This window comes from Erythrolamprus reginae, chromosome 1 (genome assembly GCF_031021105.1).
Source record: "Erythrolamprus reginae isolate rEryReg1 chromosome 1, rEryReg1.hap1, whole genome shotgun sequence".
Lineage (NCBI taxonomy): Eukaryota > Metazoa > Chordata > Lepidosauria > Squamata > Dipsadidae > Erythrolamprus > Erythrolamprus reginae.
In genome coordinates, this window is record NC_091950.1 from 402,812,490 (window position 1) to 403,068,441 (window position 255,952).

The 255,952-nt window shown below is 41.5% G+C and overlaps 3 protein-coding genes across 5 annotated transcripts; 1 reads left to right on the forward strand and 2 right to left on the reverse strand.

The window, feature by feature from the left end:
- Positions 1–19,988: 19,988 nt before the first annotated feature.
- Positions 19,989–199,168, forward strand: CAMKK1 (calcium/calmodulin dependent protein kinase kinase 1). 2 transcript variants are annotated; one of them, XM_070735175.1, is made up of 17 exons: positions 19,989–20,269; positions 97,845–98,413; positions 111,294–111,341; positions 117,003–117,056; positions 120,319–120,370; positions 126,963–127,096; positions 133,181–133,217; positions 139,040–139,061; positions 141,795–141,883; positions 162,527–162,726; positions 164,198–164,251; positions 165,982–166,055; positions 178,694–178,781; positions 180,900–181,028; positions 183,123–183,226; positions 188,395–188,442; positions 195,350–199,168. In XM_070735175.1, the coding sequence occupies exons 2-17, from the start codon at positions 97,958–97,960 to the stop codon at positions 195,420–195,422; spliced, it is 1,662 nt and encodes a 553-aa protein (XP_070591276.1). In that variant the 5' UTR covers positions 19,989–20,269; positions 97,845–97,957; the 3' UTR covers positions 195,423–199,168. The 2 variants fall into 2 exon arrangements, with proteins under 2 accessions (XP_070591276.1, XP_070591277.1); XM_070735176.1 differs by lacking the exon at positions 188,395–188,442.
- A 15,885-nt stretch (positions 199,169–215,053) lies between these two features.
- On the reverse strand, positions 215,054–226,716 carry C1QBP (complement C1q binding protein). Its single transcript, XM_070735177.1, has 6 exons — positions 226,197–226,716; positions 224,720–224,870; positions 222,367–222,451; positions 221,186–221,281; positions 217,263–217,385; positions 215,054–215,474 (listed from the first exon to the last, which is right to left on the reverse strand). The coding sequence occupies exons 1-6, from the start codon at positions 226,423–226,425 to the stop codon at positions 215,325–215,327; spliced, it is 834 nt and encodes a 277-aa protein (XP_070591278.1). The 5' UTR covers positions 226,426–226,716; the 3' UTR covers positions 215,054–215,324.
- Positions 226,717–229,762: 3,046 nt separating this feature from the next.
- On the reverse strand, positions 229,763–254,883 carry DHX33 (DEAH-box helicase 33). 2 transcript variants are annotated; one of them, XM_070735169.1, is made up of 12 exons: positions 254,431–254,883; positions 250,366–250,526; positions 248,399–248,626; positions 246,871–247,041; positions 244,090–244,275; positions 242,105–242,216; positions 239,456–239,615; positions 238,201–238,289; positions 234,947–235,074; positions 233,207–233,410; positions 232,513–232,599; positions 229,763–230,577 (listed from the first exon to the last, which is right to left on the reverse strand). In XM_070735169.1, the coding sequence occupies exons 1-12, from the start codon at positions 254,678–254,680 to the stop codon at positions 230,263–230,265; spliced, it is 2,091 nt and encodes a 696-aa protein (XP_070591270.1). In that variant the 5' UTR covers positions 254,681–254,883; the 3' UTR covers positions 229,763–230,262. The 2 variants fall into 2 exon arrangements, with proteins under 2 accessions (XP_070591270.1, XP_070591271.1); XM_070735170.1 differs by lacking the exon at positions 254,431–254,883 and adding an exon at positions 254,067–254,290.
- Positions 254,884–255,952: the final 1,069 nt, after the last annotated feature.

A 255,952-nucleotide genomic window follows, 5' to 3' on the forward strand; every position in this document is an offset into this window, starting at 1 on the left:
TTTTTTTGCCTCTTCTTACAAACTATTTTCACCTTACAAACCCACCGCCGCCACTGGGATGCCCTGCCTCTGGACTTCCGTTGCCAGTGAAGCACCCATTTTTGTGCTGCTGGGATTCCCCTGAAGCTCCCCTCTATGGGAAACCCCACCTCTGGACTTCCGTATTTTTGTGATGCTGCAGGGGAATCCCAGCAGCGCAAAAACAGGCACTTTGCTGGCAACGGAAGTCCGGAGGTGGGGTTTCCCATGGAGGGGAGCTTCAGGGGAATCCCAGCAGTGCAAAAACGGGCGCTTTGGCTGGCAAAAGGGGTGAATTTTGGGCTTGCACGCATTAATCGCTTTTCCATTGATTCCTATGGAAAACATTGTTTCATCTTACAAACTTTTCACCTTAAGAACCTCCTCCCGGAACCAATTAAGTTTGTAAGACAAGGTATCACTGTATTGATAAAATTGAACGGGTCCAAAGACAGGCTATAAAAATAATTGAAGGTCTTAAACATAAAACTTAATAGGAAAGACTTCATGAAATCAATCTGTATAGTCTGGAGGACAGAAGGGAAAGGGGGGACATGGTCGAAGCATTTAAATATGTCAAAGGGTTAAATAAGGTTCAGGAGGGAAGTGTTTTTAATAGGAAAGTGAACCCAAGAACAAGGGGGCACAATCTGAGGTTAGTTGGGGGAAAGATCAGAAGGAACGTGAGAAAATATTATTTTACTGAAAGAGTGGTAGCTTGGAACAAACTTCCAGCAGATATGGTTGGTAAATCCACAGTAACTGAATTTAAACATGCCTGGGATAAACATATATCCATCCTAAGATAAAATACAGGAAATAGTACAAGGGCAGACTAGATGGACCATGAGGTCTTTTTCTGCCATCAATCTTCTATGTTTCTATGTATACCAATCAAGATCACTCTCAGCAGTTTGTAATACTGTAGTATGTAAAGCCAGAACCCCAGATGCATTTAAAATAATTAAAATAAATATTAAAATCCCAGCTTTCAAAAGGTGCATGGAATGACAGGGGGAATGTCCTCAAAAGAAAATTATAGGGGAACTTAATCAGTAAGTAGGATGATCCAATAACAAAGGCCACATGCCCTCAAGCCAGGTGGAGGTTTACTAGAATTTTGGCTTCCAACCAGAAATAATTTTAAGGTCAATTTCTTCTAGGAAGAAGGGAAAATGTTAATGTAGCAACCAAAGCTGATTTTTAAAAAATACTTACAAAAGACTATATAGTTATGTAAACCAGTGTTTCCCAACCTTGGCAACTTGAAGATATTTGGACTTCAAGATATCGAATGCTGGCTGGGGAATTCTGGGAGTTGAAGTCCAAATATCTTCAAGTTGCCAAGGTTGGGAAACACTGATATAAACTATAAGAAAAGTTTTCTTTCATTTGCCAAATTTGTCCTGCTTTCTTTCAAGTCACCACCAGCCACTTGGCTTGCCTCCAAAGCAACAATGGTTGGATAAGGCAGAAAAAAACAGGGAAAATATTTCAACATCCATACAGCTAAGGACAATTCCCTTCAGTCAACCATGAAGCTTTGCTGGGCGACCTTCAGATGTCAAATGTTAGGGTAATATATCTTGCAGGGTTGTTCTGAAGAAAGAATGCAAGAGAAACCCAAGTAATATTTCTTTCCTGAAACTCTGGGACCAAGCGACTTAGATGGATCGTTTGGTTGATTCTCCCAGGAGTCTCCAGTTTCATCTCTTCAGTTTTTCAAGCAATTTGATAAGCCCATAATTAAGACTATGGAAAATAATTAGCACAGAATTAGACATGGCCAGCAGGGGGAAGAAGAGCACTTGCTAAAAACTGCTGAAGGTTAATAAAATGTTTTTAAAAAGAAAAAAAGAAAAAAAAAGAACCTCGGTTTCATTTAGAAAAATGATAAAAAAGATTTCTCAAGACTTTGGCATATCAATAATATGCTATACATATTGTGAGCATTCCTTTTCTTTCTGTTGACTAAATATGAGTTATCAGTGCACCCAAGGGAGCAATCAGCAAGCACAGGTTCTATTGCAAGGTAAACAACTTTTTCAGGAATTGTAAGGAAGACCTCTATCCAAAATCAATAAATCAATAAGGACCAAATGTGCTTAGTAGTAATAAAATGCTAAATGTTTTTAGCACCCATCCACCTTGGGAAAATGTATCCCAGCGACCAGTTGCTTCAGGTGGGGCTTAGGGGAAGAGCCTTCTCTGTGGCGGCCCCAGTTCTTTGGAATCAATTTCCCCCCAGAGATTTGCATTGCCCCCACTCTCTTAAGTCTTCTGCAAGGTACTAAAAACTCACCTTTGCCAACAGGCTTGGGGCCGCTGAGTTTTAACAACTAGCCATGGCCGACAACTAAATGTATAATGTGTGATAGGCTGAATGTAGGTGATTGGTTTTAAGAATTGGAGTTTTAGAGTATATTTTAAGTCAGATTTCTTATATGTTTTTTGTATTTACCTCTGTGGTGAGCCGCCATGAGTCTGCGGAAAAGGGTGGCAGAGAAATCTAATAAATGTAAATAAATGAGAAAGATAGGGAAAAGGAATAGATGACAAAGTGGTCTAGGTGAGATCCTAAGCTATCTTGCAAATTCTATTTTGCTCCTTTCATGTGCCATTTTACCGCTGGAATGAAATACATGAGCACAAAATAAAAACAAAAGTGCAGATAAACAAGAACTGGGGCAGTGTAGTGGTCAGAATGCAGTATTGCAGGCTAACTCTGCCAACAATTCAATTGTGACCTGCTCATGGTTGACTCAACCTTCCATCCCTCCAAGGTTGGTAAAATGAGGACCCAAATTGGTGGGGACAATATGCTGACTCTGTAAACCAGAATTTCCCAACCTTGGCAACTTGAAGACATTTGGACTTCAACTGTATATTGTTACACCGTGCACTACAGTTATTTTTTTCTGTTTCCCCCCTTTTCAATGTAAATACCTAATAAAGTTTATTTATATATGTATGTGTGTGTATGTGTGTATATAATTTTAAAAATTCAGCAAAAACATGTGATATATATAGAGAGAGCACTGGTGAGACCACATTTGGAATACTGTGTTCAGTTCTGGAGACCTCACCTACAAAAAGATATTGACAAAATTGAACGGGTCCAAAGACGGGCTACAAGAATGGTGGAAGGTCTTAAGCATAAAACGTATCAGGAAAGACTTAATGAACTCAATCTGTATAGTCTGGAGGACAGAAGGAAAAGGGGGGACATGATCGAAACATTTAAATATGTTAAAGGGTTAAATAAGGTTCAGGAAGGAAGTGTTTTTAATACAAAAGTGAACACAAGAACAAGGGGACACAATCTGAAGTTAGTTGGGGGAAAGATCAAAAGCAACGTGAGAAAATATTATTTCACTGAAAGAGTAGTAGATCCTTGGAACAAACTTCCAGCAGACGTGGTTGGTAAATCCAGAGTAACTGAATTTAAACATGCCTGGGATAAACATATATCCATTGTAAGATAAAATACAGGAAATAGTATAAGGGCAGACTAGATGGACCATGAGGTCTTTTTCTGCCGTCAGTCTTCTATGTTTCTATGTTTCTATGTGCTGCACAAAGCTAACAACCACAGCCTGATGATAGTGAATGTGATTTCACCGAAACGTCGCATAGTCACTCAAAATATTACACAGGGGCAAAACCCGAACCCAGAACAATCTACATATATATAAATATAATAAATATAAATATAAATAAATGGAAGGAATATAAATCCTTCCATTCCCCACTATCTTGTCAGAATTGAAAAAGTTTCTTGGATGAGAGGCACCTTTGGGATTATCTTGGAAGTGGTTTGCGACTGCTTTCTTCTTTAGTTTCCAGTCTACCTACATCACTGGAATGCCCATGTGGCTGCCAACCAAAGAGTAACTAAGGTTGATTTTGCTTAACTTCTGAGATTAGCCAAGATCAAGCTACTTGATGTCCCTGCAGGATTCTCTATGTATCCAGAAGAAAATATCTGAGGAAGCTATTGCTAAAATGGAGTTCAGAAACACAGAGCAAATATCAGATCCAATAAAGAAAGAAGTGGATGAAATCTGTAAATATCTGCAGGATGCATAAATATTCTCTTTCAGCCGTTGAAGGCTCTTATCACCTGAATGAAAAAAGACACTTCTCCCAAAAGAACAAGTAAGTAGAAAAAAATATATACTGTATAAACACAGATGAAAATCAGTGAAATGCACAACCTCTTCTCTTTGGGAATCTAAGGTTGCTGATTTCAGCTAAAATATCCTAGATTTCCTCTCCACTCTCCACCCACCCACAAACATATATTTCCACGCATCACATATGGGTGTGTATATCCATGAGAAGCCACATTTTAAAAATAGATATATAAAGCAGGATCGAAGTTTTTTATTGAATTCAAAATTTATTTAAATGGAATTCTTAATTGCAGATTAAAATTCATATTTTCCTTTAAAGAACTCGCATTACATTAATTTCATCTTCCTGTTGGATGCAGAGAATACAAAAGAAAAATCAGCTGTAAACTGTGGGATTTAAAAGCTAAGAAAGAAGAAAGTTTGGTACAAAAACTTTGGTTCTTTCTCTAGGTGAAATCTGTGCACACAAGTTCTTCCCTAATGTGAATTCAAATGACCTTGTCGTAATTAAAGTTTCGAAGACTTTCTCAAGCTAACTGTAGTTCATAAAATCATATACCAAAATGTCCTTCCTATTAATGATTACTTCACCAATACACGAGCACATAATATATTCAAACTAAATGTAAACCGCTCTAAACTCAACTACAGAAAATACAACTTCAGTAATAGTGCCTGGAATGCACTACCTGACTCTGCGGTTTCTTCCCCAAACCCCAAAAACTTTAACCTTAGATTGTCTACAGACAACCTCTCCCCGTTTCTAAGAGGTCTGAAAGGGGCGTGCAAAAGTGCACCATTGTGCCTACTGTTTCTGTCCTACTGTCCTATTGTCCTTTTTTATCATTACTTTTTACTTACGTTATATAGTAGTTATATATAACTACTATATAGTAGTTTATACAAACTATTATCCTATACATGTTTGACAAAGAAAAGAAAAGAAAGAATGAAAGAAAGGAAGGAAGAAAAGAAAGAAAGAAAGAAAGAAGGAAGGAAGGAAGGAAGGAAGGAAGGAGGGAAGGAAGGAAGGAAGGAAGAAAGAAAGAATGTGCAAAACTTTATTCACCCTGTCATACTGGGAAACTAAATACAGAGTTCAGATCTTATGATTTAGCAGACGGTGTTTTCCTTATTTATTGATATGTAAATACATGCTTGAGAGCCAATTTGGAACAGAGGTTAAGGACGTTAATCTAAGTAGAATTATTAAAATATTAAATAGTAAAGGAATAACGAGAATTGAGCAATTATATGAGAAAGATGGAAGAGTTAGTAGAACTAGATTGGAATGGTGGATTGGTAAACAGAAATGGTTGCAGATTAATGCAATATGTATATACTTAAACAAAAGTGAGAATAAAGAAGCCTTTTTACGGGAAGAAAATAGTGTAGAAAAAATAATAAGTGAAAAGATAACTGAAAGTAAAGCACAAGCCGGTAGTATATATAGAATGCTATTACAAATGGAAGAAGAAGTAACAAAAAGTTTAACAAGATGTTGGCAGGATGATTTACAAATAGATGAAAGAGAAATGAAAGAAATAATAGAATATATATATAAGATTAAAAATACGAGAGTTAGAGAGATGAGAAGAAAAATCTTACATAAATGGTACTATACACCTGCACAAATTGCACACTTCCAGGGGAAAGAGAAGGGCATATGTTGGCACGGATGCCAGAAAAAAGGAATTTTTATGCATATGATCTGGGAGTGTGCAGAAATTCAGAAATTCCGGAATGTAATCCAGAATGAAATTAATAAAATGTTAAACATTAACTGGATTATTACAAAAGAAATAGCAATTTTAATCAAATATAGAGAATTAGGAGAATTTAAGGAAATTAAAACCGCAGCACTGGAAAGTGCTCAAGCGGTGATGGTATTAGGATGGAAAGATTCTACAAAATGGACCTTACAAAATTGGTACTGGTATATGGTGGATCACATACATTTTGAAATTATGGAAATAAGATTAAATAATTTTGATAAGAATAAATTGGAGAAGCTGATGGTGCGATGGAACAAGGTAAAAGACTATATGTTAAGTAGAATCTGTGATGTAAATATGAAAAATAAATTGCAATCACTCTTTTAGTAATACTAGAACAAGATAGAGCCAAGGAATAATAGATAAACAATTAAATTTTGTTTTGAATCCTCTTGTATGGGTGGTGGGGGTGATGGGGTGTGTGTTGTTGTTAAGTGATGGGCACATGCACTGTGCACTGTTATATGTCTGTTCTATGTAAACTATTATAAAAAACCAATAAAAATTTATTATTAAAAAAAAAAAAAGGAACAGAGGTTAAGGCACCAGGCTAGAAATAAGATGGTAATATACTCCTTATACAGTATACCACTTCACAGTGCTTTACAGCCCTCCTTAAGCGGTTTATAGAGTCAGCATATCGCTCCCAACAATCTGGGTCCTCATTTTACCCACCTCGGAAGGATGGAAGGCTGAGCGAATCAACCTTGAGCCTGGTGAGATTCAATCTGCCAAATTACAGACCGGCTGCATTCAGCAAAAGTAACCTGCAATACTGCACTAGAGGCAATGGCAAACCACTTTTGTAACTTTGCCAGGAAAACATAGGAACCTAGTTGTTAGGAGTCCACACTAACTTCAAGGTGTGTGCACAGAAACCGCAGAATCAAGGAAACAGAGAATTTATGGATTTGCCTGTGAGCTAAAATTCTCGCAATAAAAAAATTAACTGCAGCAATTTAAAAAAAAGTAACAGGAAATACAAAGACAGCTAAATATAAAATATAACCACCACCACCACATTTTTAAAAAGGATTCATTATTATCTACAGAAAACATTTTAAAAGCTAAAATATATTAAAATAAACCTAAACCTAAACCTATTAACAAGTGAAAAGGCCTATTTTCTTCCCAGAATATATTTACATGCCATTTGAAGCAAGGTCATGTGTAAATACGGTTCACTCTAATTATTTAATTTTTATGTTAAAAGTACAATTAGGAATAGAAGTTGTGTGAATGCAGATATTAAAGCTGAGCTGCCTTTGCGCTATTTTCATAGTTAAGTGATGTAACAGAAGCAAGGGGTTGGGATTTTTCCATATCTGAAACATCCTTTGGAGATTTTTTCCATAGTGGTGCATGAGGGAGAGAGAGAAAGCAATGGTCATTCCCCCGTGAGTCATGTTCCATAGAAAGTGTTCTGCCTGACTGGCTCAGGCAATGTGTAATAGTCCAAGGAAAAGAAATCAAACTCACACGTGCTCTGCTAATCAGCAAACTTGTATTAAATAAACAAAAAAGGGTTACTCAAAACAGTTCTTAGTGTCATAAGAACAATGATAGTGCAAGGCTTACTTCAGCCGCATACAAAAACACAGGAAAAAACAAACAAAGACAACCTGGAATGAGCAAAGACGTTTCAGGAGTCCTTTTGAATCTTTGAAGCAAACAGCAAGTCCCAGAGTTTTCACCTCCCACTTGTCTGAAAAAGCTGGGTTGAAAACTCCAACGGCGTGGAACAGAAACTTCAGAGCAGGAACCACAAAATAACACAGATAAACAGCCACAGTTTGCCTTGGGCCTCTCTTCCCTTTTATCCCTTTAGCCCTCATTAAGGGAACCACACCCAGCCCTCAGTATAAGAACCACACGCAGCCCAGGTGCTACTATGATGACTTGTAATACTCCTTCAGTCGATCCCTTCTCTGCATACCGCTTCTGCTACGCAGATCAATATATTGATCAGCAGAAGAATCCAGAGACGAAAGACTGTCTGAGGGACTGTATGCCAAATCCCCTGGGCTGTCTGCTGAATCCTGCGTACCAGTGGCCTTGTCCTCCTGGCTGTCTGCCACATCTTCCTGGCTGTCTGCCACGTCTTCCTGGCTGTCAGCCAGGCTTTCGCATTCAGTGTGTGCCGCATCTCTCCCATCTGTGGGAGCAACGGCTGACCCAGGCCCAACACAACAGAAAGTGAGGGTGTATAGTGTATCACTACCTGGAAAAAAGTCCCTGTGTAGCTGTGATCACAACACTGTTGGCTTACCAATAAGCAGTGATTGATAAACACAACTGGTTTTATATATTAATGGGGCTGTGATTTGATAAAATACATTCCCCATTTTAAATAACAGATAATCTCACACTACTTACCAGAGCTTACAAAACTTTCGCTAGACCCATCCTATAATACAGCTCATCTGTTTGGAACCCATACCACATCTTGGACATTAACACCCTCCAAAATGTCCAAAGATACTTCACCAGAGGAGCCCTTCACTCCTCCACTCGTAACAGAACACCCTACGAAACTAGACTTACAATCCTGGGTCTAGAAAGCTTAGCACTGTGACGTCTCAAACATGATCTAAGTATTGCCCACAAGATCATATGCTACAATGTCCTGCCTATCAACGACTACTTCAGCTTCAACCAAAACAACACAAGAGCTCACAACAGATTCAAGCTAAACATTAACCGCTTCAAACTTGACTGTAAAAAATATGACTTTAGTAATCAAGTTGTTAAAGCGTAGAACACATGTCATCCCCTAACCCCCAACATTTTTCCCTTAGACTATCCATGGTTGACCTCTATAGATTCCTAAGAGGTCAATAAGGGGCATGCATAAGCGCACCAGCGTGCCTTCCGTCCCCTGTCCTACTGTCTCTCCTATATCTTATATATCTTCTCTTCTATCCCTCTAACTTTTCTTCTGTTCCCTCATTGATATATCCTATTCCTATATTTTCTCTTCTATTCTTTCCTTGATATATTTTCCTTTCAGTGTATCCTCTTCATTGTGTATTATTGTGTTTTTGGACAAAATAAATAAAAATAAATAAAATAACCCTGAAGAGCTGGAGTGGCGCAGTGGTTAGAGTGCAGCACTGCAGGCTACGTCAGGTAATTGCTAATCTCACCACCGGCTCAAGGTTTACTCAGCCTTATATCCTTCCAAGGTAGGTAAAATGAGGAGTCAGATTGTTGGGGGCAATATGTCAATTGGCAAGTTTAAGACTTGTAGACTTCAACTCCCAGAATTCCTCCTCCAGTCATGCTAGCTCAGGAATGGGAGTTGAAGTCTACAAGTCTTAAACTTGCAAAGTTTGAAGACCCTTGCACCCCTAATCTCTAACCCAGGGGTTTTCAAGCGTGACAGCTTTAAGACTAGTGGACTTCAACTCCCAGAATTCCTCCTCCAGGCTTGCTAGATGGCGTAATTAGAAGGCAAAAACAGCCCCATTTTTCAATTTTTTTGAAAGAAAAAATGCCATTTTTCACCTGTTGGGTTCCCCCATTCCCCGCCCACATAAATTAGGTGGGGAAAGGGTCTGGGTAGCCTGCAGATAACTCCTGAGTGCAGGGGGGTGGCAAAAATTATTATTATTATTATTATTATTATTATTATTATTATTATTATTATTAATTAGATTTGTATGCTGCCCCTCTCCGTAGAATCGGGGCGGCTCACAACAACAATAAAAAACAATGTAAAACAAATCTAATAATTAAAAGTCACTAAAAACCCCTTATTAAAAAGCAAAACATACACACAACCATTTTTGTGAAAAACGGGGCTGTTTTTGCCATCCCCCAATTTCCCAGATCCTCTGTCCAAAAATGGGATGCCGGGGGACAGGGGGGACGGAACGACTTTGGAACAGCCAAAATAGAAACATAGAAACATAGAAGATTGACAGCAGAAAAAGACCTCATGGTCCATCTATTTATTTGTTTGTTTAATACACAATGAGGGTTATAGAGGATATAATCAGGTAGAATGTATTAAAGGGGGAATAGAGGAGAAAATAAAGGAGTGAAATATAACTATGAGAGAATAGCAGAAAAAGATATAGGTATAGAAGAGAAGATATAGGAGATATAGGAGAGACAATAGGACAGGGGACGGTAGGCACTCTGGTGCAATTATGTACACCCCTTACTGACCTCTTAGGAACTTGGTGAGGTCAACCGTGGATGTAGTCTGCCCTTATACTATTTCCTGTATTTTATCTTAGGGTGGATATATGTTTATCTCAGGCATGTTTGAAATTCAGTTACTGTGGATTTACCAACCACGTCTGCTGGAAGTTTGTTCCAAGCATCTACTGTACTACTCTTTTGGTAAAATAATATTTTCTCACTTTGCTTCTAATCTTTCCCCCAACTAACCTTAGATTGTGCCCCCTTGTTCTTGTGTTCACTTTCCTATTAAAAACACTTCCCTCCTGAACCTTATTTAACCCTTTAACATATTTAAATGTTTTGATCATGTCCCCCTTCCCTTCTGTCCTCCAGACTCTACAGATTGAGTTAATTAAGCCTTTCCTGATAATGGCTGTATTCAGTGTATAAGACGCACTGGCATTTCCACCCTCCTTGGGGGGGGGGGATTAGAATTAGAATTCTTTATTGACCAAGTGTGATTGGACGCTCAAGGTATTTGTCTTGATACATATGCTCTCAGCGTACATAAAAGAAAAAGATACATTTGTCAAGAATCAAGTGGTACAACACTTAATGATTGTCATAGGGGTCAAATAAGCAATGGGTGAGATCATCCAGAGGCATGGGGTGAGGTATCATCAGCACGCAGATGATACCCAGTTGTACATCTCCACCTATATGTCCAGTCAACGAAGCAGTGGAAGTGATGTGCCAGTGCCTGGAGGATGTTGGGGTCTGGATGGGTGTCAACACACTCAAACTCAACCCGGATAAGACGGAGTGGTTGTGGGTTCTGCCTCCCAAGGACAATCCCATCTGTCCGTCCATAACCCTGGGGGGGGGGAACCATTGACCCCCTCAGAGTGGGTCCGCAACTTGGGCGTCCTCCTCGATCCACAGCTCACATTAGAGAACCATCTTTCAGCTGTGGCAGGGGGGGGGACATTTGCCCGGGTTCGCCTGGTGCATCAGTTGTGGTCCTATCTGGACCGGGACTCACTGCTCACAGTCACTCATGCCCTCATCACCTCGAGATTCGACTACTGTAACGCTCTCTTTGAAAAGTGTTCAGAAAGTTCAGATCGTGCAGAATGCAGCTGCGAGAGCAATCATGGGCTTCCCAAGGTATGCCCATGTTACACCAACACTCCGCAGTCTGTATTGGTTGCTGATCAATTTCCGGGTCACAATTCAAAGTGTTGGTTATGACCTATAAAGCCCTTCATGGCATCAGACCAGAATATCTCCGGGACCACCTTCTGCCGCACGAATCCCAGTGACCGATTAGGTTCCACAGAGTTGTCCTTCTCCGGGTCCCATCGACTAAACAATGTCATTTGGCGGGTCCCAGGGAAGAGCCTTCTCTGTGGCAGCCCCGACTCTCTGGAACAAACTCCCCCCAGAGATTAAAACTGCCCCCACCCTCCTTGCCTTTCGTAAACTCCTTAAAACCCACCTCTGCCGTCAGGCATGGGGGAATTGAGACATCTCCCCCGGGGCCTATACAATTTATGTATGGTATGTTTGTGTGTTTATTTGCTTTAATAACGTTTTTTTTTAATGTTTTTAAATTATTAGATTTGTCATGAATTGTTTTATTGTTGTTGTGAGCCGCCCCAAGCCTACGGAGAGGGGTGGCATACAAATCTAATAAATGAAATGAAATGAGGAAACAATATTAATAAAATTTTTAGGATACAAGCAACAAGTTACAGTCATACAGTCCTAAGTGGAGGAAAAGGATGATAGGAAAAAAACTAGTAGAAATATAAGTGCAGACGGTGTGTTTTATAGGGAAGAGAAGGTGTGTTTTGTGCAATTGCCCTTGCTATGGATGCTCCCCGTTCGATCAAAGGCCAGGTCTTTGCTCTCTGATGACAAGCTTTGAGAGTACTCTCTGTATCTCGTACTCCTATTTTATCTGCTTTCCTAGCGTCCTTTGCATATCTTCTTCTTTTGAAGTGCTTTCGAGACTCTCCCTGATTCACATTCTCCATCCAGATGGAATCTTGTCGCTTTCCAGATATGTCGTCAGCCAGAAATGAAATGAAAGGAAGCTCCGCACGGTGAGTCACAGGCTGGAGAGACAAGCTGGGAGGGATATGGAAAAAATGAATGAAGCATGTACGAGAAAAGACAACAGCAGCTGGGCTGTGTTTCATTTATGCCCAGGGAAAACTGAGCAGGGAGAGTTAGAAATAAAGCTGAGATTTTTTGGGGAGACATCTTGCAAATGCTTAATCATGCCCTATTTACTAAAAACAACCTTGATGATATGCAGGGAAAGCGGAGAAGGTTACAGTGGGTGGAGAAATGCTTATAATATGATAGGACACCAGCCACAAGTTTAGGTGGTTTTGCAAAATAAATTTATTTATTTGATTTGATTTTAAAGGGAGGGGGGTTTGTCAGAAAATGAATAGGGGGATGAATCCACTTATTTCCCACAATTGTGAGAGCAATTCTCCACATATAGAAACAGTTTGCCTCTGAATCCCAATTGCTAGTGGAGAAATAATAGGGGTAAACTCTTGCTTTTGAGCAGTGTTTCTCAATTATTTTCCATTATCCCCCCCAAGAAGAAGTAAACCCTAAGAAGTAAACCAGCCACCTGGCTGGGGTGCTTTAGGATTCCTGCTCAGGCAGGGGGTTGGACTTGATGACCTGCATGGTCCCTTTCAACCCTAACAATAAATAAAATAAACTGTAAATAATCCCCAAATTCAGCCCCACTGCAAGACGCGCATCCTACCTGACACTATCCACAATACTATCATATAACTCTTATTACATCCACCACTGCAACCACTAAGCACTAACTACAAACCACCCAGCACAAACCACTCAGTACAAAACACTCTATAACAAACCACGCCCATATAAGGGTGTTACTCCTTATATAGGATACAGCCAATCAGCTTTCAGCACAATTAGCAAACCCATGATTACATACTGATTATGGCTTACATGGTTAATGTTAATGTTACGAACCATTTACTTGCGTTGTGATATTACCTTCAGAAATAAGCTTATTTCTGATAGGGATAAGCACATCATAAGTCCTGCACATGGGCAAGAGATCTTAAGTTCGACCAGCCTTGAATTCTGTACATCAGAGGTGTCAAACCCGATTGCATCACGGTCTATATTCATGACGTATCAGGATTGTTTTTGCCCTTGCAGGGCTGGGGTGGGCGTGGCCTGTGCGGACTATATCCAGTTCATGGGCTGTGTTTGACACCCTGTGTTTGGCACACTTATCTACCCCCAATTTGCTTGGACTCTTAGTAATTAATTTTCTTGCAGAGTGTTAACATGCAATAAACCTGTATTCATTTGAACCACCCTGACTTCTGATTTCCTCTGCTTGACAATTTTGGAACTGCACAATTCACTGGCTCGAAAACACACTGAGCCATGAAAAGTTTGTTGAGCAAATATAGACCTTCTGTTTATAACTAATCTGATTAAACACATGTTCTGGGAATAAGAACACCTGCAGAGCACATATAAAGACTAATGTGCTTCATATAGTCTGATAAGCGGTAACATAATTTATTTAGTTTTGGGTCTGGCATATTAGGCGAATTCAGCCACTGTAGTTGGACCTCTTGATTCATGGTAGCCTTGCCAATTTGGCACTTTCTAGATGTCACTGAGGCTTTCGCAGTCGAAATCTGGAAGCCATCAGATTGAGGAGGCTGATTCATTGCTTAGTATATTGCATGAGCCCAGTTAACTGTGTTTTATTCAATAAAATCTGATTAAACTAGCCATAGGTTAGCACGATGCATGATCAATTAGATTACATCTTGTTTCTGCGGGAGCTCATTAGACATCTACAGGGAGTTCTCCATGTGAAACATGGTATGAGCACAATAATTCCTGTTTCTAGTATCGTTCAACAATAAATCACACAATCAATCTATTTTTCGCTTCCAGCATTCATCTGTTTATTCATTAATGTGGTTGCTTCTTTTTGCTTACTTGGGAATGTTCTAAGGGAGAAATAGAGAGAGAGATAAAGAGCTTTTAAAGGATCTTGAAGCAAGTCTTATTTGGCTACCAAGCGGCCCCGAAACAGAGTTGGTCCCACAGAGTTGGCCTTCTCCGGATCCCGTTGACAAAACAATGTTGTCTGGCGGGACCCAGGGGAAGAGCCTCCTCTGTGGCGGCCCCGACCCTCTGGAATCAACTTCCCCTGGAGATTAGCATTGCCCCCACCCTCCTTGCCTTTCGCAAATTCCTTAAAACCCACCTCTGCCGTCAGTCATGGGGAAATTGATTCCCCTGGGCTGTTTCTGCTTTACGTATGGTTTATATGAGACGTATGGTTGTTTTTTATATTAAGGGTTTTAAATTGTTTTAACCATTGGATTTGTGTTGCGAGCCGCTCCGAGTCTCCGGAGAGGGGCGGCATACAAATCTAATAAATAATAATAATAAATAATAATAATAAGGAAACAGGGAAGGAGGTTTTAAAAGAGAAGTGAGAAGTAAAATAGGAGGAGGGGGGGAGAAAATGTTATGGATATTAGTGCCTAGGTTTGTTGATTATATGCAGTGTTTGGTTTCTGAAAGGTGCCACACGAAACAAAAGCTTTAGAAGGGAGTTGGATGACTCCCGCAATTCCATGCATGACCTGACTTACTTTAAACAAAAAGACAGAGAAATGAAGCGTTAAAAAAAAGCAAGACAACAAAAAACGCCAATTTGTGGCTCCCTTTTGCTTTTGCTAGAGAAAAAAACCTAACTCCCCAAGGATCTGCTAAATGAAGCTACCAATCACAGCTACATAAAACCAGATAGTGGGGCTTTAACAGCTCCTTGCTTCTTGTCTATAGTGATGCCTTAATTGTGCCATGATGAACCTAATTACAAATGCCAGTTTCCTCCAACAGAGGTTCTTGACTGTTTGATTGCTTTTTTAACTTTACAGGTACAGTGGTATCTCTACTTATGAACTTAATTCGTTCTTAAGTAGAAAAGTTTGTAAGAAGCAATTTTTCCCATAGGAATCAATATAAAAGCAAATAATGCATGTGATTGGGGAAATCACAGGGAGAGTGGAGGCCGTTTCCTCCCAGGAGATTATTACAGAGGCCTCACGGAGGCTTCTCCACGTCTTTTCTGGCCCTGTTTCCTCCCAGGAGATTCCTAAAGAGGCCCCACCGAGGCTTCTCCCTTCCTTTTCCGGCCCTGTTTCCTCCTAGGAGATTCCTAGAGAGGCCCCACAGAGGCGCGGGTTTGTAAGTAGAAAATGGTTCTTGAGAAGAGAAGAGGGAAAAAAATCTTGAACACCCGGTTCTTATCTAGAAAAGTTCATAAGTAGAGGCGTTCTTAGGGAGAGGTACCACAGTATTCTTGTTGGTCCTGGGTCCTTGCTGAAATGTCTTGCAATCTCCTAAAATATTAAAAGGGGCAAGATTTGGTAATCCCTCCCAATTTCTGATAAACTCACTTTCTAATAAATAAGTAAAATAAACCACAATGGAATAGCTTGTCCTCGGAAGTTGTAGAAACTATATTACTTGAGACTTTCAAAAAGAGATTGACATCTGTGGGTATGTTGCAGTCTATTGTGTTTGAGCACACAACAAGTCACAAACCCCAGAAAGCTACTGTGGATTTTTCTGCTCGTGCTTTTTCTGCTGCTTAGTCATTTTGCAATTACAAAGATGGCAAGAATTTCCTTCATAATCAGATTCTTTCTCTGTATCATTGTGGATGATGTGAGTTTAAGTCTAATAAATGACAAGGTGTGAGAAAATAAGAGAACATAGATCAAGGAAGCCTTTAGGGGCAACTCACTGTACCACGCATCATTTTAGAACAGTTGTGAGAAAAAGAATTGCAATTGACAAATTCAGCAAGTGGTATGTGAAAGAAAAAAAAGATACAGCCTTGACCTAAGAGGGAAAAATTATGAACCTGCCAGCACTTTTTGCGGTAAGACGTGGCAGGATATATACCATTTATTCCTCTAGCTTCCGCCCTCTAAGGCTTGGAAGGAATGTAATTAATTTTTCAGACCATATTCCCTTAATATAGCACACTGTAACTATCTGTGATCGATTATAGTTCCCATCATCCCCAGCCCGTATAACCACTGAATGGGGTGGCATGGTTTACATTACAACACTGTGGGAGAATACCAGATAGAGGAAAACTGTTTCAGACTACAGTATATATCCTTAATAATGCTGAAATGTGATATAAAAGTTCAATGTGTAAAGCAGTTCTCACCAGCCTGATGCTGTTTTGGAACATTATTTGCTTGTTTGCTTACATTTTGAAATCATTTTGATCAGTGTTTCTCAAACTTGGCAACTTCTGCTTTAACAAAGCGGAATTAGATCTGAGGAAACAAAACAACCACTTCACAAATGCATAGCATGACACCGGAGAACAAACTTAGTCGAGAAGGGCGGCATAGAAATATAATTAAATAAATAAAACCCACTTGGACAGGATTCAGCAGTCTACCTGTTAGATATGCTGCCCAGTTACCTGCCCAGCTACCAGGGTAAAAGTTATATTGAGAGCTATTACACTAACTGCATATGAAAAACAAAGGTCACTTTTTAAAAGTTCCCATTCTGGACAGAGGGGACCACTGGTTTGAAAGAGGGGGTCCAAGAGGCCATCTACATTAGAATTGAGTAGCCCTCTCTCAACAGGAAACTAAACCATGTTTTAGGACCAGAATATTTACGGGACCGTCTTTTGCCGCTTATTTTCCAGCAGCCAATTAGAGCCCATAGGGTTGGCCTTCTCCGGGTCCCGTTGACTAAACAGTGTCGGTTGGCAGGCCCATGGGGGAGGGCCTTCTCTGTGGCAGCCCTTTCTCTTTGGGACCAGGGAGGGACAAGAAACAATGGTTGGAAACTAATCAAGGAGAGAAACAACCTGGAATTAAGGAGAAATCTCCTAACAATGAGGACAATTAACAGTGAGGACAGCTTGCCTTCAGAAATCATGGGCGCTCCATCACTGGAGGATTTTAAGAAGGGACTAGACCAGGGGTTGGCAACCTATGGATCTGGAGTCATATGTGACTCTTTCATTCCTTTGCTGTGGCTCCCTGTCGCTCAAAATATGGGTCACAACTGCCAATGTGTGGCATCCGTTGGCATGCAATTTATTGAGCTTTTTGACCCTCGATAGGCCAACCATGGATAAATCCAAGAAAACAAAAGTTTCAGAAGAAAAACAGAATATTTAATTCAGATACATATGCTAGTTTTGTGGCTGCTCAGGAAACAGTCAGGCACAGGAAGGGTTTTGTGGCTCCCGGTGTTTTCTTTTCTGTGGGAAACAGGTCAAAATGGCTCTTTGAGTGTTTAAGGTTGCCAACCACTAGACAGTCACTTATCTGAAATAATATAGGTTCTCCTGCTTGAGCAGGGGGCTGGACTAGACGACCTCCAAGGTCCCTTCCACCTCTATTCTATTCTAGTTTTCAACTTACAACCATTCATTTAGTGATCATTCAAAGTTACAACGGCACTGAAAAATACCTGATTTATCACACTTTTTACACACTTACAATTGTTGCTGCATCCCTGTGGACATGTGATCAAAATTCAGGTGCTCAGTAATCGACTCATATTTATGACTGTTGAAGTGTTCTGAGGTCATGCGATTCCATTTCCTAACCTTTTGACAAGTCAATGGAGAAGCCAGATTCATTTAACAACCATGTTACTAATTTAACAACTGCAGTGATTCAATTAACAACTGCAGCAAGTAAGGTCTTAATGGGGCAAAACTCACTTCACAACTATCTCGCTTAGCAATAGAAATTTTGGACTCAATTGTGGTCGTAAGTCGAGGACAACATGTAATATCTTCTCTCCTGTGACAGCACTATCCTGGAGTGGCTATCACGGATGCAAAATCCATAAGATTTTATCCTCTATTATCTTGGAGGAATAATGATAATAATAATAATTATTATTATTTATTAAATTTATATGCCGCCCCTCTCCGAAGACTCGGGACAGTTGAATGTCAGCAATGACTGAAACCGAGGTTTGTTTGTTTGTTTAGGCTGCCCTCCTCCTCAGACTCGGGGACTCCTCGCGAACTCGAGGTTAATTCCATGATGATGATAACTTTCGGATAATTAAAGAATTGCTAGAGAACATCCTAATTAGTTGTATGGAAAAGATATAGCCCAGAACGTGCAAATAAAAATGCATAAATATAAATATAAAAATAACTGCCCTCACACTACAGTTCTTTACAGAAAATCTAAGGCTGTATTTACACAACATGCATATTTATTCATAGTTACCATGGTTTATCAGATTAACCTAATTTAAACAACCGTGTGGGCTGGGGCAAAATGTATTCAGTGCAGTGAGGTAGTATGTTAAGCTAGGGTGGTGAATTTTGCTATATTTAGTTTGTAGGCTTGACACAACCTGCTAAGCCACAAACAAGAAAACTACTTTTGTGTCTTAGCATGTAATATAAACACAGCTTGTGTGCAGCAGAAACAAGAGGAAGGCAGTACACCCCCATTCCTGTAGAAGCTTGACCTGATCACTTGATTATTCCCATTTTGCTTTATTTTATGGAACCTGTCAAGGTTAATTGCCAGGCTTCAGCTCTTCGTTTAAAAATAATAATAATAAATGTGGAATGTAGATAGGCAAATAGATATTAAGGGGCGTGCATAAGCGCACCATTGTGCCTACCGTCCCTGTCCTATTGTCTACTTTTTATCATTACTTATCTAATGTTTTATATGTACAAATTATCACCCTATAATTGTTTGACAAATTTAAAATAAATAAATAAATAAATATTTAGATATAGATGGTAGGAAAGTAAGTAGATATATTTCGATATAGATGGTTGGTAGGTAGATATATTTAGATATAGGTAGGTAGGTAGATGGAGTGATAGATAAGATTTTTATATATAAATGGTAGGTAGGTATAGATATTTAGATATATAGTTGGTAGATAGGTAGGTAGAGATATATACAGTATTTAGATATAGATGGTAGATAGGTAGATAGGATAAATACATTATAGATAGATAGATAGATAGATAGATAGATAGATAGATAGATAGATAAAGATACTTAGATATGGATGGTAGATGATATAGATAAGATACTTATAGATGGTAGGTAGGTAGATAGAAATAGATAGATATAGATGGTAGGTAGAATTAACAGGTAGGTAGGTAGGTAGGTAGGTAGGTAGGTAGATAGACAGACAGACAGGTTTATTTTTTATTTATTTGTTTGTGAAACATGTAGCAGGTGTAGGTATAAACATAAACATAAGCAAATTAAGTACAGATAGATGAGGACAATAGGACAGAGTAAGGCAGGGACGGTAGGCATAATGGTGTGCTTATGCACACTCCTTAAGATAGAGGTGTGTATGTGAGAGAGAGAGAGTGAGAGAGAGTGATGATCTGGATTGTAGGGAGTAACAAAATCAAATCAAGAAATACACCTCGGACTAACCAAACGGGCGCTTTCGCACAACGTGAAAATCACCCACGTGCAACGCCCGTAGAAACTTAACCAGGGTACACTGTAACCAAGGTGAGCTCAACCCAAAAGGGTGAAAGCCGTGATTCTGCGGATGAGGAGACGGTTCCCTCATCTTAAAAAAAAACAAACGGCGTCCTCGTAGCCGCGTCTCCAGGCCCGGCGAGCCCGGGCACGCGATTAAGTCCCTGGGCAACTTTTCCTCAGCTTGGCGGGCAGCGCGCCGCTTTCAGAAGCAGCCTTTTTCCAAAGACGTCCAATTGGCGATCGGAGCCCGGAACGGGCAGCCGTCCGGTCCAATGAGAATCCGCGAATCCGCCATAGCGTCTGCCAATCGGGCCGCCTGTCAATAGGAGCTGTCCCTGGAAGAGGAGGGAGGAGGAAGCGCCAGAGCCTGCTCGGTCGCATTGGAGGCTGGTGGGGGCGCTCTGTTGCAGGCGCGTTGGGAAGCGGCGGGACGAAGGCGGCTCGGCTTCAGCCTGGGAGGGGCGGCGGGTGGGTAGGTACTGCCGCCGCCGCCGCCGCCTCTTGCTTCATCCCGGCTGGCTGGCAGGTGAGCTGCGGCAACAACCGAGGGGAGCCGCGGCGGTCGCTCCTCTGGAAACGGAGCCCGAAGGGGCTTTTGCGGGACCGTCTGGCTGGGGAAAAGGTATGTCGGTCTTTTGTTCGGGGAGTTTTTTGAACCCAGCGCCGATCGTTCTGGATCCGGGCAGAACTCAGTCTCGCTTGCCTCCCTCCCTTCCCTTCCGAGGCTGGTAGGTTAAAAAAAAGGGAAATGCGGAATCCCTCGTCCTTCTGCCGCTGGGTGATCGCTCCCGGCCGATCGGGCAGCAGGAGGAAAAAGAGCTTGAGGGGGGAAAAATAAAGAAAATAAAACCAAATAACCGAAACCGGAGGAAGGAGGGACGGAAGAAAAAACATGTTGCCTCTGAGCGTGTGCAGAGCGCCCGGCTGTCCCCGCTCATCTTTTCTTAATCCGGGAGGGGGGGCGATTTTTGGAATAAGCGGGCGAGGCGGGGAGGCTTTTCCCGCAGCCGGAGAGACTCATTCCCCAATGCGGGAGAAGTCCCGATCACCTCAGTCTCTGCTTCCCCACGTGCAGGTGTGTGTATCCTAGGCGGTTGTACACACTCACACACACGTTCATTGCGCTGTTTGCATCTTGACGGGTAACTTCGGCTTTGGTCTGTTTTTGAAGCTCGTCTCTTCCGATATCCCGGCTTTATAGTGTATTGAGAGACCTTGTCGAAACCAATAGCATTTAGACTTAGATACCACTTCATAGTGCTTTTACATCCCTCTCTAAGCAATAGCAACAGCATTTAGCAATAACATTTAGCGCAATAGCAATAGCATTTAAACTTATATACCGCTTCATAGTACTTTTACAGCCCTCTCTAAGCAATAGCATTTAGCAATAACATTTAGCGCAATAGCAATAGCATTTAAACTTATATACCGCTTCATAGTACTTTTACAGCCCTCTCTAAGCAATAGCATTTAGCAATAACATTTAGCGCAATAGCAATAGCATTTAAACTTATATACCGCTTCATAGTGCTTTTACAATCCTCTCTAAACAATAGCAATAGCATTTAGACTTATATACCGCTTCATATTGCTTTTACAATCCTCTCTAAACAATAGCAATAGCATTTAACATAATAACAATAGCATTTAGACTTATATACCGCTTCATAGTGCTTTTACAATCCTCTCTAAACAATAGCAATAGCATTTAGACGTATATACTGCTTCATAGTGCTTTTACAATCCTCTCTAAACAATAGCAATAGCATTTAACATAATAACAATAGCATTTAGACTTATATACCGCTTCATAGTGCTTTTACAGCCCTCTCTAAGCGGTTTACAGAATCAGCATATTGACCCCCAACAATCTGGATCCTCATTTTACCCAACTCAGAAGGATGGAAGGCTGAGTCAAACTGGAGCAGATGATTTTTAAGGGGCAAATTCCAATTCACGCCTGCTCCTTTGAAATCAGAGTTTCTTCCCCCTTCTACCACCACCCCACTTTCCAACCTTGGGTTTTTTTTCCCCCTGTGCCCCTCCATCTAGATCCCAGTGCCAAATGCAGACATAGGACAGTAACAGGTGCATTTTCGGACATTACCAGGCAGTTGGCTTTTCTGTGACCTCCTCGGATGTGCCCTGGCTAATTTTTCAACTGTGCCCTCCCCTCTTGAAATATCCTAGGGCTCCAGAGGCCCCATATGGTCCCAGTTGTAAACCACTCTTTCAAATTGCAGTGGGGAATTTGTAGTGGGTGGGACATTTATTCTATTTTTTATTCTGTTTTTTATTCTATTTTTAAATTTACCTATTCTGATTTTATGTATGGTGGGACTGGTCTCTGGGTGTCACACGACTTTCATTGCCAATGACAATTAATTGTTTTTTGACAATGACAATAAATTTATTATTATTATTATTATTATTATTATTATTATTAATGTGAAGTGAGATTGGATGCATTATAGCAATAGCACTAAGACTTATATACCACTTCACAGTGCTTTGCAGCCTTCTCTAAGCAGATTACAGAATCAGCATACAGTATTGCCCCCTCATTTTACCCACCTCCCAAGGATGGAAGGCTGAGTCAACCTTGAGCCTGGTGAGATTTGAACTGGTGAACTACAGTCAGCAGAAGCAGCTTGCGGTGCTGCACTCTAAGCCTCATTTTTGTCACAGACCTCTCCGCTTCTTTCATCTAGCCTGCCTTGCAGGGTTCTTGTAACCCAGTGTTTCCCAACCTTGGCAACTTGAAGATATTTGGACTTCAACTCCCAGAATTCCCCAGCCAGCGAATGCTGGCTGGGGAATTCTGGGAGTTGAAGTCCAGATATCTTCAAGTTGCCAAGGTTGGGAAACACTGTTGTAACCTCCTTGAAGCCCTCTGGAGTGAGAAAGACATATACATTATATTTATATTTATTGGATTTGTATGCATAAACAACAGTAACTGAAATCCAGATTTGCATTTTATATATAACTTACCCCTTTTTCTTTTCATATTCTGCACCAAGGTCCTCCCTTAAAAGGGCTGTTCAATTCTTTTTTCTTTCTTTCTTTCCTTTTCGAGACAGCGGGAGGGAGAAGATTACCATGGCATGATGACCTTTCTGGGCAGATAACTTTCATGGTTTGCTGATGAGCTATCCTCCACCAATGTTTAATCTCTAATTAAACATGATCCTTTCGGACTCTTTTGATTCTTGCCCTCTCGCCAGCATGTTCTACCCAGAGAGAGACAGAGATAATTCATTTTCTTTCCCATCCGAACAACTGACACGAATAACTAATATGCTAAAATACTTTTATGGCTGGACTTAAAGTCTTAATAAAACATCTGTTGTTCTGCATTGCATCAGTTGCATGAAAGGTTTACCCCAATTAGCACTCATGCAGGAGACCCAAAAGAGAAAAATAGATGAAAAATAAAGAAACAGGGACCTCTGTTTCCATCCAGATGTGGTGGGTAGGACAATATTCACGCCTGGGTGGAGATGTGGGACTGAATCTGAAGGTGCTGCACCCTCCAAAGACCAGAGGTGTATTTTGATGTTCTCCTATGCTTGGAGATGCTGTGACCTGTAGAAGGGGAGCCAGAAAAACAGGAATCTTTTGCCACGGGCATTCCCTTTGGGAGAAACCCGCTCTAATTGTTTTTTGCCCTGGTTATTTTTATTTATTTTTATTTTATTTATTTGTTTTGTCTAGTACATTATGGAGGTATGTGAAGATATAATTCAATTCAATTCAATTTATTAGATTTGTATGCCGCCCCTCTCCGAAGACTCGGGGCGGCTCACAGCAATAATAAAAACAATATTCCAGCGAAAACAAACCTAATATTAAAAAGCACATAAAACCCTATCATATTTAAAAAAGCAAACAACATATACATACCCAAACATAAATATAAAAAAGCCTGGGGGAAAGGTGTCTCAACTCCCCCATGCCTGGCTGTATAGATGGGTCTTGAGTAATTTACGAAAGACAAGGAGTGTGGGGGCAGTTCTAATCTCCGGGGGGAGTTGATTCCAGAGGGCTGGGGCTGCCACAGAGAAGGCTCTTCCCCTGGGGCCCGCCAAACGACATTGTTTGGTCGATGAGACCCGGAGAAGGCCAACTCTGTGGGACCTTATCGGTCGCTGGGATTCGTGCGGTAGCAGGCGGTTCTGGAGGTACTCTGGTCCAATGCCATGCAGGGCTTTAAAGGTCATAACCAACACTTTGAATTGTGACCGGAAACTGATCGGCAGCCAATGCAGGCCACGGAGTGTTGCAGAAACGTGGGCGAATCTAGGACACCAGTAAAGAGTTAAAAGATTAGAAAAACATTAGAAATAATAATATTCACATACATGATGCTAGGGAAAAAAAATTATAAAGAGACAATATGACAGGGGACGGAAAGCACGCTGGTGCACTTATGCACGCCTCTTATTGACCTCTTAGGAATCTGGAGAGGTCAGCAGTGGACAGTCTAAGGGTAAAACTTTGGGGGTTAGGTTATGGTCAGATTAACCACTTTTTCTGTATTTCATCCAATGCTGCCTTTTAAGATGGTGCAGACCATGAAGAATTTAGCCCACCTAGTTACTGGCTAGAGATTAGCAATGGGTCAGCATCAGTTAGTAGCCTGAACATCTAGAGGTCCCGTTTAAAAGTCTGCTGCTGACCAGCCTCTAAAAGCCAGAATGACTTGCAGCCAATGTTTTTAAAGGATTGCTTGAAACTGCAGGTCTTGAACTGTTCTATGGAAACCTAGTTTATCACTCAGTTACAAGGGATTCGGCCTTTTCTATGTATCTTTTTTGAATGCTTTTTTGCTAGAGATAATGCTTGGCTTCCTTTTTGACTATTTCTACCTGGATTTTAGAGAGCGGGATAATCTTCCCTGCTTTTAACTGCATATTAGATGGCTTTTAATGGTCGCGTGTATTTATGCATTTAAAATTGTTCTGAGGTTTTAAAAGGTGGCATAAAATATTTAAGTGCTGTAAGTCATAATGCAAACACGGAGCCCGAAGGAAACGTGAGACCATCTATAAAAGGTTCAAATGCGAAAAGACTGTCAATCACCTGTAGGAGCTGAGATGTCTGTTTTTTAAAGAAAACATCACTGTGCTGTTTAAATAGTACAATGGGACAAAGACTAGGACTCATGGTTGAATCATCGCCAAAATCACATTTGTTAGTTAATGCCTGTGTGATGTCCTTGTACAGTCAATTTCCGGAGTGATTTCAGCTTCAACCACAACAACACACGAGCACACAACAGATACAAACTTAAAGTAAACCGCTCCAAACTCGACTGAGTAGTTAATGCATGGAACTCACTGCCTGACTCTGTAGTATCATCATCTGACCCCTAAAACTTTACCCTTAGACTATCCACTGTTGACCTCTTCTGATTCCTAAGAGGTCACCAGTGTGCACCAGTGTGCCTTCCATCCCCTGTCCTAATGTTTCTCTCATACTAGTATCGTGTAATATAAACATCGTTATTTATTTATTTATTTATCTATCTATCTATCTATCTATCTATCTATCTATCTATCTATCTATCTATCTATTTATCTATTTATTTAGTCCAATACACAATAAGGGTTTTAGTGGGTATATATCTATATACACATACCGGTAGTAAAATACATGATGAAGGTTATAGAGGAGATACTCTTAGTAAAATATATCTAAGAAATAATAGAAAAGAAGATATAGTAATAGAACATATCAATGAAAGACAGGGTGATAGGTTATATGACAAGTAGTATTTGTGATCTAGCCATAAAGAATAAATTAGAATCACTCTTTGATATGTAAATAAAATGCAGATCCAGGTTTAGAAGAATGTTAAAGATGTTTGTACAGACCCTCCAATTGGTGGTGGGGTATGTATGTTGTTAGGTGGCGGGTGCACCTTCACAGGGCATTGTTTTATGTTGTATGATGTGCAGTCTGTGTGTGTAACATTTAAAAAACCAATAAAAAAAATTAATAATAAAAAAAACATATCAATAAAAGAATAGAAGAAGAGATATAGGAATAGAAGAAAGGTATAGGAGATATAGGAGAGCAATAGGACAGGGGACGGAAGGCATTCTAGTGCAATTTGCACTTGACTAAATAAATCAATAAATCAATAAAATAAAATAAAATGTACTTTATCTCAGGGGTCTCCAACCTTGGCAACTTTTAAGACTTGTGGACTCCAACTCCCAGAATTCCTCAGCCCTGCTTTATCTTGCTCATACATTACAGCTGTGATGGCGAACCTATGGCATATGTGCCAGAGGTGGCATGCAGTGTCCAAATTGTGAGCTTGTGTGCCTTCACCAGCTGCTCTTCTGGTTTATGGCGTGTGGCCAGCTGGTTTTCATGGGCACCACAGCACCAGAAAAATAACCTGAAAATGGCCAAAAAGCTGGTTTGGGGGCGTTTTGGGGCAATTTTAGAGGCCAAAAAGGCCCCGATAAATGGCCTGAAAATAGCAAATACCGGGCACCAGCCACCTGGTCTTCAAGTTTCCATTGTTCAGCATGTACGCATGGGTACACATTCCAGTTTGTGCATTCAGTGCTGAAAAGGTTCGCCATCACTGCTCTATAGCATAGTCCAGTGTTTCCCAACCTTGGCAACTTGAAGATATTTGGACTTCAACTCCCAGAATTCCCCAAACAGCATTCGCTGGCTGGGGAATTCTGGGAGTTGAAGTCCAAATATCTTCAAATTGCCAAGGTTGGGAAACACTGGCATAGTCTATATAGCGATGATTTATTAAACAAATCATAATACTGGATTTGCCCAACCTGCTAACTATAAAGCATGGCTTCATAACTGCATCAATATGTTGACGCAACAGGCTAACCCAGAGGTAGATAAAGTTGGCTCTTCTATGACTTGTGGACTTCAACTCCCAGAATTCCTGAGTCAGCCATGCTTACTCAGGAATTCTGGGAGTTGAAGTCCACATGTCATAGAAGAGCCAACTTTGCCTACCCCTGGGCTAACCAAATCCATAGCATATCTTGTAATGAAGAGTCAATCCACTCATGATCTTCTAATTAAGTATGTTTCCAAATGCTTGTATGATGAGAAGGACAGAGTAACAAACTAGTTAAACTGTTCATAATTCTTTTGCCTTGACTCATCCTATCTGACTGAGGCTAACACCTCATAAAAGTAAGAGGCAAGTCAAATTCACAAAAGCTCATAATCAAACATAGGTCAATCTTATTCTGCCTTATTCAGGAGAGACTTTTGTGTAAGGTAGAAGTCCAAATCCATTCATTTTTAACATCACAATTTTTCTTCCCATGTTGCAGACAAAGTGATTTTGATAAAACTCAATCCATTCTAAAGACTTGGATGATTAGAGCATATATAGTTCATTTAAGCAAAGTGCAGCAGCAGCTAAAAAAGCCAACACAATCCTAAGCTGCATCAACAGGGGAATACACTCCAAGACCAGGAAAGTCTTAATACCACTCTACTATGCCCTGGTCCGACCACACCTGGAGTACTGTATTCAGTTCTGGTCACCACACTTCAAAAGAGACATTGAAACTGTGGAGAAGGTGCAAAAAAGAGCAACCAAGATGATTAAGGGACTGGAAACCAAGACTTACAAAGAGAGACTGAGGGAACTGGGCATGGATAGCCTAGAGAAAAGGAGGGCCAGAGCGGACATGATAGCAGTCTACAAGTATACGAGGGGATGTCACAGAGAGGAGGGGATCACTTTATTCTTCAGGGCACCAGAGGGCCGGACGCAGAACAACGGCTGGAAGCTGACCAAGGAGAGATTCAACATGGAGATAAGGAGGAACTTCCTGATGGTCCGAGCGATCAACCAATGGAACAACCTACCAGCGGACGTTGTGAACTCCAACACTCTGGACATTTTAAAGAGAAGATTGAACTGCCACTTGACTGGTGTGCTATAGGGTTCCTGCTTGGGCAGGGGGTTGAACTCGATGGCCTTCATGGTCCCTTTCAACTCTAACAATCAATCAAGAAAGAAAGAAAGAAAGAAAGAAAGAAAGAAAGAAAGAAAGAAAGAAAGCTTGCCATAGCCTTAGATATTTTTTGTTATAGCTCCATTTTTTTCTCCACTGGTTCTTGTCCACAGAAGCCAGGAGCCCAGCAAATAGGCTAAAACCCCAAATACTGAAATAACTCTTGATTATATGAGTTATTAATTCATTCAATTACCTTGAATGCAAATTTTGATTTATCTGATTATTCCAAGTATTAAATCATATTTTGCATGGTGAACTCATTCTGTGTTTGTTTATTTGATTATGTGCCATCAAGTTGTCTTCAAATCCTAGCAACTACACAGATATGGTATTCTCCATGATAATCTATCCCTTACATGTTGAGCATAGGACAATTCCTGCTCTCCAAATATCCTGAATTGTCCTATTTTATCCTCAGCATCACTATCTTTTCCCTTCCATCTAGACTTTCATTTAAGCTGCTCAGAGTCACCTTGAAACCATGAGATACAGGGCACATAAATTTGATGATAATACTGCAATAACTGACAATTCCATTTGCTAAAATTGTAAGCATGTATGTAGAAGCAAAATGTTCATTTTTAAAAAAAGAATAGAATTGAATAACCGAGTTGGAAAGGACCGTGAAGGTCTTCTAGTCCAAACTCCTGGCAGGAAACCCTGCACCACTTCAGACAAATGGTTATCTAACATATTCTTGAAAATTCCCAGTGTTGGAGCATTCACAACTTCTGGAGGCAAGCTGTTCCACTGATTAACTGTCAGGAAATTTCTCCTTAGTTCTAAGTTACTTCTCTCCTTGTTTAGTTTCCATCCATTGCTTGCTGGCCTGCCCTCAGGTGCTTTGGAGAATAGCTTGACTCTGTCTTCTTGGTGGCAACCCTTGAGATATTGGAACAGTGCTAAAAGTTCTTGATAGTTGCAGTCCATACATCTTAAAACTGTTGAAAAACACTGCACTAGGGTATATGTGTTTGTGTGTAAGTGTGCTTATATGTGTGTATGAGTTTGTGTGTGTGTGTGTATGTATCTGTGTGCACATATTTAAAAGTAATCATCTGACAAATCTAGTAATGAGTTGATATTTCCTCCCTATGGCTCAGAAAACTGGTTAATCCACAATTAACTTTTCCCTCTGGTGATGGTTCTTGGGAATAAAATCATTTATTTATGAATTGCAACCCCCCCACATTTCTATCCATGTCTTTTTAGTTTTGCTAATTGATGTTTCATGTTGTGATTTGTCTTCCAATTGTGTTGACTCAAACTCCTGCAGTTATGGCTCCCAGCCCAATAAATGCGAGAGGCTATTTTATTTCCAGTATTTTTTTTTACTTTTTGGTATGAATCAGTGTGATGGGTGGACCCCTAAACTGTGCTGCTTCAAGCCCACAGTGATGATTCATGCAAGAAGTAAATCTCTATAGTAGGTGCTATAGTAGTTACTAGTAGCAGCATACAACTTTTTCAGGGTTAAGATTTGATCACATTTCCAAAGCTGGAATAAGTAACGAGTGATTTTACTGCATTTCACTGAAATGTAAATTGCATTAATGGTAAAATTAAAGATTAATATAATCATTTCCAAGTTATTGAATAATTTGCTATACTGGAAGAACTTTAACAGCCATGCCAAGGGTATGAGAAGTTAGAAGGAGCCTCAGTTATATACCTTTATTATGCATTATGTCTGCAAAACCTGTTCCTCCCCTCTTCACACCACCATCAAGTTATTTGTACAACATTTCCTTAGCTGTAGTCAGTTTTAGACCATAAGACTGAATTTACAGTTTATGCCTTTAAAATTGAGCTAGGAAGGAATATCTGCAGAAATGTTCTTGATTGTTTACAATACAATTTGGCTGATACAAAAGCTGAGGAAGGTCAGATTTCCTTACTGCAGTTTGTTTAGTGACTGTTCAGAGTTACAGCGGCACTGAAAAAAGTGACATGATTGTTTTTCACAGTTATGACTGTTTTAGCATCCCCGTCGTCATATGATCAGAATTCAGATGCTTGGCAATTGGTTCATATTTACGACGGTTGCAGAGTTCCAGGGTAATGCCATTACTTTTTGTGATTTTCTGACAAAGAAAATCTGTACAGACAAAGTCTGTAGGGAAGCCAAATTGGCTTAACAACCATGTTACTAATTTAATAACTGCAGTGATTCACTTAGCCAATGTGTTTGTGAACAATAGTGGCAAGAAAAGTCATAGAATGGGGCAAAACTCATTTAACAACAGTCTCGCTTAGCAACATAAATTTTGGGCTCAATTGTAGAAACATAGAAACATAGAAGTCTGACGGCAGAAAAAAACCTCATGGTCCATCTAGTCTGCCCTTATACTATTTTCTGTATTTTATCTTAGGATGGATATATGTTTATCCCAGGCATGTTTAAATTCAGTTACTGTGGATTTACCAACCACGGCTTCTGGAAGTTTGTTCCAAGGATCTAATACTCTTTCAATAAAATAATATTTTCTCATGTTGCTTTTGATCTTTCCCCCAACTAACTTCAGATTGTGTCCCCTTGTTCTTGTGTAAACTTTCCTATTAAAAACACTTCCCTCCTGGACCTTAATTAACCCTTTAACATATTTAAATGTTTCAATCATGTCCCCACTTTTCCTTCTGTCCTCCAGACTATACAGATTGAGTTCATTAAGTCTTTCCTGATACGTTTTATGCTTAAGACCTTCCACCATTCTTGTAGCCCGTCTTTGGACCCGTTCAATTTTGTCATACCCTTGGCATGGCTGTTAAAGTTCTTCCAGTATAGCAAATTATTCAATATCTTGGAAATGATTATATTAATCTTTAATTTTACCATTAATGCAATTTACATTTCAGTGAAATGCAGTAAAATCACTCGTTACTTATTGTAGTCCTAAGTGGAGGACTATCTGTATTTGGATGGACAACCTATGTTGTGGAATGACCAGAATAGAATAGAATTGAATAGAATTGAATTGAATTGAATTGAATTGAAAATGGAATGGAACGGAACGGAGCGGAGCGGAACGGAACAGAACAACTTAGAACAGAATGGCAGAGTTAGCAGGGACGTTGGATGTCTTCTATTCCAACCGCCTACTTAGGCAGGAAACCCTACACCACTTCAGACAATGGCTATCCAATATCTTCTTAAAAACTTCCAATGTTGGAGCATTCACAACTTCTGGAGGCAAGCTGTTCCACTGATTAATTGTTCTAACTGTCAGGAAATGTCTCCTTAGTTCTAAGTTGCTTCTCTCCTTGTTTAGTTTCCACCCATTGCTTCTTGTTCTGCCCTCAGATACTTTTGGAGAATAGTTTGACTCCCTCTTCTTTGTGGCAATCACTGAAATATTGGAATACTGCTATCATATCACCCCTATTCCTTCTTTATTATGATACCTAGGAGTTCTTTGTTATTATGCCTAAGGATGTCATGCCTGTATTGCCTTGAACGTTTTTCTTCTGTATGTGGAGATTAATCCTGTAGATCAGCTCTGCTTTTATTATATTGCATCTCTGTCTTTGGGAACAAATGAATTATGGCTTGAACCAGGCCACTGATTAAGTAATGTGGTGTCTTTTTTGATCGTATCACTCAGCCCTTTTAGACTAAGATATGTGAGCATAATATTTAAAAAATGGCGATCTTTTCTTGATGTGTTGACAGCTTGAAGATACAATTAATTGATGACATGCCATCATCAATCATAAAACTCAGGCATTCAATTCTTAGAAACCACACAGGTAGATTTTTCTTGGTGATGATCCAACCTGAACCTTCAGGTCTCTTGTCCATACACTCATTGCCACTGTAAAACATAGAAACATAGAAGATTGACGGCAGAAAAAGACCTCATGGTCCATCTAGTCTGCCCTTATACCATTTCCTGTATTTTATCTTAAGATGGACATATGTTTACCCCAGGCATGTTTAAATTCAGTTACTGTGGATTTACCAACCACGTCTGCTGGATGTTTGTTCCAAACATCTGAATCTATTCAGCAAAACTGAATCTATTTATTGTGTTGCTAATTGTGGTCTTCTGTTTCCTTCTACCTTTCTTACTAGTCTAGAACGCAGCCGTGCGAGCTGTTGTGGTTGTACCCAGGTACACCCACGTCACACAACACTCAGTGAGCTGCACTGGCTTCCAGTTGGTCTCCGGTCACAATTAAAGGTGTTGGTGATCACCAATAAAGCCCTTCATGGCTTAGGGCCAGGCTATCTTTGGGACCGTCTCCTGCCACATACTCCCAGCAACCGATTCAAGCCCACAGAGTTGACCTTCTCCGAGTCCCGTTGACTAAGCAATGCTGACTAGCGGGGCTGCAGGAAAGGGCCTTCTCTGTGGCGGCACCGGCTCTCTGGAACAAACTATCCCATGAGATCCGTTCTGCCACTACCCTACTGGCTTTCCGAAACGGCCTGAAAACCTGGCAGTCCTGGGGGCCGTGACTGACTGATACTCTTCAATTATGGCCACAGTACGACTGCAAGACATGAGATGACTGAGTTAATGGGACTTTAAACTGTTATTATATTATTTTTATTGTTGTAAGCCACCCAGAGTCCCTTGGGAGTGGGAGGCATACTAAACAAACAAACAAATAGTAAGGCAGTAGCCGCCCCGAGTCTGCGAAGAGGGGTGGCATACAAATCTAATAAAATATTATTATTATTATTATTATTATTATTATTATCATCATCATCATCATCACCACCACCACCACCACCACCACCACCATCATCATCATCATTATTATTACAGTGTTCCCTCGCCACTTTGTGGTTCACCTTTCGTGGACTCAGTGCATCGCGGGTTTTTTATAAAATATTAATTTCACGTGGAGCATCGTTTCATTGTGTAGGTTTAGGAATTCAAAACATTTTGCAGTAAGTGTAAAGATACAATACATGCACAGAACAGTGTGGGAATGGTTATTAAAGGAATGGGAAAGTTTTATGTAGCGTAAAAGTGTGGGGGAGGGTTTATAAAGCCTTAAAATAGTGTATAAATACTTAAATAAATATAGCGTCCCTACTTTGCGCATTTTCGTTTATCGCCGGTGGTCCTGGGACGTAACACCTGCGATAAACGAGGGAACATTGCAAAGCCTTCTTCAGAAACCTAGGCATTCACATATTGGGTCCAAAGCAAAATAACAGAATAGGAAGGGACCTTGGAGGTCTTCTAGTCCAACCCTCTGCTCAAGCAGGAAACCCTCTACCATTCCAGGCAAGTTAGAAACATAGAAACATAGAAACATAGAAGTCTGACGGCAGAAAAAGACCTCATGGTCCATCTAGTCTGCCCTTATACTATTTTCTGTATTTTATCTTAGGATGGATATATGTTTATCCCAGGCATGTTTAAATTCAGTTACTGTGGATTTATCTACCACATCTGCTGGAAGTTTGTTCCAAGGATCTACTACTCTTTCAGTAAAATAATATTTTCTCATGTTGCTTTTGATCTTTCCCCCAACTAACTTCAGATTGTGTCCCCTTGTTTCTCCGTACTGAAGGAGCGGGTCCAGCAGTCACATGGGTTGCTCATGTCCAATCCGGTGGAACTGAGCCTAGTATTAAAAAAGCTTGCCGGATCCGCCCCTTCCCCTGAATTCGCTCAGTTCGCATATCCTGCGGTTGTATTGTGATAGCTCGTTCAACATTCTAACACCTTCCCTTCGATCTTTCCTTCAAAAAGTAGTAAGATTTATTGTCTTTATTTAATTACTTGCACTAATTGCGCCAGCCGTTTAAAAGAAAAAAAGAAAAAAAAGCGGCTCGGCTTTTTTCCTTGGGAGAAGTTGCGGTTTCGTTTTCCCCCGGCGGTTTTGCCGGTTACGATTCCTGCGGCCGCTTGTGGATTCTTCTAATCCTTTGGCCTGGAGGTCCTGGTGCAAGTATTTATCCATTGAATTATTGATTATTTATTGTATACAAATATTTAAGGGCTTATAAAATACCTCCTGCGGAGTGAGACGCCTTCTAGTCTCCTGGACTTAGTCGATCGCTTTTCCCTTAAGAAATTCTACGGAGCGATCTTTTCGGCGCGAAGGCCTTCGCGCCCTTTTTTAAAATCTAGGCCTCTTGTGTTGGCCTTCTGCCAGCCGCGTAGGCCTCAGTCCACCGCGTGGATCCGGGAGCGGGCCTTGGGGGTCCCAGGCTAAATTCTCCACCGGCTAAGCCTCCAACCAGAGTGCCTTGGTTTACTTAATTACAAAGTTTAGGGAGGCTGGCCCCGCTGGATTTGGGGGCACGAACTCTGGGTTTGCCCAGATTGTCCTCACGTTTCAGCAGCTTCGAGGCCTCGAAGCAGGATCCATTCCTCTTGGGAAGTCCTTGAAATCTTCTCCTTATAATTCAGTTATTGGCTCAGCCTTGTCTTCTGTTAATTGTCAGACTATGGCTACTTTTCCCAAGAGAGGCACAACTAAAGGTCCCAGAGAGGCCAGGCCTACAGGCGATGAGATTACTAGTATCCCCCAGGCCTCTTCCTCCTCTTCTCCAGGGGCCCGCCCCTCGACCAAGGTCACCAGGGCCGAGAAGAGAAGGGACCTAGCCCTACAAAAAATCCATGACAAATCAGCAAAACGTTTGAAAGTGCAGGCCCAAGTAATCAGTAGTCAAGACCCACCAGAGGCCTCTAGTCTGCCTCCTTCTGGGGTCCCTGTGTTATCTCTGGATGAGCCAAACCTAGACAGACCCCAACCTAACCTATGGGGCATAGGTCCAGAGGAACCAGATATTATTGAAGATTCCCCCCAGCCAGGATCCTCCCAGGCCTTTAGGGATTCTTCTGCCATTTCTGCTGATATTTCCAGTTTACCTCCTGAGTTCCAATCTATTTTTGCTGTGTTGTCCAAAGCCATTGATGCCAAACTCTCCACCATCAATGAGCTTCCTTTACCTCTTCCTCCTTCTCGTTCCTCCCGCCCCTTGGGTTCTTCCCCAGCGGTCAGAGCTCCTATTCAGGATGATTCAGAATCCTCCCAGGATGAATATGAGGATGTAGAGGAGGATGAAGACCCTTTTCAGGGCTTATCAGAGGATGAGGAATCCCAAATAAAAGTCCCTCCTCCAATTACTATTTTTCCTTCTCAACTATTCAAATCTCTTCTCCTCAAAGCTAGAATTTCTACGGGATTAGCGGCCCAGGAGAAACAAGCCTCCACTTCCACTGATCCCCCGGAGGAGAATTTACCTTACTTCACAGAGGAACAGGAGGATAACGAGGTAATTCCTATGCCTAAATTGTTTAAAGATGCCTTACTCAAACAGTGGGATTTTCCCGCCTCTGGCCTTAATCCCTCCACCAAGGACAGAAAGTTGTATAAACTTTCCTCTTCCTACGAAGAGCTTCTATCCTTTCCCAAACCAGATGAACCTGTCAAGATTCTTCACTCGGCAGCGGCTGTGCCAGGCGAGGCGGAGGAAGTCCTCCGCCCAGAGGACAAGCGCATCGAGCAAATGCTCAAAAGAGGATTCACCGCTGATTCCTGGGCCATTAAAAGTTCTGCAGCGGCCTCCTTCTTCTCCAGAGCCATGCTGCTGTGGCTTCGCCAACTTCAACAGCACATTCCTCCCGATGACTTGAGAGGTCAACAAGACTTCAACAAGGTCTTTGCAGCTGCCCAGTACGTGGCTGATGCCACCTTGCAATCTACTAGATTTTCTGCTAAGTCTATTGCAGCCTCTACAACGGCAAGAAGACTCCTATGGATTCGCCCTTGGCAAGCGGGAGTTCGCCAAAAGTGGCAGTTTTCCCAGGGCCCCTTAAAGCGCGACCTTCTCTTCGGTGATCTTCTGGATCCACTCCTCACGGAGACCACGGACAAGAAGAAGGTTTTGGGTCCAACCACCAAAAAGGTTACCAAAACGCAGTCCTTTCGTCGCCCAGGGCGCCAGCAAGATCAAGCGGCTTCCTATCAGAGATCTCCAGGTCAGTATTCCCCCCGCTTTCGTTCCCAAGGTAGGAACTCCAGGGGTAGAGGGTTTCGTTTCCAAAGGGGAGCTTCCTCTAACAGGGCTTCAAAAAAACCTAGATGGTAATCTTACCTCCATTCCCATAGGGGGTCGCCTAGCTCATTTCGCCTCTAATTGGCGTCTCACCTCCAAGGACCCTTGGGTCATTGACACTGTTCAAACAGGCCTTCTTTTAGAATTTATTTCTCCTCCCCCTAAACGTTTTATTTCCTGCCCTTCTCCCAGGTCATCCTCAGATTGTAACCGTATGGAGGAGGCCATTTCTCATCTTTTGTCCATCAGAGCCATTCAACCGGTCCCTTCCGGTCAGAAGGGCCTAGGTTTTTACTCCATCCTATTTATGGTTCCAAAGTCCTCCGGAGGTTGGAGAGCCATTTTGGATTTAAAGAAACTAAACCTATTCATCAAATATAGGAAGTTTAAGATGCACTCCTTATCTTCTATTTTGGCCGCCATTCACTCGGGAGATTTCATGGTCTCCTTAGACCTCACTGAGGCCTACCTTCACATTCCTATAGCCAAATGCCACAGAAAATTTTTACGTTTTTCCTTTCAAGGCAGGCATTTCCAGTATAGGGCGATGCCATTTGGCCTTTCCTCGGCCCCTCGGGTCTTTACAAAGCTCTTGGGGTCCCTGGCGGCCTATATCCGGGCGTCTCCCATCCACATTTTATGTTATCTTGATGATATTTTAATTCATGGGAACTCCCTAGAGAGAGTGAAAACAGACCTTTCTGTCACCATGTCAGTCCTTCAGGACCATGGATTTTCCATCAACTTTGATAAAAGTCACCTCCAACCATCCACTTCCATTTCTCACCTGGGATCCATTATTGATTCAAAATCCTCCCAGGTTTTTCTCTCTCCCGAGAGAAAACTCAGTATAGTGGAGTTAATTTCTAACATTTTATCTAATCCTTCAGTATCCATAGTTACTCTATCTTCCCTTTTGGGGAAGATGGTGTCTTGCATAGGCATCATTCCCTGGGCTCGCCTTCATGCTAGGGAACTCCAGTGGCTACTGTTGCCTTTTCAGAGATCGGGGCACAGCAACTCAAATCGACGCATTGTCATCCCACTGAGTGTTCGCAGATCCTTCAAGTGGTGGAAGTCTCCGGCCATGGACAGAGGATCCCCGTTCAGGTGCCCGGATCAATTTGTCATCACCACAGATGCCAGTCTATCGGGATGGGGCGCCCACGCCCAGGGGATGATAGCCCAGGGCACGTGGTCCCCGGAGGAAGCTTCCAGGCCAATCAATTGGCTAGAGTTAAGAGCCGTTTCCCTGGCTCTGAAGCATTTCTCTCCTCGCATTCCCAACCGGCACGTTCTCATTCTCACCGACAACATTGCCACAAAAAGCCATATCTGCAGACAGGGGGGCACGAGATCCAAGGCTCTCATGAGGGAGGCCCTCAAGTTGGGCCTTTGGGCGGAAAAACATCTCCAGTCGCTCCTAGCCGATCACATCTCGGGGAGTCTCAACGTCCAGGCGGATTGGCTATCCCGAGCAACGATAGACCCAGGAGAGTGGAACCTCCATCAAGACCTGTTCCATCAAATCACCCTCAGATTCGGCCTACCAGTCCTGGATCTCTTCGCGACCAATGCGAACGCCCAACTCCCTCGCTTCTATGCCAGATTTCCATCCCCGGGAGCGGAAGCAATCAATGCCCTCCGGAGTCCATGGCCTCCAGGCCTACTCTACGCATTTCCTCCAATTCCAATCCTCCCGGACGTGATTCACAAGGTCCTCACCGAGAGGGCCCGAGTAATCTTAATCGCCCCTCATTGGCCCCGCCGGCCCTGGTTCGCGGATCTCCAACAGCTGTCCGTCCAGGACCCTTGGCGACTCCCCGTTTCGGGGGATATGCTGCGGCAGGGGGCCTCTTTCCATCCAGACCCGGAGTGGTTCCACCTCACCGCCTGGCTGTTATCAGGAGAGATTTAGAACTGCGTGGTCATGACCCCGATTCAGTGGAGGTCATTCTAAAGGCCAGGAGGGGCTCGACCAATCGAATCTACGACCACACGTGGTCCAAGTTTCACCAGTGGTGTCTACAGGAAGGTCTCTCCCCTCTGTGCATCCCCATACACAGAATTATTTCCTTCCTTATGCAAGGCTTCCATAAAGGACTTTCCACCAGCACCCTCCGGCGTCATCTGGCAGCCATTTCATCTGTCCTAGGGGGTCCCCGCAGACAGCCTCTCCGATCCTTCCCTGAAGTTCAGGAATTCCTCAAGGGCATAGCCAACCTCAGACCTTCCAAGGTCCACAGGTATCCATCCTGGGATTTGCCACGGGTTCTCCATTCCCTCACGCAGGCACCATACGAACCCCTAAAATCGGCATCCCTCAGGTACCTATCCTTTAAGGTAGCTTTCCTGGTGGCTATTACCTCTGCCCGGCGCATTTCGGAGCTGGCTGCCCTCTCAATCAGGCAGGACCTTTGTCAATTCCATCAGGACAAGGTAGTCTTGCGACTGGACCCTACCTTCTTACCCAAGGTCAGTTCCATGTTCCACAGATCTCAGGATATTGTCCTACCTTTCTTCTGCCTCCAACGAGACCATCCCTTGGCAATTAGATGGCACACCCTGGATCTCACCAGAGCGCTGAGAATATATATCCAACGCACAGGACCCTTTCGGAGGTCAGAAGCACTTTTTGTAGCCTATCATCCCAGAGTCATGGGGGCCAAAGTGTCTTCAACAGTAATAGGCCGTTGGATCAGAGGGACTATATCTAAGGCCTATGAGTCGGCCTCCCTCTCAGTTCCAAGGAACATCACTGCGCATTCCACCAGGAGCGCAGCCACCTCGGCCGCTTGGGCGACTCAAGCCCCGTTGGAGGAGGTCTGCAAAGCAGCCACTTGGGCCTCGCCAAATTCCTTCATCAGGCACTACAAAATTGATTCTTACGCTTCAGCGGACGCTGCCTTCGGCAGAAGGGTACTCCAATCCGTTATCTCACACGATAGCAAGCTAATCCCACCCTAGGGACCATCTATTGGGTATGTCCCATGTGACTGCTGGACCCGCTCCTTCAGTACGGAGAATAGGCGTTGATTGCTTACCTGAACGCCTCTTCTCGTACGGTGAGCGGGTACAGCAGTCACTTCCCGCCCTTGTATGTGTCTTCTTTACCTTTCTATATCTTTCTTCCTCTAACAATGAGAGTTGAACACTACAGAGCTTCACAACTGAGCCTAGTCTATGGATTCGCGAATTCTGGGGAAGGGGCGGATCCGGCAAGCTTTTTTAATACTAGGCTCAGTTCCACCGGATTGGACATGAGCAACCCATGTGACTGCTGTACCCGCTCACCGTACGAGAAGAGGCGTTCAGGTAAGCAATCAACGCCTATTTTGTGTTCACTTTCCTATTAAAAACACTTCCCTCCTGGACCTTATTTAACCCTTTAATATATTTAAATGTTTCGATCATGTCCCCCCTTTTCCTTCTGTCCTCCAGACTATACAGATTGAGTTCATTAAGTCCTTCCTGATACGTTTTATGCTTAAGACCTTCCACCATTCTTGTAGCCCGTCTTTGGACCCGTTCAATTTTGTCAATATCTTTTTGTAGGTGAGGTCTCCAGAACTGAACACAGAATTCCAAATGTGGTCTCACCAGCATTCTATATAGTGGGATCATAATCTCCCTCTTCCTGCTTGTTATACCTCTAGCTATGCAGCCAAGCATCCTACTTGCTTTCCCTACCGCTGTCCAGTCTCTTCTTAAAAGCCTCCAGTGATGGCGCAATCACAAGCCTGTTCCACTGGTTAATTTTTCTCACTGTTAGGAAATTTTTCCTTAGTTTTAGGTTGTTTCTCTCCTTGATCAGTTTCCATCCATTGTTTCTTGTCGTCTGGTGCTTTGGGAAATAGGTTGACCACCTCTTCTTTGGGGCCACCTCTCAGATATTGGGACACTGCTATCATGTCACCCCTACCTCTTCTTTGTTATTACAGTGTTCCCTCGATTTTCGCGGGGGATGCGTTCTGAGACCGCCCACGAAAGTCAAATTTCCGCAAAGTAGAGATGCGGAAGTAAATACACACCATTTTTGGCTATGGACAGTATCACAAGCCTTCCCTTAACACTTTAAACCCCTAAATTACCATTTCCCATTCCCTTAACAACCATTTACTCACCATTATTTCTGGTACTCACCACTGAATAAGACACTTAGTGATCCTGATATTTATAAACATAATTATTTATTAACAATAATTTGTTTTTGTTATTTATTTGCAAAAATTATTAGTTTGGCGATGACGTATGATGTCATCGGGTGGGGAAAACCGTGGTATAGAAAAAAACCCATGAAGTATTTTTTAATTAATATTTTTTGAAAAACCGTGGTATAGGCTATTCGCAAAGTTCGAACCCGCGAAAATCGAGGGAACAGTGTATACCTAGGGGTTTATTATTATTATACCTAGTAGGGTGTCATAATTTGCCATAATTTACAACTACGTCGCCTCTGATCTGATCTAAATGTAGTTCATAAAATCATATACCAAAATGTCCTTCCTGTTAATGGCTACTTTACCTTCAACCATGGCAATACACGAGCACATAATAGATTCAAACGCAATGTAAACCGCTCCAAACTCGACTGCAGAAAATAATGACTTCAGCAATAGAGTGATCAACGCCTGGAATGCACTACATGACTCTGTGATTTCTTCCCCAAACCCCAAAAACTTTAACCTTAGATTGTCTACAATCGACCATTCCCCGTTTCTAACGGGTGTGCATAAACGCACCACGGTGCCTACCATCTTTGTACTACTGTCCTTTTGTCCTCTTTTATCGTTACTTTTTAACTTATGTTATGTTATATAAACTATTACTATCCTATACATGGTGTTGTGGTTGGCTCTGGCCCAGCTCCTGCCCCAAGGAATGTGGAGGTGAATGCAGGGGAAACATCAACATGTCTTAGGCCTGTTTTATTGCCGACAGAGTCAGGTAGTGAAGCTTCCTTGGAAGAAGAAGAAGGTGGGGGTGACTTGGAAGAGGGGGGCTTGGCAGACAGCCCAGGAAGCCGATCTCTATTATCTTCGGTAGATTCGGAGGAGGAATTGTTAGATCCACGCATGCGTAGAGCTATGCATAGAAGAGAACAAATGAAGAAATATTACAGGCGATAGAGAAGCCACCTGTGGTTGGGTGGGGCTCACGTAATTATAGCAGCTGTTAAATTGGCAGCGTGCAGGCTGAGCAGCGTGGAGATTATCTGATCGTAGTTGTTGGGAGTCACGGAGTTTGAGAAAAGAAATCCTTGTAAGTTTTTGCCACGTCTGGGACAAACAGTATTTGTGCTGAACTTCACGGTACTGGTTTATTGCTTGCCTTGTTATCGGATTGTAATCCATTACTGCCTTGTTTATACAAGAAATCCCTTTGAATTCTAAAAGGGAGTTTTTCTACTCTTTTGTTGAGATAAAGAACATTTACTGGACTCCTACTGCGTGTGTGTGTCTGTTTTGAACCAATTTCTTTTTCATTGAAGGCTTGTAGTAGAAGCCGGCAGAACACATGTTTGACAAATAAATAAATACATAAATAAATAAATAATAATTTGAGCCTGGTCATTTGTACTTTGAGTGAGAATTCTGGGTTAATTTGTTCAGTAAACCTTTTGTTTGTTTTCTTGGTGGTTCACTGTGTTCTTGGGAGTCTTCTCCAAACACCAAAGTTCAAAAGCATCAATACTCTTCCTAGCTTGCTTCTTCAAAGTCCAGCTTTGACTTCCATAGAAGGTCACAGAATATATCATGGCTTGCACAATTTTGATCTTTGTAGGGCAAGACATATCTTGGGATTTGAATGAAAAAGCTTTTTTAAAGGGCCTCATTAAATGCATGTTGGAGGCCAACAATGAAGAAATGCTTTCCTAGTGCTTTAATACAGATGATATGGGAAGAAGCAAGATACACTCAATCCATCTTTGCTCAGTTTGAGTAATAGACAGAGCAGAGGTGGTATTCAGCCGACTTGGACTGGTTCAGCCAAACTGGTATTAGTGACCTAAAGGGGGGGGCCTGCCCACCCGCCCTAGCTCTATGCCATCCTGTTCTGTCGGGCTCTCTGGTAGAATCCTCCCAAAAATTCACAGGTACAAATTTCAGACACACACACGTTTGAAAATTCAAAACAATGTTCTTTATAATGAAAATTCACTTAAACCAAGCCCTCTTTTGGTATAGCAAAGAGCACTCGTCTCCAAACAAACTGGTAATTGGTACAAGTCCCTTATCAGTTCTATGATACTTAGCTTGCAGCTGTGAGGTAATTCACAGTCCTTCTTCTTTCACAAAGTGAAACACACTTTGCCCTGGTTTAGTTTCAAAGCGGGGGAAAATCAGCACATAAAAGGTCAAAGTCAGTAAAGCAATCATGAAACATCACGATCAGATAATCCTCCACAATGGCCAAACCCACAGGCTGCTATTTATAGCAGCCTCACTAATCACCCAACCACAGGTGGCCTCATTTTCTTTGATAATAAACTTTCAGTTGTTGTTGCCTATGCATTGCTCTCCGCATGCGTGTCTGTATCATTAACTCTTGTTCCGAATCCAAGGAGGAGCTAGATAATTGATCTCCTTCTGAGCTGTCTGCCCCACTCTCCTCCTCCCTGTCACTCATGTCTTCTTGGTCAGAGGAGCCTTCATCAGCAGATTCCACTGGGGGCAAAACAGGCCTGCAGCATGTGAATGTCTCCCCCACATCCACAGTCCTTGGGGCAGGAGCTGGGCCAGAGCTAACCACAACACAACCTATTTACAGTGATCCCTCATTTTTCGCGGGGGATGCGTTCCAAGACCACCCGTGAAAAACGAATTTCTGTGAAGTAGACTAAATATATTTTTTTATCTATTTAACGAGTATTTGGACTTTTAAACACACACACACCCTTTGCATTAAACAGTCATTCTATAATGTTTCGCAGCTGGAACTGCATGTGATATCCTACCAGTTTCTTTAATAGAGTGCAGTAGTACTGTAGAAGAATTTTATGAATTTTTAATGGATTTAAAATTTTCAATGGATTTAATGGATTTAAGCCCCTTTGAAAACCCGTAAAGTAGCGAATCCGCAAAAGATGAACTGCGAAGTAGCGAGGGATTACTATACACACATTTGGAAGCCATGTGCATGCAAGCAAGCCATGTGTGAGAACAAAACACATACATGGAAAGCTGTGCGCAGGTGTGAAAGGGGCGTGCGAGAGCCAACTGCATGCTAACATTTGCGAACTGGTAGGGAATGTAAGTGAATGTAAGTGAATACCACCTCTGGGAATAGAACTTAATGGTGTAGGGACTCCTGCTTAGAAGTGGGTTGGACTAGATGACCTACAAGGTCCCTTCCAACTCTAGTAGTATTATATTGTATTGTTCCTTTTATGCTCTAGTGCAGTGGTTCTCAACCTTCCTAATGCCGCGACCCCTTAATACAGTTCCTTATGTAATGGTGACCCCCAACCATAAGCCTAGCGGCAATTCTCCCAACAGAGCTTGAAGCTGATTGGCAGGAAGGTCAGAGGGACGCCCGCACTGTCAACGCCTGATGGTCAGATTGTAAAAATAGGTTCCAAGGTGCCAGAATAGAAGCTTTAGTTCCTTTTTTTTTTAAAAGAAAATATAATCTTTATTGAAGATAAATAGAAGCTTTAGTTCCTAATACCATGGAAAATTTGTCTTTTCCCAGGGTCTCAGGTGACCCCTGTAAAATGGTCCTTTGACCCCCAAAGGGGTCCCCACCCCCAGGTTGAGAACCACTGCTCTAGTGCCTTTCAACCTAAGAACCTTTCATGAATCTTGTTCATATAACACAGTTAGTCTCGAGAAAGGGAAAAAGGGATTTTCTCCCATAAATGAACTCTTGGGTAAATGCTGTTTTATCCTTCACCCAAAACCTTCCCAAGATGTCTGTTTAGTACAAACAGAAACTGAGGAAACTGACGGGCTCTCTTAATAAGAAAAATGTTTAATGTTAGATCCCACATTTATTTAATCATTTATTTAATTATTTATTTACTTTGTCCAATACACAATGAAGGTTATAGAGGATATACTGTACTCGTAGTAAAATATATCAGGGAAAGAATAGAAGAGATATAGGAATAAAATATAGGAATTAAGTTATAGGATATAGGAATAAGATATAGGAATAAAATATATCAATGAAAAAATTGAGAAAGGATATAGGAATAGAAGAAAAGATATAGGAGATATAGGAGAGACAATAGGACAGGGGACGGAAGGCACACTAGTGCACTTATGCTCGCCCCTTAAAAAAGGAAGGGAGCCTGTTATAGATCTATTTCAACCTTGTTAGGTATCATCAGACAGACCTACCTTTATTGGGATTTGAACTTGTAGCCTTCTGCATGCAAGGCGAGATATTAACCTCTAAGCCACAAGCTCATCATATATTCATGTGAGATTCTGTTTTGTGAGTGCATTTTTACATCTGTAGATTAAAGGTGTGCACATACTTAATGATGTTTCATGATATTATATTTAATATATTAATTTCTGTAGTTTCCTTGCAGATCAATAGAATCCTTCCTCTTTCTTGATAAAACAAACAGAATCCTCTGCAAATGAATTCAGAGTTAGATGCATTTAATTTTTTTTTTCCGTGTCAAGAATTAATAACCATTTTCAGGGCTCTGAGGTTGATATAACGGATGGGGGGGGACATGCTGAGAAAGATTGAATAAGTTCTGTTTAGTTATCTGCTCAATATCAGGTCCAAACAATCTCTTATTTTTGCGTGCTACACCAACATATACCGCAGTCTTTTTATTCTTAATGTTATTGGCTCTGACATTTGCTAATTGGGCTTTATACCTCTTGCAAGGAAAGCTCAGTTTCAGGCTCAAACTCTTTTCAAAATTGCATGGCTTAAAATTTTGCATTACTGTAAATATATTTTCACTTCTCCCTCTTGCTTTTTCATTAAATTGGAATTTTAAAAAAAGGACAGTTCCCAGCATGATCTTAATTTATTAACCCAGGATGGTGCTTGCCTTGTGCACCAGTCAAAATGCACCTGGTCAAGCCTGCTTGGCATGCAGAATGACAGATGGCATTATAACACTGAGGTTTCATAATGAGCCTGAAGACTGTGCTAACCTGACAGGTATCTATAATGCGGCAGGGCTGGTCACTTGCATTAGCTCAGCAATTTATTAGCAGTCTCTTGATTTCAGCAGAATTGACCTGTTGGTTAGCATCGTGAAAGCATCGTCTCCAAATTGTTTTTGTCACAAAACCATAGGGCTTCCCCCCCCCCATTTGAAAAATATATATTTTGGAGGTACAAAGCAGAGAGAATACTGTCTTACAATCATTCATGTTAGAATAGAATAGAATAGAATAGAATACTTTATTGGCCAAGTTGCTCCAAGTCCTTGGAGAGGGGCGGCATACAAGCCCTTAATGGCATCGGATCAGAATATCTCCGGGACCGCCTTCTGCCGCACGAATCCCAGCGGCTGGTTAGGTCCCACAGAGTGGGCCTTCTCCGGGTCCCGTCGACCAAACAATGTCGTCTGGCGGGACCCAGGGGAAGAGCCTTCTCTGTGGTGGCCCTGACCCTCTGGAATCAACTCCCCCCAGAGATCAGAATTGCCCCCATCCTCCTCGCCTTTTGTAAGAGTCTTCGGAGAGGGGCGGCATACAAATCTAAGTAATAAATAAATAAATAAATAAATAAAGCTCCTTAAAACCCACCTCTGTTGTCAGGCATGGGGGAATTGAGATATTCCTTCCTCCCAGGCCTATACAATTTATGCATGGTATGTTTGTGTGTATGTTTGGTTTTTAATAAGAGTTTTTAGCTATTTTAAATATTAGATTTGTCATACGCTGTTTTATTATTGTTGTTAGCGAGTCTACGGAGAGGGGCGGCATACAAATCTAATTAATTAATAATAATAATAATAATAATAATAATAATAATAGTGTGATTGGACACACAAGAAATTTGTCTTGGTGCCTATGCTCTCAGCGTACATAAAAGAAAAGGATACATTTGTCAAGAACCATGTGGTACAACACTTGTCATAGGGGTCAAATAAGCAATGAAGAAACAATCAATATTAATAAAAATCTTAGGATACAAGCAACAAGTTACAGTTATACAGTTTTAAGTGGGAGGAAAAGGATGATAGGAATGATGAGAAAAAACTAGTAGTGCAGACTTAGTAAAAAGTTTGACAGTGTTGAGGGAATTATTTGTTTAGTAGAGTGATGGCATTCGGGAAAAACTGTTCTTGTGTCTAGTTGTCTTGGTGTGCAGTGCTCTGAAGCGACATTTTGAGGTTAGGAGTTGAAACAGTTTGTGTCCAGGATGCGAGGGGTCAGTAAATATTTTCACAGCCCTCCTTTTGAATCGTGCAGTACTGTATACAGGTCCTCAATGGAGTGCAGGTTGGCAGTAATTGTTTTTTCTGCAGTTCTGATTCTCCTCTGAAGTCTGTGTCGGTCTTGTTGGGTTGCAGCACCAAACCAGACAGTTATAGAGGTGCAGATGACAGACTCAATGACTCCTCTGTAGAACTGTATCAGCAGCTCCTTGGGCAGTTTGAGCTTCCTGAGCTGGCGCAGAAAGAATGTTTATCGATAATGTTTATTTTCTGCCTGTCTGCTATTGCATTTTTATTATCCAGTGTCAAAAGCTGTCAAGTTGCAATTCATTAGAGACAACAAGGGAAAAAGAATGAGAGAAAAATAATTTTTAAAAAAGTTTTTGTACATCTGAATTGCTGAGTACAAAATGGCAGTGTCTATGCGCAGGGATCATATGAAACTGTTGGTGTAGGTCAGTGATGGGCAACCTTTTGAGCTTGGTGTGTCAAAATTCGCCAAAAAACCCGAGCATAACTCGGGTGGGGTGTCACCTTGAGAAAAAAAACATAATTTTGTGATATTTATAGTTTAAATAACAAATATGTATAATTATTTAACTTACCTGCTTAGTGACTTCTTTGTTCATCTGTCAGTTGGTTTCTTTTGTTGGTCTTGCTGTTATTTAACTTGTGTGGGGTGCCATGAACTAAGATAAGTGAGGGGGAGGGGGAATTCTTCCAGTGACGGCGAACCTGTGGCAACAGCTGGACTGCCACAGGTTCGCCATCACTGATTTAGTAACTTTTTTGTTGCTGAATTTCATTGGCTAAATCTTCAGTTGAAGGTTGGTATTTTGTACACTTCAAGCCCAAGCAAACCTCCAGACAGCGATCACAGGACCTCCAGACAGCGATCACAGGGCCTCCAGACAGCGATCACAGGGCCTCCAGACAGCGATCACAGGGCCTCCAGACAGCGATCACAGGGCCTCCAGACAGCGATCACAGGGCCTCCAGACAGCGATCACAGGGCCTCCAGACAGCGATCACAGGGCCTCCAGACAGCGATCACAGGGCCTCCAGACAGCGATCACAGGACCTCCAGACAGCGATCACAGGGCCTCCAGACAGCGATCACAGGGCCTCCAGACAGCGATCACAGGGCCTCCAGACAGCGATCACAGGGCCTCCAGACAGCGATCACAGGGCCTCCAGACAGCGATCACAGGGCCTCCAGACAGCGATCACAGGACCTCCAGACAGCGATCACAGGACCTCCAGACAGCGATCACAGGGCCTCCAGACAGCGATCACAGGACCTCCAGACAGCGATCACAGGGCCTCCAGACAGCGATCACAGGGCCTCAGATATGCGTCCCCCGCGGCGTTCCACTGCTCCCTGCTGCGCCAGCCAGAAGTTCGGCCTACCGGAAGTCCCAGGCCTAGATGCTCTGTGCCGGAGCTCTGCTGTTCTGGCCTACAGACCTCCGGCACAGAGTCACTCTCTCTACAGTCTGCACTACAGCAATTTTTTTATCCTCGGCTGCTGCACCTGGCCGTGTAGGAGCCAAAGATGAAACGTAACTCTCCAAAAGCGGCTGCATTAGCATGCCGGCGGCCGCGTGTCACTGAAAATGGCTACGCGTGTCAGTGCTGACACGCGTGTCATAGGTTCGCCATCACTGGTGGAGGTGATACTTTGGGACGAGAAATACTCAAGAAATAAACAAAGATAGAATGGAGTCCAAATAGGAAATTAAAAAAAGGATGCTTATTTGCATTTATTAATATTGTAAATTCAAAATGTAAGCAGGTCAGTCTTCTTAGAGGAAAGGTTTTCAGAGGGGGGGGGGGGGCGGAACGAAGTATCTAGAAACATAGAAACATAGAAGTCTGACGGCAGAAAAAGACCCCATGGTCCATCTAGTCTGCCCTTATACTATTTTCTGTATTTTATCTTAGGATGGATATATGTTTATCCCAGGCATGTTTAAATTCAGTTACTGTGGATTTATCTACCACGTCTGCTGGAAGTTTGTTCCAAGGATCTACTACTCTTTCAGTAAAATAATATTTTCTCATGTTGCTTTTGATCTTTCCCCCAACTAACCTCAGATTGTGTCCCCTTGTTCTTGTGTTCACTTTCCTATTAAAAACACTTCCCTCCTGGACCTTATTTAACCCTTTAATATATTTAAATGTTTCGATCATGTCCCCCCTTTTCCTTCTGTCCTCCAGACTATACAGATTGAGTTCATTAAGTCTTTCCTGATACGTTTTATACTTAAGACCTTCCACCATTCTTGTAGCCCGTCTTTGGACCCGTTCAATTTTGTCAATATCTTTTTGTAGGTGAGGTCTCCAGAACTGAACACAGTATTCCAAATGTGGTCTCACCAGCATTCTATATAGCGGGATCATAATCTCCCTCTTCCTGCTTGTTATACCTCTAGCTATGCAGCCAAGCATCCTACTTGCTTTCCCTACTGCCTGACTGCACTGTTCACCCATTTTGAGACTGTCAGAAATCACTACGCCTAAATCCTTTTCTTTTGAAGTATTTGCTAACACAGAACTGCCAATACAATAGTCAGATTGAGGATTCCTTTTCCCCAAGTGCATTATTTTACATTTGGAAACATTAAACTGCAGTTTCCATTGCTTTGACCATTTATCTAGTAAAGCTAAATCATTTACCATATTGCCGACGCCTCCAGGAATATCAACCCTATTGCACACTTTAGAGTCATCGGCAAATAGGCAAACCTTCCCTACCAGACCTTCCCCTATGTCACTCACAAACATATTAAAAAGAATAGGACCCAGAACAGACCCTTGTGGCACACCGCTTGTAACCTGACTCTGCTCAGAATACTCACCATTCACAACAACCCTCTGGTGTCTATGCTTCAGCCAGCTGCAAATCCATTGAACTATCCAGGGATTAAGTCCAATCTTCACTAATTTATCTATCAGCTCTTTATGTGGAACCGTATCAAAGGCTTTGCTGAAGTCCAGGTAGGCAATATCCACGGCACCACCTTCATCCAACACCTTTGTGACATAGTCAAAGAAATCAATGAGATTAGTCTGACATGATTTGCCTTCAGTAAAGCCATGCTGATTTGGGTCCAATAATTTATTGTTTTTTAGGTGCTGATTTATCCTCTTTTTCAGTAGAGTCTCCATCATTTTAACGACAACTGATGTCAAGCTAACTGGCCTGTAGTTACCAGCTTCTTCTCTACTGCCCTTCTTGTGGATAGGCACAACACTTGCCATTCTCCAATCCTCAGGAACATCTCCTGTTAACAAGGATTGGTTAAACAAATCAGTCAGGGGGGTAGCAATGACAGATCTGAGTTCTTTAAGAACTCTGGGGTGGATGCCATCTGGACCCATTGCCTTATTTATCTTTAATCGTTCAAGTTCTTCTAAGACATCGGCTTCTAAGATCACTGGAGCTGAATCCGTACAGTTGGAGGCAATGCTATATCCCTCTATAGTATTATTTTGTAAGGTGTCTTTTGAGAAAACTGAACAGAAGTAGCTATTGAAATGGTCAGCGATCTCCTTATTCCCATTAATGCATGTATTTTTCCCGGTACTAAGCTTCATGATGCCGCAGTTTTTCTTCTTCTTATCACTAATATATCTGAAGAAGGTTTTACCCCCCTTCTTTAGAGATTTGGCAATTTCTTCCTCTTTTGAGGCTTTAGCAGCATATATTATCTGTTTCGCCTCCTTCTGTCTCATTTTATACACCTCCCTATCAGCTATACTTCCAGACTCTTTATACCTCCTATAGGCAGCCTTTTTTTCATTGACTATAGTCCTTACATCATTGCTAAACCATAGCGGTTTCTTCTTCCTTTTACCTTTAGTTATTTGTCTTACATACAGTCCAGTGGCTTTTAAGATGGCCTTTTTAAATACAGTCCACTGGGTGCTCGCTCCTGCCATTTTATCCCTCCCCTTTAATTCATTATCTAAATATTCCCCCATTGCATTAAAATTTGTTTTTCTGAAATCCAATACTTTGGTTGCATTATAGGATTGCTCACAATGAGTTTTTACATCAAACCACAAACATAGATGGTCACTGCAACCTAAATTTTCTCCCACCTTGACATCTGAAACCCAATTCCCATTCGTAAAAACTAAATCTAGAATATTCTCCCCTCTAGTTGGTGTCTTAACCAGCTGTGCCAGAGCTGCTCCTGTAAAGGCCTCTACTATATTCTTACTTTTGCATGTAAGGGCACTGGGGATATTCCAGTCAACATCAGGCATGTTGAAATCACCCATAACCACAATATCTCCCTTTACTGCCATTTGGGTAATTTCATCCACCATCTTGTTGTCATATTCCTCAGATTGCCCTGGAGGCCTATAGATCACCCCAATTCTAATGACAGAACCGTCTTTATTTTGCATGCAAATCCAGAGGGTCTCTAGATCTTGACATGTATTTTGAATTAGTGTTGTTTTTAGAGTTTCTTTAACATAAATGGCTACTCCACCTCCCCTTCTCTCTATTCTATCCTTCCTATACAGTGTATATCCTGGTATGGATATTTCCCATTCATTAGAATCCTTAAACCATGTCTCAGTTATGGCAACCAGGTCCAAATTATCTCTAGATATTATGGCCATTAATTCACAGAGCTTGTTGCTCAAGCTTCGAGCATTCGTGCACATTACACGAAAAACATTATTTTCATTATTAGTTTGCCCCTTATCATCAACAACTACATCTATTTTATTTGCAGCTCCCTTTTCATAAGCTTCCAAAAACTGCTTTATCCTCATTGGTCGGGGACAGAAATCACCCACATCAGTTACATCTCTGTCCCCTTTACCTAGTTTAAATGCCTGTCCAAAAAAGTTCTGAATTCCTCACCGAGTACCTGGGTACCTCTGTATGATGGATGCAAACCATCCCTCTTAAACAACTCCCTATTAGACCACCTACTGACATCATGACTTACATAGCCAAAACCTTCAGCTTTACACCACTGCTTTAACCACACATTAAACTCTATGATACACGTTGTTTTATCCTCTTGGCCACAAACCGGTAACACCTCTGAGAAAGTCACTGAATCTGCTATTTTACCCAGCTCCACACTTAGACATTGAAAATCTCTTTTTACTACATTGACATTTCTCTGGGACAAATCATTTGTGCCAAGATGCACCACCACATCAATGTTATTACCTTTACTCACAGCCTTGACAATGTTTGTAATCCTCCTCCTGTCCCTGCTGGCAGTGGCCCCTGGGAGACACCTCAGCACCTTCACCACGTCCTTACTCTGTCCCAAATCAACACCTCTAACAGTCGAATCACCCACAAGAAAATGTGTCCTCTTTATATTTCTACTAACTGCACTTGATGGTTTGGTGACATTTACAACAACTTCCCCTTTGAATATCCCCTCATTCTCTGCCTGAGGGGCCTTGCTAATATCTCCAACATCCTTACTATTTAAATCCGCAAGAACAGTATAGGAATTCGATAAAGAGAGACCAAAATTACTATGTTTTTGCTCAACTGCACGCAATCTTCCTGAACCGACAGTTGTCCAAACAGCCCTCCTCCTCGGGTGGCGCTGTGGAAGTGGAGGCTGGACACATGGCTGCATTACAGCACGTGGCTGGGACAATCTTTCCACTTCTGACTGCAAGCTACAAACTAAGGACTGCAATCTAGAGATCTCGCCATCTAACCTAGATGTCCTAATGCAAAGAGGGCAGTACCCCAAGTTCCACAAGGTACTACGGAAGACAACAGCCAAACAAGTGTTACACTGCACCAAGCCAGTCATCTTAACAATGTATTGAAATACAAGTACTTAACAATAAAATCTACAACCCCTATTGCTACCAAACTTTGCTGATTTTGGTTTACCTTCCTCTCCTTCTCTGTGATCTGAAGTGCAAATTAAAATGGCTTTTTCCTGTTTTTATCCTTCCCTTTGTCTGTTCCAGCCAGTTAAATCTCTCCCTTCTCCTTGAATTCCAAAAATGCAAAATGCAAAAAGTAAAAAAGGACTACCTTCCTCTCCTTCTCTGTGATCTGAAGTACAAATTAAAATGGCTTTTTCCTGTTTTTATCCTTCCCTTTGTCTGTTCCAGCCAGTTAAATCTCCCCCTTCTCCTTGTATTCCAAAAATGCAAAATGCCAAAAGTAAAAAAGGACTACCTTCCTCTCCTTCTCTGTGATCTGAAGTACAAATTAAAATGGCTTTTTCCTGTTTTTATCCTTCCCTTTGTCTGTTCCAGCCAGTTAAATCTCCCCCTTCTCCTTGTATTCCAAAAATGCAAAATGCCAAAAGTAAAAAAGGACTACCTTCCTCTCCTTCTCTGTGATCTGAAGTGCAAATTAAAATGGCTTTTTCCTGTTTTTATCCTTCCCTTTGTCTGTTCCAGCCAGTTAAATCTCTCCCTTCTCCTTGAATTCCAAAAATGCAAAATGCAAAAAGTAAAAAAAGGACTACCTTCCTCTCCTTCTCTGTGATCTGAAGTACAAATTAAAATGGCTTTTTCCTGTTTTTATCCTTCCCTTTGTCTGTTCCAGCCAGTTAAATCTCCCCCTTCTCCTTGTATTCCAAAAATGCAAAATGCCAAAAGTAAAAAAGGACTACCTTCCTCTCCTTCTCTGTGATCTGAAGTACAAATTAAAATGGCTTTTTCCTGTTTTTATCCTTCCCTTTGTCTGTTCCAGCCAGTTAAATCTCCCCCTTCTCCTTGTATTCCAAAAATGCAAAATGCCAAAAGTAAAAAAGGACTACCTTCCTCTCCTTCTCTGTGATCTGAAGTGCAAATTAAAATGGCTTTTTCCTGTTTTTATCCTTCCCTTTGTCTGTTCCAGCCAGTTAAATCTCTCCCTTCTCCTTGAATTCCAAAAATGCAAAATGCAAAAAGTAAAAAAGGACTACCTTCCTCTCCTTCTCTGTGATCTGAAGTACAAATTAAAATGGCTTTTTCCTGTTTTTATCCTTCCCTTTGTCTGTTCCAGCCAGTTAAATCTCCCCCTTCTCCTTGTATTCCAAAAATGCAAAATGCCAAAAGTAAAAAAGGACTACCTTCCTCTCCTTCTCTGTGATCTGAAGTACAAATTAAAATGGCTTTTTCCTGTTTTTATCCTTCCCTTTGTCTGCTCCAGCCAGTTAAATCTCCCACTTCTCCTTGTATTCCAAAAATGCAAAATGCCAAAAGTAAAAAAGGACTACCTTCCTCTCCTTCTCTGTGATCTGAATCTCAAAACATTGTTAAAAACAAGCAAATGGATGCTGTATTTCAACATCGGTTTTATTTGGAAAAAGGACAGTTAGTCCTTTGATCTTGCATTCTGGGGGAAAAGAAAGTTCAAATGGCCTTGAAACTCAAAATTACCCTTCTCACCATTATAAAAGGGAGGAGAGAGAAAACCCTGCCAGTCTTTTACGATTCTGTTTTAGTAATAACAATAATGTAGAATTTCAGTATTTCTTGTGATGCTTCATTTTTTTGATGCGACCTACTTCAAAAAATTGACATTGACAACCATGTTATTTGACAAAATGCTTGAAAAAAATGTGTTCTTACTTTTGGAGGGTAAGCAGAGACGGAGATCAAAATGATGACTTTCAGCCAAGAGTTTCCATCAGAATATATGGCACTTTTGACAAGCGCAGCAACTAGACTACTCTTCATGAATGTTAACTTCAATAATCCCTCCTTTTGATAGTCACTAAGTCAGAGTTGAGCCTTCTTTATTTATTGATTGATTGATTGACTGATTTTGTCCAATACACAATGAGGGTTTTAGTGGGTATACACATAGTAACATATATAATGAAGGTTATAGAGGATATGCTCATATCTAAGAAAGAAGAGAAGAGAAGATATAGGAATAAAACATATCAATGAAAGAATAGAAGAAGAGATATAGGAATAGAAGAAAGGAATAGGAGATATAGGAGAGCAATAGGACAGGGGATGGAAGGCACTCTAGTGCACTTGTACTTGCCCCTTACTGACCTCTTAGGAATCTGGATAGGTCAACGTGGATAATCTAAGGGTAAAGTGTTGGGGGTTTGGGGATGACTCTATGGAGTCCAGTAATGAATTCCACACTTCAACAACTCGGTTACTGAAGTCATATTTTTTACAGTCAAGTTTGGAGCGGTTAATATTAAGTTTTAATCTGTTGTGTGCTCTTGTGTTGTTGTGGTTGGAGCTGGAGTAGTCTCCGACAGGCAGGACGTTGCAGCATATTATCTTGTGGGAAATACTTAGATCTTGTTTAAGGCGTTTTAGTTGTAAGCTTTCTAGGCCCAGGATTGAAAGTCTAGTCTCGTAGGGTATTTTGTTTCGAGTGGAGGAGTGAAGGGCTCTTCTGGTGAAGTATCTTTGGACATTTTCAAGAGTGTTAATGTCTGAGATGCAATATGGGTTCCAAACAGATGAGCTGCATTCGAGGATGGGTCTGCTGAAAGTTTTGTAAACTCTGGTAAGTAGTGAGAGATTGCCAGAGCAGAAGCTACATGGGATTAGGTTTACAACTCTTGAAGCCTTCTTGGCTATATTGTTGCAGTGGGCTTTGGCACTTAAATCTTTTGTTATTAAATCTATCTTCGGCCATCACCAACCAATCTTCAAGGGTCGAACTATCACAGAGGTTTTTTCCAGAATCGGATTGGTGACTATAAAAATGTATCCCCAAACTTGCCAACTTTTAAAACTTGTGGACTTCAACTCCCAGAATCCTCCAGCCAGCATAGTGCATGACCCCCTGCATTGCCGCCCCCCCCCCCCCGTGCATACGTGATCTTTCCTTTCCATACCAGCACCAATTCATAAATCTCTATATCCAGCCATGGTGGCACAGTGGTCAGAATGTAGTACTGCAGGCTAACTCTGCCCATTGCTAGCAGTTTGATTCCCACCAGCTTAAGGTTGACTCAACTTTCCATCTTTTTATGGTTGGTAAAATGAAGACCCAGATTCCATGCAACTCTGGAAACCGCTAAGAGAAGACTGTGAAACACTATGAAGAGGTATATAGGGATTATTGCTGTATTCCTGGGGAATACCGTAAGACCATTATCTCATGGCAAGGCCTTTATTATAAGAAATTGTATTGTAAGTTTTGAGTGCTTTTTGATTTATGGGGTCGCTGGGAGAAGGTGAAATAGGCTTTCTCCCTGTTGTGGTTGGCTCGGGCCCAGCTCCTGCCCCAGGGAATGGGGAGGAGGATGCAGGGGAAAATTCAACATGTCACAGGCCTGTGTTATTGCCGAGAGAATCAGTTCAGAGTTTAGTTTCCTCGGACGAAGAAAAAGGTGGGAGTGACTCGGCAGAGGGGGGCTTGGCATACAGCCCAGCTAGTCAATCTCCCTTATCTTCCCTTGATTCAGATTATGATGTTTTGGACCCACGCAAGCCTAGAATTATGCGTAGAAGAGACCAAGTAAGAACATATTACAGGAAATAAGGGAGGCCACCTGTGTTTGGGTGGGGCTCCAGTAATTAGGGCTGCTACTATAAATAGCAGCATGTGGGTTTGGCCGTTGTGGAAGAATATCTGATCGGAGTTCGTCAGGAATCTTGTGTTGCTTGACATTGTTGCTTTTTCATGCCTTTGAAACCAAAGCAGAGCAACGTGTGTGTGTGTGTGTCTCACTTCATTGGAAGAAGAAGGGGTGTGAAGTTTCTTCACAGCTGCTAGCTAAGTACTTAATGACTGCTTAAGGCAGTGATTTTCAACCTTTTTTGAGCCGCGGCACATTTTTTACATTTACAAAACCATGGGGCACATTGAGTGGGGTGGGGGGCGGCTAAAAAAGTTTGGACAAAAAAATTCTCTCTTCCTCCCTTTCACTCTATTTCTCTCTCCCTCCCTCTTTCTCTCCCTCTTTTTCTCTCTCTCTCGATCCCTCTTTCTTTCGCTCTTCCTTCTTTCCTCTTCTTTCCTCTCTTTCTCTCTCCCTCCCTACCGCCCTCTCTTTCTCTCTCTCTCTTGCTTTCTTTCTCTCTCTCTGGCTTTCTTTCTCTCTTCTTTTCTTTCTCTCTCTCTTCTTTTCTTTCTCTCTCTCTTGCTTGCTTTCTCTCTCTCTTGCTCTTTCTCTCTCTTTCTCTCTCTCTCTTTCTCTCTCTCTTGTTTTCTTTCTCTCTCTGAGCTTCGCGGCACACCTGACCATGTCTCGCGGCACACTGGTTGAAAAACACTGGCTTAAGGGAAATTGTACAGATTACCCAGTTGTTTTGGGAAGAGTGCTCTTTGCAATACAAAAAGAGTGCTTTGTTTATTTTGAATTTTGTGATAGAGAACATTGTTTTGAATTTTCAAACGTGTGTGTGTCTGAAATTTGTACCCTTGAATTTTCGGGAGGCTCCTATCAGAGCCCGGCAGAACACTCCCCAGTTTGTTTAATCAAACCAACTGGTTCTTTGGCAAGATTGTTTTGTTAGATTGTTTAGAAAAACCAGCTTCTGGGAAGAGAACTCATGTTTGCACATTTAGAAAATCTGTTGCTGGTGTGTATAAAATAATACCTACTACCAATCCCCCGATCTCCTGCTTTAATTTCTGCGCTGCTGTCAAATCCACGAGCTAACGAAACATCAACCCACTACATTTGGCTGTAGTGTTCCACTGTTTTTCCATTTTGACAATCTGGTATAGAGAGATGAAGTTGGCATGTATTTTTGAGGGGAGGTGAATCTACACACTGTTGTACGTCAAGGATTATCTGTATAGGATCAAATAAAGGTTAGGCATGATGCTGATGCACACTCCCTACTTGTTCCAAGTTATTAAATGTTTTAGGATCAGTACGCAATAATATATCTGGTACCACCTGATTCCTAAAGACATGCCAGGCACATCCATCATATTTTATTTAGTGTACATTCAGATTTAAAAAGTCTCAGTGCTTGGAATCAAAGCAGTTGCTGTTCTTGTTTCTTATTCATAGACCTGAAGTGAACTCTGAAGGGAAATCCCCCAGTATCAAAAGTGCATCTCAACCCTTTCAATGAACTGTCAATCAAACATTCTGGATATTAAATAGCAATCCTCTTAAAACAATGACTGGCTGGCTGGCTTACTGTTATTTATACCATAAGCAAATAGATTCAGATTTCAAAACTGGAGCTTCTGTAGACATATTAAACACTATACACAATAGTTCCATCAGTTTCCTCAAATTATTTTTATTTATTTATATTTATTTATTGTTAGAGTTGGAAGGGACCATGCGGGTCATCAAGTCCAACCCCCTGCCTAAGCAGGAACCCTATAGCATCCTAGCCAAATGGCAGTCCAATTTCCTCTTTAAAATATCCACAATAACATTTTTTTCTCTCTCTTTCTTCAGAGCAATTTTGTTCAATTTTGTCACTCTTTCTGTTCCGTGGTTTACACTTTGTACTTAAGCAGGTCAGCTTGCAGTTTCTGGTGAAACAAGGCTTATTTTGGAAGGAACAAGTTAATACTTGCCTGTTTGCTGCTGTTTGGCTAACTTATCCCAAGTTCATTGCTTGAGTTTGGATAGGAAGATGTCAGAAAGATGAGGTGGAACAAGAACTGATTTGCTTTCTTTATATATAAACTTAGGGAGAGGGTGTTCCAGTTCGGAAGATTCTAAAATGCAGGGTAACTTCATACCTGTTGGCATAATTCAAATTATAGACGTTCACCACGAAATCTACAAGGTACCCCAGGAGAAATTTACTATCACAGATTCTAATACATCAGTCCCTAACTTTGAGGGATTCAATTTTTACTACTCTCAGACATAGTTCCCTCTAAGCTGAGCAGTGAGCAATCGCTCACTTAAAAATCATCATCAACTCAGAGTTTTCCAAACCTGCCCAGAAGCTGAGAGGGAAAGAGTGAGAGGGAAGGAGAGAGAGAGGAAGAGAGGAAGAGAGAGAGAAACAGATAGAAAAAAGAGAGGAAGGAAAAGAGAAAGAGAAAGAATGGGAGTAAGGAAGAGAGAAAGAAAATCAAAATCTAGTTTGAAACTAGCTCAACTATTTAAGTGGCATTTTGATATTGATAGAGTTGCCCTATTATGAGCTCACTGTTATAGACACATAGTACAGTATTTTATTTTGAAATTCTCTGAGGCAAAACAGGGTGGGTTTTTTATTTGTTTGTTTGTTTGTTTGTTTATTTATTATTTTTGTGCCGCCCAGTTCCGAAGGGACTGCCGCTCAGACACTATACTTTTCCGCCCACCCCCCCAAAAATTAGAGGGAACACTGCTCTCAGAGTTCTGAACTGAAACTGTGGCTCCATGCATATATTTATTATTATAAATAACTCCAAACTTGACTGTAAAAAATATGACTTCAGTAACCGAGTAGTCGAAGCGTGGAACTCATTACCGGACTCCATAGTGTCTTCCCCAAACCCCCAACACTTTACCCTTAGATTATCCAGGGTTGACCTATCCAGATTCCTAAGAGGTCAGTAAGGGGCGAGTACAAGTGCACTAGTGTGCCTTCCGTCCCCTGTCCTATTGCTCTCCTATATCTCCTATGCCTTTCTTCTATTCCTATATCTCTTCTTCTATTCTTTCATTGATATGTTCTATTACTATATCTTCTTTTCTATTCTTTCTTAGATATATTTTACTATGAGTATCTCCTCTATAACCTTCATCATGTATTTTTCTATGTGTATATAGATATATACCCCACTAAAACCCTCCTTGTGTATTGGACAAAATAAATAAATAAATAAAAACTCAATACTGATACACCAAGCAGACCTAGATGGTGGTTATTGTCAGTAATTCAAGGAAGATGACAAAAGGTCATTAGATGAATTTTGACTTTTCAAAGGTGACTTCAGAGCAACCTATATTTCCTCTCTAGCTCAGTTTTTCACCACAGTTTCACAACTTTTGTGGGGTTTGCCACAAATTATAGTGGCAAATGGAGTGTGAGGGGCTCAGTGGTTAAAGATGCTGAACTTCTCAGTTGGCATCCCAAGTTCAAGACCTGATCCCCACACAATGCTCCAGGTCCTGCCAGCCTAGCAATTCAAAAGCATGTAAATGCGATTAGATAAATAGGTACCACGTCAGTATGGGGAATGGTAACAGTGTTCTGTGTGCCTTGGCGTACAGTCATGCTGGCTACATCCCACTGGACATTTCTTCAGATAATACTGGCTTCCTCAGTTAAAAAAATGGGGATGAGTACAATTGGATATGATTGGACAGGGGAAACCTTTACCTTTTTAATATACAGTATATATATTTAATATATATATATACAGTGATCCCTCGATTATCGCGAGGGTTCCGTTCCAAGACCCCTCGCGATAATCGATTTTTCGCGATGTAGGGTTGCGGAAGTAAAAACACCATCTGCGCATGCGCGCCCTTTTTTTTCCATGGCCGCGCATGCGCAGATGGTGGAGTTTGCGTGGGCGGCGGGGAAGACCCAGGGAAGGTTCCTTCGGCCGCCCAGCAGCTGATCTGCTCGGCAGCGCAGCAGCAGCGAGCAGACGAAGATCGGGGTTTCCCCTTTGCGTGGGCGGCGGGGAAACCCCGATCTTTGTCTGCTCACTGCTGCTGCGGCCGCCCAGCAGCTGATCTGCTCGGCAGCGCAGCAGCAGCGAGCAGACGAAGATCGGGGTTTCCCGCCGCCCACGCAAAGGGGAAAACCCGATTCAGCTCCTCGCTGAGCTGCCGAGCAGATCAGCTGCTGGGCGGCCGTAGGAACCTTCCCTGGGTCTTCCTCGCTGATGCCCCCGCTCGCCCGCCCGCCGCCCACCCGCCGCCCGCCGCCCGCCAGCAAGAGGGGGAGAGATAGAGAAAGAGAGAGAAGGAAAGAAAGAGATGAGAGAGGGAGGAAGAGAGTGTGAGAGAGGAAGAAGCAAGATAGAGAAAGAGAGAGAGAAAGAAAGATGAGAAAGGAAGGAAGAGAGTGACATCATTGGGTGGGAAAAATCGCGATATAGCGTTTCGCGAAGAACGAGATCGTGAAAATCGAGGGATCGCTGTATGTATGTATGTATCTATGTATATATATATATATATATATATATATATATATATATATATATATTTGTTTTCGTAAATTTTCACGGGTATATGTATGTAGATTGTTCTGAGTTCGGGTTTTGCCCTGTGTAATGTTTTGCATGTCTATGCGACGTTTCGGCGAAATCACATTCACCATCATCAGGCTGGAGTTCCAATCTTTGTGTTTTTGCAAATGAATATTAGCAACTGACATTTCTTCTTAGCATGTAGTGTGGGGGTGGAGATTTGCTTTGAATGTAGCAAATGATTACACCAACCAATCAGATCACGGAAGCATAGTCACCCAATCTATTTGCTACATTCAAAGCAAATCTCCACCCCCACACTACATGCTAAGAAGAAATGTCAGTTGCTAATATTCATTTGCAAAAACACAAAGATTGGAACTCCAGCCTGATGATGGTGAATGTGATTTCGCCGAAACGTCGCATAGACATGCAAAACATTACACAGGGCAAAACCCGAACTCAGAACAATCTACATATATATATATATATATATATATATATATATATATATATATATATATATTTATTTATTTATTAAATTTTATTACAACAAACAAAAAAAATACTTAAAGAAAAAGTGCCCAACACCAATAAAACCCCACCACCATTTAGGGGGTTAAATTATTTGCAATAAGTTTCAATTTCTTCCTTAGCTTCGGTTTACATTTCTTTACATACAAAAAGTGATTGGAATTTATTTTTCACATTGTCGTCATAAATTCTACTTAAGATATAATTTTTCACCTTATTCCATCGTGCCATCAGCTTCTCCAATTTATTTTCATCAAAGTTATTTAATCTTATTTCCATAATTTCGAAGTGGATGTGGTCCACCATGTACCAGTACCAATTCTGGATTGTCCATTTATTGCTATCCTTCCACCCTAGTACCACTACTACCTTTACCTTTTTTTAATGCAAAACATATTGGCCTTTAAAAAAAATCCAGACCAATCGGAAATACATATGTTGAGTCTCTGCATGTCAAACATACTGTATATTTCACCTTTTAAAAATAATAGATCTTTCCAAAGCAAGAACAAACACTGAAAATCGTAGGTCCACTGTCTTCTTATAGGATGTCACATTCAACGTCAAACATTATTATTATTATTATTATTATTATTATTATTATTATTATTATTATTATTATTAATTAGATTTGTATGCCACCCCTCTCCGAAGACTCGGGGCGGCTCACAACAGCAATAAAAAACAGTATAATAATGAAACAAATCTAATAATAAAATTACATAAACCCCCCCGACAATTAAAAACCATACAACACATACATACCAAACATAAAATATAAGAAAGCCTGTGGGGAAATGTCTTAGTTCCTCCATGCCTGGCGATATAGGTGGGTCTTGAGTAACTTGCGAAAATTCTATTGAAAAAGAGTTCTCACATTCTCCTAAATTATGCAGAAATAATTATTTTTCTTATTTCTCACTCAATCAGATTCTCTGTACTAATTTGTAAACGTTGTGAAAGTCTAGACATATGGAAAGATGTCACATTCCTGGTGTTTTAGTGTCTGATCTTAGCTTTTACTGAGGACCGGTGGAGGCATTTCCAGTTTCAAAATCTGACTTCTAACTTGATGGGAAGCAGTAATAGCCTGAGAACTGTTCTTAAATGGAAATGTGAAAAAGCTGCACAGGAAAAGCACACTAAACAAAGCAGAATCCACTTTGAAGCAATTTCAAGCTAATTGGATATATGCTCATTCAGAAATAGGTGCTCTCGAAATGAAATGAGCTGTATTTGGGAAAGAAAGACTAGAATTTGTTTCTTAATTGCCTTTTTTAATGGTTATGAATGCAGAGTTGGAAATTAACCAATTCCCATTTAGAATTATTTTCAAGTCACAACTGAGTCAATCAGTTTTCCTACTGACATGTCTTGTCTTTGATTTGTTCACTTATTAACCCCGAACACTGAAGTCTGTCAGTGGTTTACAGTAAAAGCAATATAGTGGTACCTCTACCTAAGAATGCCTCTACTTGCGATGAGATAAGAACCGGGTGTTCAAGATTTTTTTACCTTTTCTCAAGAACCATTTTTCACTTACAAATCTGAGCCTCCAGAACTGTAACCGGAAAAGGCCGGGAGAAGCCTCCGTGGGGCCTCTCTAGGAATTTCTTGGGAGGTAACAGGGCTGGAAAAGATGGGGAGAAGCCTCTGTGGGGCCTCTCTAGGAATCTCCTGGGAGGTAACAGGGCTGGAAAAGGTGGGGAGAAGCCTCTGTGGGGCCTCTCTAGGAATTTCCTGGGAGGAAACAGGGCCTCTACCCTCCCTGTGGTTTCCCTAATCGCACACATTATTTGCTTTTACATTAATTCCTAAGGGGAAAATTGCTTCTTCTTACAAACTTTTCTACTTAAGAACCTGGTCACGGAACTTTCCATAACTTTCAGGCTTAAAAAAAAAAGAGGGACTCTGAGCCGGCGAGGAGGAGCACGTGCCTCCCATACACTTGGTGCAAGGCTGCCTCCCATATACTGTGCCAGAGAGGGAAACCCAGGGAGAATGGCAGGAAACTGGCCTTCATGCTGCTCTCAAATTTCCCGGGTTCTTAAGTAGAAAATAGTTCTTGAGAAGAGGCAAAAAAATCTCAAACACCTGGTTCTTATCTAGAAAAGTTCTTAAGTAGAGGCATTCTTAGGTAGAGGTACCACTGTATCTCATTCTCCTAGGAGAGGGATGGGTGCCAACTTCCTACAACCCTGTACAGTGTTCCCTCAATTTCCGCGGGAGATGTGTTCTGAGACCGCCTGCGAAAGTCAAATTTCCGCGAAGTAGAGATGCGGAAGTAAATACACCATTTTTGGCTATGGACAGTATCACAAGCCATCCCGTAACACTTTAAACCCCTAAATTACAATTTCCCATTCCCTTAACAACCATTTACTCATCATTATTAGTGGTACTCACCATTGAATAAGACACTTAGTGATCCTGATATTTATAAACATAATTATTTATTAACAATAATTATTTTTTTTGTTATTTATTTGCAAAAATTATTAGTTTGGTGATGACATATGACGTCATTGGGTGGGAAAAACCGTGGTATAGGAAATAAACTGTGAAGTATTTTTTTAATTAATATTTTTTTAAAAACCGTGTTATAGGCTATTCGCGAAATTCGAACCCGCGAAAATCAAGGGAACACTGTATATTTATAATGATGATGTTTGTCCATCATGTTCAAAGAGGACCTTGACATCTAATGGGTTGTGAGCTGTACGCGATGTATCTGCAGGTGGCTGGTAAGGCCTATACGGGCACAAAATGTTCTGCCACATATTGGGCAGACATGTGTGAGCACCATTGTCGCAGCATTTGCAGCCCTGGCTTTGCGGAGCGCTCACTTCTCTGCTGCTATGAATGTTCTTCTGACCTCAGATGCCTGGCAGCCTTGGTGGATCTTGTGCCAGGGTTTCCCAGGAGGTGGTGTCGATAGCAAGGGACTTGAAGGAGGCTTTCAATGTGTCTTTATAATGCTTCCTTGGTCCCCCATGCCATCGCTTTCCTTTAGACAGCTCACCATGGAGGAGCTGTTTAGGGAGGCAATGGTCTGGCATCCTAGCAACATGGCCTGCCCACTGTTCTGTTGAGCTCTCTGGTAGAATCCTCCCGAAAATTCACAGGTACAAATTTCAGACACACACACATTTGAAAATTCAAAACAATGATCTTTATACTGAAAATTCAAATAAACTAAGCACTCTTTTTGTAACACAAATAGTACTCGTCTCCAAACAAACTGGTAATTTGTACAAGTCCCTTATCAGTTCTGAGATACTTAGCTTGCAGCTGTGAGGCAATTCACAGCCCTTCCTCTTTCACAAAGTGAAACACCCTTTGCTCTGCTTTAGTTTCAAAACGGGGAAAAAGCAACACACCAAGGTCGAAGTCAGCAAGGCAGGCACAAAACACAACGATCAGATAATCCTCCACAATGGCCAAACCCACACGCTGCTCTTTATAGCAGCCTCACTAATTACCACAGCCCCACCCAACCACAGGTGGCCTCATTTTCTTTGATAATAATCTCTCAGTTGTTGCTGCCTATGCATCGCTCTCCGCATGCGTGGCTGTATCAGTAACTCTTGTTTCGAATCCAAGGAAGAGAGAGATACTTGATCTCCTTCTGAGCTGTCTGCCAGACTCTCCTCCTCCCTGTCACTGATGTCTTCTTGGTCAGAGGAGCCTTCATCATCAGATTCCACCGGGAGCAAAACAGGCCTGCGGCATGTGGATGTCTCCCCCACATCCACAGTCCTTGGGGCAAGAGCTGGGCCAGAACTAGCCACAACACTCAGCGTGTCTGGGCTTTCATCGGTGAGAATTGATGGAAGGCCTGCTCTGGAGAGGACCTCAGTATCAGTCACCTTATCCTGCCACCGGATCCTTTGAATTCTACGGAGGCAAGTCATGTGGAAGTGGTTCAATTGCCTAGCACAGGGCTCATGTGGACTTCAACTCCCAGAATTCCTCAGCTGGCATGATTGGCTCTGGAATTCTGGGAGTTGAAGTCTACAAGCCATAGAAGAGCCAACTTTGCTTACCCCTGGCCTAGCACGTCTCCTGTGTACAGTCCAAGTCTCACTGGCTATACAACAGGGTAGTTAGCACTACTGCTATAAATAACTTCTGTTATTTATAATTGCAGAATCCTGAAAACATCTTACCTATCCTTCTGTGAACTAAAATAGAAACCTATTACTTCTAATTTGGTAGGACATAGGGTCTTAAATGGTGATTCATGGGATCTCTACTATATGAAAGGTTAAGAGCCTTAAAACGACTGCCAAGTTCAAATGAACTAATCTAATCCCAAACTGATGAAAGGGATGGAGGGAGTGAAAAGGGGGATAAGAGATGGGATATTAGAGGGCCAAATGCAATCTCGATCACCAGGGCTGCATTTTTATACCCTTATTTTAAAGGAACAGGCGTATACCCTAGGTAGAATCCTGGAAACCCTGAGAATAAAGCAGACAATTTTATTTTATTTTTTAAAATAAAACTGATCATCAGTGTGATAGCATTACAATAATAAGAAAGATATCTCTCTCTCATTACAGCTTCAGAGAAGAAAAACATTTCACTTAGTCGAATTGCTTTCCCCTTGTGACGCAATTAATAGTATAGAAAAAGCCTGGCTATGAATAACCTTTTTCCTATTAATAATTTGTAAACATTATGTGTGTGTTCTGGAGATTTATTTATGCTTATGGGCTAATTGACACCTATGGCCTTTCACTTAAACACAAACACACCCTCCTTGAGTAGGGAGGGTTAATGCATTTGAAAGTGCAAATCCCATTGCATAAATGTCTTAACCTATGACAACTAAGAGATAAATCTCTGACTGGGGCTACAGGAGTGATAACAAGGTGAAATCTCCGGAGAGGGGCAGCATACAAGTCTAATAAATTATTATTATTATTATTATTATTATTATTATTATTATTATGTCAATACAACACAGCAAACGAGATCACTATGCTGGATTTCATATTTCATCACCAGTCGGGCGCTTCCCAAGCACCTAGGATTGCGTGATGTAGCGGCGAATTATGTTTGCCGATCCCAGTAAAGCGGCCTTTTGCAATTGACAGATGGAGATTTTGTCCATTCCGATGGTTTTCAAATGTCCACTGAGATCCTTTGGCACTGCGCCCAGCGTGCCAAGTACCAATGGGACCACTTTCACTGGTTTATGCCAGAGTCGTTGCAGCTTGATTTTTAGATCTTCGTATTTCACTAATTTCTCTAGCTGCTTCTCCTCAATTCTGCTGTCTCCTGGGATTGCGATGTCGATGATCCATACTTTCTTTTTCTCCACGATCACAATGTCTGGTGTGTTATGCTTCAGAATTCGGTCAGTCTGAAGTCGGAAGTCCCACAGTAGTTTTGCTTGCTCATTTTCGACCACTTTTTCGGGCTTATGATCCCACCAGTTCTTTGCCACTGGTAAATGGTAGTTCCGGCACAAGTTCCAGTGGATCATCTGTGCCACAGCATCATGTCTATGCTTGTTGTCAGTCTGTGCGATCTTTTTGCAGCAGCTGAGTATGTGATCGATTGTTTCATCTGTTTCTTTACAGAGTCTGCACTTTGGATCGTCTGTTGATTTTTCAATTCTGGCATTATTATTATTATTATTATTATTATTATTATTATTATTATTATTATATTAGAAATGGTCAAGTACTTTTGGTGAGTGTGCAAATAGGAGTTTTATTGAATGGCTTGACTTTGAAATTTACCATTATCTACACATTGCGATTGGGTGGTATGTAAATCTAGGAAATAAACAACGAACATCTCTCAGCACAATTAGCAGGTCTCATTTCTTTGTTTTCCTGCCATTTGGCAGGAAATCCTGGTACTTAACCGGTATGCTAAATAATTCACCATCACATTTTGGCAAGAAAATATCTGTTACTCTCTCTAGAGAGTCTAATTGTGCATCATTTCGTGGATACGAACAACTGTGATGCGGAAAGCAACTCGTTTTAAGATTCACGGCATATTGCCTTGGCTACCTGTTTGCTGATTAGATGCGACCACATGAATTTGCTTGGCCTTGCGACTTTAATGCATGAATTCTATTTATTTTAATGAGATTGATCTGGGATATTCTTCGTAGATATTCTCTGTAGGGAAAAAGTGGTATGTGTGTGTGTGTTTGTGTGTGTAAATGTCTAGAGCAGTGATTTTCAATCTTTTTTGAGCCACGGCACATTTTTTACATTTACAAAATCCTGGGGCACACCACCAACCAAAATGACACAAAATGACACCCTAAGACACTCTCCTCTTTTTCCATCCCTGTCTCCTCCCCCCCTTGTGTGTGTGTGTGTACATATTCTGGAACCCTTTCCAAAAACAGGTGAGGGGTGGGTTTTTCCCCTCTCTTATTCTTTGGGTGCTTTTTATCATATGCTTTAAATCAAGAGTCACTTCTCTCTCTCTTTTGTTTCTCTCTCTTTCCTCTCATTCTCTGTCTCAATCATTTTCTCATTTCTCTTTTTTCCTCCCCTTTTTGCTCATTTCTCTCTCTCTCTCTCCCTTCCTCTCCTTTTCTTGCTTTCTCTCTCTCTCTCTCTCTTTCTTTCTTTCTCTTTCTCTCTTGCTTTCTTTCTCTCTCACTCTTGCTTTCTCTCTCTTTCTCTCTCTCTCTTGCTTTCTCTCTCGCACACACACTCTCTCTTTCTCTTTCTCTCTCTTTCTCTCTCTCTTGCTTACTTTCTCTCTCTCAGCAAAAAGTTGCAAGACCGAAACCTGAGCTTCCTTCTTCGCGGCACACCTGACCATGTCTCGTGGCACACTGGTTGAAAAGCACTGGTCTAGAGGTCTGCCTTACCTTGCTATCCACCTACCATACCTCTGTCTGGCAGGTTGATCCTTAATTGAATCCCAGCTGGCACAAGTTTCAGGCTAGAGCAAAGCTTAGACAAGGCAAATTAGCATTTTGATAGCTCTCTTTGCACTGCCAAGGTGACTCCCCAAGCGGCTGGTTCTTGGCGTTCTACCCAACGGAGTCTCCAGACACAGCACTGATGAACAGGACTAAGATAAACTCTTTACCGAACTAAATGCGGCAACAGCTAATCTTGGCTGGCCACCTGGGCCCTGCGAGATGAAAGGAGCTTTGCTGCTTTTGATGTAACTGCTACTGGCAAAACACATGTACAGCGTACATCCATTCTCAGAGTGCATTTCTTCCTTGCCTTCCAAATACAAACGCATTTTTACAGAAACCAACCTGTGAAAAAAGGCAGATGCTCACCAAATGTTACATGTGCCCCTCGATTTATAACCTGGGGGCCGTAAGAACTGAGACCTCTTATTCCGGCCTAGATATGATTTGATTGAGATGTTGGATGTTACGTTTTGCATGGATATGATTGATGGGTTTTTATTATTATTAATTAATTAATTTTATTTATTTTGTTTTATTTATTTATGTATTTGTCAAACAATTATAGGATGGTAATTTGTACAAATAAAACATTAGATAAGTAATGATAAAAAGTAATGACAGAAGACAATAGAACAGTAGGCACAATGGTGCACTTACGCACGCCCCTTACAGACCTCTTGGAAAGGGGAAGAGGTCCATTGTAGATAGTCTTAAGGTTAAAGGTTTTGGGGTTAGGAATACAGTGGTACATTTACTTAAGAACTTAATTCGTTCCGTGACCAGGTTCTTAAGTAGAAAAGTTCTTAAATAGAACCAATTTTTCCCATAGGAATCAATCTAAAAGCAAATAATGCGCACAAACCCATTAGGAAAGAAATAAAAGCTCGGAATTTGGGTGGGAGGAGGAGGAGGAAGAAGAGGAGGAGGACAGACAGCCCAGAAAAGCCCAAGATGGCCGGGATTAAAGGGGGAATGGCAGGAAACTGGCCAGGCCTTCGTGTCGCTGTCAGATTTCCTGGGAATTTTTTCCGGGCTCGGGTTCTTAAGTAGAAAATGGTTCTTAAGAAGAGGCAAAAAAATCTTGAACACCTGGTTCTTATCTAGAAAATTTCTTAAGTAGAGGCGTTCTTAAATAGAGGTACCACTGAATTAATGTTATAAATATTATAACATATTATTACAACGTATTATAGCATAAATATTAAAACTCTCCGAGTCCATGGAGAGTGGCGGCAAAAAAGTCCAATTAATAAAATAATAATAATAAAATAAAACATTTTACAGTATTTATATTGTTTTAATTATTTTATTGTCGTAAGCCACCCTGAGTCCTTTGGGAATGGGTGGCATACAAATTAAATTCAATAAATGAATAAACCACCGTTTGAGCTCAACATTCCTGTTGCTATGTGAGTTTTGGCCCATTTTGCTATCTTCCTTGCCAAAGTTATTATGTGAATCACTTCAGCTCAGGGGTGGATTCCATTTACCTTCCCTACCAGTTATACTAGACAAGTCTTGTTATGGTAGATGTGGGTTTGATTGTTTCTTTGCACAAATAAATTCCAGTTTATTTATTTACATTAAGCCAGTAGTTCCCTAAACAGTAAATTACTCAAAATTGAGTAAAATTGTTTTTCTTTGGATGATGACACCTGAATCCATTTTCCAATCACAACAGGGACACTTGAATAAGAACTTTCTGAAAAGTGTAATGAATAAAAAAGTTTGGGAAGCACTGCATTAATCCAAAAGACATTTCTGCAGTATTTGATAGGGAACTTAATTTTTTAAAAAATCTGGCTTTTTAGAACTTTAGAATCCAGTGTGAGAGGTAATGTAGCACTTGAATGCTTTTCTTTCCAAAACTGAGATATTTTTGTCTTCCATTCTCACCCTCTTTCAAAGTCTCATGGAGAAAGTGAATTAGTTTCAAGGAAGCTATTTCCTAATGCTTGCAAAATAATAAATCTCCCCAAGGAAACTTTAAATGTTTATATTGTCCAAGCTATAAAAGCTCTGGGAAGTGTTGGTGAAATTAAACTAAGTGGGAAACTATAAAAACAAAGGGTGGACAACAGATGGAGAGTAGGACTTCCGTTGGCACTGAAAGGCTGAATTTGCTGAGGATCTGCCAAAATAAACATATTTATTTGCAACATAAATAGGTTAAGAAATGTAATTAAAAGTTTATAGTTAGGGGAAAGTCTATAACTAGTAGATTATATAGAAAAGGATAGTTCCAATCTATCAGCCTAGCTTTCTTTTTTTTCCCCTTCCTTCCTTCCTTCCCTCCCTCCTTCCTTCCTTCCTTCCTTCCTTCCTGCCTCCCTCTCTCCCTCCCTCCCTCCTTCCCTTATTTTTACAAATAACCCAAGCCAGTAAACATATCCAACACATCTTCCTCCTCCTCTTTTTCCTGCAACAATGACCCTGTGAGATGGGTTGGGCAAAGAGGGAGTGACTGGCCCAAAGTCATCCACTTAACTTTCACGACTAAGGTGGGACTAGAACTGACAATCTCATCCTCAACCAGTGATCAAGGAAGGTGGTGCCTTGGATATTGCCTATCTGGACTTCAGCAAAGCCTTTGATACGGTTCCACATAAAGAGCTGATAGATAAATTAGTGAAGATTGGACTTAATCCCTGGATAGTTCAGTGGATTTCAAGCTGGCTGAAGCATAGATATCAGAGAGTTATTGTTAATGGCGAGTATTCTGAGCAGAGACAGGTTACAAGCGGTGTGCCACAAGGGTCTGTTCTGGGTCCTGTTCTTTTTAATATGTTTGTGAGTGACATAGGGGAAGGTTTGGTAGGGAAGGTTTGCCTATTTGCCGATGACTCTAAAGTGTGCAATAGGGTTGATATTCCTGGAGGGGTCTGTAATATGGTAAATGATTTAGCTTTACTAGATAAATGGTCAAAGCAATGGAAACTGCAGTTTAATGTTTCCAAATGTAAAATAATGCACTTGGGGAAAAGGAATCCTCAATCTGAGTATTGCATTGGCAGTTCTGTGTTATCAAAAACTTCAGAAGAAAAGGATTTAGGGGTAGTGATTTCTGACAGTCTCAAAATGGGTGAGCAGTGTGGTCGGGCAGTAGGAAAAGCAAGTAGGATGCTTGGCTGCATAGCTAGAGGTATAACAAGCAGGAAGAGGGAGATTGTGATCCCCTTATATAGAGCGCTGGTGAGATCACATTTGGAGTACTGTGTTCAGTTCTGGAGACCTCACCTACAAAAAGATATTGACAAAATTGAACGGGTTGAAAGACAGGCTACAAGAATGGTGGAAGGTCTTAAGCATAAAGCATATCAGGAAAGACTTAATGAACTCAATCTGTATAGTCTGGAGGACAGAGGAAAAGGAGGGACATGATCGAAACATTTAAATATGTTAAAGGGTTAAATAAGGTTCAGGAGGGAAGTGTTTTTAATAGGAAAGTGAACACAAGAACAAGGGGACACAATCTGAAGTTAGTTGGGGGAAAGATCAAAAGCAACATGAGAAAATATTATTTCACTGAAAGAGTAGTAGATCCTTGGAACAAACTTCCAGCAGATGTGGTTGGTAAATCCACAGTAACTGAATTTAAACATGCCTGGGAAAAACATATATCCATTGTAAGATAAAATACAGGAAATAGTATAAGGGCAGACTAGATGGACCATGAGGTCTTTTTCTGCCGTCAGTCTTCTATGTTTCTATCTCCTGTTTTTTAGCCTGGCGCTTTCAGCACTAGTCCAAACTCAACCCAACTGATTGGTCGATCAGCCCAGCTTCCAAGGTTTTTAGTCAGACCCTTCCTCAAACTTTTAATTCTCCCATATACTGTATATCCTCCACCAGTGATCATGTTTGCTCATGTTTATGGCTTGAAGTTTCATGCGCTCCAAAAGTTTTGAAAGGATTAATGGCAAGGCTACCCAGCTGTTAAGCCTTTTCTCTTTCTTCTGGTCTTTAGTGGGCAGCTCTTATTCCTTCTGAAGTTCCATCAGGTTTTGCCTTGTCTCATTGGATTGGGTGGGTGGGGGCAGTGAAGGGCTACCAAAAGTTTTACTACCACACTGTGGGCGTGGCTTATGCAGGATGCTCTGCATTGTCTTTCAGCATCTTTCAGTGCAAATTGGATACTCTGGGGTGGAGCTCCATTTTCACTACCCTACTGCGTTCCCCCTGTCCGTGGGGGATGTACAAGAGTGAGCTTGGGAATTCTTTCTCCTCCTACTAATTCAGTGGTTCTCAACCTGGTGGTCGGGTGTCGGGACCTCTTTGGGGGATCAAAGGACCGTTTCACAAGGGTTGCCTAACACCATGGGAAAAGACAATTTTCCCATGGTGTTAGGAACTAAAGCTTCTATTCTGGCGCCTTGGAACATATTTTTACAATCCGACCAATCAGGCGTTTACAGTGGGGGTGTCCCTCTGACCTTCTTGCCTATCAACCTAAAGCTCTGTTGGGAGAATAGGTGCTAGACTTATGGATGGGGGTCACCCCAACATGAGGAACTGTATTAAGGGGTCACGGCATTAGAAAGGTCGAAAACCACTGTACTAGTGGATCGCTTCCTCTACAGTCTCCAATTTTGCCAAATTAGGTTCTGAGCAGGGGTAGGTTCCATTTTACCTTTGCCACTGGTTTGCATCGCAACGTTTTGCATCTATGATTTCCAAATTTTGGGGTAACAGACTAGCCAACAAGGGCACGGAAAGCCTTAACCGGAGAGGGGCAGCATACAAATCCAATAAATAATAATAATAATAATAATAATAATAATAATAATAATAACCAGACATACTGTCTTAGATCCTGCCTGCAGAGAAAAATTGCCTGCTGAGTTTAGGTCAGTGATAGCAAACCTTTTTTGGTTTGCATGCCAAAATGGTCTCTGCCCATGTGCTAGCTGCGCATATGCACAGGTCTCACTGAATCTTGGGACGGTGAAAAAATGGGCAAACCGGAAGTTCAGAAAAACCGACTTCCGTTTTTCCAGTTGTGCTGGTTTTTTGCACTGCAGAGTGTTCGGGGAAGCTTCCTGGAAGCCTCTGGAGGGTGAAACGGCCCTCCCCAAGGCTAAAAGTCTGTTGGCCAGGTGGAGCTGACATAGGGCAACATCTCAGGTGCCCTCTGATATGGCTCCGTGTGCCACCTGTGGCACGCATGTCATAGGTCTGTCATCATGGATTTAGGTTACATTCTATTAGACCAGTGTTTCCCAACCTTGGCCACTTGAAGATATTTGGACTTCAACTCCCAGAATTCCCCAGCCAGCGAATGCTGGCTGGGGAATTCTGGGAGTTGAAGTCCAGATATCTTCAAATGGCCAAGGTTGGGAAATACTGTATTATTATAGGACCACTAGCTTTTCCTATTAAATCAATCCTTCCTTTGTGGATCCCCCATATCCCAACCTCAAAGCTTAATGCAGAACTACATTAATAATAATAATAATAATAATAATAATAATAATAATAATAATAATAATAAATTATTAGATTTGTATGCCGCCCCTCTCCGTAGACTTGGGGCACCTCACAACACAACAGCAATACAATACAAATACAAATCTAATGTTAAAAATTTTTAAAAACTAATTTAAAAATACATTGTTATAAAAAACTTACCTGCTACACAATCATACACACTCAGTCCAACTGAACATACATGCTCAGTCTCTTCTCCCTACTGTAATATGGGATTGCCCAACTGTAATATTAAATGTGACAGACGAGAGAAATTCTAGAAAGCAAAGCTGAATTTATTACACAATCAACTTAGCTTCCTATTTTCTTCCTATAGGTAGAAGAACACAGACCGAACAGGCTGAGTGAGAAATTTCTCCCCGCAATGCGTTAGTCTTTTTAAAAAGTTTTAACCTTCAGGTTTCACATTTATTAGCATGTGTATATTAGACTGCTTTACAAGAGATAGCAACCAATTCAAATGCTACAGTATTTTTTTTTAATTGGAAGCCACCCAGAGTTGATTGTAACACATAAACATAAATGTATATAAATGTTGGAAAGAAGGCAGGCAGGCAGGCAGGCAGGCAGGCAGGCAGGCAGGCAGGCAGGCAGGCAGGAAGGAAGGAAGGAAGGAAGGAAGGAAGGAAGGAAGGAAGGAAGGAAGGAGGTTTAGATTGCAAAATTTCATGCAGCAAACAACAGCAGAGGTGGGTTTTAAGGAGTTTACGAAAGGCAAGGAGGGAGGGAGCAATTCCGGAGGGAGCTGGTTCTAGAGGGTCAGGGCCGCCACAGAGAAGGCTCTTCCACTGGGTCCTGCCAAACGACATTGTTTACTCGACGGGATCCGGAGAAGGCCAACTCTGTGGGACCTAACCAGTCGCTGGGATTCGTGCGGCAGAAGGCACACTTTGGAAGGCTTTATTATGCCATGCTAAATCACGGGAAAGGATTAGGAAACAGCTGTGCTTTCTCTGAATTTCTTCAGGGATGAGGACTTGAGGGCAAATGATGTCACATGAGATACTTGTGCAAACAATGTCATAAGGTAACGATGCACATGACATCACAGTAGCTTCTGCTTGTTACTTACAGTTTCATTGTCTTTTCTCCATTTGTGCCTGATTGTTTAACTAATAGAGTTGTGCGATCTAAACCTGAAAAAGTTGCATTTGATTTTTGGAAACCAAAATATAAAAGATCATAACTTGTTGCATGTTTCAAATTCTGATTTCTCCAAATCTACAGTAGTGACTACGTTAGGCTTAAATGTTATATTAAAAAATAGTTGAATGTCTGAGCAGATATTCAATATTGCTTTCTAATGCTGCAACTCCTTAATGCAGGCTCTAGTGCACCAGGCCCAGGTCTGCCTGGTGCACCAGTTGCGGCCCTATCTGGACCCGGAGTCACTGCTCACGGTCACACATGCCCTTATCACCTCGAGGTTTGACTACTGCAATGCTCTCTACATGGGGCTACCTTTGAAGAGTGTTCGGAAACTTCAGCTCGTCCAAAATGCAGCCGCGCGAGCAGTCTTGGGCCTTCCAAGAAATGCCCATATCTCACCATCACTCCGCGGACTGCATTGGCTACCAATTTGTTTCCGGGCACAGTTCAAAGTGTTGGTTATGACCTATAAAGCCCTACATGACATAGGACCAGATTATCTCCAAGATCGCCTTCTGCCGCATGAATCCCAGCGACCGGTGAGGTCCCACAGAGTTGGTCTCCTTAGGGTCCCGTCGACCAAACAATGTCGGCTGGTGGGACCTAGGGGAAGAGCCTTCTCTGTGGGGGCCCCGGCCCTCTGGAATCAGCTCCCCCCAGAGATTCGTACTGCCCCCACCCTCCTTGCCTTCCGAAAAAGTTTAAAAACTCATCTTTGCCACCAGGCCTGGGTTTCCTTAGACCTTCCCCCCGACCAATGAATGCTTAGTCTGACTGCTGAATGAATGATATTGATAGTTTTTAATTAGAATTTTAATAGTTTTTAAAGGTATAATTGGATTGTTATTATTGTTTCCTGTTTTTCTGTACATGCTGTGAGCCGCCCCGAGTCCTCGGAGAGGGGCGGCATATAAATCCAATTGCACAAATAAATAAAAATAAAATAAATAATGAACCATCGGTGATTGGGTGGTGGAGGTGAGAGGGCAGCACATACTTCCTTGTTAACCTTCTTTGAGAGTGGGAGAAGGACCGTAAGCACCATATTTGGCCTTTTCCATCTCCGTTAATCAGCTAATCTCATCACATCGATCCTTATATTTTATGCATCAAGATTTATTGATCAACGATGGCCGCCAGGAAGAAGCAAACCATTTTGACCCTCTGGAGTATTTTGAGACACATAAACAGATCAATACCTCACATCGAGGGCATCATTGTTGCAGGATATCTGCTCAATAGAGGAGCTTATGGGACCAGATTTAATCAGCAATGTTTTCAACCATTGTTTGTCAACCTCAGCAACTTTAAGAAATTTGGATTTCAACAACCAGAATTCCCTAGTCAGCAAGGCTGGCTGAGGAATTCTGGAAGCTGCAGTTTATACATCTTAAAGCACAGGTGTCAAACTCGCTGCATTATGTTGTCACGTGACATTTCATGATGTTTTTTTTCCCTTCATGGAGCTGGGGTGGGCGTGGTGTGCATGGGATGCATCTGGCCTGCAGGCCGCTAGTTTGGCACCCCTGTCTTAAAAGTCACTGAGGTTGACAAATATTGGTCTACAACAGTGGTTCTCAACCTTTCTAATGCCGCGACTCCTTAATATAGTTCCTCATATTGTGGTGACCCCCAACCATAAGTCTAGCACCAATTATCCCAACAGAGCTTTAAGCTGATTGGCAGGAAGGTCAGAGGGACACCCCCACTGTAAACATCTGATTGGTCAGATTGTAAAAATATGTTCCAGGGTGCCAGAATAGAAGCTTTAGTTACTAACATCATGGGAAACTTGTCTTTTCTCATGGTCTTAGGCAACCCCTGTGAAACGGTTGTTCGACCTCCAAAGGGGTCCTGACCCCCAGGTTGAGAACCACTGGTCTACAAAGTAATTCCCAGTTATGTTCCATTGACGTGTTTAACTATTGTAATTCCGTAGTCTTTATAGATTTACCTCATTCTGGTTTAAAGTACAGTAATACCTCGTCTTACAAACTTAATTGGTTCCCGGAGGAGGTTCGTAAGGCGAAAAGTTCGTAAGACGAAACAATGTTTCCCATAGGAAACAATGTAAAGTCAATTAATGTGTGCAAGGAACCCCCCCCCTCCCACAAAAATGGCGCTCTGCTGGGTGCCGCCGCCTGGCTGTCGCCTTTTGAAACAGCCGGGGGGCTTCTCGGTGTGTCCCCGAACTCAAACGCCAAACCCGAACTTTTGCCGAACTTCCGGGTTCAGCGTTCAAGCGGCGGGTTCGTAAGGTGGAAAAAGTTTGAAAGAAGAGGCAAAAAATTTCCGAACCCCGGGTTCGTATCTCGGAAAGTTCGTATGACAAGGGGTTCGTATCACGAAGTACCACTGTACTATCCATCTCCATTAAAGCTTAGATGATAAATGAGATGGCCTTTAGCAAACTGATGCGGCCCATCTCATTTACCTATAGCTAAATTTGGAAGCTTCTGTACTAAGGTAGCCATCAGAAGGCTATTTAGAGAGAATTATTATTTTTGTACACCTGCTTTAAAAAAGTATTTGTCCACATATTTTGCTTACATTTTATCCTGTGTAATTTTTACTGTGGTTGGTAAATCCACAGTAACTGAATTTAAACATGCCTGGCATAAACATATATCCATCCTAAGATAAAATACAAGAAATAGTATAAGGGCAGACTAGATGGAGCATGAGGTCTTTTTCTGCCGTCTATCTTCTATGTTTCTATCCTTTGTATACTGAAAGCACTGGTGGCAACTAATGACATAAAGAAACACTGCAGAGGAGGAGGATAAATGAATCTCTGACTAGATAGGTTTTAGGTAATTATATTTTATTTCTTTTCTGCCACTATCCTACGTGCCTGGCTTAATTTTTAAATTAATTCATGGTAATAGATAGGAAGAGAGAATAGCGCATGAGGGATTGCTCATTTGTGTTGTGTAAATATATTAAATTAATATGGTGGGAAATAAACATTTTGCTCTTTATCAGCAGGGCAGCTCAAATAACCCTGCAGATAGCTTAATGATTTTTGAATCCATTTAAACCAGTGTTTCCCAACCTTGGCAACTTGAAGATATTTGGACTTCAACTCCCAGAATTCCCCAGCCAGCATTCGCTGGCTTGGGAATTCTGGGAGTTGAAGTCCAATATCTTCAAGTTGCCAAGGTTGGGAAACACTGGTTTAAACCACTGTTTTTTAAACTTGGCAATTTGAAGATATATTGATTTCAATTCCCAGAATCCCTTAGTTGGGAGTCAAAGACCAACTCACCAATTTTGAAAATCACTGATTTATCCCAATGGATATAACACAATTAAACAGAGCTGGAGTGAGATTATCTTTCAGTTCAACTTTCCATTCATTTCTTAAGTGTTCTCCTTCTTTCTCTTTTAGCCAGATTCAATTTTACAACTGGAATCATTCACTTAACAACTGTGGCAAAAAAAGCTTGTAAAATGGGGCAAAACTCATTTAACAACTACTTAGCTTAGCACTGGAAATTTGGGGCTCTATTGTGTCGTATCTCAAGGACAAGGGGGAAAGATCAGAAGCAACGTGAGAAAATATTATTTTACTGAAAAAGTAGTAGATGCTTGGAACAAACTTCCAGCAGACGTGGTTGGTAAATCCGCAGTAACTGAATTTAAACATGCCTGGGATAAACATATATCCATCCTAAGATGAAATACAGGAAATAGTATAAGGGCAGACTAGATTATATTTATATTATGTTTATTAGATTTGTATGCCGCCCCTCTCCTCAGACTCGGGGCGGCTTACAACAATAATAAAACAGTGTACAATGAACAAATCTAATATTTAAAAGAAAATATCTAAAAACCGATTATTTTAAAAAACATACAACACAAGCATACCATACATAAAACTATATAAGCCTGGGGGAAATGTCTCAATTCCCCCATGCCTGGCGATATAGGTGGGTCATAAGCAATTTATGAAAGACAAGGAGGGTGGGGGAAGTTCTGATCTCTGGGGGGAGTTGATTCCAGAGGGTCGGGGCTGCCACAGAGAAGGCTCTTCCCCTGGGGCCCACCAGACGACATTGTTTAGTCGACAGGACCCGGAGAAGGCCAACTCTGTGGGACCTTATCGGCCGCTTGGATTCGTGTGGCAGAAGACGATCTCGGAGGTCCGATGCCATGCAGGGCTTTATAGATGGACCATGAGGTCTTTTTCTGCCGTCAATCTTCTATCCTTCTATGACAACCTGTAGTCTGATATATAGCATATTATTGAAATAGCTTTGTTTCTGATGCCTGCTTCCTTAATTTCTTAATGGCGAGGAATATTAAGATTTAACCAAGATTTAAAGCAGCTTTCTGCAGCCTGACACGATCCCAATATGTTGGAAAACAATTCTTAAGATTCTGAATTAGCTTACTTTTCATTTATGATGGGAATTTTCTAGACTTCTTCTCTGTCAGTTTACGGTCTTACGTTTTGGAACTATCGTCGACTACTTTCTATGTTGGCTAAGAGGCCTAACAAAAACCCAACCGAAGATGGATGACACGGCTTTGCTGGTGTCTCCCTTTCTGACTTTTATGAGAAATGATATCTGGCACAAAACCGGTATATTTTTTTCCCCAACCACATCTCCCATCCTCTGCACCACATTCTTTTTATTTTTTTTTATCCTTCCCAAGAATGAATGTAAGCAATCTGTTGCCATAGCAATGGCAACTATACCATCACCTAGAATCACATAAATACTTCAAATGCTTGGCTTCTGTCAGTAGCAACTATTGTCAGTTTCCCCACATTATTGATCTCCTCGCTGTCAGCTTTTCTATTCCTTCCTACTCCTCAGTGGGTTTTTAGAGCCGCTAATGAAATGAGGTGAAAAATCTTATTCTCCATCTTGTGGTGGAACCAGCCTTCACAATGGGAGTTCCTCATGCAATCATCTTGAGGATCGAGTCAATCAATTTATTTATTTATTTATGGGATTTGTATGCCGCCCCTCTCCATAGACTCGGGGTGGCTAACAACAATGATAAAAAAACAACATGTAACAATCCAATTAATAAAACAACTAAAAACCCTTATTGTAAAACCAAACGTACACACAAACATACCATGCATAACTTGTAATGGCCTAGGGGGAAGGAATATCTTAACTCCCCCATGCCTGGCAGCATAAGTGAGTCTTGAGTAGTTTACGAAAGACAGGGAGGGTGGGGGCAGTTCTAATCTCCAGGGGGAGTTGGTTCCAGACGGCCGGGACCGCCACAGAGAAGGCTCTTCCCCTGGGGCCCGCCAAACGACATTGTTTAGTCGACAGGACCCTGGAGAAGGCCAACTCTGTGGGACCTTATCGGTCGCTGGGATTCGTGCGGTAGCAGGCGGTTCCAGAGGTAATCTGGTCTAAAGCCATGTAGGGCTTTAAAGGTCATGACCAACACTTTGAATTGTGACCGGAAACTGATCGGCAGCCAATGCAAGCCACGGAGTGTTGAAGAAACGTATAATTTATAAATAAATTATTTATAATTTATAAATAAATTATTTATAATTTATAAATAAATTATAAATAAATAAATAAAATTTGAATATTTGCTTGGCTCTGCCTCTAGACCCCCAAATCTGACTCGATCCTTCATGAGGATAGATTTATTTATTTTATTTATTTATTTATTTTGTCCAATACACAATGAGGGTTTTAGTGGGTATATATCTATATACACATAGTAAAATACATGATGAAGGTTATAGAGGAGATACTCATAGTAAAATATATCTAAGAAAGAATAGAAAAGAAGATATAGTACTAGAACATATCAATGAAAGAATAGAAGAAGAGATATAGGAATAGAAGAAAGGTATAGGAGATATAGGAGAGCAATAGGACAGGGGACGGAAAGCACTCTAGTGCACTTGTACTCGCTCCTTACTGACCTCTTAGGAATCTGGATAGGTCAACCATAGATAATCTAAGGGTAAAGTGTTGGGGGTTTGGGGATGACACTGTGGAGTCCGGTAATGAGTTCCACGCTTCGACAACTCGGTTACTGAAGTCATATTTTTTACAGTCAAGTTTGGAGCGATTAATATTAAGTTAAAATCTGTTGTGTGCTCTTGTGTTGTTGTGGTTAAAGCTGAAGTAGTCGCCGACAGGCAGGACGTTGCAGCATATGATCTTGTGGGCAATACTTAGATCTTGTTTAAGGCATCTTAGTTCTAAGCTGTCTAGACCCAGAATTGAAAGTCTAGTCTCGTAGGGTATTCTGTTTCGAGTGGAGGAGTGAAGGGCTCTTCTGGTGAAGTATCTTTGGACATTTTCAAGGGTGTTGAAATGTGGCTGAATTCCTTCCTGGAATTATAAACATATATTGTTTCCTTTTCTCTTACTATGACTAAGTTATTAATCTACCTTATTTAGCAAAAACTTCAGAAGAGAATGATTTAGGGGTAGTTATTTCTAACAGTCTCAAAATGGGTGAACAGTGCGGTCAGGTGGTAGGGAAAGCACCTACAAAAAGATAGAGGGACTCTAAGACGGCGATGAGGAGCACGCACCTTCCATACACCTGGTGCAAGGCTGCCTCCATATACTGCGCCAGAGAGAGAAACCCAAGCGGGCGAGACAGGGAGTGCCACCGAAAGGCTTCTCTGGCAGCCCAGAAATGACCGAAATGGCTGGGATTAAAGGGGGAATGGCAGGAAACTGGCCGGGCCTTTGTGGCGCTCTCAAATTTCCTGGGAATTTTTTCCGGGCTCGGGTTCTTAAGTAGAAAATGGTTCTTAAGAAGAGGCAAAAATATCTTGAACAACTGGTTCTTATCTAGAAAAGTTTTTAAGTAGAGGCGTTCTTAAGTAGAGGTACCACTATATTGACAAATTATGTTATCATCAATTACCTCTTGTTTATATAAATATCTATATACTATTTGTCTCAGTGAGAGGCATCATTGAGGCATTTGTCGATAAACGGGATATACTTGGTGACCATTGCATTAGTGTGATGCATCTGCGAGCTGTCAGCACTCTCAACCAGGCGTGACCTATGCATTTTTCAGCCAGACAAGGTGACACTCAAACTTGATCCGTCCTTCCTTCCAAAGATGAACACAGTCTTCCATCGTTCTCAGGAACTTATTTTCCCTTCCTTCTGCGCTCACCTAGCTCATCCAACAGAATAGCGCCGGCATACACTAGATATGCAGAGAGCTCTCAACATCTATTTGAACAGCACTAAGAGCTTCCGAAAAACTGAGGCGATCTTCATAGAATTTCATCCCAAATCCCTAGGGAACTGTGTATCTTCAGCTACCATAGGATACTGGATCAGGAACGCCATTGCAAAAGCGTACGAGCTAGCCACACAGCCTAGGGGAAGGAATCCAGTATTCTTTCCCCAGGAGTGGGGTGAGAATGGAGATTTCGCAATATCCTTCCCCCGGGAGTGCCATGCGCATCAAGCCATGCCCACAGAATAGGTAGGGAATTTTTTTGAATTTCACCCCTACTCTGAGCCCCTGAAAAACGGTTGCTTTTTGATACCAGCTATTTCACTGCTTATAATTCATCCTATTCCTGCTTTGTTTTCAATTGCTAGAGCTCTTGGCTTTCAATCTCTCGCTTCCATGCCAAGATCTAGACTAGAGGTTCAAACAACAGACTAGGGAATAGATAATTGTGACATATGGTGCTGTGTGCCTAAACAAATATAGCTACCAATGTATATTTTGAACTATAAATATTGGGGGATGACTGTCAAAGTTTGCAAGATGATGGCACAAAGCCTTTATGTGTTTTTGCGCTGCACATACAAAAAGCTTAGGGCTCTGATTATGATACTGCACTGGCCATCTCACAGATTTTGACAACCTCTCCCTGATGCCCTCCCGTCTGCTTCCGCCATGTCACTAATGCGGATAGTTGTGACCTAGTTTCACTTCTGCTCCATCTTTATCATTTCTTTGACTGCTCAGAAAGGGAGTGACTGGTTTCATACATTGTAAAAAGCCATAGAAACATAGAAACATAGAAGACTGACGGCAGAAAAAGACCTCATGGTTCATCTAGTCCAGTGATTTTCAACCTTTTTTGAGCCGCAGTACATTTTTTACATTTACAAAACCATGGGGCACATTGAGTGGGGGTGGGGTGGGGGGTGGCTAAAAAAAGTTTGGACAAAATTTTTTTCTCTCTCTTCCTCCCTTTCGCTCTATTTCTCTCTCCCTCCCTCTTTCTCTCCCTTTCTCTTTTTTCTCTCTCTCTCTCCACCCCTCTTTCTTTCTCTCTTCCTTCTTTCCTCTTTTTTGCTCTCTTTCTCCCTCCCTCCCTCCCTCTATGTCTTTCTCTCTCCCACCTTCCCTTCCTCTCTTTCTCTCTCTCTTGCTTTCTTTCTTTCTCTCTCTTGCTCTCTCTCTTGCTTTCTTTCTCTCTTGTTCTCTTTCTCTCTCTTGCCTGCTTTCTCTCTCTCTTGCTCTTTCTTTCTCTCTCTCTCTTTCTCTCTCTCTTGCTCTTTCTTTCTCTCTTTCTCTCTCTCTCTCTTGTTTTCTTTCTCTCTCTGAGCTTCGCGGCACACCTGACCATGTCTCGCGGCGCACTAGTGTGCCACGGCACACTGGTTGAAAAACACTGATCTAGTCTGCCCTTATACTATTTCCTGTATTTTATGTTACAATGGATCTATGTTTATCTCAGGCATGTTTAAATTCAGTTACTGTGGATTTACCAACTACGTCTGCTGGAAGTTTGTTCCAAGGATCTACTACTCTTTCAGTGAAATAATATTTTCTCACGTTGCTTTTGATCTTTCCCCCAACTAACTTCAGATTGTGTCCCCTTGTTCTTGTGTTCACTTTCCTATTAAAAACACTTCCCTCCTGAGCCTTATTTAACCCTTTAACATATTTAAATGTTTTGATCATGTCCCCCCTTTTCCTTCTGTCCTCCAGACTATACAGATTGAGTTCATTAAGTCTTTCCTCATACGTTTTATGCTTAAGACCTTAATACAGTTGCAAGCAAGCTATACTGCATAAAACAACATGTGAATTCAAACATTGCACTTTCTAAACCAGAGTTTCTATCTTGATGCAGTATACCAATTTATACACTTGTAGTAATCTGGCTTAGTTCTGCAACCCAACAAGACCGACACAGACTTCAGAGGATAATCAGAACTGCAGAAAAAACCATTGCTGCCAACCTGCCTTCCATTGAGGACCTGCATACTGCACGAGACAAAAAGAGGGCAGGGAAAATATTTACTGACCCTGGACATAAACTGTTTCACCTCCTACCTTCAAAATGTCGCTATAGAGCATCGTACACCAAGACAACTAGATACAAGAACAGTTTTTCCCAAACACCATCTACTCAACTAAACAATTTCCTCAACACCGTCAAACTATTTACTAAGTTTGCACTACTATTACAGGGTGTGTTCCAAAAGTAATGCAATTATTTTTTTAAAGTAATTTATTGAACAGATTTGCACAAACACTTAAAATTCTTCAAAGTACTGTCCTTGGGCCTCTACACATTTTTTCCAGCGACTCTGCCATGACTGGTACACGCCCTGGAAGGCATCTTCGGGGACCTCTTGCAAGGTCTTCGTCACGGCTGATTGGATCTCCTCTATGGATAAAAAACGGGTTGCTTTAGGGCTGCCTTAATCCGAGGAAACAAAAAGAAGTCTGCTGGGGCAACGTCAGGACTATGGGGGGGGCAGCGTTGGCACCTGGTGTTTGGCCAGGAACTCGCGGACTCGTAGTGCATTGTGGCAAGTCACGTCATGATAGAGTTGCCAGGTAGCGGAGATTTTATTTATTTATTTTATTTATTTATTGGATTTATATGCCGCCCCCCTCCGTAGACTCGGGGCGGCTAACAACAATGATAAAAACAGCATGTAACAATCCAATAATAAAACAACTAAAAACCCTTATTATAAAACCAAACATACACACAAACATACCATGCATAAGTTGTAATGGCCTAGGGGGAAGGAATATCTCAAATCCCCCATGCATGGCGGTATAAGTGAGTCTTGAGTAGTTTACGAAAGATAGCGAGGGTGGGGGCAGTTCTAATCTCCGGGGGGAGTTGGTTCCAGAGGGCCGGGGCCGCCACAGAGAAGGGTCTTCCCCTGGGGCCCGCCAAGCGACATTGTTTAGTCGACGGGACCCGGAGAAGGCCAACTCTGTGGAACCTTATCAGTCTTTTCTCATCCTGATTACCCGTTTTCGCAGTCTTTCCAGCACATCCATGTAGTAGGCAGCGTTAACTGTCTGTCCTTGAGGAACAAACTCCTTATGGACTACTCCTTTACTGTCGAAAAAAGACAATGAGCATTGTTTTCACTTTTGATTTGCTCATTCTTGCCTTTTGGGGTTTGGGGGACTGGTCGGTGTACCACTCAGAGCTTTGGCGTTTTGTTTCTGGGTTGTATTCAGAAATCCAGGTTTCATCACCAGTGATGATGTTGTCCAGATAATCAGATTCAATTTCTATACGTTGCAAAAGTTCACTTGAAATTTCCATTCCATTTTTTTCGTGACATGGTCGGCATGCAGAGGTTTACAATAACTGATGTCCTGCCGCTTCCACAGCTTGGAGAGCACTGAGACCGGTTTCGTGGCAAAGCTTAGTGTCCCCCATCCCTACTCCAAGTGCTTCGGTCCCACTCCGACCAATAGGAGCAGCGCGGGAAATTCAATTGCAATACTTTTGGAACGCAACCTGTATTACTAATTTTTCTCATCATTCCTATCAACCATCTCCTCCCACTTATGATTGTATGACTGTAACTTGTTGCTTGTATCCTTAAGATTTGTATTAATATTGATTGTTTCCTGATTGCTTATTTGATCTCTATGACTATCCCTATCAAGTGTTGTACCTCATGATTCTTGACAAATGCATCTTTTCTTTTATGTACACTGAGAGTCTATGCACCAAAGACAAATTCCTTATGTGTCTAAAGACACTTGGCCAATAAAGAATTATATTCTGTTCTGCTCTATTCTATCTAGTTTATTTGATTCAAGGAAATTCATCTTTTTTCTTTAAAAGACATTAGTTTTTTTTTAAAAAAAAACACATTTGTCTCTGTTTGGTCAAAATACTTGTGCGTTGAGTCTTGATGTTTGAAGATTGGAATTAGCCATTCACTCTCAAATGCAAAGCATTTTCCTTGCAATAAAGAACAATTATGAGTCCGATACCATGCCCTAATCTTTCCAAATGAGTTATTTAGCTATTAAGGTTCAAACTAACCATTAAAAACATGGCCTAGTCTCATTGCTTCCATTATTGAAGCTCATCTGCCATCAGTAAACAAAAACTCATGCTTGACAGTTCACCATGGAATGAATATCTTCAATAATGCAACAGCTCCATAAAATGTTTGCAGATGCTTTCCCCCAAGTGTAACTATGACATAAACATTCACTTTTTTTTTGCTTTTGCTCTAACCTCAGACATTTGCAAGCCAGCCAAAGTCAAGATGGGTGAGAAGTGCGTGCTGACATAATCATGTAAATTACATGTAAATTACATGTAAATCACATGTTAGCAAAAACTTCAGAAGAGAAGGATTTAGGGGTAGTGAGCAGTGTGGTCGGGCAGTAGGAAAAGCAAGTAGGATGCTTGGCTGCATAGCTAGAGGTATAACAAGCAGGAAGAGGGAGATTGTGATCCCCTTATATAGAGCGCTGGTGAGACCCCATTTGGAATACTGTGTTCAGTTCTGGAGCCCTCGCCTACAAAAAGATATTGATAAAATTGAACGGGTCCAAAGACGGGCTACAAGAATGGTGGAAGGTCTTAAGCATAAAACGTATCAGGAAAAACCTGAACTCAATCTGTATAGTCTGGAGGACAAAAGGGAACACGATCGAAACATTTAAATATGTTCAGGAGGGAAGTGTTTTTAATAGGAAAGTGAACACAAGAACAAGGGGACACAATCTGAAGTTAGTTGGGGGAAAGATCAAAAGCAACGTGAGAAAATATTATTTCATTGAAAGAGTAGTAGATGCTTGGAACAAACTTCCAGCAGATGTGGTTGGTAAATCCACAGTAACTGAATTTAAACATGCCTGGGATAAACATATATCCATTGTAAGATAAAATACAGGAAATAGTATACGGGCAGACTAGATGGACCATGAGGTCTTTTTCTGCCGTCAGTCTTCTATGTTTCTATGTGTGTGTCAATCTTGCATCCGACATGCTGGAATGAATACAGAATTCTGGCAAATTTGTATCATTATGTCATCATGTCATCGTTACAGCTTGCTTCAGATGCTGCGGTTTGTTTTGTGATGTTGTCTCCAGCGTGTGAGCGAGATACTCTCAGCTTCAATTGTGCTTAGCTCTATAGGTGTTCAATAGCACTTCCACCCTAGGAGTGCCACATTAGGCAATTGAACCACTTCCACACGACCTGCCACCGTAGAATTCTGAGGATCCGGTGCCTAACACTGAGGTCCTCTCCAGAGCAGGCCTGCCATCAATTCCCACCCTGCTGATGAAAGCCCAGACATGCTGAGAGCCATGTTGCTAGGATGCCAGACCATCAGGAAATGGCATTACTAATAACGAGGAGGAATATGGGCGAGTTTAAACAAATTAAAGAAGCAGCTATAGAAAGTGCCCAAGCGGTAATAGTTTTAGTTTGGAAGTATGCAACAAAATAGACATTACAAAATTGGTATCGGTACATGATGGAACATATTCAAAATAGGGAGTGTAGAAGAAACATCACTTTTTCTTGTGTGTAAGTTTCATTGTGTTCAATAAATAATTGTTGAAGAAGAAAAAATGTGGTACATTACTTTCTGGGCGACCCTCATATATCTTATGGTAAACCGCCCAGAGTCCTTTGGGAGTTGGACAGCATAGAAATTTATTTATTATTTATTTATTTATTATTTAGATTTGTATGCCGCCCCTCTCCGCAGACTCGGGGCGGCTCACAACAAAGTGAAAAAAACCAATCTACAACAAATCTAAATTACTGTTTAAAAATATTTAAAAGACCCCATTTTCTAAACACACATACATACAAACATACCATTCATAAATTGTATCTGCCCGGGGGAGATGTTTCAGTTCCCCCATGCCTGACGACAGAGGTGGGTCTTAAGGAGCTTACGAAAGGCAAGGAGAGTAGGGGCAGTCCTAATCTCCGGGGGGAGTTGATTCCAGAGGGCCGGGGCCGCCACAGAGAAGGCTCTTCCCCTGGGGCCTGCCAACCGACATTGTTTAGTTGACGGGACCCGGAGAAGGCCTACTCTGTGGGACCTAATCGGTTGCTGGGATTCGTGCGGCAGCAGGCGGTCTCGGAGATATTCTGGTCCAGTGCCATGAAGGGCTTTAAAGGTCATAACCAACACTTTGAATTGTGACCGGAAGTTGATCGGCAACCCATGCAGACTGCGGAGTGTTGGTGAAACATGGGCATACCTAGGTAAGCCCATGACTGCTCTCGCAGCTGCATTCTGCACGATCTGAAGTTTCCAAACACTTTTCAAAGGTAGCCCCATGTAGAGAGCATTACAGTAGTCGAACCTCGAGGTGATGAGGGCATGAGTGACTGTGAGCAGTGAGTCCCGGTCCAGATAGGGCCGCAACTGGTGCACCAGATGAACCTGGGCAAACGCCCCCCTCGCCACAGCTGAAAGATGTTTCTCTAATGTGAGCTGTGGATCGAGGAGGACGTCCAAGTTGCGGACCCTCTCCGAGGGGGTCAATAATTCCCCCCCCCAGGGTAATGGAAGGACAGATGGAATTGTCCTTGGGAGGCAAAACCCACAGCCACTCCGTCTTATCTGGGTTGAGTTTGAGTCTGTTGACACCCATCCAGGCCCCAACAGCCTCCAGACACCAATCAATCAATCAATCAATAAATAAATAAATAAATAAATAAAATAAATAAACAAACAAACAAACAAACACCCATGCCTGCTATCTTGTACATGTTTGACAAACAAACAAATAATAATAATAAAAAGAAAAGTAGCAGAGAACTTATATTGTTAATATATATTTTTGTCACATACACTAGTGAAACACACCATCATTTTAATTTTTCTGGAATGCATTTGGGTTTGATTTGCACCCTAGTTACCGCCATCCCCTGCTTTCCCTGAGTAATTCTTGGTTGATTACTGCTTATACATGCAATTAGAATAATTACAACTGATTATGCAAAGCAATATCATTGTGTAATTAGAACACAGAATGATAAAGAATAATGCACTGCCGTTTTGTCTCTTTATTTCTCGTTTTACTCCCCGAGCCAGCTGCGTAAGAGCATAAAATAGCTGGTTATTTCTGCCGTTGGCCTTTAAGGAAGACAGCTCATTTAGAACCCCAGAGGACTTCGGAACAGACCTTTCAATGCAAACTTCGCCATTTGAATAATTTATATTTGACTAGACCAACTGCATATTTTTTAGTTATTTTGTTATGAACGGAGAACGCAGATACATTGCCACAAAAGGAACGGCCTTCGTGATGGAATAGAGAGATTCTGCTTTCAGGCCTTGATCACATTGTGTCTCTCCACCTCATATCTTCTGTTCTCCTTCCATTGAGCTCATTTTGGCATCTGCAGGTAGTCCTCTACTTAGGACCACAACTGAGTCCCAAATTTCTACTGCTATGTGAAATGTTTGCTAAGGGAATTATGTCCCATTTTCTAGTGTTTCTTATCACATTTATTTATTTATTTATTTATTTATTTATTTTATTGGATTTCTAGGTTGCCCTTCTCCTATGGACTTGGGCAGCTTACAGTGCAGAAGACAACTGCGCGAGCAGTCATGGGACTATTATTATTATTATTATTATTATTATTATTATTATTAATTAGATTTGTATGCCGCCCCTCTCCGAAGACTCAGAGTGGCTAGCCAGACATTTCTCCAGCACTCCGCGGTCTGCACTGGCTGCCAATTGGTTTCCAGACCCAGTTCAAAGTGTTGGCCAAATTTTTTTGTGCCACATTGTGGGTGTGGCTTATTTTGTGGGTGTGGCTTGTTTGTCATGTGACTGGGTAGGAGTGGCTTGCTGGCCATGTGATCAGATGGGAATGGCTTGAATGATCATCATCATGCAAGGGAACTGTTAAGTCCTCAACCTACAACCTCACCAGTGTCACTGTCTAGGGTGACAATTTGCTTTGCGTTTCCCGCGCTCTCCTTCCTGGATCGCCCCCTGCCTCAGACCGGGAAGCTAGGCGAACGGGTGCCAATCAGCTGTTGAGAAAAGAGGGGAGAGGAGACCTGCCGGTGCTGGTCTCCCAGTCGCTTTCTGAGGAGGAGGAGGATGGGAGGGGGGATGGCCAGCTGGAGCTGGGCACATAGCTTCATTTCCACTGGTGGAACTGCGTTCCACCCCATCCTGCCTGCTGCCCACTCCTGGTTATGACCTATAAAGCCCTACATGGCATGGAATCAGATTAAATGTTCACGCCCCTGTTGCATCGGGGCAGGGTTTCATTTTTTTTTTTAATTAGTTTTTCTTAAAATAAACAAACACACATACAAACATTAAACATAAAGTGGGGGTGCATTTCCCCCGCTTCTCTTGAAAGTATAGATTCAAATACAGAAAAAGAATACATAATTGAATATATGTTGAATATTAAAAAGTCTAGTAAATTTAGGTTTAAATTTTCAAAATCTTAAGTACTATGCATATATAAACTAAATTTCTTAATATATTGCTTATACATAAACTAATATACCATAATCATCAAACAATACATTTAATCTAATTTTAACTACTATACGTGTATAAACCAAAATTCTTTATATATTGCTTATACGTAAACTAATATACCATAATCATCAAACAATACATTTAAGCTAATTTTAACTATTATACGTATATAAACCAAAATTCTTAATATGTTGCTTTGGGGCAGGGTTTCAAAGATAAGCAAGAGACCATTGTAGGAGAGGAAGAAGCCAACTTTATTCCAGGAGCGAATGCATCAAAAGTCTCCAAGCAATCCTTCGATATGATCCAATACCATACAATCTCATTCCATCCGGCAAATCCCATCGAGCAATTCTCTCATCAAACAATTCTCTTTTCTTCTTCCCAGCCCGCTTTCTTATAGGAACGTTATCTCTATGCAGTTTTTGCTAGGTGCACGTGTAGTTTACAGTATTGGTTATGACCTTCACGGCATAGGACCAGATTATCTCCGAGACCGCCTTCTGCCGCAGCTCCTAAAATCACTGCAGAGCTCAATAGACACGTACAGAACCGAGTTTCCACAAAAACTGTTCGAAGGGAGCTTCACAAATCTGGATTCCACGGAAGAGCTGTGTTTCCATTGTTTTGTCCACCCCCTGTATGCTAACTTATGCTAATAGCATAAAGGGACAAAGCAACCGTATGTGGTTAGGAACACATTAGGGCTTGCCCAACAATGTGACCTTAGACCTACACAAGGAATACTACACGCCCCTGCAGCACATCCCTCAACGAACTGGCAGCAAAGAAAACCAGAACCCACCCCTGATCACAGGACCCAGCGTCACTGCAACCATCATGAATATGTACCAATTGCCAAACATCCGAATTTTGTTCAAGTGACTATGAGGATTATGCGGATGATGCAATAGTCTTAAAACTGTCATAAGTCACTTCTTTCAGTGCCAATGTAATGTTGAACAGTCACTATACGAACTGACCTAAGCCATATGTTGAGGATTACTATGCAAGTTCTTTTGTAACATCTCTACAGATATGTAGATTGCAGCTGGGAGAGCAATCATGGGCTTTCCCAAATACGCCCATGTTACACCAACACTTCGCAGTCTGCATTGGTTGCCGATCAGTTTCCGGTCACAATTCAAAGTGTTGGTTATGACCTATAAAGCCCTTCATGGCACCGGACCAGAATATCTCACGGACCACCTTCTGCTGCACGAATCCCAGCGACCAGTTAGGTCCCACAGAGTAAGCCTTCTCCGGGTCCTGTCAACTAAACAATGTCGCTTGGTGGGACCCAGGGGAAGAGCCTTCTCTGTGGCGGCCCCGGCCCTCTGGAACCAACTCCCCCCAGAGATTAGAATTGCTCCCACCCTCCTTGCCTTTCGTAAGCTTCTTAAAACCCACCTCTGCCACCAGGCATGGGGGAACTGAGATATTCTTTCCCCCTAGGCCTTTACAATTTTATGCATGGTATGTCTGTATGTATGTTTGGTTTTACAATAAGGGTTTTTAACTGTTTTAATATTGGATTGTCATATGCTGTTTTACTACTGTTGTTAGCCGCCCTGAGTCTACAGAGAGGGGCGGCATACAAATCCAATCCAATCCAATCCAATCAAATATCAGATCTCTACAGCCAAAGTCTTTAATTTAATTTAATTTAATTTCTTGTATTTCTATGCCGCCCAACTCCCAAAGGACTCTCGGCGTGTTAACATTTACTCATTGTTAATTTTTACTTTCCTGACTGCTCCTCCTGTGTGTCCTGATATAATTACAAAATAGCATTACAAAATAAAAATGTATAGTGAAGAGATAAGGAACGATTTTGGATCTGCTGGATTTAAAGACCTTCTTTTTCCATAATGTGTTCCCAGAATAGAGAGAAATCTCTGGAGCTAATCTATTCATTTATTGAGTTTTTTGAACTGCTGATTAGTGAAGACTCCTGTTGGTTTGTAACATAGAACAACAGGGTTAAAGCCATCGTTAGTAAAATAAATATTACAAAAAGCAACAATTAAAAGATACTTAAAAGCTGATGAAGAGATTATAGAAACATAGAAACACAGAATATTGACGGCAGAAAAAGACCTCATGGTCCATCTAGTCTGCCCTTATAGTATTTCTTGTATTTTATCTTAGGATGGATATATGTTTATCCCAGGCATGTTTAAATTCAGTTACTGTGGATTTACCAACCACGTCTGCTGGAAGTTTGTTCCAAGGAACTACTACTCTTTTAGTAAAAAAACATTATCGCAAGTTGCTTTTGATCTTTCCCCCAACTAACTTCAGATTGTGTACCCTTGTTCTTGTGTTCACTTTCCTATTAAAAACACTTCCCTCCTGAACCTTATATAACCCTTCCACCTATTTAAATGTTTCGATCATGTCCCCCCTTTCCCTTCTGTCCTCCAGACTATACAGATTGAGTTCATTAAGTCTTTCTTATTTGCCTTATTGAGAAAGCCAGTCCAGCTTTAATCGATTGGCGGGGATTTTTTCCATCCTGGTGCTTCAGTCATTTTGAGATTGCACCAAGGATTTGGATTATTATCGTTGTTGTTGTTGTTGTTATTATTATTATTATTATTATTATTATTATTATTATTTGCATAGTGGTTGTCTAGGCTGCAGCTCTTCCACCTCTGGTCTCCCAAGGCTATTCTCATAGCCCAGGGGTAGGCAAAGTTGGCTCTTCTATAACAGGTGGACTTCAACTCCCAGAATTCCTCAGCTAGCCTGATTGGCTAAAGAATTCTGGGAGTTGACGTCCACAGGTCATAGAAGAGCCAACTTTGCCTATCCCTGCCCATTACAGGTTGACTGAGAGTGCTTGGCTGATTTAAACTCACCTAACTGGCTTCATGTCTTAAATCACCATCTTCTGGTTTTTAGCCCCCCCCCACCCACCCCAATCTTAGCTACTGTACTCAACTGGCAAGAAACTGAATTTAAAATACCAGTGCAAAATCAAATTCATAGAAACATAGAAGACTGACGGCGGAAAAAGACCTCATGGTCCATCTAGTCTGCCCTTATACTATTTCCTGTATTTTATCTTAGGATGGATATATGTTTATCCCAGGCATGTTTAAATTCAGTTAATTTACCAACAACGTCTGCTGGAAATTTGTTCCAAGCATCTACTACTCTTTCAGTAAAATAATATTTTCTCACGTTGTTTCTGATCTTTCCCCCAACTAACCTCAGATTGTGCCCCCTTGTTCTTGTGTTCACTTTCCTATTAAAAAAACACTTCCCTCCTGAACCTTATTTAACCCTTTAACATATTTAAATGTTTCGATCATGTCCCCCCGTTCCCTTCTGTCCTCCAGACTATACAGGTTGACTTCATTAAGTCTTTCTTATTTGCCTTATTGAGAAAGGCAGTCCAGCTTTAATCGATTGGTGGGGATTTTTTCCATCCTGGTGCTTCAGTCGTTTTGAGATTGCACCAAGGATTTGGATTGTTGTTGTTGTTGTTGTTGTTGTTGTTGTTGTTGTTATTATTATTATTATTATTTGCATGATGGTTGTCTAGGCTGCAGCTCTTCCACCTCTGGTCTCCCAAGGCTATTCTCATAGCCCAGGGGTAGGCAAAGTTGGCTCTTCTATAACAGGTGGACTTCAACTCCCAGAATTCCTGAGCTAGCCTGATTGGCTAAAGAATTCTGGGAGTTGAAGTCCACAGGTCATAGAAGAGCCAACTTTGCCTACCCCTGTCATAGCCCATTACAGGTTGACTGAGAGTGCTTGGCTGATTTAAACTAACTGGCTAACTATCCTAACTGGCTTCATGTCTTAAGGGAGAACTATAAATCACCATCTCCTGGTTTTTAGCCCCCTTCCATCTTAGCTACTGTACTCAACTGGCAAGAAACTGAATTTAAAATACCAATGCAAAATCAAATCCCTACTCATCAGTGCTTTGGCAAACTTATTTCATGTATAGATATGTTCAGACTGTGAGTTCTGATGAAAATCGACTGATAAACCAAATAGAGGATATTAAACTTTGGATATTAAAATAAACTATTCCACTTGATTGCATCACAGGGAGGAAGCTACTGAGATCTTCTTTCTCGGAAACATATCACTGGCCGTTTTCTCACCAATTAATCTGACAGCAAGGCAGCAAAGACTTCTCCGTCAGATTTAATTGACCACCTGACATTTCATAAGCTGTTGTGAGGTTGCTTTCAGAACCTCTTCTTTCTTTATCCTTTTCCTGTGTTACATAAAAATGTATCTCCTGCCATTAATGGCCAATAATATCTCCAGGAAAGGAATTGGCTGCAACTGATTTAATACAGTGGGTGGAAATGCAGATGGTGAGGCTGATTATGTCTGCCTGCCTGTCTGCCTATCTCTATCTATCCATCCATCCATCCATCCATCCATCCATCCATCCATCCATCTATCTATCTCTGTCTGTATGTCTATCTATATCTATCTATCTATCTATCTATCTATCTATCTATCTATCTATCTATCTATCTATCTATCTATCTCTGTATGTCTATCTATATATATCTATCTAATACATATCTATCTCTGTCTGTATGTATGTCTGTCTGTCTGTCTGTCTATCTATCTATATCTATCTATCTAGTGTGTGTGTGTGTGTATATAGTATGTCACATGTTTTTTTGCTGAATTTGAAAATTAAGAAAATTAATATAAAATTATATATAAGCCAAATACCACTCACTCATCACCTAATCTCTGCAAAGCCTACCAATTTGAAACTTGCCAGGTATGTTCCTCTTGGCTTCCAGGTGCTCGCTAAGAAAGGATTTTTCAAAATGACCATCAGATCATTAGTATTTTTTGCACAATATTATATTAACATACTCTGATGCTAAGCAGTTAGAGGTTATACTCCCCCTCCACACCTGAAAAGAACTCTGTTCCAACTGCCAGTTGCCTGCTCTGATGCTAAGGAGTTATATTTTCAAGCTTTAAGTGTCAATGTATCAAGCCCAATCGTGACTACTCATTAAATTTCAAGCTTTAACTGTCAATTTATCAAGCCCAATCACATAGCTTCATAGCAAAACATGGCTATCCAGCTACTATATTTATATTTCCTTTGGAGCACACAAGGCTAGAAATGTAGAGTGCTCTATTTCCCCATATCTGCAACAATGCAGTGCATAATATAAAATACACTTTACTGGAGTAGCTAAAGACCAGGTTTGGTCTGAGTTTAACACATATGTTTAGATTACTATGTTCCAATGTATTGTGTGAACAAAAAAAGTTTAGACTATGTTCCAATGTATTGTGTGGACAATGCACTGTACTTGGTACATTTAGGTTCAATATACAGTACCTGGCTAATCCAATTACCTGCTTTGAGTGTCATGTCTGATGTTATTTGCATCAGATTCCCAAGATCCATTTACTGATTCGAACATTTTAATTGTATCCTTGCCTTTCCTAGCAGTGCTATTTCTCTTCTCCAAATTCAGTGCTTTGTGTCACAATATGGAATTTAGAATTAAAAACAAGAAAGTAGTTGGGTTCACTGAAAATTTTCCTGACTGTTTATTACCGTAACCATAGTTATAAAGAGCAGTCCTTTTTTTTAAGAAAGCTGTCCTTTAGATTTATTTAATTTAATATTTGTTTTCTTTCTTTTCCTCTTGAATGTTCCATTGTAAAGCAGAATTATCAACATAAAAATTATATTTTAAGCTTACAAACCTCTTCCAGAGTTGCTCCCTTTTAAGATTTGTCCTTTATTTTCCCCCCCAAGCAAATAGTTTCACTTTAAGTGCATATGTTAAACTGCCAGCAAACAAGCTGTTCTGGATAAGCATCTGTCAAAATTGCTATAGTTACGTTGTGCATGATGAATCCAGCATTGAAAAGAATGTTGGGAATACCATTACTTCCGAGTTATCTTCTTACGTTGTAATCATATTTGCACAACATACTCTAATACAGTGATTTTCAACCTTTTTTGAGCTGCGGCACATTTTTTACATATACAAAATCATGGGGCACATTGAGGGGGGGGACAGTGGGGGGGCTAAAAAAAGTTTGGACAAAAAATTATATCTCTCTCTTCCTCCCTTTCGCTCTATTTCTCTCCCTCTTTCTCTCTCTTCCTTTCTTCCCCTATCTGTCCATCCCTCTTTCTTTCTCCCTTCCTTCCTCTCTTTTTTGCTCTCTTTCTATCTCTCCCTCCTTCCCTGCCTCTCTTTCTCTTGTTTTCTCTCTCTCTCTCTTGCTTTCTTTCTCTCTCTCTCTCTCGCTCGCTTTCTTTCTCTCTCTCTTTCTCTCTTGCTTTCTTTCTCTCTCTCTTTCTCTCTTGCTTTCTCTCTCTCTCTCTTTCTCTCTCTCTTGCTTTCTTTCTCTCTCTCTCTTGCTTTCTTTCTCTCTCTCTTTCTCTCTTGCTTTCTTTCTCTCTCTCTCTCTCTCTTTCTCTCTCTCTTTTGCTTTCTTTCTTTCTCTTGCTGAGCTTTGCGGCACACCTGACCATGTCTCGCGGCACACTAGTGTGCCACGGCACACTGGTTGAAAAACACTGCTCTAATAAGCTAGTGAACTCCTATTGTTCAACATGCTAACCTTAGAAAATAAATCTCACAAAGAAAATGGAGGCTGCACTCTTTCATTTAGATGTGAGTGGGATCAAACCTAATTATAGGGGAAGAGCCTTCTCTGTGGGGGGGCCGACCCTCTGGAACCAGCTCCCCGCTGAGATAAGGATTGCCCCCACCCTCCCTGCCTTTCGTAAACTCCTTAAGACCCACCTCTGCCGTCAGGCATGGGGGAACTAAAACACCTCCCCCTTGCCCATGTTGTGTTGTTGATTGATTGACTGTGTGCCTGTTTTTTTATATATTGGGATTGTTTTAGGAAATTACTAATTTTAAATTGTAATTAGATTGGTGGGCATTGGATTTGTTATTATGTACTGTTTTTTATTATTGTTGTGAGCCGCTCCGAGTTTGCGGAGAGGGGCGGCATATAAATCCAATAAATCTAATCTAATCTAATTAATCTCTTTGCTTAATTTTGTAATCAAAGTTCAACCGCCGAGCAAATCCTGAGGTCACATGAACCACATGTGCAACCTTCCCAGTCGGTTTCACAAAGGCAAAGATGGATTTGCTTAATGACCATGTGATCTGCTTAATGACCATAACAAAAAAAGTTATAACATTAGGCTTGCTTCACTTAGTGATTACAGTATCTATTTTAGCAATGGATGTTCTGGTTGTAGTATATGTTGAGGAAGTACTTGCACTTCTGCTGTATCCTGTAATTGGAAACATAGAAACATAGAAGATTGACGGCAGAAAAAGACCTCACGGTCCATCTAGTCTGCCCAGGTTGCTCTGATAGACCAGTTTCAATAGAAAAACACTTTAAAAGCTGTGGTTATCTGGGTTTTTCTATTAATATTTGTTATATTAGTAATTAAAACACTCATTTTGAAACTATTTGATTCTGCAGGGTCCTGAAAGGGCCTTAAGGATTCCCAGACCCACACTTTGAGATTCACTGTATTTACTACATATACCTATACCTCTACCTAAGAACGCCTCTACTTAAGAACTTTTCTAGATAAGAACCGGGTGTTCAACATTTTTTTGCCTCTTCTTAAGAACCATTTTCTACTTAAGAACCTGAGCCCGGAAAAGGAAATTTGAGAGCGGCACAAAGGCCCAGCCAGTTTCCTGCCATTCCCCCTTTAATCCTGGCCATCTCAGGCTTTTCTGGGCTGCCAGAGGAGCCTTTCAGTGGCGCTTAAGGAGGCTTTGGCAGCCCAGAGCAAATGGACAAAGTTTTATGGAAACTGGGACAAAGTTTTATGGAAGTTGTGGATTAAAATATCTGGAAAGCACCAATTTGCTACCCCTGGGTATCCTGGCTTTTAGAATAATGGCTTCCTCTTTGTTTCTTTTGTTCTTTATTACAGCTCTTTCCAGAAATCCACGTGGCCAAGATCCCCACCTAGGACTCTTCCAAAGAACTCTTCAGTCCTGATGGCTTATACTATCACCTAATGATGCAAAAAGCCAGGATTTGACTATGGGTGATTCTACAGCTGAGATTCTTCGCCAGACTACAGATACGGATTGCAACGATGCCGAGATGGAGCTTTCCGAGAGAGTTTCTGCCATCAGTGTAACTGTTGGTCCCAATGGAATTAAACCAAACAGTCAGGGAGCAATAGACAAAAATGTGGTTCGGTTATCTAATTGCACCGCTGAAAACAGCCAAAGGAATGGGGTCAGTGTTGATTCGAGCACCTCCGAAGAACTGGATGACACCCATGAGTTGCACGAACCAAAGAAGATCCCCAAAAGGCCCATTTTGACTGGCAGGAAGTATTCCCTTCAAGAAAAGACTACTGGGAATTACTTGAGCTCCTCTGATCTTCCGGATTTTGGTCCATACGCCACGGGACCCTCCACGCATATTTCACCACGAACAGGGAGGAGGCCAACAATAGAATCTCACCGAGTCTCCATCTCGGATGCTGCAGTAAGTTTGCTCTCTGTGACCCACTCTGATGGCTAGAAACATAGAAGATTGACAGCAGAAAAAGACCTCATGGTCCATCTAGTCTGCCCTTATAATATTTCCTGTATTTTATCTTAGGATGGATATATGTTTATCCCAGGCATGTTTAAATTCAGTTACTGTGGATTTACCAACCACGTCTGCTGGAAATTTGTTCCAAGCATCTACTACTCTTTCAGTAAAATAATATTTTCTCACGTTGCTTTTGATCTTTCCCCCAACTAACCTCAGATTGTGCCCCCTTGTTCTTGGGTTCACTTTCCTATTAAAAGCACTTCCCCCCTGAACCTTATTTTACCCTTTAACCTATTTAAATGTTTCGATCATGTCCCCCCTTTCCCTTCTGTCCTCCAGACTATAGAGATTGAGTTCATTAAGTCTTTCCTGATACGTTTTATGCTTAAGACCTTCCACCATTTTTATAGCCCGTCTTTGGACCCATTCAATTTTGTCAATATTTTTTTGTAGGTGAGGTCTCCAGAACTGAACACAGTACTGTATTCCAAATGTGGTCTCACCAGCGGGATCATAATCTCTTCCTGCTTGTTATACCTCTAGCTATGCAGCCAAGCATTCTACTTGCTTTCCCTACCGCCTGACTGCACTGTTCACCCATTTTGACACTGTCAAGTAGCTGTTACATCCGCTGGGAATCTCTATGGAGATTCTCAGTCATCCAGGTCATGGTTGTCCCAAAGGTGGTTTTTTCAAAAGGCAACTGGAATGCCTTTGTTTTGTTCTCTTGAAGATGTTTCGCTTCCCATCCAAGAAGCTGCTTCATTTCTGACTGGAGATGCTTCTTGGATGAGAAGCAAAATTTCTTCAAGAGAAAAAACATAGAAACACAGTTACACAAAAAATATTTTTTGTAATCATTGCAGTTGACCTTGTATTTTTCTGAAACATTTTTTTGTTCTAATTTCCAAATTGTATACTGTATAGTTTTTCTGAAGCAGGTATAGTTTCCATGGAGCAGTATCATTTTTATAAGTTATAGGAAATATACTGGCAACATTAAGAAAACACAGGTCTATTAAAAATATTTTTTGTTATCATTGCAGTTGATCTTGTACTTTTCTGAATCATTTTCTGTTCTGATTTCAAAAATGCATATAGTTTTTCTGTAGCAGGTATAGTTTCCATGGAGCAGCATCATTATTATAAGGTTTAAGAAATATACTGGCGACATTAAGAAAACAGTAACACAGGTCCATGAAAAAATATTTTTTGTAATTATCACAGTTGGCCTTGTACTTTTCTGAATCATTTTTTGTTTTGATTTCAAAAATGTATATACTTTTACTGTAGCAGGTATAGTTTCCATGGAGCAGCATCATTATTATAAGGTATTAGAAATACACTGGCGACATTAAGAAAACAGTAATCTACAGATCAGAAATAATGTAATAACAAAAATGTTTTTATCTATCTATCTATCTATCTATCTATCTATCTATCTATCTATCTATTCGATTTGTATGCCGCCTCTCTCTGTAGACTCGGGGCGGCTAACAACAGTAATAAAAAACATCATATAAATCCAATATTAAAACAACTAAAAAATCCTTATTGTAAAACCAAACATCCCTACAAACAAACATAACATGCATAAATTGTAAAGGCCTAGGGGGAAAGAATATCTCAATTCCCCCATGCCTGACGGCAGAGGTGGGTTTTAAGGAGCTTACGAAAGGCGAGGAGGGTGGGGGCAATTCTAATCTCTGGGGGGAGTTGGTTCCCGAGGGCCGGGGCCGCCACAGAGAAGGCTCTTCCCCTGGGCCCCGCCAAATGACATTGTTTTGTTGACGGGACCCGGAGAAGGCCCATTCTGTGGGACCTAACCGGTCGCTGGGATTCATGCGGCAGAAGGCGGTCTCGTAGATACCCTGGTCTGGTGCCATGAAGGGCTTTATAGGTGATGACCAACACTTTGAATTGTGCCCGGAAACTGATCGGCTACCAATGCAGACTGCGGAGTGTTGGTGTTACATGGGCATTTTTGGGAAAGCCCATGATAGCTCTCGCAGCTGCATTCTGCACGATCTGAATTTTCCGAACACTTTTCAAAGGTAGCCCCATGTATATCAGGCACTTTATGTGATGCAGCAAAACAAAGCATATTTTTTGAATCAGCACATCAAACTACATAAAACAGACATATTCATTTTGCTGATGATTTTTTTAATGTGTTGACCAGTGTTATCTTTTGAAAAAGCACCTTTAGGACATGTCTGTTGGGAATTACTGCATTTTTTGGAGTATAAGACACACCTTAGTTTTTGGGGAGGAAAATAGGGGGGGAAATCTGCCTACTAGGCATTGATCTGACTAGAGTCCATAGTCTGGTCAGTTTCAGCACATTATTTTATCCCCTGGTTAGAAAAAAAATTTCAGCATCTTTTAGGAAGGAAAAGGTGCATCTTGTACTTCAAAAAATACGATACTTTAAATTACTTTAAAGGCAAAAGGCTCCACTGAGCCTACTCCCAGCCTATTAATGCAAGCATTCCTCCCAGTTACCAGTCTATCTGAATCATAATTTTATCACCTGCCTCTTTCTTTCCTTCTACCATCATTTTTGGGTGCATCTACTTTGGCACATATCTATGAAAGTTTTCTCTGCGTTGGTAGCTTGCTGATTATTATTTTATTGACTGACGTGTGTGGTGTTTCCTAGGGGACTCACATAAGACCGGAAAGTAAGCAATTTAAAATTTTAATGCAGGCAAAGAATGTGTAGTTGGTACGCTATTGGTAACTGCTAAAATCCACATTACGCTCTCACTGGTTGATGTACTGTGGCATCAACTTTCATTAAATCAAGTCTCCTTCGTCTGTGGCTCTTAGTTGGCAGATACATTTATATTTGTGTCCCAGAAGAAAAGTATTTTAATATAAATTGTTAAGGCAAAATGATCATGAAATGCGAGAGGTTCATACTCAGAGCTGTAATGTCCCTTTCCAAATGCTAGTTGTGGATTGACTCATTCCTTTGTAATAATAGTAGCTGTTTTTATACAGTATTGCTTTGTAAATCGATCAGCAAGGGAAAACCCAGTTATTTAAGACATGAAATTTAGTAAATAAAAAAGGGATCCCTAATTTTTTTTTTTTTGGGGGGGGGGGGGGCCTGGACCAGAATTTTGCAATTTTGAAAATATGCAGTGGGAAGTTTAGGATTTAGTATTTCCTTCTTGATCCAACCATTAGGTATCTCCAATACACTTACACACAGAGCTGTTGTAAAGACAAACTACCGTATTCAATCTTCCCGTGAGAACAGGGGTGTCAAACTTGATTTCATTGAGGGCCGCATCAGGGTTGCGTTTGACCTCGAGGGGCTGGGGTGGGTGTGGCCAAGGTGGGTGTGGCCAGCTCTATGTCACTCGTGTGGGGGCACCTGTGGCAGCACGAGCGATCTGCCAATGAAAATGGGCTCCTGGCTCCATTTTCAGCTACGACAGCCTCCTGCAACCCTCTGCTCGTATTTTTGCTGGCAGGTTCATTGCAGGCCAGTCTTTTGCTGGTTCCAGATTGGCCCTGCAGGGCAGATCTAAGCACCTAATGGTCCTTCAGTTTGATACCCCTGCTTTAGAATATTTATAGTATAATTATAATTGTATAATTATACTAGTAAATTCCTTTACTCTATATTTCTAACTCAATCTGTGGTTACCATCTTCTTCTATTTTTATTTATTTTATTATTTTATTAATTGGATTTCTGTGCCGCCCGTCTCCGAGGACTCGGGGCAGCTCGCAACATATAAAATATACAATACACAATATCTTAATCCAATTAACTATTTAAAAAAATTTTAAAAAAAAACCAGAACCTTAAAAAACAATCATTCCATTCACTCCACATTCTTAAAAAAAAAATATTATAAAATATATACATTAAAAACAATACAATATGCACAATACAACAGAAAGAGAAAAGAAAGAAGAGAAAGGGAAGAAAAATAGAAAGAGAAATGAAAAGATAGACGGACATACGGATAAATCACACTTACAGATAGCGTAAGTGCTAGGAAAGATTGTCATTTTACGGCAAATCACAGTACAATAAAAATTTATTGTTTTACAATAAATCAATTTCAGGAAGTTATAGAATACAATGCTACCACCTTCACTTTTGACATCTGAATAAAAATAGCTGCCCAATTTTTTAATGCTATAGAAATATACTATTAGCTAAGACCCCATTTAAGCTGTTCCAAATTCCAGTATCTCACATTGAATAGGCTGAAATGTTTCACATCTCTCCTAATCGCTTCCATATCAATTTTCATATATAATCAATACCCTTTACAAATAGTTAACGCCTATTAATAAAATACCCTTTAAAAAAACATTTGAAAAATTCTTACAGTAGCGTAATCAAAGGGGAAAAAATAAACCCAATAATATCACCAAATATTGCCTAATTAATCCAATTACCAACCTAATTACTAATTGCTTTATATAAAAAATTGAGAATGAAAAGGATAGAATCAAAATAAAATTAAATCTGTAAAAAATAAAATGAAGGAAAGATTGTCATTTTAGATGGCATATACATAGTTTTTCCTCATTTATGTTGTCAGAATTTGCAGTTTAAAGCTCAGTTTATTCCAGGTATGTTTAGATGCGTGTAAAGGTATCTGCATCTATTCGATTTTAGAGAAAAAGGAAAAAGAAACAACCATGTCAACTATCCATTTGACTTTCGTTGGACCTAGAGTTAAGTTTACTAAAGTGGATTTATTCTACCCCTCATTACTGGTTCTTCATGATGTTGTTGTTTTTATTGTTATCTTTTTTTTTAATTGTATGAATGTCATAGAAACACAGAAGATTGACGGCAGAAAAAGAACTCATGGTCCATCTAGTCTGCCCTTATACTATTTGTTGTGGTTGGCTCTGGCCCAGCTCCTGCCCCAGGGATGCAGGGGGAAATTCAACATGTCACAGGCATGTGTTATTGCCGACAGAATCAGTTCAGAGTTTAGTTTCATCGGACGAAGAAGAAGGTGGGAGTGACTCAGCAGAGGAGGGCTTGGCACACAGCCCAGGCAGTCAATCTCCCTTATCTTCCGTTGATTCAAATGATGACATTTTGGACCCACGCAAGCGCAGAATTATGCTTAGAAGAGACCAAGTAAGAACAGGAAATAAGGGAGGCCACCTGTGTTTAGGTGGGGCTCCAGTAATTAGGGCTGCTACTAGAAATAGCAGCATGTGGGTTTGGCCATTGTGGAAGAATATCTGATCGGAGTTCGTCAGGAATCTTGTGTTGCTGGACTTTGTTGCTTTTTCACGCCTTTGAAACCAAAGCAGAGCAATGTGTGTGTGTGTGTCTCACTTTGTTGGAAGAAGAAGGGGTGTGAAGTTTCTTCACAGCTGCTAGCTAAGTACTTAATGACTGCTTAAGGGAAATTGTACAGACTACCCGGTTGTTTTGGGAAGAGTGCTCTTTGCAATACAAAAAGAGTGCTTAGTTTATTTTGAATTTTGTGATAAAAAACATTGTTTTGAATTTTCATGCGTGTGTGTATCTGAAATTTGTACCCTTGAATTTTCAGGAGGCTCCTATCAGAGAGCCCGGCAGAGCACTATTTCATGTATTTTATCTTAGGATGGATCTTTGTTCATCCCAGGCATGTTTAAATTCAGTTACTTTTGATTTACCATCCACGTCTGCTGGATGTTTGTTCCAAGCATCTACTACTTTTTCAGTAAAATAATACTTTTTCACGTTATATCTAATCTTTCCCCCAACTAACCTCAGATTGGGCCCCCTTGTTCTTGTGTTGACTTAAAATAGAAAGTATAGGCTCCATTTACAGTCATAAGATGAGGACTACCAGTAAGTACTGAAAATAAAACAGGCCACAACTATATTAAGTCTGCAGTCGGTACTTATGGAAAAGATGAATTAAAGATGAAAGGAAATGGGCAGGAAGGGCAGACCTAGAAACCCAGAATAAATAGCTCTGTCTTAGAGACAAAGTCAAGTCATTTTGCTGTCAGTCTCCATCAATGTCACACCAAACTCTATTTCTAGCGATAGTTTTCTGTTTAAAAAGAAAAGTGGCAGGTCAGAAAAACAATGTCTTCTAGTGTCCTTAAAGAGACTCATTTTTGGCCTTCTCAGGGACCTTGGACAATGTTTGAAAAATAGAAGCAACAAAAATCATGGAATGCGTAGAAATGTCAAAACAGACAATGGAACTTCAAGATAGAGATGAATCAGAGTTCTACAAAGCCTGGGGAAAATGGTTTAAAGGGCTGAACCAGAAGAATTATCTAAACATCACCAAAAAAGAAAAAAAAACTAATATTAACTCCGTTCTCTATTCACGCAATGGATCAAAGGAAATTATTTACACTGTAAACTACACAAAGCTATCGATCAAGACAAATGGTGAAGACCCACATGAAACCCTAGAATTAACATACAATTTACTGTTCATCACCATAAACACACAGTTAAGACGACATTGCAGTCAGGCGGTAGGGAAAGCAAGTAGGATGCTTGGCTGCATAGCTAGAGGTATAACAAGCAGGAAGAGGGAGATTTTGATCACGCTGTATAGAGCTCTGGTGAGACCACATTTGGAATACTGTGTTCAGTTCTGGAGACCTCACCTACAAAAAGATATTGATAAAATTGAACGGGTCCAAAGACGGGCTACAAAAATGGGGGAAGGTCTTAAGCATAAAACGTATCAGGAAAGTCTTAATGAACTCAATCTGTATAGTCTGGAGGACAGAAGGAAAAGGGGGGACATGATCGAAACATTTAAATAGGTTAAAGGGTAAAATAAGGTTCAGGGGGGAAGTGTTTTTAATAGGAAAGTGAACACAAGAACAAGGGGGCACAATCTGAGGTTAGTTGGGGGAAAGATCAGAAGCAACGTGAGAAAATATTATTTTACTGAAAGAGTAGTAGATGCTTGGAACAAACTTCCAGCAGACGTTGTTGGTAAATCCACAGTAACTGAATTTAAACATGCCTGGGATAAACATACAGTATATCCATCCTAAGATAAAATACAGGAAATGGTATAAGGGCAGACTAGATGGACCATGAGGTTTTTTTCTGCCGTCGATCTTCTTTGTTTCTATGTTTCTAAACCTACCCACCTGGATGCTGCCATTTGGGTTCTTTTATTTATTTATTTTATTTATTTATCCATTGCATTTATATGCCGTTCACCCCTAAACAGACTGTGAACGGCTAACAAATAAATACAATACAAATAAAAAAGGAATAAATACATCAGTATTTTGGAGAAGGTCGGCATACAAATCTAATTAATAAATAAAATAAATAAATAAAATGTACAGTGCCATAAAAACTACAATATCATTTTTTTTTTTAAACATACATACTCACAATCAGTCCTAATTCCAGGCCTGCCAGAAAAGCCAGGTCTTAATGGTTTTCCGGAAGACCGGCAAGGAGGAGAATCTCTAGGGACAGTTGATTCCACAGGGTCAGAGCCACCACAGAGAAGGCTCTTCCCTGAGGTCCCACCAACCAACATTGTTTGGCGTGAGATTCGGCTTGGACGCATGCACAAACCGAATCTCCTGTGTGAGGATGCTGGTGCATGAGAGATTTTGCTGATTTGGGGCTTTTTTTTCTTCTGCGCATACGCAGAAGCAAAGAAATCGGGGAAAATCTGTGAAATCTTGCATGCGCGAGCGCCCTCATGTGAGATCTTGCTTCCTGCGCATGCGCAGAAGCCGAATCTTGCTCCAGCAATGGGGAGCCCTTCACTGGTCATCAGGATCACCTGAGTGATGCAAATGGATTTAGAGCACTGGTTCTCAACCTTTCTAAGGTTCCTCGTGTTGTGGTGACTCCAACCATAAGTCTAGCGCCAATTGAAGCTAATTGGCAGGAAGGTCAGAGAGATGCCTCCACTGTAAATGCCTGATTGGTTGGATTGTAAAAATATGTTCCAAGATGCTAGAATAGAAGCTTTAGTTCCTAATACCAGGGGAAATTTGTCTTTTCTCAGGGTCTCAGGCGACCCCCCATGAAATAGTCATTCGACCCTCAAAGGGGTCCCGACCCCCAGGTTGAGAACCACTGATTTAGAGCCTTCTTGGAACTGTTGAAAGGACTGTGTTGTAGACTGGAGATAGAGGACTGTTGTATCCTCCCCCCTCTGTTGAGAGAGTGCTATTCAATTTTGCAGATGGCCTCTTCAACCCCTCTTTCAAACCAGCGATCCTCTCTATCCAAAATATGGAAAAAAGCACCTTTGGGTCTCTGCTAGAGATAAGTTCTCTGAGAATGGGTCCAAAACTCAGAAGACAAAATCTCTGGTCCTGGTGACCAAACCGGATTGAATCCTATATATCAGTGATGGCCAACCTTTTTTCCCTAGGGTGCCAAAGGAGCATGGGCATGGACTTTCGCGCATGCGCGAGTGCCCACACCCATAATTCAATGGCTGGGGAGGGTAAAAAAAACAGCTCCCCACCCGGAACCCCTATGGAGGCTGGAAATGGCCTGTTTCCCAAACTTCTGGCAGGCCAGTAGGCTTGTGTTTTGCCTAACCCATGCTCCAAAGGCTTTCCTGGAGCTTGGTAAAAATTCTCCCCCATCCCCCAGGAGGTTCTCTGGAGGCCAAAAACGCCCTTCCAGAGCCTCTGTGCGAGCCAAAAATCAGCTGGCCGGCACACACATGCACGTTGGAGCTGAGCTAGGGCAACAGCTCAAGTGCCAGTAGATATGGCTCCACATGCCACCTGTGGCACCCGTGCCATAGGTTCGCCATCACTGCTGTATATTATCCTGGGTCACATATAGTCATCATCGTTCGTCACTAACTTAAACATTTCCTTTATCCAAGAGTTGGCCTGTTTGCAATTCCTTAACTCTCCTGGCTCCCACCTAAACCATCAGAATATTTGACAGGCACATTATATACGCATGCTACATTATGTATGTATTGGAGATTGTCTGCTTTCCTGGACCCGTTTTTTTTCCAATCTTCCCAGAACCTAAGAATGCCTTCAAAAGCAACACCTCCTAGTCATTTGTCATTGTCAGTCCCCGGAGGCAATATATCCACACTGCTAGGTTACAATCATTATGCAGCCTAATTTATTCATCTTGGCAAAAATCAAAATGAAATCCATCAATGCCATGTGCTGCCGGCTTCATCAGTTGAAGGTGAAGATGGATTACTGTTTCCCCAAACAAGGAACATGCCTGGGATAAAGTGGGTGCCATTTGAAGCCTCTGCATACCCAGCCGATGACACATTTTTTTGGCAATCAAGAGATGACATATTTTCCTGTGATAATAGAGCTGGAGAGCCAATTGCATCAGCTGAAAGCGTCGAGGTTTCGATGTGCTGTTTCTTGTGATCTAACTCTCCTTTTCAAAAGTGCCCAAAGAAAAAGTAAAACATTGGAATGAGAGTTTGGAATCAGAAGATAATTTTTTTAAAAAAGAAATGTTAAAGAAGAAGATTTTACATAGGCTTAAAAACTTACACAAAAGAAACATATTAAAAGAAAGAAAATATACAGGAGTTTAAAAAGTGAAAGAAAAAGAAAAACCAAAATCTAAAGCAGTAATTTCATAAATCTTCTTTGCAGCACTTAACTTACACATTATTTACTATATCCATCCTCCCAAACTGCATACTATGCAGTTTCCTTCTTCCCATAAACCAGTCCTCTTAATCAATAAATCCCCAAATCACCTGTTCATTTTATCAGTTTTCAACAAAAATCAAGGATGACAAAATTGAATGGGTCCAAAGACGGGCTACAAGAATGGTGGAAGGTCTTAAGCATAAAATGTATCAGGAAAGACTTAATGAGCTCAATCTGTAGAGTCTGGAGGACAGAAGGGAAAGGGGGGACATGATCGAAACATTTAAATATGTTAAAGGCTTAAATAAGATCCAGGAGGGAAGTGTTTTTAATAGGAAAGTGAACACAAGAACAAGGGGACACAATCTGAAGTTAGTTGGGGGAAAGATCAAAAGCAACATGATTTTACAGTATCCTTCCCCTGCCATACCCATCAAGCCACAGTCACCAAGCCACACCACACTACGCCCACCAAGCCACTCCTACGGAACTGTTAGTAAAAAAAAAAATTGACTCCCACCAGCTCCTCTGCAGTTATGCTGAAACCCTAAGACTGCATTACTCACTCAATGACGGGATTAGATTCTCCTAGATGGGGAAGAGAGAAGGACGTTTGAGTTGACAGGGGTTTATAAACCCTGCAGTATATTTATTTATTAATTTACTCATTCATTCATTCGACTTGTATGCTGCTCCTCTCTGAGGACTTGGGGCAGCTTACAACATATCAAAAAACAATTATACAGTGGAACATCTGAAATCCAATTAATATAAATAACAAATTTAAAACCATTCCAAAAAGCTTGAAACATTAAAAATCATTCATTCAGAAAATAGGTTTTAAAATTCTTGCAGAAGGCGAAGAGGGTGAGGGCAGTCCAAATCTCCAGGGGGGAGTTGATTCCAGAGGGCCGGGGCCCACACAGAGAAGGATCTTCCCCTAGGCCCCGCCAAGCAACATTGTCTAACCTGGAGAAGGCTGACTCCATGGGACGTAACCAGTCACTAGGATTCATGCGGCAAGAGGCGGTCTCGGAGATAATCTGGTCCAATTTATTTATTACTTAGATTTGTATGCCGCCCCTCTCCGAAGACTCGGGGCTTGTAGGGCTTTATAGATCATAACCATCACTTTGAATTGCGTCCGGAAACGAATTGGCAGCCAATGCAGTCTTCATATTCTTCTGCCCACTGCCTCCTAATGTAGCGTCTTGTATTATTGTAGTGTTATTTTTCTCTGCTTAGCTTCTTCTTTCCTTTTAATTATTGGCTTTCCCCACAGTTCTCTTCTGACCTCTGGCTTGTTTCAAACAGTTGCTCGAGATCTAGCCTTGATCTCGGATTCTGTCTGCATGTCGTCTGGCTCCAAGTCCTGTGTTCTGCCAAGCGTCGTTCCTTACCTTGCTTTTTGATCCAACAATCTTCGGTTCAGTCTATACTAAATTAGCTTGTGCATTACATAAGGCTGCAGCAAAGAACCTCTTCAGTTCCTTCTCTCAGTTGTGAATGGCCTTGTCAGAGAGACAGGCTTTCCTTATAATCATACTTCATTGACTTTTATTAGCTGGTTGACAAAGGGGAGCATCTGTAAAAAAATAAAATAAAATCTCATGTTAAGCAAGTATTACTGCATCAACTCCAGCAGAAATGGAACAAGAGTTACGGTAGTTTGGTAACTGGAAGCTGGTTTAGGAACCATAAGCATTGCCATTTGAGTTTTAATTTATTTGTTTGTTTTGTTTTGTCGAGTACCTATTGGTGGTATAAAGATTTACAATAATATTTATTTATTTATTTATTTGATTTTTATGCAACTCTTCTCCTTAGACTCAGCTTACAACATGTTTTTTAAATTATTAGATTTGTCATGAATTGTTTTATTGTTGTTGTGAGCCGCCCCGAGTCTACGGAGAGGGGCGGCATATAAATCCAATAAAACTTGAAACTTGAAACTTCTAGTACAAGCCTCCAATGAAAAGGAACTTGGTTCAAATCAGACACACACACGCAGTAGAAGTCCAGTAAATGTTTTTTATCTCAACAAAAGAGAAGCAAAACTCCCTTTTAGAATTCAAAGGGATTTCTTGTATAAACAAGGCAGTAATGGATTACAGTCCGATAACAAGGCAAGCAATAAATCAGCAATAAACCAGTATTGTGAAGTTCGGCACAAATACTGTTTGTTCCAGACGTGGCAAAAACTTACAAGGATTTCTTTTCTCAAACTCCGTGACTCCCAACAACTACGATCAGATAATCTCCACGCTGCTCAGCCCGCACGCTGCCAATTTAACAGCTGCTATAATTACATGAGCCCCACCCAACCACAGGTGGATTCTCTATCGCCTGTAATATTTCTTCAGTTGTTCTCTTCTATGCATAACTCTACGCATGCGTGGGTCTAAAAATTCCTCATCCGAATCTACTGAAGATAATGGAGATTGACTTCCTGGGCTGTCTGCCAAGCCCCCCTCTTCCAAGTCACCCTCACCTTCTTCTTCTTCCAAGGAAACTTCACTACCTGACTCTGTCGGCAATAAAACAGGCCTATGACATGTTGATATTTCCCCTGCATCCACCTCCATATTCCTTGGGGCAGGAGCTAGGCCAGAGCCAACCACAACAACGCATGAGATTTTGCCGATTTTTAGCGTTTTTTTGCTTCTGCGCATGGGATTACACTTGCTGCATCTCGTGCCAACGGGCGTGAGGGTGCCTAACGGACCCGCATGCACCTGTGACGGTCCCGGAGAGCGTACCGGTGGGGGCTGGTAAGTGCAACCCCCGCCTGATAATAACCAATCCGAGTCTGCGGAGAGGGGCGGCATACAAATCTAAATAATAAATAAATAAATCCGGTTTTTGATTCTGAACTTAATCAAAGTTGCCCAGATTCTAAAGCTTAAAAAAAATTGAAATAAAACACAAGATAAGGGAGGATTTTTTATTCTTTACTTTCCTTTGGGAACACGGGCAACTTCCTTCATGCAAAGCTCTCTCTTCTGTCTGTTGCTACAATTTTTTTAAAAATAAAAACCGGTTGGAAGCATTGCTGCTTAAAAAAAATATTTATATCTTATCTTCCCTAGTGAGTGAGGTCCCAAAATATATTTGTCACTTCTCATTTTTTTTGAGGAGCTTAGAGAGAAGTGAAGCTACATCTCAGACTTCCTATTTTTGGTCTTCCCCTCCCTCTGTACTAACTTGTTCTATCTCTTTTTTTTAATCCACAGGATTGTGTGCAGCTGAACCAATACAAACTGAAAAGTGAAATAGGAAAGGTAAGGTTTATAGCACCGTATTCTCTACTCCAGGGATGGAGCGGTTAATTAAAAGAATCTAACATAAAGTTTAGGTGTGCTTGGAGCTTGCCAGATACTTATGGACACATTGGCCCTATAGGCATTATTATTATTATTACTATTATTATTATTATTATTATTATTATTATTATTATTATTATTAATTGGATTTTTATGCCGCCCCTCTCCAAAGACTCGGGGCAGCATTACACACTGCTCAAAAAAATAAAGGGAACACTTAAAGAGCACAAAATAATTCCAAGTAAATCAAACTTCTGTGAAATCAAACTGTCCACTTAGGAAGCAACACTGATTGACAATCAATTTCACATGCTGTTGTGCATATTCAACTTTGTACAAAACTAAGTATTTAGTGAGAATATTTCATTCATTCAGATCTAGGATGTGTTATTTGAGTGTTCCCTTTATAAACATTTCCACCCTCAAAAATGCAAATAATAATTTTGGAAAGAAAATAGTAGTATTAAACACCTCCATTTTTTCATGAAGAAAGCTCAGGTAAGGAAATGCTAATTATTGGTTGACATTATCATTATAATTATACTTGGAATTGTAATTATTACTGTTCCCACTTTCCTTTTCACCTAGGAGGATTTTCCCTGGCTGTCTGCCTGGAGTGTTGAAACAGGATATAAAGACTATTAATCACCTTTAATGCAGCCAATTGTTGGAACTTCAAAAGGCCAACCACTTTCAACCACTCCAATGGGCCTGGTTATTTCCATTCAGATGCAGTGTAGTTTAACTGTTATGTCAGTTGAGAAATATCCCAGACTTGGAAGCCATTTTAGAGTGAATAAGATAAATTGTTTCCAGGGTTGGGCAGCAAGCCACTCCTACCCAGTCACGTGACCATCAAGCCACACCCACAAAATAAGCCACGCCCACAGTATGGCAGTAAAAATTTTGGCTACTCATTACTGATTGTTTCCCTATCTGGAGGTTGGTAATAAAAGCAGAGTTACAGCTAGTAGCCTGAGTGGAGACATTTTCTTGGGCCGGAGGGAGAAGATACATCTCATTTACCAAAGGAGAATGATATGTTCCATGAGGCACACTTGTCTTTCTGTAGGCTTTAAGAGCTGCATCCCAAAGGTGGAATGATCACAAATCAAGATAGACTTCACTTAGGGAATAGGTAGAAAAAGGCCTTAGGCCACTTAATAGTTTCATGAAGTCTACGGAGGGGGGCGGCATACAAATCTAAATAATAATAATAATTATTATTATTTTTATTTATTTACTTACTTACTTACTTACTTACTTACTTACTTACTTACTTACTTACTTACTTACTTACTTACTTACTCAGGGCAGCTTACAACAACAGTGTAAATACAAAACAATGAAAAGGAGCCAAATTTACAATCTAAAAATTATAAAACCCTAATTAAAAACCCATAAATTAACCAATCCCAACAATATGCTTACTAATCATTCATAACATTTGGCCGTGATAGTTGTTAATTCATGCCCCCCACAGGCCTGCCGGCAAAGCCAGGCCTTCGTGGCCTTACGGATGACCAGTAGGGTGGGAGCAGTACAGACATCAGGAGGGGGGGAGTTGATTCCATAGAGCTGGGGCAGCAACAGAGAAGGCCCTCCCCTGCAGCCCCGCCAATCTGCATTGCTTAGTCGACGGGACCTGGAGGAAGCCAGCTCTGTGTGCTCTTATTGGTCTTAACAACGGTGTTACAACTGCAGTGATTCACTTCGCAAAGGTGGCAAGAAAACTCACTTAACAAATTTTTCACTTAGCAACCTAATTTTGGGGCTGAATTATGTTCATAAGTCGAGCACTACTGTAATTTGGAAACTGCAGGATCCTGTGAAACAAATAAGTTTGGGAATTTCTGCTTTAAGGGATTTAAGGCTTTTGTCCCTTAACGTCACCTGCATTTTTATTTTTAAAAAGCTGATCCTGCTGACTCATGGCAACGGCAAAAGATGCGCATGAATGCACCCACTTGAACCCGTGTCTATGACTGCCTTCTGCCAAAACATACACACTGTATGTTTTGAGGAAAATGAATTGGAATCTGGCTTGTCCAGTTCAAATTGTCAAAGGCTTATTCTGCATTCTGAAAAACCAACTCTGCTTATTTTTCATTATATTCTTCTAAGTATAGTATTCCAAAATGTCCAATACATTTTTAATATTGTCCTTCAACTATCTAGAGCAAGATATCTGGACTTCAACTCCCAGAATGCCCCAGCCAGCATTTGCTGGCTGGGGAATTCTGGGAATTGAAGTCCAAATATCTTCAAGTTGCCAAGGTTGGGAAACACTGATCTGCTAGAGAACATACTTTTCTTGCATAAAGCCCCCATGTCGATGTTCAGACGGTATAGGGGGAAAAAATCTTGTGTAAAGCCCCCTTGTCAAATGTTAGATATAGAATTGGGTTCCTGCAAAAATGTAAAATGCTGGACTAGTTTAGGATAATTTATAATCTGGAGCTGGTTGGGCTGCTCGATACCTTTTTAAAATTTTTATTTATTTATTATTTATTTATTTATTTATTTGTATCCTGTATTTATAGGATTAAAAAAGGACAGTAGGACAGGGACGGTAGGCACAATGGTGCACTTATGCACGCCCTTTACAGACCTCTTAGAAACAGGGAGAGGTCAACTGTAGACAGTCTAAGGTTAAGTTTTTGGGGTTTGGGGAAGAAACCAGAGTCAGGTAGTGCATTCCAGGCATTGATCACTCTGTTGCTGAAATCGTATTTTCTGCAAGTTGAGTTTGGAGATGTTTACATTTAGTTTGAATCTATTACGTGCTCCTGTAATGCTGCGGTTGAAGGTGAAGTAGTCATTAACAGGAAGGACATTTTGGTATATGATTTCATGAACTACAGTTAGATCAGATTGGAGGCAATGTAGTTGTAAATTGTCTAATTGCAATATTTCAAGTATTTATGGCCTACATTTTTACCTTGTTTTCCCTCTGATACCAAATACTGTAGGTGACATATAGGTTTAAAAAGGTGGAGGAAAGAAAGACAAAACACATTGGACCAGAGTACCTCTGGAACCGCCTGCTACCGCATGAATCCCAGCGACCGATAAGGTCCCACAGAGTTGACCTTCTCCGGGTCTTGTCGACTAAACAATGTTGTTTGGCAGGCCCCAGGGGAAGAGCCTTCTCTGTGGCGGCCCCCGCCCTCTAGAATCAACTCCCCCCGGAGATTAGAACTGCCCCCACCCTCCCTGTCTTCCGTAAACTACTCAAGACTCACTTATACCACCAGGGAGTTGAGACACCTTTCCCCCAGGCTCTTTTATATTTTATTTTATGTTTGGTATGAATGTGTTGTTTGGTTTTTTAAATATGATAGGGTTTTATATGTTTTTTTTAATATTAGATTTGTTCTACTATAATATTGTTTTTATTATTGTTGTGAGCCGCCCCGAGTCTTTGGAGAGGGACGGCATACAAATCTAATAAATTATTATTATTATTAATTAATCTCCCCCAGCTGGAAGAGAATAATAGGTCTGACCATCTTGCCTGATTATCCTTCCATCAGGGGTGAAATACTCCCAGTTCGCTCGTACCTGTCAGTCATCGGGGACCTGGTTGCGAAGGGAGCGCAATGCTCCGCCCACCTGCCTGGACGCTGCCATTTGGGTTCTTTTACCCTCTGCGCATGCACAGAATGCTTTGCGCATGCACAGAGGGTAAAAGAACCCAAATGGCAGTGTCTGGGCACATGGACGGAGCCTCACACTCCCTTCCTGACCGGGGTCTCCAGTGATTGACAAGCAAACTGAGAGCATTTCAATTCTGCCTTCCTTTATCCATACAACGAGAATAATAAACAGCAGGCATCAGGAATGGAAGGGTACAACCATCCGAGAGAGAAATTATCTTCTTTAATAGCACTACATTTTTAGAGCAAAGCTGCCAACAACATCTAAGCACCAAGCAGTTTTTGGCAGCCTAAAAAGTTGCCAGAGATAAAAAACAGATCTCCTCCAGCTTTTTTCTGCTGGATGACAGCATCCAAACACACTGTTTTATTTCAGTTCAGTTCCTTACCCAAGCAGAAAGCAATGTCCATCTGAAGTGGGCCAGTGGACTTGATTATTTTTACAGCGATTAGAAGCTGCAAGAAATGGGAGAGGAGGGAACATTCAAGGGATGGTTGGGAGTTTATAGATGCAAAATGCACTGCAGGAAAATGACTTGATTTTCGGTTTTACCGATTAGATAGATTTGTAGTTATAGGATTCTTTATTGGCCAAGTGTGACAGGACACACAAGGAATTTGTCTTTAGTGCATATGCTCCCAGTGTACATAAAAATACAAGATATATTTGTCAAGAATCATAAGGTACAACACTTAATGATAGTCATAGGGTACAAATACTGTAAGCAATCAAATCATACAAGGAAGCAATATAAATCGTAAGAATATAAAGAACAAAGTTACAGTCATGCAGTCATAAGTCATAAGCGGGAGGAGATATGTGTGTAACATGTTGTATGTTATATGTTGTGTGTGTGTTTTATATTATAAAAATTAATAAAAATATAAATAAAAAAAATAAGCGGGAGGAGATGGGTGATAGGAACAATGAGAAGATTAATAGTACAGTGTTCCCTCGATTTTTGCGGGTTCAAACTTCGCAAAAAGTCTATATCACGGTTTTTCAAAAATATTAATTAAAAAATACTTCGCGGGGTTTTTCCCTATACCACGGGTTTTCCCGCCCGATGACGTCATATGCCATCGCCAACCTTTCGTCTGCCTTTCATAAATATTTTTTAAAATAAACTTTAATAAATAAACATGGTGAGTAATAATCTAAATGGTTGCTAAGGGAATGGGAAATTGCATTTTAGGGGTTGAAAAAGTGTTAAGGGAAGGCTTGTGATACTGTTCATAGCCAAAAATAGCGTATTTACTTCCGCATCCCCACTTTGCGGAAATTCGACTTTCGCGGGCGGTCTCGGAACGCATCCCCCGCGAAAATCGAGGGAACACTGTAATAGTAAGACATAGTGAAGTTTATATTATTATGAAAAAGTAAAAAGCTGAGGGTAGATGTTAATGCCTTATTTTACTGCATCAAAGTAGTTGGAAATCAATGCTTCTCCCTCTTTTTTCCTTTGCTTTCCCCCACTATCCACTTCCCTTTTCCCTCCCCTAATTTCCCTTACATTTATTTTTATAGTAAATATAGTAAGTATTATTTCTGCAAGTAAACACAAGCAGGAGTTAGTTTCATTTCAGCAGGGCAGACAAGCACAGAGTGGGCAGAGAGTGCGGAGGGGACCTGGAGCCACGCCCAGCCTTAAGTTTAAGTTTTCAGTTTCGATTCTCTGCACAGACTCAAAAGAGGTTAGTTCCCATTGGCTGACTTAGTTGCTATGCCTATTCATTGGCTAAACTTGTTAACATGGCTCTCCTAGTTCATGAATATCTTAACAGTCTATCCACAAAGCAAGGAGTGGGGGAATGAAAAAATGCTGGATGGAAGGGAGAAGCAGTGGAGAATGGGTTTTACAAGGACAATCTCGATCTTGAAACAGTTTTAGACTGAGTCTTTCCCTGGAGCAGGTCAATGAAACCAACTCAGTGATTTTGATTCTGTGCTTATTTCTAGGGTTCTTATGGAGTTGTGAAACTGGCCTACAATGAAAATGATGATCAATACTATGTAAGTTTCAAATGCCTCTCCTGATCTATTGCTGCATGCATGAAACTGAGATGGGACAATAAAGGGACATTTTATTTGATACCTATGAATTCCTGCATAGTTAGAGGTAAAGACTTGGGAAGGTTGCCTACGCTATAGATTGAATTTAAATATTTAAAATATTCCCCATTTCCATTTTGTGCTGGAACAACAATAATCTCCCATGTAAAAGGGCTTTCCAGATTTGTTGCATCATTGAACAATATTTGAAAAGTGACAAAATTATATTTTTCTTTCTTACTTATTTTCCATCTTTGTTTTGGTTGGTATATTAGTGTCTTAGAATCAGGTTTTTTTCCCCACCCCATTCTTGAAGACTGCCTGAAAATGTTCCTTCTTAGCAAATGTTTTGCCATTGCTTTTCCCCAGGATTCAGATAGAGTGACTGGCTTAAGTTGGGACTAGAATTTCATTTCCTGGTTTCTAATCAAATGTCTTAACCACCAGACAATACACCAAACTGGCTCTCCCTTGGTACATTTTTATTCTATTACATAGACACGCATACATACACATTTGCATATACTGAAGAGAAGGGAAGGGAAGAAGGAAAGTAAGGGAAGGAAAGGAAAATAAAGAAGGAAAGGAAGAAAATATAATTGAATTTTATAGTTGCATACAGTATTACATAATTAGTTAATGGCTGGTGAATTCTTCCGTGCTTTTCCGATTGCCAAGGCATTTTTCAAATTGACACAAATTCCACGTTCTCTTTATTGCCACTTTGCAGTAATCCTATAATTATCACATACGTATCATTTGCAAGAGCTTCTCACCCCTTCTGGAACCATTGCAATTTTGAATACGGTAGTTAGATTTCTGTCTCCTCCTGGTTTTCCCACACTCCTTATTGCATACTTTTACAATTACTGATATATAAGCAAAACCTTTTTGGACTTGTACCAAGGAGCTGAGAAGTAGTTACGGTATATTCTTATAGAATAGAATAGAATAGAATAGAATAGAATTTTTATTGGCCAAGTGTGATTGGACACACAAGGAATTTGTCTTGGTGCATATGCTCTCAGCGTACATAAAATAAAATGTACATTTGTCAAGAATCATGTGGTAGAACACTTAATGATTGTCATAGGGGTCAAATAAGCAATGAAGAAGCAATATTAATAAAAATCTTAGGATATAAGCAACAAGTTACAGTCATACAGTCAACATGGGAGGAAATGGGTGAAAGGAATGATGAGAAAAACTAGTAGAATAGAAGTGCAGATTTAGTAGAAAGTCTGATAGTGTTGAGGGAATTATTTGTTTAGTAGAGTGATGGCGTTCGGGGAAAAACTGTTCTTGTGTCTAGTTGTCTTGGTGTGCAGTGCTCTGTAGCGACGTTTTGAGGGTAGGAGTTGAAACAAATTATGTCCAGGATGTGAGGGGTCAGTAAATATTTTCCCCGCCCTCTTTTTGACTGATGCAGTGTACAGATCCTCAATGGAAGGCAGGTTGGCAGCAATTGTTTTTTCTGCACTTCTGATTCTCCTCTGAAGTCTGCGTCGGTCCTGTTGGGTTGCAGCACCAAACCAGACAGTTATAGAGGTGCAGATGACAGACTCAATGATTCCTCTGTAGAACTATATCAGCAGCTCCTTGGGCAGTTTGAGCTTCCTGAGTTGGTGCAGAAAGAACATTCTTTGTTGTGCTTTTTTGATGATGTTTTTGATGTTAGGTGACCATTTTAGGTCTTGAGATATGATAGAACCTAGAAATTTGAATGTCTCTACTGTTGATACTGTAAAACACTATTTCTCAACTAGCTGTTCTCCAAAGCACCTGAAGGACAGACAAGGAGATGTAAACTGATCAAGGAGAGATTTAACCTAGACATAAGGAGAGGTTTTCTGACAGTAAGAACAATCAACCAATGGAACAACTTGCCTTTGGAAGTTGTGGGAGCTTCATCACTTGAGCCTTTCCAAAAGAGATTGGACTGCCATTTGTCAGAAACAGTGTAAGGTCTCCTGCTTGAACAAGGGCTTGGACTAGATGACCTACAAGGTCCCTTCCATCTGCAACTATGGCAACAATTGGATGTATAGACTTCAAATCCCAGAATTCCCTAGCCAACATGTTGGTGGAAGGTGGGAAATTCCCACATCTTATATTTCCCAAGGTTGAAGAATGCTATTCTGAAATATCATTAGTGTAAAAGCTTAAGGGTAGGGGATGAAGAGGGAGTAATCTGTCTTCAATGCATGATGGTAATTCTTACTTGGTAGGGTTGCATGACCATTTTTTCTTGCTTGAAAAAGAAAAGTCCTTTCATCCCAGGATAAAAGTATCAATGGATTCTTGGAATACGGCGTGCAGTTTTGGTTGCCACAATGTAAAAAAAAAAAATGTTGAGACTCTAGAAAGAGTGCAGAGAAGAGCAACAAAGATTATTAGGGGATTGGAGGCTAAAACACGTGAAGAACTGTTGCAGGAATTGGGTATATCTAGTTTAATGAAAAGAAGGACCAAGGGGAGACATGATAGCAGTGTTCTGATATCTCAGGGGTTGCCACAAAGAAGAGGGAGTCAAGCTATTCTCCAAAGCCCCTGAGGGCAGGATAAGAAGCAATGGGGGGAAATTAATCAAGGAGAGAAGCAACTAGAACTATGGAGAAATTCCCTGACAGATAGAACAATTAATCCGTGGAACAACTTGCCTCCAGAAGTTGTGAATGTTACAACACTGGAAGTTTTTAAGAAGATGTTGGATAACCATCTGTCTGAAGTGGTGTAGAGTTTCCTGCCTAAACGGGGTTGGGCTAGAAGACCTCCAAGGTCCCTTCCAACTCTGTTATTCTATTCTATTCTTATGTTTGTTTATTTATTTATTTTATTTGTCGTACACACATAGTATTGTATTGTAGTATGTTTAACATAATATAAGTATAAAGTAGAAATAGAAAGATAAAAACACATTAGGACTGGAACGGTAGGCACAAAGGTGCACTTATACACTTATTCTATTCTATTCTATTCTATTCTCCTGCTTCCTTAAGTGCCTCAGTTCCGTTTATTTTTTTTTAAAAAAGGCTTCCCAATTGAAATAACATCATGCCTTTATTTTAGATATCCTAGCAGGGACTTCTGTAGAGCCTGTGTGACCAACTTCTATGGTAGCACCAACATTTGGTGTTCTTGTCAGGAGCATCAACCAAATTTCTCCTCCTACAGTTATTCCTACATCTTTTCTAATGTTATTATCTTTCTCTTTTGCCTGTAGGCCATGAAGGTCCTCTCAAAGAAGAAGTTGTTAAAACAGTATGGATTTCCACGTAGGTATCTGTGCCTTCTTAATGTATAATGACACAACAAACTTTTCCATTTAAATCGGGGGGGTGGGGGTGTTAATCCTAGTGTCGTACATTCTGAACAGCAGTGATTCACTAAATTTGATTGTATATATGTATATACAGTATATATGTATCTTGCCTTTGAGTGTTAGTACAATCCTTGGCAACTGGCTAGATTAAAGATCAGAAGTGGTTTACTCTTGTCTTCTTCCTAGGGCTGACAGAGGTTGGCTGGCCCAAAGTCATCAAGTTGGCTTTACGGCTAAGAAAGGGTTAGAACTTATAGTTTCCTGGTTTGTTACCTGGTACCATAACCACTACACAAAACTGTCTCCTGATAAGGAAATACGATGGATGGATGGATGGGAGGGTGGGTGGCTAGGAGGGTGGGTGGGTGGGTGGTGGAGGGAGGGAGGGAGGGAGGGAAGGATAAATGGATGGATATCTACCCAAAAAGCCCATACCTCATAAATTCTTTGCATTCATTTCTTCTTGAAAGGAAACTTTGTCCTGCTACATCCCAAGAATTTATGAGATAAAAACTTTTTAGCTGATTTGCCTTTATCCACCCTACACTTAATAAATGAGATTGTGGGAGTGAATGAGAGAGACAAAGGAAATTATAGCAATGTATCTATGTGCTGATGCCGGAACGCCTAATTGCGCGCACGCGGGGAAGCAAAAAAACTCGCTGAAACGCGCCCACACCTGTGTCCCTGTGCGCGATTTTGCTACCGGCATAGGTGCAGGAAGCGTAATTGTGCTTGATCCCGCACTCGCGTTCCAGACCTGCGGGGCTGCGCGCAGTTAGGTGTTCCAGCAGCAGGCCACCTCTGATGTGCTCATATTTTAAAAAATGAAAAATTGCATAGCCTCATCTGCATCAGGGACCGCCTTCTGGTGCACGAATCCCAGCGACCGGTTAGGTCCCACAGAGTGAGTCTTCTCCAGGTCCCGTCAACTAAGCAATGTCGCCTGGCGGGACCCAGGGGAAGAGCCTTCTCTGTGGCAGCCCCGGCCCTCTGGAACCAACTCCCCCCAGAGATTAGAATTGCCCCCATGCTCCTTGCCTTTCGTAAGCTCCTTAAAACCCACCTCTGCCGCCAGGCATGGGGGAATTGAGATGCTCTTTCCCCCTGGGTTCATGCGTGGTATGTCTGTATGTATGTTTGGGTTTTTTATATTAATGGGTTTTTTAATCATTTTTAGTATTTATTGGATTATTATTGTACATTGTTTTATTACTGTTGTTAGCCGCCCCGAGTCTCCGGAGAGGGGCGGCATACAAATCCAATAAATAAATAAATTCATTATGTCATGTTTGTAAACCTGAGTCCTCAGAGCTGGCGCGTGTCCCCCAAATCTTTGGGTCTGCCTCCCTTCTTCAAAAGCCACCACTAAATTGTTATTTGGGGTGATATCACATTTCTTTGGAAACATACCAATTATTTCTTTTTCCTTTTTCTGGCATGCAACCACCGCACACCACTCATTAAACGTGCCCTCCTGACATTTCCCAGCTTAACCTGGCAAGCTATATGGCACTTAAGGCTGAAAAAAATTGCCTGCCTGGGCAATTTGGGATTGGATTAATTAAGTTTAATTTTAAGGCACAACTCAGTAGTTAATAGGCGCTGCAGTTTTCCATTTCACATTGGCTTGTTAAATTCATACCCTGTACTTTTACTGAAAAGCACCACTCCAGCTAATAATATGAAAAAAAATGAATAGAAGAGAAACAAAAACAAGAAAAAAATGTATCACAAAAAAAATAGATTTCTTAAAAAGGCACATTGGTAAAACAGATCGCATCCAATCCAAATGTATTCTAGTAAGCTTCAAGCTCATATTTCCATTCTTCTTTTGTATGTCATAGGAGATGACATCTGCTTTTAAATTAACCAAAGCTCACTTGGTATCTAAATTGTTGGGCTAGTTTGAAAGGATGGTCACATAATGTTGGATCGCTTTATATTTTCTTCCTGGAAATGTAATTTCATGAAACGCTGAGAAGAGGCGGCTGTTTCCTAGCGCATAAATGCATCACTGTACTCATCTTTTTTCCATGACTACAAGAGGTCACATGGTCAGAGCTGATTTGCATGGATATCTACTATGCAGCATTTCATTTTTTTACAAGCCAGGAAGCTTTAGTCAATCCAGCTGTTTGATAGTGGCATTGTGTATTAATGTGCTTTAGGTTAGTTGTTACTGAAAATACCAAAGAAACTTGTCAATAAACAATAGGAACATAGAAGATTGACGTCAGGAAAAGACTTCATGGTCCATCTAGTCTGCACTTATACTGTTTCCTGTATTTTATCTTAGGATGGATATATGTTTATCCCAGGTATGTTTAAATTCAGTTACTGTGGATTTACCAACCACGTCTGCTGGAAGTTTGTTGACAGCACATGGAGATTTATTTATTTATTTTATTTATTGGATTTTTATGCCGTCCCTCTCCGTAGACTCGGGGCGGCTAACAACAATGCTAAAAACAGCATGTAACAATCCAATACTAAAACAACTAAAAACCCTTATTATAAAACCAAACATACACACAAACATACCATGCATAAATTGCAATGGCCTAGGGGGAAGGAATATCTCAACTCCCCCATGCCTGGTGGTATAAGTGAGTCTTGAGTAGTTTACGAAAAACAGGGAGGGTGGGGGTAGTTCTAATCTCCGGGGGGAGTTGGTTCCAGAGGGCCGGGGCTGCCACAGAGAAGGCTCTTCCCCTGGGGCCCGCCAAATGACATTGTTTAGTCGACGGGACCCGGAGAAGGCCAACTCTGTGGGACCTTATCGGTCGCTGGGATTCGTGCGGTAGCAGGCGGTTCCGGAGGTAATCTAGTCCAATGCCATGTAGGGCTTTAAAGGTTATGACCAACACTTTGAATTGTGACCGGAAACTGATGTGGGCAATATATGACCCTCCAAAGATTGTTGGCTACAAGGTCCCATCGTTTTTCATAGATCAGTCAATCAACCCCCTGCTCAAGCAGAAGAAGACTCTATAATATAGAATTATAGCATTATACAGTATTAGCTTTTTTGGCTGCTATCCCACATTGCTGGCTCATGTTTAAGTGATTGCCCACTAGGACTCCAAGATCCCTTTCACAGTTACTTTTTTTGAGAGAGGTTTCCATGTTGATGTAAATTGGGGATTCAATAGTATATAGACTGTCACAATATCACTTATATTCTTGATTTTACATCACATGTGTAACATCGTATAATGGATATACAGTGGATATACGCATAATTTTGTATTTATTTATTTGTTTATTTTGACATGTTATGTAGTGTATTTTGGAGGTGATAACCTTTTGAGAGCTGTATGCAATGAAATTTTGTTTTAAATTTCATTTAATGTGTGCCGATTAGTGTACATTCAAAGCGACAGTTTATTCTAAGTTTTGCATTAACTTGCTTTTGAGTTATGCACAATTATTTGAATCAAAATCAGTTGGAATTTCACAATGTGCTAAGGAAATAAAATAACTGAAAATTAAGACTAACCAGGCTTAGTATCTTGTAGATGTGCAGCCAAGAAGTCTTAAGTTGTGTTACACAAACATAGCCAAGTGCGTTCATAATTAAATTGTACTTGGTGTAGTTCTGTTGAAATTAAAAGGCATTCAGCAACCATGACTGTTTTTTCTTGATTTTAGGGGGCTTACTCAAAGAGTGATTAAACCAGAAACTAGTCCATTGGATTTACTGGGGGTTTTTTGTTTTTGGTTTTGGTTTTTTAAGTGGAAAAGGTTGAATGAAGTGCAACTGCTATTTTTGGCTTTGCTTCCTGGATTTATTGCTGTCAGAGTGATGTGAAAAAATTTGGCTGCTTTTCTCAGGAAAAGAACATTTGTATGAATGATTAAGTAGCTCTGTACTGTAGTTAGTTTGTTGTTGCAACTTCTATAATCTCTGATGCAAAAGTCTAGATCAGTGATAATAATAATAAAAATAACAACAATAATACTGTAATAATAATGATGATGATGATGATGATAATGATAATTTAATAATTTATTAGATTTGTATGCTGCCTCTCTCCGAAGACCAATGGCAATTGGTTTGCATGCCAAAAGGAGTGTGTGTGGGAGTCCCACCCCACACATGCGCACCGCCCCTTATGCACTGCTCCTCCACCACCACCACCCACGCATGCACACAGGCCTTTTGGAAACCTGGTAGGTGAAAAAAAATGCCCAAATGGGCAAACCAGAAGTTCAGATAATGTACTTCCGGTTTGCCCATAGTGCTGTTTTTTGCACTCTGGGGCTTCAGGAAGCTTTCCTGGACCCTCCCGAGTGCAAAAAACAGCACAACAGTAAACCAGAAGTGTGTTTTCCGAACTTCCGGTTTGTCCTTTGGGTGATTTGCTGGCTTCTCCGTTGGGTGATTTCCATGAAGCATCTGGAGGGTGAAAAAGCCTTCCCCAAGGCCAAAAACCAGCTGGCGTGCCCTCCAATATGACCATTTCACAATTGCAGGAGATGAACAGCCTCTAAGTATAGTAACTTCTAATCATTTCCATCTAGAAGAAGATATTTCCTCCAGGACTGTAAACAAAGCAATGTATGCACTGCCACCCATTTTCATGAGCCTCAGTGGTGCAATGCTTAGAGTGCAGTACTGTAAGCTACTTCTGCTGATCACCGGCTGCCAGCAGTTTGGCAGATTGAATCCCAGTAGGCTTAAGGTTGATTCAGCCTTCCATCCTTCCAAGCCCTACATGGCATCGGATCAGAATACCTACGGGACCGCCTTCGGCCGCACGAATCCCATCGGCTGATTAGGTCCCACAGAGTTGGCCTTCTCCGAGTCCCGTTGACTAAACAATGTCATCTGGCGGGACCCAGGGGAAGAGCCTTCTCTGTGGCGGCCCCGGCCCTCTGGAATCAATTCTCTCCGGAGATTCGAACTGCCCCCACCCTCCTTGCCTTCTGCAAGACTCTGAAGACCTACCTATGTCTCCAGGCATGGGGTAATTGATGCATTCCCTTGTTGACTAGTAGGATTTATGTGTGGCATAATTTAGTAGTATTGACTGTTTTTATATAATAGTGGGTTTTAGCTTCAGTTTTTAATTATTGGGTTTGTACTAAATTGTTTATTGCTTTTGTGAGCTGCCCCAAGTCTTTGGAGAGGAGCGGCATACAAATCTAATAAATTATTATTAGATTTGTATGCCGCCCCTCTCCGAAAACTCGGGGCGGCTCACAAGTCTTCGGAGAGGGGTAGCATACAAATCTAATAATAATTTATTAGATTTGTATGCTGCCCCTCTCTGAAGACTCGGGGCGGCTCACAAAAGCAATAAACAATTTAGTACAAATCCAATACTTAAAAACTGAATCTAAAACCCACTATTATATAAAAACAATTATATTATTATTATTATTATTATTATTATTATTATTATTATTATTATCATCATCATCAAGGTCGGTAAAATGAGGACCCAGATTGTTGGGGGCAATCTGGCGGGACTCAGGGGAAGAGCCTTCTCTGTGGCGGCCCCGATCCTCTGGAATCAGCTCCCTCCAGAGATTAGAACTGCCCCTACCCTCCTTGCCTTTCATAAACTCCTTAAAACCCACCTCTGTCATCAAGCGTGGGGGAACTGAGACATCTCCCCCTGCCTATGTAATTTTAGTGCATGATATGACTGTATGTATGTTTTTTATATTGGGGTTCTTTGCTTTTAGATTTTTAAATGTACAAGTGTTATTTTTAGATTTTGAATTATTAGATTTGTCAATGTATATTGTTTTTGTCACTGCTGTGAGCTGCCCCAAGTCTGCGGAGAGGGGCGGCATACAAATCTAATTAATAATAATAATAATAATAATAATAATAATAATAATAATTATTATTATTATTATTATTATTATTTATTTATTTATTTATTTATTTATTTATTTATTTATTATTTAGATTTGTATGCCGCCCCTCTCCGCAGACTCGGGGCGGCTCACAACAGAATAAAATAATTCATAACAAATCTAAATTATAGTTTAAAATATTTTAAAACCCCATTTACTAAACCAATCATGCATACAAACATACCATTCATAAATTGTATATGCCCGGGGGAGATGTCTCAGTTCCCCCATGCCTGACAACAAAGGTGGGTTTTAAGGAGCTTACGAAAGGCAAGGAGAGTAGGGGCAGTTCTAATCTCTGGGGGGAGTTGGTTCCAGAGGGCCGGGGCCGCCACAGAGAAGGCTCTTCCCCTGGGGCCCGCCAATAATAATAATAATAATAATATGCTTACTGTCTGTAAACCGCTTAGAAAGGGCTATAAAGCATTGTGTAAAGTGGTATATAAGTCTAAATGCTAATGCTTATGCTAATGGACCCATGTGCCACCTGGCCATAGGTTCGCCATCACAGGTCTGGATCATCACAGAAGTAAAATTGATCTGCATTTAGTTAGGTATATTTCTTGGTTCTCATAGATATCCCTGAAAAGCTGGAGGGGGGAGGAATGAACCTCAAAGCAACATGAAAACTAGTTCTCACTACAAGATGTCTTTTAATTTCTTTTCCAAAGGCCGGCCTCCACCTCGGGGATCCAAAACCACTGCAAGTGGGCAGACGAAGGCAATGGCCCCTCTCGATCGGATATACCAAGAAATAGCCATTTTGAAGAAGTTGGACCATATCAACATTGTCAAGCTGATTGAGGTTTGTTTGCTTGTGTTCTGTGCATGAGGTAGGTTGGGATTTTCCAAAACTCCGTTTAATTGAATTTCTTCCTGGATTTTAAAACTGGATGTTCTTAGTTTTGGTTTCAGAGTGAACATGATAGAACAAGACTTCTTCTTTTCTTTTCTTTTTTTTCAAATTCTTTTGAATTTTGTATGGAAGATTATGAGTAAACAGTTTGCCCAGATTTCAGCATCTTGTGACCCCCTCATAATTCCTGTTTAGTCTTAACAAAACTTGAATAAAGTCTGGGAAAATAAACAAGAACCTTGGACAAAGTTGAGCGATGCTAGCAGTGGTTGTTTGAAAAAGCAACCTTTTTAAAGGAGTTTTTTCTTTTCGCTTTTCTAAATAGTCGCCACTTACAGATGTCTGGGTTGTGTTCTATAGGCAAAAATGAAGAAGGTTGTTCCTTGGATCTCAGGGTGAAAAATACTAAGACAGTCAGTTCTTAAAGCTCTTTTTATTAGTAAAGGCAGGACAGCTCTTTTCGCAAGTGACTTCAAGTAAGAACGCGACTGGAATAAACAGTTCCAGTGCGCTCCTTTTATACTTTGTTTTTCCCGCTAAAATCCGGCTGTCAAACTCTTAGCCAATCAGAACGCAGCAACCATTTCAACTATTTACATTTACCTCAGCGCATATTTAACACAGGGTTATGCCTTTTCTAGCTGTTATACTATTTTAGGGTCTTTTACAAGTAATCCCTGCTTACCAACTGTTTCATTCAGCAACCGTTCAAAGTGGTGTTGAATAAATAATTTTGTGATGAATGCCTACCTTTACAACCTTTGCAACATCAACTCAACTCAATTCAATTTATTAGATTTATAAGCCGCCCTTCTCCAAATGGACAGCAATAAAATACAATAAATAAAACCCCAATATTTAAAAAAAACCATTCATCCATCAGTTGTTCATCGCTTTGGGCTGGAGCTATATGTTGTCACTCAAAGGCCTGGCAACAAAGCCATGTTTTTAAGGCCTTTTGGAAGGCCAGGAGGGTAGGGGAGGTGCAAATCTCAAGGGGAATTTGGTTCCAGAGTCCCGGAGCTACCACAGAGAAGACCCTCCCTTGCGGTCCCGCCTGCCGGCACTGTTTGGCCAACAGAACCCAGAGGAGTCCAATTCTGTGGGATTTGATCCGTTGCTGGGAAGTGTGAGGCAGAAGATCGTCCTGTAAATAATCTGGTCAGTGATTATTTATAGTGATCAGACACATGATCACTATTATAATCACTACATGTTGTTCTGTGCCTGACCTGTTGCTCTCCGAGGACTTGGAGCAGCTCACAACAAGTAAAAACATCATATACAAATCCAATATTAAAACAGTTTTTAAAACCCCTAATAAAAAATAATCATACAACCCAAACACACCATACATAAAGTCAAGACAGCTAAGGATATATCAGTTCCTCCATGCCTGGCGACATAGATGGGTTTTCAAAAGTTTACGAAAGGCAAGGAGGGTGGCGGCAGTCCTAATCTCCGAGGGGAGCTGATTCCAGAGGACTGGGGCCACCACAGAGAAGGCCCTCCCTTGGGGTCCCACCAGCCGGCACTGTTTGGCCGACGGGACCCAGAGGAGTCCAATTCTGTGGGATTTGATCCATTGCTGGAAAGTGTGAGGCAGAATAGCGTCCTGTAAATAATCTTGTCAGTGATTATTTATAGTGATCATACACATGATCACTATTATAATCACTACATGTTGTTCTGTGCCTGACCTGTTGCTCTCCTTTGTCCCCCCACCCTTTCTTGCAGGGTGGAGAGTTTGGAGAAGAAGGAATTTAATAGAGTAAGCAGGCTCATGATAATAATAATAATAATAATAATAATAATAATAATAACAACAACAACAACAACAACAACAATTTATTAGATTTGTATGCTGCCCCTCTCCAAGGACTCGGAGCGGCTCACAACAAGTAAAAGCATCATATACAAATCCAATATTAAAACAGTTTTTAAAACCCCTAATAGAAAACAATCATACAACCCAAACACACCATACATAAAGTCAAGACAGCTAAGGATATATCAATTCCACCATGCCTGGCGACATAGATGGGTTTTCAAAAGTTTACGAAAGGCAAGGAGGGTGGCGGCAGTCCTAATCTCCGGGGGGAGCTGATTCCAGAGGGCCGGGGCCGCCACAGAGAAGGCTCTTCCCCTGGATCCTGCCAGACGGCATTGTTTTGTCGACGGGACCCGGAGAATGCCAACTCTGGGACCTAATCGGTCGCTGGTATCGTTGGGATTATTTACATTAGGCAAATATCATAGTAACAGTTCTAGTTGTTCACAAATACAGCAATCAATATTCTCAATACATATCCAATGCAAGTCTTACTCAATACATATACAGACCAACGTTAGAACGCATAGTTCTTACTACACACAGTAGTTCTTACAATGGAATAGTCATATAGACAAATCAGCATCGAATCAGAGAGATACCAGGGAGAGTCTCAAAGCTCTAGGCTCCGAAAAAGAGAAACGCCACTGACTTCCTCTTATAGCAGATTGCAACACCACCTCTTAAAGCAGTAGCATGCTAATTCCTTTAACCATACATTTATTTTATTTATTTTTATTTATTTATTTTGTCCAATACATAATACACATTGAAGAGAATAGATATGTAGTAATATAACTAAAGAAACGAATAGAAGAAAAGATATAAAAGTATAGGTGAACATATTTGAAAGGAAGAAAAGATAAATGAGATAAGGAGAGACAATTGGACAGGGGACGGAAGGCACACTGGTGCACTTATGCACGCCCCTTACTGACCTCTAAGGAACCTGGAGAGGTCAATCGTGGATAGTCTAAGGGGAAAATGTTGGGGGTTAGGGGTTGACACTACTGAGTCAGGTAATGAGTTCCACGCTTCGACAACTCGGTTGCTGAAGTCATATTTTTTACAGTCAAGTTTGGAGCGGTTAATATTAAGTTTCAATCTGTTGCGTGGTGTGGTGTTGCTGGCTTAAGTTATACATTGGAAAAGCCAACTAGTTATACACACAGTGCTATCAGCAGGTAAGAGTAGGGCATGTGAGGAGGCTCGGAGAGGGTGAAATATGGGCCTACTAGAAGCTTGGGAAGACTGGAAATGGGGCTGTTTCTGTTCTGTCTGGGTCACTCCGGAAGCTATGACCAACCCAAAAAGATAAGCCAGACACACCGGTTGAATCCAAACACAGTTTTATAATGGTAAAGAGCAAAGAAGCCAACAGAAAATGTCCTTACAAGTCAGGAAAGCACTGGAACTCCAAATAGATACACGAAGGCAATTGTTCATACATAAACACAGGATCCTCAATGCCAAACGAGGCTGTTGCTAACATACACCAACCTCCCACGGGTCTTCAAGACTGCTGGGCCACGAGCCAGGAACAAAAACGCTGAGAGAAAAGGCAGATAACAGCAACTCCACTTTGATAACACTCCACGCTGCCGAAAGAGTTTGCCTGCCTTATAAACCCTTCCCTGCTAATGAGGACCACACCCAACCCCCTGGTGTTCCTCATTCAACGCTGATAATATCTATTCAGTTGATTCCTCCTTTGATCTATGTGTCTCTGTCGCATACTAATGATAGCTTGTGCTTCGTCATCCAATGACTCCAGAGACTCCAGAGAATCCAAGCTACTTGCTTGAGAGAGCCCTTCCCCAGGGCTCCCAGGCCTTTCTTCCTCGTCACTTTCCTGACTGTAATCTCCCCTGTCTGACTGCCAAGAACTCCCCTCTCCGCTCTCAGCCCCTCCCCCAGGCATGGAGCCAGCAGAGACGCAGCTGGTCTTTGATCTGACTCAGGCTGAACCACAACAGTTTCCAGCCTTCAGAGGGTCCTTCAGAGCAATTGGGCAGAGAACCCCTTTCTAAAAAATTTTGAAACCCACCCCTGAATACATCCAATGGGTGCCTTCCTTAGTACTCACTCTGCTGATTATCTGACTTTATTTCCAGAATAATGGATAGTAAAATATACTGCATTTTATGCATTTTGAGGCTGCTACTGGATGGTTTCAGAATAAGGAGGAAAAGGCAACTTCGGTACTTGTACAGTTAATGGTGACCTAAAGCTGTCCCATTCATGAGCTTAGAACAAGATGTACAGGGAGGAAATTGTTGATACCAAGAAATGTTTGCATCATAGTTAAGATCTCTACTGTTGTTCCTGTTGCTTCTTTGACAATGTTCAAAGGGACATGTGTTCTTCAAGGACATATTCTCCTTTGAAAGAAGCAAGAAAATATAAAACGAGTCAGGAATTACAATACAAAGTCATTTTTTCCCATAAGGTGTCATCCATGCATACATATATGTGTATCAGCAATAAAGAATTGGCAGGAGCAAGTTTGCAGAAGTGCCGAGGGAGTTGGAAGCATTTTGTAACTGAGTGTATTTAAGTTCCAGTTTTTGTTTCCTTCTGTTCAGTCCTGTCTGATTTTTGGAGATTATCTAGGCACATCCCTGCAATTTTCTCAGAAAGGTTTTTCAGAAGTGGTATGTCATTGCCTACTTTCTAGGGCTAAGAGAAAGTGACTGGCCCAAGGACACTGTCTGGCTACTGTATTTCAAGGCAGTTGTTTCTAAAAACACAGCTGTTATCATTGGGCCAGTTTCCCCGAAAGTTTAATGAATTTTTTTTTGCTTTGTAATTCCCATGAATTTATTTTAATTTTTCCCTCTGGAGCAAAAGGGAAAACATCAGATCCATTGTCCGCATAACGGGATCTGTTCATTTCTAGATTCCCCCAAATTAGCATGTCTTCATGGCCCCTTTGATGACAAATTGAATCTTTTTTGCAAGCTGCATCCATGGAATTTATTTTATTGGTGTAAAAATAAAAAGTTGATGGCTTACCTGGTTCCTTCCAAATGTGATAGAAGATAGAAATCTTTATTGGCCAAGTGTGATTGGAGGCTCAAGGAATTTTTCTTGTGTGATTAGACACACAAGGAATTTGTCTTGTGTGATTGAACACACAAGGAATGTGTTGGACTATAATTCCCATTGTCCCAGTCAGGATAGTTTAGATCAGGGCTCTCCAACCTTGGCAACTTTAAGACTTGGGGACTTTATTTATTTGTTTGTTTGTTTGTTTGTTTTGTCCAATACATAATACACATTGAAGAAAATAGATATGTAATAATATAAATAAAGAAAAGAATAGAAGAAAAGATATAAAAGTATAGGTGAACATATTTGAAAGGAAGAAAAGATAAATGAGATAAGGAGAGACAATTGGACAGGGGACCGAAGGCACACTGGTGCACTTATGCATGCCCCTTACTGACCTCTAAGGAACCTGGAGAGGTCAATCGTGGATAATCTAAGGGAAAAATGTTGGGGGTTAGGGGTTGACACTACTGAGTCAGGTAATGAGTTGCACGCTTTGACAACTCGGTTGCTGAAACCATATTTTTTACAGTCAAGTTTGGAGCGGTTAATATTAAGTTTGAATCTGTTGCGTGCTCTTGTGTTGTTACGATTGAAGCCGAAGTAGTCACTGACAGGTAGAACGTTGCAGCATATGATCTTGTGGGCAATACTTAGATCGTGTTTTAGGCGACGTAGTTCTAAGCTTTCTAGACCTAGGATTGATAGTCTGCTTTCGTAGGGCATTCTGTTTCGAGTGGAGGAGTGAAGGGCTCTTCTGGTGAAGTATCTTTGGACATTTTCAAGGGTGTTGATGTCCAGAATGTGGTATGGGTCGATGTGGTATGTGGTGTGACTTCAATTCCCAGAGTTCCTCAGCCAGTTTTGCTAGTTCAGGAACTTTGGGAATTAAAGTCCCCAAGTCTTAAAGTTGCCAAGGTTGGAGATCCCTGGTTTAGATTACCCTTTCCTTATTTGGTACAACCGAAATGTGTAGGGATGATAATGTGTAGGCAACATAGCTAATTCTGAGAGTAGCAGTGGCAAAACAGTTTTAAGTTGGGGAGAATTACATTTGCGTCCACTTAGGACATCATAACTGCCTGTAATTAAGAGATAAAAGTGAATGAATGATGGTGCAGAAGTTGAAGTAGATATATTCTTCTTTTCAGGTACTGGATGACCCTGCAGAGGACAATCTATACATGGGTGAGTAATGTAGAAGAATACAGTATAAGAAATGGCTATGCTGGAGCACAGTGACATTTCTGGTTCTAGAAGGTCTTAAGCATAAAACGTATCAGGAAGGACTTAATGAACTCAATCTGTATAGTCTGGAGGACAGAAGGAAAAGGGAGGACATGATTGAAACATTTAAATATGTTAAAGGGTTAAATAAGGTTCAGGAGGGAAGTGTTTTTAATAGGAAAGTGAACACAAGAACAAGGGGGCACAATCCGAAGTTAGTTGGGGGAAAGATCAGAAGCAACGTGAGAAAATATTATTTCACTGAAAGAGTAGTAGATGCTTGGAACAAACTTCCAGCAGACGTGGTAGATAAATCCACAGTAACTGAATTTAAACATGCCTGGGATAAACATATATCCATCCTAAGAAAAAATACAGGAAATAGTATAAGGGCAGACTAGATGGACCATAAAGTTTTTTTCTGCCGTCAATCTTCTATGTTTCTATGTTTCTAAACCTACCCATCTGGATGCTGCCATTTGGGCTCTTTTATTTATTTATTTTATTTATTTGTCCATTGCATTTATATGCCGTTCACTCCTAAACAGTCATAAATACAATACAAGTAATACAATACAAGGGCAGACTAGATGGACCATGAGGTTTTTTTCTGCCATCAGTCTTCTATGTTTCTATGTTTCTAGTTCATACAGCACCCAATCTGTTTTGGAAACTCAACGGAAGTGAATGTAGTTCTGTTTACTAGCATCTTCCACTGATTCAGGGCCATATTCCTATTTATCCTGAACCAGGGGAATCATTTGCAGTGGGAGATGGGTATCACCAGCAAGAATATGATGATATGTCAAGACCAGTCGATAAATCAGACCAAGAACTCCACTGTGCAGGAAAGCTAAGGCTACTTCTGTTCAGATGGGTTATCTTGCAGATTTGATTGTATTCTACCTCCTCTCCTTTTTACATACCAGTGAATTGGGGAGATACCGGCAATCCTCGACTTACACCAGTTCATTTAGTGACCATTCCAAGTTACAACGGCACTGAAATAAGTGACTTATGACCAGTGAAGGGCCACTCGTGTTTGGCGCTACCAGTGCACCCTCCGAGCCCTTGACCGTTGGGCATGCATGCGCCCGCCAGTGCAAGATTTATCTTCTGCGCATGTGCAGCAAACGAAATCCCGTGTGTGGATGTGAGATTTCAGCGATTTTTGCCAATATTTTTGCTTATGCGCAGAAGCATAAAATCGCGCAAATCTTCCTCGCGCGAACGTACTCATGCAGTTCCTCATGTTGTGGTGACCCCCAACCATAAGTCTAGCATTAATTTTCCCATCAAATCTTTAATCTGATTGGCAGGAAGATCAGACCCCCAACCATAAGTCTAGTGCTAGTTCTCCCATCAGATCTTTAAGCTGATTGGCAGGAAGGTCAGAGGGACACTCCCACTGTAACTACCTGATTGGTCGGATTGTTAAAATATGTTCCAAGGTGTCAGGGTAGAAGCTTTAGTTCCTAACACCATGGGAAATTTGTATTTTCCTATGGTCTTACGCGACCCCTGTGAAATGACACCCAAAGGGGTCCCGACCTCCAGGATAAGAACCACTGCCATACTTAACACAGGGTTAGCTGAGACTGAACTGAGACTGGAATCACACCCAGTTTCTCTTGCACAGACTCAGTAGCAGTTAACTCCCATTGGGTGACTGAGTTACTATACTAATTTGTTGGCTGACCATGTTACCACTGGCTCTTCCAGTTCGTTAATATCTCCTTTAATAATAGTAATAATTTATTAGATTTGTATGCCGCCCCTCTCCGAAGACTCGCGGCGGCTCAAAACAATAATAAAAAAAAATGTTACAGTGGAACAAATCTAATATTAAAAGAGAAAAAAAGACATATAAAACCCTATCATTTAAAACAAAACAACACATACCAAACGTAAAATATAAAAGCCTGGGGAAGGTGTCTCAGTTCCCCCATGCCTGGCGATATAGGTGGGTCTTGAGTAATTTATGAAAGACAAGGAGGGTGGGGGCAGTTCTAATCTCTGGGGGGAGTTGATTCCAGAGGGCCAGGGCCGCCACAGAGAAGGCTCTTCCCCTGGGGCCTGCCAAATGACATCGTTTAGTCGACAGGACCCGGAGGAGGCCAACTCTGTAGGACCTTATCGGTTGCTGGGATTCGTGCAGTAGCAGGCAGTTCCGGAGGTACTCTGGTCCAATGCCATGTAGGGCTTTACCTTCTATATCAGTGATGGCGAAGCTATGTCACGCATGCCCTATGTCAGCTCCAGCGCGCATGGAGGCCATTTTTCGCCATTCCCAGGCTTCTCTACTATGCTATTAGCTACAATAGATGAGGTTGATTTGTTATTTTGCAGTGGATTTACACACACACCCCGCCCCTTATATAAAGATTATCCTTTTCTTTTCCCTTTCCTTTGTAAACAGCATTCAGCGCAGCCAACCTGGTTTTTCTTTTTTCTTGTTTTTCTTTTTTCAAGTGTACTCTAATGCACCACCAAGTGGGACTCTGGTTTAGCGATCAATATTTCCCCTGCAGAATTCTCTAGAGTGCCGCGAGGAAATAGTGCTGTCACTTTTAATGGCTTCAAAATGATGCTGTGTGGTCACTCAGTATCTTTCGAAAACCACAAGATGAGGTCACTGTACTCTAGAGTGGGAGTGGACAGCTCGTATAGGACTAATTTGCGGTCCCCGAAAACTCTGAAGCAGGGAAAAAAAATATATGTAATTTTTCACTACACAATTTTCAGCTTTTTAAATAAATAAATAAATTTTATTTATTCATTAATTAAACAAAGTTCTATAACTGACCAACTCACGCAGTGAATGCAGGTGGCATATGACATTCAAAATCCAGTTTCAAATTCATGATTCAAACCCTACCTCACACCCCACCGCATGGCACGACAACAGAATCAAACAAGCCACTTGATTGGCTCTGTTTGCAACGCCTTGTGGAAAAGCAATGAAATGGGGAGCAATCTTATCTCTGGAGAAATGATTTCCAGAGGGTGGGAGCTACAGTAATGGGCTGCTGCCCACATGGGAGAGTGGGGGGCATAGTGGAGGTAGTACATTTATGCACTATTTATTGAATACTTTAAAACTATTGTTTTTTTATTGTCCTTCCTTCTCTAGTACCTTAGTATGATCCTTAATTACTTTTAAAACAGGAAATAAATAGTATGTTTTTACCCATAAGCGCTTTAATCGTTTTAATCATTTATTTATTTATTTATTTATTTATTTATTTATTTAGATTTGTATGCCGCCCCACTCCGCAGACTCGGGGCGGCTCACAACAAAGTGGAAAACAATTTATAACAAATCTAAATTTCTACTAAAAACATTTAAAACAAACCCATTTTCTAAACACACATACATACACACATACCATTCATAAATTGTATATGCCCGGGGGAGATGTCTCAGTTCCCCCATGCCTGACGACACAGGTGGGTCTTAAGGAGCTTACGAAAGGCAAGGAGAGTAGGGGCAGTTCTAATCTCCGGGGGGAGTTGGTTCCAGAGGGTCGGGGCCGCCACAGAGAAGGCTCTTCCCCTGGGGCCCGCCAACCGACATTGTTTAGTTGACAGGACCCGGAGAAGGCCCACTCTGTGGGACCTAATCGGTCGCTGGGATTCGTGCGGCAGCAGGAGGTCTCGGAGATATTCTGGTCCAGTGCCATGAAGGGCTTTAAAGGTCATAACCAACACTTTGAATTGTGACCGGAAGTTGATCGGCAACCAATGCAGACTGCGGAGTGTTGGTGAAACATGGGCATACCTAGGTAGGCCTATGACTGCTCTCGCAGCTGCATTCTGCACGATCTGAAGTTTCCGAACATTTTTCAAAGGTAGCCCCATGTAGAGAGCATTACAGTAGTCGAACCTCGAGGTGATGAGGGCATGAGTGACTGTGAGCAGTGAGTCCCGGTCCAGATAGGGTCGCAACTGGTGCACCAGGCGAACCTGGGCAAACGCCCCCCTCGCCACAGCTGAAAGATGGTTCTCTAATGTGAGCTGTGGATCGAGGAGGACGCCCAAGTTGCGGACCCTCTCTGAGGGGGTCAATAATTCCCCCCCCAGGGTAATGGAAGGACAGATGGAATTGTCCTTGGGAGGCAAAACCCACAGCCACTCCGTCTTATCCGGGTTATTATCTAGAACTGAACTTTTATAGCAATTAAAGAAAATTGAGCTACTTGCCTAATCTGTTATCATACTGAACCTTGTGGGTTCAGTACAAAACCTTAAAATGTTACTGTGCTCCTCAACAAATAATGCTGTCTCTATCATTTGTCCTTTTTGTGGCTATTCAAATAATCAACTGAAAAGGAGTCCAAGCACCTATTTGAAAATTTATCTTGGTCGGTAAGCCACTCCCACCCAGTCACATGACCTTTAAGCCACCTCCCGTTACATGATTGTCAAGCCACTCCTACCTGGTCACAGGGTCAACAAGCCACACCCACACAATAAGCCACACCCACAGTGTGGTAGTAAATTTTTTTCAGCCCTTCACTGGGGAGTTAGGCCCTTTTCCTAGGTCCCACTAGATGTACTTCCTTGATAGTTGAGACCAGCAACATGTCCTGCCTTCCTGGTAAAGAGTGTAGATGTATTTGGGGAGAAGCAATCTGTCAAATAGACATAAGACAAATTTCCATTGCTAGTCTTTGAGACTGCCATTAAGGCAAAAAGAAAAGAAACCCCAATTATCTCAAAATGTTTTGCACTCACACCACTTAGATCAGGGGTCTCCAACCGTGGCAACTTTAACACTTGTAGACTTCAACTCCCAGAATTCCTCTGCCAACTGGACGAAGAATTCTAGGAGTTGAAGTCCACAAGTCTGAAAGTTGCCAAGGTTGGAGACCCCTGACTTAGATTATGTCTCTCTGTGTCACCAGTACAATCACCAGTGGCATTCAAAAGGCAAGATTTGTTAAAAGGTGACTCCAGTCAAATAGATTCTCCCTGTTCACTGAGAAATCAAAGAAATGGTTGCCTACAAATGGCATTACTACAGTAGTTTGGAAATAGGTGATCATAAAAGTGAAAACTGAATTTCTTTCATGAAGAACTTTTGCTTAACTCTTATTTTAAAGGTCTGTTTGCTTTAGTATAAAGTAAGTACTGTGAATGCTAATATCATTGTTATTTTTTTCCCTACAAACACGTTCCCCTAATCCAGTGATTTTCAACCTTTTTTGAGCCGCGGCACATTTTTTACATTTACGAAACCCTGGGGCACATTGAGCGGGGGGGGGGGGGGGGGGCTAAAAAAAGTTTGGACAAAAAAATTCTCTCTCTCTTCATCCCTTTGGCTCTATTTCTCTCTCCCTCCCTCTTTCTCTCCCTTCTTTCTCTCTCCATGCCTCTTTCTTTCTCTTCCTTCCTCTCTTCCTCTCCCTCCCTGCCTCCCTCTATGTCTTTCTCTCTCTCTCCTTCCCTCCCTCTCTTTCTCTCTCTCTATTGCTTTCTTTCTCTCTCTTTCTCTCTCTTGCTTTCTTTCTCTTTCTCTCTTGCTTTCTTTCTCTCTTGCTTCCTTTCTCTCTCTGAGCTTCGCGGCACACCTGACCATGTCTCACGGCACACTAGTGTACCGCGGCACACTGGTTGAAAAACACTGCCCTAATCAATTTTAAGCTTAACAGTTTCAATTTATGGAGTTTTTCTATAACATCTTAGGCAGATGTCTTGTGTTGGAAATTAGATGGAAATTAATTCAGGGAGGATTGTTTTCCTAAAAATGCATTGGTTGAGAGCTCTTCTTTTCTTTTCAGCATTCGATCTCCTCCCAAAGGGGTAAGTAATCTATAATAAACAAAGATTGTGTGAATGCCATATTATGTGGATTACTGCCTAACAAATTTGGGTGTTAAAAATGCAATATTGCAAGCAAACCTTGCCCACAACCTGTATTTTGATTATTACCAGCGCCAAGGTTAACTCAGCCTTCTATCCTTCCAGGTTTGGTAAAATCAGGATCCAGATTGTTGAGGGTGATAGACCTCAACAATGATTACCGTATTTTTCAGAGTATAAAACGCACCAGAGTATAAGATGCACCTAAGTTTTTGGGGAGGAAAATGGGTAAAAGAATTTGCTTGCCAGATATTCATCTGGCTAGCATCCTTAATCTGGTCAGCTTCAGCACATTATTTTATCCCCTGGTTAGGGCTTTAAAAACCCTTATTCAGAGAGAGTAACAATAAAAGCGCTTGCAAGCCAGTAAGAGCTGGGAAAATCATTAGCACCTGGTTAGGGCTGGAAAGAAACATTTAGAGCAAGTAGAGCAATGAAAAAAAAACCTGCAAAGATTTAGGGCTTGGAAAACATTCTTCGCAAAGAGTAACAATGAAAAAACCTGCAAGGTAAGAGCTTGGAAGATTGTTAGCATCTAGTTAGGGCTGGGAAAAAAGCTTCAAAAAAAAAGAAGCTACATTCAGTATTTTCAGCCTCTTTTAGGCAGGAAAAGGGTGCGTTTTATACTCTGAAAAATATGGTACGTTGTAAACTACCCAGAGAATGCTGTATAGTGCTATGGGGCAGTACATAGGCTGTACATTCTATTGCTATCAGAGTTCATTGCATGACCATTAATGGGCCTTAAAATCTGCTCGGCAGCAGCATCTGCTAGATGATCTGTATCCACACCATTAAAGTTATGGCATCATTAAACAAGACTTTGAAAAGATAGGCATGGGTGTCATTTTGGCTGTTTTGATTCTTATGCCACTTATACACCTTCCAACTCCTTGAGAACCCAGTGAATCCATCACTTGAAAAGTTGTTATAAGGAAGACTGTGTGGGTTTTGTTAGTACAAGGTACATGGTTGTTAGGGTTTGGCATTGTAAACTACCTATTGTAGTCTCTTGTGCTATCACTTTAAATATTTTCGGCTGGTTCGCCATAAGAGGGCGCCAGTACTCCTTCCCTCAATAATGCTTTATCGCTCATTCGCTTTTGCTTTGCCTTGAGGGGGGAGTGTATTTGCTTAGTGCTTATTATATTGTATGGCTTAGTGCTTGTTATGGATTGTTTCTATTTTGTATATATGTAAATAGTACTTATTAAGCATAACTAAGTCTGTGTCTTTTTCTTTGGCTTTACCACACATCCACACTCTGTTAAAATTCTCTGCTCAGTGTATGTCAAAGGTCTCATAGCCTAGCTATACTGAGACATACCAACAGGTTTATTCTCTCTATTGCCCAAGGGTAGGACGAGAAACCATAGATAAAGCTTTCCAAGGAACCTTCATCACCGTAGTCTTTCAAGAAGAGATTGGACTGTCAAAAATAAAAATGGTGTAGGGTTTCCTGCTTGGCCAGGGGGTTGGACTAGATGACCCACAAAGCCCCTTTCAACTCTGTTAATCTAATTTAATCCCATCTTGAATGTTGTTGTGGGAATAAAATGAAGGGAGGTCCCTGGTTAAGTACCTTCAGCATTTAGGCAAGAAGTGGATATAACTTGAATGAAGAAATTATTGAAATTAAGAGTGATTTCCCAACTGTAAAAGATATTAAGTTCCTGCTTCTTGGCATCCAATGTTTCTTGGCTGTGTCCATGTAGATTTTCAAGCAGATGATTGAGATTTGCTGCCTTGGGTAGAGAGAAAGATTAAAAGACCTCCTCTCCCCACCATATTTCTATGAATCCCTCTTTTCCACTTTTTGTGACTATTAACTGCAAGGAGGTTGCTTGTTTTACTACGCTTTCATTGGTTCACCCACCTAATCATCCCATAAACTACAGTACATCATTCTACACTTTGGCATTAATAAAAGTGATAAACAACATCAACACCAAAACTAAAAAGGAACTCCTATTGAAACGTTCGCAAAATGTATTGTTGAATAATAATAATAATAATAATAATAATAATAATAATAATAATAATAATAATAGAGCAGAATTGAGGAGAAGCAGCTAGAGAAATTAGTGAAATACGAAGATCTAAAAATCAAGCTTCAACAACTCTGGCATAAGCCAGTGAAAGTGGTCCCATTGGTACTTGGCACGCTGGGCGCAGTACCAAAGGATCTCAGCGGACATTTGAAAACCATCGGAATTGACAAAATCTCCATCTGTCAATTGCAAAAGGCCGCTTTACTGGGATCGGCAAACATAATTCGCCGCTACATCACACAGTCCTAGGTGCTTGGGAAGCGCCCGACTGGTGATGAAATACGAAATCCAGCATAGTGATCTCGTTTGCTGTGTTGTATTTACATAATAATAATAATTTATTAGATTTGTATGCCGCCCCTCTCTGAGGACTCGGAGCGCCTCACAGCAACAATACATAATGTACAAATCTAATGTTAAAAAACAATTTAAAAACCTTATTATAAAAAACAACCACACAACCTAACAGACCATACATAAAACCATAGTAGCTAGGGGGATGTCAGTTTCCCCATGTCTCACAAGCTCATTTACCTCATCAAAATAATGAAAAATACAAAACAAAATGGCTGTTACAGTCTGGTGAAGTATTTGTCTTGCTCTTTGCCTCCTATTTTTTTAGGCCTGTCATGGAGGTGCCACGTGACAATCCTTTTTCTGAAGAACAAGCTTGGCTGTATTTCAGAGACATTGTCTTGGGCATTGAGTACTGTGAGTATAAAGCAACAGAGTTAGTTATTGTTGCCCTTGATAGATTTCCTCCCTCCCCTCCTTTGATGTGTCTCTTTCTTAGTACTTAAAACAATCCTCCAGCAAAGGAACCATAATTCATGCATGCGTTTCAGCACACTTTCAAAAACATTTCCAGAGCAGGCTCAGAGCTAGTCAATTCCTCAACTTTGGGCGAGGGGGAGTACTTTTTGCTGTGACAAACCCACTAGTCTGCATAAGCCTTATTAAATGGTATAATATCACTTTCTGAGCAGAAGTTAGATGATGATGATGATGATGATGATGATGATGATGATGATAAAAGAAGAGGAAGAAGAAGAACAACAACAGCAACATCAACAACAACAACAATTTGGAAGGGACCTTGGAGGTCTTCTAGTCTAACCTTAGGCAGGACCTTTATAACTTAAGCCAAGGTTCAGCAACCTTCATTGTGTTCAGTTCTGGAGACCTCACCTACAAAAAGATATTGACAAAATTGAACGGGTCCAAAGACGGGCTGCAATAATGGTGGAAGGTCTTAAGCATAAAACGTATCAGGAAAGACTTAATGAGCTCAATCTGTATAGTCTGGAGGACAGAAGGAAAAGGGGGGACATGATCGAAATATTAAAATATGTCAAAGGGTTAAATAAGGTTCAGGAGAGAAGTGTTTTTAATAGGAAAGTGAACACAAGGACAAGGGGACACAATCTGAAGTTAGTTGGGGGAAAGATCAAAAGCAACATGAGAAAATATTATTTCACTGAAAGAGTAGTAGATGCTTGGAACAAATTTCCAGCAGACGTGGTTGGTCAATCCACAGTAATTGAATTTAAACATTCCTGGGATAAACATAGATCCATCCTAAGATAAAATATAAAAAAATAGTATAAGGGCAGACTAGATGGACCATGAGGTCTTTTTCTGCCGTCAGACTTCTATGTTTCTATGTTTCTATTGCTGGAGTGGGCACCTACAACATCATCGTGTAATTTTCTAAAATGATACTAAGGCTAAATGAAATGATGAGATCCTACAGTAAGTTGAATTCCATTCAGTCGTTCTAGGATTTTATTTATTTCTCTAAGCAATCTAAGTAGTGACGGAGGTGACTTAAGGCACTTCAGTCACCCCTAGGCAAAATATAGTTACATGAGAAATGCAATTCAGAGCAATCACCAATTCATACCAGGGAAAGAGCATAATTGATTTGACTTGACGTGGCTTATATAGCTGCCCATTTTACATATGTGGCTCTTGGCAGCTGATAAAAAAATGAAAACCTGAAGTAGTTGAGCATCAAACAAATTAATTGTGGTGTTCGACTGTTTTTAATTGGTTTTAGTTTCATGATTGCTAGTTTGTGCTTTAATTGAGTTCACCTCCCAGAATCCCATGCAAGTGAGATGAGCTGACATACAAATTGAAATGGAATGAATGAATGAGCTACCATTAAAAAAGCCAACAGGTGGGCTGTGTTCCACATCCAAGGGCCACAATCTTCACAAATTGACAGATCTTAATCAAAACAATATCAAAGCTGAACACTGCTCCCGGTGAAAATGACTTCCAATCCCTATCTCTAAAATATACTAAATACAGTGATACCTTGTGTTACAAACTTAATTGGTTCCGGGATGAGGTTCTTAAGGTGAAAAGTTTGTAAGATGAAACAGTGTTTCCCATAGGAATCAATGGAAAAGCGATTAATGCGTGCAAGGCCAAAATTCACCCCTTTTGCCAGCTGAAGTGCCCATTTTTGTGCTGCTGGGATTCCCCTGAGCCTCCCCTCCATGGAAAACCCCACCTCCGGACTTCCGTGTTTTTGTGATGCTGCAGGGGAATCCCAGCAGGGGAATCCCAGCATCGCAAAAATGAGCGCTTCACTGGCAACGAAAGTCCGGAGGTGGGGTTTCCCATGGAGGGGAGCCTCAGGGGAATCCCAGCAGCACAAAAACGGGTGCTTTCTCTGGCAACGGATGTCCGGAGGTGGGGCATCCCAGCGGCGGCGGTGGGTTTGTAAGGTAAAAATAGTTTGTATGAAGAGGCAAAAAAATCTTAAACACCAGGTTTGTATCTCGAAAAGTTTGTATGACGAGGCGTTTGTAAGACGAGGTATCACTGTATGCAGTATATTTTGGCTTCTCCATTGCAAAATTTCTGCACACGGCTGCTATTACCCAATTTGTGCCCTAAGCCCTAAAAATAACACAGAATATGTCAAGAGTGTCGAGAAATCTTGCATTTGTTATAAACCAAACAAGTAGCAAAACTCTGTGAGGTTGAAATGATTCCAGCTGGTGTAACAAGAATGGGAAATAAATGTTTTACAATCCCCAACTTCTTTCCTTCTATGAATGGTAACACATATTGATTATATCTTGGAAACACAGCATGGTTAATGTGGGAGCAATTGCCACAAACTTCCCTAGGGAACCATTTGTATCTTGACTGGAACAAACAAGGTTGAAAAGAGAGGAAACACAATACCTCTGACTTAAACCAAAGACTATTGTTAATCCCCATCTCTCTCTCTCTCTCTCTCTCTCTCTCTCTCTCTCTCTCTCTCTCTCTCTCTCTCTCTCTCTCTCTCTCTCTCTCTCTCTCTCTCTCTCTCTCTCTCTCCACTGAATTCAATACGAGTGGAATAGATTTTGTTTACACTAGTTTAGTTCAAAGGTTTAATTAAGCACTTCTGAGCCTGTTTATTTCACACTGGGGCATTCATACTATAATTATTTATTACCGTAGTACCGCAAATATTTATATTTCATCTGACAGTTTAAAGGCAAAAAAAAAAAATACTATCCAGAATAAAAACACAGCAATACAAAGCACACTAAATGTAATACACATATATAAACAAAGTGGTTTTTTTAAAAAAAAACTTTGACTGTTTATATTTATATTGCATTTCAGTTTTGTATAAATATAGTTTTCAAAACAAGACATCTCCAGGAATGAAGCCAAGCCTGTAAATGGTTCAGCCATACCATTGTGTTTAAAGGGTGCTGAACAAAACATTTTCAGTGTATGCCTATATTGCAATGAAGTCAGAAAAAAGTTGATTTTATGAAGAGGATATTCCCAAGATAGAATGCCACAAGAAAAGGAGGTCACTGTCAGCCTGGTGCCTTTTTTTCAAAAGAAACCCAGTATACATTTTCTCTAGAAATGTGTCAAGCTAACACTAGGTTTGATGTCCAGCACTGACCACAGACTTCCCCGTTGCATAATTAACAAGCCCCCAACTTCCTTATGAATCTGTTATAAGATTTGTACAGTCTACAATCTATAGTTGACCTCACCCCGTTCCTAAGAGGTCTGTAAGGGGTGTGCATAAGCGCACCATTGTGCCTACCACCTCTGTTTTACTGTCCAAATGTACCTGTACCTACTTTGCTTTTATTTATTTATTTATTTATTTATTTATTTATTTATTTATTTATTTATTTATTTATCAGATTTGTATGCCGCCCCTCTATGTAGACTCGGGGCGGCTAACAACAATACTAAGACAATATAAACAAATCTAGTATTTAAGTTAATTTAAAAACCCTAATTAAAGAAACCAATCATACATACAGACATACCATGCATAAATTTTACAAGCCTAGGGGGAAGGGAAAATCTCAATTTCCCCCATGCCTGGTGACAGAGGTGGGTTTTAAGGAGCTTACGAAAGGCAAGGAGGGTGGGGGCAACTCTGATATCTGGGGGGAGTTCGTTCCAGAGGGTTGAGGCCGCCACATAGAAGGCTCTTCCCCTGGGTCCCGCCAAACGACATTGTTTAGTTGACGGGACCTGGAGAAGGCCAACTCTGTGAGACCTAATTGGTCGCTGGGATTTGTGCGGCAGAAGGCGGTCCCAGAGATATTCTGGTTGTTTATGTTTATACCAATACCTGCTATCTTGTACATTTTGACAAACAAATAAACAAACAAATAAATAAATAAAATCTGAGGAAGAAGGAGCACAATGGCTCCGGGGTTGAAGATGCTAAGCTTGTCAGCCTGGGCGTCAGGCCGAAGCCATCGTTTTGCCACAAGCAGAATAGTACTGTAGGAATTGGGGAACGGTGGTTGCATGAGAGGGGAAAATACTAGCCACAACAAATTCTTTCCAGAGATTCAAGGTCATCTTTTGTTCAGCACCAGCCGGAAGTACAGGGGAGGATTGTGGACGTTGAGAGAACCAGAGTGGCCCATGTGATGAACTTGTGGGTGTGGGGACAAGGGATGAACCTTAACCTGGGTGGAGAACTGTAAGAAAAGTTAGCATCAAGTTGCCTACAGTTTGTGGCCAATATAACTCTGTTAATAAATAGACTAGTATCAATTTTATCAATTGATAAAATTGAATGGGTCCAAAGACGGGCTACAAGAATGGTGGAAGGTCTTAAGCATAAAACTTACCAGGAAAGACTTAATGAACTCAATCTGTATAGTCTGGAGGACAGAAGGAAAAGGGGGGACATGATCGAAACATTTAAATATGTTAAAGGATTAAATAAGGTTCAGGAGAGAAGTGTTTTTAATAGGAAAGTGAATACAAGAACAAGGGGGCACAATCTGAGGATAGTTGTGGGAAAGATTAGAAGTAACATGAGAAAATATTATTTTACTGAAAGAGTAGTAGATGCTTGGAACAAACTTCCAGCGGACGTGGTCGGTAAATCCACAGTAACTGAATTTAAACATGCCTGGGATAAACATATATCCATCCTAAGATAAAATACATGAAATAGTATAAGGCAGACTAGGTGGACCATGAGGTCTTTTTCTGCCGTCAATCTTCTATGTTTCTAGTCTAGGGTGCAAAAATGCAACCATGTGGCGTCATATGACCTATCAAAATCACCACGGTTTATGCTCCATCACCTTACCTTAATGTTCATTTCATATACAGTGTTCCCTCGATTTTCGCGGGTTCGAACTTCGCGAAAAGTCTATACCACGGTTTTTCAAATATATTAATTAAAAAATACTTCACGGGTTTTTTCCCTATACCACGGGTTTTCCCGCCCGATGACGTCATATGTCATTGTCAAACTTTTGTCTGCCTTTAATAAATATTTTTTTAAATAAACTTTAATAAATAAACATGGTGAGTAATAATCTAAATGGTTGCTAAGAGAATGGGAAATTGCAATTTAGGGGCTTAAAGTGTTAAGGGAAGGCTTGTGATACTGTTCATAGCCAAAAATAGTGTATTTACTTCCGCATCTCTACTTCGCGGAAATTTGACTTTTGTGGGCGGTCTCGGAACGCATCCCCCGCGAAAATCGAGGGAACACTGTATTGTAACTTGTGAAACCTCGTCTCCAAATTGGTCTGGGCTCTGCCCACTTTGGCGATCATCTTCTAATCATATCAAGCTTTTTGAACCTTGGAAATCTACATGCCAGGATTATTGGCATGATAGAGAGAGAGAGAGAGAGAGAGAGAGAAGACTGGGCAAATGGATATGACACTCCACACTCTATGGCTTTTTGTATCAACATGCTTTTGCCTCCTAACAAACTCCGTACCCTTTGGGGAGTAGGGGGAGAGGAAAACGTGTTACCAATAGAGGGGAATGTGTTTCAATTATATTAGCACATTGCACTGTCTGCCGAAGCTGCTGCTAACAGCATTAAATTGGTTTAATGGAGAAATCTCCTGCAGTTCAAGGACAAAATGAAAGGGCTGCTGTTTCCCTTCCCTATCAGCTTCATGTCCTAGAGCAGAGAAATGATTTAGCACCTGTCAAAAGAAATCTGCAGAGGAAAGCCACTGAGGTGAGTTGGGGGACAGTATCTGACAGAGGTTTGGGTTTTTTTCTTCAGAAAGACACCAAGGTCAATTTGTGTTAGATTCATAGAAATATAAAGAGAAGGGACCATGAATTGAGGATGCTATACAGTGTTCCCTTGACTTTCGCGGGTCCAACATTCGTGAAAAGTCTATGCCACGGTTTTTTAAAAAATATATACTCCGTGGGTTTTTTTTGCAAAACCAAGGGTTTTCCAGGGCTGCCTGATCTACAATACTGTGCATTTTAACTCTCCTCCTCCCCGCCTCCAGCCCAGCCGTCCTGCTTCTTTAAATTCTTTATTTATTTATTCATTCATTTATTCATTTATTTATTTAGTCCAATACACAAAACATATTGAAGAGAATAGACATGGCGTATTATATATAAAGAAAAGATATAAAAATAGAGAAGACATATGAAAGGGAGAAAAGATTTAGGATATATGAGATAAGGAGAGACAATTGGACAGGGGACGAAAGGCACACTAGTGCACTTATGTACGCCCCTTACTGACCTCTTAGGAACCTGGAGAGATCAATCGTGGATAGTCTAAGGGAGAAATGTTGGGGGTTAGGGGTTGACACTACTGAGTCCGGTAATGAGTTCCACGCTTCGACAACTCGATTGCTAAAGTCATATTTTTTACAGTCAAGCTTGGAGCGATTAATATTAAGTTTGAATTTGTTGCGTGCTCTTGTGTTGTTGCGGTTGAAGCTGAAGTAGTCATTGACGGGCAGGACGTTGCAGCATATGGATTTGTGGTCAATACTTAGATCGTGTTTTAGGCGTCGTAGTTCTAAGCTTTCTAGACCTAGGATTGATAGTCTGCTTTCGTAGGGTATTCTGTTTCGAGTGGAGGAGTGAAGGGCTCTTCTGGTGAAGTATCTTTGGACATTTTCTAGGGTGTTGATGTCCGAGATGTGGTATGGGTTCCAGACAGATGAACTGTATTCAACTGTATTCATACTCTGGTGAGTAGTATGAGATTGCCAGAGCAGAAGCTGCGTAGGATCAGGTTAACAACTCTAGAAGCCTTTTTGGTGATATTGTTGCAGTGGGCTTTAGCACTTAGGTCATTTGATATTAGTATTCCAAGGTCTTTTACTGAGTGGGGGTTGGCTGTGAGATTTTGTTTATTCAGTTTATATATGAGGTTTGGATTATTTTTGCCGATGTGGAGGGTAGAGCATTTGTTGGTTGATATTTGAAGTTGCCAGGTGTTAGACCAAATAAAAGCTCCGCTTCCGCCCCAGCCTTCCGATCCCTCCCCTTTAATTCTCGGAGCGTTAGTACGCTCCAATTGATGCCGAGCCTTACTGCCACCACCGCAGCGAGCGCAGCAAAGCCCCCTGCTTGCCACCCATTGCACCTACAGGTACTGGGGGTAAGTAAAACCAGGAATGAAGGAGGGAGGAGGAGGAAGGAAGGAAAGAAAGAAAGGAAGCATCTCTACTTCGCGGAAATTTCACTTTCGCGGGCGGTCTTGGAACGTATCCCCCGCGAAAGTCAAGGGAACACTATATAGCTGTGCTATATAATCAGACTGCCCACCAGTGCTGCCCACTGGCTTACCATGGTCTGGTGGCCCTCAAGTTGTGCTGGACTCGGGAAAACAATATCAGCCCAATTTTGGAGATTGGGCTGAAACGTTTTGCATATAAAGCACATGTTCTCTCTTTAAACCATCAACAAGAAGCCTTACGGGACCTGGGAAGCATCCCTTTTTGATAGTTGCCTCTTGATTCTGAAACAATCTCCCTCAGATGGGTCAAGGTAAATTTTTCCTTTGTCCATAATTCAATGCCTGAGGAGGACGAAAACAGCTTCCCCTGTCCCCTGGAGGCCATTGGGAGGCCCTCTGGAGGCTGGAAATGGCTTGTTTCCCAACTTCAGGTGGGCCCAGTAGGCTCATGTTTTGCGCTCCAAAGGCTTCCCTGGATGACCTCCCAGAGCCTCCGTGCGAGCCAAAAATCAGCTGGCCAGCATACACATGCACATTGGACCAACGGCTCATGTGCCAACAGATATGGCTCCGTGTGCCACCTGTGGCACCCATGCCATAAGTTCCCCATCACTGGTCTAGAATGAATGCCTTGCGTGGAACTCATTACCGGACTCCATACTGTCATCCCCAAACCCCCAACACTTTACCCTTAGATTATCTACGGTTGACCTATCCAGATTCCTAAGAGGTCAGTAAGGGACAAGTACAAGTGCAGTAGAGTGCCTTCCGTCCCCTGTCCTATATCTCCTATACCTTTCTTCTATTCCTATATCTCTTCTTCTATTCTTTCATTGATATATTACTATTTCTTCTTTTCTATTCTTTCTTAGATATATTTTACTATGAGTATCTCCTCTATAACCTTCATCATGTATTTTACTATGTGTATATAGATATATACCCACTAAACCCTCTTTGTGTATTGGACTGACTGACTGACTGACTGACTGACTGACTGAATAAATAAATAAATAAATAAATAAATAAATAAATAAATAAATAAATAAATAAATAAATAAATAAATATCTGGTGCTGACAGCAATGACTGCATTACTGGTAGTATTTTGATGAGAAGACTTGAGATCCCTGAGGAAGCATTCAAAATAAATCTAGCCAACCCAGTGTGAAGGTTTATTTTGAATCAATATTTCATCTCCTTCACACTCTGTTCTAATACAATTCTCTGTTAAGAGGATGGAACTTTAAGCAGACTGTCGTCCCTGGACTCTTACGAGAAACTTAAATAATTGGAGGACTGTATTTCATGTGGATATTTTATATAAGTTTGTGTAACAATATTAACCCTTGAGTAATTTTTTTCTACAGCATTTACATTGTTTTATACCCTGCAGGCGGTAAGGAATATGCTGTGTCTTTTAAAAATATATATTTGGTATTGGTGCCCTCCGTGTAGTGGGCATAGATTGATTTCTCCCTGTTGATTTCCAATGAAATGATTTGGGTTAGAAAAGAAAGGAGATCTGGGAAGACAACTGCTGTCTTCATTTCTGTCTTACTTTTAAAAATCCAGCAGGGCCTTGATTGTGGCACAGACTCCAATATAACCCTTCTCTTCAATAAGTAATAATAAAATAAAAAAATAATCATAAAAAAATAATAGAATTGCTCTTCCCTGGGGAATAGAGAGGTTCAAAGAGAAACAAGTTTGGAGACATAGTTTTTAAAATTTCTATTTCTGCATCTCTGTGGGTGGAAGACGGGGAATGGAGATTTTGTGCTGTAGCTCTCCTTAAATAATTAAAAATCTCATCCATCTTCTACAGATCACCCCATGACCTTTCAGTAGATGTTCGTTTATCTTATACTTTTCTCCTTTTAACAAGTCTTAATTTCATGTCTTTGCTCAAGCAGAAAGAAACACAGTAGTTGTTAGGCTTCACATCAAGCACAGCAGTATATTTATTTATTTTTATTTATTTAATTTTGTCCAGTACACAATAATACACAATGAAAGTAGTAGAAGACACCTTCAAGGGAAAAGAAAGAAAAGAAAATTGGAGAAGGAATAGAAGAGAGAGTATAGGATAAGATAAATTAAAGAGAGAATAAGATAGATAAAGGGATAGAAGAGAAGATACATGGGATATCTTGACATTGGAGACGAGTAGCTTTAAGTACTCCAGCTGGCTGGTTCTCACTCCAAAGTAGAGGTCTCCAACCTTGGCAACTTTAAGATTTGTGGACTTCAATTCCCAGAATTCCTGAGCCACAAAATCTCCCTATAAAAGGAAAAAGCTCTCAGTCTGGCTGTCTGCTGGATCTTGTACAGACTTACAATAAAGAGCATGCTTATACTTTTCAGAGGTCCGATATTGTTCTATGCACAATCCTTGTTTTATTGATTGCATGTAACATCTAATTTTCTAATTTGAGGTTTTCAATGAGCTGTACCCCATAATCATTAAATTATGACAAATCATAGCTTGAACTATCTTGCTTTGCATGTAATGAGTCTCTCTCATATATAAGTTTCACCTTTTACTGAAATAAATGAACTTTTGCACCATATTCTAAATTTTTCAAGTTTCACGTGTAGAACTGACCACAAGAATTTAGAACCCTCTGCAAACTTCTCATAGATTCGTACAATACCAGGGAAGATGGGTGTGAGTCTTTCTCATTTTCACTTTTTAAATCTCTTAGCTTCCTAACTCACAAAAAGAGCAGGCAGATGTTTTGTTGTAGAACCCAGAGTCTACAGAGGGGCGGCATACAAATCTAATAAATAAATAAATAAATAAGTACTCAGTACTTGCTTTGGACCCATTTTGCAGTAATTACTGCCTCAATGTAATGTGGCATGGAAACTATCAACCTGTGGCACTGCTGAGGTGTTATGGGAGACCAGGATGCTTCAATAGCGACCATCAGCTCTTCTGCATTGTTCGGTCTCATGTCTCTCATCTTTCTCTTGGCAATGCCCCATAGATTCTCTATGGGGTTCAGGTCAGGTCAGTTTGCTGGCCAATCAAGCACAGTAATCCCACGGTCATTAAAGCAGGTTTGGGTGCTTTTGGCAGTGTGGGCAGGTGCCAAGTCCTGCTGGAAAATGAAACCAACATCCCCATAAAGCTCATCTGTGGAAAGAAGCATGAAGTGCTCCAAACTCTCCTGGTAGATGGCTGCATTGACCCTGGACTTAATGAAGCACAGTGGACCGACACCAGCAGATGACATGGCTCCCCAAATCAAAACAGACTGTGGAAACTTCACACTGGACTTCAAGCATCTTGCAGTGTGTGCCTCTCCATTCTTCCTCCATACTCTGGGTCCTTAGTTTCCAAATGAGATGCAAAGGTTTCCACAGTCTGTTCATTTATTACTGAAATAAATGAACTTTTGCACAATATTCTAATTTTTTGAGTTTCACCCATAATTTCCATACACATGACCTTAACAGTGAATAGCTTTTTCGATTATGTAATTTTTTTTAGTTTCAAACATAGTCTTCCATTTGGATAGAAGGAATTACAGTATCTAAAAAGGAAATCGCAGGCAACCATCCCATCCTCAAAAAGTCCTAGTCACTGCAGTCCAGCTACTGCAGCAATATTTCTGGTTATTAGGGATGCAGATCACATACAGATTTGGAAGTTTTTGCTGCAAGGAGAAAAGAATCTCAGATCCTTTTCACATCTCTGGTGCCAAAAAAGCCACAGAGTTATGATCTTCTAAAGCAAATGCTGTCTTGGTTTCCATGCTGTGCAAAATGAAACTCCCCTCCCCCCAGGAGATAATTAGCAATTCATGAATCTCAATAGCCATTAGATGAGAAATATATTAATCAAATGACTCACCTCCCTCAGTTCTCTTTCACTGGCTGAATTTGGGGTGAATCGAATAGAATAGAATTCTTTATTGGCCAAGTGTGATGGGACACACAAGGAATTTGTCTTTGGTGCATATAATAATAATAATTATAATTATTATTATTATTATTATTATTTATTAGATTTGTATGCCGCCCCTCTCCGAAGATTCGGGGCGGCTCACAACAAACGATAAAAAACAATATTATAATGGCACAAATCTAATATTAAAAAAAAACTAAAATCCCTACCATAATTAAAAACCAAACAGCACATACATACCAAACATAAATTATAATAAGCTTGGGGGAAAGGTGTCTCAAATCCCCCATGCCTGGCGGTATAAGTGGGTCTTAAGTAGTTTACAGAAGACAAGGCGGGTGGGAGCAGTTCTAATCTCTGGGGGGAGTTGATTCCAGAGGGCCGGGGCCGCCACAGAGAAGGCTCTTCCCCTGGGGCCCGCCAGACGACATTGTTTAGTCGACGGGACCCGGAGAAGGCCAACTCTGTGGGACCTTATCGGCCGCTGGGATATGCTCTCAGTGTACATAAAAGAAAAGATGCATTTGTCAAGAATCATGAGGTACAGCACTTAATGATTGTCGTAGGGGGTCAAATAAGCAACGAGGAAACAATATTAAAAATCTTAAGGATACAAGGAACAAGTTACCATCATACAGTCATTAGTGGGAGGAAATGAGTGATCGGAATGATGAGAAAAAACTAGTAATAAGAGTAGTGCAGGCTTAGTAAACAGTCTGACAGTGTTGAAGGAATTACTTATTTAGCAGAGTGATGACATTCGGGGGGAAACTGTTCTTGTGTCTAGTTGTCTTGGTGTGGTGTGCTGTGCTCTGTAGCGACGTTTTGAGGGTATTTTTACTTTGAAGTTTGTTATATCAAATTTGGTGGCGATTAAACATATTTGGAATTGCACTAATGCATGGGGCACAAATGCTTTCAGTCTCTTTTGTGATAAAGCGTCTTTACATTTTCGCAAGGTAATATTGCCTTGCCTTTTCTTCATTCTTGGTTGAGTTCCAGAAACATATTGAGCCATTATGGAAACAGGGTGGACCTTTAATCTAAGCAAACCTCCTATTCTTTAAACTTGTATCGGAATTTAAGTCAATATGTCAACGATCGTATAATTCAGTAGGCTGGGAAGCAAGGATTCAATAAATAAAACATTTCATTGTAGTGAACAACAGCAATTTAATTGCTCACAGTTGTCATAAGAGTGATGGGAAATAGATTAAAACAAATCAACCTCCCCCGTGCTCAAAAAAAGGCCTTAGTATTTGAAATAGAATTGCAGAAAATGATGTAGAAAGGGCATAACAATGTCTTCCTTTTATGGACTCTGTTAGATACAATGGATAAAATTTCAATCTGAATTTTGGCCTCCCCCTCCCTCACAATAGGCAAATATGCTGAATCTGGAAAACACTGTTGAATTTAGTTTGGTTTTTATAACACATTTGATAATGCTTTTTTTCTTTTAGTACCAATGTAACTTTGAACTGTCGCTAAATGAATAGTTGAAAGTTAAGGACTGCCTGCATAGTTTTACAATCTATCCAAGGTGCTAGAATGACTGATAAACAGAATACAGTGGTACCTCTACTTAAGAACGCCTCTACTTAAGAACTTTTCTAGATAAGAACCGAGTGTTCAAGATTTTTTTGCCTCTACTTAAGAACCATTTTCTACTTAAGAACCCAAGCCCAGAAAAATTTCCTAGGAAATTTGAGAGTGGTACAAAGGCCCAGCCAGTTTCCTGCCACTCCCCCTTTAATTCCGGCCATCTTGGGCTGCCAGAGGAGCCTTTCGGTGATGCTTAAGGAGGCTTTGTCAGTCCAGAGAGAACGAAGCATTTTCCTTTCTCTGGGTGCTTGGACAGGGAATAAACCTCTGCCAGCGCCCAGAGAAAAGAAACGCTCCCTTCGCTCTGGGCAGCCGAGGAGTCACCACAGCTAAGGAAAAGCGCTGGCTACAAATCGAGCGAGCAAGAGGAGAGGGGAGCCCTTCAGCATGGGAAGGAAGAGGAAGCAGGCAGCAGCAGCAACAGCAGCCAGTGTATGGGAGGCAGCCTTGCAGCAGATGTATGGGAGACGTGTGCTCCTCCTCCCCTCCTCAGAGTCCCTCTTTTTTTTTTTAAGCCTTAAAGTTTTGGATTTTTTTGATTCCCCTCACCTCACCTTCTTCCTTCAGCAGCGACTGTCCTCCTCCTCTTCTTCCTCCTCCTCCTCCCACCCAAATTCCAAGCTTTTATTTTTTTCCTAATGGGTTTGCACACATTATTTGCTTTTACATTGATTCCTATGGGAAAAATTGCTTCTACTTAAGAACATTTTTACTTAAGAACCTGGTCACAGAACGAATTAAGTTCTTAAGTAGAGGTACCACTGTAACAGAGTTGGCAGGGCATTCTTGGCGGTGTTCCAATCTAACCCCTGCTCTAGAAACTCTATACCATTTCAGACAAATGGTTGTCCAATCTCTTATCGATCTATGATGCAATGATGCGCTTTCAAATTTGATGGATATTCCAGAATAAGACAACCTTCCTCCAATTAGCCCATTAAATTGAGCTTACTCTATTCTCTAATGAGCTTACTCTATTCCCTAATGCAAGGTTTCCCCATCTTAGTCATCTTGAGATGTGTGGACTTCAACTCCCAGAATGCTGGGTTATTCTGGACAGTGAGATCCACGCATCTTAAATTGGCTAAGACTGGGAAACACTGTTCCCCCTTGATCAGAATGTGAAAATCCCTGAGAAACAGGATCGGAACTGTTATTATAATTGAAAGTGGAACTTTATTGAGTCCCACGGGATTGGGCAGCAAAGAAGTCTAGTTTAAAAAATCGGTACGATTGGATGAGTAACAAAAGTAAAGACGGGAATAAAATGTGAAAGGATGTATCAAAAGGAATATAGAAATATGTAGAATAAAGAGATGATATAAGAATTTAATTTAATTTATTGGATTTATATGCCGCCCCCCTCCGCAGACTCGGGGCGGCTAACAACAATGATAAAAACAACATGTGATGATCCAATAATAAAACAACTAAAAACCCTTATTTATAAAACCAAACAGACACACAAACATACCATGCATAACTTGTAATGGCCTAGGGGGAAGGAATATCTCAACTCCCCCATGCCTGGCGGTATAAATGAGTCTTGAGTGGTTTACGAAAGACAGGGAGGGTGGGGGCAATTCTAATCTCCGGGGGGAGTTGGTTCCAAAGGGCCGGGGCCGCCACAGAGAAGGCTCTTCCCCTGGGGCCTGCCAAACGACATTGTTTAGTCGACAGGACCCAGAGAAGGCCAACTCTGTGGGACCTTATCGGTCGCTGGGATTCGTGCGGTAGCAGACAGTTCCGGAGGTAATCTGGTCCAATGCCATGTAGGGCTTTAAATGTCATGACCAACACTTTGAATTGTGAAATGTAACAAATACAAGATATCGGGTTTAAATCTATATTAAATAATTGAAATGTTGAGTTTTTTTCGTTTTAAAATTTTGGAAAAAATAAACAATATTTTTTTTAAAGAAGTCACTTTAATTTAATTTAATTTAATTACAGTATAGCTGTAGTTGACCTCAAGGGGGTCATCAATGAACGCTATCGTAGGCATTTCAAAAATCCACCAGAGCTTCGTGTTCTTTAAAAATAACATCTCCAGTCACAGAAAGCTCTTCCTGTGGTTGGAGCTTTATCTAGACCACAGACAGATCCTTCTGTCTCTGTTATGGATTGTGAATTTTCATGGCTGTCATGGAGACAGTAGTCTAAATAAATAACTTCCCCTTGTTTGCCAGGGCCTAGTGTTGACATGTCAAGGCAACTTTTTGTACTGGTCTTTCTCAGCCTTTGTCTTCCAGTGCTATTGAATGAAATTTCATGCTTGGCATGATTAGGAAGGGAATCGAAAATAGGTTGGCAAGTGTTGTATTGCCTCCGTACTAATCGATGGTGAGACCACACTTGGAGTACTGTGTACAGTTCTGGTCACCGCACCTCAAGAAGGATATAATAGTTAGGGGTTTTATTATGTTATTAATGTCTTTTTAAAGGGATTTAATTTTTTATTATTAGATTTGTAATGTATTGTATTACTGTTATGCTGTGAGCCGCCCGAGTCTTCGGAGAGGGGCGGCATACAAATCTAATAAACTATAATTAACTATAATGGAACTGGAAAAGGTGCAAAAAAGGGCAACAAGAATGATCAAGGAAATGGAGCATCTCCCTTATGAAATCAGGTTGCAACGCCTTGGTCTCCTCAGCCTTGAAAGATGGCGTTTAAGGGGTGACTTGATCGAAGTGTATAAAATCATGCATGGGATAGAAAAGGTGGATAGAAAAAAATTCTTTTCTCTATCACACAATACTAGGATGAGGGGGCACTCCCTAAAGTTCATAGGTAAGAAAGTGAGGACAAATCAAGGGAAATATTTCTTCACCCTGAGGGTCGTTGGTTTAGGGAATTCACTTCCAGGAGAGGTCGTGACGGCTGTCGGCCTTGATAGCTTCAAGGCAGGATTAGACAGATTCATGGATGCCGAGTGTATTGGTGGTTATTGAAACGGATGTCCATGTACCGCCTCTGTTGGTTGAGGCAGGCATAATTCCATTTGTTGGGGGTCAAGGGAAAGGGAGGGTTTTGCCTTCTCTTTCTGCTCAAAATCCCCATGTACAATTGGTGGACCACTGTGTGACACAGAATGCTGCATTCGATGGGCTTTGTCCTGATTCAGCATGGTTCTTATGTTCTTATATTGGTATTTACCAGGGGTAGGTTGCGGATTCTCCCACTGCCAGTTCATTTGGTTGAGCTGCGCAGGCATATGCCCATGTTACTCCAAATATGCCCATGTTACTCCAACACTCCGCAGTCTGCATTGGTTGCCGATCAGTTTCTGGTAGCAATTCAAAGTGTTGGTCATTACCTATAAAGCCCTTCATGGCACTGGACCAGGGTATCTACGAGACCGCCTTCTGCCGCACGAATCCCAGCGACCGGTTAGGTCCCACAGAGTTGGTCTCCTCCGGGTCCCGTCAACTAAACAATGTCGTTTGGCGGGACCCAGGAGAAGAGCCTTCTCTGTGGCGGCTCCGACCCTCTGGAATCAGCTCCCTCCAGAGATTAGAACTGCCCCCACCCTCCTTGCCTTTCGTAAACTCCTTAAAACCCACCTCTGCCATCAAGCGTGGGGGAACTGAAACATCTCCCCCTGCCTATGTAGTTTTTTATGTATGATGACTGTATGTATGTTTTTATACATTGGGGTTTCTTGTTTTTTAGACTTTTTAAATGTATTATTGTTATTTTAGATTGCAACTATTAGATTTGTTATTATATATTGTTTTTATCATTGCCGTAAGCCGCCCCGAGTCTGCAGAGAGGGGCGGCATACAAATCTAATTAATAATAATAATAATAATAATAATAATAATAATAATAATAAGCACATGCGCACTAGTTTTTAAAAGTTTCTGTGCATGTGCAGAAGCCAAAAACAAGATGGCAGGGCCTATGGCACTGCTGGAAGAACTGGCTCAGGGGTGAGAGGTGACTCAGGCCACCAAAATACTACAGGTTCTATAGAACCGGTCTGAACCCACCTCTGGTCTTTACAAATAACTTTTTTATAATGACAAAAAGTTATTGTTCCTAAATTGGAGCATTTTTCTTCTGGATTTCAGCAGTCTGATAGTTCCGAAGAGGATTTGGTAGTCTTCCAGGGTTTAATATTTCAAAATTGAAAGTGGTTCTGGATGAAGGGGGAGTTTTGCACATCTCTAACTTTAATCGTGGGATCTGCGCTCAAACTTTCACTCTGTCTGCTTTTACAAGAACAATTAGGGCGTATCTCCTCGGTTAGGTTTTTAAATGTCAACTATTTTGATATTTGCGAAGTTTAAGTGGATTTAAATTACCTTGTTTCTAACTTATTAAAAATATCTTTGCATTTCTGTTATGTTCTACCAAGGGAAAGGAAAGATATAAATGGGATAAAAAATTAATTTTCGGACCAGAATATCTCCGGGACTGCCTTCTGCCGCACAAATCCCAGCGACCAGTTAGGTCCCACAGAGTTGGCCTTCTCCGGGTCCTGTCGACTAAACAATGCCGTCTGGTGGGACCCAGGGAAAGAGCCTTCTCTGTGGTGGCCCCGACCCTCTGGAACCAACTCCCCCCCAGAGATCAGAGTTGCCCCCACCCTCCTTGCCTTTCGTAAGCTCCTTAAAACCCACCTTTGTCGTCAGGCATGGGGGATTTGAGATATTCCCTTCCCCCTAGGCTTATAAAATTTATGTTTGGTATGTCTGTATGTATGATTGGTTTCTTAAATTAGGATTTTTTAATTTAACTTAAACTTAAATATTAGATTTCTTTATATTGTCTTATTGTTGTTGTTAGCCGCCCCGAATCTACGGAGAGGGGCGGCATACAAATCTAATAAATAAATAATAAATAAAAATAAATAATTTTAACATATTCCATTCTACCGAGTGCCTCAAAGGATATCTTGTAGATGTCTTAGAAAAGCAATGTATATTTTACAAAAAAATAACGAACACATAAATTATTTTTCAATGGTCATAAGTAGAAACAGCAGTGGGAAAAATGTGACCAGACCAGAAACAATTTTGAGAGAATTTTGTTGATTTTCAAAATAAATTGCCCAGGAACCAAATAGTCAATTTTTCAACCCCTAACATCTGATACTGAATCTAATACTAATATTAATTATTGGAAGCCCTTCCACAAAATCTTAACTGAAAAACAGGCTACCTTGTCCTATATACCATCTTGCCTATTGAAAACTAGATGGCAGTACCCAACTAACCCTAGTTGATTTTTTTAAACCATCAGGAAATCTCAGAACTTTAGTATAAATTTAGAAATAACTGTTGTTGTTTTTTTTAAAAATTGCATTTTGCCAAGAAAAAATCATGAATAATGCATGTAGTTACTAGACGTTGGTCTTGAATTGACGGGTTCTTAGTAATGGAAAGATCTGGAAAGATCCAGTTGCGGCCCTATTTGGACCGGGAGTCACTGCTCACAGTCACTCATGCCCTCATCACCTCGAAGCTCGACTACTGTAATGCTCTCTACATGGGGCTACCTTTGAAAAGTGTTCAGAAACTTCAGATCGTGCAAAATGCAGCTGTGAGAGCTATCATGGGCTTTCCTAAATATGCCCATGTCACAGCAACACTCCGCAGTCTGCATTGGTTGCCAATCAGTTTCCGGTCACAATTCAAAGTGTTGGAATCCCAGCAACCAGTTAGGTCCCACAGAATTGGCCTTCTCTGGGTCCCGTCGACTAAACAATGTTGTTTGGTGGGACTCAGGGGAAGAGCCTTCTCTGTGGCGGCCCCGACCCTTTGGAACCAACTCCCCCCAGATATCAGAGTTCCCTCCACCCTCCTAGCCTTTCGTAAGCTCCTTAAAACCCACCTCTGTCGTCAGGCATGGTGGAATTGACATTTTCCCTCCCCCTAGGCTTATAAAATTTATGCATGGTATGCTAGTATGTATGATTGGTTTCTAAACTGAGGTTTTTTAAATTAACTTAAATATTAGATTTGTTTACATTGTATTGCTTATGCTGTGAGCCGCCCCGAGTCTGCGGAGAGGGACGGCATACAAATCTGATTAATAAATAAATAAAATAAATATTTACTATACCTGAGCTGATTTAATAGATACTTATTGTCCTACAACAGTTTTGAGTTTTCTTAGAGTTTAAGAGGCTATCTTTGTTGCTAGAAAATTTGGAAATCAAAGGTCAAGAGAGGCAAGGAAGAGTTTTGACAACAACCATCTTATTTAGAATTCTTATAAGATAATATTGAACGGAAGCTGATAGTCCACCATTGTACTATTGGAGTGGAAGTAGTTAGGCCTTTAGCCACCATTGGATGTCATGTTCATGTCATGCCTGGAAGCCATTTTGGGCATTTTGAATCGTAAGGCCTGGCACATTTAGTGCTGTGGGAAAATGGGAGCGAGGTTTGTGTGGAGCTGGGGAGACATATTGTCCAAATAACATTCCTTTTTCTGTGAGTCAAGGTCACAGAAGGAGGAGTGCGACTGGGGAGTATCTCCACTTGGGACGGTGCATTGATTTCACCACCTGATGGACATGTGGGTGCAGGGGCAGGGTCTTTTTTTTGAAAAATTTTATTAGTTTTCAAATATAATTTAAAACAGGCAAATAAATACCAACAAAAGATGGACAAAGGAAAAACAACAACAAACCTTCTCCGGGTCCCGTCGACTAAACAATGTCATTTGGCGGGACCCAGGAGAAGAGCCTTCTCTGGCGGCCCCGACCCTCTGGAACCAGCTCCCCCCAGATATCAGAGTTGCCCCCACCCTCCTTGCCTTTCGCAAGCTCCTTAAAACCCACCTCTGTCGTCAGGCATGGGGGAATTGAAATTTTTCCCTTCCCGCTAGGCTTATAGAATTTATACATGGTATGCTTGTTTGTTTGTTAAATTGGGGATTTTTAGATTATTTTTAATATTAGATTTGTTTACATTGTCTTCTTTATTGTTAGCCACCCCGAGTCTTCGGAGAGGGACGGCATACAAATCTAATAAATAAATAAGTAAATAAGTAAATAAATAAGTAAATAAAACAAAAAAATTGTGATATCAGCAAACATTCAGTATTTCTGCATTGCTACATCAGATATGTCATTAAATCCTATAATAATGTACATATTAGTTAATTACAGTAATAATAATAATAATAATAATAATAATAATAATAATAATAATAATTTATTAGATTTGTATGCCGCTCCTCTCACAATAAACAATAAAACAATATATATAGGCACAAATCTAATATTAAGGGGGGGGGCAAACAAACTAAAAACCCTATCATAATTAAAAACCAAACAGCACATACATACCAAACATAAATTATAATAAGCCTGGGGGAAAGGTGTCTCAAATCCCCCATGCCTGGCGGTATAAGTGGGTCTTAAGTAGTTTACAGAAGACAAGGAGGGTGGGAGCAGTTCTAATCTCCAGGGGGAGTTGATTCCAGAGGGCCGGGGCCGCCACAGAGAAGGCTCTTCCCCTGGGGCCCCCCAGACAATATTGTTTAGTCGACAGGACCCGGAGAAGGCCAACTCTGTGGGACCTTATCGGCCGCTGGGATTCGTGCGGTAGTATTTCGTACAATCACAAAGTCCCTATTCAAATCATTCATATTTCCATATTTATTTTACTAATCGTTATATGTCTTTTGTGATCTTTTTATTTCTATTTCTTAACTCAATTTCTTAACTTGGGCATTCTTTTGGATGCGGAAAACCCAGGAGCTTTCAGAGTCGTGTTTTCCCAGTTGTGTCAATATGACAACTCTAATAAAGTGGAACTTTGAGGAATGCCTAGCCTCGGAGTTTTCTTTCGTTGGGAGTGTTTACTTGGAACCCTGACCGTTTTCTTTTTTGCCTTCCCAGTGCATTATCAGAAGATCATTCACCGAGACATCAAACCATCAAACTTGCTCTTGGGGGATGATGGACATGTCAAAATTGCTGATTTTGGAGTGAGCAATCAGTTCGAAGGCAGTGATGCCCAGCTCTCCAGCACTGCGGGGACCCCAGCCTTCATGGCCCCTGAAACGATTTCAGATTCTGGAAAGAGTTTCAGTGGAAAGGTAGAATCCTTGCTTTTCTATATTGCTTTAGCATGCACTTTCAATGGGAGGAAACATGATTATTATTAACTACATTTATTTGTTGGAGATCTCATTTCAAGGCAACTCTGGAAAACTTACAGCATAAAGACATTAAAATCATCAGAAATAAATATTCCTAACCCAATAACAATATACCGATGGGATGCGCCATTTTTTAAATGAGCCGGTGATGAGATTTGAACTGCTGAACTACAACTACAACTGTAGCTGAAGTAGCCGGGAATGCTGCATTCTAACCACTGCGTCACCCTGCCTCTACTCAGTGGAAAATTCTAGAAACATGATTAGCGAATATATGTGTCCCAGTATCCTGAAAATCAAATGATTTGCTGTGTGTCTGAATAACTGTTAAAATCAACTTTAATGTGGGAGGGGGAGGGGAAAAAACAGCAACTGCTTCATAAAATTTACATCGTTGTAGTTCAGCAGTTCAAATCTCACCACCGGCTCAAGGTTGACTCAGCCTTCCATCCTTCCGAGGTGGTTAAATGAGGACCCAGATTGTTGGGGGAAATATGCTGATTCTGTAAACCGCTTAGAGAGGGCTGTAAAAGCACTAAGAAGCGGTATATAAGTCTAAATGCTATTGCTACTGCCCCAAGTCCTTGGAGAGGGGTAGCATATAAATCAGATAGGTAGGTAGGTAAGTAGGTAGGTAGGTAGATAGATAGATAGATAGATAGATAGATAGATAGATAGATAGATAGATAGATAGATAGATAGATAGATAGAAACATAGGAACATAGGAACATAGGAACATAGAAGACTGACGGCAGAAAAAGACCTCATGGTCCATCTAGTCTGCCCTTATACTATTTCCTGTATTTTATCTTAGGATGGATATATGTTTATCCCAGGTATGTTTAAATTCAGTCACTGTGAATTTACTGTGGATGGATGGATGGATGGATAGATTCTGTAAACCACTTAGAGAGAGCTGTAAAAGCACTAAGAAGCGGTATATAAGTTTAAATGCTATTGCTACTGCCCCAAGTCCTTGGAGGGGGGTAGCATATAAATCAGATAGATAGATGGATGGATGGATGGATGGATGGAAGGAAAATTCTGGGAATTGACATCCACAAGTCTTAAAGTTTCAAAGTTTGGAAAGCCGTGTTCTATAGTATGTTTAGTATCATACCTTCAAATCATTACCTTTATTTCTGATGTTCAGCTTACAAGGACTAATACTCATCCGGCCAAAAATGGCATTGTCCACATGTAAGAAGATATTATCATCACATCTTAGGGAAACTCCAAGGTTACCAGAAGTACAAACGAACAAACAAACCTTGAGAAGAAACATACCCAAGAGAGGAAAAATCCTCAAGCCAGCAGTAGTTTGAGTAATAGGGCATTAAAAATGAGAAGTTAAAAATGTTAAAATGTAAGATAAATACATTAAATAAATGTTTCTTTTTCTTTCAGGCTCTAGATGTCTGGGCAATGGGTATCACTCTCTTTTGTTTTGTGTACGGGAAGGTAAGGAGTCTGCGGGCTATGTTTTTTTAATGGCGTAAAGAGCTAAATCATCTATTCTAGGTCTTTCCACTTTCCCTTTCAACCAATTAGGTGTACTAAAAGGTGCATCAATCTACTGGATTTAAGCACCTTGTTAAACATTGCTTAGCAATCTCTATTATCTGGAAACTAGCTATATTATAAGGGTTAAGCTCTCCTATAAGATAGATAAATGCATGCATTTTTAGATGCTTTTTAAAAAAAATATTAGATTTGTTTACATTGTCACACAGTTTTATTATTGTTATGAGCTGCCCCGAGTCTTCGGAGAGGGGCGGCATACAAATCTAATAAATAATTATTATTATTATTATTATTATTATTATTATTATTATTATTATTATGGTACTGTTCTACATTATATTGTAATGTAGATTATTTTCTACAATATAGAAAGAAATTAATTGTTAATTAATTAATATAAATTATTTGCATCGTGTTGGGGGGTACACAAAGGGGGCTCAGCCAATCTCATTATACACATGCTGTTCTCTGACAATAAAAGGTTGAATTGAATTGTAGCACAGGAAGAGAGGGAAGGGAAGGGAAATTTCCAATGGTCCCTGCCAGAGTCCCTGCCAAATTCAGTGGGGAAATGGCAGATAATTGGACATTGTTTCTGCTCCCACTGATTTTTACCTACCCTTGGTCATTCTGTTGAAGTATTTATTTACTTATTTACTTATTTACTTATTTATTTACTTACTTACTTACTTACTTACTTACTTACTTACTTACTTACTTATTTATTTAGTCAAACAATTATAAGTAATGATAAAAAGTAACAAAAGAAGACAATAGGACAGGGACGGTAGGCACAGTGGTGCGCTTATGCACGCCCCTCTGAAACAACGAATCAACGAGACAAGGATTGTTCAGTAATGCATAAATATATATAATGAAACAGGTAATAACCTGGGTAAGACCACGTACACATGTGTGCGCGCAAACACACACACACACACACATATATATAAACATACAGTGGTACCTCTACTTAAGAGCGCCTCTACTTAAGAACTCTTCTAGATAAGAACTGGGTGTTCAAGAGTTTTTTTGCCTCTTCTTAAGAACCATTTTCTACTTAAGAACCCGAGCCTTGAAAAATTTCCCAGGAAATTTGAGAGTGGCACGAAGGCCCAGCCAGTTTCCTGCCATTCCCCCTGGGTTTCTCTCTCTGACGCAGTGTATGGGAGGCAGCCTTGCGCCAGGTGTATGGGAGGCGCATGCTCCTCCTCACTGCTTCAGAGTCCCTCTTTTTTTTTTTAAGCCTTAAAGTTTTGGACTTTTTTTATTCCCCTCACCTCACCTGCTTCCTTCAGCAGTGACTGTCCTCCTCCTCTTCTTCCTCCTCCTCCTCTCACCCAAATTTCCAAGTTTTTATTTCTTTCCTAATGAGTTTGCACGCATTATTTGCTTTTACATTGATACCTAGGGGGAAAATTGCTTCTACTTAAGAACTTTTCTACTTAAGAACTAGGTCATGGAACTAATTAAGTTCTTAAGTAGAGGTACCACTATATATATATCCTACAGACAAAATATAACCACCATCCAGAAGCAAGTGAAAAATAAAACCCATATAACTAATCGCACACACTAATATGACTTCAAGTCCTTAAGAATATTGATATATGAGTGTAAGGTTTTCTATAGGCCAAAGAGAATGGAAAAATGATTTCTTTTTGCAGTGTCCCTTCATCGATGAATTCATCCTGGCACTTCACAACAAGATCAAAAACAAGTCCGTGGAGTTTCCAGAAGAGTAAGTAGACTTGTGGAGTTGACTACTGCAATCAGAATTCCTCAGTCATTTGAATGTCTAGTCTTCGAAATACAGTGATACCTTGTCTTAAAAACTTAATTGGTTCCGGGACGAGGTTCTTAAGGTGAAACGTTTGTAAGATGAAACAATGTTTCCCATAGGAATCAATGGAAAAGTGATTAATGCGTGCAAGCCCAAAACTCACCCCTTTTGCCAGCCGAAGCGCCCGTTTTTCTGCTGCTGGAATTCCCTTGAGGCTCCCCTCCATGGGAAACCCCACCTCTGGACTTCTGTGTTTTTGCGATGCTGCAGGGGAATCCCAGCATCGCAAGAACGAGCGCTTCGCTGGCAACGGAAGTCCAGAGATGAGGTTTCCCAGCGAAGGGAGCATCAGTGAAATCGCAGCAGCGCAGAAACACCGAAGTCCTCAAAACCCCACTTCCAGACCTCTGTGTTTTTGCGCTGCTGCAATTTCACTGAGGCTCCCCTTGCTGGGAAACCCCACCTCTGGACTTCCGCTGCCAGCGAAGCATCTATTTTTGTGCTGCTGGGATTTCCCCTGCTGGGATTCCCCTGCAGCATCACAAAAACATGGAAGTCCGGAGGTGGGGTTTCCCATGGAGGGGAGCCTCAGGGGAATCCCAGCAGCGCAAAAACGGGTGCTTCGCTGGCAACGGAAGTCCGGAGGCGGGGCATCCCAGCGGTGGCGGTGGGTTTGTAAGATGAAAATAGTTTGTAAGAAGAGGCAAAAAAATCTTAAACCCCAGGTTTTTATCTTGAAAAGTTTGTATGACGAGACGTTTGTAAGACAAGGTATCACTGTAGTTTATAATCATGCCAATAAACAGCAAGTATGCCTGTTTTTTTCCAGTTGGGCTCCATTAACAGAGATTTACTCTAATTATTGCTGCATGATCTTCTTTCCTTTATTTTCTTGTCTCACTTTCTCCAGCTACTTTATAAATTATGGATGCCTCATTTCCCACATTGTAATAGATACTGAACGCTGTACAATTAGTTATACTGGTTTTTAAGGAGTATTTTCCCTGTTATTCTCATATTGTTCAATGACAGTCTGGAAAGGATGTCTTATAAAACTCTCTTTTTGAAGACGAAATCATTTTCAGACAGAATTGAATTTATCCTTCCTTTTTGTCTCTTCATATTGCTTTTGAGATTTTGTGATTATTTCTCTCTCGCACCAAATCATCTCAATTATTCTCTCAGCCTTTGCTACAGGTCTGTCACCTTTGTACCGTATTTATTGACATTCATTTTAGTAACCATTCTCACTTGACCTTGCCAATTTCATTTTCCTCTGCTTTATGACATATAAAGCTCTCACATCCATATAATGAAGTAGAGAAAAGCAGCCATTCTACACAGCATTTTTCACTTCTCTTAGAAACATAGAAGACTGACGGCAGAAAACGACCTCATGATCCATCTAGTCTGCCCTTATACTATTTTCTGTATTTTATGTTAGGATGGATATATGTTTATCCCAGGCATGTTTAAATTCAGTTACTGTGGATTTATCTACCACGTCTGCTGGAAGTTTGTTCCAAGGATCTACTACTCTTTCAGTAAAATAATATTTTCTCATGTTGCTTTTGATCTTTCCCCCAACTAACTTCAGATTGTGTCCCCTTGTTCTTGTGTTCACTTTACTATTAAAGACACTTCCCTCCTGAACCTTATTTAACCCTTTAACATATTTAAATGTTTCTATCATGTCCCCCCTTTTCCTTCTGTCCTCCAGACTATACAGATTGAGTTCATGAAGTCTTTCCTGATACGTTTTATGCTTAAGACCTTCCACCATTCTTGTAGCCCGTCTTTGGACCTGTTCAATTTTCTCAATATCTTTTTGTAGGTGAGGTCTCCAGAACAACACAGTATTCCAAATGTGGTCTCACCAGCGCTCTATATAGCAGGATCACAATCTCATTCTTCCTGCTTGTTATACCTCTAGCTATGCAGCCAAGCATCCTGCTTGCTTTCCCTACCACCTGACTGCACTGTTCACTCATTTTGAGACTGTCAGAAATCACTACCCCTAAATCCTTCTCTTCTGAAGTTTTTGCTAAAACAGAAATGCCAATACAATACTCAGATTGAGGATTCCTTTTCCCCAAGTGCATTATTTTACATTTGGAAAGATTAAACTGCAGTTTCCATTGCTTTGACCATTTATGGATGCCTCATTTCCCACATTGTAATAGATACTGAACGCTGTACAATTAGTTATACTGGTTTTTAAGGAGTATTTTCCCTGTTATTCTCATATTGTTCAATGACAGTCTGGAAAGGATGTCTTATAAAACTCTCTTTTTGAAGACGAAATCATTTTCAGCCAGAATTGTATTTATCCTTCCTTTTTGTCTCTTCATATTGCTTTTGAGATTTTGAGATTATTTCTCTCTCGCACCAAATCATTTCAATTATTCTCTCAACCTTTGCTACAGGTCTGTCACCTTTGTACCGTATTTATTGACATTCATTTTAGTAGCCATTCTCACTTGACCTTGCCAATTTCATTTTCCTCTGCTTTATGACATATAAAGCTCTCACATCCATATAATGAAGTAGAGAAAAGCAGCCATTCTACACAGCATTTTTCACTTCTCTTAGTGGATGGATGGACGAACAAAACATACAAACAAAACATTTCTCCCTGCATTGCATATCTTAATTTCTCCATCCATTTTCCATTTTTAATAAATCCTCTGCCCAGGTACTGAAATGAATCTAGAATAGAATAGAATAGAATTTTTATTGGCCAAGTGTGATTGGACACACAAGGAATTTGTCTTGGTGCATATGCTCTCAGCGTACATAAAAGAAAAAGATACATTTGTCAAGAATCATGTGGTACAACATTTAATGATTGTCATAACCAATGAGCAATGAAGAAAAATAAGCAATTAAGAAACAATCAATATTAATAAAAATCTTAGGGTACAAGCAACAAGTTACAGTCATACCGTCCTAAGTAGGAGGAGATGGGTGATAGGAATTATGAGAAAAAACTAGTAGAAATAGAAGTGCAGATTTAGTAAAAAGTCTGACAGTGTTGAGGGAATTATTTGTTTAGCAGAGTGATGGCATTCGGGGGGAAACTGTAGTTGTCTTGGTGTGCAGTGCTCTGTAGCGACGTTTCGAGGGTCGGAGTTGAAACAGTTTGTGTCCAGGATGCGAAGGGTCAGCAAATATTTTCCCCGCCCTCTTTTTGACTCGTGCAGTATACAGGTCCTCAATGGAAGGCAGGTTGGCAGCAATTGTTTTTTCTGCAGTTCTACTTGCTCTAATAAGCAATTCTGGGTGTTGAAGTCCACATGTCATAGAACAGCAACCTTTGCCCACCCCTGCACTAAATCCAATTAAGTAAAATTAAATAAACTACTCTAAAATCTGAGTCCTCGGAGAAGGGCGGCATACAAATCAAATAAACAAACAAACAAACAAACAAACAAATAAATAAATAAAATACTCTAAAATTGTTTACTATATTTTAAAAAATCAGTCATACCCATTTAAAGAGCAACCATACATAATATTCGTCGGCCAGGGGACTAGGATCAGGAGTGGGCTGTTGCCTGGACAGGAGTGGGGGACGACATGCAGTGGGGTAGCAAAAATGGAGCTCCACCCCAGAGCACCCAATTTGCACTAAAAGATGATGAAAGAAAATGCATAAGCCACGCCCACAGTGTGATAGTAAAATTTTTGGTAGCCCTTCACTGGCTAGGATGCAATAACCCCAAGCCTGGCGACATAAGTGAGTCTTAAGACTCTTATGGAGTCTTAAGACTCTTATGTTGCTGTGATCATGTGCGAAAACTGCTCATAAGTTACTCTTTCCAGTGCCATTGTTCTTTGGATGGCCACTAAATGAATGCTTTAAACTGAGGACTAGCTGCATAAGCAAACCATGTTAATATTTTCTCCGGTTACCACGTTTACATCAGAAAGCTTTAACACTTTTCAACATTTTTCACAGCATTATTACTCTCTTTTCATCACTTTTTTTCTTGAGTGCTAACATGGATAATACAGTATTTGCTCCGGTTATGTCCTCGGATGTATCACTGTCATTCCCATACAGTTCTGTAAGACACTCTTTTCAGCATTCTGTCACTTCAATTTCACACAAAATTATTCCACCACATTTATTTTTAATAACACTCACTCTGCTGAAGAGACCTCGTTTAGCCCCCTTCGCTCGCTTCCTCAACTTCCTAAATCTTATTTCAAAATTGTGGTGCCTTTTTAAAATGATTTAATTGTCAGGCTGAAGCCATCGTTTTGAGTTGGAGACTTTGGCCTGCCACAAGTAGAATAGTACTGTGGGAATTGGGGAGGGGTGGTTGCATGAGAGGGAAAAATACTAACCACAACAAATTCTTCCCAGAGATTCAAGGTCATCTTTTGTTCAGCACCAGCTGGAAGTGCAAGGGAGGATTGTGGATTTTGAGAGAACCGGAGTGGTCCATGTGATGAACTTGTGGGTATGGGGACAAGGGATAAACCTTTACCTGGGTGGAAAACTGTAGGAAAAGTTAGTATCGGGTTGACTACAGTTTGTAACCAAAATTGGTCTGTTAATAAATTGGAACTTGGAAGAAGGCCAAGGTTTGGACTCTGATTTATTTCTCAGATGTTAATTGGAACGGTGACATTAACTTAACTTTACCCCGACCTTTGATTACATTCTTTAAAGTTGCCATTTTTCTGTTTAGGTATTATAAAATTTATTTCTCTCATCCTAATTTTTCAATGGTTCTTTGGGAAAGGGGGGATATGATCGAAACATTTAAATATGTTAAAGGGTTAAATAAGGTTCAGGAGAGAAATGTTTTTAATAGGAAAGTGAACATAAGAACAAGGAGACACAATTTGAGGTTAGTTGGTGTTCTGCCGGCAGGTCTCAACCGCCTGTAATTACAGGGTAATTAGTCCAGGAAGACACACACCACACGATAAAAGGAAAACCCAAAAGTTTTTATAAACAGAAAAACAGAAACAGCTCCCTTTTTAAATGTCAAAGGGATTTTCTGGTACACACAAAGCATAGGTTAAATGCAATCCAATTGCTCACCCAATAACTGGGAAATTGAGTCCAATTCTAAAGTCCAGAGAGTCCACACAGCAAAAAACCACGATCTTGATGAAACATTGAATCAGATAAACTGCCATGAGGCTAAAACACCAGGCTGCACTTTTATCTGTAGCACTAATTACAGCAGCCCCACCCAACCACAGGTGGCCTCATTTTCTCTTGTAATAATCCTTCAGTTGTTGTCTTCTATGCATCACTCTACGCATGCGTGGATGTGTCATTAATTCTTGTTCAGAATCCAGGGATGATACAGATGATTGATCTCCTCCTGGGCTGTCTGCCAAACTCCCCCCTTCCCTGCTACTCATGCTTCCTTCGTCAGAGGAGCCTTCATCAGGAGATTCTATTGAGAGCAAAACAGACCTGCGGCATGTGGATGTTTCCCCCACATTCACCTCCACATTCCTTGGGGCAGGAGCTGGGCCAGAGCTAACTACAACAGTTGGGGGAAAGATTAGAAGTAACGTGAGAAAATATTTTACTGAAAGAGTAGTAGATGCTTGGAACAAACTTCCAGCAGACGTGGTCGGTAAATCCAGGGTAACTGAATTTAAACATGCCTGGGATAAACATATATCCATCCTAAGATAAAATACAAGAAATAGTATAAGGGCAGACTAGATGGACCATGAGGTCTTTTTCTGCCGTCAATCTTCTATGTTTCTATGTTTCATCCTTTAACTGCAGTACCAATCAATATTAATATAAATCATAAAGATACAAGCAACAATTTACAGTCATGTAGTCATAAGTAGGAGGAGATCGGTGATAGGAACAGTGAGAAGGCTAATAGTAATAATAATGCAACCCTAGTGAGGAAATTGATGGCATGGAATCTCTACATTCTCACAAATAGTCTAAGTCCAACCCCCTTTAATTACAATAACCCTAATCTAGCATCAAAATAGAGTTTGATCATTGATTAGTTGATTAGATTCCTGTTTCTAGGAACTTCTCTTATGGCATTTATCTTTCACACCTGACAGTTTGTCAAACTTGGTCCTATGTGACCCGAAACCAAGTTTGAGTCCCCGGTAAAACATTTTCCCTGCATATCTGAAACTTGAAATTTCATGACTTTTCATCATTTCAGGGGTTCTCTCTATGATAATTTTTTTTGGGGGGTGGGGGGCTTAGTTTTTGCTGGGCAAAAAAACTTCCTAATGTTATGTTCGGGTCACATACGACCCAGACCGAAAACCCTTCATTTGTAGTGCTTATGTTTGGTCAATTTGAAAACTTTTTTCACTTGGAAAGTAGTCTGAACATTTCTGCACACAATGATATGAAAATTGAAATGAAAAAAGTAAATCTTATTGGTTTATTTTGCTGATATAATGCACGCCCCCCCCCCGTTTTTGTGATTTCTTTTCAATTTATGGATAGTTTTGCTTGCAAAATCCATTCTATTTTACTAAAGTTGGTGTGGGATTGGTAGCTTGAACATTTCTGAATATAATAAAAATATAAAGGAACTGAAAAAATTATTCTTATTGGTTTTTTAACATCAGAAATAAGCCCCCCCCCCCCCCCCCTCGGCTGCTTGCAACCATTTTCACTTTTTATTTTTTTATGCTCCAAATCCGAAATATTCTTTAAAATCTTAGGCATTCATTTACTCAATTTAACAATGCTGATCATCAAAAAATATTTTTGGGGTGGTGGCTAATTGTTTTCTGGGCAAAAAAAATCATCACTTCGAGTCTGTTTCTGTTCGTATGTGACCGGACCAAAAAGAATTTTTTTAGGTACTTGAATTTGATCTTTTTGAAAACTTTTTCAACTGGAAAACTAGTTTGAACATTTATGAACATAATGATATGAAAATTGAACTGGAAAAATTGAGACTTATATTTTTATTTTGATCAAAAAGCCCCTCCCCCCATCCTTTCTGAATTTCGTGTCAATTTCTATTTTTTAGGGCTACAAATCCCTAAGGAATTTTCCCCCAAAAGGTTTGATATACTAAATTGAACATTTCTGAATATAAGAAAAATATAAATGAACTGAAAAAAATGGTTCTTATTGGTTTATTTTTGCCACAAAAGGGCCACCCCCCCTCGGCCTTGCTGTGTGCCATTATTGTCACTTTTTATACATATTTGGCTAGAAATATTTGGAATATCCTTTTGAAACAATCCTGAACATAAGAAAAATAGAAATGAACTGAAAAAAATGATTCTTATTGGTTTATTTTTGAATATAAAACCATATTGTCTTGTACTCGAGTATAAGCCTACTCGAGTATAAGCCTATTTGAGTATAAGCATGGGGGGCCATTTATGTGCAAAATAAACCAATATGCATCAATTTTTCCAGTTCAATTTTCATATCATTATGTTCAGAAATGTTCAAGCTACAAATCCCACACCAACTTTAGTAAAATAGAATGTATTTTGCTAGCAAAACTATCCATAAAGTGAAGACTATTTCAAAAAAACGGGGGGGGGGCATGCATTTCATCAACAAAATAAACCAATATGCATCAGGTTTTCCAGTTCAATTTTCATATCATTGTGTTCAGAAATGTTCAAGCTACCAATCCCACACCAACTTTAGTAAAATAGAATGGATTTTGCAAGCAAAACTATCCATAAATTGAAAAAAATTCACAAAAACGGGGGGGGGGCATGCAATATATCCGCAAAATAAACCAATAAGATTTACTTTTTTCATTTCAATTTTCATATCATTGTGTGCAGAAATGTTCAGACTACTTTCCAAGTGAAAAAGGTTTTCAAATTGACCAAACATAAGCACTTCAAATGAAGAGTTTTCGGTCCGGGTCGTATGTGACCCGAACATAACATTAGGAAGTTTTTTCGAACAGAACATGGGGGTTAAGACCTGTGGAATGTTGACCAGGGAAGTTGAAATCTACGCATCTAAAAATTTTCAAGTTTGAAAAAAACCTATTCATCAATCTTCGTTACACCTGGGGTGGAAATTGACATTTTGCAATATCTTTCCCCCAAGAATGAGGTGAGAATGGGGGTTTTGCAGTATCCTTCCCCCAGGATTGGGGTGGAAATTGAGATTTTGCAGTATTCTTCACCCAGGAATGGGTTTTTTGCAGTATCCTTCCCCCAGACGTGGGGTAGAATTGAGATTTTGGAGTATTCTTCCCCCTGGAGTGGGGAGGGAATGGGATTTTGCAGTATCCTACCCCCAGGAGTGGGGTGGAAATTGAGATTTTGCAGTATTCTTCACCCAGGAATGGGGGTTTTGCAGTATCCTTCCCCCAGAAGTGGGGTAGAATTGGAATTTTGTAGTATCCTTCCCCCAGACATGGGGTGGAAATTGAGATTTTGCAATATCCTTCCCCCGTGGGGTGAAAATAGGGTTTTTGCAGTATCCTTCCCCCAGCAGTGGGGTGGAAATTGAGATTTTGCAGTATTCTTCCCCCAGGAGTGGGGAGGGAATGGGGATTTTGCAATATCCTTCCCCCAAGAGTGGGGTGAAAATGGGGGTTTTGCAGTATCTCCAGGAGTGGGGAGGGAATGGGGATTTTGCAGTATCCTTCCCCTGCCCCATCCACCAAGCCACTCACACAGAACTGGTAGGGAACCCTTTTGAATTTCCCCCTGTTGTAAACCTGAAGTTTACTTGTGCACATTATCATGTGTTGTGTACTTCTGAAAGCTTTTGTAGGAAATTTCCGCTCCACAATTTCTGTTTTGGAGGAGATGCCAAAAGCTATGGCTCTTTCCATTTGGCATGGCACCCCAGCAGCCAAGAATTTCTGACCTACTTCCATTAATTAAATCCTTTATTTCTAATTGAAATGTAAAAAATGATATCATACCATTTTAAGGAGGGTGGCGGGAAAGTAGGGTGGGCGGATGGATGGGGAGTAGAGTGAGTGAAAGGATGTTCCCACGGAAAGCCATGAATGCTTAAAAAAACCCCACCTCTTTATACTTTCAGCTTATTAACTGACATTATAAACCATTTAAAACGGATGGTGCTCTGCCATCCTCCCCCACAGCCCCTGTTAGCACACTTAACCGCCTGTGTGGGTGATCATTATAATACAGTAGGCTGGAAAGCCATCATAGAGTATTATGAAGCAGGGGGCGGTTTGGCAAATTTCAGGGCATCCTTGCAGAAACGTGGGAAAAGTGCTGCAAAGGAATAATTAGGTTTCTCGAACACCTCCTCTTTCTGCTTTCTTGTGAAATCCAGTGTGGGCAGCGATGGGACACACTTAGCTTTTCCTACCTGATCGGTCCTGGAGGCCAGCGTGCACACACCCCCACGCGAGATTTTGCTTCTGCATATGGGCAGAAGCAAAGAAATTGGCAAAAATTGCCGAAAATCTTGCACGGAGACGCTCGCACACGTGAGATTTTGGGGCTTTTGGCTCATTTCTTTGCTTCCGTGCATGCACAGAAGCAAAATCTTGCACAGGGGTGCATAAGGTTGCTGTGAGCCAACCCCAGTCTATGGAGAGGGGCGGCATGCAAATAAAATAAATAAAATAAAATAAAATAAAAAATATAATAAAATAATAAAATAAAATAAAATAATAAAATAAATAAAATAAAATAAAATAATAAATAAAATAATAAAATAAAATAATAAAATAAAATAATAAAATAAATAAAATAAAATAAATAAAATAAAATAAATAAAATAAATAAAATAAATAAAATAAATAAAATAATAAAATAAAATAAAATAATAAAATAAAATAAAATAAATAAAATAAAATAATAAAATAAAATAAATAAAATAAAATAATAAATAAAATAATAAAATAAAATAAAATAAAATAAAATAAAATAAATGCACCTGGCGGGGATGGGCAGATGTGCACACGTCACCGTTTCCACTACCGGAATAGCGATCCCAGGGATACCGGGGGCAGCCCAAAACTGAATGTGGGGTAACAAGCATTGCCTTCATTCTAATACAAGGGTGTCCAACTCAAGACCCGGAGGCCAGATCCGGCACGCGGGGTGCTTAAAGCTGGCCTGTAATGGGGCCGCCTGGAAGCAACAAAGGATCGGCCCGCAGTGCCTCGTGCAGGCAGCCTTCCTGAGCTCTATTTTCGCCGGCAGAGGGTTGCAGGAGGCCATTGCAGCTGAAAACAGAGCTTAAGAGCACACTTTCATTGGTAGAGCGCTTGGGCCACCACAAGCACCCCGACATGAGTGACGTCAAGCTGGCAATGCCCACTTTGCCCCCTGAACATGGTTTGTTTGTTTGTTTGTTTGTTCGTTCGTTCGTTCGCTCGTTCGTTCGTTCGTTCGTTCATTCCTTCGATTTTTATGCCACCCTTCTCCTTAGACTCAGGGTGGCTTACAACATGTCAGCAATAGCACTTTTGAACAGAGCCAGCATATTGCCTCCACAATCCGGGTCCTCATTTTACCCACCTCGGAAGGATGGAAGGCTGAGTCAACCTTGAGCCGGTGATGAGATTTGAACCGCTGACCTATGGATCTGCAGTCAGCTTCAGTGGCCTACAGTACAATACAGTGGTACCTCGAGATACGAGTTTAATTCGTTCCGGACCTGGGCTCTTAAGTCGAGCAGCTCTTATCTCGAACGACTTTTCCCCATAGGAATTAATGTAAATAATTTTAATTGGTTCCAGCCCTCAAAAAACTCACAAAGTTAGTCTAAATTATGCAGAAAGACATGTTTTTAATGAAGAAATGTACATGTACATATAAATGAATAATGAAGTTTCTTTCACTTAACTTGTAAACTTTCTTAAACTTTTAAATTTACATATGTTCAACTTCTCTGCCACCCAATCCTGTAGGACAGGGGTCCCCAACCCTTTTTGCACCAGGGACCGGCTTTAAGCGATCAAGAGAGGAATGGGTGAATGAATGGACGGAGGGTGGGAAGGAAGGAAGGAAAGAGGGAAGAGACAGGAACAGAGGAAGGAAGCAAGGAAACTTATGAAAGGGGAGAGTAAGAGAGGAATGAGTGAAGGGAGGGAGGGAGGGAAGAAGGTGGGAAGGAGAAAGAAAAGAAGAAATAGAGGAAGGGAAGGTAAAAGAGAGAAAGAAAAAGAGCAAGAAAGAAAGAAAGGGGGAAGGGACAGGAACATAGGAAGGAAGCAAGGAAACTTATGAAAGGGGAGAGTAAGAGAGGAATGAGTGAAGGGAGGGAGGGAGGGAAGAAGGTGGGAAGGAGAAAGAAAAGAAGAAATAGAGGAAGGGAAGGTAAAAGAGAGAAAGAAAAAGAGCAAGAAAGAAAGAAAGAAAGAAAGGGGGAAGGGACAGGAACAGAGGAAGGAAGGAAGGAAACTTATGAAAGGGGAGAGTAAGAGAGGAATGAGTGAAGGGAGGGAGGGAGGGAAGAAGGTGGGAAGGAGAAAGAAAAGAAGAAATAGAGGAAGGGAAGGTAAAAGAGAAAGAAAAAGAGCAAGAAAGAAAGAAAGAAAGAAAGGGGGAAGGGACAGGAACAGAGGAAGGAAGCAAGGAAACTTATGAAAGGGGAGAGTAAGAGAGGAATGAGTGAAGGGAGGGAGGGAGGGAAGAAGGTGGGAAGGAGAAAGAAAAGAAGAAATAGAGGAAGGGAAGGTAAAAGAGAGAAAGAAAAAGAGCAAGAAAGAAAGCTGCAAGCACCCCCCGAGCCCCCCAGGCCGGCTGCAACCTTTTAAAACACGCGCGCCGCTTCGCAGCTGTCTCCTGAAGCCGAACGCGGAAGTTAGCGTTTGGCTTCAGGAGACAGCTCCTTGGCGCTTGTATCTCGAATTTGGGCTTGTAAGTAGAACAAAAATATCTCTCCCCTCCCAGCTCTTATCTCGAGTTGCTCTTAAGTAGAGCAGCTCTTATGTCGGGGTTCCACTGTACTCTACCTGCTGCGCCACCCCGGCTCCATCATCTGGAGTCTGGTGGGGTCTAGGGGAACAATAGGAAGAGCCTTCTCTGTGGCGGCCTCGGCCCTATGGAATGAGCTCCCCTCAGAGATCCGTACTGCCCTCACTCTCCCTGCCTCCCGTAAACTCTTAAAAACCCACCTCTGCTGGCAGGCCTGGGGCCATTGAAATTTTAACATCTTGTCCTACCCAATGGATGAACTTCAGAAATAGGCCAGTTTCTGGCTTCTGGAGGGCCTCTGGATCCCAGGGGAGGCCACTTTTGCCCTACCGGAGGCTCGAAAAAAGCCTCCGGAACCTGTCAAGGGTGAAAAACGGGCCACTTGGAAGTTCCAGAAGTCTGGAAACAGCCCCGTTTCGGGCCTCTGGAGCCCGGAAGGAGCCATTTTTGCCCTCCCAGAGGCTCAACAAAAGCCTGGGGATGCTCCCAGACCACCACGCATGCGTGGCAGATACCCCAAAACCAGCCTGGCGGTAGGAGACGTATGCGCATATGCGGTGGAGCTGAGCTGTGCAACGGCTCGCATGCCCGCAGAGAGGGCTCTTCATGCCATCTGCCATAAGTTTGCCATCACGGCTATAGTGTATATCTGAGAATTAAAATCCACATATTTTAAAGATGCTAAGGTTTTGAAACACTGTCCTAACCCAATATTTTCTATTTGCTCCCACAAGGATAAAGGTCAGCGAGGAACTAAAAAGTCTGATTTTGAAGATGTTAGAAAAGAACCCTGAATCGAGGATAACTGTTCCTGAAATTAAGGTAAGCAATTTCGAGTTTTAGTGGATAGTTGAAAACGTTGCTTCCCTGAGCTATTCCCTATCACAGTAATTGAACAGATAGGTTAGTTCTTATTTAGTATTCTTACCCGTTACGTGCTGCTAAACTAATTTTCCCCAACCTAGTGTCTTGAAGATGTGTTAGACTAAAATTTCCTAAGGTAGAATTTCCAGCCACTGAGAATTTTAGGAACTGTAGTTCAACACATAGAGAGAATATTGGAGAACAGCATAATAATAATTTATAATAATTTATTAGATTTGTGTTGTGGTTAGCTCTGGCCCAGCTCCTGCCCCAAGGAATGTGGAGGTGGAGGTGGGGGAAACATCCACATGCCACAGGCCTGTTTTGCTCCCGATAGAATCTGCCGACGAAGTCTCCTCTGACGAAGGAAGCGTGAGTGACAGGGAAGAGGGGAGTTTGGCAGACAGCCCAGGAGGAGATCAATCATCCTTATCATCCCTGGATTCTGAACAAGAACTTATGACAGACCCACGCATGCGTACAGTGGTGCATAGGAGAGAACAACTGAAGGACTCAGAGCGGCTCACAAAAGCAATACAAAATACAAATCCAACGATTAAAAAGCAAAGCAGTTAAAAACCCTTGATTTAAAAACACTCATACAACCCAAACAAACCGTACATAAAACGGAACGACAGAGGGGAATCAATTTCCCCATGCCTGGTGGCAAAGGTGGGTTTTTAGGAGTTTGCGAAAGGCAAGGAGGGTAGGGGCAGTCCTAATCTCTGGGAGGGAGTTGATTCCAGAGGGTCGGGGCCACCACAGAGAAGGCTCTTCCCCTGGGTCCCACCAGACAGCATTATTTTGTCGACGGGACCCGGAGAAGGCCAACCAGGGAAGAGTTATATTTTTTTGTGTTTTTTTTCCTGCCAAATCACCCTGGTATACCCAAATATAAGAAGGAGTATACTGCTTCCTTTTTGCCTTTCGGCAAGGGCCCTATCCAAGGCAGTTAATTTTTTATAGCTGATAAAGTATATTCTATATGTGTAATGTATTTTTGCTGATAATGAAAAGGAAGGGAGATTAGTATAGATCTATTTCAAGCTATTTTGCTGTCATCAGCTAGCCATATCCTTACCAGGATTTGAACCTGGGGAGTTATATTATATATATAATTTTTATTGAACATTTTAAAAGTTAAAAACAGAGAAATTTATACAATTTCCTTCTTTACAGCAATTGCTAACCATTTTAACTTTTACAATTTTTTTCCTCTTCAATTTTTCATTTCAATTGTATACATACAGGAGGTGGATAAAATAATGGGAACACCTTGCAGCTCTTCCGTAGAATCCAGATTTGTAAAGCTCCCTTCGAACAGTTTTTGTGAAAACTGGGTTCTGTACGTGTCTATTGAGCTCTGCAGTGATTTTAGGAGCTGCGGTCTTGCGATCCGCTCTAACAATTCGCTTTAGAGTCCGACGGTCTCTCTCAGACAACTTCGACTTTCGACCAGACCTGTGCTTGGCTGAGGATGTTTTCCCTTCTCTTTCAAAAGCAGCCATTACTTTTGAGACATTACCTCTTGAAACGCCAAACATTCAGGCACTTTCTGTTACACTAGCGCCTGCCATTCGAGCACCAACAATTTGGCCTTTTTGAAAGTCTGAGAGGTCTGCCATTTCTAGAAGGTTATAACCAATTTCCTTAAATTTCTGTAAAAAAAAAGGCAGTTTTAAAAAACATATCAAATAAGAGATTTTTTCTTTAAAAAACATTAAAATAGGTCAAGTTTTGATTTGATTTGAACATGTTCAAACATTACGATGCCAAAAAGTCAAGTGTTTCCATTTTCTTGTCCACCCCCTGTATATTTTACAGTTCATATTATAGTGTACTATACCTTATTTTCTATTTCCCTTTTTTTGTTTATGTTTAACACCACCTAGTAACTCCTTTGTCCTCTTCCTTATGTTATTCTTTGTTTTATATTCTTGTGAACCACAGCAGTTATTTCTTAGGTCCCTCTCCAAATGCAAGCTGGCTCCTTTCATTAATTCTGCAAAAAGAAAGAATAGTCCAAAGGAGAGCTGATAAGGCATCATGCCCTCTGTTTATGTTTCTACTATGCAGGAACATCCATGGGTCACAAAATACGGCAAGCACCCTCTTCCTTTAGAGGAGGACCATTGCACTATAGTAGAAGTAACCGAAGAGGAAGTGAAGAACTCGGTCAAGACAATTCCTAGTTTACCTGCTGTGGTAAGTATTAAATACTGGTGGTTGCAGTATTAAAAGTTACATTTATTGATTGATTGTTTGATTTGATTTGATTTGATTTGTATGCTACCCCTCTCTGTAGACTCGGGGCGGCTCACAACAGTAATAGAACAATTCATAACAAATGTAATAATTTAAAAACATTTTAAAAAACCCATTATTAATCAGACATATATACAAACATACCATACATAAATTGTATAAGCCCGGGGGAGATATCTCAATTCCCCCATGCCTGGCGGCAAAGGTGGGTTTTAAAGGTGTTTACGGAAGGCAAGGAGGGTGGGGGGCAGTTCTAATCTCCGGGGGGAGCTGGTTCCAGAGAGTCGGGGCCGCCACAGAGAAGGCTCTTCCCCTGGGACCCGCCAAACGACATTGTTTAGTCGACGGGACCCGGAGAAGGCCAACACGGTGGGACCTAATCGGTCGCTGGGATTCGTGCGGCAGAAGGCGGTCCCGGAGATATTCTGGTCCAATGCCATGAAGGGCTTTATAGGTCATAACCAACACTTTGAATTGTGACTGGAAATTGATCGGCAACCAATGCAGACTGCGGAGTGTTGGTGAAACATGGGCATACCTAGGGAAGCCCATGATTGCTCTCGCAGCTGCATTCTGCACGATCTGAAGTTTACGAACACTTTTCAAAGGTTGCCCCATGTAGAGAGCGATGTACTCTCCTCCCTCTTTGGTTTTGTACTTGATGGAGTACAGCACAAAGCTAGGTGGGTTAGTTTATCTTTTTTTTTTGGCTCAAAGTCAGTTTGGAATACAGTAGTCCTCAACTTACGACTTTAACTGAGCCCAGAATTTATTATCCTAAGTCCCATTTTTCCCAGTGCCATTGCAACTTTATACGGGTTACTAAAGGAACTGTTTGTAAATCAAGAACCACCTGTATTATTTATTATTATTATTATTATTATTATTATTATTATTATTAATTAGATTTGTATGCGGCTCAATATTGCTGGTTCTCTCTGATAGCCACTGTTTTTGGATAGACTAGGCCAGTGATGGTGAATCTATGGCACGGGTTGCACGCAGAGCCATATCTGCTGGCACGCGAGCCATTGCCCTAGCTTAGCTCCAATGTGCATGTGGGTGCCAGCCAACTAATTTTTGGCTTGCACAGAGGCTCTGGGAGGGCCTTTTTGGCTTCTAGAGAGCCTCTGGGGGGATGGGGGAGGGCGTTTTTACCCTCCCTTGGCTCCAGGGAAGCCTTTGGAGCCTGGGGAGGGCAAAATCTCCGGGACCGTCTTCTGCCGCACAAATCCCAGCGACCGGTTAGGTCCCACAGAGTTGACCTTCTCCGGGTCCCGTCGACTAAACAATGTCATCTGGCGGGACCCAGGGGAAGAGCCTTCTCTGTGGCGGTCCCGACCCTCTGGAACCAACTCCCCCCCCAGATATCAGAGTTGCCCCCACCCTCCTTGCCTTTCATAAGCTCCTTAAAACCCACCTCTGTCGTCAGGCATGGGGGAATTGAGATATTCCTTTCCCCCTAGGCTTACAAAATTTATGCATGGTATGTTTGTGTGTATGATTGGTTTCTTAAATTGGGGTTTTTAAACTACTTTTAATATTAGATTTGTTTATATTGTTTTTTACTGTTGTTAGCCGCCCCCGAGTCTACGGAGAGGGGCAGCATACAAATCTAATTAATAAATAATAAATAAAAACATGAGCCTTCTGGGCCCACCAGAAGTTGGGCAACAGCCCATTTCCAGCCTCCAGAGGACCTCTGGGAGGTGGGGAAAGTTTTTGCCCTCCCCCCAGAGGCATTGAATTATGGGTGTGGGTACTCACGCATGCGCGATAGCACACACATGCAAGCTTTTGGCACCCAAGGGAAAATAGATTCGCCATCACTGGACTCGGTTTAAACCAAGCCTTATTTTCAACGTGAAAACAAACAAAGGAGCAACTACAACTTTCATTTTTAGTAACTTGAAGCAATTTCATCCGAGTTTGAAGTGATTTGCAGTAGTAAAATTCCAGGTTAAAATGATTGAGAGTGACATCATTTTTTCAGCTGCGTCACTTCTGATTCTTCTCTTTCTCCATCCATCCAAGATTTTAGTGAAGGCCATGCTACGGAAGCGGTCATTTGCCAACCCATACGAGCCTCAAACGAGGCGAGAAGAACGCTCTATGTCAGCTCCGGGGGACTTGCTAATGTACGTGATTTTTATACCCGTTCTTAATACTTGCAATTTTCAAAGTTAGACATGTCAATTTCTTCTGTGTTCATCGCACAATTTATTACCGTTAGCACTTGCATGTTCAAATTAGAGATGATTAAAAAAAGAAAGCTAAATTTGATGCTGAAACCAACTCTCAAACAACTGCATACTTGCACTGATGATGTTATCTAGTTTGGTAATGAAACATCTGCAAGAAAACAACCAAGCTCAGAGAGCACCAAGGCTCCAGAGTTGAACCCCGAGCTACAAATAGAAACATAGAAGATTGACGGCAGAAAAAGATCTCATGGTCCATCTAGTCTGCCCTTATACTATTTCCTGTATTTGATATTAGGATGGATATATGTTTATCCCAGGCAGGTTTAAATTCAGTTACTGTGGATTTACCAACCACGTCTGCTGGAAGTTTGTTCCAAGCATCGACGACTCTTTCAGTAAAATATTCTCTTCTATCAGAACTGCATATTAATACAGCAATTTTCTCTTTAAAATAATGAGTCATACTTCTAGGAAAGCAGACAGCCACAGCATTAATATAATATTCTTTAGAAATGGGGAATAAAAAGGAAACAAACCCAGTGTTCTAATTTGCTGCCATTCAGAACAAATCCTGTCCATTTGCCCTACCAACATTTAATTTATTTTGTTGGAACACCTTTCGGTTAAAAAAAAAAGATAAAGATGCAACCTTTCAATTTAATTTATGGTAACTATTTTTGGATGCACACTGGAAAAATAGTGCCATGATAAAAGCCATCTTGTGCAGCCAAACTATTGCTTATCGATTTGTTCAAGGATGAAAACAAAACAAAGCCGTCTGACTTCAGCCTATATTCAGGATTTATTTATTTTATTTATAAGAAGTGGCTGAAATGAAAGAGACCTCGTGTACTAAAAGGACTGTGATATGTTTTCTGCCACTCTAAGGCAGTTTTTCTCAAACTTGGCATTTTTAAGACATGTAGACTTCAAGTCCCAGAACTTCTCAGCCAGCATTGCAGATATCCACATATCTTACCAAACATTTCTCTGCAGAGCAGGGCAAGAAGCTTGGCTAAAGAAGCTAAGCACCCAGGAACAGTCTAAAAAGAAACATTTATTTGAAAGTGGAAGAGATTTTTCAAATAATAGTTGCCATTATTGTGTTATACAGTTACTTACACCAGTGTTTCCCAACCTTGGCAACTTGAAGATATTTGGACTTCAACTCCCAGAATTCCCCAGCCAGCGAATGCTGGCTGGGGGATTCTGGGAGTTGAAGTCCAAATATCTTCAAGTTGCCAAGGTTGGGAAACACTGACTTACACAACACTACCGACATATGAGGTCTGAAACAATAGCCCAAAACCTGTTCCTGCTGCTCCATGTTTATAATTTGAACTTTGGTGGTAGTGAAGTGAGTGAAGAAAACCAAGAATAATAAAAGGATAAAAACAAATAACACTGTTAGTTTAATCAGATTTCATTCTGGCAGCAAACAAGGGATTAAACTAGAGGTTCCTGTGGCTTCTGACAAAAGAGCAATAAAAATATGAAAGTGTAATGTTGATTTCTAAGCAGTATTAAGAGCTAAGCGAAAAAGTCTCAAGGAAGAATGAAGAAAAAATAAGCAAGTATTTTTTTTCTTGGAGAGTTATAAGCATAAATAGCGTTCCCCCAAAAATATGTTTTAAAGATTCATCACCCTGTGTTTTATGGTAAGAGGGCAGCAATATAAATAACATTCATGGATTCAGTAATGGCAGAATTATTAAAATGAATGTGTGGCACTCTGAAAAAGTATTAAAGGCCTCCAAAGTAGTCAAGGACAACTTCCTTGGGACTTCAATAGGAGGTTTGCAAAGAGATGATGGCTTTGAGGAACCATTAGAGCGGTAAGTTACAGCTTTATTGTTCCCTCCAAATGTTCAAAGCAGACCGAGCTGAAATTGCCTTGAGTTTCCCTTGACTAGGTAGAGTTCTAATAATGTGAATAATGTGAAGTTTATTTGTTTTCAAATCCCCAGTTGGACGGTCCCTTCTTCCCCCTCCCCAATCCAGTTTGGGTTGAAGAGGCTTTGAAGTATGTGAAAATTAACATTTGCTGCTAGTTGGAAGACGGATGATAGCTTTCATGTTCCTCTAACAGGAAATGAAGAGGAGAAGTAATTAGAAAAGCTTTCCAATTTTCACAATTTGTTTAATTAGACAGCATGAAAAAAGTACTCCTTTCTCTTCTCTTTAGAATTGCTTAAAGCTATCTTTCCGGATGCATTGGGTGTTAATTCACATAATTCCCTGTCAGAATTACTACCAACATAAAAAGTCTGAGCCACCTAGGCTTAACACTATTTTTAAATTTTACATTAAGACTTTAGACGACTGAGGTCATATTCTTGGATACAAGTGACAAATCAGAATTTTCCTGAAAGCCGGTACCTTGTTTTCAAGATATAAAAGCAATTTAAAATCATTTTCCTTGGAGAAGAAATTAAAGAAGGGATCAGTTTTCTATTCTGTTTTTTTACCGTATTTTTCAGAGTATAAAATGCACCTTTTTCCTCCCTAAAAGAGGCTGAAAATTTGGTTGCATCTTATACTCTGAATGTAGTTTTTATCAAAGCTTTTTTTCAGCCCTAACTAGGTGCTTATAATCTTCTCAGCTCTTACCAGTTTGCAAGTTCTTTCATTGTTACTCTCTGCAAAGAATTTTTTTCCAGTCCTAAGTCTTATTTTCAGGCTTTTTTTCATTGCTCTACTTGCTCTGAATAATTTTCTTTCCAACCCTAACAAAGTGCTAACAATGTTCCCAGCTCTTACTGGCTTGCAAGCTCTTTCATTGTTACTCTCTCCGAATAAGGTTTTTTTTAAGCCCCAAACAGGGGATAAAATAATATGCTGAAGCTGACCAGACTAAGGACGCTACCAGATAAATACCTGGTAGGCAGATATTTTTTCCTCTATTTTCCTCCCCCAAAATTAAGGTGCATTTTATATTATGAAAAATACGGTACAGTGATACCTTGTCTTACGAACTTAATTGGTTCCAGGACGAGGTTCGTAAGGTGAAAAGTTCGTAAGATGAAACAATGTTTCCCATAGGAATCAATGGAAAAGTGATTAATGCGTGCAAGCCCAAAATTCACCCCTTTTGCCAGCCAAAATGCCCATTTTTGCGCTAGTGGGATTCCCCAGAGGCTCCCCTCCATGGGAAACCCCACCTCCAGCTGCAGGGGAATCCCAGCAGGGGAATTCCACCACCGCGAAAATGGGGGCTTGGGTTGGCAATGGAACTCCGGAGGCGGGGCATCCCAGCGGCGGCGGCGGGTTTGTAAGGTGAGAATAGTTCGGAAGAAGAGGCAAAAAAATCTTAAACCCCAGGTTTGTATCTCGAAAAGTTCGTATGACGAGGGGTTCGTAAGACGGGGTATCACTGTGCTTAGCTGACTTCCTCTATGATTTAGTTTCCCCACAAGCAGGTTCTATTCAAAGGACTTTTAGCACATCTAGGATCCACATATTTTATGAAGACTAATCTCTATTATAAGTAGGATTTCCCTTTTAGGTTCCCAACTATGCCAAATTAACGATGAGTGTAATTTGCAGCCCTCTGAAGTTGCTCAACTACAGTTCCAAGCAGATTCATCTAACATTATCAACGATGAGGAATGCTAAGAATTGTAGTTTAGCAACATCTGGAGTTTTATATATTTCCTACCTAATTGGCTTGATATTTTGTAATAGCCAACCTAATTGGTGCTTCTTCAGTAAATCATGTTTTAAATAATCCTGGTTTATCTTATAAGAAATGCAACTACAGCTGCTAATCCTGGAAACTTCATTTACGCATCATAATGAATAAGCCCTCCAAAACTTACAGGGCTCTAAGTAACGATTAATGTGTTTGTCTAGGACAGTGTTTCCCAACCTTGGCAACTTGAAGATATTTGGACTTCAACTCCCAGAATTCCCCAGTCCGCATTCGCGGTCTGGGGAATTATGGGAGTTGAAGTCCAGATATCTTCAAGTTGCTAAGGTTGGGAAACACAGGTCTAGGACAGAGTTCTTCAAACCTGGCAACTTTAAAACTTGTGGACTTCAATTCCCAGAATTTTCCAGCCAGCTCTGGCTAGAGAATTCTGGGAGTTGAAGTCCATAAGTCTTAAAGTTGCCAACTTCGAAGAACTCTAGTCTAGACCACAGGTGTGGCGTCCTGTAGCTGACAGGTGACGTTTTGTGACTTTTTCCCATTTGCGGAGCTGGGGTGGGTGTGGCCTGCACATGACGCATCTGGCCCACCAATTTGACACTCCTGGTCATGAAAAGCCAAGTTCTGATCCACCTTCAGCCATGAAAGCTTTGGGGCCTCCACTTTCAACCCAACCTTAGAATGTGGTTGGAAAAATAGGAATGATGTACACTACTTTGAGTGTCTGAAGGAAAGAGGGAATAAGTCAGTCAAACCGGTGAATAAAATAAAGGAAAAAAGCATGTATTAATTTATATACTTGAGACAAATTATAGTCTGGTGTATAATTAATATAATATTAATATTATTACTTTAATGCTAATATAATGCTAATATCTGTATATTCTACTTTAATTTAATTTCTTTGATTTTCTTCTATACTTACTATTGCGTTTTCTTTTCTAACGTGGAAAATTAATAAAAAATATTTAAAATAAAATAAAATAAATCAACCTCAGCCAGTGGCAAGTAGCAAATTTCATGAATTAATTTTGCCTCTTGGAAGGAATTGGGGTGGGGGGGTTGTCTTCCCGTTATTCCAAAAGTGCTATCTAAATTCTAAAGGTGCTTTTTGAAAAAAGGACTGTGTTTTTCCTTGAAGACATTTTTCCTTTTCATCCAAGAAGCTTCTTCGGTTCTGAACTGAATGGTGGGGGATGGCAGGATTTTTTAATCAATTCTCTTCCAGGAAAAACAAAGTCCAGCTTTGGGGCAACTATGACCAAATAACTGAGAATCTCCATAGACGTTTATCTAAACTCTAAACTCCATTCCTCATTCCCATGAAAATTGTTTTGTTTCGTTGTTTCATTTTGTTTGGCTCTGCTGCCTTTTGACATCCGGATTTTTTTGCATGCAGTCTCATTATATGATTATTTTTTCCCTTCTTTCAATTTGCATTTTGGCTGTCCAGGCATGGTTTTCAGTTAAGCCCCTCTGTGTATTTGCATCCAGCTTTAAGGTAACTTCATATCTGTGTTCCTCCCACTTGTGCAATGGAATCCTTTATCCACCCCCCTCCCACCCACATCTATCCCTCCAGTGGTTTATGGTGCTGTATGTGTTATAACGTACAGTGGTACCTCTACTTACGAACTTAATTAGTTCCATCTCCAGGTTCTTAAGTAGAAAGGTTTGTAAGAAGCAGCAATTTTTCCCATAGGAATCAATGTAAAAGCAAATAATGTGTGCGATTGGGGAAACCACAGGGAGGGTGTAAGCGCTGTTTCCTCCAAGGAGATTCCTAGAGAGGTCCCATGGAGGCTTCTCCCTGCCTTTTCCAGCCCTGTTTCCTCCCAGGAGATTCCTAGTGAGGACCCACAGAGTCTTCTCCCCATCTTTTCTGGTCCTGTTTCCTCCCAGGTGATTCCTAGGGAGGCCCCATGGAGGCTTCTTCCTGCCTTTTCCGGCCCTGTTTCCTCCCAGGAGATTCCGAGAGAGGCCCCACGGAGGCTTCTCCCTGCCTTTTCCAGCACTGTTTCCTCCCAAGAGATTCCTAGAGAGGTCCCACGGAGGCTTCTCCCTGCCTTTTCCGGCCCTGTTTCCTCCCAAGAGATTCCTAGAGAGGCCCCACGGAGGCTTCTCCCTGCCTTTTCCGGCCCTGTTTCCTCCCAGGAGATTCCTAGTGAGGACCCACAGAGTCTTCTCCCCATCTTTTCCGGTCCTGTTTCCTCCCAGGAGATTCCTAGAGAGGCCCAACGGAGGCTTCTCCCTGCCTTTTCCAGCCCTGTTTCCTCCCAAGAGATTCCTAGAGAGGCCCCACGAAGGCTTCTCCCTGCCTTTTCCAGCCCTGTTTCCTCCCAGGAGATTCCTAGGGAGGCCCCACAGAGGCTTCTCCTCGCCTTTTCCGGCCCTGTTTCCTCCCAGGAGATTCCTAGAGAGGCCCCATGGAGGCTTCTCCCTGCCTTTTCCAGTTACAGTTTCGGAGGCTTGGGTTCGTAAGTGGAAAATGGTTCTTGAGAAGAGGCAAAAAAAATCTTGAACACCCGGTTCCTATCTAGAAAAGTTCATAAGTAGAGGCGTTCTTAGGTAGAGGTACCACTGTATTTCTATGTAGAGCTGAGTGAGTATGTGCTTCACCCATGTGGCCTTTAATAGGCATTTACAAGAGTCCTCCATTGTCGTTCTCCTTTTGTTTTCATCGTCCCTTTTCTTTCCTTCTTTCTTTAAAATCAAAACAAAACACTTTGGCACCATTGATCAGTGGGACTTGTAATTCTGTTCCTATGATCTAAAAGCAGCGTTTCTCAACCTTGACATTCTTAAAAATATGTGGGCTTCGACTCCCAGAATTCCCCAAACAGCACTCTGGGATTGAAAGCCCACATTATTTTAAAATTGCCCAAGGTTGTGAAACTCTGCTCCAGAGCTACACAGGAGGTGATATTATTATTATTATTATTATTATTATTATTATTATTATTATTATTTATTAGATTTGTATGCCGCCCCTCTCCGTAGACTCGGGGCAGCTCACAACAATAACAAGAACAATGTAAAAAACAAATCTAATAATTTAAAAAACACTAAAAACCCCATTATTAAAAGCAAACACACACACAAACTTTCCATGTATAAACTGTATAGGCCCGGGGGAGATGTGTCAGTTCCCCCATGCCTGACGGCAGAGATGGGTCTTAAGAACTTTACGAAAGGCAAGGAGGGTGGGGGCAACTCTGATATCTGGGGGGAGTTGGTTCCAAAGGGTCGGGGCCACCACAGAGAAGACTCTTCCCCTGGGTCCCGCCAAACGACATTGTTTAGTTGACGGGACTCGGAGAAGGCCAACTCTGTGGGACCTAACTGGTCGCTGGGATTCATGCGGCAGAAGGCGGTCCCGGAGATAGCAGTGGTGCCATGGATCTTATTCTACCAAGAATAGCACACAACAGAGGAGACGCCGTGGGTGTTTAAAGATCCTTTTTGGGGGGGGGGGAACAGGTTGTCCAATCCAAGACAGGCTTTAAAAGAAGTCTAAGAAGGCAGAATGGGGTCTTTGAATGGGGCCACAGTTGTCACCCAGATCAGAGGTCTCCAACTTTATGACTTGTGGGCTTCAATTCCCAAAGCTTTGCTTTGCTGGTTGAGGAATTCTGGGAGTTGAAGTCCATGAGTCGTAAAGTTGCCAAGGTTGGAGGCCCCTAACCGAGAAAGCAACAGTGGATAGCTCACGGTGCCTTCTTGCTCATAGGATCATGGGGCTAGAAGCAGCAAAGGACTACCATCTTTAGGGCTTACTGGTGTGCCCTCCGATGCTGTTACAGGCATGCGCGCTGCTCCCATCGGTGTGAGATTTGACTTCTGTGCATGCACAGCAAGCAAAATCTTGTATGATGATGAACGCAAGAGTGAGGTTTCGGTGATTCCTGCTGATATAAAAAAATCAGCGAAAATCGCCAAAATCTTGTGCGTGCGAGCATCTTCACATAAGAATTTGCTTGCTACACATGTGTAGAAGCCAAATCTTGTACGGGGTGCACGTGCGCGCATCGGGAACACACAGCTGCGTGCGCAACAAGAAAATCGCTACCGGAATGTAGCAGCCCATCACTGGTTCCGGTAGCGGCCCATCACTGGCTAGGTCTTCTAGACCAGTGCTCCTGTCCAAGACTGAAATCTTTATATCATCCCCAACAAAAAAATATCCAATCTTTTCTGGAAAATCTCCAGCAAAGGGCCAACATACCAGCAACAGTGTGTGCCAACCTTGTGAGGACTTACAGAAAACGTTTGACCTCTGTCATTGCCAACAAAGGATATATAAGAAAGTATTGAGATGAACTTTTTATATTTGTATGCCGCCCCTTTCCGGAGACTCGGAGCAGCTCACAACGAAAACAACAATGTGACAAATCCAATATATTAAAAGACATCTAAAACCCATTATTAAAACCATGTAACACAATCATACCATACATAAACAATTTAAGTCCAGGGGTATTTTAATTTCCCCATGCCTGACGACATAGGTGGGTCTTCTATAGCTTACGAAAGGCAAGGAGGGTGGGGGCAGTTCTGATCTCTGGGGGGAGTTGATTCCAGAGGGCTGGGGCCGCCACAGAGAAGGCTCTTCCCCTGGGGCCCGCCAGATGACATTGTTTAGTCGACGGGACCTGGAGAAGGCCAACTCTGTGGGACCTTATCGGTCGCTGGGATTCGTGCGGCAGAAGACGGTTCCAAAGATATGCCACGTCAAGTTGGCCACTTTTAAGACAGTCACATGACCTTTTAGCCACCCCCTGGTCACATGATTGTTAAGCCATTCCCACCTGGTCACATGGCCAGCAAGCCACACCCATAAAATAAGCCACGCCCGCAGTGTGGTAGTAAAAAAATGTGCAGCCCTTCACTGGTACCCATGAACATAAACCAGGAGTCAGAAGACATGATGAAAACTCCTTCATCTCCTAACACATGAAAGCCACCATCAGCCCTAAAAACCCATTTCAAACCTACTAAAACTGGCAAGCTGGACAGATGATAGAGAAGGCAGTCCACCCTGGAATTGTGACTGTTAATGCTTCATCTCACAGGTTGCTTGGCCGGCATGCAATTAGATAACACTTTTCTGATCTTTCTGTCATGAGTCTATACATCATGCAGGGAAGTTAATGTATCAGCCACTCTTCCATCATTCTCTAACTGTATGAGAGCAACTTTTTCGGCTATCTGGTGCAAAGGCTGCTTTTATCACTCTGGATGGAGAGATAAACCAATTAATAAAACCAATTCTTTCGTTCCTATAAATATAATTGATTGTCAATCAGTGTTGCTTCCTAAGTGGACAATTTGATTTCACAGAAGTTTGATTTACTTGGAGTTATATTGTGTCACCGGAGAGGGGCGGCATACAAGTCTAATTGTTATTATTATTAATAATAATAATAATAATAACAACAGCAACAACAACAATAATAATGAATATAATGCAAGAAGTAATAAATATAATACAAGAAGGAAAGGGCCAGTTAAGCCAGCAACCTGAAAGCCCAGAAAAATGAAAATAAAAACCCTTATATGCCTTGACTTTTCTAAGATAGATTGCATCTGCAAATGGAGGTTCTCATTATAACTAGCCCATTAAGGAACTCTTTTTTGGGGGGTAAATTTTGCTTTTTACTTTTCTTCTCTCCACATATACTGAATCAAAAAAAATAAAGCAAACACTTAAACAACACAATATAACTCCAAGTAAATCAAAACTCTGTGAAATCAAACTGTCCACTTAGGAAGCAACACTGATTGACAATCAATTTCACACATTGTCAGCACATTCAACTTTGTACAGAACAAAGTATTCAATGAGAATATTTCATTCATTCAGATCTAGGATGTGTTATTTGAGTGTTTCCTTTTTTTTTTTTTGAGCAGTGTACATCCATACAGTACAGTATACCTTCTATTTCCAGTGCAATAAAAAGCAATGTAGTGTTAATAAATCATATATAATCACAGAAAAAAATTCTTGGTTCATGACTATTCAATTTAGGTATAAATCATTTTTCCTCGCTGCCAACTTTCTACTTTTGTCATCCAGATAAGCCAATTGTCTTCTAATTGAATTCCACCATTGATATTCCTTCAAGTATTTAATATCAACAATATCCCTGACATCTTAAACATTATTGCCTCCTTCCTCTCTCTATACAACTTTTAATGGATCCCTTGCCATACTTATTTTCTATTCTCTTTTTTTAAAAACACATTGATGCCATCGAGGTATTTACCATACCACCCAATCCATCAAGCTCACTATTTTAATCCTCGGTGTGTTTTCAGAACAACTTGACTTGGTCTGGTAAAAATTGAGCGGCTGTATTTTCATGGTATGTTGCTGAACATACTTGGCATGTGTCATTATTAATTTTGTTGGGGTGGGTGGCTCGCTGTGTTGTTTGAATCCAAATCAGTCTACAACTTTATGGTTCAGCACATTATGGGAGTCCAAAAAAATTAATTATTTTGCTAACTGAATTAAAGGTGTTAAATCAGATAGCTACCTAACTCCTCAGATATTATTGGCACAGCTGTTTTTCCTATATGCAGAGAGGTCTGAGACTGAACGCTAAGCCCACTGTATCCAAAGTACAGTATATGCGCCACTGCTGAGCATATCAGTAAAGGAAGATTCTAGTCCTCTTGGTTTCGGATAACATTCTTTTCTGCACTTGTCCACACATGCTTCTCCAAATGCATGTCTTGTTTGTTTGTGGAACCAGTCAGTTTTTCTCAACTTCAAGATGTGTTTTGTTTTCATCTCCCACAATTCCCCAGCCAGCAATACAGATAGTCCTTGACTTACGACCACAACTGAGCCCAGAAATTATCTAGCTGAGAAATTTGTTAAGAGAGTTTTGTCCCATTTTACGACTTTTCTTACCACATTTGTTAAGCGAATCACTGCAAGTCGTTAAGTTGGTTAGTAACACGGTTGGTAAGAGAATCTGGCTTCCCCGTTGATTTTCATTGTCAGAAAATCACAAAAGTCGGTTGCAAGGCACCTGAATTTTGATCACGTAATCAAAATTGGGAACGCTGCAAGAGTCGTAAGGATGAAAAACAGTCATAAGTCACTTTTCTCGGTGCCGTTATAACTTTGAACAGTCACTAAATGAACTGTCATAAATCGAGGACTACCTGGAACGTATGTGCTTCTGCAGTTAATCTAGTGCTTCTCAAATAGTGGGGCGGGCCCCCCTGGGGGGGGGCGCAGAGCGATGCCAGGGGGGGCGCATGACCTCGGGAAATGTGCTTTCTTTTTGCTGCAGAGAGTAGGGGCGAGTTTGCACCGAACAATAGCACACAGCACAGAGTAGGAGATATGAAGAATAGAATAGAATTTTTTTGGCCAAGTGTGATTGGACACACAAGGAATTGTCTTGGTGCATATGATCTCAGCGTACATAAAAGAAAAAGATACATTTGTCAAGAATCATGTGGTACAACACTTAATGATTGCCATAGGGGTCAAATAAGCTATGAAGAAACAATCAAAATTAATAAAAATCTTAGGATACAAGCAACAAGTTACAGTCATACAGTCCTAAGTGGGAGGAAAAGGATGATAGGAATGATGAGAAAAAACTAGTAGAAATAGAAGTGCAGATTTAGTAAAAAGTCTGACAGTGTTGAGGGAATTATTTGTTTAGTAGAGTGATGGCGTTTGGGAAAAAACTGTTCTTGTGTCTAGTTGTCTTGGTGTGCGGTGCTCTGAAGTGACATTTTGAGGGTAGGAGTTGAAACAGTTTGTGTCCAGGGTGCGAGGGGTCAGTAAATATTTTCACCACCCTCTTTTTGACTCGTGCAATATACAGGTCCTCCATGGAAGGCAGGTTGGCAGCAATTGTTTTTTCTGCAGTTAAGAAGTGCAGATAACAAACTCTTAAGAGACACCATGGAAAAATATTTAACAGGGATGAAAAGAGGAGAGAGAGAGAGAGATGATGAGACAAACTCAAGTCTCCCAAAAGCTAACATGAGGAAATATAACAAAGCGAAGCATATATAGCGCTTGGCTTCACTGTAACTATGGTGGGAGACAAGGAAAGACCAGTATGTTTACTGTGTTTAAAAATGTTGGCAGTGGACAGCATGAAGCTAAATAATTTAAGGCATCACTTAAACACATTACATCCCATCACGCTGATAAGCTGCTTGAGTTTTTTCCGCAAAAACGGGTCGAATATTGCAAGCAATAGTCCCAGTGGAGAGTTGGGGACGCACAAAATGTTTACTTCTTCCTAGGAGGAGGGATAGCAAAAAATAATTGAGAAGCACAGGGTTAACCTCTTGTAGGAAGCCAAATGGCTGACGACAGGGGTTGCCTCTTGATCTTGTGATGAAATGTTTTTCCTCTTGATGATGTGTAGAAACCAAGGAAGCCGGGAAGGTTTGAAAGACCCAGAACTGCCCGATGTGAATGAAGATGAGACGACTTCTTGAATCCCCCTCCAATCACACTGACGGATCATCTGGCTGCTGTAACTGTTGTAATCGGTGTCGTTGTCTTTGCACGCCATGCTGTTCTCATCAAACCGGGGTTTGCGATGTGTGGGAGAGGAATGAAGACACAACACTAAGAACTCAAGCAGCAAACCCCCAACCCAGGAAACGATACACCGAATAGCTAAATCTTCATACAACCTGCTGGCTGCATTTTTCCTCCCAAGATATAAGACATTTTGATGTTGTAAACTTGATATGTTGCCTCTTCATGTTGTGGTATAATGTGTTTGGCCAAATGTGCTGAATGTTCCTTGCTGGGAGCTGCTCGGTTAAAAATCTTCTATTCCAGCTCTAACTTAGGCATGAGCTATTAAGCCATCAGATTGCAAGCCCAGGTTGTTGCTATTCAATACCTCTTAGAAACCTTTCCACCTCTTTAAGTGCTGGCTCAAGGGTGCCGTTAACTTTGGCTTGTGTTGAAATGCAACAGCAATGCAGTAGCCCCTGTGGTGAGTATTCGACTCGTTTTGCTTCGGCATGTTTCTTAAATTGTGCATGGCTGCATACAATGCACGGCGAGGTTGCTAAAAACTAGAAAGGCTTCTGGATTTCTCTCCTCCTTTAGATACAGTGGTGCCTCTACTTAAGAACTTAATTCGTTCCGTGACCAGGTTCTTAGGTAGAAAGGTTTGTAAGAAGAAGGAATTTTTTCCCTTAGGAATCAATGTAAAAGCAAATAATGCATGCGATTGGGGAAACCACAGGGAGGGTGGAAGCCCTGTTTCCTCCCAGGAGATTCCTAGAGAGGCCCCACAGAGGCTTCTCCATGCCTTTTCCAGCCCTGTTTCCACCTTAAGAACCAGGTTCTTAGGTAGAAAAGTTTGTAAGAAGAAGCAATTTTTCCCATAGGAATCAATGTAAAAGCAAATAATGCGTGTGATTGGGAAAACCACAGGGAGGATGGAAGCCCTGTTTCCTCCCAGGAGATTCCTAGAGAGACCCCAAGGAGGCTTCTCTCTGCCTTTTCTGGTTACAGTTTCGGAGGCTCGGATTTGTAAGTGGAAAATGGGTCTTGAGAAGAGGCAAAAAAAAATCTTGAACATGTCGTTCTTATCTAGAAAAGTTTGTAAGGAGAGGCGTTCTTAGGTAGAGGTACCACTGTATTTCCCCCAATTCAGAATTGTCTGATCATTTCCAGAAAGACATTGCAGATGAAGAGAGCAAAGAGGACAGTTTCCCCTTCTGCCTTCCTTCCTTTTTGCACATGGAAAAGGGCTAAAGCTCAGTGGGAGGGTGTAGATTCCTGCGTTCTTTTGGATCCAATTCCTGGATCCAGATTCTTATGAAACCGAGAAAGCCTCTTCAATGAAGTGATGAATGCTGCTGCTGCCCAGAACTGACAATACTCTGCCAGATGATTCATGGTTTGACTTCACATAAGTTAGCATCATATGTTCCTTCCGAAATAATATTCCAAAAAAGCAAATCTGAGGTTATGTAAGCAGTGGCTATGCCATGTGAGAATTCTGCCTCTAGACCAGTGGTTCTCAACTTAGGGGTCGGGACCCCTTTGGGAGTCGAAGGACCGTTTCACAGAGGTCGTCTAAGAGTAGACCATGGCAAAAGTGCTATTGCTAACATGTTGTAAGCCACCCTGAGTTTAAGGAGAAGGGCGGTATAAAAATTGATTGAATGATTGATTGAATGAATGAATGAATGAATGAATGAATGAATGAATGAACGAACAAACAAACAAGCAAACAAACTAAAGTTTCTATTCTGGCGCCTTGGAACATATTTTACAATCCAACCAATCAGGCGTTTACAGTGGGGGTGTCCCTCTGACCTTCCTGCCAATCAGCTTAAAGCTTTGTTGGGAGAATTGGCACTAGATTTATGGTTGGCGGTCACCACAACATGAGGAACTATATTAAGGGGTCGCGGCATTAGAAAAGTTGAGAACCACTGCCATAGACATAGTCTTTATTCCATGCTCTCATAGAACTGGGTATGTTTGCATTATTGAGCTAACTTATTTCTGTGTCAGCCACTGCAAAGGAAAAACTAAAATTTCAATTGTCAAGTATGAGGTTACTTGGAGCTCTGGAAAAGGCTGGCTTTTTCCCCATTTATTCCTGATTCTTCTTCCCTCCCTCCATCTGAACTCAAAGCTCTTATGATAGATCTCACTGGCTGTTCTTTCAGTAAACGTCACCTTCATCTTTCTAGTCTAAATATTTAGAACAAACTGCAGAGGGAAAAATGGTACATGGGCCATTAAGTTTATTTTGTGGAATTGTTTACCAGAAGCCTCATCATAACGTCATGCAAAAAAAAATATTTTGATTCAGTCATACTCATAATCAGGATCAAAATTAATGGGATGTTAGAGGGAGCATTTCCAACTGCACCACTGCACTAAAACAGTAGATCTGTTTTGGTGGCATAATTAATTGTAGAAATGCTCATTAAACCAGATCTACTCATTCCTGTGGGTTGAAATAAACACGCAGGATATACAGTACGTATAACATCCCATTGCAAAGTGTCAAATTTAATAACTGGAATGCATTTCTCAAATATTTGCCTGCAGCTATTTATCTCAAGATACAAAACATTTCCAAAGCCATTTTCTATGTCAGAGGGCCTGTCCATTCGTACCAAGTTGATTGAGACTAAAGGGGATCGTGTTGGGACAGAATTAAAAATGATGCCACTAATTCTTTAACTATTTCACATCTCCCCCACTCCATCTCTTGTTTTACACCCCATTTTCTCACTCTTCCTCATATTGAAATGGGGAGGAGTTTATTACACTAACCAGCATCCAAAATGATTGTTTACAAAGAGAAATTGAACTGCTAAACAAGGGCTTTATGAAATTATGGCAAAGACCACATATGACATAAGGGCTATTGGTTGCCAAGACTATTCTACTAAGTCTGGGATTGTTTTCTCAGATGTGTTTAACTTGGTAACCAAGTTAATCCATTCTGAGGTTTGCACAGCTCACGAATTATGAACTTACAGAACAGACTGGGTTCTATTAAAAAAGAAACAAGCATTAGCATATTGTATGAATGCACCATTAGGTTTAATTAACCAGGTTACGTGTACATGTGAACACAACTCAGCATATTTTGTTACATTTTTCTGTACAAAGCCAAAAACATTGAAGACCTTCCAAATATTTAAGTTGCTTCTTTAGAATTTTGCCAATTTAATATTTCTCTGAGATTTACAGTAAGAAAATAATGACAGTGAAAGAGCAGTTTCTGACCTGTTTCTGGGACATGTACTTCAATATGTAGAAATCCAGGTCATTTTGAGATAATCCTATTTTTATATGTACGACTGATGCTTAAATTAAGGCATGGAAAGATGGCCTTTGCGTGACTTGTCTTCATTTATAAGTCCGTCTCATATTCTCATCAGCAAATTCAGAATTATTATTTTTTTCATTATGTTTAATATTTTAAGGCATTAGGATAGGCATTTGGGTCTGTGTACTTGGCTAAGAAAAGCATGACAAAATTTGGAAATATTCAGAAACCAATTCTTTCTATAATCCCACATATTTGTCTATGGTTAATTTGATAAAAAACCTGTAACTTCAAAATGATGTCTTCGGGTACCCCTGTTAAAAAAAGCCACCTGTTCCCAAAATGTATTCCACTATTATGTAAAGTTTATGAAGCAATTGCTGTCTTTTCCCTCCCCATTAAAGTTGATTTTAACAGTTATTCAAAGACATAGCAAATCATTTGATTTTCAGGATCCCAGGTCACATATATTCACAAATCATGTTTCCACCGAGTAGAGCCGGGGTGGCGCAGTGGTTAGAGTGCAGCACTGCAGGCTACTTCAGCTAACTGCTAGCTGTAGTTCAGCAGTTCGAATCTCACCACCGGCTCCAGGTTGACTCAGCCTTCCATCCTTCCAAGGTGGGTAAAAATGAGGACCCAGATTGTTGGGGGCAATGTGCTGATTCTTGTAAATCACTTAGAGAGTCTAAAAGCACTGAAGCAGTATGTAAGTCTAAATGCTATTGCTATTTGATTTTCCTCTGTTCCTCATTTGCAAGCTACCCAAACATTGACTTTGAATTCTATTCAACCTTCTGTTCTGCAGTACCTGGGTAACAGCCTTGTTTCGTTTGTTGTCTTCTGAATGGGTTACACTTCAACTTTCTAGAAGACCAGAGAGAAGAAATGTTCTCATCTTTGGAACAGAGCATTTAGGAAACCACAAAACTGTCAATTGGGGGTGTGTATAAAGGTCTTCAGCAGGTTATTAAATGACAGCAAACGAAACAAGGCTGTTACCCAGGTATGTTTGTGAGCACTTGGATAGGAATGCCACGATTAAGAGAATCTGGCATGGTTTGTGTTCTGTCGGCGTGTCTCAACCGCCTGTAATTACAGGGTAATTAATCCAGAAAGACACACACCACACGATAGAAGGAAAACCCAAAAGTCTTTATTAACAGGAAAACAGAAACAGCTCCCTTTTTAAATGTCAAAGGGATTTTCTGGTACACAAAAGGCATAGGTTAAATGCAGTCCAAATGCTCAACCCAATAACTGGGAAATTGAGTCCAATTCTAAAGTCCAGAAAGTCCACACACAATGTTGAACAGCAAAAACCACAATCTTGACGAAACTATGAATCAGATAAACTGCCATGAGGCTAAAACAGCAGGCTGCTCTTTTATCTGTAGCACTAATTACAGCAGCCCAACCCAACCACAGGTGGCCTCATTTATCTCCTGTAATAATCCTTCAGTTGTTGTCTCCTATGCATCACTCTACGCATGCGTGAATGTGTCATACATTCTTGTTCAGAATCCAGGGATGATAAGGATGATTGATCTCCTCCTGGGCTGTCTGCCAAACTCCCCTCTTCCAAGTCACCCCCCACCTTCTTCTGAGGAAACTTCACTCCCTGACTCTGTCGGCAATAAAACAGGCCTATGACATGTTGATGTTTCCCCTGCATCTACCTCCACATTCCTTGGGGCAGGAGCTGGGCCAGAGCCAACCACAACAGTTTGTAACCAATCAGTTCTGCCAAACTAAACTTACCTCTCTTTTTTTTGACAGAGCTACTCGTTAAGTAGATCAGAATACCGTAAACAAGTCTTCCTCATCTTTAGCAACTTTAAGATGTGTGGATTTCAACTCCCAGAATTCTCCACTGAGTACATCCATCTCTCTATCTGATTCTTCTTCCCCAGCATCTGACCTTAGCAAGGAATCCTCACTGTCCGAAGTTGATGGTAGTAAGACAAGTCTCTAGGAACCTGAGGACTCTCCTAAGCCAACATCCAAATTCCCCATTGCAGGAGCTGGCCCAGAGCCAACCACAACAGAGAGGATGAAAACAGCCTTGCAGACTTCCCTGAAGCCTGGGGAGGGCAAAAAACAGCCCAACAGGCCTACCAAAAGTTCTGAAACAGACTGGCCATTTTTTACTCTCTGAGGCCTCCTGAGTGCAAAAAACGTCCCAATGAACAAACCAGAAGTTCAGAACAGGATTCCGGTTGGCCTGTTGGGCCGTTTTTCATACTGTGGACGCTTCAGGAGGCTTCCATGAAATCTCCAGAAGGCAAAAAACAGCCCAACAGCCCATTTCCTAAACTACCGGTTTGCCTGTTGGGCTGTTTTTCACAATCCACAGACTTCGGGGAAGCCTCCCAAAGCCTCTGGAGGGTGAAAAACAGTCCAATTGGGGGGAAGCCCATGCGCAGGAATGCATGTATGTGCAGCATGCAGTGCAGCACACATGGGTTTGTGTCTTGCCATGTGTGCACGCACTCCCATTTTTGGCACACAAAAAGAAAAAGGGGTTACCATCCCTGATGTAGGTGTTCTTATTGACCAGAAGTTAAATGTGAGTCAGGAGTGTGATGTAGCTGTGCAAGGCAAATGCTACGGTGGGGTACTTTCATAGGAACACAAGAGTCTAGTTAGTGGGAAATCATACCTCCATTTATCTGCCGTGGTCACATTCCCTTTGGCATATTATGCCCATTTCTGGTCATAATTCAAAAGAAACAATGACAAATTAAGTTCAGCTCAGGGCTGCCATGATGATGAAGGGGTTTAGAAACCAAACCCTCGGAGCAACAGCTAAATAATCGCTCTGTTTAGCTTGCAAAAGAGACAACCGAAGGAAGATTTGAAGAAGCAGTCTTCAAATATTTGAAAGGTTGACGCATAAAAGAGGAAGTGGATTTATTCCTTATAGACTGAGAGAACAGAACTGGAACTAACAGCTGTCAGAAGAAACCTCTTGACTATACTAGCTGTCAGCCACCAGAAGATGTTCCAACATGATGAAGTTTTCCTACGGAAATCTTTCAAACAGAGGCTAAAAAATTAGCTGCCAGAGATGCATTACTGGATCACTCGCTAGATTGGACTAGATGACTTCTTAAGTCCCTTCCAGACTAACATTTCCATAATTTGTGGACATCCGAGCCCAGTGATAGCGAACCTTTTTCTCCTTGGGTGCCGAAAGGGTGGGGCCGAGAGGCAAAAGGAAGCATTAAGCTCCTCCCATAATTGGGTATACCAGGCTGATCAACAGAAAAAACATATAACACTTCCCTGGTACAAAGCTGAAGGGATTAGATACTGTAGCCTAGAGGTTAATTCTCTGCCTTACAAGGCAAAGGTTGCTAGTTCAAATCCCAGTGATGGTATGGCTAGCTGAAGAGGCCAGAACAAGGCAAAAATAAATCTATCCTAGTCTCCCTTAATTTTCAAATTCAGCAAAAACATGTTACACACACACACACACACACATATGAATTTATACACATGTGTATTTTCTTTTATGCACACAGAGTATATGCATCAAAGACAAATTCCTCGTGTGTACAATCACACATGGCCAATAAGGAATTCTATTCCATTCCATTCTATATTCCTTTGCCCATCCAATTCAAAGTTAGTGAGCAATTTTGCCTGCAAAATTGTCTGGCAATCTGCCCACCATAGCTGGTGGGAGGACTTTCAAGACCCACAGCCCCTAAAGAGAGTGAGTTATGCCCAACAATGCTGGCACTACACAGTACATAGAAATAGCATTGCTTCACCATGGTTACCAAGACAAGCAACTTCAAACAAGAGCTCAAGAGGACATCTTCGTTTCTTGTCTTTCACTAGCATCTCTGATACTACTGTAGCCTGTAATGCACTTCATTTTTCACCGCTTTTCATGGAGCTCAACTTTTGGTTTGCCCATTTGGCCATATTTTCACCACCCCAGACTTCAGTGATGCCTATGTGCATATGTGGGGATAGAGGGGTTGTGTGCATGTGCAGGGCAGCATGGGGGTGCAAATGTATGGTGGGGAGGAAATGGGGGTGGACCCATTCACGCATGCTAGCACACGCACATACACCCTTTGGGCACGCAAACCAAAAAATGTTCCCCATCATTGCAATATACAGTGATACCTTGTCTTACGAACTTAATTGGTTCCGAGGTTCGTAAGGTGAAAGAATGTTTCCCATAGGAATCAATGGAAAAGCGAATAATGCGTGCAAGCCCAAAACTCATCCCTTTTGCCTTACACTGCTGGGAATCCCCGTCTCCGGACTTCCGTTGCCAGCCGAAGCACCCATTTTTGCGCTGTTGGGATTTCCCTGAGGCTCCCCTCCCTGGGAAACCCTACCTCCGGACTTCCGTGTTTTTGTGATGCTGCGATTTCACTGAGGCTCTCCTCGCTGGGAAACCCCACCTCCGGACTTCCATGTTTTTGCGATGCTGGGATTCAAAGCAGTGCCGGCAAAAATGAAGGGAATCCCAGCAAGGGGCGCCTCAGTGAAATCACAGCATTGCAAAAACACGGAAGTCGGGAGGTGGGGTTTCCCAGGGAGGGGAGCCTCAGAGAAATCCCAGCAGTGCAAAAACGGGTGCTTCGCTGGCAATGGAAGTCCAAAGGTGGGGTTTCCCAGTGAGGGGAGCCTTCAGCTGGCAACAGAAGTCCAGAGGCGAGGCATCCCAGCAGCGGAGGCTTGAGTTTGTAAGGTGAAAATAATTCAGAAGAAGAGGCAAAAAAATCTTAAACCCCGGGTTCGTATCTCGAAAAGTTCGTATGAAGAGGCATTTGTAAGACAAGGTATCACTGTAATATTATAACAGCAAACCACAGGAATCCTCAGTCAGTGTCAGTCCTGTACTTTGCTGCCATGTTAATTTCAATATTTTGAACTGAAACAGCATGGAGTGGAATAATAGCAAAAATAAAGTTCACCGATGTGTCATAGAAACAGAGTGATTTTTATTTAGTGTACTGAGCATTTTGCCAATATTCTCTTGGCAATGTTTACAATATCCTTGATATCACTAGTCGCATTTTTTTGCTCTAATTGTGAGACTGAAGGTGGCCACACAGTGACTTCCCAGCTGAGCCGAGCCTGGCATCTTGTGCGTGCAATTAATTTATGTACTATACTGATGTATAAACTGCTATTCGTACCAAATAAATGGCAAATTTATCCTATCGATCTCTACACAAAGGGCGCCTTTAGCTGCATGTGCAAAATTTTCTTGGATAATGATTTTGGCACACCTACATTCACAATTCTGCTGTGAGTGTGAAGGACAGGGTTACTGTTGCGGTTAGCTCTGGCCCGGCTCCTGCCCCAAGGACTGTGAATGTGGGGGAGACATCCACATGCTGCAGGCCTGTTTTGCCCCCCCCCCAGTGGAATCTGCTGATGAAGGTTCCTCTGACCAAGAAGACATGAGTGACAGGGAGGAGGAGAGTGTGGCAGACAGCTCAGAAGGAGATCAATTATCTAGCTCCTCCTTGGATTCAGTACAAGAGTTAATGATACAGCCACGCATGTGGAGAGCGATGCATAGACAACAACGGAGAGATTATTATCAAAGAAAATGAGGCCACCTGTGGGGCTGTGGTAATTAGTGGGTGGGGCTGTGGTAATTAGTGAGGCTGCTATAAATAGCAGCCTGTGGGTTTGGCCATTGTGGAGGATTATCTGATCATTGTGTTTCGTGCCTGCTTTACTGACTTTGACCTTTGTGTGCTGATTTTTCCCCACTTTGAAACTAAACCAGAGCAAAGTGTGTTTCACTTTGTGAAAGAAGGACTGTGAATTGCCTCACAGCTGCAAGCTAAGTATCACAGAACTGATAAGGGACTTGTACAAATTACCAGTTTGTTTGGAGACCAGTGCTCTTTGCTATACCAAAAGAGGGCTTCATTTATTTGCATTTTCGGTATAAAGAACATTGTTTTGTATTTTCAAACGTGTGTGTGTCTGAAATTGTATCTGTGCATTTTCGGGAGGATTCTACCAGAGAGCTCGACAGAACAGTTACTAAACTGGCAGAAGAATGCAATGCGCTTTATTATATTTTATCCCACTTTTGTTACTTTATAGGTAATAGCAATAGCACTTAGACTTATATACTATGTCACTGTGCTTTATAGCCAGTGAAGGGCTACCAACATTTTTGCTACCACACTGTGGTTGTGGCTTATGCAAGACACCCTGCATTTTCTTTCAACATATTTCAGTGCAAATTGGGTACTCTGGGGTGGAGCTCCATTTTCACTACCCCACTGCGTTTCCCCCTGTCCAGGCAACAGACCACCCCTGTTTATAGCACTCTCTAAGTGCTTTACAGAGTCCCAAACTATCTGAGTCCTCATTTTTCTGTCTTTGGAAGGATGGGAGGCTGAGTTAACCTTGAGATTTGACTTGCCAAACTGCTGGCAGCCGGTGATCAGCAGAAGTAACCTGCAGCATTGCACTCTAACCACTGCACTGCCATGGATTCAAGGCAGCAAACATACATAATACTTCTTCCTCCTCCTATTTTTCCCACAACCACTTTGTGAGGTGAGATAAAGTGACTGGCCAAGGTTACCCAGCTTTCCTGCCTAAGGCGTAGCTAGAACTCACAATCACCTCTGTAGCCTAGAGGTGGAGTTCTTGCTTCACAATCAGGAGGTTGTGAGTTCGATCCTAGGTAGAGGCAGATGTAGAGTCTCTTGCTTCGGCAAAGGGTTAGACTAGGTGGCCTTCAAAATCCCTCCCTTAATCTGTTAAATCACCTGATTTCTAACTCGATGCCTTAACCACTAAACCAAACTGACTCAACTTTCTAGTTACAGAGAATATAAAACAAAATCCCTTAATCTGGATCAATTTTTAGATTACCCTATTTTTCAAAGTATAGGATGCACCAGAGTATAAGACACAACTTAGTTTTGGGGAGGAAAATAGGGAAAAGAATCTGCTTACCAGGTATTCATCTGGTTAGCATTATTAATCAAGTCAGTTTCAACACATTATTTTATCCCCTGGTTAGGGCTTTAAAAAACCCTTATTTGGAGAGAGAGTAACAATGAAAGAGCTTGCAAGCCAGTAAGAGCTGGGAACATTGTTAGTACCTGGTTAGGGCTGGAAAGAAACATGTGGAGCGGTGTTGTGATTCCGTCCGAGGCCCCCCAGGGAATGGCTGATCTTCTGTCGGTTTCCTGCTCAGAGGGGGAGGATGAGGAACAGGAGGTTCAGGCAGACGAGGAGGAGGAATCTCAGGCTGAGGGAGAGGGAGGACAGCCAGAGTCCCCCGAGAGGGAGCTCTCCCCAGCAAGCAGCCTGGATTCCTTAGAGGAAAATGCACAAGCAATCATCGATCTCCGGCAGAGAAGAGCAACACAACGAAGGGGACAATTAGCCAGGTACTTTCAGCACTGAAGAGGCAACAGCTGGGTTTGGGTGTGGTGCTCTCTGGAAAGGCTAAAAGGCAGACCCACCCTTCCTGGCTTGTGGAGTATTATCTTTGGGAGTCCTGGGACCTGGCTGTGATCTTTGGCGTCTTGGAATTCTGGTTTGTGACTTTGACTACTGAAACCTTGGGGGGAAAAGGTGGGGGTCTTATGCTCTACAGTGGTGGGTGTGCCAGCAAGAAGTTTGCTGTATTGTCTGGACATCAGGACTCTGCTGTAAAGTCTCCTAGCCTGCCTGTTGGGAAGAACAGGTTTTTCTCTGTGTTTATTTTTCAAGCTATAAAGTACTTTTGCTTTTACCAGCGTGTCTGGCTGTTTTTTCCAGTTGGTGTTGAGGTCTGGGGGAACCCAGACAGAACAAGCAAGTTACAGCAATGAAAAAAAAAACCTGCAAAGACTTAGGGCTTGGAAAATATTCTTTGCAGAGAGTAACAGGGGTTCTTGATCCTCAAAGTCCCCATCATCCTCTGACTCAGACAATAACCTAAGTGGGGTTTCTACAGCCTCTGTTGGTTCCTCAGTCCCTACCTCTTCCTCACTCTCAGGCTCAGATGGCAAGAACACTGGTCTGCGATGCTAGTATTCCTCCATCTCCATGACTAGCTGAGCCGGCCGTGGACCACTCACAACAGTTTACGTCAAATGAACCTAGATACTATTCTGCCGGGCTCTCTGGTAGGAGCCTCCCGAAAATTCAAGGGTATAAATTTCAGACACACAGACGTTTGAAAATTCAAAACAATGTTCTTTATCCCAAAATTCAAAATAAACTAAGCACTCTTCTTTGTATTGCAAAAAGCACTCGTCCCAAAACAACCGTTTGTTTTTTGTACAATTTCCCTTAAGCAGTCATTAAGTACTTAGCTAGCAGCTGTGAAGAAACTTCACACCCCTTCTTCTTCCAACGAAGTGAGACACACACACATACACACACACGTTGCTCTGCTTTGTTTTCAAAGGCATGTAAAATCAACAAAGTCCAGAAAACAGCAACACAGGATTCCTGACGAACTGCGATCAGATACTCTTCCACAACGGTCAAACCCACCTGCTGCTATTTATAGCAGCAGCCCTAATTACTGGAGCCCCACCCAAACACAGGTGGCCTCCCTTATTTCCTGTAATATGTTCTTACTTGGTCTCTTCTACGCATAATTCTGTACTTGCGTGGGTCCAAAACGTCTTCATCCGAATCAATGGAAGATAAGGGAGATTGACTGACTGGGCTGTGTGCCAAGCCCCCCTCTGCCGAGTCACTCCCACCTTCTTCTTCGTCCGAGGAAACTAAATGCTGAACTGACTCTGTCAGCAATAACACAGGCCTGTGACATGTTGAAGTTTCCCCTGCATCCACCTCCACATTCCCTGGGGCAGGAGCTGGGCCAGAGCCACCCACAACAGATACTGAATTGCCACAATTCAGGAGACTGAATAAAAATTTGCTTTTGTGGAAATGACTGCATTGTATCAGAGACTCACCATGGCAAATTTGCATCAGATATTCAAACAACAGCACCATCTAATCAATAGAGCAGGTGTTGTATGAATCAGAAAAATTGTTTTGTCCAGCCTGCCCATTGTAAATAGGTTGCTACAGTTTTATAACTTTTTTTTTTGGTTTTCTGATAGAATAGAATTCTTTATTGGCCAAGTGTGATTGGACACACAAGGAATTTATCTTTGGTGCATGTGCTCTCAGTGTACGTAAAAGAAAAAGATACATTTGTCCAGAATCAGGAAGTACTTAATGATTGTCATGGGGGTCAAATAAGCAAACAGAAACAATCAATATTAATATAAATTGTAAGGATACAAGCAATAAGTTACAGTCATACAATCATAAGTGGGAGGAAATGGGTGATAGGAACAATAAGAAAATAATAGTAATAGTAATGCAGGCTTAGTGAATCATTTTGACAGTGTAGAGGGAATTATTTGTATAGCAGAATGATGGCGTTTGGGGAAAAAGTAACCCTAATTGGTCCTTACATAAGGTTTTATTCTTTTAATTTATTCAAAACATTTATACTGCCCATCTTCTAACCAATTCTGGGTGGCTCATAACCTAAAGTTAAAACAACATGTAAAATTGTACCAAAAGTGCAAAAGTAAACATGCCATAAAATTTATATACAAATTCCTAACTAGACGGATGGCAAATAGGAAAAAATAAAACATTTGTCACATTCCTTTGGCGCCCCCTAGTGGATTCAGACCCTATGAACATTTCAGCATCTCAGGATCCCATGAAAGCTTATGGGTTTTTTATTTAATATTCTTCCTTTTTAATTCTCAAAATGATAAGGATCAATGAAATAAAGTTTAGGCACTCTGAGGAAATGGTGGGAGTTTTAAACTGTAGCCTAGACATAGCAAACCTCCCCCAAATGCAAACCCATTTCTGAAAATAAGATACCATGAGGTCAGTTTTGTCTGACTGGCAGGGATTTTTTGGCAAGATTTTGAGAGGTGGTTTGCTGTTGCTTTCTCCCTAGGACTGGGAGAGTGTGGGAAGCCACGCCCCTCTCCTAGAAGAATGAAATATTTTTGAGAAATATTTTAAAATGCAGGATTCCGCTGCATGAATCCCAGCGACCAGTTAGGTCCCACAAAGTGGGTCTTCTTCGGATCCCGTCAACTAAACAATGTCGCTTGGCGGGACCCAGGGAAAGAGCCTTCTCTGTGGCAGACCGGCCCTCTGGAACCAACTGCCCCCAGAGATTAGAATTGCCCCAACCCTCCTTGCCCTTCGTAAGCTTCTTAAAACCCACCTCTGCCGCCAGGCATGGGGGAACTGAGATACTCTTTCCCCCTAGGCCTTTACAATTTTATGCATGGTATGTCTGTATGTAGGTTTGGTTTTATAATAGGGTTTTTAACTGTTTTATTTTTTTTATTTTTTTATTTTTTTATTTATTGGATTTGTATGCCGCCCCTCTCTGTAGACTTTAATATTGGATTGTTATATGCTGTTTTTATTACTGTTGTTAGCCGCCCCGAGTCTGTGGAGAGGGCGGCATACAAATCCAATAAATAGATAGATAGATAGATAGATAGATAGATAGATAGATAGGTAGGTAGGTAGGTAGGTAGGTAGGTAGGTAGGTAGAGATAGATAGATAGATAGAGAGAGAGAGAGAGAGAGAGAGAGAGAGAGAGAGAGTGGTCATGGGCCTGCCTAGGCATGCCCATGTTTCTCCAGCATTCCGCGGACTGCATTAGCTGCCAATTGGTTTGCAGACACAATTCAAAGTGTTGGTTATGACCTATAAAGCCCTCCATGGCATCGGGCCAGAATACAGTGGTACCTCTACCTAAGAACGCCTCTACTTAAGAACTTTTCTAGATAAGAACCGGTGTTCCAGGGTTTTTTGCCTCTTCTTAAGAACCATTTTCTATTTAAGAACCGGAGCCTGGAAAAACTTTCCAGAAAATTTTAGAGCGGCACCAAGGCCCGACCAGTTTCCTGTCATTTCCCCTTTAATCTCGGCCTTTTGGTGCTGCTTAAGGAAAGCCTCCTTAAGCAGCACCAAAAGGCCGAGAACTGGCAGTCCACAGTGAACAAAACATTTTCCTTTCTCTCGGGATGCCTCCCACATACCCGGCGCGAGGTTGCTGGGCAAGGAAGGGCAAAAGGGGGCACTTCGCCAAACTGAGGAGTCACCACAGTGAAGGAAAGGTGCAGGCTACAAAGCAAGTGAGCGAGAGGACAGGGAAGCCCTTCAGCATGGGAAGGAAGAGGAAGCAGGTAGCAGCAGCAGCCGCCGCCTTTCAGTCAAAGCAGGAGCTTCCCCCCTCTCGCCCGCCTGGGTTTCTCTCTCTGGTGCAGTGTATGAGGCAGCCTTGCACCAGGTGTATGGGAGGCGCGTGCTCCTCCTCGCTGCCTCAGAGTCCCCCCCTTTTTAAAAAAACCTTAATTTTGGATTTTTTTGATTCCTCTCACCTCACCTTCTTCCTTCGGCAGTGACTGTCCTCCTTCTCTTCTTCCTCCTCCTCCCACCCAAATACCGAGCTTTTATTTCTTTCCTAATGGGTTTGCACACATTATTTGCTTTTACATTGATTCCTATGGGAAAAATTGCGTCTACTTACAAACTTTTCTATTTAAGAACCTGGTCACGGAACGAATTAAGTTCTTAAGTAGAGGTACCACTGTACTTGCAGGACCACTGACTGCCGCATGAGTCCCAGTGACCAGTTAGGTCTCACAGTTGGCCTTCTCCAGGTCCCTTCGGCTAGATAATGTCACTTGGCGGGAACCAGGGGAAGAGCCTTCTCTGTGGGGGGCCCGGACCTCTGGAATCAGCTCCCCCCAGAGTCCTACAGCTCCCATCCTCCTCGCCTTCTGTAAGAATCTGAAGATTCATCTATGCCACCAGGCTTGGGGCCGTTAGACCCTAGCCCCCTGGCCGACAAATGTATTGTAAGTTAGTTGATTGAATGGAAATGGGAATTTTTTAAATGGGTTTTTTAGATCAATTAAATTAAACAGATTGGATTTTGGATGTGATATTGTTCCCTTATATGTTGTAAGCCGCCCCAAGTCCTCAGACGGGTGGAATATAAATACAATAAATAAGTAAGTAAAATGTTTCCCCTAAAAGAGAAATAAAAAAACTTAAGGGAAACAGAAACTCAAGAGCCTCAGCTCCCTACCCCCAGTAGATATTTTGTGCCCTTTGAGAAAGACTGGGCCAAAACAAAAGACCTTCAACTCCAGGATGATGGGATTAAGACATGACATGTTGGTTATGACCTATAAAGCCCTTCATGGCATCAGACCAGAATATCTCCGGGATCGCCTTCTGCCGCACGAATCCCAGTGACCGGTTAGGTCCCACAGAGTTGGCCTTCTCCGGGTCCCGTCAATTAAACAATGTCATTTGGCGGGACCCAGGAGAAGAGCCTTCTCTGTGGCGGCCCCGACCCTCTGGAACCAGCTCCCCCCAGATATCAGTTGCCCCCACCCTCCTTGCCTTTTGCAAGCTCCTTAAAACCCACCTGTCGCCAGGCATGGGGGAATTGAAATTTTTTCCCTTCCCCCTAGGCTTATAGAATTTATACATGGTATGCTTGTTTGTATGATTGGTCTCTTAAATTGGGGTTTTTTAGATTGCATAAATAAATAAATAAATAAATAAATAAATAAATAAATAAATAAATAAATAAATAATAAATAAATAAATAAATAAATAAATAAATAAATTAACCCACTACCATCTAGCAGCAGAAATTACTACTGTTGCAGTTCGCTCTGCATTCTGCACAAATAGTCATGGACTCAGAAGATGCAGAGACTGTGGAGGCGTGGTACAAGTGTCCTGTTTATGGCCCCTGAGATTGACAGATGAGGGGTCAGGGTCAGAACAACAACCTGGGCCTGCTGCACTTCCTGGGATGAGTGAATCAGCACTTCCTGTGAGGAATGACTTTGCATTTCCTGTGCTGAGTGACTCAAGAGGAGGAGTCTTTTTTGGATGTCAGAGTGCACAGGGCATTTAGGAAACATGAGTGGTTGGCTAAGAGATTTACCCATGAGTAGTACAATTAGGTCACGCCCTCACAGTATTTAAGTGTGAGGCGTGCCTTGCCTTATTGTAGAGAACAATCCAGGTCATGGTGGAGAGATCTCGTATCAGATATTGGATTCAGCTTGTGTTTTAAAAAGAACGCATTTTTGCCTTTGCTAACGAGCTTCAGTTTTCCAGTTAGCTTTTGACTTCAACACTTCTGAAATCTTGCCTCACCTGGTAGCTGTCCGGGACTCTTGCCAACTGATAAGACTTTGCCAGAATTGAATTCTCTTTCTAAAAAGACTTTTAAAGGACTCTTAAAAGCCTGAGACTGTTGTATATATTAAATCCTCCAAATTGTTATTTTTGATGTACATCTGATTACTGGGGCTCGGTGCTAGAGCAACTACATTGCACAAAATCCTAAGGACATTGAGTCACCCTACAAACTTCGACCCCCTACATGGCCCCAAGGGAGTCTGACAACAGCCAATACATGTTCTTGCACAGGAACAGGAAGCTCAAGTGCAAAACCCAAGAGAAGGGATAAAAACCCAACTCCATGTGGCCAGCTGCCCAGAATCCATGTGGTTCTACTCCATCATTAAACCTTCTTCCCAATCAGCCTCCATGTTTCCAGTGTCTTTTTTCCCTGCTTGGAACTGGACCTGGATATTTTCTTCCAAGAGTGACTGCCTCAAAGGCATCTAATTGGCTTGGTGCCTAATAGGGAGGATTAGAACTCAAGCCTCTTCATTTCTGAGTTCTTAATCCTTACATCAAACTGATCCTCAGAATGAAAATGGGTCATAAGATACAGAATTGGAAGGAGTATTAATGAGGGGTCCTTGGTGCTCTCCTAGCTTTCTTGTTTTCTTGAAGACATTGCATTACCCCAGTGTTTCCCAACCTTGGCAACTTGAAGATATCTGGACTTCAACTCCCAGAATTCCCCAGCCAGCATTTGCTGGCTGGGGAATTCTGGGAGTTTAAGTCCAAATATCTTCAAGTTGCCAAGGTTGGGAAACACTGCATTACCCTAACTAGGTAATGCAATCAGTGCTAGTAAGGAGTGCTGTTTGTGGTCCATTTATATTCTGGTGAGTTGCCTGTTTGTGTGAGTGTGGATGGTGTTAGATTCTTTGGTTAGGCTGTTTACTGATGGCTCTCTGGTAGTTTCTTGATTGGGCCATAGCTTATTTGATTGTTGGTTGGAAGTTAACCTTGGAGTTAATCTATGCATTGGTGAGGGAGGTGCTTGGGTCTTTCTGTTCTTTTTGGGGTTGGTCTCTTTTGCAGAGTCTATAAATGATGGTAAATGTGAACATTTTTTTCCTCAGGTGCCGAAAGAGCTTGTGCACGCACTATCGCGCATGCACAAGTGCACACACCGATAATTCAATGCCTGGGAAGGCCGAAAACAGCTTCCCCCATTCCGTTTCCCAACTTCTGGTGGGCTCAGTAGGCTCATGTTTTGCCCTCCACTGTTATGGTTGGCTCTGGCCCAGCTCCTGCCCCAAGGAATGTGGAGGTGGATGCAGGGGAAACATCAACATGTTATAGGCCTGTTTTATTGCCTACAGAGTCAGGGAGTGAAGTTTCCTCGGAAGAAGAAGGTGGGGGTGACTTGGAAGAGGGGAGTTTGGCAGACAGCCCAGGAGGAGATCAATCATCCTTATCATCCCTGGATTCTGAACAAGAATGTATGACACATCCACGCAAGCGTAGAGTGATGCATAGGAGACAACAACTGAAGGATTATTACAGGAGATAAATGAGGCCACCTGTGGTTGGGTGGGGCTGCTGTAATTAGTGCTACAGATAAAAGAGCAGCCTGCTGTTTTAGCCTCATGGCAGTTTATCTGATTCATTGTTTCGTCAAGATTGTGTTTTTTGTGCTGTTCAAGACTGTGCGTGGACTTTCTGGCCTTTAGAATTGGACTCAATTTCCCAGTTATTGGGTGAGCAATTGGATTGCATTTAACCTGTGCCTTGTGTGTACCAGAAAATCCCTTGGACATTTAAAAAGGGAGCCGTTTCTGTTTTTCTGTTTATAAAGATTTTTGGGTTTTCCTTTTATTGTGTGGTGTGTGTCTTCCTGGACTAATTACGCTGTAATTATAGACGGTTGAGACACGCCGGCAGAACATCACCCATCCCCTCAGGGACTCTCTGGAAGCCAAAAACGCCCTCCCACAGTCTGTGTGAGCCAAAAATCAGCTGGCCGGCACACACATGCACGTTGGAGCTGAGCTAGGGCAATGGCTTACGTGCCACCAGGTATGGCTCCATGTGCCAACTGCCATAGGTTCGCCATCACTGCTATAGATGTAATTAATGTCTATATGTCTATTGATGGCTTCAAGAAATTCCCTGGCATGTTTGGACTTGGCCTGGTCTAGGATTGTCACATTTTCCCCACTGAAATTATGGTTAAATCTGCCTATATGTGGTGAAATTAAAGAATTTTCATCATGCATATTAGTGTTGATTTGAAAATGGCAAGCTTCATCCAGGTTGAGTTCTGCAATTGGGTAGTGTTGTGGTTAGCTCTGGCCCAGCTCCTGCCCCAAGTACTGTGGATGTGGGGGAGACATCCACATGCTGCAGGGCTGTTTTGCCCCCGGTGGAATCTGCTGATGAAGGCTCCTCTGACCAAGAAGACATGAGTGACAGGAAGGAGGAGAGTGTGGCAGACAGCCCGGAAGGAGATCAATTATCTAGCTCCTCCTTGGATTCAGAACAAGAGTTAATGATATAACCACACATGCGGAGAGTGTTGCATAGGCAACAACTGAGAGATTATTATCAAAGAAAATGAGGTCACCTGTGGTTGGGTGGGGCTGTGGCAATTAGTGAGGCTGCTATAAAGAGCAGCCTGTGGGTTTGGCCATTGTGGAGGATTATCTGATCGTTGTGTTTCGTGCCTGCTTTGCTGACTTTGACCTTTTGTGTGCTGATTTTTCCCTGTTTTGAAACTAAACCAGGGCAAAGTGTGTTTCACTTTGTGAAAGAAGGACTGTGAATTGCCTCACAGCTGCAAGCTAAGTATCACAGAACTGATAAGGGACTTGTACAAATTACCAGTTTGTTTGGAGACAAGTGCTCTTTGCTATACCAAAAGAGGGCTTGGTTTAAATGAATTTTCATTATAAAGAACATTGTTTTGAATTTTCAAACGTGTGTGTGTCTGAAATTGTATCTGTGCATTTTTGGGAGGATTCTATCAGAGAGCTCGACAGAACAGGTAGGAACTCTGAAACTTAAAAGTCTCCATGTATCTGAACCACACCAAACTGGAAAAAAGCTAAGCATGCACAGTTTTCAATAATAGTTCAAGATTTTTAGTTTCACATTATTTATTTCTCATTTTAATCTGTACAAACCTCTTCAAACTAGCTGACAGCTGGACGGCCTACAGTTGCGGAATGGTTATAATGTCCCATTCCCCCTCTAACCCTCAAGTGGATATAATCAATTCCAAAGCTTCGATCCTCTCTTCAGTAGTTTCCCAGGGTTTTAAAACTAGAGTCCAGGTTTTGAGGGCAAAAAAAGTAACCCACTCTCAAACTCCCTCGAAAGAAAGATTGACCTTCAAGCAGCTCGCTCATCCTACTGGCATTTGACAAAATGCTTCAGATCTTCAAGGAACCGAATGTACTCTTTGTGCTCCAAGGCGGTGCTGAGGTTGACAAGCTCCTCTGCAAATGTATTGTCCACCCCTCGGTCAGCCAAGAAGTCCATCAGGTGGTCATACAGGGCCTGGGAAGATTATTGAGTAGGTTAGAAACACAAAGGTAATGCACACATTGCAGAAGGACAGCCGTGTCCGTCAGTCCTATGGTAGGAAAAACAGCTGCCTCGTAGCACTTTCTCCAACAAACATATTTCATTACATTTATTGAAGTAAAGTAAAAACCATAAGCTTTTGTGAGCTGCCTTATCAAATGCTCAGGGAAACCTTTTAGAAATATAGTGGTACCTCTACCTAAGAACGTCCCTACTTATAAACTTTTCTACATAAGAACCAGGTGTTCCAAGATTTTTTGGCCTCTTCTCAAGAACCATTTTCCACATATAAACCTGAGCCTCCGAAACTGTAACTGGAAAGGGCAGGGAGAAGCCTCCATGGGGCCTCTGTAGGAAACAGGGCCGGAAAAAGTGGGGAGAAGCCTCTGTGGTGCCTCTGTAGGAATCTCTTGGGAGGAAATAGGGCAGGAAAAGACAGGGAAAAGCCTCCGTGGGGCCTCTGTAGGAATCTCTTGGGAGGAAATAGGGCAGGAAAAGACAGGGAAAAGCCTCCGTGGTGCCTCCGTAGGAATCTCTTGGGAGGAAATAGGGCAGGAAAAGACAGGGAAAAGCCTCCGTGAGGCCTCTCTAGGAATCTCCTGGGAGGAAACCCCTCCCTGTGGTTTCCCCAATTGCACACATTCTTTGCTTTTACATTGATTCCTATGGGAAAGATTGCTTCTTCTTCCTACAAACTTTTCTACTTAAGAACCTGGTCATGGAACGAATTAAGTTTGTAAGTAGAGGAACCATTGTAAAGATGTACTTCTGTCTGGCACAGGGGTTAGAATGTAGTACTACAGGCTAACTCACTGCTCATTCGAGGAGTTGGATATTGACCAGCTCACAGCTGACTCATCCTTCCAAGGTCGGTAAAATGAGGAGCCAGATTTTGGGGGGCAAGAGGCTGACTCTGTAAACCTCCTAGAGAGGGTTATAAAGCACTATGAAGCGGTACATAAGTCTAAGTGCTATTACTATTCGTTTAATAGATAAGGTGAATACATGTTTATAGTCAAATGAAGAATTGTCACCAGTTCATCTTGAGTAATATGAGTAGCACTCAAGGATCCTCCCAACCCTGGTTGTATTCACATAATACCAACCAAGCCTTTAATTATACCATAAAATATTGGGTTTTTTTTCAAGTTTATAAAACATTCTACACTGTAGTTAGAATCTACAGGGAGAGAAATCCCTATTTCCTCAGTCTTTCCATGGGATCCAGGATAAGAGGGCAATTTGTCTCATAAAGAAATGTTCAATGATTGGATTCAGACAAAACAAACTCTAAACCTGGGTTCAAAAAAATAATCTCTCTGCTGAGTTGACCTTAACTCTGGACTGGTCTCTGCAGAGTTTTTTTTAGCAGCAAGTCAGTAATGTGAACCCAACTACAATGTTTAATGTAGATGTTACACCCAAACTATACAATGGCTTTAGGTAACAACCTGGTTAGCACAACCCTGGCTATTTCTTCACAAGAAACTGATTCATAAACCATCCAACCTGTTTTAGCCCAGTCTCTCTTGTGATGCGATTCTATCAATCCCTTCACTCACCAAACCTGCAGTACACACTCTTATACTTTTGCCAACATGGCACCCTTCTGATTGGTTGGAACTGCACCTTCTAAAAATCTCAAGCCCCATCATGCTGGGTGGGAGAACTGCAATCTCAGCCTATTTGGAGGCTTCAAACTTAAAAGAAGGCCATTTCCTATAAACAACCATTCCCATAAAGACTTATGAATTCTCTTACCCAATCTAGAGAGTCAGTGTTGAGAGTATAGCTGTTCTCCTGCCATTCTGAGTCTCCACTAGACTGGAAACTGACTTCTTGGATGGAAAAAATATCACTTTCTCCTTCTCCGCTGGGGCTAATCTGTTGGGCGGAACAATTCAAATGATATGGGGTGAAAACCAAGACATTGGCAAGTAATTCAGAATTAGACCAGGAAGGATATTATTTACAGTGGTCCCTCAATTTTCGCGGGTTCGAACTTCGCGAAACGGCTATACCACGGTTTTTCAAAAATATTAATTAAAAAATACATTGCTGTTTTTTTCCCTATACCACGGTTTTTCCCGCCCGATGACGTCATACGTCATCGCCAAACTTTCGTCCGCCTTTAATAAATATTTTTTTTAATAAACTTTAATAAATAAACATGATGAGTAATAAGCTAAATGGTTGCTAAGGGAATGAGAAATTGCAGTTTAGGGGTTTAAAGTGTTAAGGGAAGGCTTGTTATACTGTTCATAGCCAAAAATAGTGTATTTACTTCCGCATCTCTACTTTGCGGAAATTTGACTTTCGCGTGCAGTCTCGGAACACATCCCCCGCGAAAATCGAGGTAACACTGTACTCTCTATAAATTTACATAGAATACTTATACAGCGATCCCTCGATTTTCGCGATCTCGTTCTTCGCGAAACGCTATATCGCGATTTTCCACACCCGATGACATCACTCTCTTCCTTCCTTTCTCATCTTTCTTTCTCTCTCTTTCTCTATCTTGCTTCTTCCTCTCTCACACTCTCTTCCTCCCTCTCTCATCTCTTTCTTTCCTTCTCTCTCTTTCTCTATCTCTCCCCCTCTTGCTGGCGGGCGGCGGGCGGGCGAGCGGGGGCATCAGCGAGGAAGACCCAGGGAAGGTTCCTTTGGCCGCCCAGCAGCTGATCTGCTCGGCAGCGCAGCGAGGAGCCGAAGATCGGGGTTTCCCCGCCGCCCACGCAAAGGGGAAACCCCGATTCGGCTCCTCGCTGCGCTGCCGAGCAGATCAGCTGCTAGGCGGCCGAAGGAACCTTCCCTGGGTCTTCCCCGCCGCCCACGCAAACTCCACCATCTGCGCATGTGCGGCCATGAAAAAAAAAGGGCGCGCATGCGCAGATGGTGTTTTTACTTCCGCAACCCTACATCGTGAAAAATCGATTATCGCGAGGGGTCTTGGAACGGAACCCTCGTGATAATCGAGGGATCACTGTAATCTATACCAGTGTTTCCCAACCTTGGCAAGTTGAAGATGTCTGGACCTCAACTCCCAGAATTCCCCAGCCAGCATTCGCTGGCCGGGGAATTCTGGGAGTTGAAGTCCAGATATCTTCAACTTGCCAAGGTTGGGAAACACTGATACAATACGTATGTACTCAATTACTGTAACTGTATCAGAGGGCATCTGCAAGGACCTGCACAAGTCAAACTATATGTTCCATTACTAGAAACATGTAACTTGGCATTATATGATCCAATTATCTGCGACTTGCATTATATACATATTGTGATTTTAGTTAATTCCCTTCCATCCCACAGCATATCTGTAGCTCAAGGTTGCACTGTGGAATCCTTTGTGATCTATGTACTTGAACGGTATTGCTGTGTGCTAGACAAAGGTCCAAATTAAATAATACACTATATTTTTATGAGCCCTGTGGCACAGTGGTTAGATGCACTATTGCAAACTCTGCCCACAGCCACTTTATTATGGTTAGTATGTAATATGATATTAGATACCTTGTAAATAATATTTTTACTCTATTGGTCTAAGTTACTGGCTGAACAACCACCACTGCCACTTATACTCTATTTCAAGTTCAGTATTCCAACATTGGGTATAAGCCCAGTGTGGAACGCTAACAATATACATATTGTGATCCTAGTTAATTCCCTTCCATCCCACAAACATGCCTATTTTGCAGTCAAAAGAATATCGGTAGCTCAAGGTTGCATGGTGGAATCCTTCGTGATCTCTGAACTTGGTTGTTGGTTTATAGACATTTCATCACCCAACTAGGTAACATCACCAGTGCAACTCCCACACTCGGTAGCACTGGTGATGTTACCTAGTCAGGTGATGAAATGCCTGCAAGCCAACAGCCACGCTCAGAGAACACTAACAATACCTGTTCCAAATAAGATGTTGGTTGTATTAGCAGTGGCCTTTTTCTCAACAAAGCAGCACACTCAGAATGAAGATGGGAGAGGGTCCATTCTTGTTCTCCAGTGACCCTTTCCCACTCTGAGCGTGCCATTTTGTTAAGAACAGAAATGTGGATTAGATGGGTTTTTAGTCTGATCAAGCACCTTCCCCTCAAGTTTTTAATTGATTAATATAAATTTTAATTCGGGGGGGGAGAGAAAACAACATATTCCAAGAGTGAATCCAGACTGCCCATTAAATAATACACTATATTTTTATGAGCCCTGTGGTACAGTGGTGTTTATTTATTTATTTGATTTGTATGCCACCCCTCTCCATAGACTTGGGGCAGCTAACAACAATAATAAAACAGCGTCTAACAAATCTAATATTTAAAATATTTAAAATAGCTAAAAACCCTTATTAAAAGCCAAGCATACGCACACAAACTTACCATGCATAAATTGTATTTATCTCAATTCCCCCATGCCTGATGACAGAGGTGGGTTTTAAGGAGCTAACGAAAAGGAGGGTGGGGACAATTCTGATCTCTGGGGGGAGCTGGTTCCAGGGGGCCGGGGCCGCCACAGAGAAGGCTCTTCCCCTGGGTCCCGCCAGACCACATTGTTTAGTCGACAGGACCCGGAGAAGGCCAACTCTGTGGGACGCTGGGATTCATGCGGCAGAAGGCTGTCCCAGAGATATTCTGGTCCGATGCCATGAAGGGCTTTATAGGTCATAACCAACACTTTGAATTGTGACCGGAAACTGATTAGCAACCAATGCAGACTGCGGAGTGTTAGATGCACTATTGCAAACTCTGCCCACAGCCTGGAGTTTGATCCTGACGGGGCTCAAGGTTGACTCAGCCTCCCATCCTTCCAAGATTGGTAAAAGGAGGACGCAGATTGCTGGGGGCAATATGCTGACATTGCAAAATGCTCGGAGTGTGCTGTAAAGCACCATGGAGATGTATATAAATAACTGCTGCTACTACTGCTATGATGCAAAGTTAGTAGGTGAACAGGTACTCTTGATTAAAGCTTTCTCAATCCAGGTTTACTCGCCATGCAGTGGAGCTGGTGGGAGTTTAAAAAAAAAAATCTTAAAGGGCACTTAGCTCTCAGATATCCCGATTAAATAAGTAAAAAGCTAAATGCATGTATTCAATGCACCATTTCTGACCATGCAAAACTGAAAGAACATTCCCCAAATCCTTCCTTCTGTTGGAATGCCAGCAATAATGGAGAAAGCTTAGCTAAAACATTTTCTTTATCTATTGTTTTATTATTGTTTTATTATTATTTTATTATTATTTATTGGATTTGTATGCCGCCCCTCTCCGTAGACTCGGGGTGGCTAACAACAGTGATAAAAAACAGCATGTAACAATACAATATTAAAACAACTAAAAAACCCTTATTATAAAACCAAACATACATACAAACATACCATGCATAAATTGTAAAGGCCTAGGGGGAAAGAGTATCTCAGTTCCCCCATGCCTGACAGCAAAGATAGGTTTTAAGAAGCTTACGAAAGGCGAGGAGGGTGGGGGCAATTCTAATCTCTGGGGGGGAGTTGGTTCCAGAGGGCAGGGGCCGCCACAGAGAAGGCTCTTCCCCTGGGTCCCGCCAAACGACAATGTTTAGTTGACGGGACCCGGAGAAGGCCCACTCTGTGGGACCTAACTGGTCGCTGGGATTCGTGCTGGACTAGAGGGCTTCATTTAGAGAAGGCAGAGGGATAAAATGACAACACTCACCTCATCATCAGGGTAATGGCAATCCAACACAAGAGTTTGCTTGGTATCATCTTTGCTTACTTCCACCACAAAGTTTGGTGTGGATGTCAGCTCAGGCTGTAGAAAGAAGACAGCAGCATAAATCTCAGAAGCAACAACAGCAATCAAATCGTATTAGATTGCAGCAATCCAGATGCAATTGATTGAACTGTTTTCCTCCCTATTCTCATTGTAAGAAGCCACACAGACACGATTCCCTCAAATTCTTTCAAATCTTGGTGAAATTAAGATGTGCCATGTAGAATTATGATTTGTATAAATAATTGCAGTGAAAGCAAACTGCCTTGTCTACCATTTCCACATGCCCATTACATTAGAGCCGGGGTGGCGCAGCAGGTAGAGGGCTGTACTGCAGGCCACTGAAGCTGACTGTAGATCTGTTCAAATCTCATCACCGGCTCAAGATTGACTCAGCCTTCCATCCTTCCGAGGTGGGTAAAATGAGGACCCGGATTGTGGGGGCAATATGCTGGCTCGGTTAAAAAGTGCTATTGCTAACATGTTGTAAGCCGCCCTGAGTCTAAGGAGAAGGGCGGCATAAAAATTGAATAAATAAATAAATAAAAATTATATTCAAAATATGCCATCTGCATCAATGCCATTTGTGCAATAAGAAATAACACAACAAGATGCAGTGTGACTATGCAAAAAATGCTAAAATAAACAGATGCAACATACAATTAAGTAATTTGCTGTCACAAAGATAATTGGATTATCTATTGCACTGGGCATGTCGAAACATGAAGTTGGTCTATTTTCATTCTTTGTACTGTAATCAAGCTACCTTTCTTTATGGTCTACATTGAATAAACTATTAAAAGTCTGAACTAGAATAAAATAGAATTTTATTGGCCAAGTGTGATTGGACACACAAGGAATTTGTCTTGGTGCATATGCTCTCAGCGTACATAAAAGAAGAAGATACATTTTGTCAAGAATCATGTGGTGCAACACTTAATGATTGTCACAGGGGTCAAATAAGCAATGAAGAAACATTCCAAAAGTCTGAACTATCAAGCAGTTCTCAACCTAGGATCACAATTGAGAACTCTGGGAGCTGAAGTCCACAAGTCTTAAAATTGCTAAGGTTGGAGACCCCTGGTCTACCCTGCTCCCAACCAAAATAACTTTTCTTTTCTTACCTCAGCCTCATCATCCTTCTGTCCTTCTGGGGGATCATCAACGTTTGGTGGAATGCTGTTATTAACATTGAAGGAGACAGTGATCCTAGGGAGTAACACAGTCACAATTAGCAAACCAGGATCAATTCAGGAGAGCAGACTTGAATGTTAACACGTGGTCTACAATACTTCCAATTTCTTAAAAAACCTGTAATGCACACACTGCCCCAGCAACAAGATCCGAGTCTTCGGAGAGGGGCGGCATACAAATCCAAATAATGAATAAATAAATAAATAAAGATCAAATGAATCTCAAGAGAAGCACAAATTGCATCAGTCTGAATATCTACGAATCAGTCCTTCACATTTAGTCATCCTTTTGCCAATGTTGTTACATGGTGGTCAGATCTACTGAGCTGCAGCAGTCGGAATCGGATTGATCAATTTTGCTGGGTTCCCTCGATTTTCGCGGGTTCGAACTTCGCGAAAAGCCTATACCACGGTTTTTCAAATATATTAATTAAAAAATACTTCGCGTTTTCCCCCCCTATACCACGGTTTTTCCTGCCCGATGACGTCATAAGTCATCGCCAAACTTTCGTCCGCCTTTAATAATTTGATTTTTAATAAACTTTAATAAATAAACATGGTGAGTAATAATCTAAATGGTTGCTAAGGGAATGGGAAATTGTAATTTAGGGGTTTAAAGTGTAAAGGGAAGGCTTGTGACACTATTCATAGCAAAAAATAGTGTATTTACTTCCGCATCTCTACTTCGCGGAAATTTGACATTCGCGGGCGGTCTCAGAACGCATCCCCCACAAAAATCGAGGGAGCACTGTACTTCTCAAATAGTGGGGCGGTCTCCTCAGGGGGGGGGCATGGAGCAATACCAGGGGGGCACATGAACCCTGGGAATGTGCTTTTTTTGCCACAGGGAGTAGGGGTGGGTTTTTTGCACCGAACAATAGCACACAGCACAGAGCAGGAGATATGAAGTGTGGATAACAAACCCTTAAGAAAAACCATGGAAAAAATATTTAACAGGGATGAAAAGAAAGGAGGAGAGAGATGGAGATAATGAGACAACCGTAAGTCTCCCGAACGCTAAGATGAGGAAATAGGACGAAGCGTAGGTAGCGCTTGTTTTCACTGTGACTACGGTGGGAGACGAGGAAAAACCAGTATGTTTACTGTGTCTACAAATGTCGAGAGTGACAGCATGAAGCCAAATAAATTAAGAAATCACTTAAACACATTACACCCCAATCACACTGATAAGCCGTTTTAAGTTTCTTCAGTGAAAACGTGCCAAACATTCATCCCGGTGGAGTTTTGGTAGGGCATGAAATGTTTACATCTCCGTGGGGGTGGGTGGGCACATAACAGGAACTAATTGAGAATTAATTGGTATAAACCAACATGATGGGGCACATAACAGGAACTAATTGAGAACTAATTGCTATAAACCAACATGATGTGGCTATAATTATTCTACTAATCAAATCAATTATGCTTGTAATCTATAACATCTACAAAAAGATATTGATAAAATTGAACGGGTCCAAAGACGGGCTACAAAAATGGTGGAAGGTCTTAAGCATAAAACTTATCAGGAAAAACTTCATGAACTCAATCTGTATAGTCTGGAGGACAGAAGGGAAAGGCGGGATGTGATTGAAACATTTAAATATGTTAAAGGGTTAAATAAGGTTCAGGAGGGAAGTGTTTTCAATAGGAAAGTGAACACAAGAACAAGGGGGCACAATCTGAGGTTACTTGGGGGAAAGATTAGAAGCAACGTGAGAAAATATTATTTTACTGAAAGAGTAGTAGATGCTTTGAACAAACTTCCAGAAGACATGGTCGGTAAATCCACAGGAACTGAATTTAAACATGCCTGGGATAAACATACATCCATCCTAAGATAAAATGCAAGAAATAACATAAGGGCAGAATAGATGGACCGTGAGGTCTTTTTCTGCCGTCAATCTTCTAACATGGATTTTAGATTACTCAACAATCCATGTTTAGATAGACATCCATCAATGTCACTTTGGGCCAATCACAGACTCTCAGCTCAATACAATTTCTGCAAAGGGTCTGGCTTCTTCCAAACTTGTTGATTCTTCTTTATTAAATGCAGTTTCTCTTGGCTATACAAGCAATGGACTTTCTCTTTCTCTTTCCCCCTACACCAGTGTTTCCCAACCTTGGCAACTTGAAGACATCTGGACTTCAACTCCCAGAATTCCCCAGCCCGCATTCGCTGGCTGAGGAATCTGGGAGTTGAAGTCCAGATCTCTTCAAGTTGCCAAGGTTGGGAAACACTGCCCTACACAACCCATGAACCCAAGCTTCTTGGCCCACTTACATTTCCCCAGCCACTTTCCGTGTGAGCTTGGCCTCGGTGCCATGAATGTCCAGCTCCCACCCTCCAGACATCTTCGGCAAGGATTTGTGTTTCTGGATCTTCTTCTCCTCTTTGATTTCATCATTTAGAAACTCAGTAAAAGCCTTGTCACCTGTCAATTGGAAAGAACAGCCGTTAGTTCGTTCTATGCCTCCCAACTGCACTCAATATAGCCAGTGCTACTTCCAACTCACGAGTCCCACAATGACATTTATTTCATGAATTACTAAAGCATTGGATCACAGCAGATTTCCCCACACCAGCTAACCTTGGTGAATCCAAAAAGAAGTTTTGAATGTGATCCGAATTTCTGCTGTAGATAAAACTGTTATTTTCAATCCCATTCCAAATCATTTGTAGTTAGACAAGCTGAATCAAGATAGGATTTTGCTGCAGGCATCCGTTTAATGTCCACACGCATTAAATGTAAAAACATGCCTTGAGGGTTTGCAAATGTGCGCCTATCCATCACCTGGCAATTTTTTTGGTAACAGTTTCCACGCATCTTCTCCAACTCTTCCAGAAAGCTGTAAAGATCTGACTTTTCCAACAGGCCTGGGGCCATTGACCTCATGCGTGGGGGGGTGTACTAGCAAGGTCAGCCCATGAATGTATGGATGGCTACAATTATTTTAAACTGAAATTTTTTTATACAGATTCATGTTCTGAGCTGCCCTGTGTCCCTAGAGCAGTGTTTCCCAACCTTAGGAACTTGAAAATATTTGGACTTCAACTCCCAGAATTGGAAATTCTGGGAGTTGAAGTCCAAATATCTTCAAGTTCCCAAGGTTGGGAAACACTGCCCTAGAGAGTTGAGGGGCATAGAAATAATATAATATAATAATAATATAATAATAATAATAATAATAATAATAATAATAATTTATTAGACTTGTATGCTGACCCTCTCCGAAGACTTTATATTTATAACATAAATAATAAATGTAATAAATGTAATAAGTAATATAATATAATAATATAAATAAGAGTCCAATTTGCATTGGTAGGAACCAGCCACGTGAAAGTTAACCAGGTTTAACCTTTAAGCACAAGCATCCTAAACATGCAAGGGTCTCCAACCTTGGCCGCTTTAAGACTTGCGGACTTCAACTCCCAGAATTCCTCAGCACGCTTTGCCACCCTTTGCTGGCTGGGGAATTCTGGGAGTTGAAGTCCACAAGTCTTAAAGCGGCCAAGGTTAGAGACCCCCCCCCCCCCATCCCCTCGGCTCCTTCACCCGGGATCCCGATCCTTTTTAATCCTCGTCTCTATTCTCCGGGTCCACCTTGAGACCTTTGGAGGGCACACCGCGACGGCGGGATCCCCTAGCAAAACCTCCGATCCTGGCCGGGATCCGCCGCGTGCGTCCTACCCACAAGAGCCGGCTTGCTTCCGCGCGAGTCAACGGAGGCCTGGCCCGTCTCCTCCTCTTTCTCACCTTCGGTATGGAGGCCGCCGCAATTGCAGGACACGGAGAGGGAGCCCCGCTGAAGGCCGGGCAGGCCTTTCCCGGAGCCGCTGAACACCCAGAGCGAGCGGGCGAAAGGCCGGGCGGCCGCGGCAACGACGGCGGGGCGAATAGCGCTGCTCGTCTGCAAAGGCAAGCGCGGCAGAGAACAGCGCGCGGCGGCGGCGGCGGCGAATCGCAAAGCCCGAGCGACCAGCATGGTGGAAGGCCGGAGAAAGATGGACTCACGTGGGGGAAGCCCGGAAGGAAGGGAAGGAGGGACGGGGGCCAGAAAGGAAACCGAAGTCGCAAACTCAGACTCCGCCTCCTCTGTGGCTCCGCCTCCTTTTAAATAAGGCGCCAAAAGCGCTTTTTGGGCCCTCAAGCGGTTGCGCGAGTGGGTGCGCCCTACGCGGCTGGTTGTTTTTGAGGACGCTTCAGGCTGGACATGCTGAGGTGGAGTTCTGGATTTCCCTCCGCCGGTGCCTCGGGAAGCTCAGTTTACAAAGGCGCAGGGGTAGGCAAAGTTGGCCCTTTTTATGACATGTGGACTTCAACTCCCAGAATTCCTGCGCTAGCATGATTGGCTGAGGAATTCTGGGAGTTGAAGTACACAAGTAATAGAAGAGCCAACTTTGCCTACCCCTGGAAAGGCGGGACATTCCCCCTGGTCTTGGGCTGAGTGTCTTCAGAAGTAGATGGAACCCTGTTTCCTGAGGCAGGGCTCTCCGGTCCTGGCAACTTTAAAGACTTCCCAGAATTCCTCAGCCAGCTTTTCTAGAACTATTTCAAAGGTCCTTCCTTCCCCCAGGAGTTCTGGGATACGTAGTCTGCACATTTCTGGAGTCCAGTGGTTGGGGAAGATTGATCTAAAGCTCTTGTGAGAAAGTACAGTGGCTAAAAGTCTTCGGAGAGGGGCGGCATACAAATCTAAATAATAAATAAATAAATAATAAATAAAAAGCTTAGCCTGATATTGGTCAGCCATGAAGAGAATGAATTCCAGACTAGAAATTATTTGGAATGGGATTGTAAATCCTCCTCGATCCACAGCTGACATTAGAGAAACATCTTTCAGCTGTGGCGAGGGGGGCGTTTGCCCAGGTTCGCCTTGTGCACCAGTTGTGACCCTACTTGGACCGGGAGTCACTGCTCACAGTCACTCATGCCCTCATCACCTCGAGGCTTGACTACTGTAACGCTCTCTACATGGGGCTACCTTTGAAAAATGTTCGGAAACTTCAGATCGTGCAGAATGCAGCTGAGAGAGCAATCATGGGCTTTCCCAAATATGCTCATGTTACACCAACACTCCGCAGTCTGCATTGGTTGCCGATCAGTTTCCGGTCACAATTCAAAGTGTTGGTTATGACCTATAAAGCCCTTCATGGCACCGGACCAGATTACCTCAGGGACCGCCTTCTGCTGCATGAATCCCAGCGACCAGTTAGGTCCCACAGAGTGGATCTTCTCCGGGTCCCGTCAACTAAGCAATGTCGCCTGGCGGGACCCAGGGGAAGAGCCTTCTCTGTGGCGGCCCCAGCCCTCTGGAACCAACTCCCCCCAGAGATTAGAACTGCCCCCACCCTCCTTGCCTTTCGTAAACAACTTAAAACCCACCTCTGCCGCCAGGCATGGGGGAATTGAGATCCTCTTTCCCCCTAGGCCTTTACAATTCTATGCATGGCATGTATGTATGTATGTTTGGTTTTTATATTAATTGATTTTTAATCATCAATACCAAATTACTATTGTACACTGTTTTATTGTCGCTGTTAGCCGCCCCGAGTCTCTGGAGAGGGGCGGCATACAAATCCAATAAATAAATAAATAAATAAATAAATAAATAACATTTGGAGTTCTATAACCTCCTTGTGCAAATCTCTATAGTTTCCAAAACGGAATGTCCTCTACAATTGGACGCCAGAGTAATTGTGGTAGAACAGTGAACAATTGCTCAATATATATATATTGGATAGATAATGACTTGAGATTGTTATTTTCATAGCATTTGTGGGAATCTTGTCCTACAGAACAAATTACACTGCTCAAAAAAAAAAAAAGGGAACACTCAAATAACACATCCTAGATCCGAATGAATGAAATATTCTCATTGAATACTTGGTTCCGTACAAAGTTGAACGTGCTGACAACATGTAAAATTGATTGTCAATCAGTGTTGCTTTCTAAGTGGACAGTATAAATCTAATAAATAAATAAATAAATATTGCCCCCAACAATCTGGGTCCTCATTTTACTAACCTTGGAGGGATGGAAGTCTGAGTCAAGTACTCAAGTCTGAGTACTTGAGTCTAGAATAGAAGATTGAGATTTTTGTGCCTAGATTTGCTGAACTATTATTTTCTATTATTGATGGTAAGCTTTGAGCCCAAACTCATAGTAAAAATAAAAGCTTTATTTCTTGGCACCTTTCAGCATTTTTTTGCTGTCAGTTTTATCTAAAGTAGATTCAAAACCTTCTGGATTCACCAAAGTTACCTGGTGTGGGGAATCTGCTGGGGCCAAACCTGCAATACTTTAGTCATTAATAATATAATAATATAACTTCCATTGTTGGGACTCCTGAGTTGGAAGTAGCACTGGCTATATTGAGTGAAGTTGGGAGGCATAGAACGAACTAACTGCTGTTCTTTCCAACTGGCAGGTGACGAGGCTTTTACTGAGTTTCTAAATGATGAAATCAAAGAGGAGAAGATCCAGAAACAGAAACCTACAGAAACCTCCTGCTGGCATTGCAATGAAGACCTGGGGGGAATGGCAGGAGAAGCTCATCTAGTTTGTTCTGTTAGCGAAATCACCTGCTTTTAACTAGGATCTTTCACAAGGACATGGATGCTTCATCCACCGTCTTAATGCTTTTCCTGCTCATCTCCGAACCTGATGGAGACAGTACAGAAGGGGGAAGCAATCTCCGATGGAATCCAATGGCTCTCTCCAGACCACCACCCCCCCCCCCCCCAGTATCTACCAGCACCAGCAAATGGAGCATTGGAAGATCCTGTCTTCCTGGGGCTCACCTTTGCTCTCACCTTTGCTATAAATGCCATTGCAAGCGCAGGACACAGGGGAGCTCCACAGAAGGCTGGGGAGGCTTTGCCCAGAGCTGTGCAGCAGCCGGTGAACCACTGAGCAGCAGCTGTGGAGGTGACCCAACCTGGCAGCGAGTGATGCATGGTTGTCTGCAAAGGCAGCAGGCACCACATCAACAGAGAGCAGCTTGCATTGATGGAGGCATATTGAAAAGCCCAGGAGATGAGCAGGCTGACAGCAGGAGAAAGATCCAGCAAGGGAATGAAGGAAAATTGGAATGAGCAAAATTACCCCCACCCCCTCCATCCTCCTAGACCATGGGTCTCCAATGATGGCAACTTTAAGACTTGTGGACTTCAACTCCCAGAATTCCAGTATCTACACTTCTGAGTACTCCTGAGTATCCAAATACTCCCAGTCTTATTTCTCCCCCTTTTTAAAAAACATTAGGCACAGATTGATATCAATGTTTGACCATGAATTGAACCAAAGAGAGAAGGAAAACATTTCCATCCTTAAAAATAAATATTATTTAATTTTTTTTTCTCACGTTACATAGTAATGGTAAGATGCAGTGCTGAGAAAGTCTGTGACAAGGCAGTTTTCAAAACGTATAGATTTATAAGTTTTGGTATGTCCTAAAAACGTATTGGTTTCTCTATCCTTTACAGGGCATGCTTTCTAAAGGACTGAAGACCAAGGCGGACTTTATGAAAACCTCATAATACATTTAGAATGGAAACAGAGGAGGGCTAATCACAAAGCATTTCAGAGATGCAAAATCTGCCTGTGGCATCTATTATCCCTTCTAGGTAGATACAGCTTGTGGAACATGCCCACTTAAGGTCCTATTCCAGAAAAGACCGTGAAAGAAACATTATGAGATCCAGCTCAATTCTGCTAGCGGGAAGTCAGTCGGTAGAGCAAAATTCCTGCATATTCAACTACCAAAGTCACAATCCCAAGGTCCTATATGCAACTATTTCTTTCCCCCTTATCCCCAATCTTAAGGTCCATTCTTGACTGCTTTGAGCTTCCGGCGGAAGTATTCGGGGGCAGCATCGTATAGCCAGTCAGCATCCACCACACAGAGGTCCCTCATGTAGCATTTGCTGGTGTGCAGCAGTTCATTGTACGCAACGCAGGCTGGTTTGCAATGGAAAAGGACTGAAGAAGGGTGAATGGCCACTGGCTGATGAGTATCAGTTGTGGCATAGGTACCATCTGGCTGCAACTCTGCTGTATACATGAAGAGGCTGTAGGCCAGGCAGCGGCGGATGGTGCCAGTATCGGAGCGGGAAGACTCCAAGGGCATCGAAAGCTGGATTTCAAGAACAAAAACATAGCAATAAGAACAAATCCAGAATTCAAGGAGGATATGTAAATAAAAATGAAGTAAATCTGCAATTAAATAATGAATATTGAATAATGACAAGTAAACCTTATGATTAATAGACGTGGATGATAATGGTTACAAAATGGGATGGTGATAGGATGTTTATAATGCCTGATATTATTAACTAATTATAGATAAAACCGAATAGAGTGTTTAATTAAACAATGGAAAATATACTGCTCAAAAAAATAAAGGGAACATTTAAACAACAGAATATAACTCCAAGTAAATCAAAACTTCTGTGAAATCAAACTGTCCACTTAGGAAGCAACTGATTGACAAGCAATTTCGTTTTGTTGTCAGCACATTCAACTTTGTACAGAACAAAGTATTCAATGAGAATATTTCATTCATTCAGATCTAGGATGTGGTATTTGAGTGTTCCCTTTATTTTTTTGAGCAGTGTATTTAACAAGGATATGTAAAGAATATGATGAATAGATTTGGAGAATAATAGTGATAGCATGTATAGGAGTTATTATTTGTATTTAAAAGAGATTATAACCAGTCAGTACGCTGCCATTGTGGATATGGAAATTTTATACATAACAAAAAAAATGGTATATTTTTTTTAAAAAAAGAACAAACCCAGAATTGAAGCTTTGGGATTCACCAAGAGGCAGGATAACATTCTGGCTTAGTGAATACATTAGGAATTTTCAAGGTATGCTAAGATTTCTCGCAAATGTCGCTTGGCGGAACCGAGGGGAAGAGCCTTCTCTGTGGCGGCCCCGGCCCTCTGGAACCAACGCCCCCCAAACATTAGAATTGCCCCCACCCTCCTTGCCTTTTGTAAGCTGCTTAAAACCCACCTCTGCCGTCAGGCATGGGGGAATTGAGACCCTCTTCCCCCTAGGCCTTTACAATTCTATGCATGGTATGTATGTATGTATGTTTGGTTTTTTATATTAATGGGTTTTTAATTGTTTCTAACATCAGACTACTATTGAGTCTCCGGAGAGGGGCGGCATACAAATCCAATAAATCAAATCAATCAAATCAAACACTGCTTTATTGTTGCTGTTAGCCGCCCCGAGTCTCCGGAGAGGGGCGGCATACAAATCAATCAATCAATCAATCAACCAATCAATCAAATGTCAGCCTTAGTGGAAGTGGCAGTGAACAAAAATGGACGTACCAACCAAAGTTCTCCAGGAAATCTACCCATCCTGCTTGCCTTGGTTTTGTTTTTAAGCAATTAGATATACTATTTCTGAACAAGGACACTCATTATTATTTTCCAATTGTTTGTGGGTTCTGTAGATATCACAAGCTCATGTTTTCCAATCTGTACCCCCCCCCCAAAAATAGTGAGGCCAAGAGCTTGTCAGATACCACACTGCTTACACCTGAGTTATGCCATTTTTAGGAGGTTTGAGTTTACAGACGTAAAACTGTATTTTGGAACATGTTCTTTGGCTTGGATGAAAGAATGGGTGACCCTCACAAACAAGAAGTTATTAGGAGGGCCATGAATTGAGATTGGATGGCACACCTACTTATGTTATGGTGGAAGCTAAAATGAATACAGATTTCAAGAATTATTTTGTTAGAAGTGCCATTCTTAAAATCTGGAATAAATATAAAGATACCTATTTGGGGCCATCCCAGGAAGCCCTTTTTCAAAGAAAGGAAATGATGGTGATGGATATTAAACATTCTATGATTCAATGGGAAAAATTGGTCCAAATATAATGCTTAAGTAGTGTGAAGATATGTGGACCAAAGCAGTGATATTTTCACGCACCCACACTCGATTAAATATTGCAGCACTAATAGGACCTTGATCCAATTAAAAACAATAGATTTTGATGGACATCTGATTCAACATGAATCACTTTGAAACCTTCCAACATTTACCTTTATACAAATATCCCTTAGTTGAGCTCTGACATCTGAGACCAGCATCATGTTGCGATTGTTCACAAAATTTTCTTTGCACCATTCCTAAAATAAGCAGAAAATAAAAGAGGACAAAGGAGAGGTTATTAGGAACATCAAGAATCAAGTAGCAACTGCTTTCGTATAGGATCTTGTTATTTGGGTCCTGTTTGGCCTAGTGTGACCCCTTGGACAACGTTCCTCCAGGATTTTCTGTCCTACCATCCCCCAGAGTCCATTTAAGCTCACACCTACTGCTTCAGTGACTCCACCCAGTCACCTCATTCTCTTTCGTCCTGTTCTTCTTTTGCCCTCAATCGTTCCCAACATTAGACTCTTCTCCAGTGAGTTTTTTCTTCTCATTTGGTGGCCAAAGTATTTGAGTTTCATCTTCAGGCTCTGGCTTTCTAAAGAGCGGTCAGAGTTGATCTCTTCTAGGACTGACCAGTTTGATTGCCTTGCAGTCCAAGGGACTCACAAGAATCTGCTCCAGCAACATAGTTCAAAGGCCTCAATATCTTACATGTGCATACTTCAATCATGCAATCATGCAAGCAAGTTGAGGCCACCTGTACCAGGTGAGGAGAGAAAATTCCAAATACTGGGGCTACCACTAAAAAGGCATGCCAGGTGGTTTGTAGCACTTGCCAAAAGGAATCATTTCAAGCCTCACCCTATTGCCACTGATATTTTTGAAGGCCCGGTAAATGTTGAGCAACGTGACGTGATCGCCTTCGCTGGAGATGAATTTCTTTCGGACAGCCTGGACTTCATCCCGACGGGAAGGAGGATTGTAGAGGACGCTGTCCACAGAAAGCAGCGAAACGATGGTCAGGATCTCCTCCGTACAGTGGAACCTGGGAGACATGAGGATCGTCTGCCAAAAGACAACAAACATTACACTTGAGCATATCTCATCTCAGTTTTGAAGTTAACATACTACAGTAGAACCCCGACTTACGAGACTAATTGGTTCCGGAAGTAGGCTCGTAAGTCGGAACGCTCGTATGACGAAACATTGTTTCCCATAGGAAACAATGTAAAATCAATTAATCCGTGCAACAAAAAAAAAAAACCGCTGCCGCCGAACGCGGAAGTTAGCGTTCAGAGACAGCTGCGAAGCGGCGCGCGTGTTTTAAAACGTGGCAGCCGGCCTGGGGGGCTCGGGGGCTTCCCCCCGAGCCCCCCAGGCCGGCTGTGACGTTTTAAAACACCCGCGCCGCTTCGCAGCTGTCTGCTGAAGCCGGAACGCTAACTTCCGCGTTCGGCTTCAGCAGACAGCTGCGAAGCGGCGCGGGTGTTTTAAAACGTGGCAGCCGGCCTGGGGGGCTCGGGGGGAAGCCAGCACCCCCCCGAGCCCCCCAGGCCGGCTGCAACCTTTTAAAACACGCGGGATACGAGCGCCAAGGAGCTGTCTCCTGAAGCCGAAAGCGGAAGTTAGCGTTTGGCTTCAGGAGACAGCTCCTTGGCGCTCGTATCCCGAATGTGAGCTCGGGAGGCGAACAAAAATGTCGCTCCCCTCCCAGCTCTTATCTCGAGTAGCTCGTAAGTAGAGCTGCTCGTATGTCGAGGTTCCACTGTACAACATTTTGCTGTTCTTTTTTTTAATGGTTGTGAGCTGCCCATATGTGTTGATTCCTTGAAGGTCAAAAGCACTGCCCCATCATTAAAAATGCTTTATTATTATCTAAACCAAGGCAATTGGCTGCTTTTGAATAAACCAAATTAGGCAGGGATCCAGGATGCTCAGTTACAAATATCCTCATGATTTAAAAGTATACACCAGATACTTCAATGCATAAAAAGCAATGCTCAAAAACACTATATCCATCGGTATATCCATACCTCAATAGGTAGATTAAGTTGAAAAGCATCTCTTTACTAAAGAAACACAGAAACCTCAGAGCTTATTGGGGATTTATGCCTATAATGCTAATGTTATAACTTACATCATGCTGGTTTTTAATGACTGACATTTACTGAATCAGTTGTCAAAAGTGTATATGAAAAGGATTGACAAGGGTAAAAAAATATCCATTGTTTTTCTGAATTCTCTCTGTTGAAGGATGGGGAGATCAATGAATAGAATCCAATAGAGGAGCAACAGCATTTAGACTTATATACTGCTTTACAGTGCTTTGCAGCCCTCTCTAAGTAGTTTACATAGTCAGTATATTGCCCCCAACAAACTGGGTCCTCATTTTACTGATCTCAGAAGGATGGACGTCTGAGTCAACCTTGAGCCTGATGAGATTTGAACTGCCAAATTGCAGCCAGCCGGCAGTCAGCACAAGTGGCCTGCAGTACTGCAACACTTAGCCACTGCGGCTAGTGGCTAATTTTCAAAGTAAAACTCAAACAAGGGGCTAATGCACTTTTTTCAGAAAAACAAAAACAAAAGTTGACATGTTACTTTGGAAAATTTGGGCTCCAGGGGAAATGCAGCCATCTTTTTCCCTAACGGCGTGAGGATCAACTGGTCATCTCTCTTTTCCACTGCACCCAGGAGAGCCAGTTGCTCGATGGCAGCCTGAAGTGCCTCTGTCAAGACAAACAAAGATGAAGTTCACATGACTGATCTTTCCTAAGCAACAAATCTCCAGAGTACCAGCAAGAAGTAAGAAAGTGTCAACAACAATTCTGGATCACCAGAATTCTTTAGCTCTACTTTGTACAGGAAAACCATGGGATTTATCTGTTGTGCCTTGTGGCTTCCTACGACATTCCTTTAAGATGAAAGCTGGTGTGTGTGAAAAAATGTTGGACTGAATTTGCCGAGATAACTCTGCGCAAACAGTCAATATCTTTTGGTCCACTCTTTTTCTTCCTAATCTATCTCAAATGTTATTATGAGAATAAAATGATGGGCAACGTCACATATTATCTTATGTAAAGATGGGATATAAATGCAATAATTAAATAAATAATTTGGTACCCTGCATATGTGCTGGCCAGGTAAGCTAGGGATTTGGACCCTGGAGTGCAGTAGAAACCACAGTGATGTCATGGTGACATTACACATAACACAACAATATCATGATGTGTTTAATACCACTTACCACTCTTCCCTCAATTGCGGACACCTATGGATCTGGAGTCATGAAATCCATGTCACCCAAAGACTTTACACTTTTCCCAATATCTCCAGTTAAAAATGAGTATGAGGGACAACCTGGGTCCCCTTTTGCTCTATGCTGCTTTTGAGCCCTGTTTTATAGACTGAAGAGGCCCCTTATTACCAAAAAGTGGCAAGAGTCGCCCCGAGTCTCCGGAGAGGGGCGGCATACAAGTCCAACTAATAAACAACTAATAATAAGACAAGTTTGCCATACCAATGAAATAAGAAACATTAAAACAGCTTTATAAACTTTGAAACAGTCTTAGAAATTGTTCAGCTGGGCTCTATGGTATGAGCCTCCCAAAAATTCATAGGTAAAAAATTCAGACACACACACACTTGAAAATTCAAAAACAATGTTTTTTATCACAAAATTCAAAAGAAACAAAGCACCCTTTTTGTATGGCAAAGAGCATTATTCCCAAAACAAACTTGTAGGCTGTAAAAACCTCTTAAGCAGTCCTTAAGTACTTAGCTAGCAGCTGTGAAGAAACGTCACAGCCCTCCTTCTTCCACGAGTTGAAACACACACGCTTTGCTCTGCCTTGGTTTCCAAGTCTTGAAAAATCAACAGAGTCCTGAAGTAGCAAGTCACGGTCCAAACCAGTACGATCAGATAATCTCCACACTGCGAGGCCAGCACACTGCCAATTTAACAGCAGCCCTAATTAATTGAACCCCACCCAACCACAGGTGGACTCAATTGTCTCCTATAATACTTTTGAAGCTTCTTCACTCCAATGCATAGCTCTATGTATGCATGGGTCTATCATTATTTCCTCATCCGAATCTAAAGAAGATAAGGATGATTGACTTCTTCCTGGGCTGTCTTCCAAGCCCCCTTCCTCTATCTCACTGTCACTTCCTTCTGCAGAGGACAATTCACCGTCTGACTCTATCGGCAGCAAAACAGGCCTATGACATGTTGATGTTTCCCCCCATACACCTCCTCAGTCCTTGGGGCAGGAGCTGGGCCAGAGCTAACCACAGCAGAAATTAAAAGAAAATATTCTCTCCCAATAAATATTCAAACGTCATCCACCAGAAGTGTGTGTGTGGGTGTGAAGGAGAGGGGGATGGAGTTATTTATGTGAATATTTTGCCTTATTCTAGTACAGTGATCCCTCGAGTTTCGCGATCTCGATCTTCGCGAAACGCTATATCGCGATTTTTCCACCCGATGACGTCACTCTCTTCCTTCCTTTCTCATCTTTCTTTCTCTCTCTCTTTCTCTATCTTGCTTCTTCCTCTCTCACACTCTCTTCCTCCCTCTCTCATCTCTTTCTTTCCTTCTCTCTCTTTCTCTATCTCTCCCCCTCTTGCTGGCGGGCAGCGGGCGAGCGGGGGCATCAGCGAGGAGCCGGGGTTTCCCCTTTGCGTGGGCGGCTGGGAAACCCTGATCTTCGTCTGCTCGCTGCTGCTGCGCCGAGCAGATCAGCTGCTGGGCGGCCGAAGGAACCTTCCCTGGGTCTTCCCCCTCTTGCTGGCGGGCGGGCGAGCGGCGGGCATCAGCGAGGAGCCGGGGTTTCCCCTTTGCATGGGCGGCCGGGAAGACCCAGGGAAGGTTTCTTCGGCCGCCCAGCAGCAGCGAGGAGCCGAATCGGGGTTTCCCCTTTGCGTGGGCAGCGGGGAACGCAAACTCCACCATCTACGCATGCGTGGCCATAGAAAAAAGGGCACGCATGCGCAGATGGTGTTTTTACTTCCGCAACCCTACATCGCGAAAAATCGATTATCGTGAGGGGTCTTGGAACGGAACCCTCACGATAATAGAGGGATCACTGTACTGATTTCACTCATTTATATCCTTAACCCCAAACCTGAAAGGAAGATATTCAAGCCCCAAATGTTGCCTACCCTTATCTTAATGGAGTCTATGGATATGGGAAATCATAAACCTGAGATCCTATTGTAAAAATCACTCTAAGCTAAATGAACAAATACGTTAACGTATGTCAGGCAGCTCCCATAGTTCCTCTGAATGATGTTTTCATCCAAGAAGCTGTTGTTAGTTGTGAAGTCACGTTTGACTCATCGTGACCCCATGGAGAACGTTCCTGCAGAATTTCCCGTCTTCTACCATCCCCTGGAGTCCATTTAAACTCACACCTACTGCTTCAGGGACTCCATCCAGCCACCTCGATTTCTGTCGTCCCCTTCTTTTGCCCTCTATTGTTCCCAACATTAGGCTCTTCTCCAATGAGTCTTTCCTTCTCATTAGGTGGCCAAAGAATTTGAGTTCCATCTTCAGGATCTGGCCTTCTAAAGAGCAGTCAGGGTTGATTTCCCCAACTTCAAGAAGTACGGATGCTTAAAAATCACAACATATCTGCTCTTTCATTTGGGTAGCATGTTTGTGATTGTTCAAAAGGGTTTTCAAAAATATACTCTCCTGCTTTTTCAGATGCTTGTATAATATAGAAATAATAGATCTAAAGCTTGTGAGATTTCCATGCTTTAGTCCACAGCCAACATCTCTTATTTTGGCTCCAATTTTCAACAGCAATGAGAGCCTTTATTCAGTTGCAACATAGTTGAGGCTTGCTTACCCGGGGATGGCTTCGACACAAAGTCAAAAGTAAGGACATTTGGGATTCTCAGGGCCAACAGATGGAGCACCACACTGGCCAAGTTACACCTGCAGAAACCAACAGAGTTTGAAACTTTCTGAATTCTACCAAATCAAGGCAAGACACAATATATCAATAGCTTGCAAATTCATCTAGCTGGCAAAAAATAGCTACTGCATCTGTCTTCAGCTTGAAAGCCCTCCAGATCTGTGGTTTTTAATATTCAGAATATTATTATTATTATTATTATTATTATTATTATTATTATTATTATTATTATTTATTAGATTTGTATGCCGCCCCTCTCCGTAGACTCAGGGCGGCTCACAACAATAACAAAGACAATGTAACAAATCTAATAATTTAAAAAACACTAAAAACCCCATTATTAAAAGCAAGCATAAACACAAACATACCATGTATAACTATATAGGCCTGGGGGAGATGTCTCAGTTCCCCCATGCCTGACGGCAGAGATGGGTCTTAAGAGCTTTACGAAAGGCAAGGAGGGGTGGGGGCAGTTCTGATCTCCGGGGGGAGCTGGTTTTAGGGGATTCTGGGATTTGAGATTTAGTGGGTTCTGCTAGTTATAAAAGAATGCAATATGGTTCATCTCCCTATGGACAATGTAGCTCAAAATCAGAAACAAGAATTTATTACTGTAAAAAGCAATGGATTGGGGTTGTGTTTAGATAAATTCACATGGGATTAAATGGTCTTCTAAGGATGCCCAGGTTCTGAGTCATGCAGAGGAATGACTGAATAACAAATAGAATCAAGGATAAAGACAAATCTTTTGAAGCTTCACTCTAAGCAAGAAATCTAACTTGTTTCATTATCCATAGCCCCTCTCCATCCCAGATGAGCTTTTTTTCAAAAGGTTCAATTGGACTTTGTTTTTTCTTGAATACGTTTTATTTCTCATCCAAGAAACCTCTTCGGTGCTGACTGAATGGTGGAGGATGGAAGGAGTAGAAATTCTCTATGGAGATTCTTAGTCATCATGATCTGGATAACCGAGACTCCCCATAGCCCAGGAGTCTCCAACCTTGATAACTTTAAGACTTGTGGACTTCAACTCCCAGAATTCTGGGAGTTGAAGTCCAGATGTCTTAAAGTTGCCAAGATTGGAGACCCCTACCACAGACAGCCCATCCCCATGTACTGATACAGTGCCTATGGAGAATGGCCATTCTGGAAGCTTGCAATGAGACGTTTCCACATGAAACTTCACCTTTGGATCTCTGGTACAGTCATCTTCTCAAACTTCTCAAACTCATCTTCTGTGTAGAGACGGTAACAACATCCACTATCTTCTCTCCCAGCTCGGCCAGCCCTTTGCCAGGCCTGGGCCTTTGATATCCGCTGCACTGCCAGGATCTCCATGCCACTTTCTAGAAAAGGCAAAAAAATCTAAGTTTCCCTTTTAGAAATGGAATTTCCTGTTGAAATGACTCCACAAAAGCAAACTACATCCAGAATAATACTCTTAAAGTATTTTGGATTCTAAATCACGTAAGTCTCAGTAAATATAGTCAAGCGTTATGGGCATTAAGAAGGCTCTAGGAGGTACTAAGCCTACCTCAAAAACATTGATTTGTCCAGCACAATACATTCAATGGCAAAGATAGGCTGCTTGTTGTAGTCTAGATCAGGGATCTCCAACATTGGCAATTTTAAGACTGGAGGACTTCAACTCCCAGAATTGGATGAGGAATTCTGGGAGTTAAAGTTAACAAGTTGTAAAGTTGCCAAGGTTGGAGACCTCTGGTCCAGATGTTGCTGAACTCTTAATTGTTTATATGGCCACCCATTTGAAACCTAGCTCTAGGCAGCTCACAACTCAAGGATAAAATAAATGCATAACAACAATAAAACATAAGGGGGGGAGGGAGAGAGAGGGACCAAACTCCCATTACTTAAGAAACCATCTTCTCCTAACGATTCCCACCCATCCAATTGGTCCAGTAAGTTCGGCATGCTATGAGTCCCATCAGTCAAGAAATGTCAGCTAGCAGAACTAGGAGACATGCGTTCTCTGCTATAACCAGAGGTAGGTTTCACTTACCCTCCCTACTGGGTTTGCAAATGTGAGCGCACATGCACCTTCAGCTTTGCTCGCATGAGCCTCATCTGTGCGTGTGCATGGCCTTCTGTGCATGTGCAGTGCTTGTGTATTACGTTTTGCACAATCCGGAGGGAACTGGCTGAATACTATAGCCCCAGCCCTTTGTAACAATGACCCCAGCCCTGTTGGTTTTTGCAAGGCCTTGAACGGTGTTTCCCAACCTTGGCAACTTGAAGATATCTGGACTTCAACTCCCAGAATCCCCCAGCCAGCATTTGCTGGCTGGGGAATTCTGGGAGTTGAAGTCCAAATATCTTCAAGTTGCCAAGGTTGGGAAACACTGGCCTTGAAGACCCAGCTTTGTGCCTGGACTTGCACAAAGTACGTGAAGTATGTAACAGAATGTAAAGCATACGGTTTTCTAAGAAGTGGGATACCCCTCTAAAAAAAACACCTAGGCGGAACCAGGATTATAAATAAATTCAATTTAAACATTTGAATATGTTTAATAGTCTTTCTAAATATTTCTCTTCTTCTCTCTCATCTTAAAAATTATATGGGTATGATAACCCATATACGTATCAGGAAAGACTTAATGAACTCAATCTGTATAGTCTGGAGGACAGAAGGAAAAGGGGGGACATGATCGAAACATTTAAATATATTAAAGGGTTAAATAAGGTCCAGGAGGGAAGTGTTTTTAATAGGAAAGTGAACACAAGAACAAGGGGACACAATCTGAAGTTAGTTGGGGGAAAGATCAAAAGCAACATGAGAAAATATTATTTTACTGAAAGAGTAGTAGATCCTTGGAACAAACTTCCAGCAGATGTGGTAGATAAATCCACAGTAACTGAATTTAAACATGCCTGGGATAAACATATATCCATCCTAAGATAAAATACAGAAAATAGTATAAGGGCAGACTAGATGGACCATGAGGTCTTTTTCTGCCGTCAGACTTCTATGTTTCTATGTTTCTATAACCCAAAATATGGGGAGCCATTCCTAGCCTTTAAGACCTGAGATTCTGCACCCACAACTTAAGGTTAAATGGCTATTTATATTTATATTTTCACGTGATTTGCTAGATACTCATAGCTTAGCATAGCCGTGGTTTTTAAAATAGTTTCAGCTGGTTCTGATTACTCACCAACTCAATCCCATTATTCTCATTTTAAAGCAGAGAATGGGGAAGAAGTTATTTGTTTAAAGTTCAAAAATGACTCAAATTTCCATCCTTCTGAGGTGGGTAAAACGAGGACCCAGATTGGCTGGGGGAAATATGTAAATAAGGCTTCTGCACTGTAAAGCACTATGGGGCAGAATATAAGCCTAAATGCTATTGCTATTGCCTATAACCGTGATGGCAAACACGCATGCCACAGGTAGCAAGCAGAGCCCTCTCTGTGGGCACCCGAGATGTCACCAAAGCTCAGCTCCATCGCACATGCATGCACCTCCCGCCAGCCAATTGGTTTTCAGGTCTTGGCCGCACATGCGCAGGAGGAAGAGCGCATGTGTGGGATGCAGGGTGGGGTCACGCATGCATGCATCGGGGTCGCACACACATGCAAGGCACATGCAGAGGGCATGAAAGCACATGGAGGTGGGGAAAAGTGGGGGTCATGTGCTCATGCGTGGGGCACACACACGCATTGCATTATGCATTGCATTGCATTATAGGTGCATGCATGCACTTTCGGCACGCGGTGACAAAAAGGTTAGCCATCACTAGCTTATGACCATGCCAGACTACCAGAGCCACACACCCCTCAGAATCTCTGTGCAAGGCCAAGTACCACATATACATACGGGGCGTATATTTCTTTGCTTTGACCATTCCTGTGTCCACAACGTATTTTATGCCTGCAATGGTGATGGACGTCTCTGCAATGTTGGTGGAAAGAATCACTTTGCGGTAACCCTGATGGAAAGAGGACATTTCTCAGTTGTTGCTTTTTAAAGCTTTTCTGCAAAATATTGTAAAGAATCAGTAAGTTTCCCAGTTTTGGGTATAAGGTTGAAGGCACTCCAAAAGGACATTTTCAGTTTTGAAGACCCAAATATACAATACCCTTACTATAGGAAACTAATGATTTGATTTCAAATAATACTTTCTCCCATAAGTACTTGCCAGGTGATTACTTACCCCACCCCACCCTGGAAGTTACACAAGTGGCTACCAAAAAATAGCCTTAGCCATGAGCATCACTTGTGGAAATCTTTCAAAGTGGACCCACAGACTTCCATGTCTCTTTTCTAATGTCAAAACATGTCTACTTTGCCTTGACATTTTCAAGTTAGAATATTTCTAAGTAACACATTCGTACTTTTTTGGTGCTGCTTCAGGTAGTTGGAATCAGAATTTCTGTTGCTAATCAAGGCAGTTGTTAAGTGAATCATGTCTGATTTTATCTGATTTGACCACAGTTATTAAGCAAATTCATAGGTTCTTTTGTTTACTGGGGAAATTGTGCTTACTGGGGAAATTACAAATAAACAACTGCACTATAAAGAAATATACTGCTGTAAGCCTTGTCAGAATGGTTTGAAGGATCTTCAAAAAGGAGGTGAATCGGCCATGTACAACCTGAAGCCTTAGGATCACACATATCACACACATCACCGCCACTAAATTATGTTACAAAAAATGAAACATTTGACAAACATTGGGAAACAGTCTCTTTAGAATCAAGCTTGACTCCCTCTGTTTGAGCAGATACAGAAATAGTTTGCTACTGTTTTCCCCTAGTACAGTGTATATATTTCAAATTATATTTTTCAGCACCAAACATACCTACTGCCCTTGGATTTTCTGAGGTCTCTTTTTCAAGCACCATGTTTCCCTAAAAATAAGACCCTGTCTTATACTTTTTTAACCCTGAAATAAGCACTTGGCCTTATTGCCATGCACTCAAAAGCCTAATTGGGCTTATTATCAGGGGATGTCTTATTTTGGGAGAAACAGAGTACTAATTAGAGATGATCCTATTTAATTGTCTGGCAAATGCTATTGTAGGTACTAGGTCAATGGAGCAAGCATATGGGTTATATGTAAATAATTTGAAAGAATTTAACTTGAATCAAAATTAAATTATTGTATTTTTCAGAGTATACAATGTACCAGAGTATAAGACACACCTTAGTTTTGGGGGAGAAAAATTAGGGGGGGGAATCTGCCTACCAGATATTCATCTGGCTAGCATCCTTAGTCTGGTCAGCTCCAGCACATTATTTTATCCCCTGGTTAGGGCTTAAGAAAACCTTATTTGGAGCGAGTAGCAATGAAAAAAAGCCTGCAAAGATTTAGGGCTGGAAAAAACCTTATTTGGAGCGAGTAGCAATGAAAAAAAGCCTGCAAAGATTTAGGGCTGGAAAAAACCTTATTTGGAGGGAGTAGCAATGAAAAAAGACTGCAAGCTGGGAAGATCATTAGCGCCTCATTGGGGCTGGGGGAAAAAAGCTTCAAATAAGCTACATTCAGTATAGGATACACCCAAATTTTCAGCCTCTTTTAGGGAAGGGGGGAAAGTTGTGTCTTATACTCAGAAAAATTTGGTAACATGTAGTTGATATTTTGGCTTGGATTTTTGGCATGCAACCCTGCTATGACATATAAAGCCTAAAGTTATGCATCCGTTATCTGTCTGTGAACTATCTATGCCAATAGTTCAAATGAACAGCAAATTTCATTTTTAAAATCAGTGCTGTCCACGAGGAGACTAGAAGTCAAGCTCATGTTGAAGGTGAGTTTACAATTTCCTGGTCATTTCCCATCACATGGCTCCGGCTCTTACCTTGGGCGCAACCTGGAAGACCCGGAGTTGCTGTGAATAAGGCAGAGAAGCATACAGGGGCATGACCACCATCTGAGGGCAACTGTCTGGAAGATGCTTTGCAATATCTCGACAGGTTTTAGTCATTGCTTCAATCTCTTCCTGGCCTGTCAGAAACACCAGGATATCCTGAGAATAAGGTGCATCCTATACAGGGGTAAAAAAAAGATGTTTACATTAATCTTACAGATGAGGATCCTAATTGAATGGCCCAAAAGCAACTGATTTTTTTCAGTTTGGTTGAGGTTGTGGAATACCCTCATTTTTCTCATCTCCCTCCAGATCTCTTGATGTGACGGGACTTAAAGATCTTTGCAGTTGGAGGCCTAGCATTTCAGATTAACATCTGGTAATCCTGTTGGGATTACAAATTTGTATTCTAAGCACTGTTATGATGACAGTGATTAGGGTGCAGTGCTACAGGCTATTTCTGCTGACTGCCAGTTGCCTGCAATTTGGCAGTTCAAATCTCAACAGGCTCAAGGTTGACTCAAGCCTTCCACCCTTATGAGAGGGGTAAAACAAGGACCCAAATTGTTGGGGGCAATAGGCTGACGCTGTAAACTGCTTAGAAAAGGCTGTAACACACTGTGAAGTGGTATAATAAGTCTAAGTGCTATTGCGATTGTTCCCCATAACCAAATCAATTACAGTTGTTCCTCAACTTATAACCACAATCAGGATTTGAATTTCTGTTGCTAAGCAAGTTGGTTAAGTGAGCTAAGCATAATTTTATGACTATTTTGCCACGACTGTTAAGCAACTCATTGCAATTATTCAGTGGATCACATGGTCATTAAGTGGATCCAGTTTCACCCACTGACTTTGCTTGTCGAAGACCTGTTGGGAAGGTCACAAATCGTGATCACATGACCCCAAGAGGCTACCACTGTCTTAAATACATGCAGGTTGCCAAGAACCCAAATTTGATCACAAGGGTTATGGGGATGCTGTGATGGTCATATGTTTGAGGGTTGTAAGTGTGAGGGTTTGTAATTCACGTTTGTCAATGGTGTTGTGACTTTTAACAGTCATTAAACAAATGGTATTACAAGAAGCAGAGATTTTATCACACCTAGTCCAATGTTTCTGAATGCCCGGCTTAGTGAAGCTTGGATCTGGTCTGCTTTCTCTATTTTCTCGTAACACTACAGAAACACTACACTTATTTTTTAAAGCATCAGGCCAATTATTTTTTAATGCTACAATTAACCCTTATTGAAAGTCCAGATAATTCCTTAGAAACCTGGACTTCTACACTTTTACTAATAAACATAACTTGCTAGTAGTCTATACAGTGATCCCTCTATTATCGTGAGGGTTCCGTTCCAAGACCCCTCGCGATAATCGATTTTTCGCGATGTAGGGTTGCGGAAGTAAAAACACCATCTGCGCATGCGCGCCCTTTTTTTCTATGGCCGTGCATGCGTAGATGGTGGAGTTTGCGTTCCCCGCCGCCCACGCAAAGGGGAAACCCCGATTCGGCTCCTCGCTGCTGCTGCGCTACCAAGCAGATCAGCTGCTGGGCGGCCGAAGGAACCTTCCCTGGGTCTTCCCCCTCTTGCTGGCGGGCGAGCGGCGGGCATCGGCGAGGAGCCGGGGTTTCCCCTTTGCGTGGGCGGCCGGGAAGACCCAGGTTGGGAGTTCGGGGGGGTGCTGGGAAGCCCCCCAGGCCGGCTGCGACCTTTTAAAACAGCCGCGCCGCTTCCCAGCTGAGTCCTGAAGCCAAACGCGGAAGTTCGCCTTTGGCGTTTGGCTTCAGGACTCAGCTGGGAAGCGGCACGGCTGTTTTAAAAGGTCGCAGCCAGCCTGGGGGGCTTCCCAGCACCCCCCCAAACCCGGGTTGGGGGTTCGGGGGGGGTGCTGGGAAGCTCCCCAGGCCGGCTGCGACCTTTTAAAACAGCCGCGCCGCTTCCCAGCTGACTCCCGAAGCCAAACCCGGAAGTGGTTTTTTTAAAATTAATATTTTTTAAAAAATCGCGATATAGCGTTTCGCAAAGATCAAGATCGCGAAACTCGAGGGATCACTGTACTTGTTTTACACAGGAGAATTATCACCTTCTTCTCCACAACCAATATGAAAACACCAGCAGTGAACCTCTTAGCAAATTATAGTAGTAATTTGTTGCATTGCATGTTATTTTAAAGCAGGGGTGGCAAACTCACATCGTCACATTGTCGCCATGTGATGTATCACGATTTCCCCCCCCCGCCCCCGCTAAAACGCGAGTGGGCATGGCCAGCATATGACGCATCCAGCCCACAGACTGTGAGTTTGACACCTCTGTTTTAAAGGCTTTCTTCGAGGGACTGGCAAAAAAGAATTGTTATTTAGTGAAGTCACCTTGGAATTTTGTATCTTCAGTGGCAGGTTTTCAGATTTAAAACCTTTTGGGTTTGGGGGAAGTAATAAAATAACAACATTCATAGTCTCAATGGGTGCTCTGTAAATACCTTGTACTACAACTCCCCTTACTCTTAGCCTCGTATTTAGGTGTGACAGGAATTAAATTTAAATTCAAATTGCTTATGGTATCAGACATATGCTTTCAATTTTTCATGCAGACATAGAGCTTACTGGGTGATGCTAGGCCACTCTCCAGTTCCCAATTTAATCTACCAAACAGGATTGATAGAGGAAAAGAGGCAGCAATAAACCTGTGCACTATCCTGAGCAGAATTTTAAATATATATATCATAAAAATAACAAAACAGAAGTTGAGATAGAAACTTTCCACAGACCTGATGGATCTGAAAGACTGTCACTAGAGCTGCTTGGAGGTAGTCACTCTGAGATTGCTTTGTGTAGAAAATCTGGATGGGATGTTGCCTGCCTTCCAAGTAGAGAACTGGTGCTCCATTGAAATACTGGGAGAACAAGTCCACATCCATAGTAGCTGACATGACAATCACCTGCAAAATGTTAGATTATAACCAATAACTGCTCTGGGATAGAAGTAAGATTATTTTGATCTGCTCAAATAGACAAGCTGTAAATACAGATAGGTCCTTGACGGACAACCATAATTGAGCCCACAATTTCTGTTGCTAAGTGAGACATTTATGAAATGAGTGTTTGCCCTGTTTTACAACCTTTCTTGCTATAGCTGTTAAAGTGAATCACTGCCTTTTGTTAAGTTGGTGACATGGTTTGTAAGTGACTTCTCCATTGACTTTGTTTGTCAGAAGATTGAAAAAGGTGACCAAAGGACACTGCAACCATTAGAAATATGAAACGGTTGCTAAGCAATATGAATTTTGATCTTATGACCATGGGGATACTGCAACAGCTGTAAGTGTGAGAAATAAGCCATAAGATCACTGTTTTCAATGCTGTTGTAACTTTGAATGGTCACTAAACAAAATGTTTTAAGTCAAACTGTATTCAATGCATTTGTATAGGGTTGAAGGCCCTTTTTAAATTCAGATCCATGCATCTATGACTTGCCTTCATCTTTCATGTCAACCTTGGACTGAAATAAGATGCATCTAGGAAAAGCAGAGCTGGCTGGAGAATTCTGGGAGTTGAAGTCCACAAGTCTTAAAGTTGCCAGGTTTGGGGACCCCTGATCTAGGACTTCAATACAAGTAGTCCTCAGCTTACAACAGTTTGTTTAGTGACCGTTTGAACTTACAATGGCACTGAAAAAAGGGGCTGATGACCATTTTTCACACTTATGGCAGCTGACTCATATTTATGAGGGTTGCAGGATCCCAAGGTCATGTGATCCCCTTTTGCAACCTTCTGACATGCAAAGTCAATGGGGAAACCAGATTCACTTAACAATCATGTTACTCATTTAATAACTGCAATGATTCACTTAACAAAAGTGGTCAGAAAAGTCATAAAATGGGGCAAAACTCACTTAACAAATTTCTCATTAGCAACATAAATTTTGGGGCTCGATTTTGGATTACCTAGACCTACAGGCAGTTCATTAAAATACTTACAATCTATTGAAGCCTAACAGATTTCTTACATGTTTTTTTTTCTGAAGCAGGAGTCAATATTACAAGTATCTTATTTTTTCATTTCAGCCTTTCTTGACAGTACTGTAATGGATGTTGAAGATATCTGACAAACGAACATTTATTTAAACAATATTGCCACAAATCCAAAGGTTTTTTTTTAATTGCTTCTCACTTTCCTCTGTAGCCAATCAGAAGATTGTGAATTTTGTTAAGTCAGAGAAAACCAGCCAATAACAGCTAGCCTCCAAGTCCTAGCCCTAGCTAGCACTCTGTTCCCCCTTCTATGTTCAGCACTCACTTTCAAGGGTAATTTCCCAAGCTCCTTCCGTTTCTTCTGGGCTGCTTTCACTACGCCAAAGAGCACATCGGTGTGGATTGTCCTCTCATGTGCCTCATCCAAAATGACCACACTGTATTTATGCATAAGAGGGTCGCCAATGGCTTCCCGAAGCAGCATTCCATCTGTCAGGAACTTGATTTTTGTTTCATCAGAAGTGAGATCTTCAAAGCGCACTGTGTAGCCAACCTAAGAGGAAAAGCCATAAGGATTTTTTTTTAAAAGGCTAAACCATGTGGCATTCATTTAGAGCAGGGGTCTCCAACCTTAGCCACTTTAAGACTTGTAGACTTCAACTCCCAGAGCTTCCCCCATGCTTGATGGCAGAGGTGGGTTTTAAGGAGTTTACGAAAGGCAAGGAGAGTGGGGGCAGTTCTAATCTCCGGGGGGAGCTGGTTCCAGAGGGTTGGGGCCGCCACAGAGAAGGCTCTTCCCCTGGGTGCCGCCAAGCGGCATTGTTTAGTTGACAGGATCCGGAGAAGGCCAACTCTGTGGGACCTAATCGGTCGCTGGGATTCGTACGGCAGAAGGCTGTCCGGGAGATATTCTGGTCCAATGCCATGAAGGGCTTTATAGGTCATAACCAACACTTTGAATTGTGACCGGAAATTGATCGGCAACCAGTGCAGACTGCGGAGTGTTGGTGTAACATTGGCATACCTAGGGAAGCCCATGATTGCTCTCGCAGCTGCATTCTGCACGATCTGAAGTTTTCGAACACTTTTCAAAGGTAGCCCCATTGTCTGGTCGATGGGACCAGGAGAAGGCCAACTCTGTGGGACCTTATCGGCTGCTGGGATTTGTGCGGCAGAAGGCGGTCCCGTATAACATTGAGATTATATCTGCTAAATATAACTCGACATTGGCAACATGATGGGCATCCAGCCAGTAATACTTGGATCCATTCAGTTTCCCAGACTCTGCCATGCAAGAGATTATGGGGTCATTAAAAGACGATGAAGAGTAAAACTCTTACCACCAAAACCCCCCGAATAAAGTATGAATGTGGAAGAGTTTCAATTATCTTATTAAATAATCTTAGATAAATAATCAGAGTGTTTTTTATACATGAATAAAAACTTCTTAGACTGTATTTGGTCCCAATCAGAAGTCTTATATCCCACTCCCCATCTCCGGTCCAAGAATGTAGCATTTTTAAACTGTCACATATTTGGGCAAATTTGTGTAACCTTATTCAAATAAGCCTTCTTTATGGGGCTAATGACAGAATTTATTTTTACAAACTGTAATTTCTTTTCAATATCTTTAATCTGAAAAATGCAATGCAATTGAACGTCCAGTATTTCATTTTATCTTGATGAGCAGCAAATTCCCATAAAGAAAATATAGTAATCCTCCCTTTTCTCCCTTTTCACTCTTACTTTAATACTAATTGTTATGTACTGTATGTTAATTACAGTTACCACTTAGCAATAGCACTTCGACTTATATCCCGTTCCACAGTGCTTTACAGTACTCTCAAAGTAGTTTACAGTCAGTATTTTGCCTCCAACAATCTGGGTCCTTATTTTACCGACCTCGGAAGGATGGAAAACAGAGTCAACCTTGAGTGTATTAGAATCCGAGTCCTGGCAGGGGGCAAAGTTAGCCTGCAATACTGCATTCTAACTACTGCAACATTATGGCTCTTAGTTAACATCAGCTAAGTAGCATTGTTATTAACAATTTGAAAATCTTAGTTTTAATTTTTATATCTCAGAAAATTACTGCTGAAATGTATCACGATTGGTATAGTAAACCAGGAGTTGGTTATTTGTAGCCTTCAGTCTATTTCAAAACTTCTCTGAAAAGCATCAAATAAAAGTTCTAGTAAGATTACAACTTAGGATAGAGAGTGGATGGTGTCAAACAATAGAAATAGAGAAATAAGAGAAAAGGAGGATCCAAAGAGAAAAAAAACTACATACCAATTTTCCTAATTCATTTTTCTTCTCATCTGAGACGCGGGTAGCCAAGGATATAGCAGCTACACGACGAGGCTGGGTCACAGCAATTATTCCTTGGCGCCCAATTCCCCCTTCGTAGAGATATTGTGGAATCTGAGTTGTCTTTCCAGAACCTGTTTCCCCTACAAATTAAGCAAATAAATGTCATTTTATTAAATACATCAGATATGGCATCTCCACTATTTATCCTAAAAGAAAATAAAACAGCATTGTTTTCTGAATTCATTTAATCAAACAGTGGCGTTAGAAACATAGAAACATAGAAGTCTGACGGCAGAAAAAGACCTCATGGTCCATCTAGTCTGCCCTTATACTATTTTCTGTATTTTATCTTAGGATGGATATATGTTTATCCCAGGCATGTTTAAATTCAGTTACTGTGGATTTATCTACCACATCTGCTGGAAGTTTGTTCCAAGGATCTACTAGTCTTTCAGTAAAATAATATTTTCTCATGTTGCTTTTGATCTTTCCCCCAACTAACTTCAGATTGTGTCCCCTTGTTCTTGTGTTCACTTTCCTATTAAAAACACTTCCCTCCTGGACCTTATTTAACCCTTTAACATATTTAAATGTTTCAATCATGTCCCCCCCCTTTTCCTTCTGTCCTCCAGACTATACATATTGAGTTCATTAAGTCTTTCCTGATATGCTTTATGCTTAAGACCTTCCACCATTCTTGTAGCCCGTCTTTGGACCCGTTCAATTTTGTCAATATCTTTTTGTAGGTGAGGTCTCCAGAACTGAACACAGTATTCCAAATGTGGTCTCACCAGCACTTTCCCTCTTCCTGCTTGTTATACCTCTAGCTATGCAGCCAAGCATCCTACTTGCTTTCCCTACCACCTTGTGAGATTTTTCCAATCTGGGTACCACCGTACACTAAAATTCTCAGTGATAATCATTTTGAACATGGAATTTTGGATTTTAAGTCCATCCAATTGGAGGTTATCCATGTTGCGGATGTAAATATGTTCACTAGATCATATTTCTAAGCAAGTGCTGTGGGACCACAGCCTTATTTTACATGCTGCTCTTTCAAGCACATTCTAACAATGAGAGCCAGCTTGGTATAGTGGTGAAGGTGTTGAGCAGGGGTGAAATTCTGCAGCTTCTGGAGAACCAGTAGCAGAAATTTTGAGTAGTTCTGAGAACTGGGAAATACCACCTCTGGCTGGCCCCAGACTGCAGTGGGAATAGGGATTTTGCAGTATCCTTCCCCTGCCCCCACCAAGCCACACTCACAGAACTGGTAGAGAAAATTTTTGAATTTCACCCCTGGTGTTGAGCTAGAAGCTTGGAAACTGAATTTTAGGCTTCCCTTACACATGAAAACCAGTGGGTAACTTTGGACCAGTCTCTCTCCCTCTCTCCAAGCCTAACCCATTTCACGGGGAAGTGAAAAATAGGGGTCAGGAGTATTAGGTATGGTTGCCTCTCGAGTTACTTATAAAGTAACAAAAGAGGTGTAAAATCTGATAAAAATATTAAAAAGCTGGGATAAAGATATACTACCAATTATTATTATTATTCTCATTTCCTCCCCTCATTAACAAAAAAGGTCCTAACAATTATCATAACAGGAGTACTGTACAAATATATCTGGAACATTCCAAATTGGAGAAAGCAGGTTTACAGTTTCACTCCAGGAGCTGTTCTTTCAGCACCAAGGGAAAAAAGAGCCAAGTACAACTTCCCCAGTCTATGTGAATGTCTTGGTACTGTTAATTATAAAGAATACGTTTATTATCTCCAGTAGTAAAATATGCATGCCAACTATTTATCTGCCACAACATTTTTTAAATCAACATATTTTAAATTTGTGACTGATTACCCTTCTAAACATTTTTGGTCACTGTGATATACTACTGTTCGATTTGATTTGTCTGTATTTTAGGACAATCTGAAAACTCCTCCCATTGGTCAAGTTCCTACAACAGGCTAATTAAGGGGTCCCCAAACTTGGTAACTTTTAGACTTGTGGACTTCAACTCCCAGAATTCTCCAGCCAGCTATTCCAGGGGTAGGCAAAGTTGGCTCTTCTATGACATGTGGACTTCAACTCCCAGAAGTCCTGAGCTAGCATGATTGGCTGAGGAATTCTGGGAGTTGAAGTCCACAAGTCATAGAAGAGCCAACTTTGCCTACCCCTGAGCTATTCTATGCTGGCTGGAGAATTCTGGGAGTTGAAGTCCACAAGTCTTAAAATTGCAAAGTTTGAAGACACAGCTATGAATGAAACATATAATAGTGATGCCCATTGTCATTGGGGAACTTGGTACCATGTCCAAGAATTTCACAAAACACACCAAGAAATTGCAGCTTCCTGAAATAACTCTAGCGGAACTGCAAAAAAAACCTGTGCTACTTGGAACATCATATATTTTAAGAAGATACTTGGCTGATACCTAGAACATGGGCAGCAAGCTGTATCAACCATTAGCACCAGTCAGTGGTATTTGTGACACTTTTTAAAATGTTCAGTTGACCCTAATTCTGAGAAGTTGAATTGACCCTAATTCTGGGAGTTGAAGTCCACAAAGTCTTAAAGTTGCCAAGTTTGAAGACCTCTGCCATAAGTTAACATCTGCCAAGAAACCCCACAACCCCACGTCAACACTTGTAATGGGCTACAGTTTCACAATTCCTATCCCTACTTTGGGAAACCGGAGAGCAGCAGTTCAAAGCATAACCTTAAAACCAGAGTGGGAGCCGGTCACAAATTCCGACCCTCCGGCACTGCAGAGAATGGGGTGGGTAAACACGAGGATCCCCAGCAAACGTCTCCGCACAAAAAAAGTATTTTATTTATTTATTTATTATTGAGATTTATAGGCCACCCTACTCCTTGTGGACTTTGGGCAGCGAACAACAATATAAAACAAAGTAAAAAGAATTCTAAACCCCTTAATATTAAAACACTCATAAACATTCAGCTGGGGCAGATGGGATCATTCACCGGCTCCAGGCCTGCCAGAAGAGCCGTGTTTTTATGGCCTTTCGGAAGGCCAGGAGGGTGGGAATCGTGCTGATCTCAGGGGGGAGTTGATTCCATTGAGCCAGAGCCACCACAGAGAAGGCCTTCCCATGTGGTCCCACCAGCTGTCATTGTCTGGCTGAAGGTGCCTTGAGAAGACCAACTCTGTGGGCCCTGTCCGGCCGCTATAAGGTATATGGCAGAATATGGTCTCATACATAATCCGGTTGATTCTATTCCCTACAAAAAGCATAAAAGAGCCGGAGTGGTGCAATGGTTAGAGTGCAACACTGGCTACTTCATTTAACCGCTATAGTCCAGCAGTTCAAATCTCCCCACCGGCTCAAGGCTGACTCATCCTTGTATCCTTCTGAGGTGGGTAAAATGAGGACCCAGATTGTTGGGAGCAATATACTGATTCTGTAAACCCCTTAGAGAGGGCTGTAAAAGCACCATGAAGCGGTATATAAGTCTAAATGCTATTGCTATTATGCTAAATGCTATTGCTTATAGAGGGCTGTAAAAGCACCATGAAGCAGTATATAAGTCTAAATGCTATTGCTATTATGCTAAATGTTATTGCTTGGAGAGGGCTGTCAAAGCACTATGAAAGGTATAGAAGTCTAAATGCTATAAAAGCATAAAAATCTGGTCGAATCTATTCCCCATAAAAAGCAAGGTGCACCCGCGTGTCTTTTTCAGCGGCCCAAAGGGAACCTCGCATCTACTCAGGATACGGAAGGTAAAGAGAAGCCCCACGGTCCCACGGTCTGCTTTTCTTCCCTTCAAGGGAAAAAAAAATCCCCTCAACAATTAGGAAAGTCTAGCAAAGTCTAGGCGACGGGAAAGCTTCGCCCTCCGTCCAGCAGCTGCGCAGAACAAACCACGCCAGACTCCGCCCTTTCCTGCAGTAAGCGGGGAGGAGCGCTCCCCTCAAACCCGCCCTCCCCTTCGGGAAAGGGGCGAGGCTTTTGATGACTCCTCCCCTTCCTCCCCCCAAAGCAAGGCTGTTTTAGATAGGGTGGGGGGAAGGGCACGATTTCCCTCACCGATCAGGATCGCGCAGTCCAAGGTGCGTAGTTGCCCGAGCAGTGTCCCCCGCGCTTGGAAAATCGGCAGGCTCCGACGCTGGCTGTCGATCCCTATGGAAGAAGAGGAGGACGACGAGGACGAAGGGTAGCGCTTCGTCCCCGGCGTCGTTAGTAACATCGCTCGGCGCGACCCGGAGGCGAGAGGTAGCGTAGTGGACGCCAGCTTCGGTTTCTTGAACGGGGGAAGCTCGCCGGTCCTCTGAGGCATCCTCTCGGCTTCCAGCGGGGAACGGCGGCGCCTTCGCCGGCGTCAGGTAACATGCTTCGCCGGGCCCCGCCCCTTCAGTTTGCCTCAGGAAAAAACGCGGACTACGTTTCCCGGCGATCCTCGCGACCGCCTCTAGTCAACGCCCGCTCGCTAACGTCGTAGGGAGGCTCTTGGAGATTGTAGTTCGCTCGCGAACATTCTCCAATTCGGGCATGCGCGCTACTGCTCACCCAAGAGCTGAGCCTTCTGGTGCTTTGGGAAATGAGGGTCGTGTTGCACGTTGGAACGGTTACTTTGTTTCCTGATGTTCTTATTTCTAGGAACTCCGATTTCCTCAAGGCAGAAGCCGAGCTCTTTTCATAAATTTTATGTAGATTGCCTTGTAATTGTATGTGGATATAGGAGTGGGCTTACAATTTTCTCTTTCATTGCTGCCAGGTATTCTGGATTCACGGGTGAAAGCGCCGTTATTTATAGCTGCCTTAACATTATTTACTTCCATTTTGACACTTAACTGGATTCTGTAAAAAATGTCAGTCATTTAGGTCATGGTTGTACCAAAGGTGCTTTTTCAGAAGGAAACTGAACTTTATTTTTCCTTTTCAAGACTCAGAGCTGAGGAAGATTCTTGAATGAGAAACGTCTTCAAAACAAAACAAAGTCCAGATGCCTCCTGAAAAAGCAACTATGGAGCTATCGTTTAGTTGTAGCTATCAGACAATTCCGAATTTTTAATATTTTACCACAAAACCATCTTTCTGGCATAATACAAGGTATTGTGGATAGGAAATTGGCTTCTCACAAAGAAATAACATAGAAAAGGAGCCCTTTAGACTTAACTGGATACATTTGTCCTACTGGAATCTCAACCATTAGTTGCAAAAAAGTTATTTGAGAAAACATACATATAAAATTGCAAAACAAGATGGTTTGAACCTGTGTGTAGCCAGGACTCTTTTTTAAAATAATCACAGTATTCACTTTAAAAAATAATAATAAATCACTGGTAGTAAGAAGTTTATCCATGGGATTTAGAAATCTACAAAATCTCCACCTTTTACGCAATTAGTTTAGATTTTACTTTGCAGAACATAAGCCTGTATGAAAGGTAATGTTTCACCCACTTTGAGAGATGTGGGAGAAATAAGAGTTTGGGAAATGAGAAGTTGCTAGTGGTTGTATAATTTTTTGTGATTCTCAGTTGCTTGAAGTATTTAGAGTCACTCTTGAGTGCTGAGGCCAACAAACAATAAATAAAATTTAGCATTCTCA

Excerpts from the sequence above, each read along its gene's own strand:
- DHX33 (XM_070735169.1), bottom strand. The coding sequence starts at position 254,680 with ATGCCTCAGAGGACCGGCGAGCTTCCCCCGTTCAAGAAACCGAAGCTG. Across the intron at positions 250,527-254,430 it reads GGACTGCGCGATCCTGATCG|GGGAAACAGGTTCTGGAAAG; the intron begins GTGAGGGAAATC and ends CTTAATTTGTAG. Across the intron at positions 248,627-250,365 it reads AAAATGAATTAGGAAAATTG|GTTGGCTACACAGTGCGCTT; the intron begins GTATGTAGTTTT and ends TTTTCCTCTTAG.
- CAMKK1 (XM_070735175.1), top strand. The coding sequence starts at position 97,958 with ATGGGTGATTCTACAGCTGAGATTCTTCGCCAGACTACAGATACGGAT. Across the intron at positions 98,414-111,293 it reads TCTCCATCTCGGATGCTGCA|GATTGTGTGCAGCTGAACCA; the intron begins GTAAGTTTGCTC and ends TTTAATCCACAG. Across the intron at positions 164,252-165,981 it reads TTTGTTTTGTGTACGGGAAG|TGTCCCTTCATCGATGAATT; the intron begins GTAAGGAGTCTG and ends TTCTTTTTGCAG.
- C1QBP (XM_070735177.1), bottom strand. The coding sequence starts at position 226,425 with ATGCTGGTCGCTCGGGCTTTGCGATTCGCCGCCGCCGCCGCCGCGCGC. Across the intron at positions 222,452-224,719 it reads CGGAAAGTGGCTGGGGAAAT|GATCACTGTCTCCTTCAATG; the intron begins GTAAGTGGGCCA and ends GTTACTCCCTAG. Across the intron at positions 217,386-221,185 it reads GCCATTACCCTGATGATGAG|ATTAGCCCCAGCGGAGAAGG; the intron begins GTGAGTGTTGTC and ends TCCGCCCAACAG.